Source organism: Hemiscyllium ocellatum, chromosome 2, assembly GCF_020745735.1.
Source record: "Hemiscyllium ocellatum isolate sHemOce1 chromosome 2, sHemOce1.pat.X.cur, whole genome shotgun sequence".
NCBI classification, from domain to species: Eukaryota; Metazoa; Chordata; class Chondrichthyes; order Orectolobiformes; family Hemiscylliidae; genus Hemiscyllium; species Hemiscyllium ocellatum.
The window spans coordinates 150,708,743-150,972,713 of NC_083402.1; the positions used below are offsets into that span (position 1 = coordinate 150,708,743).

At 41.7% G+C, this 263,971-nt stretch overlaps 1 protein-coding gene across 2 annotated transcripts; it reads left to right on the plus strand.

Moving 5' to 3' along the window:
• Positions 1–18,007: 18,007 nt before the first annotated feature.
• Positions 18,008–237,476, plus strand: slc12a2 (solute carrier family 12 member 2). Of its 2 annotated transcripts, none has more exons than XM_060841259.1 (27): positions 18,008–18,994; positions 89,769–89,888; positions 96,148–96,223; positions 103,571–103,666; positions 117,115–117,254; positions 117,447–117,557; positions 119,037–119,145; positions 127,034–127,161; positions 135,062–135,146; positions 137,472–137,626; positions 176,012–176,119; positions 178,079–178,202; positions 179,559–179,660; positions 180,343–180,498; positions 189,454–189,553; positions 196,606–196,717; positions 199,423–199,563; positions 201,369–201,475; positions 202,023–202,102; positions 204,951–205,094; positions 216,095–216,193; positions 217,777–217,899; positions 218,059–218,170; positions 218,826–218,912; positions 219,129–219,264; positions 227,853–227,920; positions 235,321–237,476. In XM_060841259.1, exons 1-27 carry the CDS (start codon positions 18,410–18,412, stop codon positions 235,454–235,456), a joined length of 3,540 nt encoding a protein of 1,179 aa, XP_060697242.1. In that variant the 5' UTR covers positions 18,008–18,409; the 3' UTR covers positions 235,457–237,476. The 2 variants fall into 2 exon arrangements, with proteins under 2 accessions (XP_060697242.1, XP_060697251.1); XM_060841268.1 differs by having other exon boundaries at positions 216,146–216,193.
• Positions 237,477–263,971: the final 26,495 nt, after the last annotated feature.

Consider the following 263,971-nt stretch of genomic DNA (forward strand, 5'->3'; position numbering starts at 1 on the left):
AAACTGGGAGAACATGCAAACTCCACACAGACAGTTGTACAAGGTTGGAATCAAATCTGGGTCCCTGGCACTGTGAAGGGGTAATACTAATCACTGAGCCACTGTTCCTTCTACCATCAGTGACAGTATGTACCATCTATAAAATGTACTGTAACAACACACTAAGACACATTCAACAGCACTTTTCAGCTCATAGCACTGTCACTGAGAAGGTCCAAGGCAGAAGATGCATGCGAACACCACCAGCAGTGAATTCCCTTCTAAGTCACACACCATCCTGACTTGGAACTATGTTGCTATTCCTTTTTTGTTGTCGAGTCATACTCCTTCCAAACAGCACCATGGGTTTACATAACAACATAGAACATACAAACAAGGAGCAGGAGTAGGCCATCTGGCCCACTGAGCCTGCTCCCCCATTCAATAAGATCATGGCTGATCTTTTCATGGCCTCAGCTCCACTTACCCACCCTCTGACCATTATGTGAATTCCTTTACTGTTCAAAAAATTATCCAACTTAGCTTTACTGAGGAAGCTGAACTGCTTCATTGGGCAGGGAATTCCAAAGATTCACAATCCTCTGGGTGAAAAGGCTCCTTCTCAGTTCAGTCCTAAATCTGCTCCCCCTAATCTTGAGTCTATGTTCTCTTGTCCTAGTTTCACCCATCAATGGAAACATCCTCTCTACTTCTATCTAATCTATTCCCTTCATAATTATATATATTTCTATAAGACACCCCTCATTCTTCTAAGTTCCAATAAATATAATGAATATGTATCTTAACCAGATAGAGCTGAAAATGTGTTGCTGGAAAAGCGCAGCAGGTCAGGCAGCATCCAAGGAACAGGAGATTCGACGTTTCGGGCATAAGCCCTTCTTCAGGCTTATGCCCGAAACATCGAATCTCCTGTTCCTTGGATGCTGCGCTTTTCCAGCAACACATTTTCAGCTCTGATCTCCAGCATCTGCAGACCTCACTTTCTCCTTAACCAGATAGACTACATTTCAAGAAGCAACTCACCACCACTTGTCAAGAGCAATTCCAGGTTGCAAATGAGTGCTGGGTTAGCCAGCAATTGCCACATCCAAGATAAAAAATAAATCTAAAAAATAGAAATTCAAGCATTCTTCCAAAAGATTATACATTTAACAGCTCAGAATTTTCAACAGTGTCTTGTTAATTAGATCTGCTCTTGTACCTTTCAGGTCAATAATTGTTTTTCCTACAAGGTTCCTGGAAGGGTAAATTGAGAGAGTGCGGAGAGAGCAGCAGGTCATTTGTGACCTTTGTGAAAAATAGGACTAACAGTGCAGTTTCTTAACCACTCAGGTTTCAAGACTGAGGAATATTTGGAGGGAGAATTGAGAAAGAGTTTGAATTAACGTGGGCGAATGTCAAATCATGTACAGAAAGAGAAATAGCTGAAATAAACAGCACAGAGAAAAGCAACACTGTGAACTAATTAAAGAAACAATACCATTTTTAAAATTTCCTACTTAAAAAAGGTCTACCATCACTACATGAAAGAATGAGATATCACAATTTTAATTGTTCAAGTTCCAGATAAGGGAGGGTCTGAATGGCCCACTCCAGTTCCTATCTTCCTCTGGCTGCCTAACTTGGGGTCTCCTTCTGAGTTGTTCCCGATGGTGCTGCCTGCTGCCTGTATCAGTGTCCTCCTCTTGCATGATCCTCTAGCTGCTGCTACTTTCTCTTGAGCCGGTGACTCCTGGTTTTTGAACTCTCTGCCAAAGGGAAACAGTTTCCTCCGGTCTACTCTATCTCTACCTGCCAAAGAAAGTGGTGGAGTCTGGTACAATAACAACATTTAAAAGGCATTTGGATGGATATATGAATAGGAAGGGTTTAGAGGGATATGGGCCAAGTGCTGGCAAGTGGGACTAGATTCGGTTAGGATATCTGGTCGTCATGGACAAGTTGGACCAAAGGGTCTGTTTCTATGCTGTACATCTCTATGACTCTATAAAAGGCTGCTAATTAATAAACTTAATTTATTGTGATGAACATCATAGCTAATTAATGTGGAAATGTAGGAATTTTATGGAAAGCACATTGGGCTTATGGGTGAGATTTTTTTTATGAAGCTAATAGTGGAGTAAACCAAAACAGCTGGCAACTTATAGTGCCTCAGAATTCATGAGCTGTTTCTTCATTCTCACAAACTGTTGCCAGATTTATATATTAATAATGAGATATGTTATTCACACATTTCTTTTCTTCACTAATTTAAGTCAATTTACATGATCAGCATCTTTTCCCTCAAATGTGATATTTTGAGATAGATGAATAACAAAGGATAGAACATCCAAATTGGTACTCAATTATCATTGCCCAAATGATAATTCAGCAATAACTCCAACATATCAATCTAAGATATATCTGAGTTGTCCAGCTGTCATTGTTATCTATAAAATATTAAATTTTTAAGGATACTAAACATGAGATAAAGCTGTCTGTTTGAAAATGCATTTATACCTTTAACAGTTTGGTATTTGGAGAATGCATTGTACCATCAGAACACCTGAGTTCTTTTACTAAGACAAAAATTGCTGGAGAAACTCAGCATCTCTGGAGAAAGAGAATCGATGTTTCAGGCATAAGCTCTTCAGCAGGAATTCCTGACCTGCTGTGCTTTTCTAGCGCCACACAATCTCGACTCCGACCTCCAGCATCTGCAGTCCTTACTTTCTCCTGGTTCTGAAGAAGGGCCATTGGATCCGAAACCTTCACTCTGCTTTCTCTCCACAGATGCTGCCAGACCTGCAGTACTTTCAGCAAATTCTTGTTTCTGTTTCAGATTTCCAGCACCTGCAGTTCTTTTGTTTTATTTACCTAAGTTATTTTTCTGGTTTTGATTCACAGCTTTCATGAAGTTCGTACAAATCAAAAGTAACCTCAACCAAAAATTTATAAATATCATTTAACAGGGTGAAATTTTAGGATTTGCATTACAACAATGACATTGGATGTTTAATGAAACACTCCATGAACATAATATTTTTTATACAATGAAATTAACATTCAAGAATTTATGTTTACTTAAAAAATATGGTCTTCATTAAAAGTAGTCAAACTTTTTTATTTGTTTGCAAGTATGTAATTTATTGACAATTAATGCTTTATGGCTGACTTTATGAACACTGAAAATTCTCCACTCCTTACAATTGTACAGGAGGAAAGCATTGCTCTGGTATAATGGAATGACCTCTCCCTATTTGAGAATGTTCTTCAACATTTTGTGTGCATTGGAATGTTTCACTGCATGGGGAGCCATTCTTTTTTACCATGAATATCAACATTCTACAAGTTGGATTCTAAATTTGTGATGTAATGCAGGTAGTGGGCATCAGTTGTTTCAGGGGAAACATGAGCTATGTGTAACACATGTGTAATGCCAATGTAACACGCCTTGACCACTTTAACCCTGCCAGTGATTTAACATGACTAAACAACTTGAGAATGCATGATGATGATCCTTCATGTTGCAACTTCAAGACATTGTTTAAAGGGACCCTCAAAGCAGGCAAAGTGAAGCAGTAGGCAGTAGAGCAGAAAATACATCCAACTTCAGCAATGCCTTCTGGGGTGTACAGCTAGAGGCTGTGAGAACTTGGAGGGATCTCCAGTTCTCCAACAATGGGAGGATAACGTTAGCTGAGAAACTGTGATTTGAGGTCACACAAGATGTTAGCAAAAGAAAAATAGAACCACTCTCCTGGAAGCAATGCAGGAAACATTTTAAGATGTTGAGCAGGGAAGGAAAGATGAAACAATACATTCCACGATGCTCGAATGTAAACACCAACCCTTCACAATGCTTTCTCAAGTCTATTCATTACCACACAATTACTAGTAGCACTTGCTTGAAAGGTGTGGCGCTGGAAAAGCACAGCAGGTCAGCAGCATCCGAGTAGCAGGAGAATCGACGTTGCAAGCATAAGCTCTTCATTAGCTCTGATTCCTGATGAAGGGTTTATGCTCAAAACATCGATTCTCCTACTCCTCAGAAGCTACCAGACCTGCTGTGTTTTTCTAGCACCACACTCTTCGACTCTGATCTTCAGCATCTGCAGTCCTCACTTTCTCCTAGTTGATTATAACTTTACTGCAAAGCCTCTTCCAAGAATGTCCATCTTAAAGGAGTTCTCTTCCTCCCTCTACAAAGATCTCAGTGCGTCTCTCTCTCTCACTCACACTGCACTCCCCCAGGTCATCTCCTCTGTCCTGATGAAGAGCTTATGCTTGAAATGTCGATTCTCCTACTCCTCAGATGCTGCTTGACCTGCTGTGCTTTTCCAGCACCACCCTTTTCGATTCTGATCTTCACTATCTGCAGTCCTCACTTTCTCCTGGCAGCACTTGCTGTCCATGCAACCCTTCTGCCCATTGCCACTGCCACTCACCTATATCCTTAATAAATAGTCTCTATTCACAGTCAACACAGATCTCTTCCTTAAAAAAATTACTAGTTGGAGTACACTGTGCAAAACTAGAGAGAGAGAGGCTGAACCTGATCCTCCAATCATCTCACACAGAACGAATGCAGAAGATCAGGCTGCTGATGGAGATAGACCCCAGTCTGCCCTACCATCTGAGATCCAGCCTGTCAGCTTCTTGATAACTGAATTAAATGGACAGCCACTTGGTAAAGAAAACTCACTCATGTTGCCTTAAATCAGAGATTGCCCAAAATATGATGGGATTCACAATGTTAAGGTAAAATGTTCTTATGTTGACAGAACTCATACATGCCTTTTTTCTCCCACAGAACCTTCATGTCTCTCTGGAAATGACTCAGGTCTCTGACCACGCCTCTGCGGAAGTGACTTCTCTGAGGATGCACCATCACCAGATTGAGACTGAATTTGCACCCACTCAGATACCCACCATTTGGTGATGTCAGTAAAGTGGGCAGTTGGTGACTCACATATCACAAGTGAGGCAGTGGAGACAGGGAGAGGCCACATTGAGGTCACAAGTCCCTTCAAACTTGGTATCCTGACAGAAATTCCTACTGCAGGGTGATTTATAGTGAGATTCAAGAGCCTCATCTCAAACACAAGTGCACGAGGTCACAACCCTGTTAGTACTGTCTCCAAGTAAAAAATGAGGTCTGCAGATGCTGGAGATCACAACTGCAAATGTGTTGCTGGTCAAAGCACAGCAGGTTAGGCAGCATCTCAGGAATAGAGAATTCGACGTTTCGAGCATACGCCCTTCGGAGGAAGAGAGCTTCTTCAAGGAAGGCATCCTTGTAAGAGGATTCGCAGTAGGTTAAAATCTTCGAGTAAAAAATGAGGTCTGCAGATGCTGGAGATCACAGCTGCAAATGTGTTGCTGGTCAAAGCACAGCAGGTTAGGCAGCATCTCAGGAATAGAGAATTCGACGTTTCGAGCATAAGCCCTTCAATAGAGAATTCGACGTTTCGATGCTCGAAACGTCGAATTCTCTATTCCTGAGATGCTGCCTAACCTGCTGTGCTTTGACCAGCAACACATTTGCAGCTGTGATCTCCAGCATCTGCAGACCTCATTTTTTACTCGAAGATTTTAACCTACTGCGAATCCTCTTACAAGGATGCCTTCCTTGAAGAAGCTCTCTTCCTCCGAAGGGCTTATGCTCAAAACGTCGAATTCTCTATTCCTGAGATGCTGCCTAACCTGCTGTGCTTTGACCAGCAACACATTTAGTACTGTCTCCAAGCATGGATCTCAGGCATAGTAATTGTACAAATGTACACAAGCCCTAATGAAAGTCTTGCAACCTATGAAAGACATTTTTCTATTCATTTATAGGATGAGGGCATCACTGGCTAAACCAACATTTACTGTCCATCCCTAATTGCCCAGGGGGCAGTTAAGAGTCAACCACATTGCTGTGGGTCTGGAGTTACTGTAAGTCAGACCAGGTAAGGATGTCAGTTTCCTTCCCTAATATACATTAATGAATCAGATAGGCTTTTCCTGACAATTGGCAATGGATTCATGGTCATCATTAGACTCTTAATTCCAGATTTTGTTTCTTTTTATTGAATTCAAATTCAACCATTTCTCTGAATTCGAACCTGGGTCACCGGAACATTCCTGGATCTCTGTATTAAGAGCCCAGCAAGAATATCACTGGACCAATTCTCTATGTAACATTTTTTGGATATACTATTTGAGTACGCCCATTCCATACAATATTACCCACATTTTTTTGACAAATGTAATTTGATCTCCATTGCTTCCATAAAAGTTAGTGTTTTGGCTGCTGGAGTACTTTTGACAAATTCCTGTACTTTCTTAACTGCCCAAGATAAAGGCCTTGTCCCATTCTCACCCATCAGAAATATTAGAAAGCACTAGAATATCCATCTTGAACAGCAGCTTGTGTAACGTCACTGAAAAACACTAGGTCATGTTTGTTGAGTCAATTCGTGTTGGGAACTTCAATATGCGTATCCCAATTTAACTACCTGATGTTTTAATTGACTTTAAAACATTCCCAATTCAAGTGTGTTTCATTGTTGCAGTTAGTATTGATACATAGTATTGAGTGGGCGGCACAGTGGCACTGTAGTTAGCACTGCTGCCTCACAGCGCCTGAGACCCGGGTTCAATTCCCGCCTCAGGCGACTGACTGTGTGGAGTTTGCACATTCTCCCCGTGTCTGCGTGGGTTTCCTCCGGGTGCTCCGGTTTCCTCCCACAGTCCAAAGATGTGCGGGTCAGGTGAATTGGCTATGCTAATTTGCCCGTAGTGTTAGGTAATGGGTAAATGTAGGGGAATGGGTGGGTCAGGTTGGACTGAAGGGCCTGTTTCCACTCTATAAGTAATCTAAACTAATCTAAAAAAAAATCAAAGCTAGCATGTGGTCTTTTCTGAACGCACAATCAGTACAACAGACCATTAAGCTTCTCAAGTACCATGCTTCTTTTGCTGACATAATATCAGCTTTCTATGCTGTCCTAGGATGTATAACCCAGATCTGAATAACTGTGTCTAAATAGGACAGTTGATTTAGGATGCTTCCAGACTGACATTGTCTGATACGTTAATCAAATTTTGAAAAGCTTCACAAATCTGACTGCCAATTTTAAATTCTACTTTAGTGTTATTAATATATTTAGAATTATCCATTCCCTACAGTGTGGGAGCAGGTCATTTGGCCCATTGAGTCCACACCGACCCTCCGAAGAGCATCCCACCCACATCAACTCCACATTTCCAATGGCTAACTCACCTCACCTCACTGGATAAGATGGGCAATTTGGCATGGCCAATCCACCTAACCTGCAGATTTTTGGACTGTGTGAGGAAACCCACACAGACAGTTACCTGAGAATGGAATTGAACCCAGATCCCTGGCACTGTGAGGCAGCAATGCTAACCACTGAGCCACCATGCCATCTTTTCTCAAATTTTTATCAATTTTTCTCAATCTTTCTCAAATTCCAGAATATCAGTCATAAGAAATCAACATACATCCTTTAGAGTCCTTATAAACTTTAAAGGATCTGTTTTTAGGTGAGCATACCAACTTTCATTAAAACTGATCTCACTGAAAATACCACACTCTGAAAATAACATTCATATCATAGATGCATTGTTAACTTCAATGTATCACTGTCTGCATTGCTGACCCTTGAGGCAGTCACACAAACACCGTTTTCTGTAAAATGGCTTTTATATCAATTGACCTGGACTTGCTTGAATACATAGGCAAAGAGTTAAAATGTGAAAGAGTTCACACAAATATCTATATCACCAAATTACTCTTCAAATTCCTAGCTACTCACCTTGCTTTAACTAAAGCTGGAATCAATCCTTAACTGGTCCAAAATTAATCTTAAAATTGTTAGTATTATTTATCTTGCCTTTTGTTTCTGCCTCTTTAATCAGGTTGCCCTCAGGTTTATTGGAGAAAAGCCAGCACGACTATATGATCATGAGGAACTTTGCTTCAAGTTCTTTTACAAAATTGTTCTGTGGCTTTTACGTTTTGTCTAGTCTATTCAAACGTTGGCCTCTACATGCCCTTGTCTGCCAGTTAGGAATACCATTTCAAGATCACCTTTTTGTGCGACCGGAGGTTCTTTCTCTAGGGCACGATTATTTTCTGGTACCGGTCACATCCAGACTCACAATCAATACTTACACTCAACTTTCATATTCTCCCCTCGTTCATCACACACTGTCCTTGTAATTCTGGGTAGTAGCAGCCTCAAGTATAAAAGGTGCAGTTACAGGATCTTTGATAAGTTGCTATAATGTTTGAAGTTGATGAATGAGGTCCTGATTAAGTCGAGTGCTTCATCCTGGATGGCAATGAGCTTCTTGAAAATTTTCAATTTACATTCATCTAGACAAGTGGAGAATATTCCATCACGCATGACATCTGCCTTGCAGATGGTAGAATGGCTTTGCAAGTCTAGAGGTGACTCCAGACCCGCTGCAATGTGGTTGACTCTTAATTACTCCCTGGGCAATTGGGGATGGGCAAGAAATGCTGGCCTGTCCAGCGATGTCCTAATCCCATTAATGATTTTTTTAAAAATGTGGTTTCAAGGTTCAGCAACTGGGAAATCAATAGACAGGGATATTCAAAGTTCCAGAAGAATAGACAAAAAGGAAAAGGAAGTCGGACTGAGTAATTAATAAAGGATGGTATCAGATCAGTCGTGAGTAATAATATTTGCACAATAGATCCTAATGTGGAATCAGGTTGGGTGAAGGTAAGGAATAGCAAGGGAAAGAAATCAAGGGTGGAGTTTGTCCACAGGCCACTGAAGAGCTGCTTCACTGTAGGACAAATGATAAATCAGGAAATAAAGGAGGAGTTTGGGAAGGACACTACAATTACCATGGGTAATTTTACTCTGCGTGTTAACTGAACAAATCAGGTAGGTAAGGGTAACATGGAAGATGAATCTGTGCAGTGCAACAGGGATTGTTTCTTTGGACAATACATTGTACAAGCTACCCAGGAGCAGGCTGTTTTAGATCTGGTACAGTGTAATAAAGAAGGATTAATAGGAGATCTTATAACTAAGAATCCCCTAAGGGTTAGCAATCACACAGTAAAATCTTAAATTTGGTTTGAGGGAAAGCAATTCAGATCTCAAACCAGTGTCTTCAAATTACTGTACATAATGACAGAAGCCTGGATAGGGTGGACATGGAGAAGATGCTTCCACTACTGGGAGAGACTAGAACCCAAGGACACAGCCTCAGAGTGACGGGCTGACCCTTTAGAACTAAGATGAGGAGGAATTTCTTCATCTAGAGAGTGTTAATCTGTGGAATTCATTGCTGCAGAAGGCTGTGGAAGCCAGGTCATTGAGTGTATTTAAGATAGATAGAGATAGTTCATTGATTAGTAAGGGGGTCAAGAATTACAGGGAGAAGGCAGGAGATTGCAGTTGAGAATCAGATCAGCAACCATGGGCCACATAGCCTAAATCTGCTCTGATATAATGGTCTAATGAGAAATGGATAAAGAAAGAGTTGCCTAAAGTGGGATGGGAAAATAAAGTAAGTAGAAGGTCAGTAGATGAGCAGTTGCAGATATTTAAGCAGGTATTTCATAATACTCAGTGAAAGTTTATTTCAGCTGATAAGAAAGATAAACCACCTATGGTTAACAAGGATGGTCAAGGAGAATATCCAATCCAGACTAAGACAAACAAAGTAGTTTTGTTTTGAATCCACTGCTGTTTGTCATTTTTGGAAACGATTTGGATGAAGGTGTAGAAGGATGGGTTAGTAAATTTGTGAATGACAGTTGTGGATAGTGCTGAGGGATGTTGTAGGTTACAGAGGGACATAGATAAGCTGCAGAGCTGGACTGAGAGGTGGCAAGTGGAGTTTAATGTAGAAAAGTGTGAGCTGATTCACTAATGAAGGAGTAACAGGAATCAAGAGTACTGGGCTAATGGCAAGATTCTTGGTCATGTAGATGGGCAGAGAGATCTTGATGTCTATGTACATAGATCCCTCAAAGTTCCACCCAGGTTGATAGGGCTGTTAAGAAGGCATACGGTGAGTTAGCTTTTATTAGAAGAGGGATTGAGTTTTGGAGCCATGAGGTCTTGCTGCAGCTGTATAAAACTCTGGAATGGCCGCACTTGGAGCATTGTGTGAAGTTCTGGTCTCCGCATTTTAGGAAGAATGTGGAAGCTTTGGAAAGGACTCAGAGGAGATTTACTAGGATGTTGCCTGGTATGGAGGGAAGGTCTTATGAGGAAAGGTTGAGGGACTTGAGGCTGTTTCTGTTGGAGAGAAGAAGGTTGAGAAGCGACTTAATTGAGACATATAAAATAATCAGAGGGTAAGATTGGGTGTACAGTGAGAGCCTTTTTCTGAGGATGGTGAAGGATAGCACAAGAGGGCATAGCTTTAAATTGAGGGGTGATAGATATAGGACAGATGTCAGAGAAAGTTTCTTTACTCAGAAAGTAGTAGAGGTGTGGAATGCACTGCCTGTTGTAGACTCACCAACTTTATGGGCATTTAAATGATCATTGGATAGGCATATAGATGAGAATGGAATAGGTTAGACGGACTTCAGATTGGTTCCACAGGTCGGCACAACATCGAGGGCCAAAGGGCCTGTACTACACTGCTATGCTCTCTTGAAAACTAATGGTGGCCAGAGGATTGGGAACCAGTAATGAACAACAAAAAGCTAATAAAAAGAGAGAAAATTATTATGAAAGTAATTTGGCAAGAAATATAAAAACAACAGCAAGAGCTTCAATGGATATATAAAAAGAGAGCAACTAAAGTCAGTATAGGACTCTTGGAGGAGGTGACTGGGAAATTGATAATGGAAAACGTAGAAATGGTCAATAACATGTAATATATGCAGCTTAGTCAATTCAGTGGTGAATCAAGATAACACTTTAACCAAACTGCCCCACATGCTTCAGACCATAAGACCATCCTATTTAAGTATAAGCATTGTTTAGTGGTGTACAGTTGAAAGGAATCTATGACAAACATATTGCTTGAAAGCCTGAAATTCCTACTGACTAGCATAATTTCTTTAGTTTCATAATTATCCTTATCCTCTGCCTTCAAATTCTCTTCATGCCACAATTTATAAAACATACCCTTTTTGTTTTGGTGGTGTGTTGCAATATGGTACTCTTAGTCACACTTGTGGCACCTATTCAATGATCTTTGAAGATTTATGGAATTCATTCACTTGTTGCTTTGCTGTCCTGATATTTTCCCTCTGCTGTCATTGCCAGATCTATAAAAGTATCTTTTATCTTCATTCTGCTGGTCCTTAAGCCATCTGTATCTGGTGTCTGCACTGGTTTGAAATCTGGCAATTATTAAGTCCTCTATACATTGTCTCATTTATTCCATGAGGCTGAGGGAAATGATCGCTTCCTCAGGAATCTTTTCTCAGGCGACAGACATCAGAGCTATCGGTCTCTTTTCTGAAAATCAAACAGCAGTGAAAACCAATTGCTTGTCCCTGTGAGACACCTAGCAGAGAGGTTCAAATTGAACTGTGTTAATATTATATACAACCCATCAAAGTCCACAACAATAATAAGTAAAAAACTGCGGTTGCTGGAAATCTGAAATGGAAATTACCAGAGAAACTTGGCAGGTCTGGAATCATCCGTAGAGAGAAAGCAGCCCTGAGATCCTCTTCAATCACTGGCCATTCTAGCAAAGCTGCTTTTTCTCTGCCTTCCTCTCTATCTCTGTATGATCAGCTGGTCTCTGTCTTTTGCCATGCCCGTCTCCTTGGAGGGTCTCCAGAAAGTCCAAAAGATTGGTCTGCAGGTGAACCCTGCTTTTATACATTATGGATGGTTTTCTGGAACTTTTTATAGATCTGGCCAATTAGGGAGACTCACTTAGTGGTTTGAAATATTGTCAATCATCCGGATGGCTTGCTCTTGTCTGTTTCTTTGGGTAGCAGAGTGCAGTGTCTTTCTGTCTGGACTCTCTACTGTTTAGTGCATGTTGGGGATATGTCTGTCCATGGTAACTATTGCTTTTTACATTATGCTGATGTAATTATGACCTAGCTGCTGTGTTTGCATGTGTTTGGTGAGTGGATTTTGTGACTTCAGGGTTTTACTTGGCCAATGTACCCAGCAATCCTTGCAGTTTGTCCAAGTTAGCAATCTATCTGTGCATTAGCAGCCAGGATGCTAATGATATTAACATAATGTTTTTGCTTTGACTTGGAGATGCCAGTGTTGGACAGGGTGGGCAATGTTAAAAATCACACAACACCAGGTCATAGTCCAACAGGGTTATTTGGAAGCACTACTTTCGGAGCGCTGCTCCTTCAGCAGGTGGTAGTTTTGCTTTGAAATGGATGAATCTCAAATGGGTCTTACCTTATCTCCATTTTAACTTTACTCATTATAGTAACGGGATATTCTTTATCTTTAACTTCCAGGATATCTCCAGCCACTACCATCACCTATAAAACCACATTACAAGACAGATTTTCACCTACTTCTGGAGGTCCTTCCTCATCTTCTTGTTCATTTTACATCGAGCTAACTGTCTGCTAAAACTTCCCACACAGTTGCAGCATGTTACACAAGACATACTATGTAATATTTACAGTGCAAAAAAATGTTGTTTGGTTCATTAGATCTAGCTGTTATGTTACATTATGTATAATCCTTTCCCCCTCAAGCAATTATCTAGCATCTGGTTTAATAGATGTGATAGCCAAGTTTAAGAGGCAGTTAGACAGCCACATGAACAGGCAGGGGATAGAAGGACATGGAGCATGTTGCAGGCAGATGGGATTAGTTTAGCACGGCATCATGGTCAGCACAGACACTATGCTCTATATTTAATCAGCTTGTCTACTCCTTATGGTGGCATGTTCCATACTCTAACCACAATGAGTCAAGAGGTTTTTTTCCAAAATCTTTATTGGATTTATTAACAATAATCCTATACTTACAGTTCCGATCTTTAAACAAACCACAAATTATTAACTTTTTACCCAATTGAACACCTTCATAACTTTACGGACCCCTACCCAGTCACGAACCAGCATTCTCTTCTGAGAAGAAATCCAGCTTTTTCCTTCCAAAACAAGAGGCAATCTCGACCCATTTCTCTTAATAACACTATTGCCTTGTGAACCGAATAATCTTTCTGTTTTGGATACCTATTTTAATGTATTTCTTCCAATTAGTGTGTGTTTCTTATTGTGAGGCTGGGGGAAGACCAAGGGGCCAGGAATGCAATGTTGCAAACTCTGATTCAGTGTGAACCATACAGTTCAGTTCTGACGAAAGGCCATTGATCTACAAAGTTATCTTTCTTTCTCCACATGTGCTGCCCGATCCTCTGACTGTTTCCATTTTCTGCTTTTACTTTTAGTGTGTTCATTCATGGGATGTAGGTGTCACTGGCTGAGCCAGCATTTATTGACCATTCCTAATTGCCCATGAGCATGTGGTGGTGAGCTATCTTCTTGAACTTCTGCAGTCCTTGGGATGTATGTACACCACCGGTACTGTTAGGAAATTCCAAGATTTTGACTGAGCAAATTTAAAATAATGTAAATATAATTCCAGGTTCGGCTGTTCTGTGGCTTGGAGGGGGACTTCAAGGTGATGTTCTTATGTAACCTTTGATTTTGGCCTTCTCGGTGGCAGAGGTCATGTGTTCAAAAAGTAAAACACAATGACTGTTGGTAGGTTGCTGCACATCACATAGATGGTGCATATTGCTGCCTCTGTGTCCCAATGCTGAAGGGATTCCAAATAAACGTGTTGGACTCTAACCTGGGGTTGTGTAATTTTTAACTTTGTACACTCCAGTCCAACACCAGTACCTCCAAATCAATGCTGAAGGCTTATGCTCGAAACGTTGAATTCCCTATTCCTGAGATGCTGCCTGGCCTGCTGTGCTTTGACCAGCAACACATTTTCAGCTGTGATCTCCAGCATCTGCAGACCTCATTTTTTACTCGAAGATTTTAACCTACTGCGAATCCTCTTGCAAGGATGCCTTCCTTGAAGAAGCTCTCTTCCTCCCTCTACAAGGATTTCAGTGAGTCTTTCTCTCACTGCACCCCACAGGTCATCTCCACCTATCCCACCTCCATCGCCCCTCCCCCAAGTCCCTCCTCCCTACCTTTTATCTTAGCCTGCTTGGCTACTCTCTCTCATTCCTGATGAAGGGCTTATGCTCGTAAGGTCGAATTTCCTATTCCTGAGATGCTGCCTGGCCTGCTGTGCTTTGACCAGCAACACATTTTCAGCTGTGATCTCCAGCATCTGCAGACCTCATTTTTTACTTAATGCTGAAGGTAGTGACTATTTAAGGTGGTGGATTTGATTAGCACCAAATGGACTGCTTTGTCCTGGGTGGTTTTGAGATTCTTGCATGCTGATGGAGCTGTATCCATTCAGGAAAGTGGACAGTCAGACTGCTGACATGTGCCCTATGGATGGTGGACAGGCTTTGAGCTACTAACCGCTGAATCACTAGTCTCCAATCTTCTCTTGCAGCCATTGTATTATTATGGCTTGGCCAATTGAGCTTCTGGTCAATCTTCTTTAGTTCTAAAATATACTTTATTCATAAAAATCTTTGCTTACACACATAGTCCTTAAGCAGTTCTGTCTGCACAGTATGGAGAAACAAACAACATTGGAGTTTAACTCGAACTAACAAAGGCATCTCTTACTTGTACAAGATTATAACTAACATCTTAGAAGCATTGGGAGGTCTGATTACTGAACTGACCGTCATTTAACTTTAACAGAAACAGCTTAGATCATAGTCTTTCCAGACTGCACCTTGATGGCAGCTCCCTCAAATTTGTCGATTGTAAACCCTAGGATTTTGATAGTGGGAGCTTCAGTGTTGATAATACCATTGAATATCAAGGTGATATGGTTAGATCCTCTCTTGTTGGAGATAGTTACTGTTTGACACTTGTGTGGCCTAAATATTACTGCCATCAAGCATCTCAGTCTTAAATATACCCAAGGACTCTGCTCCCACAGCTCTCTGTAAGGAGTTCCAAAGTTTCATAGTACCCTGATAGAATGAATATTATAACCACTAATCAGTCCAATTTGAACGTCAGCAGTATCTTGGGAGTGGTGAATGCTATTCAGAATTGTGCAATCATCGGTAATGAGGAGATAAGGTCATCGATGAAGCAGCTGAAGATGATTGGGCACGGGTCACTATTCCAAGGAACTCCTGTAGTGATATTCTGGAAGCAAGATGATTGACATCCAACAACCTCTGCATCTGCTTCTGTAGCAGATGTGACTTCCACCCATAGAGAGATTACCCCCCACCCCTAACCTTAATTCCGAATGAAGTTTTGCTCATGCTTGTTGATGTCACACTTGGTTAACTGTGGCTTTGATATCAAAAGCAGTCACTGTCAACTTCCCTCTTCTGTCCATGTTTGAAGCAAGGCTGCAATGAGATCTGGAGCTGCGTGGCCCGAGAAGAATCCAAGAGGGGCATCGATGAGCAGGCTACCATTTTGCAAGTGCCACTTGATAGCATTATTGATGACCCCTTTCTTTATCTTGCTGATAATCAACAGTTGGGAAGGGGGGAAAGGAGTGTGATGGGAGAGTCTAGGACCAGAGAGTATCGTCTCAGAATAAAGAGGCACTAATTTAAGACTGAAATAAGGAGAAATTTCTTATCTCAGGGCAGTGTGAAACTTTGGATCATGGCTACCGAGAGTTGTGGGGGCAGAATCCTTGTGTTCATTTAAGATTGAGACAGATAGATTCTTGATCAGTCGGGAAATCAAATGTTATGGGGGAAAACACAAGAAATTGGACATGAGGAATGTCTACTCAGCCATGATCCTACTGAATGGCAGAGCAGGCTCAGAGGGCTGAACAATTGATTCCTGTTCTAGTTGTGTATGTCTTATGGTTGCATAGTGGTAATGTCACTGGGTGAGTAATTCAGAGGGAGACAGTGAGGCCTGCCGATGCTGGAGATCAGAGTCAAGAATGTGGTGCTGTAATGTAGAGGCTCAGGCTGATGCTCTGGAATCCCACAAGAGTATTTGGTGACATCTGAATTCAATCAACATATCTGGAAATAAAAGCTAGTCCTAGTTATGGTGACAACAAAATGAGAATCAGTTATTGTAAAGGCAAATCTGGTTCATTAATGCTGTTGAGAGAGATTCTTTCTTGGTCTAACCTACATATGGCTCTCTATCCCTGGCCATATGATTGACTGTTGCCTGTCCTCTTGAAGTGGCCCAGGAAATCTCTAAGTTCAAGAACAACTGAAAATGGACAATAAATACTGGTCGAGCCAAAACTGCCCACATTCCATGAAAGGATAGAGGAAAGAAACAAAACCTTTTGTGGATAGGAGACATCGTGGCAATTTTCCACATTCCTGGGTAAGGCCAACGCTATAGCTGTGTCAGAACAGCATTTAAAAACAACTGTGACTCCCTGGTGGTTTGCCACATTAATTCCCATTCCCAATCCTGCCCCAAGTTTCCAATTTTAGATGCAGATACAATTACAACATTTAAAGGACATTTTGATAAAACCATGGTTGGAAAGGTTTAGAGGGATATAGTCCAAACACAGGCCAAGTGGGGCTAGTTTATTTTGGGAAACTTGGTCAGCATGGACCATTTGGGCCGAAGGGTCTGTTTCGATGCTGTATGACTCTACTCCATTCAAGATCAGTGTATAGGTGTAGCACGCTGCACTCTCTAATTTGAAAATTGATGCAAGGGACTTCAGAGCTTAGCTTTACTCAGTTTTATTCACAGAAATGAGGATGGGGTTGGGAGGATTTATCAATACCAGTGAGAAGGTGGCATGTTGAAATTTGAGATGGACAGCAGCGTGGCATCTCAGTGATTAGCACTGCTGCCCCATAGCACCAGGGAGCCAGGTTCAAATCCAGCCTCGGGCGACTGTCTGTGTGGAGTTTGCACATTCTCCCCGTGTCTGTGTGGGTTTCCTCCGGGTGCTCTGGTTTCCTCCCACAGTCCAAAAATGTGTAGGTTAGGTGAATTGGCCATGGGAAATGTGGATGGGATGGGTTCAAGTCCCAACTGCTCACTAAGTGTGTCATAACATCTTTGAATTAACTGATTAGAAAATATTTCTCGCATGACCTTTCTACCCTGCTCGTGGGAATGGCTATTTCTTCGAATTTCACTACAAGTTTCATTAAGTTTCCAATTTGCTGCACTGCTTCTCTTTCTCACTCGCTCCCTTATCTCCCGTTTTCTTATTCCCTCTGCTTGTATTTTTAAAAAAAACATTCTTTCCCCTATTTTAAATACTTCTGTCTCCTTGAGCTATCTGCATCACCCCACGTTTGAGATGTGACGGTGTCATCCAACTCTATGCCTGGCCTATCTGCAAAGCTTCAGAAACTCACAATCTGTTTTGTTTCCCCCTTGAACAGATGTCGATTGACGTGCCCTGCATTTCAGATCATCGGCCTGTTTGGCTTTATCAGACATTTTGTTTCAGGAGGCGCTTTCCCTTTAAGATCTCCCGGGCTAACAAGGAACACCTTTCTGCTACGTCCATCCTACTTACCTTGAAAGACAATCCACGCAAATATTTTTTTGGGGGGGAAAAAAAAAGTTCAGCAAATGATCCTTTGAGCAAGTGACTAATTTCCCTCACCCTACCCTCAAAAACAGGCACGCACATCAAACTCTCTTCCTGCACTGTGTCACATTGCCGGCATCCGCAGCGCTGCGCTCACACATCCTCCTTTACATTCGGTAGCAACTGAGCCAGAACGTGTTTAATATTGAAACCTGCAGCAGCCTTTCTCTGTGTGTGTGTGTGTGTGTGTCTCTCGCGATGTTTAAACTATGCTGTGCCCTGCCCAGTGCTGTGTGGAGCTAACTGTTGGGTTTGTGTGTGTGTGTGTATATCCAGCAGTAACACTCCCCCACCCTCCCTCCGCACTCTTGAGCCTCCAATGGGAGATCAGCGCCGACTTATAACAGCTGAGGCCGCCCAGGGATGTGAGAGATAAAGAGGGAAGGACAGAGAGTGAGAGAGAGCTGCAGTTACTGGGGAATATAGGGAGGGGGGTAAAAAAATAGAGACAGGGCTTCGGCTGGGAGCTGATTCCCATGAATGTGTGGGCTCTGGGAGTAGCCCCTCTAACATTGTAGTGAGCAGCAGTGTGTAGAGGGACCGAGCGGTTAAAAAATAGCAGCGAGAGGGGGATATCAGGTTTACACAGGGTCTGACTGAGACAGAGGAGGGATCAGTGTTTTGTTTCAGCTGAATTTGACTGGGGTTTCTTTTGTTTGAGGTCCCCTTCTGCTGCTGCTGTTGCTGTTGTTGTTATTTTAATAGGTTTGATAGTTGGCGGGGGCCGAGGGCAGGAGCAGGAGTAGACAGTGAGGATGGAGCCCGGTTCCCCTAGCTCCCCGGCCGGAGAGCAGCCCCCAGCCGCTCCGCCCGAGCCTGCGGTGCCGCTCCGTCCAGTGGCCAGTCAGAGCCGCTTCCAGGTCGACCTGGTGACCGAGGCGGCGGCGGCAGCAGCGGCAGAGGGGCCGAAGGGACGCAGCCCCAGCCCGGAGCAGGAGGACCAAGGCATCGCTCCCCCCGGGGAGGAGAGCACGGCAGCGGCGGCCGAGGAGGCGAAAGGCCGGTTCCGGGTGAATTTCGTGGACCCGGCTTGGGAGGAACCGGCCGGCTCGGGCTGCGGGATTTCCCCGCAACAGGCGCCACCGCAAGGCAGCGAGGCGGCGATGAATGGCTACCCCCAGAACGGGGACACCTTGCTGAGTGAGGGCAGCCTGCAGTCGGCCGGCACCACCACCCATCATTACTATGACACACACAGCAACACCTACTACCTGCGAACTTTCGGCCACAACACCATCGATGCAGTGCCCAGGATCGATCATTACAGGAATACAGTAGCTCAGCTTGGAGAGAAACTCATCAGACCCAGCCTGGCGGAGCTACACGATGAGCTGGACAAGGTACATGAGCGCATCTCTCTCCCCTCTCTGTCCCTCCCCAGGGTGCAGCATTGCTGTGTACACCTCCCTGGTGGTCAGCGGCTCCCAGGCTGCCCCTGTGTGTGTGTGTGTCTGCCCCTGTGTGTGTGTGTGTCTGTCTCCTGACACCCTTGTGGACGTGGTATGCTGAAAATTGATGGAATGCCGACATTTGTTACACGCTTTAGTTCATTCTCTCTGGCAGTGAAATTGTGTAGCCTGCAGTCAGCTGGTGCTGTGAAGTTAGTCAGGAATTAGAAGTGATTTGAGTACATTTTTAAACAAAAAAGCATCCACTTTTTTTTTGCCTGCACAATCTATTATCCTGCCCTCCTGCTACTGGTAATATTGATAAGGGATAGTGTTGATGTACTTGTAGCGTGACAAATTTTCACTAAAACAGACAGACAATACGTAACTGAGAATGAATGCGCAGAATTAACTTTTTCCTTCTAAAGGTTGTGTGCAGATGTGGGCACTAAAACAGTTGCTCCCGAGCTCTAGATTTCTAGGTGTACATATAACAAATGCTGCACTCATGACATGACATTCGCTGGACAATCTTTTACCCCTCTAATTGCAAGCAATGGATTCTAGTGACTTTGAATTCCAAGTCAGTACTAAGATGTAGTTCTTCACAAGGGTAGGTGGTGGTCGAGTATCATAGCTGCACTGTTAATCCAGAGACCCTGGTAATGTTCTGGGGACCCAGGTTCGAGTCCTGTCATGACAGACAGTGAAATTTGAATAAAATTCCAGATTTTTATTAAGAGTCTAATGAGGACCATGAATCCACTGTTTGTCAGGAAAAAAACCCATCTGGTTCAGTAATGTCCTTGGGGAAGGAAACTTCCATCCTTACCCAGCCTGGCCTACATGTAACTCAAGACCTGCAGCAATGTGATTCTGAAATGCTCTCTGGGCAATAAACACTAAATAGGCAGTGACTGCCTTATCCTGTGGATAAATAAAAACGTTTGAGATGTTGTTAGATGGAGGTTTGTATTCAGTGTTTGGATGAAGTTTTTTGTGGTAAGAGACGCTGTTCTTACAGGTGTGTCTATGGGATGTTCAGTTTCTTTCCATCTGTGTTCTCTTCCTCCAGTCTGTCTCCCCCACTCCCATGTAGTTATCCATCTACATTGCTGGTCTGTTCCACAGTAAACCATCATTTTTGATATCACCAAAGATGCTAACCATACCCTAAAACTTTTGGGAATTTTTATCGGCTGTTCTCTTCACTCAATAATTGCTGAAGACTGCAACTATAGCAGATTAACAGCAATGGAGTTTCAATGTTAAAAGCTAGGCAGGGGTTACTTTTGGGTGATTAAACCCTCATCTAAATGAAACTGTGTGGCAGACTTGCAAAATGCCCAGTGTGTTTAGATGCTGTGTTGTTGGTATTGAGTAATCGGTTCCTGTTGTTTGTGCATGTGGTTTTTTTTTTGACAGCAGCTGACTGTATTGGTCGTAACCTTTGACCTGCCATTCTGTAGTAGGAACTTTGTGAAAACCCAATCTTTATCCTGCTGAAAATTGGATTTGGGCTATTTGTGTGGCAGTTCAGCAAGTGGATATATTGTTTAGGCGTGGACCTTGCTGAACAACGGCCCTTCAGGTGTGAGGAAGAACTGTGCTGAACAGGCTGGGAGATTTGCTGCCACAGTTCACCTTTTTCTCCTGTTGGTCGACAAGCCCCGGAAGATCTTTATGTGATAAACTGTAAAATGGTTTCTTTCTAATACATAACACTGTCCTTGTCCACACAAGGGTACAGTCTACTGCACCATAGCAACTATGTACAAGTTACACTTTAAACGATTGCTCTTGCTTTTTCCAAGATTGAGGGAGACCTTGGTACTTCATCTTGCTCCTTTTGTTTTGAGGTCCAAATTTGTTCTCCTACATCCCATTTAGCTGGTCCACAAATACAATGGTGGATTGTGTACCACTAAACAAAACTATGTTTAATTCTTGCTGTGCCACTATACATTTGAAATGTAGAAATTGTTGATATTGATTTAGCATAATGCATTCATGACTCGTCTCTTTTTAAAAATTGGGTCAATAATCCAATTACTCAAATTATGCATGCTTTAAATAGTAAAAGGATATCACAAGTATACATTTGAAGTTTAACTGCTAGACCTTTACCTAAACTGTACCTAACTAAACTAAATAACACAATAGTTTGGATGTTACAGGTGTAATAACACAAAAGGCAGCACTTGCAAACAATGGTTTATATTTCTATTTGTCCATTGAAACATGGAAGTACAGCAGTTGCTGTCACCTCCCCCTTATTAGAATAATTCCCTACAGTGTGGAAGCAGGTCACTTGGCCCAACTAGTCCACACTGACCCTCCGATGAGTAACCCTCCCAGACCCATCCCTATAATACTACATTTACCTCTGGCTAATGCACCTAACCTACACATCCTGAACACTATGGGTAATTTAGCATAGCCAAATCACCTAACCTGCACATCTTTGGACTATGGGAGGAAACCGGAGCACCCGGAGGAAACCCACGCAGACACTGGGAGAATGTGCAAACTCCACACGCAGTCACTCAAGGCTGGAATTGAACCCGGGTCCCTGGCACTGAGGCAGCAGTGCTAACCACTGAGCCACCATGTCGCCCCCTTCTAGATGACTGTTAAGTCCCAATGTAATGGATATCTTGGATCACTTGGTTTGATTTGAACATTGAATATTTACATTAGCCTGGCTGTAGAAACTCTTCAAGGATTTATCTTTACTGAGATGTAGAACATTTACAGCGCAGTACAGGCCCTTCAGCCCTTGATGGTTTCATAAGTTGGTGCAACAATCTGAAGTCTGTCTAACTTACACTATTCCATTTTCATCCATATGTTTATCCAGTGACCATTTAAATGCCCTTAAAGTTGGTGAGTCTACTATTGTTGCAGGCAGGGCATTCCATACCCCTCCTACTGAGTAAAGAAACTACCTCTGACATCTGTCCTTTATCAATGTACCCTCATGCTAGCCATCACCATGCGAGATAAAAGGCTCTCACGGTCAACCCTATCTAATCCCTCAATCATCTTTTTGTCTCTAAACCACCTCTCAACCTTCTCTCTCTAATGAAAACAGCTTCAAGCCTCTCAGCCTTTCCTCATAAGACCTTTCCTACATACAAGGCAACATCCTGGTAAATCTTCTTTGAACCCTTTCCAAAGCTTCCACATCTTTCCTATAATGCAGTGACCAGAACTGTACACAATACTCCAAGTGCAGCTGCACCAGAGTTTTATACAGCTGCAACGTGACCTCATGGTTCCAAAACCCAATCCCTCTACCAATAAAAGCTAACACACTGATGCCTTCTTAACAACCCTATCAACCTGGGTGGCAACTTTCAGGGATCTATGTATATGGATACTGCTCATCTACAATATCAAGAATCTTACCATTAGCCCAGAACTCTGCATTCTTGTTAGTCCTTCCAAAGTGAATCACCTCCCACTTTTCCACATTAAACTATTTGGAGGCCTATAGAAAACTCCCAACAGGGGGATCTCTCCTTTCCGGTTTCTAACTTCAGCCCGTGCCACTCAGTAGATAAATCCTCATCAAACATCCTTTCTGCCACTGTAATACTGTCCTTGACTGACAATGCCACACCTTCCCCCTTTTTTTTTAAACCACCTCCCCTCATCTTACTGAAACATCTAAACCCTGGAACCTGCAACAACCATTCCTGTCTCTGTTCTAGCCATGTCTCTGAAATGGCAACAACCTCAAAGTCTCGGGTACCAACTCTTGCTGCAAGTTCACCCACCTCATTCTGGATGCCGCTGCCTGCTGGTACACTCCTTCAACCATGAAACCTTATTCATGACCTCACTTGTCAACCTCCTGGACACCTGGAGCAACAACTAAGGTTCCCATCCGCCTGCTGAGTTTAGTTTAAACCCTCCCGAAGACCATTAGCAACCCCCCCCCCTTAGATATTGGTACCCCTCTTCTTCTTGAGGTGAAGACCATCTCATTCGTAGAGGTCCAACCTACCCCAGAATGAGCCCCAATTATCCAGGCATCTGAACCACTCCCTCCTGTATCATCTCTACTCAGGTGTTCAAGTGCTATCTCTCTGTATTCCTCGCCTCACTCGCACCTGGCACAAACCAGAGATAATTCTGTTCTAGCTCTCAGCTTCCACCCTAACTCCGTGAATTTCTGCCTTCCATCCCCATGCTTGTGTGTAAGTGCATTTTTGTTACCTACAAAGCTGCTATTATTTCTAACAAGTGTTCTGGTCCTGAAAATTAATCTTGTGTTTATGCAATGTTTTAATTCTGTTTGCAGTGATCCACAGACTTCGAAGTTATAAGTTCATGTTGAATAGTTCAACTTGAAATTTAATTTCATGTGTGCTCCAATCTTTATTTTGCTTTTTTATGTTTCACTTCAAATATGTTAATCAATGCTTTTTACTTCAAACTTTGTCTGAAAACGTGATTGGCTGTTCTCCTTGATGACATCTCAACTTCCAGATGTCACAGATTTCCTCTGCTGCATGATGCCTTCTTTGTCGGCAGTTTCTCTTTTCTCCTGTTTGTAATGAGAGCTGTCACCTTGATGCTGTCTAACTTTAGGCCATAGTGTTCTGGAACAAAGGTGAGGGGATAAGCGCTGCTTAAGCTACTATACTTTTGGAGCTGGGACTGTCATCACCACCAAAAAGAGAATATTCATCTTTTTGTTTCTTCAAATTGCACAGGTATTTAATGGCATCCAGATTCCTTTTTTTAAGTATGCTTGATGTTTTGACTTTAAAGTTATTTTGAAATCCCATTAAACAGTCACTTGTTCAGTAGCAACTTTTTTTTTGTTACAACTTCATACCTCAATACCATGCTCGGTGAGGTGAGGGTCATGTTTGAACGAGTGTGGCATCAAGGAACCCTAGCAAAACTGGAGTCCATAGGAATCTGGGAGAAATGACTGCTGTGGAATCATATGCAGGAAAGTTATTGGAAATCTTTCATATCAGCTGGAAGCCATCTCTGCAGGAATATCAGAGTATTATCCTATGCCTAAACATGTTCAGGTTGCCTTGCCTCCATTATTATGTTCAGCACCATTCGTTGAAAAGTGGTAATTGGAACACAACACCATACAAGTGCATGGTAATGATCACTTCCATTGCCCTTAACATTCAATGGTGTTGCCATCACTACATCTCCCATTATCACCACCTTCAGGTTACCATTTTCCAAAAAACTGAACTAGATTCACCATATAATGAAGTGGCTACAAGAGTGTGTCAGAGGCTGGGAATCCTGCAGTGAGTAGTTCACTCCTCCTGACTTCTCAAAGCCTGTCAACTATGTACAAGGCAGGAGTGTGATGGAATACTCCACTGGTCTGGTTGAGTGAAATCCCAATGATACTCAAGAAGCTTGACATAATCCAGGGCAATGCAGCTCACATCCACTCCTTTCATCCACTGACACAGCAGTGTGTGCTATCTACAAGATACACTGTAGAAGTCACAAAGATCCTTAGACAGGCACTATCCAAAACTTTTAATCACTACCATTTTAGAAGAACAAGGGCAACAGATACACCGAAACATCAAGTTACCCTCCAGCTGCTTACTGCCCTGAATTGAAACTATATTACTGTTCCTTCAGTCACCACTACCATCTGCAAGGACACCCAGGGATGGGTATTAAATGCTGGCGCTCAACCTGTAATGCTCACACTTCATGAGCAAAATTTAAAAATAATCAAGAGCTCACCACCACTTGGGATGATGTGTGGAGTAAATGTTACTTGCCAGCAATTGCTAACTCCAACAACACAGACTCTGATGATATCCACTTGGCACTCAGTGATATTACCATCACTGAATACTTCACCATCAACACTTGTCATTACCATTTGACCAGGGACTGAATTGCAGAAGTTATACTGTGGCCCCAAGAACAGTTTTGGCTGAGGATTCTGATGAATTACTCCCCTGTGAATCTGCAGGAAAATGTTGGTGACTTTAAAATAGTTAATTGTCTTAAGGGTTTGAAGTCCAAGAGCTAACTATTTTTAACTCCGGCTGTGTCGGGCTGCATCACTTGTGTGTATGGCTGGCTGTGGTAGTGTGTGTGTGGCGCTGGAAAAGCGCAGCAGGTCAGGCAGCATCCAAGGAGCAGGAAAATCGATGTTTCAGGCAAAAAACCTTCATCAGGAGTGAGGCTTGTGAAGGACTAACACCTGAAACATTGATTCTCCTGCTCCTCTGCTGACAGACCTGCTGTGCTTTTCTAGTACTACATTCTCTACTCTGATCTGCAGTCCTCACTTTCTCCTGGCTGGATGTAATGGAGGGTACAGGCACCAGCTGGGGGGAGACTGGGATGCACTTTACCGCATGCCTGGATCTGTGCACCAGCAACAATACTGTAGTGTCCATTCTATGCAGACAAATCAGCCTGCTCTTAAACACTCCATCTTAAATGATCACTCTGTCCCACCACCATAGTGGCTACAATGTGAACTTTGTACAGTTAAAAGCTAAAGTTGCCATAATCCCAACAGACCACAGGGTTGCTGTCTCATGACAGAGATGACTGGTGATGGTTTAAGCTGAGGGCCACCATGCTTCTGGCGTGGGGAGAGGTTGAGAAGGAGAATCCTTCATGGTAACCTCTGCTGGTGTGGGAATTGAACCCATGCTGTTGACATTGCAAACCAGCTGTGCAGCTAACTGACTCCTAACCTCACCATCTACACACTGCAGCAACTCACCAAGGCTCCTTCGTGACAGCACCTTCCATACCTGTGAGCTCTGCCACCTGGAAGGAGAAGGACAGCGGACTTTCTGGGTTCTGGGTTCCACTGCCTGCTGAAGAGGATGCCACCTCCACCTCATTTGAGTTTTTCCCCTGAATGTGGGACTTCTGTTCACCTCGATTTAAAACTGTCACCCCCACCCCACCAATCCAACTACTTTTTTAGCTGGCCACCATAAGGTTTCTTAAAAAAAAAAAATTAGTTGTTGCTTACAGCAGTGTAAATTCAAGTTCATTTGTGTAAGTATTTTATTGTTTGAGTACTAATAACTACCTGACATAACTGTGGAACAATATATGCACAAATGTGACCACAAAGCAGGAAAAATTGGTGGTTATTTTGGCCAGACTTGTGATCCATCAGTGCTTGCTAGTATCTATCAGACTCTGCTCATAGGAATATGATTGATAACATTAAAATAAATGTGATTGGAACATTTTTATATTTGGCTACCCTTGCTTTCTGCATTAACTAAGGCCATTACCTTCAATACAAAGACTTTTTCTTTTTGCTGAGATATGACTCTTTTGATAGCAATTATCATGTGCCTTTACCCTTGCGACTCAACATTTTAATTTCCAAATCTAGACCAGCAAATGTCAAGCTGGAGGGAGTGTTTTTAGCTCTGCAGATGTTCAGTGGAAGCTTTCTGATCTCTCTCGGCTTAATTTTACACTGCACAGTGCATTTACCACTGAGTCATCACCAGCTTTGTGTTTTATCAACGAATTCAAAATAACTCTTTCTTTCTCTTCTGTCAAACTGTCTAACATTTTGTTTGAGGTCAGCTGTCACTCTGAAATGTGAGCAGTCATGTTTCTTGCATTTTTTAAAAAGTATTTTGGATGTGTACATACCATTGCATTGTTTCTAATTCATTTGTTTCTCTTTGGGAATTTGGGTGCACAATATTTGATGTTAATTCCCATACTTTTTGTAGTCTGCCGAGCTTCTGTATTAGATGTGAGATTGCACAGTTGATATCAGTTGACCTTGGGATACTGCTGTTCCCAGCTGTAATACAGGCTTGTTTTTACAAACAATAGCATTTCCATCCCTGAAGGCAGTTTAAGCCTACTGGAATACTGCCTGCAAAAAAAAACTAATTGAGGTTCCATTTTCCAGTATTTTGCTTTTGAAGATCATTAAACTTCCCTGAGCAAGCATCCAAAAATGGCCAGTAATCGTACCCAGCAGCATGATGGCTCAATGGTTAGCACCACTGCCTCACAGTGCCTGGGATCCAGACTCTATTCCAGCCCTGGGCAATGGTGTTTGTGCATTCTCCCCGTTTCTGCTGGGTGCTCTGGTTTCATCCCACAGCCTAAAGGTGTGCACATTAGATGGATTGACCATGCTATATTGCCCATGGTGTCCAGGCATGTGCAGGGTGGTAGGGGTGGGTTTGGGTGGGGTGTCTAACTTTTAGATGAGATTTCCCTACAGTTTGGAAACACAGGCCATTTGGCCCAACATGTCCACACTGACCCTCCAGAGTAGCCCACCCAGACCCATTCCTGTACCCTATATTTACTAATACTCCTAACGCTATGGGCAATTTAGCACAGCCAATCCACCTAACCTGCACATCTTTGGGCTGTGGGAGGTAACCAGAGCACCCGGAGGAAACCCACACAGACATGGGAAAATGTGCAAACTCCACACAGACAGTTGCCCGAGGTTGGAATCAAACCCAGGTCCCTGGAACTGTAAGGCAGTGATGCTAATCACTGAGCCACCCGTTCAATGGGCTCACACTATTGGGATTCAGTGTTTTTACTGACCGCCTGCTGGCCATACGCATAGACAGACAGCAGTGAATTGAGGGGTGAGTAGGTAAGGTTATTTTAGATTAGGATTAATCCTCTGCACAACATCATAGGCCGAAGAGTCTGTTTCGTGCTGTACTGTTCTGTTTTATAGTGTCTGTATAAACTTTTCTCTTAAACAGTGCTGCTACACATTTCTAATTCTCTATACGCCTTTTCTTAAAAAAACATGGAAAGTTATGCTGTTGCTAATTCTAGTACCTGAAGGCATAAACATGGTTGTTTTAGTTTTAACTAACTTGAGGCAACTTGAACATCTGACTTTTGCTAAACTCTATAATCAGGTTGATCTCCAATCTTTAAACTGAGATTTGGAGATCACTGCATTTTCTAATTGTCTGCCTAAAATTAAGTTGTTTTTTTTGTCAAAAATATAGACTAGCGAACAGATACTGTAAATCATGGTGCTTATGATGACCTCATGTTTCTGACCCCAAAAGCTATGGTTTTGTGTATATGTCATATGGGCACACACATAGTTGATCACTGCATAGATGCAGGTTTTATTTGGTACCTCTGTCTATAACTGGGCACAAAGTGTATCATTTTTTTTTGAAAACGTTTGTGACCACCAATATCATGCCAATGGTTCACTTTCAACAGTATATGTTGAACCCATCCTTTAATTTGATATTTGGATGTTTCTTACATTGGCTTGCTCTTGCTTATAAATGAATGCACCTGCTGCAGATGCACAGCAGTAGTTTCAGATGGTCGTCACCATCTTCTAAATAGCAAGTAAGGATTGGTACCAAATGTGCACATCACCCTGAAAAAACTGTTAAAAGACAAATCATGGTGAAGACTACTTTTAAACTTTAATCAGAACTACCATCTTTTATTACTGCAAATCAATTTCATTAGAAAGTGATGGTTTACCATCTTGAACTAGTACACTCTGACTGTATGAACATCAACTGAATGCAGGGAATTTTGAAGTTCTTGATTGATACCCCATACCGGGAGCTATCAATCAGTGACTCCAAACTGGATTGGCCAGCTGAGATTTTGGATTAGAAACACTCCTCCTGACTCCTCAAAATCTCTGCATCATTAACAATACACCATATAGTGTTACAATTAACTCTATATTAATACATGAGCAAATTTTGAATTTTAATTGTTGATTTGAGAGCTGTGAAGTTATCTTTTTGTTGTGTTTTTTTTTGGAACATTGAATGTTAGGGTTTAGAGTCAGATGTACTGCATGGAAACACACCCTTCGGTCCAACCCGTCCATGCCGAGCAGATATCCCAACCCAATCTAGTCCCACCTGCCAGCACCCGGCCCATATCCCTCCAAACCCTTTCTATTCATATACCCATCCAAATGCCTCTTAAATGTTGCAATTGTACCAGCCTCCACCACATCCTCTGGCAGCTCATTCCATACACGTACCACCCTCTGCATGAAAAAGTTGCCCCTTAGGTCTCTCTTTTTTTATATCTTCCCCTCTCGCCCTAAACCTCTAGTTCTGGACTCCCTGATCCCAGGAAAAAGACTTTGTCTATTTAGCCCATCCATGCCCCTCATAATTTTGTAAACGTCTATAAGGTCACCGCTCAGCCTCCGATGCTCCAGGTAAAACAGCCCCAGCCTGTTCAGCCTCTCCCTGTAGCTCCGATCATCCAACCCTGGCAACATCCTTGTCAATCTTTTCTGAATCCTTTCAAGTTTTACAACATCTTTCCGATAGGAAGGAGACCAGAATTGCACACAACATTCCAACAGTGACCGAACCAATGTCTTGTGCAGCCGCAACATGACCTCCCACCTCCTGTACTCAATACTTTGACCAATAAAGCAAAACAGACCAAACACCACCTTCACTATCCTATTTATAGCACTTTCAAGGAGCTATGAACCTGCACTCCAAGGTCTCTTTGTTCAGCAACACTCTCTCTAGGACCTTACCATTAAGTGTATAATTCCTGCTAAGATTTGCTTTCCCAAAATGCAGCACCTCGCATTTATCTGAATTAAACTCCATCTGCCACTTCTCAGCCCATTGGCCCATCTGGTTCAGATCCTATTGTAATCTGAAGTTACCCTCTTTGCTGTCTACTACACCTCCAATTTTGATGTCATTTGCAAACTTACTAACTGTGCCTCTTCTGCTCGCATCCAAATCAATTATTTAAATCACAAAAAATAGAGGGCCCAGCACTGATTCTTGAGGCACTCCACTGGTCACAGGCCTCCAGTCTGAAAAAACCACCCTCTACCACTCTGGCTTCTAACTTTTGAGCCAGTTCTGTATCCAAATGGCTAGTTCTCCCTGTATTCCATGAGATCTAACCTTGCTAATCAGTCTCCCATGGGGAACCTTGTCGAACGCCTTACTGAAGTACATCTACTGCTCTGCTCTCCTCAATCTTCTTTGTTACTACTTCAAAAAACTCGATCAAGTTTGGGAGACGTGATTTCCCACGCACAAAGCCATATTGACTATACCGAATCAGTCCTTGCCTTTCCAAATACATGTACATCCTGTCCCTCAGGATTCCCTCCACCAACTTGCCCACCACTGAGGTCAGGCTTACCAGTCTATAGTTCCCTGCCTTGTCTTTACCGCCCTTCTTAAATAGTGACACCATGTTAGCCAAACTCCAGTCTTCCAGCACCTCACCTGTGACTATCGATGATACAAATGTCTGAGCAAGAGGCCCAGCAATCACTTCTCTAGCTTACCACAGAGTTCTCGGGTACACCTGATCAGGTCCTGGGGATTTATCCACCTTTAACCGTTTCAAGACATCCAGCACTTCCTCCTCTGTAATCTGGACATTTTGCAAGATGTCACCATCTATTTCCCTGCAGTCTATATCTTCCATATTCTTTTCCACAGTAAATACTGATGCAAAATATTCATTTAGTATCTCCCCCATTTTCTGTGGCTCTACACAACGACCACCTTGCTGATCTTTGAGGGGCCCTTTTCTCTCCCTAGTTACCCTTTTGTCCTTTTAATATATTTGTAAAAACCCTTTGGATTCTCCTTTTAATTCTATTTGCCCAAGCTATCTCATGTCCCTTGTTTTGCCCTCCTGATTTCCCTCAAGTATATTCTTACTTTATACTTTTCTAAGGATTCACTCGATTTATCCTGTCTGTACCTGACATATGCTTCCTTGTTTTTCTTAACCAAATCCTCAATTTCTTTAGTCATCCAGCATTCCCTATACCTACCAGCTTTCCCTTTCACCCTGACAGGAATATACTTTCTCTGGATTCTGGTTATCTCATTTCTGAAGGCTTCCCATTTTCCAGCTGTCCCTTTACCTGCGAACATCTGCCTCCAATCAGCTTTTGAAATTTCTTGCCTAATACCATCCATATTGGCCTTCCTCCAATTTAGAACTTCAACTTTTAGATCTGATCTATCCTTTCCCATCACAATTTTAAAACGAATAGAGTTATGGTCACTGGCCCCAAAGTGCTCCCCCACTGACACCTCAATCACCTGCCCTGCCTTATTTCCCAAGAGTAGGTCAAGTTTTGCACCTTCTCTAGTAGGTACATCCACATACTGAATCAGAAAATTGTCTTGTACACACTTAAGAAATTCCTCTCCATCTAAACCTTTAACACTATGGCAGTCTCAGTTGATATTTGGAAAGTTAAAATCCCCTACCATAGCTACCCTATTATTCTTACAGATAGCTGAGATCTCCTTATAAGTTTGTTTCTCAATTTCCCTCTTGAGTATTGGGGGTGGGGTGTGGGTGGGGGGGTTAAAAACATTTGAATGTAGAAAAATAATTTCAACAATGTTGAAAAGATTGCATGTAAATTCCTGAATAGGAAATGGAAGTAAATTTGTTTCCTTTTCTTAAATTTTGGATTAAATGCCCTCTCAGTAGGCTCTGTATTTTTAGGGCTGGGCTATACAGGAGATTTGTACTTTACTCCAGTTTCATATTGAATTCCACTTGGACCATTTTGGTTAGATGTCAAATGTTTTACACTAAACTATAGCAAATCTTGTTTTTAACTTGGACAGAGACCTTTTTATTTATCATTTTTGAAGGACTTCCTGATTTTTGTTTTTGCATGATAACTTAATCATCTGCAATAATAGAAGAGTGTTCTTTTTGCTAACTTTGCATTTTGCTAATGGGTACTTAAACAGAGCCATGGAAATTTTAGTTTTTGAAAAATCTTTCTTCTTTGGGTTAGCTTTGTGGGGGGCGGTGGGGAATCTAGAGTCCAGCTGTTTATCATGATATACTACCTATTTCAATGGAACTTGGGTGATTTGCTGAAGTAACAGTTGAATGAGTCATTAAGTTTCCATCAAATAGAAGGTCACCTCTTTGAGGCATGTTGGAGATGGGCATTAAATGCTAGCCTTGCAAATGATGTTTAAGTTGCATGACCAATTCTATAAAAAGGTGATGTCAAGGCAGAAAAGGACTAATCATGTTAATATGGTATGGAATGCAGTGTCTAAAGAATGATTGGAAATTTGGATAGGAAGTTAGATAAATGCTTGAAGGGAAAGCATTTTGCAGCGCAGTGGGACTAACTGAATATCTTTTTCAACTAAAAATATAGGCCAAATAAAACACAACCAAAGAGGCTATGATGTCATAAAAATTAGTCCTTAAGTTATCATGTTTATGTACTGTGGGAAATCACCTCTTGTGAGCAGATCATTTTTGTCTATTAGAAATTCCAGCATATTTAAAAGTGAAGTGAGCATCTGACACTGACTATTTATGTCATGGGCATTGTTCAGTTTTTACCTGAACTTTGTCAGTTGGATGTTGGGTAAGCTCAATTTTGTAAATAGTGTTTCAGCTTCTGATCTGTGAAGTTGGCGGTGATAATGCAGTTCTTATCCAGGTAGTTTGAGGTTCTGGATGGCTGTTTAATTCCTCTATTCTGGACTCTGGTTATGAGTAAGTTGGCTGCTGTTGGCATTGTACATTAACCTCATTTTATGGGTGAAGTGTATCTGAAATGCTTTTGACAAGTGTGATGTGAAATTGCATAAATGCAGCTTTTAGGCACATGACACTTGAGCTGTGTAAATGGAATTTGATTGTTCAGATTATGTAGTTGGTTTGTGTAAGAACCCCTTTGGCCCAGCAAATACACACCAACCCTCCAATGACTAACCTTCCAGACCAATCTCGCCCTGACTAATGCACCTAAACCTTCACATCCTGGAGCACTACAGGCAATTTAGCATGGCCAATTCACCTAACCTGCAGGTCTTTGGATTGTGAGAGGAACCTACGCAGACACTGGGAGAATGTGCAAACTCCACACAGACATACTCCCAAGGCTGGAATTGAACCTGGGTCTCTGACACTGTGAGACAACAGTGCTAACCTCTGAGCCATCGTGCCGCCCTGATATAGTCATGATATAGGAAACAGCACTATAATCCTGGAGGCATTGCAGTCCTTTTGTGGATTTTTTTTTATATATAAAAATCACTGGACGTTTACTTCTGTTCATCTCCAGAAGTGGCTCCTTCTGTGTCAAGCCAGTAATTTTCAAATATTTTGACACCGCAGGTGGATTGCAGCAGCTCAAGAAGGCAGCTCACCCTTACCTTCTCAAGGGCTACTGGGGACTGGGAACAAATGCCCAGACAGCAACACTCACGTCCCACAAATGAATTTAAATAAATCACCACTCCTTGTTGAAACCACATACGAGTGTTTATAAGTATGTGTTCCTTGTAGAAAATTAATTGTTGATGCTTTATGCTATAATAACATCAAAATGATTTAGATTAGCTTACTCAGTGTGGAAACAGGCCCTTCAGCCCAACAAGTCCACACCGACCCACCGAAGTGCAACCCACCCAGACCCATTCCCCTATATTTACCCGTTTACCTAACACTACAGGCAATTTAGCATGGCCAATCCACCTAACCTGCACAGTTTTGGACTGTGGGAGGAAACCGGAGCACCCGGAGGAAACCCACGCAGACACGGAGAATGTGCAAACTCCACACAGTCAGTCGCCTGAGGCGGGAATTGAACCCAGGTCTCTGGTGCTGAGAGGCAGCAGTGCTAACCACTGTGCCACCGTGCTGCCCATGTTGTTATTTAGATGGCTCTCTGCAGATTTACTGCACTGTTCAGGTATTGTATTTAAAAAGCCATAAACAAAATCCAACCCATCAGATTTGCATCAGGGATATTCCGGTTCATTAGCAAGTCTGCTGGACTGAAGAGGAGTATTGAGAGTAGCCATGGCATGGCATCATGAACTCCTGGTAGCCCCTAGCCTGCAGGCAGTATTTTAGTTGCCTTTTAGTGCCTACTGCTGAAATTACCAAAGCCCTTTTGAGAAAGATAAATGGCATTGTCTGTTTGAGAAATGGCATACCTGGTGCTACCAGCTTCTGCTTTTATAATACTTGAGTGCTGGGAGGATATCATTTATTCTAATTGATTTTGGGTGTGATTTTCATTGTAACCAAAGAATATTTAGTGTTCTTTTTTTTTGCCTGTTCATACAGGGACCCAAAGTGAGAAATCTGCAGCATTCTGGTGGGACTGAATTGAACATGAAGTTTTCTGAATCCATTTGTGTATAGATCAATAATTTTACTCATGTAATCTGGTTTATTGCTATAAAGAGTTTTTTTGTAATTATCTTAATGCCCTTCAGTATATAATCTTACAGAAGTACAATAATCTTTGAATTTTGGTTTTTGATCTTTTTAGAATTCATACTTTATTTTGTGTGCATCTCACTTTTAATAAGTATCCTTTTCATGTTTTTTTGCTAAAGTAAGCATCTATATTGCTTAGGGTGTATAATATGGAGCAAGCAATTTCAGAAATACCTCACTAATTTGGTAGAATGTCTTGAATTCATTCATTCATTGATCCAAATATCCTTGTTTTAATTGGCAATGTAAATTTGTGTACCTGTCTAACTGTGGCCATAACTGAGGAGAAGGTGCTAGGGAAGCTGAAAGGTCTGAAGGTGGTTAAATAACCTGGACCAGATGGATGACACCCCTGCGTTCTGAAGGAGATTGAAAAATCATTTTGTGGTGATCTTTGAGAATCACTAGAGTTAGGGAGGATGCTAGAGAACTGGAAGAGGGCTAATGTAATATCCTATTAACATGGGAAGGAGAAGACAGGAAACTATAGGCCTCTTAGCCTGATCTCCATTTTTAAGGTTTTTGAATCCATTATTAAGGATGAGATTATGGGACACTTGGAAGTGCATGGTTAAGCAGGGTGGAGTAAACACTCCTTTGTCAAAGGGAGGTCATGCTTGACAGATCTGTTACTTCCTGAAAAGAATTGTTATGGGTAAGTTAGACAGAGCCAGTGGACATGATCTACTTTGATTTCCAGAAGATCTTTGACAAGATGCTGCAGAAGAGGCTGCTAAATACGATGTGTAAAGAACAATGTCATACAGGAAACCATTCAAGGACTTAAGGACTTAATTGTGATGGGATTAACTGTTTTCAAGAGGAACATATGCATATGTCCAAAAAACTCTTACCAGCTCAGTGTCTGGGTTTGGGACACCTGTTCTGGGTCAGAGGAATTTAGTGGGAGGGGTGGGGTCCAGTGGTTGTGGACCATGTAGATGGACCTAGGAAGGAGATTCTTGTATAGAATGAAGAGTGAAATGTGTAAATCAGATCCTCCCAGGATTCTTACTTTTGCAGTAAGGAAATTGACAGAGAGCAGATAAAATTAACATTTATTTTTTGGCTCAAATTCTGTTGATGGAGAAGTGAGTTCTGGGTTGTGACATACTGTGTCTCTGTGTGTGCCGTTCTCACACTCTGGAGAAAGAGCAGCTTCTTCCCCACTGTTATCAGACTTACAAACTTACCTCTTAATAGAGTTGACTTTTCTCTGCATCTTCTCTGTCGCTGTAACACTATATTCTACATTCTGTTTCATTACCTTGATGTACTTAGTAATGTATGATTTGTCAGGTTAGCATGTAAAACAGTACTTGGCACATGTATTAAGACAGTGAAACCAATAAATCAAATTAGGCTGTATTATTGAGTCTACACCTGAACTGTCCTGGGGCCAGTGTTCCAAACCACGTAACTAAATAGTGGAGCCAAGGAATCATTTGTGGCAAAATGAGGTCCATCAAAAACTAGAGATGAGGGAAATGGTAATACGGGGAAATGAGGGTCAAAGAATGGCAGAAAAGGACAGAAATAACCTAACAGCAATGCAATCTTTAAATATCTAGTCTTTAATGAAGTTAAATCACTCACTAATCATGCATTTGCATGTAGCATTCATAAAAGCTATTTACTTAATGAGCTCTATTGATTTGTTTGCTTTTATGATATTTATCTCATGGATTCAGCATAATGAGAATTGTATCTCGAATATTGTGAGGTATACAATACTTAAACAGGAAGCTAGGTAAAGGATGACATTTGTGCAGTAGTTTAGTGAGGACTTTAGTTCATGAGATCAGGAAACTAGATATAAACTGGAAAAATCAAATTAGTAATCATGACCTAGATGACGATGGGATACTATCAAGAGTTTCTTAGAGTAGCGTGCTCTGGAATTGACCAGAGCACAGATTTATATTAAACTTAGTTTTATTTAATGTGATACACACCAGAGTAAAGGTGTCCCTAAGTATGAAGTTAAATTTAAACTCCAGTTTGAAAAGGGGGAAAATTGGATCAAAAGACTATCCTTTTCAATCTAAATGGCAAGCGTATATCATGAACGCTGAGCTAGCTGAAGTGACACAATAGGCTAAGGGAAGAATTATTTGAAACAAAGTGGCAGCTATTTTAAGAGGTAATTTCGGAATACTAATGCACATTCCTACTAGACATTCTGAGGGGAGGATCTACTATCTGATTTCACATTTTGGTCATTCACTACCATGTTAATCAGGTGGAAGACCTATCAGCTTGAGAGGAAGCTAGCCAGGAATGTACCCTCCTGCTCGGATGCTGTGTGACTGGCTGTACTTTTCCAGCACCACCCCTTTCGACTGTTATCTGCAGTCCTCTTTTTCCTAGCAAGAATGGGCTGACCAGTCTCCAGGTCCAAATAACCTTCATTGTAAGATCTCGAGAGGTTGATTTTAAATGAGGTAGTAGATGTGCTGCTAGGTGCAGGAAAGATTCCCATTGGACTGGAAAGTAGTAAATGTGGAATATTTAGTTTTCTTTTATTTATTGACTCTTGGGCACATAAGATTCTCAAGAGATTTGACAGGTTAAATGCTGAGAGGACGTTTCTTCTCATGGGACATTCTAGAGCCAGAGGGCATTTTAAGAGCAGCACATGGACAGCTCTCATTGAGGGGTGTGCAGGTTAGGTTGATCTTGGATTAAGATAAATGCTTGACACAACATTATGACTGAAGGGTCTGTATTGTGTTGTGCTGTTCTTTATAAGGAGCACCAGTTTGACCAAGATGAGGATTTTCTTAGGGTTGAGTGACTTTGGAACTCCTTGCCACAGACAACTGTGGGGATAATGTCCTTTGTTGATTTAAGGCTGAGATAGATCCTTGACAGTAGGTGAATCGAGGATTACACAGAAAAGGGTAGGAAAATGGGTGTGAGGAATGTCAGATGAGCCATTATCTTAATGAATGGTATTGTAGGTTGAGGGGACTGAATAGCCTACTCCTGCTATTTCTTCTTATCATGTGGATTATAAATTGGGTGGAAGATTAGTTTTCTACCAGCCAAAGTATGCATACTGTAAATGGCTTTTTTCAGGGTGTAATGAATGGAATCCCACAAGTCTCAACTGGAACCATCAATAATTTTACAACTTGCATCAATTACTTAGATCAAGGGACTGAAGGCATGGTAGCTAAATTGATAGATAATACTTGGGTAAGTCAGGAGGTATGTTGTGAAGAAGGCATAAGGAAGTTGCTGGTGGTTATAAATAGGTTGAGTCAGTAGGCAAAATCTGGCAAATGGGTTCTTCACTTTTTGGCATGAAGAAACATTAATATTAAACCCAACTGAGCAGTCTCCGGTGCGGAGGGAGTTGGGTATTCTGCAAGAATCTCAAAGTTGGTATACAACTACAAGAAGGCTAGTGAGATGCTAACCTTTTTTATGAGGAATTGAAAGTAATGAAGATGGTTTGTTCTCAGATTTATGGGGCATTGGTTTGACCACTTGTCAAATACTGTATGCATTTTGACCTCTTTCAAAAGAGTCGGAGATTGATACCTGGAATGAGCAGTTGCGTTATGAGGAAAGATTGGCAATGGATTGTATGTGGAGCTCTTGAGTAAGGGACAACTTGATTAAAGTTGGTTAAAAGTATCGAAAGACCTTTTTTTTTAAAAAGGGTGGCTGTGGACGGATGTGCCCCATTCTTGGAGAATCCAGAACTGAAGGTTACTGCATTTTTATATATATTTTTAAAAAATCTTCCTGTTAACATGGGTTGCAAATTCTTTTGAAGGTCGTGAGTGTTTGGAACACATTTCCTGAAAGTTGGGTTACTTGGATATTTTTAAGGCAGGGGTCACCAGGGATGGGTAGGAGCTGAATGGCGTACACCTGATCCTTGTGGGTCTGCCTCCACATGGTCCAAGTCACAAATACAACTTCGAGATGATGCAGCGATTTTTCTCATCAATATATTTGCAGCACAGAGAGAAATTTTAGTCAATTATATTTGCACTAGTTAACAGACTACATTTCTCGTACTATACTTGTAGCAATACAAGTGAATATTTTAAAATACTGCTTAAATGTTAATGTTTCTGACTCAACCACCCTTCGGACAAGTTCCAGACTCCCTTCTCTTCCAACACCACCCCCCCAACCTTGCTGAATAAAAACATTTCTCCTCTGATTTCTTTTAGCTTTCCCCCTCTACCTTGTAGCTATATCCCTTGGTTATTGACCCCTGTACGAATGGATAAAACAAATGTCTCTCTATCCACCTTGTCTATGCTCCTCAATCTTGTATGACTTTATCAGGTACCCTCACAATCTTCACTGATCAGAGGATAACAGTCTCTGTCTATTCAGCCTTTCCTAATATCTCAGGCCCTGCAGCCTAGGCAGTATCCTGCTAAATCTCCTTTTCTGCTGTACAATCATCCTAGAATGTGATTAGAACTGCAAGAGCACTCTAATTGTGGCCTAACCAGTGTTTTATCCAGTTCCAGCATAACCTCTGTGTGTTTGTATTCTATGCCTTGGCTAATAAAGGCAAGTGCTTCAATGCCTTGCCTACCTGCCCTGCTACTCCCAGGGATCTGTGGATACACACACGAGGTCCCTCGGATCTCTAAACTTTCTCATTTTAAATTTTATTTATTTCTGATCGCCAGTGAGCGTTCATTGTATTTTCCTCTTTTTAATTTGTGCATTCGCTGTGTAGCTGACCAGACAATAATGAATCTTTCACCAGAAGAAGTTAGAATAGAGAGAAACACTTTTTCTCAGCAACTTTATTTTGATTACCCACTGCATGTATTTTAGCCTCCTGTACCACAGTCAGCACCAACCATTTCAGTCATGCAATACCTAAAGACACCTTTTGGCCATTTGAAGAATTGAGATAATGAGTGGCTGTTGAAGCACTTTCCTTTCCATATAACATGTGTATGATTCCAATTTCAAAGATAACCACAGACAGGCAGTAGCAGTGACACCATGAGGGGATAAAGAGTGCTATGCCCAATCTCATTTTTGCTATAGTAACATTGTGGTGTATAAACCTGAGACACTATCCCAACTTAATGTGGAGGTGTCAGTTTGGACTGCGGTGGATGAAATCAGATGTCACATGACACCAGGTTATAGTCAACAGGTTTATTTGAAATCTCAATTAGCTTTCCCATTATCTCTCCACCTGTATATTCTGTGCCTGTATGCTTCCTCCCTCTTCACCTGATGAAGAGGCAGAGCTCCAAATGCTTGTGATGCCAAATAAACCTGTTGGGGCTATAACCTGGTGTCACTTGCCCTAAGCTGGTCATCGCTGATTTTAAAGGCTGTCTCCAGACACTCAGGAAAGGTTTGTGCATGCATACTTCATAACCTTCTGCCAGAAGTTTTTTAAAAAAAATAAGTCCGCTCTCAAGCTCAGGAGTGAACAGATGGAATGACTTTGGTGATATCAGTGGGGGTACTGCATGTGTGCAGTTTGTACTGATAGCTTTTTGGGTGTGCCAAACATTCTCCATTTTGAAACCCTGTCGTCTAGTTCCGGGCTTGCTCACTGGAGGAAATGTCCTTTTCGTATCTCCCTTGCAAAGACCGTTCAGGATTGTACTTCAATCATCTCGTACCTTGCTCTTCTAAACTTTTTAGTGGAGATGATTATTGTTTCTATTCTCCTTGGATGGTGTCAGGGCAGGATAGAATGCAACATCTACGGTATATGATGCAACACCATTTAGGGCACCACACACTTTTAAAAAATCCATACCACAGGGATCAGTAAGCACACCTTTTCAGATTGAGGAGAAAAGTGAGTTTTTGATGACTTGATCCTGTTTTTAAAACAAAAACTTCACTCAGCCAAGATTGTATTTTTTAAAGTGCAGAATCTTATTGGCATTGTGTATAATGTACACAACATATGCAAATAGCAGAAGTGTTGGTCTTTAAAATTTTCAGAAACCTTACATTTAGATTAGATTCCTTGCAGTGTGGAAACAGCCCTTTGGCCCAACAAGTCCACACTGACCCTCTGAAGAGTAACCCACCCAGACCCACTTCCCTCTGACTAATGCACCTAACACTATGGGCAATTTTGCATGGCCAATTCACCTAACCTGCACATCTTTGGACTGTGGGAGGAAACTGGAGCAAACCCACGCAGACACGGTGAGAATGTGCAAACTTCACACAGACGGTCGCCTGAGGTTGGAATCGAACTTGGTCCTTGGTGCTGTGAGGCAACAGTGCTAATCACTGAGCCACTGTGCTGCCCCACTGTGCCGAAATTATGATTTGACAACATTCTTTATAAAATCAATTGAATGATAACGAGGCTTAGTGCTCAGTTCTGAGGATATAGTGCCTCAACACTTTTTCTCATTCCCGTGACCAGAAAGTAATGGGGTGATAAGGGACTGGAGACACTAATTACTCTGAAAATCCTAAATAAGGGGTGCAATCCCAAATTTACGGCTATTTAGAGAAATAACTTCTAGCTTTACCCAACTTTGCCTTAATGTAATTCCAGAATTTATTTCTAAGGAAATGTAGTTGCTGAACCAACTGACATCCTGATGAAGGGCTCTGGCCCGAAACGTTGAATTTCCTGTTCCTTGGATGCTGCCTAACCTGCTGTGCTTTAACCAGCAACACATTTTCAGCTCTGATCTCCAGCATCTGCAGACCTCACTTTTTACTCAACTGACATTCAAACCAGCATGGATGGGTTTTTTAACGTAGTTGATCAGTAATCCAATTGGATCAAATTGAGTGGCAGAATAAAGAGCTAAATGGCTTAAATGCTGTCTGTTTCCCAAGATTTGTTTCCTGATTTCCTAGTTTGCAATTAGCTGAATTAGCTACCATGCCATAACTTTCTTTCAATTCAAATGATCAGCACCTTGGACAAGTGCTTTCCTTGAGCCTTTCTGGGCATGTAGTAAAGTGAGAAAGCTGGGCATAGCCAGCATAGATTTATCAAATGGAGTGATATTTCAGAAACTTGGAGTTCTGATTTTGAGGGTATTACTTGTAGCTTTGAATCATTTGGATGTGGTGGAATTTGATTTTAAGGCTGTTTTGCCTTCCACATAGGAGGTTAATAAATATCATAAATGGAACAGGGAGATAACTAAGACCATGGATTGAGTGTTGGTTAACAGAAAGTGAGATTAGGAATAAGCAGGTTATTCCTAGGAATGGCAGGCTATTAGCCATGGGTACTGCAAAGGTCACTGCTAGCTGCATGGTTGTTATCAGTGATTTGCTTGTGGGCATCAATTCAAACATTGAGGTTAGAAACATACATGTGCTGCATTCTTTCCAAATGTAAAAGATAAAATGTGAATGTTATGAAACAACCTACAGTAGTTCACCTTGTAACATTGTCTGTTAAGGTTGGGCCTGTGTTTATTTGGGCAGGTGATGAACTGCATGGAATAATTTTACTTGGGACCTCTTTACAGTCAGCAGACAACCCTTTTTTTTTCTTTTATTCTTCACTTTGGAGTTAAGTGAAGAGATTAAAGGTGGAATGTCATTATTCCTTTCACCATCTGTCTTGTATAGTTCAAATGTTATTATCTGATCAAAGTATTCCAGATCCCCACTGAACCTCCCAGATTTTCTCTACATTTTTGCCATCCTGATTGAGCATTAATCTCTGTCATAATGTCAATGTAGCCAATCCTATGCTTCCTGAAAAACCTTTCTTCATTTTTGATTGATTTTTGCTCTCTTTCAGTACCTTAGACTCCAGACCATAAGACAAATTATTCTTTTCTAGTCCTCAATCTATTATTCCCTGTATAACTTGTTTTTGAACTTGTAAAAGTTCCTGCTGAAGCTGTCATTACTTTGTGCCTCCAAGTCGCCTGTGATTCCATAAAATATTTTCGTCTGTGTCTGTGTCTGTGTCTGTGTCTGTGTCTGTGTCTGTGTCTGTGTCTGTGTCTGTGTCTGTGTCTGTGTCTGTGTCTGTGTCTGTGTCTGTGTCTGTGTCTGTGTCTGTGTCTGTGTCTGTGTCTGTGTCTGTGTCTGTGTCTGACCTCCTATTTTTAGTCTATTAAAGTTTGCAAATACTTCTGACCAATTTTAAGCAGATGAATAAATGGATTTACAAGATCTACATTGGTTATTTTTTAATTTAATAAAACTACATTTGGAGTTTAAAGTTACATTGGTATGATAACCTTTGCAACTTGTCAGATAGTACTTGCTAATAGCAATGAGCATTGAAGTGAATCCTTCCACTACTTTTACGTTACTTGCAGCAAAGAACGTCACATTCGGCTCCCTAAGAACATAGTAAGCAGAGAGACACAGGCCCTTTGCCCATGTATGTGCTAGCAATGGTGCTACTCTAAACTACAGAGTTTTTCTACAACGTACTTATTGGTTATAATGCAATTGATAAATTGTGGGCATTATTTGCATAACTTTCTGCTCAGTTGGTATATTGGGTTTTCTGCAGCATGGTTTTCGATAGCACGAGGTTGCAGAGGAACACTACTGTCCTGTTTATAGCAGAATGACCATCTGCCTGCATGTGGTCCATATCTCCCTCTCTCCTGCCTGTTCAGGTCGAAATGCCACTTGAATCTTGCTATTGCATCTGCTTCTATCACCAGCACCTCCTACTGTATGTGTAAAAACAAAAACCTTGCCTCTCCCATCCCCCTTGTCAACTCCTCCAGCATGACTCCCACCTTAAACTTATGCCCTTCTAGTATTTGACATTTCCACCCTCCCAAAAAGGCTCTGACTACCCACCCTATCCATTCCCTTCTTCAGGTCACCCCTCAGCCTGCAACATTTCTAGTGAAAACAATCCAAGTTTGTCCAACATCTCCTTACAGCTAATGCTCTCCAATTCGGGCAACATCCTGGTAAACCACCTCTGCACCCTCTCCAAAGCCCACCCTTTTTCTGCTCCTCCTTCCATAGCATGGCAACCAGGACCGCCTACAAATGTGGCCTGACCTAAAGCTGCAGTTGCATGAAATTTGAGCTGCCAGCATTTTCACTTAATGTCTTGACTAATGAAGGCAAGCATGCCTTGTTCACTCTTTATCATCTCATGCACTTGTATTGCCACTTTTAGGGAACTGAGTTTGTACCCCAAGAACCCACTGTACATTCATGTTCCTTAGGGTCTGGTCATTTACAGTATACTTTTGTCTTGTATTTGACCTCCCAAAGTGCATCCCCCTATTGTCTGGATAAAACTCCATCTGAGATTTCTTTGCTTCTGCCCACCTTCCTGCTGATCTCTATCTTAATGCATCCTTTAACATCCATCCTGACCATCTGCAACTCCACAATGATTTAGCACTGATCCTTGTGGAACAGCACCGGTCACCAAGCTCTGGTCAGAAAACACCCATCCGTCTTCTATGACTAAACTGATTTTGTGTCCAACTTACTGACTCACTGGATTCCATGTGACTTCCTCTTTAGAGCACCTACCATGAGGGATGTTGAAGTCCATGTAGACAGCATTCACAGCCTTTCCCTCCATCTGTGTAACTTTCTCAACAACTCCAGTCAAATACCAGGTTTCCCCCTCCCCCTATCCTGCACAAAAGAGAACGTGGGGACTGCAGATGCTTGTTTCCTGATGACTGGCTTATGCCCGAAACACCGATTCTTCTGCCTCTTGGATGCTGCCTGATATTCTGTGCTTTTCCAGCAACACTCTTGCCCCTGTATAAAGCCATGCTGACTATCTCTAAGTCTGTTGTTCTCCAAATGCAAATTAATCCTGTCCCTAAGAATTTTTTTTCAAAAGTGTCCCTCCCACTGATAAAGCTCAACAGACTATGGTGTCCTGGAATATTCCTATTGAACAAAGGACTAATATTAGTAATCTCCAGTTATCCCCAGTCCTCTGGACCTTGTGGTTAAAGAGGATGCAAAGATCGCAGTCAATGCCCCAACAAGCTTCTCCCTTGTCTCTTTGGGATTGATTCCATCAGGCACTTGCCCTCTTTGATAGCAAGACCAGTTGTAGTTTTCCCATTCGTTTTTTGTCTCTGATTAGCTATTGCTCACAAGTGTTCTTTCTAAAGATTGGTCTAGTTGATAGCTTTCTTCCAGTGTTAGATTGTATCTGAGATCCTGATGATTGTGTGCGATGCTGAGACATTTTTGTCTGCAATACTTTTCTTCAGATCATTTGACTTGTGATTTTGCTGATGGATCTGGTGGTTTTTTTTTTGAATATTTCAACAGCTCCTAACCCTGAAACCAAGGAGGAGACTGGCCAGATGCCACAGTCCAATCACCTTCTGTCCCTCAGCATCAGAAACTAGTTTCCCATTTTGTGGCATTGCTCAATGTAGAATGGTTGCTAATGTCCTTTTAATAACAACTCCAAAACAATTGATTGTATGTAGGAAATCTTTGGAAATTGAAAGGCACCAAAGGAATAAAAATAACGCTAGTCTGTTCTCCAGTTACACAGCTGCTCAGTTATAACTATCTCAATATTGTATTATTTTGTCAGCTGTTCATGCCCAGTACTTGTCACCATAAATAGCTAGATAGATGCTCTGGTCTTGTTACCTGAAAATCAAGATCTTAATAGCTGCTTATGTTGTATTTAAGTTTCGGTATCCTGCAAATCTATAATACAACTTGCAGTGCAAGGGCTCTTGTATTTGGAATTGCTTGTTTCAGAACTTTTGATGTGACAATGAATGAGAACATTGCATTCTTATGCTGAACTATCTTGAGTTTTGCTCTTTTAATGTTAAATTTTAACTTACTGAAAATCAGATTCTTGGCAACTCTGAACAAAAACTACTTTGCGTTGATGCTGGCAGCTGGACAGTTGTTTTCCTGTCTCCACGTATCTCTGTCCCCACCACTCCATATCCAGGAATGCATCGTTAATGCTTTTCTCTCCATGTAGAATGTACATTGATTTTTCTTTTTTGCAGTTTAATGTCAAGCACAAAGCTTATCTGCATGGTAATGGCTGATTTTAGAGGAATATATGAATGGGTTTGCGTAGGAACTTTTCATATAACAAAAGGAATGATATATCACTCTATTTTAGTCTTCCATGACACTACTTGCATTTTATTCTTGCTGCCCTGAGGAGAGAAAAACAGAGTCTTAGGACAAGGGGTAGCAAATTTTAAAACAGTTGAGGAGATACTACTACTACTGCTGAAAGGGTTGTGATTCTGTGGAATTTGCTACCTCAAAATGCGGTGGGTGCTGGGACAGTATGTTTTTGAGGAGTTGGACAGAATTTTAATTGGCTATGAGAGAAGGCAAGAAAATGGGGGTGAGGAGCCGATCAGGAGAAAGTGAGGACTGCAGATGCTGGAGACCAGAGTTGAAAAGTGTGGTGCTGGAAAAGCGCAGCAAGCCAGGCAGCATCCGAGGAGCAGGAGAATCGATGTTTCGGGCATAAGCCCTTCAGGAATGAGGCGGGTGTGCCAAGTGAGCTGAGATAAAAAGTGGTGGTGGGGGGGGGTGCTGGGAATACGATAGGTGGAAGGAGGTGGGGATGATGGGACGGAGAGGTCGGGAAGAAGATTGCAGGTCAAGAGGGTGGTGCTGAATCCGGGGTTTGGGACTGAGATAAGGTGGGGGGGGGGGGGGGGGGGGGGAGGGGAAATGAGGAAGCTGGAGAAATCTACATTCATCCCTTGTGGTTGGAGGGTTCCTAGGCGGAAGATGAGGCGCTCTTCCTTCAGGCATCATGTGGCCAGGGTCTGGCGATGGAGGAGGCCAAGGACTTGCATGTCCTTGGTGGAATGGGAGGGGGAGTTGGTGTTCAGCCACAGGGCGGTTGGGTTGGTTGGTGCGGGTGTCCCAGAGGTGTTCTCTGAAACATTCTGCAAGTAGGCGACGTGTCTCCCCAATATAGAGGAGACCACATCGGGTGCAGTGGATACCGTAAATGATGTTTGTGGAGGTGCAGGTGAATTTGCAAATTCCTGGCTAATCTGTCTTTTAACTACCTCATTCATGCCACTCGCTCTGCATTAAATATATTTTTGACTCCACACCCACAGTACTCTGGGGTAGAGACTCCACAAATTAACAACTTTCTAAGAAACTCTTCCTCATTCCTGTCTTAAAAGGATGGCATCACTTTTATTCTGAAACTGTCATTTAGTTTGAGATTCCCCATTCAGAGGAACTTTCTCAGTATCTAACCTGATACATTTCCCTTGGATTCTTTCATGTTTCAGTGAGATCATGCCCTGATTCAAATCTGCTTGGCCTTTCCTCAAATGGCAACCCATGTCCACCCCAGGAGTTGCTCTGGTGAAACTTCTCTGAAAAGTTTCTGAAACTAAGACTAGTTCTGTAACTGAGGAGTCACAAATTGACAAAACCACAAGGATGAAAATTGTATGTAATATCTTGCACAGTTTTATCAAGAATTTCTATTGCTCTATGTCCCTTGCAAGAAGGGAGTATATTTCCTATTTGCTTGATGACCTTTATTTTTCTGCTTCATGGAAAAGGTTTCCAGATTCTTCCACATTCTTGTACTCTTGGTCTTTGTCCATTTAAGTGATATTTTGTTTTTCTATTCTTCCTACTGAAGTGGAAAACATCACATTTTCCCACATTTAAACTCTGAATACAAAATATTTGTTCAAAGTTTGCGCTATTTCCTTTGTTTTCCATTCATTCATTCCCTAGTCTCATCCTTGGAATCAACTTTACTGTAGCTGCTCTAATCATTTTGTTCCTGTTGTGGTGATTGCGTTCTCCCCCTCCCACTCCATATTCTTTATCCAGTGCTGAGCACATGTCACCACACCCTGCTTTCGGACTTTAGTCTTCTCTCCAGCTAACAGCAAATGTCAATCCCCCTTATTTATAGCAGTTGGCTATTGTTTTTATTTCTAATTTTTCCCACTTTCTGTCATTCTTCTGGTTTCTAGTTTAGCATTAGACCAGAACTTGGGAACAACTAATGTATCATAGTGGCATCAAACAGAAGAAACAAAGTTTTTTTTTTAATTAAGCTGCACATGGTTCAGGACAAACCGGATATTTTTTCCCCAAGTTTGGTTTGTCCAGTCTATATAAACTCTAATGCAAATCCTAGTTAGTGCACTACCTTTTTTTTTTCTTAAGTCTCCATGGGTTTTTCATATTTGCCCTTTCTTCCAAGTACAGTATTCCTTTTTCTACTCTCCTAATTTTGACTAGTCCCACTGCCACCCGTGCCCCCCCGCCCCCAACTATAATGCTTTGACCCTGCTTGTGTTCACAGGCTGAATAAATATATACCTTGCATCGAGAGCTGATGTTCCTTAAGTTCTGGGTGCCTATATGGTGTCTTGTTCCTTTCGTCAACCCTGGACCAAGTCTGAAGTATTTAACCTAAAATGGTGTAATTGCCACCTGGAGTAAAGTGTATGGCTGACTCTTCTCCCTCCCTTATGCACCACACAGTCTGAAGCTTACACTTCAACTTAAGTTACTTGTGATAAACTTGCTGCAGTTTGATTCAGTGTTAAGCTGTACAGCAACAACACATTGCCTGTCATATCATATCTCGTTTTTTTTTAAACAATATATCGTCAAATTTTGAAATATCTGTAATGACTCCATTTAATGATGTGCAGTACATAAGATTCTATTTGAGATCGTTACTGTAATTTAACTCCAACCTAACTTTATCCTGTTCCCCGTGATTTTGAGGGTGGGTCATCAGTTCTTTAAGTCCTGCCCTTGATGCACTCTGCTCCTTTTCTCTTCCTAGTCACATTTCTGAAATGTAACTCTTCCCTTCCAGCCTAATGCGTGTTTTCAATGTCTTCTGCTCTCCTTTTATTTTGGAGAACTCCATCTAAATATAATGCAGATCAAAATATATCATAAAATTCCATGCCATCTCTAGAACCTTGAGCATCCAGACTCTGCAAATGTGTCCATTGATGCAAGTAGTCTAAATTAATTGGTTTTTGAGATGAATGGTGAGGTTATCTTATATTTCAAAGCTGTTATTTTCCTGTTCAATGAATTGTGCCACTCCTCATGCATGCTCTTGATCCAGTATCCCTTTTTTTCCAAAAAAGACTTGAATTGTATTGGGGGGGGGGGGGGGGGAATAATTTTCTTAATTGATCAGCTAAGAATATAGAATTCTTCTCCAGCAGTTTAGCATACTTGGCTTCATTGGTCAGTGCATTGAGTATAGGAGTTGAGGAAATAGTGTTGCAGCTGTAGAGAACATTGGTTAGGCCACTTTTGGAATATTGTGTTCAATTCTGCTCTCTCTGCTGTAGGAAAGATGTTGTGAAAGAGTTCAGAGGAGATGTAGAAGGATGGGGTGACAGGGTTGGAGGGTTTGAGCCATAAGGAAAGGTTGAATAGGCTGGGGCTGTTTTTTTTCCTGAGCGTTGGAGGTCGAGAGAATTCAGAAATCTGAAGTGCAAAGAGACTTTGGAGTTCTAGTTCAGGATTCTCTCGCAAGGTAAACTATCAGGTTGAGTCCATAGTTAGGGACACAAATGCAATGATGACATTTATTTTGAGGAGACTCTAATATTAAAGCAGGGATGTACGTCTGAGGCTGTATACGCCTCTGGTTAGACCACATTTGGAGTATTGTGCACAGTTTTAGGCCCCATTTCTCAGGAAGGATGTACTGGCCCTGGAGCGTGCTCAGAGGAGGTTCATGAGAATGGTCCCAGGAAGGAAAAGTTTAACACGTGAACGTTTGAGGAGTCTGCATCTATACTCGATAGAGTTTAGAAGGATTGAGGGTGGGGGGAACTAACTGAAACATCCAGAATACTGAATGACCTGCACAGTGTAGATGTTGGGGAGATACTTGTGGGCGGCACGGTGGCACAGTGGTTAGCACTGCTGCTTCACAGTGCCAGAGACCCAGGTTCAATTCCCGACTCAGGCGACTGTGTGGAGTTTGCACGTTCTCCCCGTGTCTGCATGGGTTTCCTCTGGGTGCTCCATTTTCTTCCCACAGTCCAAAAATGTGCAGGTCAGGTGAATTGGCCATGCTAAATTGCCCGTAGTGTTAGGTAAGGGGCAAATGTATGGGTGGGTTTCGCTTCGGCGGGTCAGTGTGGACTTGTTGGGCCGAAGGGCCTGTTTCCACACTGTATGTAAGTAATGTAATCTACTTCCATTGGTAGGAGAGATTGGGACCTAAGGGAACTGCCTTTAAAGGGAAGACCTTTTTAGAGTAGAGAAAAGGAGAAACCATTTTCAGCCAGAGAATGATAAATCTATGGTATCCATTGGCACAGAAGGCTGTGGAGGTCAAGTTACTTCAGTTGTTGGTAAAGTGTTGGAAAAGGTTGTAAGAGAGGATTTATAATCATTTAGAAAAGAGTAATTTGATTAGGGATCGTCAGCACAGTTTTGTGAAGGGTAGGTCGTGCCTCTCAAACCTTATTGAGTTCTTTGAGAAGGTGACCAAACAGAGATGGATGAGAGTAAACCAGTTGATGAGGTGTATATGGTTTTCAGCAAGGTGTTCGATAAGGTTCCCCACAGTAGGCTATTGTACAAAGTGCGGAAGAATGGGATATTGGGAGATATAGGAGTTTGGGTCAGTAATTGGCTTGCTGAGAGAAGACGGGGTGGTCGTTGATGGGAAATGTTCATCCTGGAGTCCAGTTACTAGTGGTGTACCACAAGGGTCGGTGTTGGGTCCACTGCTGTTCGTCATTTTAATAAACTACCTGGATGAGGGAGTAGAAGGGTGGGTTAGTAAATTTGCAGGCGACGCTAAGGTCGGTGGATTTGTGGATAGTGACGAAGGATGTTGTAGGTCAGAGAGACACAGGTAAGCTGCAGAGCTAGGCTGAGAGGGGGCAAATGGAGTTTCGTGTGGACAAGTGTGAGGTGATTCACTTTGGCTGGAGTAACCAGAATACAAAGTACTGGGCTAATGGTAAGATTCTTGGTAGTGCAGATGAGCAGAGAGATCTCGGTGTTCAGGTACACAGATCCTTGAAAGTTGTCACCCAGGTTGACAAGGTTAAGAAGGCATACAGTGTTTTAGCTTTTATTAATAGAGGGATCGAGTTCTGGAACCATGCGGTTATGCTGCAGCTGTACAAAACTCTGGTGCGGCCGCATTTGGAGTATTGTGTACAGTTCTGGTCACCGCATTATAAGAAGGATGTGGAAGTTTTGGAAAGGGTGCAGAGGAGACTTACTTGGATGTTGCCTGGTATGGAGGGAAGGTCTTACAAGGAAAGGCTGAGGGACTCCATGCTCTCATTGGAGAGAAGAAGGTTGAAAGGTGACTTAATAGACATAAGATAATCAGAGGGTTAGATAGGGTGGACAGGGAGAGCCTTTTTCCAAGTATGGTGATGGCGAGCATGAGGGGCATAGCTTTAAATTGAGGCGTGATCGATATAAGGCAGATGTCAGAGATAGTTTCTTACTCAGAGTAGTAAGGGTATGGAATGCTTTGCCTGCAACGGTGGTAGATTTGCCAACTTTCAGTACGTTTAAGTTGTCATTGGACAAGCATATGGACGTACATGGAATAGTGTAGGTTAGATGGGCTTCAGATTGGTATGACGGGGCGGCACAACATCAAGGGCCTGTACTGTGCTGTAATGTTCTAATTGAATATATTTAAAACTGAGAGGTTCTTAAGTATCAAAGGGTATGGGAGAATGGGGTTGAGAAACTTATAAGCCATGATTGAATGGCGGAGCAGATATGTTGGGCTGCATGGTCTAATTTCTATTTAGAGATTTGTAAAATCATGAGGGGCACAGATAGGGTGAATAGCCAAGGTGTTTTCCCCAAGGGTACAGAAGTCCAAAATGAGAGGGCATAGGTTTAGGATGAGAAGGGAAAGATTTAAAAGGGACCTGAGGGGCAACTTTTTCTGAAGGGGTGTATGTATTGAATAAGCTACTAGAGGAAGTGGTGGAAGCTGGTACAACTGCAACACTTAAAAGGCCTCTGGATGGTTACATGAATAGGAAAGGTTTAGAGGGATATGAACCAAACACTGGCAAATGGGATTAGATCAGTTTAGAATATCTGTTTAGCATGGACGAGTTGGATCAATGGGTCTGGTTCTGTCTTGTACATCCATTTGACTTTTGTTTTGTACTTTTGATTTTGTATTCCTTCCACTTGAGATATCCTAATTCTCTGCTAGGCTTTGCAAAGTCACGTTGAGCTGACTTGATCTTGCTATTGAGGCATTACAATTTGTGACCAGCAGAAGTTAAGAGGATTTTAAGATATTCAGAAGTTCAGTTGTTTTTTTTTTGGTCCACACTTGGGAAGTGGGCATCACTGGCTAGGTCAGCACTTACAATCTCTCTTGTTGACTCTGTGTGGGCCTGGAGTCACGTGTAGACCTGCCAGATGAGGGGGACACTTTCCTTCCCGAAAAGCATATTAGTTTTTCTGACTATCGACAATGAATTAAGGGAGTCTACTGACAACCACAAAACCAAAGTATTTTATTGAATTTGAGTTTCGGTCCTCAAATGTTACCTGGGTCCCTGGATTAATGGTCATTAATAATACCATTGAGCTATCTCCTTCCCCATCTTGACTGTGTATATTTATAGCGCTGATGCAGCATCCTAATTGGAGACCAGTGAAGAGTTTTAATTATGCAGATTTGAAAGATCCGATATAGAGAAAAGGAACTGGGGAGTGCTTGACAAAGAGGAATGAGTCAGAAGTTTCTGAAATAGCAGTAAGTAGGATATATAAAAGATATGTAGGCAGCATGATGGTGCAGTGGTTAGCACTAATGCTTCATGGTGCTAGGGACTCTGGTTCTATTTCACCTTTGGGTGACTGTGTGGAGTTTGCACATTCTCCCTGAATGTGGGTTTCTTCCACAGTCCAAAGGTACGCAGGTTAAGATGGATTGGCCCCAGGAAATGTAGGGTTATAAGGATAATGTGGTGTGTCTGGGTGGGATACTATTCAGAGGACTGATGTAGAATTGTTGATGCTGAATGGCCTCTCTGTAGTGTAGGGATTCTGATATTAACTATTTTGTAGCTGTAGGGATTCTGTGTTTTCAGGTTCTGAATGATCTGGAATGCAGTTTTGGTGCAAGAACCCTGTTCACTCCTGATACTAATCATAGTGGACGAGAAGATTTAGGTAGACTAACCCCCAGATTCTTCAATGTGGCAAATGAAATTCAAATTTGCCTCTGCAATATTGCATACTGGAAATTTGAAAAATGGGCATTTGTAGATTATGGTTAGGGAGTCTAAAGATAACAGCTTGACATGCTAAACAAAATGGGCTGACCATAGAAAAAGTGAAGAGGCTACCACATTATCAGTTCAGAAGGTGTTCTGATTGAGCCCAAGAATCAGTTCCTGGTTTTGAAAAGTCCCCTAAACATTGGCTGTTTTACACGGTTTTCATTAATCAAGTACCTGTTTAGAACTTAACTAGGCACCTAATTCATGAAGTGTCTTTAATATTTTTGTCTCACTAACAAATAGGTAAGATCTCACTTTTTCGAGTTGGGGATGGATGTCAGCAGATATAGAATGTGATGTGTGTAGCTTAAAATGTGGCCATTGGATTCATGACAAATACGGAATGCATTGGATCTGCTCAAACAGCTGGAGTAAAGCTTACATCCTCCTCCTGATTACTAAAATTCATCCTAAATCTGGATCAGGTCAGCAGGAAACAGTATGTAGGTTCATTGCATGTGGTTTTTGTTGGTGGGTGTTCCATTATCAACCTGTGTTCTCCTTCCTACTCCACTGTGTAGATCATTTGTGATTTCCTCAACATTTATTTTGAGAATGTTTGTTTGCTTTAGTTTTGAAATGACCATTCCTGAAGAAGGGCTTATGCCCGAAACGTCAATTCTCCTTCTCCTTGGATGCTGCCTGACCTGTGCTTTTCCAGCAACACCTTTTTAAGCTCTGATCCCCAGCATCTGCAGTCATCCCTTTCTCCATGTGTGTAATTAAGCAGATAAAAATAAAATGTGTAGAATTCTTTTGGCAAGACTGCAGTGAAATATTGCTGGAAGTGTAACTGTGCCCAATAAATTGCTGAGAGAGGGAGGTTGGAGCAGTGCTTTCCAAACCTTTTCTCTTTCCCCATGTGAACATGTTTCCAAGGTTGAAACGAACATTCAACCAATAATTGAAAATAAACTAACACAACAAGTGCTGTCAAGGTATTGGGTGGCTAGTAGCAGAAGATTAAAAATGTTCTTAGACCTAGTCTTAGTTGAACCTGAAACCATTTTGGTTAATGGCCTCTTAGTATATATTGTCTACCCTCAGAAGGAAAGTTAGCAGGTTCCTTGCTGCCTTAGCAAATGCATGCTTCTTCAGTTTGTCTTGGCTTTCATCATATTGACTTGGGAACTGGGAGAGAGTATCTTCCAGTCCTCATTATCAGCCCATTTTCTTTTAGCTGTTCTGCAAAGCAGTTGCTAAAGTATGGTTCAACCATGGAAACAAGAGTCTGGCTTCATTGTCTTATCTTTGCAAGAAGGCTAATTGCAAGCAAGCCTTCCATGTCCAATATGTACAACTTCTCATAACTACATTTTAACAGGAGATGGGAGTTTTTTTGACTTGCTAATTTAGTTGAATTGTTTCAGTGCTTTTTAAAAATATATCTCCATTTTAGTCAAGATTTCTTTGTTTATTCCACATTGATTTCCTGAACTTGCCTCCTTGTGGTCATGTGGTAATTTTTAGGTCCACGCTTCGATTTAAAAACCTCTCTAACACAATAGATGTCCTGGTATTAAAATTAGATGATGGAAGCTGTTACATACCTTCTCCGTCAGAGGAGAGTGAGACGAGATAAAACCAGCAAAACAAAGGAGCTGGCCATTCACTTCAGGAAGTGCAGTGAAAGACATGCCTCTGTCTGTATCAGTGGGGCTGAGGTGAAAGTGGTAGAGAGCTTCAAGTTTGTGGGAGTAAATTTTGCCAGCAATCTGTCCTTGTACATAACATCAGCACAACAGTCCAGAAATTGCACCAACGCCTCTAGTTCCTCAGGTGGCTAAGGGAATTCAGCATATCCATAATGACCCTTACTAATCTTTATAGACCATGGAAAGCATCTTTTCCAGATGCATCACAGCTTGGCATGGAAACTGCTGTGTCCAAGATCTCTCACAATTAGTTGTAAACATGGCCCAATCCATCTCTCAAACCCAGCATTCCCTCCATTGACTCTGACTCTGTCTACACTTACCACTGTCTCGGGAAAGCAGCCAACATAATCAGAGACCCCTCCCACCCCAGTTACATTCTCTTGCATCCTCTCTCATTTGGGAGAAGATATAGAAGTTTGAAAACACGTATCAACAGATTCAAGAACAGCTTCTTCCCCATTGTTATCAGACTTATGAACAGACCTCTCCTATATTAGAGTTGCTCTTTCGCTGAACTGTCTCCGTAGCTGTAATACGATATTCTGCATTCTATTCTAGTATTCTGATGTACACATCTCATACCAATATACAGTGAAAATAAATCCAGTTGGGTTGTGATATGTCGTTATATAAAAATGAGCTGTGTGGAAAAGGAGGGGGAGGGGGTGGAGAGACGGGCATCAGAGTTGTAAGGTCAGAAGGGAGGGAGAGTTTAATCTTCAAGATGTTTTATGACCCACTGTTGATCACCACCATTTTGGAGCTTGATTCGGGTCTGTCACATTTTTGGTCTGAGGTTCTACCAACTATTTCTCTTAAAAAATATTTGAAGGAACCTCATAGCTATGAACATTTTTGGTCAAAGTATCACACCAGCTTTTACTGCCTCTGTTTAAAACTAATTACCTGGGCAATCCCTACTTTGGGTTATATTTTAAAACAAAACTTCCTGTATTTATTTTTCTGAAATATCAATACAAAGTTTAGTGTGTCTGTATATACATGTGTATAAAAATCTTTACTATTTATTGCTATTACTAAGAATGATGTATTGACTTTTGGTTTTTTTTCCAACTAATTCATTGCAATAAACTGATTTTATACACATTGACTTCCTTTATGAATACTTCATGGTTTTAAAAAAAATCAACGTGAAATCTTCAGAATGTATGAGTTATTTGATGATTTTTCTTTGATTGAATGGAACATTTCAATCCAGATACAAATGTCAGCTTTTGAAACTGTTACTGTTCCCACTTCATTATGTTGTAAACACCTTGCTCCTGGAGTTTGTAAATTGCCACAACACTGAACTGCAAAGCCTATAAGTACCTACTGTTTTTTTCAATATTTTTACATTCCCTGCAGGCAGCTATTAATAGATTATTGCTCAAAGCTGCAGTACGTTTAGCATATGCAAGTAGATAGCTAAACTGGTTGAACGGTAGGCTTTGGGGCCTGGTTTTACTGTTCTTCCTTGTCAAATTGCTGTTTCTTTGTATACAGCTGTTAATGTTAACTGTTTTGTAAACTCTATTGTTTTTTTAAAAAAAAATGCAAGTAGGTAGCTGCCTTTAAAATGAAATGTGTGTGACAAGATTTAGGATTCTAATTTAACCACTGCCCACTCACCTGCACCTTTTTTGTGTTGAACATTTTATTTAGGTTATCATCATTTTATGATTCACTAATGTGTTATCAGTAATGGTCAGTTTGTTTTGTGCAATGTTTAGATGCAATAGAGCACTCTAAGTATAGATGTTAAATGACACTTCGTTGAATTCTGATTTTTTTTTTTCAAAATTAATAACCCTTTTTTCTCACCAGAACTCAAAGTTCAAGGTTTGTTTATTTATGCTGTCAATGAGTAAATGAGTTTGATTTTGAGGAAGATGGGCAGAGTAGAGCTGAATATTGCGTGCAATTCTGGCCTCCCTCCTGTCAGAAGAATGTTGTGAAACTTGAGAGTTTAGATGAGGTTTACAACGATGTTGCCAGAGTTGGTTCTTGAGCTACAGGGAGAACCTAAATAGGTTGGAGCGGTTTTACCCGGAGTGTCAGAGGCTGAGGTTTATAATCTTTATAGAAGTTTATAAAATCTGAGGGACATGAATAGGGTAAATAAACAAGGTCTTTTCTCTGGGTGGGGGAGTCCAGAGCTCAAGGGCATGGATTTGGGGTGAGAGGGGAAAGATAGATAAGAGACCTAAGGGGCAATTGTTTACGTGCAGAGGGTGGTACGTGTATGGAATGAGCTGCCAGAGGAAGTGGTGGAGGCTGGTACAATTACAACACTTTTAAAGGCATCTGGATGGGTATATGAATAGGAAGGGTTTAGAGGGGTATGGGCCAAGTAGTGGCAAATGGGATTGGATTTATTTGAGATATCTGGTCAGCATGGACGAGTTGAACCGAATGGTCTGTTTTTGTGCTGTACATCTCCCTGACTCTATGGACAGATTAAAACAGAAAATTGAGAAAAATATGTGCACCAACTAAGGTAATGCTTTGTGCCTTAAATACACAGAATTTTAAAAATTGATCACTGTCAGGCAAAGTGCTGGAGAGACAGCAGCTGAAATGTTTGTTGAACTCTTTGCACTATGGCATCGGAACAATAAATTTTACAGGTTACTTTCAGAAAAGCCTTTGAACCTTGTGTCTAAATGGCCTTTTATTTTGAGGGTGGGTAGAAATGGTCAAGAAGGCCATTCTAATTTTGTATTAGATCACAATATGGACAGTATGGTTAATTTATGTCGAAGGGCTCCTGAAATACTGACCATTATTGTTGCGAGACTAGATTGTGTTGGTAACTTAAAATAAGTTCAGCCAGCATGCAGAAGTTGTAGAAACCTGACATCTAAAAGAGGGGGTTCGTTAATTGGTGGCATTGTTTTCATGGCAAGTGTAGGCCAATTGAATAGTTCAATTTTTCTAAAAAAAAAGCAAATTTTAATTTTGTGGTGTTATTGGTGTTCTGGCCAATATTTCTTATCCTGAAACAACCAGGGTCCTATTGCATGTGTAAGTTGTCTGCCAAATAGACATTCCATAATGGCAGTAATTTTGATGGAAGTGTTGTTAGTTTTTTTTCCTGTCTTCCAAGTGGGATGAATTTATATTAAAGTTGCAACTTTTTATTTGACCGTGATGGAACCTCCTCTTGTTGCAGTCTCCTCCATTCTTTCCTTTTTTTTAGAAAGGTGAGTTTGAATGGAACCAATTGACAATCTGATGTGTATTAATGAGGATTGGTAACTGTCATGTGGGTAAAGGACGGCCTGCAGGACCACAACATTCACCAATGACTCTTCTCTGATATTTAATTTAATTTTTGAAGTGCAAAATCATTTGGAATATTGACAATAGATTCTTGACTGAGTTGTGCATCTTAGTTTGATCCTGGAGTATGTTTAGCTTATAAGATTGGGGGAAAAATGCAATAAAATTGTACAGCCTGTATTTTCCCCAGTGAATGCCATAATGTTACAGCCAGATGTAGTTATTTGGGTAATCATTTGCGAGGAAGTCTGTTTTTCAGTAGTCTGCATATTTGAGAGAGTTAAAATTGTGGACTTGCACATGCTTTAAGTAGGTTTGCTTGTATGGAGAATACACAGTGAAGTTTTTAATTTTGGTCAGATCATGTTACAGGATACACTTTGTAAATGGGTGAGGCTCTAATTATTTTTTATATACCCATCCATGTGGGAAAGCAGGTGACTTGTTCCATGCTTCTATCAGCAATATTGTGTAACTCATTTTTTTTAAACTAAACCAGTCGGTCTGTAACACAGCCAGCCTGACCCACCTGATGGTCATTAATAGAACCATTTTAACAATAGAAGGTGTAAACACTCTACTGAATCCTAGTCAGAGTTGAAATATAACCGTTTCATTTTTTTTTTAATTTAAAGATTTGCAGTTGGAGAACTTCTATAACAACCTTCCTACTTCAAAACAAAAATTGTGGAAAAGCTCAGCAGGTCTGGCAGCATCTATGAAGCAAAATCAATGAATGTTTTGGGTGCAGTGACCCTTTCCCAGAACTGATTTCTGGATTTTGGGGAAGGGTCACTCAACCTGAAACTTTAACTCCTGATTTCTCTGCACAGATGCTGCCAGACCTGCTGAGATTTTCCAACAATTTTGGTTTCTATTTCTGATTTCCAGCATTTGCAATTCTTTGTTTCCTGCTTCAAAATTTTTGCTTATTGTAGCAGCAATGCTTACACAAGATTGATTTCTGACTCTGATTTATTTTATGTGCACTGAATGGCATGTTTTTGAATCTCTATCGAAGCTTCCCTTGCCTTGTCCTCTGAACATACAGGGTAGTAGAAAATTTAATGTGCAAACTAGCAAAGTGCACCTTGAAAATATTTTGCATTTTAAATTATTTTTAACTTCTAAAACTCAACTTAACCTAGAACTAGTCAGAACACTTTGAATTGGCCATAGTTTTATGCGAATGAATGGTTTTTTTAGCCATTTTCTCCCCTCAAATGTAATAAGTTAAAGTTTTAGGGAAATAACTTATCTGTTTGTGCCAGGTTTGAAATGACCATAGTTGCTTGTTAGCAAATGGTTCATTTTTTTTAAGCCGATTCCTTTTGCCGTCAGGCTGTTACAGTGAAAGCAGTGTAGCTGTTTTTCTGATTCTATACACTTACGCAAGTAAATGATCATTTGTGGTGAAATGAGGCAAAGTAATGTCTAAAATTAAATCTCTTATGTTCCTAAGATACAGCCCTCATTCTGCTAATTGTACAATCTGCCTAAAATTATTTAAAGCTAGTTTAACACTTTATCTCTGGGAAATTTTCTTGTTGCAGTTGTCTGATGCACTTAGCTAACTGTCCATTAGTTATTGGAAGTTAATGTTGTAGAATAATGGTCAATATAAAAGCTTAAGAGCTAAATTCCTGCCTCTAGTTTACTTTCCTCTCTGCCTCTACTGACCAGATGGTTATTCTGGCCAAAAAGAAAAACTAAATTTCCAAATGTTCACTTTAAGTAAGCTGCTAGTGAACCCCTGAAACGCCCATAGCATCATCGCAAATCAGTAAATGATCCTCTGTTATGGGTTTCCCAAACGTGGGCTTCGAATGGCTTTATGAAGGGATTCCACTGTGTCCCTTTTTTTTTGGACAGAATCTGAATTTCCCTTGTGAACTCTGTGTACTGTTTAGAATCTGACATCCCTACCCAAAGCTCCGTTTAACAATATAAACTTCCTTCACTGTTTTAATACTGTCAGGTTTGGTCGCATGAATAGAAATAAGTAAGCATGACCACAGCTTCTGTAAGTTGTGTAGTTTCTTGAATGTCTTGTCATTAATTATTTTGCATTGCTTGTCTCGTATTTTGTTTTCCCCCTCGGACCTGACTTCCGCCTCCTTCAAAGTAAAGGTGCCTAAATATCTCCACCAGGGCTCTGGCCCGAAACGTCGAATTTCCTGCTCCTTGGATGCTGCCTAACTTGCTGTGCTTTAACCAGCAACACATTTTCAGCTCTGATCTCCAGCATCTGCAGACCTCACTTTTTACCCTAAATATCTCCACACTAACTCTCTGGCAGTACTGTGCAATAAAATCAGGAACAGGTTTTGTAGTAATAGGAATTGGAAATCACAAACTTTTTTTTGTAATTTTTCTGATTTGACTGAGTTTCTATCAGTGTCACGTTGCCATATAGTTTTTTAAATTATAATATTTCATGACACTGCTTTAGTTTATGTCCATGTCAGTTCTGAGGTATTTATCTGGTTACTGTCTCCTGCCTGGTTCTTATAAGTAAATTTTGACATCTCTTCAAAGAGAGATTGTGGGGAAATAGGTGGTGATATCTTGAAAAATGCCCATATTACAGAGGAGGTGGTGCTGGATGTCTTGAAATGCATAAGTGAATAAATCCAGGACGTGATCAGGTGCACACAAGAACTTTGGGAAGCGAGTGAGGTGATTGCTGGGCCCCTTGCTGAGAAATTTGTATCATCAATAGTCTCAGTTGAGGTGCTGGAAGACTGGTGATTGGCTAATGTAGTGCCACTATTATAAGGTGTAAAGAAAAGCAGGGAACTGTAGACTGGTGAGCGTGACATTGGGCATGTTATTGGATGGAATCCTGAGGGATAGGATTTACATATATTTGGAAAGGCAAGGGTGGATTGTGGATAGTCAGCATGGCTGTGTGTGTGGACAATCATGTCTCATGAACTTGATTGAGGATTTTTAAGAAGTAACAGAGGATAGAGGGCAGAGCAGTAGATGTGATCTATATGGACTTCAGTAAGGTGTTCAACAAGGTTTCCCATGGGAGACTGGTTAGCAAGGTTAGATCTCATGGATTACAGGGAGAAAACAGACCTTGGAGTGTAGCTTCATAGCTCCTTGAGAGTGGAGTCACAGGTAGATAGGTTAGTGAAGGTGGCGTTTGGTATGCTTTCCTTTATTGGCCAGAGCATTGAGTACAGGAATTGGGAGGTCATGATGCAGCTGTATAGGACATTGGTTAGATCATGTTGGAATATTGCATGCAATTCTGGTCTCCTTCCTATTGGAAAGATGTTGTGAAACTTGAAAGGGTTCAGAAAAGATTTTTTCAAGGATGTTGCCGGGGTTGGAGGATTTGAGCTACTGGGAGAGGCTGAATAGGCTGGGGCTGTTTGCCCTGGAGTGTCGGAGACTGAGGGGTGGCCTTAGATGTTTACAAAATCATGAGGGGCATGGATAGGGTAAATAGGCAAAGTCTTTTCCCTGGGGCGAGGGAGTCCAGAACTAGAGGGCATAGGTTCAGGGTGAGTAGAGAATGATATAAAAAAAGGGACCTAAGGGGCACCCTCTACACAGAGGGTGTACGTGTATGGAATGAGCTGCCAGAGGAAGTGGTGGAGGCTGGTACAATTGCAACGTTTAAGTGGCACTTGGATGGGTATATGAATAGGAAAAGTTTGGAGGGATGTGGGACTGGATTAATTTAGGATACCTGGTCGGTATGGACAAGTTGGACCAAAGGGTCTGTTTCTGACTCGAATTAGGCAGTTTACTGTTGAAAGCCGTAAATGAAATGTGCCCCAGCTTCCCTTCCAAAGCCGAGCCACTTGCTTCCCACTGGCTGCACCTCCTGGCTTTATCCCTGTTCACCTTTATAAATCTTGTGTTGTGGTTTTCTAACCTTTGTCAGATGAGGATCGTTTTATTTACTCACTCTGTCCAGGCTTCTCTTTAAAAACTATCAGTAATTCCATAATTTACCCTTGTAACTGAAGTTACTCATTCCTGAAAATGTTGGAACTGTTTCCTGTGCCATCTCTTAAAAACCTTCACTCCTATAAAATTTGTGCTGCTCAGAATTGAGCACAGTGTTTTAGTTGAGGCCAAACCAATGTTTTTTTTTAATAGATTAGATTAGATTACTTAGTGTGGAAACAGGCCCTTCGGCCCAACAAGTCCACACCGACCCGCCAAAGCGCAACCCACCCATACATATACCCCTTACCTAACACTACGGGCAATTTAGCGGGGCCAATTCACCTGACCCGCACATCGTTGGACTGTGGGAGGAAACCGGAGCACCCGGAGGAAACCCACGCAAACACGGTGAGAACATGCAAACTCCACACAGTCAGTCGCCTGAGGCAGGAATTGAACCCAGGTCCCTGGCGCTGTGAGGCAGCAGTGCTAACCACTGTGCCACCGTGCCGCCCCTAAAAAATTCACAATAACTTCATTTTTTGTAGTCCATGCCTCTCTTGTGAATCCCAGGATTCAGTTTGGGATGGTATTGAATGCAGAAAAGATTCAGGAGATTGAGTTTAAGTTGTGTGGATCTATTGGGGAAAACTGCGACTTTGTATCTTTGCTTTTTATTTTGAAGGTGAGAGGAGATGTGATGGACCTACTCAAATCCATGAAGGCTTGGACAGAATAGCCAGAGAGAGGGGAGGGGAGGTGCCCATTTCATTACTGGAAGGATTGAGAAACACTACTTATTTTATTTAAAAAGAATTCATTAGGTTCTGGGCTGTTCCGCCTCCAAGGAGTGGCTTTCACAGGAAATTGACTTTTCTGAAACAGATGGAAGTGTAGACTCCGGAGGAGAGGATGGGGAAGTTGGCACTGGGAGATTTGCTCATTTGGAGAGCTGCTTCAGACATTACAGGACAAGACAACCCAATCAGCTTATAATGTAATTCATTGATATTTAAAAGTTCATGACCTGTCAGGGCAGAGGGAGCCATTGAGTCATCTTTGCTGTTCATTAGGATTGTGGCTGATTGGAGAATCCTCAACTCCACTTACTTGGCTTTTTCCCCATTTCCCCTCTTGCAAGGATGCCTTCCTTGAAGAAGCTCTCTTCCTCCCTCTACGAAGGGCTTATGCCCGAAACGTCGAATTTCCTGTTCCTTGGATGCTGCCTGACCTGCTGTGCTTTAACCAGCAACACATTTTCAACTTTTTCCCCATTACCCTGGATTCATTTTTTTGAAAAACTTATCAATAATCTGTCGATCTTGGTCTTGAATATGCTCAATGACCATGTTTTACAGCACTCTAGTGAAGAATTCCACAGATTCATTACCCTCAGGAAGTGCCTCCTCATTTCTTTCTTCAATATGCAGCACCTTGTTATGAGATGCTGCCCTGTGGTCCTAGACTCTCCTACAAGGAGAAACAGCCTTTCCACATGTACCCTGTCAAGTGCCTTAAGAATCTTGCATGTGTCAATAAGGTCACCTCTCATTTCTGTATCTTCCAATGAATACAAGGCTAACTTACTCCACCTTTCATCGTAAGAGAATCCCTCCATACCTGGGAAATGTAGTCAAGGCCGTTTTGGACTGCTTCAATGCCATAGGAGACTAAACCTGTTCACTGTATTCTCGATGTGATCTGGCTACTACCTTGTCTAGTTTTAACAAGACTTCCTACTTTTATACCACAATCACTTTTAAAATTAAAGGACAGTGGTTCACTTTGCCTTCACCAGTGTCCACTGAACTTGGATGCTAGCTTTTTGTGATTTATGCACGAGGGCTCCTAACACCATCTGTGGTGTAGCTTGCTGCAGTCTTTATTTTATATAAAAAAAAGTTCAACTGCACTATTCCTGCTAAAGTGCACAACCTCACTTTCCAACCTTCTATCTACCCAATTATTCTGAACTGACTTGCTGAACCTGTCTATACCCTTATGCAGACTGAGGTTCTGCTCACTTAATGTTTGTCATTTGAAAGCTTTACTTTCCTGTTCTAAGTCATTGCGGTATATTGTAAATAATTGTGAACCCAGCACTGAACTCCATTAAAACTGTGTAAAGGAAGGTGATGGCCTAGTGGTATTCTCACTAGGTGGTTAATCCCAAATCTCACCTGGAGATCCAGGTTCAACATCCCCCACGGGGTTGACAGAATTCAAATTTTTTTTTTTAAAAGTCTAGAATTATGAATGTACTGATGACCGAGCCAATTGTTGGAAAAACCGACCTGGTTCACTAATGTCCTTCAGGGAAAGAAATCTGCCATTCTCTACTGGTCTGGTCGACATGTGACTCCAGACCCATCGCAGTGTGGTTGCTGCTCATTGCTCTTCGAAATGGCCTAGCAAGCCATTCAGTTGTGCCAATCACGACAACGTCTTTTTCAAAATGACACCTGGCATTGACCTAGACACCTCCAGAAGGTGGTGGAAGTTGTTGGAGGTCAGTCATCTCCGCTCTAGGACATCTCTGCAGGAGTCCCTCAGGGTAGTGTGCTAGGTTCAACCATCCTCCCTTTCATCAATGGCTTTCCCTCCATTGGGTCAGAAGTGGGGATATTTGCCAATGTAGGGTAGACGGGGCCCAGTGTCCAGCACTATTGCCACGCCATGGTCCTGGGTTCAGTTTCCAGATTCTGACCACTCTGTATGGAGTTTGCATGTTATCCCCTCTCTGTGTAGGTTTCCTCCCAACATCCAAAGGTGTGCAAGTAAGGTGGATTACTTCTGCTAAACAGCCCCGTAATGTCCATACATGTACATGCTAAGTCAGTTAGCCATGGTAAATGTGGTTATAGGGAGAGGGTACGGAGTGGGTCTGAATGGGGTGTTTTTGGGAGATGGTGGTGGTGTGGACTTGATTGGTCAAATGACTTTGCTTCCATCCTGTAAGTATTCGATGGTATCTGTTGATGGTGCTGAACATTGCATAATTTGCGACGAGTTGCAAGGGTGGTGCTGGAAAAGCACAGCAGATTAGGCAGCATCCGAGGAGCAAGAGAATCAAAGTTTCAGAATCACGCTTATTCTTCGTCAATTCTCCTGTTCCTTGGATGTTGCCTGACCTGCTGTGCTTTTCCAGCACCACTGATTTAAACTCTGGATGGTAGTACCTCCCAACAACACTCTAAGGCAAAGCAGCCCACTTAATTGCCGTCGCATCCACTCCTACCACCACTGACACTCGGTGGCAGCAGTCTGTACTATCCAGAAGATACACTGTAGAAATTCGCCAAAGATTCTTAGACAACAACTTCCATCTAGAAGGCCAAGGGCGGCAGATACATGGGAACACCACCACCTGCAACTTCCCCTCCAAATCATTGACCATCCTGACTTGGAAATTTATCACTGTTCCTTCAGTGTTGCTGGGTCAAAATCCATTCCCTCCCTAAGGGCATTTGAGAGTCCACCTGCAGCACGTGGACTGCAGCAGTTCAAGAAGGCAGCTCATCTCCACCTTCTGAAGGGCAATTAGGGACAGGCAATAAACATGAGTGCAGCTAGCAAAACCCATGTCCTGTGTCATTGAGCATTTTGAGAAACAGCTCAATTCTAACCTTTTTTTTCTTGTGACTGTAAACAGCTCCATAATATTTAATATTTCAGCCTTCTGATCTTTCTTGGCTTATATCCTCCACATCCACCCCCGCCCAAGTCCAACTGTCTTCTATTAGTTAGCCAATACCCTATCCATACAATTCAATTCCCTCCAACAGTGTAAGCTCTCAAGTTGCCTAACATGTGCTTTTATCAAATACTTCCATTAAAATCCAAATGTATTACATCCACTTCCTCTTTATCTGTAGACCCGGGTTCAATTCCCGACTCAGGCGACTGACTGTGTGGAGTTTGCACGTTCTCCCCGTGTCTGCGTGGGTTTCCTCCGGGTGCTCCGGTTTCCTCCCACAGTCCAAAGATGTGCGGGTCAGGTGAATTGGCCATGCTAAATTGCCCGTAGTGTTAGGTAAGGGGTAAATGTAGGGGTATGGGTGGGTTGCGCTTCGGCGGGTCGGTGTGGACTTGTTGGGCCGAAGGGCCTGTTTCCACACTGTAAGTCTAATCTAATCTATCTTGGTTGTTATCTTAAAGAATTTTAAAATTTGGTCAGGCACGCATTCTCTCTTGTCAAGTCATGCTGACTGTGACTCTACATTGATGTGACTATGGTCAAACACAGCTATTCCCGAATTGCAAACGAGTTCTGTTTAGATTAGATTCCCGACTGTGTGGAAACAGGTCCTTCAGCCCAACCAGTCCACACCGACCCTCCGAAGAGTAACCCACTCAGACCCATTTCCCTCTGACTAATGCACCTAGCACTATGGGCAATTTAGCATGGCCAATTCACCTGGCCTGCACATCTTTGGACTGTGGGAGGAAACTGGCGCACCCAGAGGAAACCCACTGGGAGAATGTGCAAACTCCGCACCCAGTCGCCTGAGACTGGAGTCGAACCTGGGACCTTGGTGCTGTGAGACAGCAGTGTTAACCACTGAGCCACCATGCCACCCGTGTATGTTGGTCAGTTTGTTTGTACACAAGTTGGAACACCATGCAGGACAGTATAAAGTAGCTGTTTCCAGAAGAAGGAAATGTTTACATGTTGGATCATTATTCATGTATTCTTGTTTGAGATCTGCTTTCTAAGTCAGGTGCTGGTATGTCTGCGACACCCTGTACTCTGCTACTGTGTCCTAATAAACTTAATGTTTTTGCAATGGCAGACGTTAAGCCATTTAGCCTATAGTTAACTTTGATTTGTCTCCCTTTTGTCTTAAATGTTGTACATTTTTTTGAAATGTTCCAGTCCTTGGACTTTCCAGAATCTGACACCTTTTGGAAGATTGATGCCAATGTATCTAGTATTTCTTAGAATGTGTCCTAGATATAAAATTAATAACCAATCAGCCCCAGGGGACTTATCAATATTAAATCCCATTAGTTTCCCTAAACTTTTTTCCATCTTCTCCATAATAAATTATTATATCTATTTACTCTGCCTTTTTTTTTTGCTTGCCTTTTGATTATTTTGTGTTTGTGGAAAACAGTGTCTACAGCAGAGACTGATATGAAGTATTTACTCAATTCCTCTGCCATTTCCTTATTCCCCATTATTTCAACTGTTTCCCTTGTATTCCCACTGCTACATAAAATTATAACCTTTTAAGTTTAGTCAAGAATATGAAATAAATTCATGCCTCAAATTGTAGAGTGGAGCTAGCATATCCATTTCAACACTTGAATTTTCTATTCATTGTAACTTGCTATAAGTGAAATATTATCACTGTTTTGCTTTTAGGCTGCTGCGCTTATCACCTGAAACCAGCTTCACTGACTTGACCAATATTGCATGGATGTAGTATTTGAAGATAGATAACTTTATTTACTGTATACAAGTTTCAAGTGAATCAGATAAAATTCTTTTTTTTTTAATGACTTGGGTGTTTTTGAGGCCTTAGTCTGGTTCTTTTCCTGCCTTCTAAAAAGGCAAGACTTCAAACGTAGTGCTGAACTGTAGGTACTGGGAAAAAGGAATACCAACTTTTGTGTCTCTATATTTGGGTCTATTTTACAATGACTTCTGAACTATGGATAACTATGTCAACTCAGTGCAGTAATTGGAACATAGAAAAGTACAGCACAGAACGGGCCTTCAGCCTACGATGTTGTGCTGACGATTATTCCTAATGTAAAATAAAATAGGTTAACCTATGTACTCCTCAATTCACTGCTATCCATGTGCATGTCCAGCAGTCACTTAAATGTCCCTAATGACTCTGTTTCCACCACTGCTGGCAATGCATTCCATGCACTGACATCTCTCTGCGTAAAGAACCTTCCTCTGACATCTCCTCTATACCGTTCTCTTAACAACTTAAAACTATAACTCCTCATACCCGTCAATCCTGCCCTGGGGATTGACTCTATCCATGCCTCTCATTACCTTGTAAACCTTGATCAGGTCACCTCTCTTCCTCCCGCTCTCTCCAGAGAGAAGTCTTAACTCAGTCAACCTCTCTTTGTAAGACAAGCCCTCCAGTGCAGGCAGCATCCTGGTAAACCTTCTTTGCACCCTCTCCAAAGCCTCGTAACTTTCCTATAGTAGGGCGACCAGAACTGGACACAGTATTCCAAGTGTGTTCTCACCAGGGACTTGTAGAGCTACAGCAGAAGCTCACTGCTGTTAAGCTCCTTCCCCTGTTAATGAAAGCCAAAACACCATATGCTTTCTTAACAACCCTATCCACTTGGGTGGCAACTTTGAGGGATCTATGCGCTTAAACACCCAGATCCCTCTGTTCCTCCACACTGCCAAGAATCCTGTCTTTAATCCTATATTCAGCATTCAAGTTCGACCTTCCAAAATGCATGACTTCGCATTTATCCAGGTTGAACTCCACCTGCCATTTCTCAGCCCAGCTCTGCATCCTGTCTATGTCGTGCTGCAGCCTGCAGTAGCCCTCGATACTATCGATGGCATCTCCAACCTTTGTGTTGTCATCGGCAAATTTACTAACCCCACCCCCCCCTCCCCCCCTCAAACTCCTCATCCAAGTTATTTATAAAAACTACAAAGAGCAGAGGCCCAAGAACAGAGCCCTGCGGGACACCACTCACCAATTGTAAGATCATTTGTTGAACAGAGGTCTGAGTGCATTCTTGGTGATTGCTATTATGTTTCAAAACATGTTCTTTCCTCCATCAAAAATATATTAAAACATGCATTATTTGTCATGATTTGGTCATCAGCTGAAGATAAAGATCAAGGCTTCACTTTTTTTCTGCTTGTGTAATTTATAATACAGGAAAAGTGAAGATCAGATTAAAATTATCTGTGTTTGAAAGCTCAGTTATAATGCCTGGATAGGTTTTTCCATGCTGATTTCAGTTTGGATTATTAGTATGAGCTGGGTTAGTGAGGTAGTTTAATCACCTGAACTTACCCAGTTGATCCCAATTCTGTCTGTAGAACTGCTGAGTTGAATTTGGGAACACTGATCTCCATGAGAAGGTGGGTCTGTTTTATTAGCCTTGCTTCCTATCCGTGAACTGAATGTAAGACGCGAGTTGAACTGAACTCTAGCTCCTTTTTAAATCTGTTTTCGTAATCAGCTGATGGATTGGGAACTGTGTAAAGAGTATTCGTAAACAAAATCTTAACAAGTAACATTGAATACAAGGTGGATTCTCTTCCTTCCTTTCTTCTCTCTTCCACCCCCTGCTGCACCCATGAAAGATTAATTTGATCCTGTAAAGCTCTGTTAGACAAAGTTTCAAGCCCTTAGGCAAACAAAGGCAAGATAACCTTTGCATAAGTGTTCTGAAGCATTCTTTTGTCAATATATTATGTTGCTTGAGAATTGATACAGATTCTAACTTTTTTATATTCCAATATTTTATCTGGTTTCTGTTATAAGATCGGATTATGAGATCTATTCCGTAACACGCCATTTTCAAATCCTGATTTTTGGGAAACATGTAAATTATGACCGGGTCTTTACTGATAAAATCTTAAAGACCTGCAAATGCTGTAAATCAGAAACAGAAATTGCTAGAAATGCATCTGTGGACAGAAATCAGTCAATGTTTTGGGTCTGGTGACTCTTCCTCCGAATTGATGGTCAACTTTGATTTCTCTGCACAGATGCTGCCAGACCTGCTGATGTTTTCCAGCAAGACCTTTTGCTGCTGATGCTACCCAATATGTTCTTCACACATTGGTTTCAATTTTTTAAAAAGGCATAAAATACAGTAATAATCTGTTTTCGCATTGCTTTTATTTTTAATGTAGAGCAGGTAACACAACCACCTCTGAGATCCATGATGAAATTCATGTTATCTGTGCTCTAGGTTGGTCACCTTTTATAGTCCCCATCCCAATGGGATGTTGACAAAGCACTTTGGAGCTGATCCACTGAAGGTTTAGTTACCAGTTTGTTCTGATCTCTCATTGGAATCAAATTAACTGCTTGAGCAGATTTTGTTTTTCTACAGCATGAGTCTCACCAGGCCAGCCAGATTGGATGATGAAACAGTTTGCTTTTGTCCTGAATACTGTTCCTGATACCATTTTGGTGCCTGATCACATTGTGCCTAACGTTGAACATTAATGTGTTTTTAGGTGTACTTCAGTTAAATCACTTTCAAAGAATTGTTTTAGCCAAGTCTGAACAAGAAAATGGTCAGGTTTATGCCCCTGGAACACTTGGAGTGGTATGGTGGCTCAGTGGTTACCATTACTGGTCTTTTAGTACCAGGGATCTGTGTTTGAGTCCAGCCTCTAGTGAAAGTCTCTGGAGTGTGCACACTCTCCCCATGTCTGCCTGGGTTTCCTCCCACAGTTCAAAGATGTGCTAATTAGGTGAATTGGTCATGCTAACTTGCCTATAGTGTCCAAATGACTTTACCATGGGAAATGTAGTGTCACTGGGTTAGGGTAGGGGCTGGGTCTGGGTGGGATGCTCTTCGGAGACTGAGAGCTCTGGCTGAATAGTCTGTTTTTCTGCACTGTAGGGATTTTTTATATCTATAATTTTAGTAGGTACCATGGTGAATTTTAAACTCTGCACTGTGCAAAAGTGTCGTATGTTTGAACCTTTTTCCATATGATCACTTAATGTGTTAACACCAGTATTGTTCAGGCTCCCAGCCCTATCTGTTCAAAACACCTCCGCAATGCAGACAGCACAAAACTCATTCAGAATCCTGTCTGTGTTTCTATTTGTTATGTGTCCATGGGAAAATATATGGCTCCTATATTGTTAATCTAAAGAAGTTGTTAATACTTTCTCATCTGACTGACTTCAGTTTCTTTTCCCTAAATCAATCAGTTTCTGTAGGTTATGTGTCTTGAACTTAAATTTCCTGAAAATGAGACGTTCTTTTTTAACCTTTTAACCATATCACATGGGGTAGTACGGTGGCTCAGTAGTGAACACTGCTGCCTCACCGCGCCAGGGACCTGGGTTCCATTCCAGCCTCCAGCGGCTGTCTTGTCTGTATGGTGTTTGCACGTTCTCCCTGTCTGTGTGGGTTTCTTCTGGGTGCTCCAGTTTCCTCCCACAGTCCAAAGAAGTGCAGGTTAGAGTGAATTGGGCAATTTAACGTGGCCATAGTGTTAGGTATGTTAGTCCGAAGAAGGGAGAGTATGTGGTGCTGTAAAAGCACAGCAGGTCAGGCAGCAGCCGGGGTGCAGAAGAATCAATGTTTCGGGCATAAGCCCTTCATCAGGAATCCCCTCCTTGGAAGCTGCCTAACCGGCTGTGCGTTTCCAGCATCTGCAGTCCTCACTTTCTCCCTCTGTTTGTTCGTTGGAGGGGAATGGGTCTGGGTGGGTTACGCCCAGAGGGTCACTGTGGACTTCTTGGACCAAATAGCCTGTTTCCACACGATAGGGAATCTAATCTAAAACATGGAATGCTGCCTATACTTGTTCCAAATTTTAGTTTGTAATCCTTTTGTGATGAGCTGTGGTCTGGTATCTGAGTCACATGAGGAAAGTGGGAGCTAGAGATGGCCATATGGTCCCTTGAATCCAATGCCAGCATTCAGTTAGGTCATGGCAGAGCTGGTCTTGGCTACGATGCTAGTTTTCTATCTATTTCTGATTTTAGTGCAAATATCTGTCTATTTTAGCTTTCTCACTGTAGTTAGTGACTCTGCTGAAAATGTGTTGCTGGTTAAAGTGCAGCAGGTCAGGCAGCATCTAAGGAACAGGAAATTCGATGTTTCGGGCATAAGCCCTTCAGGAATTCCTGATGAAGGGCTTATGCCCGAAACGTCGAATTTCCTGTTCCTTGGATGCTGCCTGACCTGCTGCGCTTTAACCAGCAACACATTCTCAGCTCTGATCTCCAGCATCTGCAGACCTCACTTTTTTCCTCGTAGTTAGTGACTCTGCCTACACCACTCTTAGGTGGACAATTTCAAAGATTCCCAATCGCAGCTCGAATAACTGTTCCAGTGTTGATGGACTGAAGTTGAGTCTTCTCCTCTGTACTGTTGTCGTTTGTGGTGACAGAGTGAATGACGTCTCCCCCTCCGTCTCCCCCTCCGTCTCCCCCTCCGTCTCCCCCTCCGTCTCCCCCTCCGTCTCCCCCTCCGTCTCCCCCTCCGTCTCCCCCTCCGTCTCCCCCTCCGTCTCCCCCTCCGTCTCCCCCTCCGTCTTGGTCAGTTGGTTCTCTGAAGGTGAAATGGGCCCCAGTCCTTGAATTGGGGCAGTTTCCTGGCTATGGCAGTGATGAGGCTGCTTTGGCGTCGGTGATTATTTGTGGTCCAGTCCGGGGGCAGTTTGAGTATGTTGCACCCTCGGAGATAGCTTTGGTGGCTGCAGAGTGTGTTGGTGTCCTATAGTCACTTAGAAAATCAGGGCGCATTGGATGGAGGGAAATGATAATGTCCTAACCCTGTGTGTGAGATTTGATTTCTTTTAATGTAATTAAAATGGCAATGGCTTATGGTGACTTGTACACATATTACTGTATTTTCGTAACTACATGTAACAAAGTACTATTTTAGGATCTCTGAATAACTGCCTATTTTAAATTTGGCAGGTGTGAATCACTTTGTTTTCAAATCAGTTAGCGAGAGGACTGATTTTATATTTTTGTTGCTGGGGGTTCTTCCAAACCACCTCCAAGACCTCTTAGAATGGTCTTCAGTCTATGTGCTTATGTACATATTCTAGCTAAGGGACTCTCTTGGCATAGCGGTACTGTCCCTCCCTCTGAATCAGAAGCCCTGGTTTGTCCAATCTGCTTGAGAGGAAGGTGGGGTTGGGCAGGGGTTAAAAAATCAGACTTGAGCCTGACTCCCCTTTCCATCATTCCTATAAACCCTTGACTCCCACCTGGATCAAACATGTTTTTAACATGATGAATATCTTAAACCACCCAATCACCTCTTACTGGGGAAATCCATTCCAAAGACTAACAGCCTGTTCCAGTGCAGAAGGAGACCATTAACCCCTGGTACTTGCACTGGCTTTATCTAGTCCTGGCCTCCCAGCTTTTTCTACCTCTCAATCACACCCAAAAACAAATCGTCTAATGCCCCTCTTGAATGCCTCAGTTGAACCTGCCTCCTCCACAACGCTTGGTAGTGTATTCCAGCCCCTAACTACTTGCACTGCTCGAAGGTGTCTTCTCCCATCACCCTTGCTTCGTTTATGCATCACTTTAAATCTATCCCCTCTCATTCCTGGGAGACTAGCTATTTTTAACTGCACCATCCAGTTTGCGATTTCGCTTGAAGTGATTCCTCCTTTTAGCTCCTACCCTGTCAAACCCCCTCCATCTTCTTTCCATCCAATCACCTTTTTAATACTTCCAAACCTCAGTGTAGGTCCAGTCAGGACAACCTTTCCTCGTGAGGCCATTCTTTTTTTCCCCAGAATTGGCTTCAGTAAACTTTCTCTGAACTGATTCTGATGTAGGTATATCCCTTGAAGTTATAATTGTTTCCCCCTTTTTATTAAAGATAGCTTTTTCTTCGGTGTGCTAGGAACCATCTGTACATTCTAACATGGCTGCGAAGCCTGATGGTGGACCTACATAGCACCCCACCATTTCAGTAATGTTTAGTGTCTCATTTAACAGAGACCAAAATTCAAGTTTGTACCTAGCCCTCCAGATGCATTCTCAACAATGCAGTGCACGTTCGTAGTAAGACTTCTTCCTTTGTTTGTTTAATGTAACAACATGCCACGTACAGTGAAGGCTAAAATTTATTTTGCCTATCTTTACCTGGTGTTATGTGATTTTTAACTTTGTACACCCCCAGTGCAATACCGGCATCTCCAAATCATTTGTCATATCTATATGCTAATTTCCTAATTCACATACGGTAAATAGTCCATTATAGTTGGCCATCAGAAAATGGTCCTAGTTGCTAAGGAATTTTTCAACTATTCTTTCCAAAGGACAGTGAACAAATTGCACTGAAATATGTTTCTCATATGTTCAACCACATGTTGTGTGATTTTCTTTTGGAAAGCCTACGTCTCCAATCCTGCTTTGATTTTTATTTAATGCTCTGAGCTGACTGCCTTACAATTCTTCGGCGTTGATTCCATATTGTAATGTAGTTTTAAAAATAATAAATGCACAAATCAAAAGATGCCAAATCGTTGTTTATTTAGAATTTTTGATACAATAGCAAATGCACTTTGCCACTTCTCCTGGTTGTGAAATAGGTTTGTGACAAGGACCACAATTCTAGTTTTGCAATTGCAGATTATTTGAGGAAATGGGTTGTGTCCTAACATGAATACAATTGCAGAGACATTGTTGTCAAACTGGATTCTCGACAGTATAACAGATATTGCGAAGTTCCTGATCATGTGATTTAAGTCTCTAAGTATTTGCATCCTTTTAATATGAATTGGGGTGAACTATTGTCTCTAACTGCTTCTGATGGTTTGATTTTAAAAAAAAACAACTTTAGACCCATTTCTCTGGTTGGGGTTCGGTACTTGCAAACTAAGTTGCATGTTTGAGTGCAAAGTAATCTGGGCATTTGCCCACGGGCAAATATTTATTTATTAATTAATTTATTTATTAATTCCATTTAAAATGTCCATCTTCAGTTACGTTAGAGCCCGGGTGTCCTTGGAGAAGGAGCACGCGGTGTCCACCAACACCCTGGAGTTGTTCAGGGAGAGGTGGGCGCCGAAGGGAATGGAGTGCATCATTTCCCCCTCCAACTCTATTTTGATTTAGTCCCTGCCCTCCCCTTCACTGTATGATCACACAGCATTGCCCTTTGATGTGAAGGGCACTGCTTGTCACTGGCCAGCCGGGTGTTTTCCTATCTTCCTGGTAGTGGAAATTGAATAAAGATTCGTGCACTTTGTGTCTCTCACTGCGTCTCACATCTGCACGCGCACACGCGCGCACACACACACTCTATGGGTGCTGGGGAAAAAAATAAGCATTGCTGCAGTTAGGCGGGAGTGTGGGGGGTTTAAAAAAAAAACAGTGATTGGGGGGAAAAAATAAATTTAAAAATATTAAATGTCCATCTTTTTATAAATGGTCCTTTTTGTTATTTTGGATGAAATTCAAGCTAGGAGTTGTCTGGTTCAGGAGGAATTGGCTGGTGAAATGGGTATGTGATGGATAGCTTGGCTGTATGTGCAAATATATAGAATACAGAAAGGCATGTTAAACCTTTCTGAAAGACTGACTCCTTTGTTCTTAACTAGAGGTGGATGAACACTTGAGCGCCTCTTGAGATCCATGATCTTCCTGACTGGCAGAACAGATGTAAAGGCTGAATGGCCTGGCTTGTTCCTTTATCCATATGTTTATATGGAAAAAGTGAGAACTGCGGATGCTGGACTCCCCTGTTCTTCAGCTGCTGCCTGACCAGCTGTGCTTTTTGACTTGTATGTTTAAATGCTTAATTGACAGCACTGGCTGTCTAATCCCAACCTGTTTTAGTGGGTTTAAGTGACTGGGTGTGCCTTGCCATTTCAGATATTGAAACTTTAAAGTGCCTGAATAATTGACACTTCTAGTACCCTGAAGTAGAAAAGTTTGTTTTTGTTTTTTATTGGAAAGTTATTGACTTTTTTCCTAAACTTTTTTAAACACCTCCAACTTCCACTAAACTAGCTGCTTTGCCATTGCTTATCACACATTGTGTTGCTAAACTTTGCTCCGGGGTGTGGGGTAATGAGGAGATTTATTTTTGATTGCAGTGAGGGCTAAGTCCCATCGGGTTGGGTGTGGTGTGGAGGGGAGAACGGTATCTGCCTCTGGCAGTCCCTATTACTGGATCTACATTTTTTTTTCTTTCAGTTCCTGGGTGTGGGCTGAGAAGTCGATCGTTCATTCATTCCTTTGGAGCCAGTATTTCCAAAATGGCACGCAGCTGGAAATTGTCCAGCAATGTTTTGTTATCCACTTGTTCAAAGTTGTTATGACACTCCTGTGGAACAGGTGGGACTTGAACCTGTGCCTTTGGGCTCGGTAGAAACATTGCCATAGTGCCATGAGCATTTAATGAAAGCATTAAGAAGTCTAATTGGTGACTGGATGAATTGGATATCGACCTATAGCAATAGGATGCAAGAGTGGCATGTGGGTAACTGCCCAAAGCCATATTGCTGGGAAGGGAATCTTTTTCAGATAAAGTAATATGCCAAGACAGATGAGATTTTCTAATTTAATTTCTGTTGCTTGCTAACTCTGGCATGTAATTCCAAGGTTCACTATTTAATGTTAACCTGCAAAGACTTTAGTAATTAGACATAGATGACTTTTGTTATACTGACTACTATAGTTGCACAGTCCTGGTGAAAACCACACACATCCACAATGTGACTTCCCACTGCCTGCTAGGGGAACAACATACAATACTGCACTGCAACAGCTTGTGAGTAGGATGCTATAAGGCAATGCTGCCTTTCAGATTTTAAATATTGTATTTCTGAAAGCTGTGCTGAATCCTTACAAAGAACAAAAGATGTCGTCATGCTAAGCTGTTCATTCGACCAAGGGAAGAGAACAATTAGTTTTGTTTCATTCTAAAGGAAATGCAAGCAGACAATTGTTTATTGTGGTTCCCATTCAAATTATATTGAGAAATGTTTCAGCAGGTTTTAGAGTGCTGTGATTAATCTAATGTAGGTCTGCCCATAATGCTGTTAGGAAGGCTGCTCCAGGGTTTTGACCCCATGATAGTGCAGGGATGCTGATCCAAATCAGAATGGCAAATATACAGATATTGGTGATAATATACACTGTCTCTGTGCAACAGTATGATTGAAAATAATGGATGGGGTGCCAATTAAGCAGGTTGATGTGTAGTAATTATAATGGGGATTTGTGTATCCTGAAACCAAAATAAAAGTCTTGCCTCAGTGTATCACGTCATGGATATATTATTAGTGTTATCCTAGCCTCAGCAATCTGTAGCAACCTTGTGGTAAAAGTACAAGTTCAAGAATGTCGGATGAAACTTAATAATCTCAAGATTTCTTGTACTGCAAAAAATGCCATAAGAGAAACCACTATCAACTTATAAGGTAATTGAAGTTTACAAGTAATTGATATGGAATTAGTATTCATTCAGTTAGTGGTTTGGGAACCTTCAATTTTCTCAAAGTTTAGGGAAGAATTATTGCTTGATAGCAGGAAGACAACATCCAGTGAAACTGGAAATACCATCTATTTTGCAATATGCTGCACTCGTTACAGTAACATGAATTAGGGTGGAGGTTCTTCTGGCTAGATTCTTCTTGGTTCAGTATGCTCAGCTCGAATCCTCCAGTTTTCGAGGAGGAGCTGTTTGAGTGGAGAATTAAACTTGGTTGTACCACAATTCTCCCAAATATTCAGCCCTCTGGAATGTGAGACTGCTGAATAGATTTGACCTTATTCCTACAACCAAAGGCAGAAATTGCTGGAGAAACTTAGCAGTATCAGTGGAAAGACGGCAAAATGAACTTTTCTCTCCCCCCCCCCCATTGTTAAAGAAGAGTCACTGGATTTGACGTGTTAACTGCTCTCTCTTCCTGTGAATGCTGCCAGAACTACTGAGTTTCGCCAGCAGTTTCTGGTTTTGTTTCGGATTTCTAGCCTATTCTCTTCAAGCTCCCCCAATCTCCTTGAAATTGCAATGGGGTCCTTGCTGGGAGGAGAATATTCTGGACGCTTGTCCATCACCGGCTGGCACAATGTGGCTGCATGCACTGGCAGCTTTTAAACAGAACTGATTCTTGAGCTGAGGGAAACAGCACATGCTCTAATATTTCAAATAGTGAGCCACAGATGGCAGCTGCAGCCCTCCTTTTCCAACTGGGACACAAGCATGCGGTCACTAAAGGTCCCCTCCTGCCCTAGTCCCTTAACCTATCCTGTATGGGAGATCTGGAGGAAAAGGCCTTTAGCCCCTTGGTGGCTGATCAGCACTTCGCTGGAAATCACAAGCTTCCACAATGAAGTTGGTCAGTCAGCCCTGAAATGGCTGATTGGAGCTCGATTTTGATGAGCTTTCTTACTGTTGGAGCTGGGGATCAGCTACCCTAGTTTGATGCATGGAGTGCAAACATGCCAGCCTACAGTTCCATGGTTTATCTGATTTGGAAATCATTGTCCATTAGTATCTTTGAAGTGGATAGATTTTAAGAGTGCGCAAACACTTTCAATTTTTTAAAACAATGATTAGATTGACTGACACCACCCACCACACAACAGACAGAAGGAAGTGTGGGCTCTATCTTTCATGCAACATTCTCTCTGATCAATGATTTCTCCATCTCTGACCACTATGTTCTTTTTGGAGAACAAACCTTCATTATGTTGAAGGGCTGTAGTTTAAGTCTGTCTCTTTAATTTGGTACCACTGCAATTCTCTAATCAGATAACGTTTGGCAAAAACTAAGTGTGTTTGTCTTGCTGAACAGACAATGTTTTGTTGCTCCTGTAGGCCAGTTGTTTCTTATACAAAAGCCTGGTGGGAGTACAGAAATCCCCACAGTGGAACGTTTTCCATATTGTACCTTTTTTGTCTGTTTTGTGCATGTATTAAGTGGCACCCACATGCATCAGGAGTGAACAATGCCACCAGTTATGTTCTTACAACCTAGCACCAAATACTGCACAATGCAGAGATTTTTTTTTTGTTTACAATAATTTCATATGGACTTTGCAATGGTCTACTGCTCTAGTCAATATTTCGCAACTAAAGCTGAACACTCAAATTTCTATTGTTTCAGTGCATTCACTGGTTCTGCTAAAGTAATGTTGCAACTAATTGTGGTACAAATAGATTTGTCAACTACTTGGCCAGCTGCCAGGATTTTTTTCTCTCCCCTCTCCCCGAGCAGTGATATTTATTGTAATGTTTTTCACAACAATGGCACAGATGCTAGATATTTTATTGTATTTTGCGCTCTGAAAAGATGCCAATATATATTGGCATAATATTTCAATATGATTTGGAGATGCCGGTGTTGGACTGGGATGGACTAAGTTAAAAATCACCAATGCCAGGTTATAGTCCAACAGGTTTATTTGGAAGCACTAGCTTCAGGAGCACTGCTCCTTCATCAGGTGGTTGTGGAGTATAAGATTGTAAGAGACAATTTATATCAAAAGTTTAGTGTGATGTAACTGAAATGACATATTGAAAAAGACCATGATTGTTTAAGTCTCTCATCTTTTAGAATGAACATGTTGGTTTTAGTTCTTTCATATGCAAATTGCAGAACTCCTTTTTTAAAAGTTACATTCTCAAGTGAACTTTAACAATTTGGTGTCATGTCGGCCCAGATAACGTATTGAAGGTGTGAGGTCCCTGTGTGAGGCTGTCTGTCAGTGCCACAATGTCAGACTGATTCTAACCTAAAACAGGTTTACAGAATCTTACATGGATTCATGCAGTATTGAGCAAAATAAAATGTAATTCTGCAAATACACAAGTGTGTGTGTGTGTGTGTGTGTGTCTGACTGAGTATATGGGTCTGTAGGAATGTGATTGTAGTGCAATGGGCTCACCTGTAGTGTGACATGAACCCAACGTTCCGGTTGAGGCCATCCCCATGGGTACCGAACTTGGCTATCAGCCTCGGCTCGGCCACTTTGCATTGCTGCCCGTCCCGAAGTCCGCCTTGGAGGATGGTCACCGTAGGTCTGAGGTTGAATGTCCTGGACTGCTGAAGTGTTCTCCAACGGGCACAACAAACCACAGCCAAGAGTGTTCCCTCCCAGTTGGAGAACACTTCAGTGGTCCAGGACATTCAACCTTGGACCTTTTTTTGGGTGGTTGTCCTCCAAGGCGGAAGTTGGGACAGGCGACAACGCAAAGTGGCCGAGTGGAGGCTGATCGCCAAGTTCGGTATCTATGATGGTCTCAACTGGGACCTTGGGTTCACGTCGCACTACAGGTGAGCCCACTGCACTACACATGTGCACAGACACTCTTGCGCACAGGCAGACTTGTACCCCTTTTATACTTGCAGTCTCGCACGTACACACACTCTCTCAGACACTCATAACCACCCCGCCCACCCCAAAACACTGCATGCATACACAAGTTTTGAGGGGTGAATTTGTACTTGCAGAATTACATTTTACTTTGCCCAAAACTGCTTGAACCCATGTAAGATTCTGTAAACCCATGTTTTAGATTAGCATCGGTCTGACAATTGGGGCACAGACAGTCTCAACAGGGCAGCTTGCACCTTGAATACTTTACCTGGGCCGACATGACACCAGTTGTTAACGTTCACTTGGGAATGCAACTTTGCTTTAAAAAACAAGTTTTGCGATTTTATATGAAAGAACCAAAACCAATATGGTCATTCTAAAAGATGAGAGACTTCACAAACAATTCAGGTCTTTTGCAATATATAATTTCAGTTACATCACACTAAACTTCTGCAATAAATTGTGTTTTACAATTGTGTACTCCACAATCACCTGATGAAGGAGCAGCGCTCCGAAAGCTAGTGCTTCCAAATAAACCTGTTGCGCTATAACCTGGTGTTTGTGGTTTTTAACTTATTTCAATGTGGGAATGGTAATTGTCCTCTAGACTTTTAGGATTTATCCAAATGTCATTGCAATGACTGGATATTAAGAGTCCTTGCCTGTACCCATCTGACCAAATCTAGGGCCTTTAAATCTAAGAACACAAAGTTTGTGTTAACTTGTTCAGCCGTGCAAATTGAAACTGACACTTATTTGATCTGTAAAGCTGTGATCTGATGCTTCCATCAGTTGTAATCTGTGGTACCATATTCAACCTTTTTAAGAGGAATTTTTATTCACCTTAATCAACTGACCTAGAAATAACCATTTGTATAATTTTGAGACTGCTCTAGAAGCTATATTTACCAATTAGAATTAAAGAATGGCCAAATTGTTTTCAGATTAATGTGGCAGAAAGTATTGTCAACTTTACAGCACTTTACTTTTGTACAAGATTGACTTATTGTCATCTATTAAGTTGAGCAAAAAGATGGTGGGGTTGCAATACTGGTTCAGTTGTTTCAATCTCAGGAGTGAGGTCAGAAGGAGATCAAGTCAGGAGTTGAACTTCTGAAATAAAAGGCTAAAGTAACTATTGATGCTGGAATTCTGCAAGAAACACACTGCTGGAGAAACTCAGCAGGTCTGACAACATCTGAAGAGAAAGCAGTGCTATTGGGAGGTAATGACCTAGTGATATTATCGCTCAGCCGTTAATCCAGAGACCCAGGTAATGTTCTGGGATCCCTGGTTCGAATCTCAATGCAGCAGGTGGTGGAATTTGAACTCCTGTGACAGTTAAGAGATTTTGACAGTATTAATGAGGGGATAACATTTCGGTGCAATGTTTCAGAGGGTGCAGGACTCTTGAAAGCATTCAGAACAGTTTTTTAACCAGTATGTAGCAAGTCCACCCTGAGAATGGACCGTCCCAGATAGAATCTGGGAAGGGATTGGATGGGATGGGTCTTGGTGCTAGTAATCCTAACTGTATGGTTGTAGCATGGAGCAGGATAGATGTAAAGATATACCAACTTGAGATTTAAGTGGGGGAAACACTAATATGACTAAACTGAGATATGGTTTGGTCCAAGTGGGGTGAGAATGGCTAGTTTAAGTTAAATGGGTATTAGATCAGTAGCTGGCTTACAAGGAGTTAAAGATTGGTCAGAGCAAATTAAGAAGGATGGAAGTGTTGTACCTAACCTTGTATCTCGTGTTGTCTGTGGGACAGAATAAGTCAAGAAGAAAACATACCAGATGTCAAAAGCTGAATATGGTGGGAGGTGCATGAGCAAAATTTTAAAGGTGAGGTTTTGGAAAGTGAAGAGCCCATGAAAATATTTGATATTGGAAGTAAATCCATTTTCTGTAAGTACTTGGAGAAAGCTGATAATCAAGAAATAAAACCGAACCAAGTTACTAATCAAAAAGTTAACTAGTGGAGGACATGCTTATTAACGTTTTGCATCTATTTTCCTAATTGGAATGAAGCAAACCTTTATTATTGATCAGAGGCATAGTATGAAGCATTGGATAGGGTAAATTGGGCAATAGAAGCGTTTCACTTTTTTTTAAAGTGGGGAAATCACCAAGACTGGATGAACTAGTATACCTGGGTACTGAGGGGAAGTGATGAGATAAAAACTAAATACTACGAGATAAGTTTGGGACCTATGGCAGAATCTGTAGTGACAGAGTTAAACCATTCTGAAGAAATGTCAGGAGACTTGATATTTAGCTGTTTGCTGTTCCCCCACAGATCTGCTGAGTGTCTAGCACTTCCATGGCTCTTTATCTTCTCACTCACTGGGTGGGTACGAGCAGAGTGTTTAAAGTGGTTGCGTTCTTGATTACTGGTATAGGCCTCAACCAATGGACTATAAAGTCCTGGTGAACTGGGATATTTGTTTTGAGTCTGTTGTTTCTTGTGCTTGCCTCTTCATTCCTCATGAACTGGTTGGCAGGGACTACAGTGAGTTTATTTAGCAGTGGAGATGGCTTGCTACCTGACACCTAGCCAGCTCATACCCACTTGTTTTAACAATCGAATAATGCTGCCCTGTGTGGCTGGGACAAAGTGCCTGAAACCTTTATCATGTTCTATGAAGTGTGTCTGACTACCATTGTGATATTATTTATGTCATTTGGATGACTTTAAGCAATTGCAAAGCTACAGCCAGTTACTGAGAGGTTGTGAGGTGATTTAGTGAGTGGCAAGTGTTTATAATAGTGACATTTGCAATGGGAAGGTGGGAACAGCTTATATCTAATCTAACCTGGAGCAAGTGACAGGTCAGGAAGGTAATCAGTTCATATGAATAGCCTATATATTCTATGTTCAATTTTTAAATTTTCTGTGTGTGAAAGCTGATTGGAGGAACAGCTATTCTGAGCATTTGTAATGAAGATTAATCTGAAGTTCCCTTTATTAGAATGGGTGTTTAGTATTGGATTTTAAGTTCAGTATTATTGTAACCTGAAATGACAGAACAGTACTTTTCACACAATAAATCTTGTCAAGCTACAGAAGAAGCAATGTCTGTGCATGGAGTTGTTGGTATTAACAATAGGGACAAAGATTTATGAAACTGTTTTTGGCCACTGTCAGGCAAACATTATTTTGAATGCTTGTTAGTGAAGCAGGTTAAACCTATCTACAGAGATTGTGTTGCCATTGATAATTACTCTACATGAAATAACATTTGTGTTGTAGATATAAGCGACAATACAATGTATAGTATGAGTGCAAATATTTTCTGAAGTTGATAGCGAGGAAAGTTGTATGCATCAAGTTTAATTTCAAGCATATAATTGTTCCAGATGTTTACTAAGATTTAAGGCATTTGAAATTAAACATTTGCATGTTTTTTGTAAATGCAGGTTTTAATCTTTTCTGTACCTAATAAATCTGTTGCAACAAGCTAAGGGGCGAAATTGTCTTCACTTTTCAAGCTTTTTAATTTGGCCATAACAAAGGCTTACCTTTTTTTTTAAACCATGAGGTTTTCTCCAATTTTAACATGTAAATTTTTACTGTTATAGTAAGGAGACAATCAAAGTGGTTGTGAGATGACCAAGTTGTGTCCACGTTTTGGAAGTTTTTGAGTAACCTGAGACTTCGGTTCGTTAACTGGTTGCTGGGACTAACTGTGTTTAAGTTCTTGTTTTTTCGGCTTTTGTTTCCCAGTCTGGGTTTTTTTTTCTTCTTGGTGAGTGTCCTCCAGCCTGTTTCACCTTCTGCTTAGTTAAAATCCATCTCTTCTGTTGTCTTTCCTTCTTTAAGAAAAACTCCTTGAAATACAAGATGGTTCTGTGTTCATTTTGTTCAAGATTTTTTTTGCCTGCAATAATCTGGCCCAAAAGGCAAAGTTTTTTTTTATCATCCGATGTGTGAAAGATCCCATGGTATGCCTCAGTTATTATGCTGGTGCAGAGGGTGAGGGAAAGGGGGTGGGCTGGTGGTGAGGGGTACAGTATGATTATTGTTTTCACTGTCTTGAGAGGGTTACATGTTTTTGATTTTAACTGTTTCTTGTGTGGTCATCATTGGTTTCCTGAAACTTGGCCAACCTGTGTTAGGCAGAATGCCTGTGGCCACTTCAAATTTAGTGTTATGATTCCCTATTTAACACCTGTTTCATTGTGCGCAAGTCCTAGAGTTTAATTTGGATGATTATAATTTGCAACACAATTCACATTTTAATTACGATAAAAATCTAAAATACTTTGGTTCATAGACAAATATGTGTCAATTTACAATGTTGTCATCAAATGAAATGGTTCATACATTAAAATACATTGTTACTGTGAATATTACTGATTTAAAATATTTTGGATTTGAATTTTAATGTCTAAATTGTTGGAGTAATTTTCAAAATGGTTATAAAATCATGAGGGGCGTAGGTAGGGTGAATAGTCAAGGTCTTTTTCCAAGGGTATGGGAGTCCAGAACTGGAAGGCGTAGCTTTAAGGTGAGAAGGGAAAGATTTAATAGGGACCTGAGAGGTAACTTTCTTCACATGAGGAGTGGTGTGTGTATGGAATGAGCTGCCAAAGGAAATGGTGGAAGCTGGTACAATTACAGCATTTAAGAGCTATCTGGATGGGTAGAGGAATATGAGCCAAGTACTCTCAAATGGGACTTGATTAAATTAAGATATCTGGTTGGTTTAAAGAGGTGGACTAGTGGGTCTGTTTCTGTTCTGTACAACTGACTCTTGAGTATTTCTTGAAGCTTACACTTTTATCATTTTCACTGTGTCTGTCATTATGGTATTTTTCTAACACATTCCAAGCTTATCTTTTGTCAGTTTTACCAATTGCTCCTGCTCTGATAAATTTTTTTGGATTAAATATATTTGTACCAATCAATATTTCACTTCTGTATCATTCTCGTTCTAACACTACTTCCTTTTTTTAAACTACTGTAGGATTTCATGTTGTTAAAACCATTCCTGATAAGTCATTCTTTATCACCCTGATCAGCCCTGTACCTCTGCATTACCAGGCTTGAATATTTCTCCAGTGTGCAGTTTCCATAAATAAACAGTTAATTTTACAATGTACATGTAATATTTTAAAGTTCATTCTACTTTGCAATGTCTTGTTTTAGTTTTTCTAAAAACATTAAGTTCTTGATTGCCTCCTTTTAATTTCAACATCTTTCTTCCCCAGTAAAATAATCAGATATTGGCAAAGTTGAATGTTTGTTTTATCCTTCATGTAGATTCAGGGTTCCAGGAATGAATGTTCTACTCAGCACCTGATACTGTTTGTCTGAAGAATACCTGCTTTTAGCTTCTCCACAATTTCTGTTGCTATTTATACTTCAACTTCATCTCTACATAAATATACCGGAATCTTATTCTCCGTACCAGCCTTTTTGTGGCTGTTTTTTAATATATTAATGAAAACCTCTTAAGTTGAAATATTCTAAATTGTGCATTTTCTCTGTTCACTTGATGTCACTTGTTCAACAATTTAAAAGGGGATTTTTGGGCACAATTTCTTAAGTTTTTATGTATTTGTTTTGTTTTTTTTAAGGGGAGATGACAGCCTAGTGGTATTATCACTGAATCCAGAGGCTGTGAATGTTCTGGCGAGTTGGGTTTGAATCCTGCCGTGGCTGTCAGGGATGTTTAAATTCAATAAAGTCTAGAATGAAGAGTATAATGATCATGAACCTGTTTGTTAATTTGTGGAAAACTCCCATCTGGTTCAGGAAGGAAGTTGAAGCTCAGATTACAGCCAGCCAGGAGCCAACAGGGAAGGAAACTTGCATCTTTACCTGGTCTGGCCTACATGTGGTTCCAGACCCACGGCAATGTGGTTGATTTTTAACTGCCCTCTGGGATAGGCAAGAGATGGCCAATGATGCCCCCAGCCCATGAATTAATTTTTAAAACTACTTCCGTTTGTCCCTGATTTTAGATTAGATTACATTACTTAGTGTGGAAATAGGTCCTTCAGCCCAACAAGTCCACACTGATCCACACCCACTCCCCTATGTTTACCCCTGTACCTAACACTACGGGCAATTTAGCATGGCCAATTCACCTAACCTGGATTGTGGGAGGAAACCGGAGCAAACCCACGCAGACACGGGGAGAATGTGCAAACTCCACACAGTCAGTCGCCTGAGGCAGGAATTGAACCCGGGTCTCTGGCGCTGTGAGGCAGCAGTGCTAACCACTGTGCCACCATGTCGCCCATTAGATTAACTTTTATGTTTTGTTTATCATTTTGAGTGATGGGAGCCTCGCTGGTTGGACCAGCATTTGTTGTCCGTCACTAGTTGCCCTTGAGAAGGTGGGGCTGAGCTGCTGCAGTCCACCTGCTGTGGGTTGACCCACAATGCTATGTACTGTTGTGCAACTTGCTGTAAGTCCTAAGCCAATATTGTTATGTCTCCAGAAAATGTTAAAGATGTTATGGAATACACAGTACTCCAATTCACCTTGCTTTCTATCAACCTTGGTCTGAAAAATCTTGTTCAGATTTGCATATAAAATACGAATTCTAAGACTGTAACTGTAAGTAAGCAGATATAAGCCATTATCAACTAAAACTGTAATCCCATTTGGAACTCTAACCTGCTCAACCATCCTAGAACCAATGCCCTAGTTGTTGACAAGCAATAAGTCTATCATTGATGTGTGGGCTAGTGACAGTCATCTTGGCACCTCTTGGCTACAGATTGTCTATAATGTGAGCTTCAGTTACTGCTTGTTTAATGGTTATTTGGTATCTCTGTGCATGCCAGATATTTGCTTTCAAAACTACAGCCACCCATCTGAAACAGTGCTTTTCTGTACAGTTCTTGCTCATTTCAGTGCCCAGTTTTTAAAAACATCAAGACAGTTGTATATCGTACATCATGAGTTTTAAATATTTTGTGGATGGCCCTCTTCCTTTTTAATTTGGTGACTACATTGTCTCATTTCCAATGTTGTATCTTCCAACACTCATTGACTCCCATATGATGGCAATTTTCATTTCTGGTCTGTTTTCATTAAGTCTAGGGTGACTCCTGCCCATCCTTGTGGATTTTGTTAATTTTGAACTTTTTTTAAAAAACCCAAAAGCTCCAGCTCATTCACTTCAACTTTTTTCTTTGCAGCTCACCCAAGGGGTGTCACATATTCCACGGTTCAGTTTCTGGAAGGCTCAATTACCTGTTTTTAAGAGCTTTTACTTTCTTTAAACAATTCTCCATTGAATGCTCTGGATTGCTTTGTTTAAACTTCCCAATAAATCCACTCCTCCTCTTTTTCATCTGTCTACCTTTGCAGGTGGCAGTCCGCACTAAAGTTATTTCTCTTTATTACTTTAGAAATCATGGCTGGATTACAGGTCGTTGTGCTATAGGGTGTTCCGTCAGCGCAAGTTGCCTATAACGTGATTGACGGATTGTGGTCGTTGTTTGGATAATCTTTCTATGAACGGGTACAGCAACCTTCTGTAGCACGAAGCTGCAGAGGAACATAACTGTCAAGTTATAGCAGGACTATCTGTATTTCACAGAGTAACTTGCTTTCCTTCCTACAATTTAAAAATCTTTCAGCTGCATCTCGAGGACTGTATATTAATCGAATCAAATTTATTCTTCCTAAAGCTTCCAGAAACCACCTCTGGGGCAGTTGAGGAAGTGGAGCCAGTATTGTCCTTGTCAATGAAGTTTTAAAAAATTCTGTATCAATCTTGTGCTCAGTTCCATTATAATATAATTATCTAATATTACTACTGCACCATAACTTGATTAGTTAGTGTTCTTAATTGTTAGGTGCTTTTAGCATTCATAAGCACCTAATTAGATTGTAAACAAATAATTGTTTGTCATTGATCCTCCATTTTGTTATTAAAGGCACCCAAGGTTGTTTGAGTTAAAGCAATTAAACTCTGATTCTAAATTACTTATGAAGTCCATGCCCCTCTCAGTTACGAAACCTCTTTTCACAATTTTTTTATACACCGTTGATTTTAAGTGCAGAAGAAATTATAGCACTTTGACAATCAAAAAAACTAATAATAATAGATGACATAATGCATGCTTGCATCCGCGTTAGTTTGGTGTGGAAAATGTTCAGATTTTGATTCTTTTGAAACTTGATTTCCGATTATAGTGACAAGCTGAAGACCAGAGTCAAAGGCTGTTTATCCTTGTTGAAAATCTGGCTTATGGTAGAGGGACAAAAAAGGTCAAGATGTGTTTAAATCCTGCATTTTCTCTGGGTGTGCTATTTAAATTCTGATCTCCAGAGCATCAATTCTCTGAACAATTGTGGTTTCTCCTACGTTTGTTCTGTGTACACCCATGTGAACAGGAAGTGCCAAGTATCAACGGTTTTTTTTTCCAAGAAGCATTGTTTGGCAAAATTTTTTTGTGTGTCAAGGGGGACAGATCAGTACCGTACTGTGTATTTTAGTGGAAATCCTTTCTTTGCCTTAAGGGACTTATTTGTAAAGATTGCCTTTTGAAAGGAAAAGTTAGAAAATCCTTATCGCAGCACCTGATACCATTTAGATGTTATCTCACTTTTTATAAATACAAGCGAAATGTTTAAACCCATCAGCTATCTTTATTGGTTCAACTTAAGCATGCTTATGATGCTAGTGCAGGTAAATTATAGCTGAAAATGTGTTGCTGGTTAAAGCACAGCAGGTTAGGCAGCATCCAAGGAACAGGAAATTCGACGTTTCGGGCCAGAGCCCTTCATCAGGAATTCTGATTCCTGATGAATGGCTCTGGCCCGAAACGTCGAATTTCCTGTTCCTTGGATGCTGCCTAACCTGCTGTGCTTTAACCAGCAACACATTTTCAGCTCTGATCTCCAGCATCTGCAGACCTCACTTTGTACAGGTAAATTTATAGCACGTCTTCAAAAGCAGCATTCCCTATTTCAGTTTATTGCTGATGGAAATACGAGATATCACTAGGTTGATAAATGTAACGTGCTAACTCCTTTTGTTTGTTATGCAGTTAATTTTTCACAGGTGCTGCACCTGACATCTGGTTTTAACCTGAGTCTTGTTTGTACTCACTGTGTAACTTTTTTAAAATAAATCTGGCTGTTGGGTTAGGATTTGTGTGTAGGAGTGTGGTGACTTCTGAAATCAGTAATTTCTTTGTACATTGGAATGCTTGCTATCTCTTTCAAAGCTTTGAAGAGATTTTTTTTAGAATAGTAGCAGTCACTATCGTAAGTGACAACCTTCATCTATCTATATCTATCTTCGCCCCTTTGTCTTTTACTCTAAGTAACCTTAACATCTCTTCCATTTGCTCCTCTTGTCCTACATCAGCTCCTCCCCCACCCCGTAGAGAAAAGAAGAATTTGCCAGCCCCCTTTGTTTCTACTTAAATCAAACTGAACTTGAGGTGTTGACTTTTTTTTGCCCTCTACAGATGCTGCCAGATCTGTTGAGTTTCTCTCGTTTGTTTGTTTGTTTGTTTGTTTGTTTGTTTGATATTCCACTTAGTTTCAGTGTCATATTCAGAGTACCACCAAAAATATGCTATTGCCTACAATAGTCCCACCTGCTTGCTTGCATGCCCATATGTCTGTCCTTGACATGCTGCAGTGTTGCAGTGAAACAGCATAAACTGCAGGTACATCTCATCCTCAGACTGGGTACTTTACATCCTTCTGGACTTGACATTGAGTTCAACACCTTTTTAAAATTGTGAACCATTTCTTTCCTTGCTTTTAGCTTGTTGTCATGTCCTCCCCTCCCCATTCCTATTAAAGTTCATTTTCAAGTGTGGCTGGAGATGCACCGTGGTTCTGCCATTCTCACATTCTGATTCTCATTTTCTGTAAACTACTGACACTTTTAGAATTGTGACTTGCTTTTGTGAAATATGAACTTGATGATTTAATTCACTGATCTCATTATGGATTCTGAGTTTGTCCTTGGCAGTTAGTTGATTAACAGGTCTTTAGTTACCAAGTTACTTCTCTACACTTTGTTTAAAAAAAAGTTGTCTCATCTATATACTGATTTTTGTTTGTTGCGAATTGCTGGTTCCTTCCCATTCTGTTATGTTAACTCCAAAACAGCAGCATTACCTCCTATTTACCTGAACAAATGTTGGATAATAAAGCTGACTTCAGAGATGGTTTATTCTTGCTTGAATGTTTGTTTTCTTTCCTTTATCCATTTCATTAACTTCAATATGATAACAAGTGATATATTGCACAATGTGTGGTTTTTTGAATTTGGCATTCAGTAGTTAGCTATTACCTTTATAAGGGAAATCTGGAATAACTTCCTAAATATTATGATTTGAAGTGAGAGTTTATGAAACTAAAATCTTTTTGTTTTGCAGGAGCCTTTTGAGGATGGTTACGCAAATGGAGAGGAAGCCAGTCCAGCTGAGGAGGCTGTGTCAAAACATGTTGTTGACAATAAAGGGGTTGTAAAGTTTGGCTGGGTTAAAGGTGTTCTGGTGAGTAATTGCTGCCTTTCTGCTTTCAGTAGGTAAAACAAGAATATTTAGTCATCAGTTTTCAATTTCTTTTTGGGGTGGCTCAGTGGCTAGCATTGCTACCTCCCAGTGCCAGGGACCCGGGTTCGAATCCAGGCACTGGCAGCTGTCTGTGGAGTTTGCACACTCTCTCCTCGTGTCTGTGTGGGGTTTCCTCTGTGTGTAATTTAGAATGGCCAATCCACCCTAACCTGCACATCTTTGGACCATGAGATGAAATTGGAGCACAGTGTGTTCAGAGATGTGTAGGTTAGGTGGGTGAGCTTTGTGAGATGGGAAATGCAGAGTAGGGGCTTGTGTCTAGATGGGGATGATCTTTTGGAGGGTCAGTATGGGCCAAATGGCCTGTGTCCACACTGTAGGGATTCGATGATTCTGTGAACTTTGTGAAGCTGTTACTTCTAATTTTTGTGAAACCGTTTAGAAATCTTCTGATTTTTGTGTTGGTATAACTTATGACACCACTTGGTTTTTAGCACCAAAGTGGGCAGCTTACAGCAAATGTCTCCAATTTTTATGTCTTTGCAAAAGTAGATTTCTTTTTGCAGGACTGAATTTCTGGACTTTGAAGGTACAACAACCACCTCTGCATGTCTTTTAGCTCCACAATAAAAGTTAATGCTGATATTCAGGCAAAGTTGTTGCTTTATATTGATGACTTCTTCCTAATTCATAGTACCCAGTTCCAACTCTCTCATGCTGCGTCGTTATAAGAAAAAAGGAAAGCAGATTTTTTTCCCCCTGAAAGGGTGAAGCTTGTGCAGGGTGCTTATTTTAATGTGAAAGTTAGTGTTCGTCACTGCTTTTAATGTTACTGCAAATAGCATCTTTGTTGCACTCCTAATACACTCTCATTTTGGGGGAGAAATGCATGCAAATAAACTGACGGCTTTTAATATCAAATTGCATGAGATCTAATGGACATTGACTGTATAATTCTTTTTTCAACTTTATTTAAAAAGTCCCTGGCAAATTACTAGCAATTTACAGATTATAAATTCTACAAGAAAGCGGTAATAATTTAAGCAGCTTCAATTTGAGTTAGTTCACTGTTAAATATGATAACGAGCCTGCAATAATGTAAATCTCAGTAAATAATTGTGATTCTGAACGTATTATGATATTTCAAGAGGTTTTTGAAGCTGTTGATTAGAAGGACCCATTTCAAATGGGTTAATAACCAAAATTACAATACAGTGAAATACTTGTCAATTGAAGTTGCTGCATGCAAAAAAAGCAAGCTGTAACAATGCATTTGGGAAAATTGTTATTTGGTGTTGGTGTGGGTAGGTGTATGCACCTCGCTGCAGTCTGTTTAACCTGAGCAGGAGCCCAGAGGGAGAAGAGCACAGTTCCCATCCCACCCAATTACAGCTGATTTAGAGTTAGAGATGTACAGCACGGAATTAGACCCTTCGATCCAACTCGTCCATGCCAACCAGATATCTCAGCACCTGGCCCATATCCCTCCAAACCCTGTCCGTTCATAAACCCATCCCGATGCCTTTTAATTGTTGCAATTGCACCAGCCTCCTCCACTTCCTCTGGCAGTTCACTCCATACATGTACCACCCTGGAAAAAGTTGCCCCTTGGGTCTCATAGCTTTCCCCTCTCTCCCTAACCCTAGGCCCTCTAGCTCTGGACTCCCCCACCCCAGGGAAAAGACTTTGCCTATTTACCCTATCTATGCCCCTCATGGTTTTATAAACCTCTATAAAGTCACCCTCAGCAGCATCGTACACTCCATACTCTGACCAATAAAGGAAAGCATACCAAATGCTGCCTTCGCTATCTTGTCTACCTGTGACCCCACTTTCAAGGAGCTATGAACTTGGTCTCTTTGTTCAGCAACACTCCCTAGGACCTTACCATTAAGTGTATAAGTCCTGCTAAGATTTGCTTTTCCAAAATGCTGTACCTCGCATTTATCTGAATTAAACTCCATCTGCCACTTCTCAGCCCATTGGCCCATCTGGTCAAGATCCTGTTGTAATCTGAGGTAACCTTCTTCGCTGTCCACTACACCTCCAATTTTGGTGTTATCTGCAAACTTATTAACTGTACCTCTTGTGCTCAAATCCAAATCATTATTTGATTTAAAGTTCCCTGCAATACCCTATAAAACTGTTTAATTATGAGGCTTCCCCTGCAATCCAGACCAATGGATATCTCTGTTGTCCCCAGACTGAGTATCACTTTCCCAGTTGCTCTCTTAAAATAATAGAGGCATTAACTGCCAAAGCAAGTGCTTTGTCCTGAAACTTCTTTGTATGAATATGACACACTATTGGACCTCTCCTGGCACTTGATCAAACGATCCAGCATTAACCTCCTTGTTCTTTCCATTCCCTACAAATATTCTTTTTGAAAACTTGAAATACTGCCTGCATCAACCACTCCCACATTCAAGCATTGCATGTGGAGACAGACCGACAAGTAAACTTGCCATAGTCTAACCAGAGCTTAAAGCTACTCAGAGGGGACTGGTGGTTTAACCCAAAGGTCACCACGCCTCAGTGAAGGGGAGAGGTTGAGAGGGAGCGTCCTTACCTCCTGGTAACCTCTGTCAGCGTGGGAATTGATCTCCTAATTTTAATGTTTATTCTTCATTGCAATCCAGCCATCTGAGTTATCTGATGCATTTTTCCATGAGTATTGGTAGAAGGGACTACAACAGTGCTGGTAGAGTCTAGTTTTCACTGAGGTGCGCCACTGAAACCATTGTAGAATAACACGTTTTCAATTCTGCTTGATGTCCATGTGGTTCTGTTGGTCACGAACAGCCGAAACGTATTCAACCCCAATCTGTACCCACGTGGCCCGGCATATTCCCCACTTCTCTTTTTATACTGTCAAGCCCATTTCAGGAGCAGCATCAGACTTCCCTAAATACAAGGGCTTCGCCAGGTGAAGCTGCAGCATGGGGCTACCTGCAAGCTGAGCAGTGGGAAGCCAGTGGATCAGATCTAAACTCTGCAATCCTGCCACATCCAGTCACAAACGGTGGACAATGTAATTACTAAAGGGAGGAGGCTCAAATATTTCTGTTCGCAGCGAGGCCAGCATTTGCTGCCGTCTCCGTGGTGATTAGAGATATGGGTAGTGGTGAGCTGCCTCCTTGAACCACAACCTGCATGTGGATGGACCGATAGCACGCTGAAGCTGGGAAGGGGATTCCAGGTTTTGGATCTGATGACCGTGAAGGACCAGTGATTTCTAGTTCCACGTTAAGAGAGTTTGCAACTTGGAGGAGAACTTGCAGATGGTGCTGCTCTGAGATGATAAAGGTCAGAGGTACTTTTAAAGAGTGAATGTGTAAGTATTTTTAGATGGTGCACACTGCTTCCACTGTGCAGTGGTGATGAAGGGATTATATGGTGAAGGTGATGTGGTTCAGTCAAGTAGGCTGCTTTAGTCTGGATGATCTCCATCTGCGCTTAGAGCTGATACCCAACTGGGAACATGGTGAGCATTCTGTCATGGTCCAGATTTGTGGTTTTGTAGCTGGTGGCTGCACATTGGGTAGTCAGGAGATGAGTTACTGAAGAATTCTTAACTTCTGTCCTGCAACCATAGTATTGATGATGCAAGTTCAGTTCAGTTTCTGGTCGACTATAACCTTCTGTGATGTTAACCATGATGTGGAGGTGCTGGTGTTTGGACTGGGATGGACAACCTTTTTTAACAAAATGAAACCAGAGACCTGTAGAAGGCCAAATACAATAACTAGCCACCTTGAGAGGTCTTGGGTCATCTGACCAAAGGCTTGGCAAATAAGTTTCATGAAGGAACAAGAAGATAGCTTGGGAAAGGGTACATCCACTCCAGGACAAGGGCATTTCAGCATGGACCCAGAGGAAGTGAGATCCTTTTTAATGAATATTTATTCTTCTCCTTGGTGTATACCAGTACCATGGTAAGACTAGGTGAGCGTGTGGTGATATTTGAGGATATGCCAGTATTAGAAAAGAGGGTGTGTTGCATGTTTTTGAAAAGGATTAAATCCCCAGGACCCGATGGATATCTTAGGATACTGAGGGAGGCAAAAGGAGATTGCTGGGGTCTTGACAAAGATCTTTGTATCCTCTTCAGCCATATACAGTGTCCCAGCGGAGAGTAGCCAATGTCTTTCCTTTGTTCAAGTAAGACAACAAAGATAATCCAGGAAATGACTAGCCTTTGAGCCTTGCATCCATTTTAGGTAATGTATTGGAGAAAATGTTTAGGGACGGCATTTACTAGCATTTGGCGGGAGAAGAAATTGATTTATTAGGGATTGTCAGCATGGCTGTGTGCAAGGGCAGACTTGTCTCAAATTTTGATCAAAATTTTTGAAGAAATGACAGATTGAGGGTGGGTTATGGATGTTGTCTACATGAGCTTAACTAAAGCATTTGACAAGGTCCCTCCTGGTAGGCTGCTCCACAAGATTGAATTGTATGGGATCCACTTGAATTGATTTGTTGGGTACAAAATTGGCTGGGTCATAGATAGAGGTTGGTTGTGGGGGGAGTGTTTTTCTGATGGAGGTCTAGGACTAGTGGTGTTAGAACATTACAGTGCAATCCAGGCCGTTCAGCCCTCAATGTTGTGCTGACCTGAGGAACCAATCTGAAGCCCATTTATCCTACACCATTCCATTTTCATCTGCATGTTTAAGGACGTTTTAAAATGGTCATTGGATAAAGTTGGTGAGTCTACTGCTGTTGCAGGTGGTGCAATCCACACCCCTACTACTGAGTAAAGAAAATACCTGTGACATCTGTCCGATGTCCGTCTGTCTGTGTCCCCTTGTGCTAGCCATCTCCATCTAAGGAAAAAGGTGCTCACTGTCCACCCTATCTAATCCCCTGATCATGTTGTATATCTCAATTAAGTCGCTTCTCGACCTTCTCTCTAATGAAAACAGCCTCAAGTCCCTCAGCCTTTCCTCATAAGACCTTCCCTCCATACCAAGGAACACTAGTGTTCTGCAAAGATCAGTGCTGGGACCTCTTTGTAATGATTTGGAGGAGAGTATAGGGAGTGTGATTAGTAAATTTTGGAGATTACATGGGAATTGGTGGAGTTGTGGATAGTGTGGAAAGTCATCTAAGAATACAGCTGGCTATAGATCATTAAGAAGGTTGGGTAGAGAAATGGCAGATGGAGTTAATCTGGACAAGTGAGGTCATGTGTTTTGGGAGGTCAGATACAGGAGGAAAGTACACAATAAATGGATGGACCCTGGGGATATGGGACTAATTTTGGTTTGGAAAACTTGATCAACATAGACAATTGAGCTGAAGGGTCATTTCCATGCTCTCTCTCTCTCTCTTCAGGGTACTGATATACAGAGGGATCTTGGGGTGTATGTCTATAGCTCCCTGACTGTGACAACACGCTAGATATGGTGTATGGCATGGTTACCTTCATCGGTCAGGCCACTGATAATAAGTTGGCAACTCGTTGCAGTCAAATGAAACTTCAGTGAAGCTATGTTTGGAACATTGTATGTAGTTCTAGTTGTCACTCTATGGAAAGGATGTAAGCTTTGGAGAGGGTGCAAAAGTGGTTTATTAACTGTAATGAAAGTTTGCACAAACTTGGATTGTTTTCACTAGAATGTCGTAGGCTGATGGCCCTGATTAGGAGTATATCAGGGTGAAAATGTCAAAATCTAGGGGGTGTAGGTTTAGAATGAGGAGTGGGATGTTCTAAGAGGGTGGTGGGGGCCTGGAATGCACTTCCAGGGGTGGTGGTAGAAGCAGATATGACAGCCACATTGAAGAGACATTTGGACAGAAACATGAACAGACGGAATAGAGGAATATGGGCCAAATGCAGGCTGATGGGATTAGCTACAAATGGCATCATAGTCCGTGCAGACATGGTGGGCTGAAGGGCCTGTTCCTGTGTTGGACTGTTCTATGTTCTGCCTTAAAGATGGAGAGTGAGGTTGGTGTGTACATCCCAGATTCTGAGGCTCGCGTAGTTGAAGTCATGGTTATCAAAAGTGGTGCAGTTTAGATTAGGGATATATAACAAATAATATTATGATGAATAATACTGTTAAGCTGTAACACCTTTTTAAATGGTGATTCAGAATAAATTTAAACACTGATTTATTCTGCTTAATTTGCTGTCTGCTTGGCTGCCACTGTAAATTGGTAAGAATTTGGAATATGTGATCATCCATCGTTTATTTGTGCTTTCTTGGAATCTTTTCCTGTCCACTAGGTACGATGTATGCTAAATATTTGGGGTGTGATGCTCTTCATCCGTTTAACATGGATAGTTGGCCACGCTGGAATAGGTATGTGAAAAAACTTAGATACTTCCAATCATCGATTTTTATCAAGTGTCACATGTTAGTGTTTAAGTGTTATTTTCACTTTTTTGTGTTAAATGATTGTCATTTGCAGCAGTGTGTTAAATGCAACATATGTGGTGTCTTCTGTCCAGACCTCTTTACTTGCTAGGTGTTAAAATTGTGCACTTTTTTCCCCCCCACAATTGACAGTGTAATGTTTATAACTTGGTGTTATAGCAAGCTATAAATAAACTTCCATGAGAACCTTATTTAAATTTTTGGTAAACCTTTCCCAATTAGGCTGCAGTTCTTCAGGAAACTTGAGTTAATCAACTAACTTCCTGAAATACCCATCCATGAGCATAATGCTGTTCCCATACCTGTATCTGTGAGGAACTGGATTCGTTGCTTTCTGTTCTGCATTAAAGGTTTAAGTTTAGTCGCTACAAATTAATTACAAAAGCACCTAATATTCATTATATTGAAAGATGAGGTGGTTTACTTCCCAATGAAATATGAATATTTATCTGGACTAATTTTAAATTCCTTTGAAATGCAATGGAAAGCGATAACTTGAGGTTTTTCTTTCCTGGCATCTTCGTTTTGAATTTGTACATTGCTACTGCAAATTGCTTTCCTGCAACCAATTAAAGAAACAGTTTCCAAGGCAAAGCTGTATTAATCAGGAAAGATTATGGATCGGGCAGCTCATTAGGACAAGGGCTGCATCCGGATTAGTGGCTGCCAATTGTGCTTGCGTTGCAATAGAAAAATTTTGATCCACCCGAAAATGTTAATAGTTGTTACACATTGGCAATATATTTCTGCTTGGGCCAAAAAAAAGTTATTTTGCAAAAGTACATTTGGAAGTCAATGCCTGAATTGGAAGGTGGAGTAAGGGCTAGATCTCCCACCAATTTGAATGTCACATGACTATAAAGTTTACTGATTGTTGACGATTGATGATCTGTTTTAAATTTACCAACTTTTTACAGATGGTGGCCCTAAAGGCTGGAGATATGTTGGTGCAATAATGAACCCAGTAACTGCAAGCCAGTTATTTGGAACCTGGGACTAGGAAAGTTTTTCAATCATTAAGGGCACCACTCTCAATCTCTTTGACAAGTGTGGATTAGTTGAGGAAAGTCAGTATGGGTTTATTCAAGTTGATTTTGGTTAAGTTTCTATAGTGAGGTGACATATTTGACCAAGGTCGTGTGGTGTAGTCCTGAAATTCTAAAAGATATTTGGTCAAGTGTAATACAGCAGGCTTGTTAGCAAGGTTAGAGCCTATATAATAAACTGGATGGTTATCAAATTAATGAGTGACTGGAACACAAGCAATACACCATGCAACCACATTTCTGCAATGGCAACTTGTATCAGAACAATTTACCTCCATTTGTGCCTTTGGATCTTCTGTTGTGTTTTGATTTGTGTTCAGTTAGACTGCCCTTAATTTCGCAATTTGGGGGTGGGGACGGTTGGGAGGAATGAAAGATGTTGCTTGGTTTGTTGAAAATTAGCTCCTGATGTTTGTGAAGAGGGGCTCAAGCATTGAGAAATATTGGGAAAGATCAAAACGTAGGTTGTGTGGCTAGCCTCTGTGAGACTAAGTATTTTGCGGATAATTAGTCTGAAGGATTCTAAATAATACAGCTTTATGATTTTTTTAAAAACAGCTCCACTTTTTTTTAAAGTAAGGATATTTCTTAAAAGTAAGACTGCCAATAGCAGCAAAAGTTTCAATGACACAACAGTATGTAATTGGAACTTCATTCTATAATTTTTGAGTTCTGTCAGCCCTGTTCAAACCCCTTTTATAGATATTAGCTCATGTTTGTAAAATGAAATATCTGGATTCTAGAACACTGTAATTGACTGTGTGGAGTTTGCATGTTCTCCCCGTGTCTGCGTGGGTTTCCTCCGGGTGCTCCGGTTTCCTCCCACAGTCCAAAGATGTGCGGGTCAGGTGAATTGGCCATGCTAAATTGCCCGTAGTGTTAGGTAAGGGGTAAATGTAGGGGCATGGGTGGGTTGCGCTTCGGCGGGTCGGTGTGGACTTGTTGGGCCGAAGGGCCTGTTTCCACACTAAGTAATCTAATCTAATCTAAAATGAACTGGTTATTGTTAAAGAAAATGCCCCAATTACACTCTTTTGATTAACTCTAACTCTAGCTTGGGTCTATGTTTGTAAAGTTACATCCCATTGCATCCTGCTCCTAGATTAAATGAGACCATCCTGTTACAACCTTACTGTTGATGATCAGGTCCACATTGTTTCTCCCAGTTCTGTAGTTTTGTTGAATTGAAATTGTCAAATAATTTGAATTACAAATTGTATTGAGTTACCAATGTATCATTGATTTTCAGTTTTGTCATTACATGGACATTCCACCCACCTGTTGATCAGTGTTTCTTTTGTTCTAGAACATTTAACTTTTTTTTTGTAAATTTTAACATGGGATTCAAAAAGCTACCGGTTGCAATCTGTGAAATGTAAACCTTGGCTGTGCCCCGGAGTTGTAGATTCTCCCATAAGAGGAAATCGTTCCATGTCTACCTTGTCAAGATACCCTTTACGTTTCAAATAAAGTCACCTCCTTCCTCTAAACTTCCATATTGGACTGAGGGGTACACAGAAGGTGGTGGCATGTACATAATGAGCTGTCAGAAGAAGCGGTGGAGGCTAATACAAATACAACATTTAAAAGGCACCATCTTGGGTACATGAACAGGAGTGATTTTAAACGATATCGGCTCAATGTTGGCAAATGGGATTAGATTAGTTTAGTTTAGGGTATCCCATCAGCAGGGACAAGTTGGACTGAAGGTTCTGTTTATGTGCTGTACAACTCTAACTCTATTTCAAACCTAGGCCATCCAACCTTCTCCACATCAAACAACCCTCTTGTTCCAGGTATTCATTCAGTAAATAAGCTGAGAACTGCCTACAATGCATTGCCTGCTTTTCTTAAAGAAGGTGATTAGTGCTGTATACAGACTCACCTGTCCGATAGAATGAAAGATAAACTCTCTAGGTTGATCTCTTCTCCCTTTTGCAATCATTCTGTTAACCTTTCTGATTACTTGCTAACCTGTGCATGAAGACACCCAGATCCCTCTGCATTTCAGTTCTGTAATCTCATTTAGCTGAAATACTGCTTTTTTAAAAATTCTTTTTTCCACATTATATTCCACTTATCATATTGCCCACTGGTTAAACCCATCCTTTGTGAAGGGTACATAGGGAGTCTACTTTCCTGTATATCTTTGGCTCATCAGCAAACTTGGCCACTGTACATGCCACCTGACATCTCGTTCACTTCGGCATTGGAAACCGTTGAATTCTCAATCCCTGTGGCACACTTGTTGCATCTTACCAACTTGAACATGATGCATTTATATTCACCCTCAGCTTCCTGTTGGCCAGCTAAACGTCTACCCATATCAATATAGCATCCACTACACTTTGGGGTTTTATTTTCTATTTTAAACAAAAACACCTTCTGTAGATCTAGGGATATCCATTCACCAGGTCCCATTGATCTACAGCTAGAATTTTATTGCAAGAGTACAGTTATTCTGAAATATCCGCTGCAATATCTGTCACTTTATTTCTATTGATGTGTTCACTATACTAGCATGCCAGTTTCCTTCAGTCATCTTGGGAGTTTGTGCCTTTAGTATTTTACATCCTTAAAAAAACTAAATAAGGCTTTGAGCCAAGTTCCTGCCTTTTTCAAAGGCAAGATTGAATTCCACTCCACTCCAACGAATCTAGCTCTGCCCCTCGTTTTTTTTTCTGCCTGTTACCCCAGGTGAGGCTTCCTACCTGTACCTATGCAGTCACCTTGCCTGCTCTCCTGTTATGCTGCCTGCCTGTTTCTGGGTCCTTGTCTTACCTGCTCCTCTAACACCGATCAGGAGAAGAATATTGATCTTCCTGTGTTCATCTAATATAGTATGTCTGTCACTAACTTGAAAAGAGAGGAATGTACTGTTTCAAGAAACAGATTTCCCGTGTGTTATTCATTGACACAAGCGGTGCTGCATTTACAAAATTTATTCCTGCCATCAGATGCAGATAAAATTTTATTTTTTGTTGTTCCTCAATGGATTTGCAGTATCCTATACTCACATTGATTGATTGTTTAGTTCAGTCAGAAATGGAAATATTTGCCAACAGTACTAGTAGCTAGCATGCAATTTGATGGTGTGATTAATCTGCCCTGATGAAGAGTTTATGCCTGAAATGTCAACTCTCTCTTGCTCCTCAGATGCTGACTGACTTGTGCTTTTTCAGGGCCACATTCTTTGACTGATTCTCCAGCATATGCAGTCCTCACATTGTCTCTGATTTAAGCTGCCTACTTTGCTGTATAGGTGTCTTGTGGGTGTTCCATTTAATCTGCCCACTCATTTTCATATAGAATGTGAAATGTGTGTCTGCATGTTGATATTTGGGCTTTCCCAATGGGTGATTAATTTGAGTAGGTGCAAAATCTTCTGAGAAACCATGATCAGTGGAATAATCAAATCATACAATATAGAAGAGGCCCTTTGGCCCATCAAGTCTGTACTACCAAAAATGTTCTACTTACACAAGTTGTTCCCTTTGCAGAGGACCAATGATCTTAAATGTTTTGACGTTTCAAGTGCTTAGCCAGGTATATTTTGAGGTTTCCCACCTCCACTATTCTCCCAGGCAATGCATTCCAGACTCTCTCCACCCTCTGGATGAAAATGTTTTTCCTGAAATTCCCTGTAAATGTTCCAGCCATTCATCTTTTAAGTGTGTGCCCCCTTGGTCCCCTTTTTGATTTAAAGGGACAACTGCTTTCTATTTCCCCATTCTATGCCCTCATAATCTTCTATGCCTCCATCAGGTCCCCTCACAGTCTTGTGTTCCAAAGAAAATGTTAACCCAAGCTTATTCAGTTGCCTTTACTGAGATGCTCCATTTGGGCAACATCCTGGTGAATCTCCTGCACCCCGTCTAGTGCATTCGCATCCTTCCTATAGCCTGGTGACCAGAGCTGCACATAGTACGCCAGCTGTGGCCTATCCAGCCTACAGAACACTGTGCAGTCCTTCTAACTGGTCAGGACCACCTAACTTTCCATAAACTCCATTTGAAGTTTCAATGTAGCTTTCTATTCCCTCTTACTTTTATTCAGTTGTTATTCTCTTGTACAATTTTTAATCTTGCCATTTATCACTGAAAGAACAAAAAAAAACTAGGAATGATGGCTATATTGAGCTGTCATTTCTTTCTCGAGTTCATCATTACTGTTTCTAGATTTTGTTTAAATTCTATAATGTTGCAATATTTTATGTGGACCTCAAAGTTTGTGAGAAGATTTGTAGCTCGGGTGCTCATTGTTGTAGTTCTGTTCGCCGAGCTGGAAATGTGTTGCAGACGTTTCGTCCCCTGTCTAGGTGACATCCTCAGTGCTTGGGAGCCTCCTGTGAAGCACTTCTGTGATGTTTCCTCCGGCATTTATAGTGGTTTGTCCCTGCCACTTCCGGTTGTCAGTTCCAGCTCTCCGTTGCAGTGGTTGGTATATTGGGTCCAGGTTGATGTGCTTATTGATTGAATCTGTGGATGAGTGCCATGCCTTTAGGAATTCCCTGGCTGTTCTATTTGGCTTGTCCTATAATAGTGTTGTCCCAATCGAACTCATGTTCCTTGTCATCTGCGTGTGTGGCTACTAAGGAAGCTGGTCGTGTCGTTTCGTGGCTAGTTGGTGTTCATGGATGCGGATTGTTAGCTGTCTTCCTGTTTGTCCTATGTAGTATTTCGTGCAGTCCTTGCATGGGATTTTGTACACTACATCGGTTTTGCTCATGTGGACCTGCCAGAGATCAGCTGATGGATGTGTGCCTGGAGAGTAAATATGCAGTGTCTGTAATGTTGTACTTGCAGTGCACATGGACAGGTTTTAAAAACACTTGCTGCCTATTGATTAGGCAATATTCCAACAATTAAAGGTGGCTGCATACTAATGCTATATTTTAAATTCAGTCGCTGAACATGTGCAATATGACCCTCCATGAAGTATAAATAGGAATGAAGGGAAGTTTGGCAGGATACTTGTATGTTCTATGCCCGTGGAAGTTTGAAAAAACCCCATGGTGGATTTTCACACACTTTGTCACAATTCTGCACGTGTTCACTTGCATCACTGTGATGCTCCATGCAGTGCGATTGTTGTGCTTGCTACATATAAGAATCAATCTTTTGGAAGTTAAATATGGTTTGTCACCTTGAGCATTTGCAAGGATTAAATGCAATAACAGCCATTCAAGGAAGCATTTTAAACCAAGAATGAGGGTTCTTTTGGATAAGGCTTGTAAAATAATCCTGTGGCATGTTTCCAACTAGACATCTTTTATGCGTCATTGTTCAGTCGCATTATAATCTACCTCCACATCTGAAGCTTTTTTAGGTCTCTGGATACGCATTATACTTCCTTTCTTTTGTGTTTATTCAATTGTTATACTGACGTTCCTTTTTAGAAATTAAGTCTTTGGAGACACTTCTTTTTTGAAAACAGAAGCTGCTCGTTTCCGAGTTGGACTGCTGATTTGTTCTGTGAAGGGAGAGGTAGAAATGAGCTAATGAGCTAAATTAGAAAAGGGAAAATATCTTCAAAAGTGACTTGTTAACCTGATTCTATATTGTGGAAGATACAAGCAAGCCAAACCAGCCCTTGAATTTCTCAAACGTTGGAAGCTACTGTCATTAAGAATCTTGACATACTATAGAACCAGCTAACACTTCTTTTTGGCATATGTTTCAGATTGACCTTTTGTGAAGATTCAAGGCTATCAGTACAGTTGTCTGCTTTTTTTTTTGAAAATTTTATTTACCATACAGGTTAACACTTTGAATATTCAAATCACTTGCTTAACTCCTTTTTTTTGTGTGAAATAGAGTTGTGTGGGGACTGTGCTCCTTTTGCGCATAGTATTGGAGAATAACCTGACAGGGAAAACAACAGAATTTTATGATACAGCTGCAAGTAACAAGCAATGCTAGTTATTAGTTTTTAAACAAAACTGTCAGCTGCCCATGTTGTAATGAGGTAGTGATTAAATTTGAAAGCTGATTATTTTGTAAAATGCTTTGAAGTTGCATTACAATCCAATATCCCTCTGTGTTGCAATTTTGTCTGAACATATTTCTGACTGTCCAAAAAATGACATCAACCTTTAAATTGCTGTTTCTAGCTCCTACCTGTATGTTTAGAAATACTGGAAATTATGAAGTTCTTTGCTGAAACATGAGTTTGAATTTTATTTCAAACCCATTTGTCTGACTGACTGTTATTCTTCCGTAAACAGGTCTTGCTGTTTTAGTCATTGGCATGGCAACTGTTGTGACCACTATCACAGGACTATCAACATCTGCTATAACGACCAATGGATTTGTTCGTGGAGGTAAAGGTTTCAGGTTTCCCCCTTTTGCAGTGTATTGATGTCAGTGTGTCTGTGTGTTTGTGATAGATATGCTATGTCTCTGGAATAGTTAAAGAATCTCATCACATTTCCACTCCATGTGGTTGCTTGCTTCACACATAAAAGAAGGATAAAAATGAATCATGTTTTTGATCAGTTATATTTCTTTTTCTCTATCAACTCTTTGTTTATCACTGGGAGGTAAAAAGATGAAAGATGCCAGTAATCCATGAAACAACATTTTAAGACTACAATAACTCTCTTCTTTTATTCATGTGTTTAGTTAGTAATTTATTGGTCTGGTATAGTTTGCTGTACTGTTGAGAAACAGCCGCTGTCCCTGCTGGGTGTGGATTCATTTCAAGGTGAAGTTTTATTTTTAACTGTCTTGGATTTGCTCTGACTTCCTGCAGTGAAATACAATGACCGAATTCTGTGGTTGCCTAGCTGCTGTCAATCAGTGCCCTACGCAGAGATACTGGTCTGTTCACTGAAGTTCCCTGAAGTTTCAGATGAAAACATCTTAACAGTTTTGATCAAGATGCAGGATCATCTTGTTTTCATATTCAATTCTAATTGTTCTTCATTAAATCGCTCATTATGTAATTGCTCTGGAGAGACTGCAGAGAAGATTGACTGACGAATTGTAGCGACGAGGAGAGATTTTGGGATTGTTTTCCTTGGAACAGAGACAGCTGAGGGGTAATGTGATTGAGGTATGCAAACTGAGGGGTAAGAGTAGAGTAGGCAGATGGAATTTGTTTCCCATAGCAGGCACCTCCAAAAGAAAGGTCACAGCATCCAGCTGAGTGGCAGAAGGTTTAAAAGGGATGAGAGGAATTTTTTTTTAATGCAGAGGGTGGTGGATGTCTCGAATTTGTGCCTGAGTTTGTGGTGGAGGTAGAGACCCTAAAGTCTCTTGAAAGGTACCTGCATCTGCACCTTATTTAAATGCTGTAAGCTGCAGGGCTATGGGCTGTGTGCAGGAAGATGGAATGAGAAAGGGCTTCAGGGTGTCTCTAGGTGGCCAAGGGCAGGATAGGCTGAATGGCCCCATTCTGTTCAGTAACATGTGTGTGGTTCTGTGATGCAGTATCCACTTTTCAGGGTTGCAGTGGTCAGTCAAAATTGGTCCTCCATTTTCAAATGTGCTCTGAAAGTGTTCTTATTCCATTTTTCTTAAAGAAAAGCAGCTGTTACTATGAGGCTCATCTCTGAGGAAGCTACAACTGAAACTTGAGACTAAGATGAGGAAGAACTTAATCTCTGGGAGTTGAGTCATTGGAGATCCTTGCCACAGAGCTGTGGGGGCGCAGTCCTTTTTAAGACAGATTCTCAATCAGACAGGGAATCGAGGCTTATGGGGAAAAAGGGAAGTGCACGTGAGGAATGTCTCTGGAGGCTCCTTGCCTCCATTCCTGATGAAGGGCTTTTGCCTGAAACGTCAAATTTTTTATTTTTAAATTTTTTTTTGCCTGCTCCTCGAATGCTGCCTGACCTGTGCTTTTCCAGCACCACTCTGATCTAATCATGAGGAATGTCAGATCAGCTATGATCCTATTGAATGACTGAGCAGGCTCGAGGGACATCTCCTGTTCCTATTTCTGGACCGAAGCATGTCCAGCAGCTTGCTTACTAATTTAGGTTGGTTTTGTTGTTACCATGCATACAAGCAATTATGATAGCGGTGTTCCCTCTTCTAGCTGCCTTCTGTCCATATCTCTGTCCTGCACCCCAGCCTTCAGCACACTGATCTGGTACTGTGAATACCTATGCATGATAGTGTTTAAATCCTACTGTTGAATTAATGCAACGTAACAGTCCTGTTGGGTCACCCTCCATTTCTCTTGGTCACAGTCCTACCCATTGCACCCATCGGCATCCTCCTGCCTAGAGGGGTCAGAAAAATTGAAAATAAGCTTGGGCACTATAGACCTGAGAGTTGGACATTGGTGAGTATGTTGGTGATTCTGAAAGCTAGGACTTGTATGCATTTGGAGAGGCAAGGACTGATTGGGGACAGTTAGCATGTTTTGTGCAAGGGAAATCGTGCCTCATTAATTTGAGGGTTTTTTTTAAAAGATGTAACAAAAACGATTGAGGGGTCCAGTGGTCAAACATTGCCAACATGGACTTCAGCAGTAAAGTCTATGACAAGGTTCTACATAGTAGACTGATTAGTAAAGTTAGTTCACGTGGGATTCAGAGTGACCTTGCCAGTTGGATACAAAATTGCCTTAATGGGAGGGGAGACAGGGTGGTGGGAGAGGGTTTCTAGACTGGAAGCCTGTGACTAACTCTGTTCCACAAGGATTGGTGCTGGGTCCCCTTTTGTTTCTCATTTAAATAAATGATTTGGATGAGAATATAGGCATGGTTCATATTTTTGTGTCACCCGCAAACTTTGGTGGTTACAGTGGATAGTGAAGAAGGTTACCTAAGATTACAAAGAGATCTTTATCAATAGGGCCATTGGGCTGAGGAGTGGCAGATGGAGTTTAATTTGGATAAATGCAAGGTGCTGCATTTTTGTAAAACAAACAAGGACAGGACTTAATTAGTGGTAGGGCCTTGGGTGGTGTTGTAGAACAGAGACCTAAGGGTTCAGGCACAATTCTTTGAAATTTTCATCACCGCTTGATAGGGTGGCTAAGAAGGCGTTTAACACACTTGTCTACGTTGCTCAGGTTTGAGTATAGGAGTTGGGATGTCATGTTGCAGTTGTCCAGGATGTTGGTGATGCCTCTTCTGGAATTCTGTAGTTCTGGTCTCCCTGTTATAGGAAGGATATTACTAAACTGGAGAGGATTTATAAAAGATATGCCAGGGTAACGGAGTGTTTGAGTTTTGAAAATAGGCTGGGATTTTATCACTGGAGTGTAGGAGGTTGAGGGTGACCTTTTCAGAGGTTTATAAAATCATGTAGCATATATATGAGTGAATAGCAAAGATAGTTTTCATAAGGGGTGGGGGAGTTGAAAACTAGGACATATTAAGGTGAAAGATTTCATAAGGACATGAGAAAAGTGGTTTGTGTTGGGGAATGAATTGCCAGAGAGAGTGGTGAGTGCAGGTACAGTTACAATGTTTTAAAAGGCTTTTGGATAAGTTTATGAATAGGAACAATTTGGAGGAATGGGAGCCTAGTGTAGACAGTTCAGTTTGGGAACCTGGTTGCATGGGCTGGTTGGACCAAAGGGTTGGTTTCCCAATGTATGATGCTATAAATGTTGGACCAGATTGTGGTGAGTTCCTGCTCTGGCCACTTTCCCAGCTGGTTTGGTGAAGACGTAGGGAATTCTAACCACTTTCCCAATGGAAATTCTCTTTCACACGAGCAGCCGTGCACTCTATAACCCAGCTGTTTGTAGGAGGCGGGAATATGACAAAGGATGGTGTCTTAGTGAAACTGACAGAGTGAAAGGTTTAATCATTGCACTGTGTCGAGTTGCACTGTCACCACGTTTTTTTGAGATTAGATTGCAGTGTGGAAACTCCCTTCGGCCCAATAAGTCCACACCAACCTGCTAAAGCGTAACCCATCCAGACCCATTCCCCTACATTTACCCCTTCACCGAACACTATGGGCAATTTAACGTGGCCAATTCACCTGACCTGCATGCCTTCAGACTGTGGGAGGGAACCCACGCTGACGCTAGGAGAATGTGCAAACTCCACACAGTCAGTCGCCTGAGGCAGGAATCAAATCTGGGTCCCTGGCGCTGTGAGGCAGCAGTGCTAACCACTGTGCCACCGTACCACCCACGTTCTGACCGTGTAGGTTAGAGAGGTCACACAGTTACAGTTACTGCTCATTTCCTTGGCTCCCTTCCAGCCAGGTCTCCTTGCTTAATAAAGGTGCTCTTTGGCTTCACTTTTTTTTCATTATTGAAGTCTCTACTCCCTCAGCAAACCTCCCTGTAGGAGTGAGAGTCCCTGAGGAGCAACCTTCTTCCATCTCCTCACCGTTTGTGGGTGCAGCAGGCCACAGTGAACTTTGTAAAACTGCATTGATCTTTTCTGTTTTAAATCCACGACCTTTCCTGTCCAAATAACCACATTGTATTGCCCATCCTCCACAATTTGGTGGGTGGGGTGGTAGGAACAAGACTTGCATTTATATAGTGATTTCCATGGCCATTAACTAGCATCAATCAGTTTACAGCCATGGGAGGACCTTTTTTGAAGTATAGTCAGTGTTATAATTGTCACCACAGACTCTTCCTCAACAGCAATTCAATGATAACTAGACAATCATCATTTTGTGGTGTTGGCAAGATCACTATTAGCACGGACACTAACTTTCTATCTCTCTCTTTTCCCCCCACCCTCCCCAACCCAAACCTGTCTTTTAACAGCCTCCCTGGCTGGTTACAACTGAAGATTAGTACTTTAGTGTGCTTAATATATAACTAATATTTTACTGTAAAGAGCCAATCACTTGTTTTGAGTTGAAGTTTATTACCCAGTAACACACATTGCAGCTCAGTGGGGTATAGAATCATTACAAAATGTAAAGTCTTTAAAATAAATGTGCAAAATCTCTAAACTCCATGATTTTTTTTTGTCCAGCCCAGGCTGTTGAAAATATGGACCGGGTTTCTGTACTTAACAAGAAATCACTATCTTTCACAGCAACTACATTCTAGATGCAGCTAAACTCATTAAAATCCCCCCTTATATATTGCAAAACATTATGCAGTGTTTTTAAAAAAAAAAACACATTGGCCAAGGTGACTTTAGGGAAATAATTCTGTCCCATTGCTGATCTGAAGATTGAAGCCAAACCCTAAATGTAACTCTGTCAAAGTAGCTTGTCGAAATTATTAAACTTGCTGGGTGAGGTGGTCAACATGTCCCTTCAATACTTTAAAAGGAGACTGGAAAGTAATAAAATTACAGTTATCCAATTGACTGTGACTGACTTCAGTATCACTGTATGTACAGTTTTTCATACCGGTTTGTCAGGTTTCCTCCGTCCACTTGCCTCGGAGTGGAGACGCTGGCATGTTTACACACGGAAAATAAAAATTTGAAGATCTTGGTTGTGTTGGCTACCTTTGAATGCCGTACTGTCATGTCTGTGAACCTTTTTTGGAAATTGCTTTGCATAAATGATCTCCTCTTGGTACCTGTCCTTCAATATTATCCATCATTTCTCACTGCTATTTGAGTGTGACTGTCAATAATTGTTTTTCCTCACTTGCTTAGTTAGCACTGATGAGCATTTTAAGGTTGGACCTGACTGCCTATAGTTTTTACCACCAGAATTTTGTGAAAGTGAGTGGAATGCAAATACTGTGGTGTGCTTAATGCTAATTTGAAAAACAGACCTGTAGGAAGCAGACTTTGCCCCAAGATCTGGTAGAAATGATACGCATGGCCTGTTTTGGCCAGTTGTAACTGCATGGCCAAGCTATCCGTGCCAAAGCTAATGGAGCAAGTTTCTATTTTAAGTTATCCCGTTTTGAGTCAATTGCTTTAAAATCAGATGGCCATTGTTTGAGATGACAGTTAAGTTTTGTTTAGGCTTCATTTTGCAGAGCTTCGGACTTGAGGTTGAGACCTAATTAGTGCCATTTTTTTCAATGGTCTTTACTGTAACCTGACCCCCTTCTTTCACTGCTCATTGTGAAGATCCAAGAGAGCGTGGGGTGGGGAGCCAGAGGCCATGAGAAAAAGCCCAACATATTTCTTTACACGCAAGAAATTTCTTTACATCCATTTTGCCGAGAGGTGTGAGGGAGGAGCAAAACACTGTTGGGAAGGTGAGTAAAACAGTTGAGAGAGTTAGGTTGGAAGCTGAAGAGCAGGACATGTAGAGTATTGATCCCAGGTTTGCTACCGGTGCCACGAGATAGTGAGGTGAGGAACAGGCAGCGATTCAGCTTAACACGTGGCCGTGAGGCTGGTGCAGAAGGGAGGGCTTCATATACCTAGACCATTGGGATATCATCTGGGGAAGGTGGGACCTGTACATGAAGGATGGGTTGCACCTGAACTTGAGGGGCACAAATGTCCTGGGTGGAAGATTTGCTGTGTGATTCGGGAAGGTTTAAACTAGATTGGTAGGGGGGGTGAGCTACATATGAGAGGGGATCAGTTGCAGATGGGGAAGTGACAGGATGTAGTGAATCTATTGGGAAGGTTTCTCACACGATGAAATGAAGGGATCAGCTAAAGTGTTTCTGCTTCAACGCAAGGAGTGTCTGAAATAAGAGTGATGGACTTCGAGCATGGATCAGTACTTGGGACTATGATGTGGCCATAACGGAGACGAGGGTTTCACAGGGGCAGAGGTGGTTGCTCGAGTTCCAGAGTTTAAAACATTTAAAAAGAATAGGGAGGGTGGAAAAAAGAGGGGGTGTAGCATTGTTAATCAGAGAGTGCATTACAGTGACAGAAACGAAGGTTGTTGAGGAAGGTCTGTCTACTGAGTCAGTATGGGTGGAAGTTAGGAACAGCAAGGGAACAGCCACCTCATTGGGGGTTTTCTACAGACCCCCTCCCAAATATCAGTAGAGAGATTGAAGATCTCATAGGCGGGCAGATTTTGGAAAAATGCAGAAGTAGCAGGGTTGTTGTTATGGATGCTTTCAACTTTCCCAATATCGATTGGAACCTCCTAAGTACAGGTGGTTTGGATGGAGCCGTTCTGTCGGGTGTGTTCAGGAGGGTTTCCTTACTCAGTATGTAGACGGACCAATGAGTGGAGAGGTCATTTTGGATTTAGTGCTTGGCAATGAGCCAGGACAGGTGTCAGATCTCACGGTAGGAGAATACTTTGGTTCAGTGACCACAGTTACTGAGGGAAGACATTTAATTGGGGAAAAGGAAATTATGATGCTATCAGAAAAGAGGTGGGAAGTAGACTGGGAGCAATTGTTCTGCATAAAGGGCACAGCAGACATGTGGAAACTATTTAAGAAGCAGTTGTTGTGAGAGATGCACGAATTTGTTCCTCTGAGACAGGTAAGAAGGGGTAAGATTAAGGAACCTTGGATGACGAGAACAGAGGAGCTTCTTGTCAAAAGGAAGAAGGCAGCTTACGTAAGGTGGTGGAAGCAAGGATCTAGCACAGCTTTAGAGGATTGCAGGTTAGCTAGAAAGGAGCTCAGAAATGGACTGAGGAGAGCCAGGAGGGGGCGCGAGAAAGGCTTGGCAAGAAGGATTAGGGAGAACCCAAAGGCATTTTACTCATACGTGAGGAATAAGAGAATGGTCAGGGAGAAGGCAGGGCCGATCAGGGATAGTGTAGGGAACTTGTGCGTGGAGTCTGAGCAGATAGGATAAACCCTAAATGAATTTTTTGCTTCAGTTTTCACTAAGGAAAGGGACCTTGTTGTGAATGAAAACTTGGGGAGCTGGGAAACAGGCTTGAACAGGTCAAGATTGATGAAGTTGATGTGCTGGAAATTTTGGCAAACATTAAGATTGATAAAGTCCCCAGGGCCAGACCAGATTTATTCTAGGCTGCTCCGGGAAGCGAGAAAGGAGGTTGCTAAGCCGCTGGTGAGGATATTTGCTGCCTCACTTTCCATGGGAGTCGTACCGGAGGATTGGAAGGAGGCAAGTGTTGTTCCTCTTTTCAATAGGGAAATCCCTGGCAACTACAGACCAGTTAGTCTTATGTCTGTGGTTAGCAAAGGTTTGGAAAGAATTCTGAGGGATAGAATTTATGACTTTGTCAAAGCATAGTGTGATTAAAAGCAGTCAGCATGACTTTGTGAGGGGCAGGTCATGCCTCACGAAGCTTATTGAGTTCTTTGAGGAGGTGCAAGACCAGTCGATGATGATCGAGCGTGGATGTGGTGTATCTGGACTTCAAGGCATTTGATAAGGTTCCCCATGGTAGGCTCATAAAGTCAGGAAGTATGGGATGCAGGGAGATTTGGCTATCTGGATTCAGAATTGGCTGGCTGACAGAAGGCAGAGAGTGGTTGTAGATGGAAAGTATTCTGCCTGGAGGTCAGTGGTGAGTGGGGTCCCGCAGGGCTCTGTTCTTGGACCCTCTGTTCTTTGTAGTTTTATAAATGACTTGAATGAGGAGGTTGAGGGGTGGGTTAGTAAACTTGCAAATGATACAAAGGTTAGAGGTGTTGTCGATTAGTATTGAGGGCTACTGCAGGCTGCAGCATGCCATAGACTGGATGCAGAGCTGGGCTGAGAAATGGCAGGTGGAGTTCAACCTGGATGAATGCGAAGTGACTCATTTGGGAAGGTCAAACTCAAATGCTGAATATCGGATTAAAGACCGGATTCTTGGCTGTGTGGAGGAACAGAGGGATCTGGGTGTGCAAGTACATAGATCCCTCAAAGTTGCCACCCAAGTGATTAGGGTTGTTAAGAAAGCATGTGGTGTTTTGGCTTTCATTAACAGGGGGATTGAGTTTAAGAGCCACGAGGTTTTGTTGCAGCTCTACAAGTCCCTGGTGAACCACACTTTGAATATTGTGTCCAGTTCTGGTCGCCCTACTATAGGAAAGATAGAGGCTTTGGAGAGGCTGCAAAGAAGGTTTACCAGGATGCTGCCTGGACTGGAGGGCTTGCCTTATGAAGAAAGGTTGACTAAGCTCAGACTTTCTCTCTGGAGAGAAGGAGGAAGAGAGGTGACCTGATTGAGATGTACAAGATAATGAGAGGAATAGATAGAGAGACTTTTCCCCAGGGCAGGATTGACTGGTACGAGGAGTCAGTTTGAAGATATTAGGAGGAAAGTATAGAGGAGATGTCAGAGGAAGGTTCTTTATGCAGAGAGTTGTGAATGCATGGGAAGTGTTGCCAGCGGTGGTGGTGGGAGCAGAGTTATCGGGGACATTTAAGTGACCGATGGACATGCACATGGATAGCAGTGAATTGAGGGGATGGGAAAATTAAATTACTTTATTTTACATTCAGATTAAACCTCGGCACAGCATTGTGGGCCAAAGGGCTTGTTCTGTGGCTGTACTCTTCTATGTTCTATATAAGAACTTAAATCTAATGTACACGTATAGGCATTAGTGCTGTAAATATTTCAAAGGCAAGTACAGTTCTGCACTTTTTCTCTCAATGAGCGTCCCTCATTGCCTCAGCTTTCACCTCCTGTTATCATGAGGAAGTCTCTTAATCACTTAATGTTGTTTGATTTTAAATTTGTGTTTTTCATAAATAACCACAATTGGATGTGCTGTGCACATATTTTGAAAATGATGCATTTTGAAATTAAACTTTAACTTACCAAGAACTGGCCAGGGTGGAGCAATGTGACAAGTAAATAGCATATTAGAGTTCTAAACTAATTTTTACTGATTTTAAAATCGGTTAAAGAACTTCAATTTTGAATGTTATAAACTATTGGTATCTAACTTAGTTTGCGATAAATCATTTTATGTATGAGAATATTGCATCAGGTTGCTACTCTAAAGCAATTGTTTTGCTTGGAGGAAGATTTATTGCACTGCTATCTCGTCCTGGTTCAGAGGATTTTTGCATTTGTGATACCACATTACTTTGGAAACACTAAATCACTTTATCATAAATCATAGCATCCAGTGGAAACTTCAACCTACAAATTTGTTGAGATTGCCTCATTAGGTAGACCCTGAAAGAAGGGAATATTCCTTTTCAAAAATATTTGTTTGAAAAATACTATGGTATTTTAAAGAGCTTAATTGCATGGAAACTTCATCCCATTAGCTTTAATCCCCTCCAAAGCCTCAATTCCTTTACTCATCCACTAAACCACTGAAGTGAAATGTCAATGTTTGAAACTGAGGACCTTTTCTCGTGTTATTAAAAACCTTGCATGTGAGCACACAGGGTAATGCACTTCCATGCTGGGTGTACCATGCTTTTCTGCTGTAAACATTGAGACCTCTGCATTTAAAATGAAGCATGGTGTTTTTTATTTTGCTCCTGTTTTATTTTGTCTTCATGGTATAGAGTAGCCATGTAATTTTCTTTAACAGAGAAAGAGTCCCTTCGTCCCATTATTATCAAATTTTATCTGCTTTTGACATTTTCTAGACTGTTACCAGAACCACTGTGTTAAATATCTAAGGTTTACAGGATGGAGTCCATTTTGGAAAGTGCCAATCCATTTCTTCATGTGATCCTTTTTGCAGGTTATTTTTCTGTCAAAGCTTAGACAAGGAATTGATCAGACACCTGACTGTAAGCAATCTGTGCTATGGTGTAGGAAAGTCTATGAACTGTGCATATGGAATTTAAACATGCTTGCTTCCAGACTTTCAGTAACTAATCTTGGGCTTGAGGACATCCTTATGAAGTAAAGTATACAATTCTGTTTACTGTACAAACCATAATTCTTTTATGGTGCAGATTGCTGAGGACTTCATGGTGTGTAATGTTATACAGTCGTTCATTAATTTTTTTTCACTTTGATTTGTTTGGATTTAGAATTCCTATGCCCTCTGATATTCAAGCTTATCTGATCCAGTTTAATATTTGACAGAATCATATGGGCTCCTGTAACAAAGCATTTGTTATGAAAATGAAATGCTTCATGAACTCTTACAAAAATTTGTTCATCTTTCTTAAATCTGTCAGCGTGCTTCAAATTGAATTTTGTTTAGCTGACCCATTCAAGGTTTTAGTTGCAAATGCAAATAAACAGTCGATGAGAGCCTTGTCATTAAGGCTTTTCCACAACAATGAAATTCTGTGACGTGATGAGAATTGTGAATATTCTTGATTCAGTTAATGTTCACTTGCTTGTGATAATGCTGAAGAAAGAGTTGCATAACAGACACCCAGTGCTGTTTATCACACGTTAATGAGTAGACACTTCTAAAGATTAGAAAGGTGATGTCGCATTTAACAAGTAAATGATTTTTCATAATTGCACCATGTTACTAACAGTAATTAAATATGCCTGACTACTTTTGAGACACTCTATACGATTTTAATAGGTCAAATGATCAGTAAGGTGTGAATGAAATCAGGGATATTTTGGCTATTTTATTTATGGTTTCTCCACAATTTGTTTTTTTTTGTCGTGAATTGAATTGAATTTATTGTCAGGTGTACCGAGGCACAGTGAAAAGCTTTGTGTTGCGAGCATTACAGGCAGATCAGTGTCAGATAGCAGAGATAGTAAATAATAGGTGTTTGTGCTGTAGCCTTTATACTTTAAGTTCTGAAAGTTCAAATTTGAGTAAGCAATCCCTAAATATTTTGTGATGTGGAAGCATTGACAGTTCAGATGAAAAATTCTGAATTTTGATTTTGTTTATACCAGATTCCTTTGAAATTTTAAGTGAACAGGTGCATCATGTTTTCACTGGAAAACTCTTAATTCCTGAAATATCTGACACCTCAAAGGTGCATGTTTTAAAGAAATGTAAAATGGGTGATAGTATCTTGCAAATGACTTTAATAAAAAGGGCAACCATATTATATAATCTTACTTTAATATGGTGCTAGTTTTCATCTGTTAGGTTGACAATAGTACAACAATAACTAAAACGAAGTTCAAATTATCTACAACTGAGATGTAGGTTCACTCAGTCCTGACCTTTTTTTTTAAAATTTGATGGTTTGAAACATTATCTCACTGACACGATTTTTGATGCTTTGATCTGTATTGATTGTGGTACCTCGCTGTATTGTGTTCCAAGCATACAGTGGATGATTAAACTATGACTAAGTTTGACTGTGACCAGTTCCCAAGACAGTGCTGGGATCCAGGACTTGGTTGCATTTCCCCCTTGGACTGTGAGTCAAATTAAGACTTGGATTTTTTATCTTCAATTTTAAAACCAGTGTATTTTGAACTCCGATTTTCCTGTCTTGCTCCCAATGTCATATTTGTTGCCATGGCATTTCTTGTTGATGAAGGTCATCCAGGAAAACATGCCCTGGGAGCTGAATGGTAGCATTCATAAGCAATTCTTATCTCGTTACAGGTGGTGGTAGATGGTTAGGAGTCAACTCAAGCCAAGGCAAAGGAGGAAACTATGAATAACAAGTTTGTTCCTCCCAATAACCCTGTCCATGAGTCAGCTTGGCTCAGTGATGGCACCAAACCACGCCACATGATTGACTCAAATAGTTGAGCTTTATAGAACTGAGCACTTTGATTATGGGTGCACTTGTTCCGTGTAGATGGATGCCTGGCTTGTGACTGTCTTGTTTCTTTTTAACAAGATACTTAATGCCCACTTGCATGTGAGATACGGGGTTTAATGTAATCAAGGGTAATGAATGCAAAAGGTTACTGTTTATATCGCAGAACAATGTGTGCTCCCATTTGTTTGTGACATTCCATCACAGATGAATCATCATCTTAAAAAGAAAATGACTAGTTTTAGTACTCAATAACACGCTACTGTTTAGCACATCTTTTTAACCTGTGTGTGAATCTAGGGTGTAGAAGTTTAACAAGCTTCTATAAGCTATTGAAAAGCTTTATTGAATTTCATAAACAGAGCAGTTGAATACAGTGTAGAAGGACATTTGGTCTATCCTACTGATACTCCTGCAGCAAGGGAGCAACCTATTTTAGTCCCACACTCCTGCCTTTTTTACTCTCATATCTGCCTATTTCTTCTCTATTTAGACGATTTATCTAATTTGTGATTGTGGTTGATGCTGATGTAGTCTCAAGTAGAGCGTGTTTGATTCTGATAATTCAGTTTTATTTAAAGACATTGTTCTTTATTACTGTTGCTGCTTTTACTGGTCATACTCCCTCTGGGTCCTCCTGGTTCTCCATATTTCCTCAACTGGAAACCATGCTTCTCTTTGATTCTGCCAAGACCTTCATGATTTTAAACACCTATCTCGTATATCTCCTCAACCTTTCGTTTTCTCGTTGATGAAAATGGGGCTGATCTCCAATCTGACAATGTTTCAGATTTCTGCATTTTTGCTGCTTTCCTATCTTTCCCTTGAGCTTGGTACCTAGTGTTTTTTGTAGACAGTCTTTCTCTCATGACAGGTAAACCACTGTTACACCTGTTTAAAATTTTATATCCTTGATTTTGTATTCTGATGCCCTGAAGGTGAGGATTCCAGATGCTTTTATTACCCATTGTCTCCACCTACCCTGTGACTTGCAACGATTTCTAGACGTACATACGCTCCCCCCACCCTGCTCCCTCTGCTCTTGCACACCTGTGCAATTGTATTCAATATTTTGTACGGACTTCCCTCATTCTTCTCAGCAAAATTTTAAACTGCTTTTTATTTTCTACTAAACTTCATTCTACAAACCAATGTCCTCCTGAAGTTTATCGTTATCCTCTCCAAATTTTCACACTGCTTTCAAGCTTTTGAGTTCACACCCTGTGCACCTCCTGGCTCTCATTTGTTTTACATCTAATTTACCGTAATTTTTGCTTTCACTTGTACATGTCACTCTGTCCTCCTGCAAAGCAGATGCTGTCTCTCCAAACAAATGGCAATAAAATTGCATTTCTCTGTAGGTGGCGCGTACTATTTGATATCCAGAAGTTTGGGGCCGGAGTTCGGTGGTGCAATTGGCCTCATTTTTGCCTTTGCCAATGCGGTAGCTGTAGCCATGTACGTGGTTGGCTTTGCAGAGACTGTTCGAGATTTGCTTGTGGTAAGTCATTTGGCTGAATCAAATGGTATATGTTTCTCTAAAGTATTTGAAAGAGCACAAATTTTAAATATCAAAGTCCTCATTTACCTTAACCCTTTTTTTTAAAACATTAATGAAACGAGTAATGAATGCAATGGCCTAATCTGTTTTACTTCAGGTTGATTCATTTCATTTTTCTTTCCACTTTTTGAGGAACATAATGCACTCATGATTGATGAAGTGAACGATATCAGGATCATAGGAACCATTACTGTTGTGATCCTGTTTGGTATATCGGTCGCAGGAATGGAATGGGAAGCTAAGGTAGAAATCTGAAGCCTGAAAGAAATTTCAAAGAAATACTGGAAAATGAATGTAGTATTTGCTCTCTGTAAAGCTTTGTCTGAAGTGTTGATATTTTCAGTATCAATACCATAAAGTTTATACATTTACGTTCAATATTTGTGCTTTGGGACAAGTCTAAGAAGTTGTTTTAAAAGCTTTTTTTGTTTAAATTCAGCAGGAAGAACTTAGACCCACAGTGAACTTAAATGTTTGAAGGCAGTGGGATGGGAGGCAAGGTTGGATCTTGCCAGTATATTTGATTAGATTCCGCACACTGTGGAAACAGGCCCTTCGGCCCAACAAGTCCACACCGACCCTCCGAAGAGAAATCCATCCAGTCCCATTTCCCTCTGACTAAAACACCTAACAACACTATATGGGCAATGGCCAATTCACCTGACCTGCACATCTTTGGACTGTGGGAGGAAACCGGAGCACCCGGAGGAAACCCATACAGATACTGGGAGAATGTGCAAACTCTACATAGACAGTCACCCAAGGTTGGAATTGAACCTGGGTCCCTGGTACTGTGAGGCAGCAGTGCTAACCACTGAGTGACTGTGCCACCCATATTTTATGGAGAAAATGCAACTGACAGCTTGGAGTAAGGGGAAGCATTAAATCTTAACAAAGGAAGATGGGGTTAGGAGTTGGCCATTCAGCCCTTTTTAAGGCTGCTGCACTATTCAATATGATTTTGGCGATCATCCAATACAATAGCTCCAACTCCTTGAGATCAAAACTGTGCATCATTTCAACTGCTTTCCGTGGTAGTGAATTCCATAGGCTCATCGCTATCCTTTTCTGTCTTTTTCTTTCCTTTTTTCTCTTTTGTTTCTTGCATGCATTTTTGCACATCCTCTGTCAGTCTCTCTCCCCCACTCCCCTCCCCCTGCCATTATTTCTGATCTCCATTGAATACAATCTTATCCAACTCTATCTGTCCTCATGCATTATTCCTGCCATCCTAGGAATCATCTGATTATGCCCCCACCCCTGCGCACTCTTTTTTTGAGCAAGAACATCCTCAGATAACACTGCACACACTAGCCATGCTGTGACCTCAGCAATTCCCTGTATAACTGCAGCAAGTCAGCCCAGTTCTTGAATATATATTCAGAATTAGACATTTGTTAATTGTGTGGTTGTCTTGTTGTGGGCATATATTCTTGTTTCTAGCAATTTGTGTTGGTATATAGGTGTGGGAATAACTTGTATGCTGTTACTTGTAAGCTTTCTGGTAAACAGCAGAGAAAGGTAACTATATGAAGTCCAGTGCTATTGGCAGGTCTCTAGTGAACAAAATGGACAATTACCCACATCGTACCCTTGTGATGTCATCTATACCTACTAATTGAAGCCTGCTATTGACAGAGCATCTTGCACAATATACTGTGAACTTTCCAGAATAACGATTGTAATTTTAATGGTCCTTTTTAAAATTTTCTTTTGTTGCAGGCTCAAATTGTGCTGTTGGGAATTCTGCTGATAGCCATCGGTAACTTTGCTGTGGGAACTTTCATCCCAGCTCATGACAAACGAGCAAAAGGATTTTTTAATTATCAAAGTAAGTGGAGAAATAAAATTGAATTTTATATTCGTGACTCTTATCGTCTGAGAGTCTGACGATGAGCGTACAGAAATACACTGTTGCAGCAATGCTTCTAGGACATCTGGAAGAAAGGGTTTAAAAACTGTTGTTTCAGGTTTGGGTCGGTCAGGTTATTCTGACTGCTCTTTCTCAACGGAGAGAAAGTGAGGACTGCAGATGCTGGAGATCAGAGCTGAAAATATGTTGCTGGAAAAGCGCAGCAGGTCAGGCAGCATCCAAGGACAGGAGATTCAACGTTTCGGGCATAAGCCCTTCAGGAATGAAGAAGTTTCCCGAAACGTCGATTCTCCTGTTCCTTGGATGCTGCCTGACCTGCTGCGCTTTTCCAGCAACACATTTTCAGCTTTGCTCTTTCTCAACCCCACAATCTGATGAGGCCAGTGACATGATTACCAATAAAGTTATTCAAGTAGCCATGTATCTGTTCTGTGTCTGATTCCTGATCCAGAGTAGAGTGTAGTGCTGGAAAAACAGAGCAGGTCAAGCAGAATCCGAGGGAGCAGGAGAATCAACGTTTTGGGCATAAGCCTTTCATCAGATGTTGATTCTGCTGCTCCTTGGATGCTGCCTGACCTGCTCTGTTTTTCCAGCAGTACACTCGACTCTGATCTCCAGCATCTGCAATCCTCACTGTCTTCTCATCGATTCCTGATGCAGTGTGTAGCCAGCACTAGGTAGGACAATGACCATCAACTGGACATTGCCAAATACCACTTCTGGCAGGGATAGCTAATAGCAATAGGGTGCAGAACACCTCCTGTTCTCTTTTTTTGCAAGCTGCAGTTACTCCCACAAATGCCTAGTTAGTCAGTCCAGCTGAACAGCCAAAGCAAAATAGAGCACCGTTTGAAACTAAAACTTCTCTCTCTTGGAAATGTGCAGAGGGATATCGTTAGTTGAAGTGAGTGGGCAGAAGGCTGGCAGAGAAATACAATTTCGGGAAATGTAATCAATTTTGGTAGGAAAACAGGAATAAAAAGGACTATTACTTGAATGGTAAAAAGGTTGCAGCGTGCTGATTTGCAGAGGGACCTGGGTGTCCTTGTACATGAATCACAGAGGGTTGGTCTGCAGGTACAACAAGTAATTAAGAAGGCAAATATAATTTTGTCCTTCATTGCTAAAGGGGTTGAGTTTAAAAGCAGGGAAGTTATGTTGCAGCTGTACAAGGTGCTGGTGAGGCCACACCTAGTTTTGGTCTCCTTACTTGAGAGAGGATGTGCTGGCACTGGAAGGAGTACAGAGGAGGTTCACTGGGTCAATTCTGGAGATGAGAGGATTGTCTTATGAGGGGAGACTGAGTAGACTGGGATTATATTACTGGAATTCAGAAGAATGAGGAGTGATTGTTTTTAGAAACATATAAAATTATGAAGGGAATGGATAACATAGAAGTAGAGAGGATGTTTCCATTGGCGGATGAAACTTGTACAAGAGGGCATAACCTCAAAATTAGGGGGAGCAGATTTAGGACTGAATTAAGGAGGAACTTCACCACTCAGTTGTGAATCTATGAAATTTCCTGCCCAGTGAAGTGGTCGAGGTTACCTCGCTGAATGGATTTAAGGTAAAGGTTGACTTTGAACAGTAAAGGAATGAAGGGTTATGGTGAGAGGGTGGGTACTGGATCGGAATCCATGAAAAGATCAGCCATGATCTTATTAAATGGCAGAGCAGGCTCAAAGGGCGGACAGCCTCCTCCTCCTCCTCGTTCTCATGTTCTTCAGTTCTTACTCATCCAAAAGGTTTGGTTACTTTGGAATAAATCATCTGAGTCCTTGAAGAGCATTTTTTAAAACGTGAAATGTACTGATTTTGTTTCCAAACTTTATCTGTTCAACTTTATATTAGCTCTTCTAATAATTTGTCTCTAGATTTGGTAACTTCCTTTCTGGGAATTGAATAATCCAATGAATTTGGGGCTAGTGTATTTTGGGTTTGCTGAGTTCCGTATATCCTTCCCTCCTAAAACATTTGCTGTCTGTTCTGTGACTTAGCAAACCCAGGTTTGTTTGGTCATTGTTACTTGGATTTACTTTTACTTTGCAGACTTTGTATTTTCAATTTAGAAATTTTTTACTTTTCTTTAAATTTTCCCAACCCCCATTTGTGTAATTGCTACATTGTTCTTGCATCTCCACTTCCTCATTTTGATGGCGTCATATACTGCGTTTCTTTATTGAAGTTTAAACTGACAGGAAATAACTCTTGACATCCTGGATGTCACTTGCTTAATAAAAGGTGGTATGTTCTTCTAGAGCTGTTTCCTGTTGAATCCCTGCATGAGAGGGAAAGATCAGCTTGTACAGTGAGATTGAGTGTAGAGGGGCACAAGTGCTCACTGGAACTTGAGAGATTGTGGGCGCTTTATTTTGAAAATGAAGTGCAAAAAAAAACCTCCACTTTTGGGACAGTTTGAGCAGTAAACAAATCCAGAAAATTCTGTTTTGAATGAGGAAGTATTTACTTTTACCTTCTCTCATTCTCTTCGTAGTAGTAGACAGAAAAGACAAAAATCAACTCTGTGTGTTTACAGTATAGTGGGAGTGACATCTCACTTGCCCATACACCACAGCTTTGTGATCACATCCTTAACTTCGGATTTTAGTTTTCTCTCTCGTTTCAGCCTTCTCTACATCATTGTTTTTAAATCCAGTTTCTGATTCCTGTCATACAACCCTGGGATCCTGGGCCACTCCACTGTGCTCTCTTGTCACCTGATCTGTATACCTACAAAATTAGAATCCCTATAATGTGGGAACAGGCCCTTCGCCCCAACAAGTCCACACTGAGTCGCTGAGCAACCGATCCCGGACCCATTCCCCGTACCCTATATTTACCCCTACCTAATGCACCTAACCGACACATCCCTGAACACTATGGGCAGTTTAGTGTGGCCAATTCACCCTAACCTGCACGTCTTTGTATTGTGGGAGGAAACCGGAGCACCCGGAGGAAATCCATGCAGACACTGGGAGAACGTGCAAACTCCACACAGACAGTAGCCAGAGGCTGGAATTGAACCCTTGTCCCTGGTGATGTGAGGCAGCAGTGCTAACCGCTGAGCCACCGCTACAGTTTTACATTGATCGATGGGTTGCATTCAGAATTTGAAATTCTGACCATTGTTGTTAATTGTACTTCCCTCCCGTCCCAGCTGAGATCCGCTAATATCTCCACTTTGTTTTTAAAAAGGAGAATGAACAGGCTGTAGCTGAAGTTCTAGTGTCTCCTGGTGAGCTCTCTGAGCAAAACAGCGATGGACCTCCTTCACATCCTATTGTAGTTGAGACGACGCTATAGCATTTGCTTTTGAAACTCTGGGTTTACTTGCACAGTGCAGACAGCTGAGAAAGTATAAGCAGTGACTTTTTCAAATTAAGCTGCATGTATGGAACAGATTAAATTGAATAGTTCTGAAGAAGAATCACTGAACCTAGAATTTAACTCTGCTTTCTCTCATCAGATGCTGGCCAGATCTGAGGTTTATCCAGTAATTTTATTTCAGACTTCCAGCATTTTCAGTTCAGTTTTTTTACTTCATATTGAACAAGAACTGGATCAGCACTTTGTCTATATTACTCGAACTTTTTTCACGCCACCTGCCCTAGCATGCTCCAGGTTTCTCTCTCTCTGGTGGTAGCTGTACCAGTGTTATATGCCTAAGATTGAATGGCGTTACCATCAGTGAATCCCCCAGTATCAACATCCTGGTGACATTCTCCATAGACTGAAGTGAACACAGTTTTATGTGGCTAGTTCAAATAAGAGCAAGTGAGCAGCTAGCAACACCCTCCTGACTCCATCTACAAGGCACAAGTCAGGAATGTGATGGAATACTCTCCACTGGCCTGGATGGGTGCAGCTTCAACAACACTCGAGTCTTGACACCATCTAAGAATTTTAAGGGGTGACTGTTAGATTCTGCCGCCTTGGGGATGGCCACATGTGTGACATGAATGTTGCTTGCTACTTGTCATCCAAAGCCTGGATATTATTTTCCTCTGTACTAGGTATGGCTCCCACCAGCAGAGTTTGCCTGTGGATATGCCAGGCATCTTGCACTCCAAGATAATCTGCTGCTGATGGTCCAGAGCACATCATGGGGGACCCCAGGCTTGAGTTGGTCTTTCATCCCATTCCTGATGAAGAGCTTATGCTCAAAACATCGACTTGCCTGCTGCTAAGATGCTATCTGACCTGTTTTTGCTTTTCCAACACCAATAGAGTCATAGAGATGTACAGCATGGAAACAGACCCTTCGGTCCAACCCGTCCATGCCGACCAGATATCCCAACCCAATCTAGTCCCACTGCCAGCACTCAGCCCATATCCCTCCAAACCCTTCCTATTCATATACCCATCCAAATGCCTCTTAAATGTTGCAATTGTACCAGCCTCCACCACATCCTCTGGCAGCTCATTCCACACAGTGACCACCCTCTGTGAAAAAGTTGCCCCTTACGTCTCTTTTATATCTTTCCCCCCTCACCCTAAACCTATGGCCCTCTAGTTCTGGATTCCCCGACCCCAGGGAAAAGACTTTGCCTATTTATCCTATCCATGCCCCTTCACAATTTTGCAAACCTCTAAAAGGTCACCCCTCAGCCTCCGACACTCCAGGGAAAACAGCCCCAGCCTGTTCAGTCTCTCTCTGTAGCCCAGATCCTCCGACCCTGGCAACATCCTTGTAAATCTCTTCTGAAGCTTTTCAAGTTTCACAACATCTTTCCGATAGGAAGGAGACCAGAATTGCATGTAATATTCCAACAGTGGCCAAACCAATGTCCAGTACAGCCGCAACATGACTCCCAACTCCTGTACTCAATACTCTGACCAATAAAGGAAAGCATACCAAACGCCTTCTTCACTATCCTATCTACCTGCGAGTCCACTTTCAAGGAGCTATGAACTTGCACTGCGAGGTCTCTTTGTTCAGCAATACTCCCTAGGACCTTACCATTAAGTGTATATGTCCTGCTAAGATTTGCTTTCCCTAAATGCAGCCCCTCACATTTATCTGAATTGAACTCCATCTGCCACTTCTCAGCCCATTGGCCCATCTGGTCGAGATCCTCTTGTAATCGGAGGTAACCTCTTTGCTGTCCACTACACCTCCAATTTTGGTGTCATCTGCAAACTTACTAACTGTACCTCTTATGCTCACATCCAAATTATTTATGTCAATGACAAAAGGTAGTGGACCCAGCACCGATCCTTGTGGCACTCCATTGGTCACAGGCCTCCAGTCTGAAAAACAACCCTCCACCGCCACCCTCTGTCTTCTGCCTTTGAGTCAGTTCTGTATCCAAATGACTAGTTCTCCCTGTATTCCATGAGATCTAACCTTGCTAATCAGTCTCCATGGGGAACCTTGTCGAACGCCTTACTGAAGTCCCTATAGATCACATCTACTGCTCTGCCCTTGTCAATCTTTTTTGTTACTACTTCAAAAAACTCAATCAAGTTTGTGAGACATGATTTTCCCACGCAGAAAGCCATGTTGACTATCACGAATCAGTCCTTGCCTTTCCAAATACATGTACATCCTGTCCCTCAGGATTCCCTCCAATAACCTGCCCACCACCGAGGTCAGGCTCAGTGGTTTGACACTAACCTCCAGCATTTGCAGTCCTCCCTTTCTCCAAGATCTTTCCTTGATCCCACTTTAGCACTGTGATAGTGCTATACCACAGGAAGGAGGGTGTTCTCAATGTGAAGGCAGGAATCCATGAGGACTTTGGTCCATTCTACCGTTTCCAGTATTTGACTGGATTGGCAACATTATCATTCATGCTGAACATGCTGCATTGCAAGATGCAGCCAAGTCCACACAACACCAGCCATTTCATTATTGAAGAATAAAATTAGATCAGGCAGAAGCCAATTGAAAATGACATGTTTCCCCACTCAACTTTGAAACATACAGCTAAACATTACGGGGTGGCACAGTGGCTCAGTGGTTAGTGCTGCTGCTTCACAGGTCCAGTCATGTGTTCAATTCCATGTGTGTGTGTGTGTGTCATTCTCCGTGTCTGAATGGGTTTCCTCCAGGTGCTCTGGTTTCCTCTCACAGTCCAAAAATGTGCAGGTTAGGGTGAGTTGGCCATGAGAAATTGCCCTTAGAGTTCAGTGATGTGCAGGCTGGCTGGATTAGCAATGGGAAATGTGGATTATGGGGATAGGGTTGTGGTCTGGGTGGGATGCTGTTAAGAGGGTTGGTGCAGACTTGATGGGCTGAATGGCGTCTATCTGCACTTTTAGGGATTCTATGAAATTTGGAAAAAGGCAACTATTCTAAGGAACCAAATCTTAGCAGTTGAGAGCTCAAAACAGCTCCACTCACTTCAAGGAAAGATTCCAAAATAGTTGGGTTTTCACTTCCCTTTACCCCACCAAATAAATATTAGTTCTTCGAGCTAATCGGTGTGCTTCTTCCTGGATGTCCACCAATACTAAAGGACATCCTCAATGTTAGTGGCCTATATGGGACGGCACAATGGCTCATAGCACCAGGGTCCCAGGTTCGATCCCAGCCTTGGGCGACTGTCTGTGTGGCGTTTGCACATTCTGCCCATGTGTTTGCTTGGGTTTCCTCTGGGTGATCCGGTTTCCTCCCACAATCCAAAAATGTGCAGGTCAGGTGAATTGGCCATGCTAAATTGTCCAGAGTGTTAGGTGCACTAGTCAGAGGGAAATGGGTCTGGGTGGGTTACTCTTCGGAGGGTCGAAGGGCCTGTTTCCACACTGTAGGGAGTCTAATCTAGTCATATATTTATCTCTCTCTCTGTCTCAGGCTTCCTGCAGTGATCCAGTGAAGCTCAGCACAAGCTGGGAGAACAGCACCTCATTTTCCACTTGGGGACCCTGCAACTTTCTCCACTTGCGAGCTTGAACTCTGTCCCAATCCTTTACCCCACACACTAAGCCTTGTTATCTACCAGCCTGACAATACACACAACCTATTGTTAGTCACGATCCATTAACAGCTATTACCCCTCCCAGCCAGATTTTATCCACTCCTTTCTGTCCAACTGTTGTAATCTCTCTTAGGTGATTGTGGATAAAGCCCAATCATTTATTCCTTATTCTCTTTCCCCACCCCACCACCCTATCCTCTGCATAAAAACTAACATTTTCCCAGCTACTATCAGTTCTGAGGAAGAGTCACTAGACCTGAAACAGTAACTCCGATTTCTCTTCACAGATGATGCCAGACCTGCTGAGCTTTTCCAGCAATGTGTTAGTTTATCTCGATATTAGTGTTGAGATGCTCTGCATGGCCATTGTTTCACTGAAACAGTGATTCTGGCTCCTTGTTTGGGTCTTTATTAGAGTTTTGTTTTCCCATACAAATATGTCTACCTAGTAGCAGACAAAATGTATGTGGCCCATGAATCGAATCATTGACTCAGCAGGAAGTATATATGTAAAATGTGCAATTCATTAAAAACAGACAAGGAGGACCATACCTATGAGCTTAGTTATTGGAATGAAAAGTGTTAAAGGTTTTGGATAAAATCAATGTCCTTTTGATTTTCAAGGCCCAGTGCATATCTGCTCAATGGTCATTTGGGAAGAGTGGTTTGCAGCAATTATCTGCAGATCATTGTGATGATAGGGAATATGATGCAAGAATAAGCTCACTTTACCAAGGTTCAGTTTATTGTGTATAAGGCATTTTGCATATGCCTATCCTTTTAACAATGCAGGCTAAAAAAGGACTTCAAGGTCCTCAATGGATATTAGAAGTCCAAACTGTATTGCCACCGTAGCTTAACATGTTTTGATGGAACTATTTTATTGTAAAATAATTAATCTTTTTTTGCACTTTTATTTTCAGGTGAAATATTTTATGAAAATTTTGGACCAGATTTTCGAGAAGGAGAATCTTTCTTCTCTGTCTTTGCTATATTTTTTCCAGCTGCTACTGGTATCCTTGCTGGGGCAAACATCTCTGGTGATCTTGCAGTAAGTGTTTGCTTATGTACGGAAAAGCATTAATCTGGAAAATCTGCAGGGTCAGGAGCCAGAACTCTGTCAACTAATTAATTATTCTGTTAAGAGCTTGGACAGAGCCCTCTGTTTATCTGCAGAACTTAGTATTGTGTGAAAAGTGTGCTCGACCTTTTTAGGAAGTGAGATTGATATTAGGATTATTAGAAACTAAATTTTGCATTCTAACATCTGTAGGTAAGTCTGTATTTCTAATAAGCCATATCATTCTAAATTTCAGTAAAGCTAATGAGTCTGTAGCTGTCCTTGAACATGTGTTGGTAACTTTCTTGTATATTTCTGTCAACCACCACTACTGATACATCCTCAATTGTAATATTTATATAGATCGCTCTGAAAGTGATTTTTCACTTGGCCTTAACTTTCTAAAAGCTCCTTGTTAGTTGACATGAGTTGGCTCAGTGTCAATCTTTAACCTGACTTGGTTGTGAACGTTGTCTTGAATTTTTTTGTTAGTGGTTTTATTTATAATCAATACATTGAGCTAGTGAAGTCCAAGATGCTCTGAGGTAATACTCACTGTTTGAGATCAGATGACCATCTTTACCAGAATATGATTTTAAACACCTCAAATTAGGTTCTCCTGGTGCAGTAATGAAAACGGCCCTTATTGAGGTCACACATGACGTGCTTTCTGACTGTGACAATGGTAAACTATCATTCTGTACATTTCTACAGGATTTGAACTAGTTGATGACACCACATTCCTGCAGTGCCTCACTTCTGTTGAATTTGACTCTGTTCACAATCTTACTGAATATGTTTGTTTTGACTCTGTCCTCTTCTCCTCGCCCCCTCCCCCGCCCCCCCCCCACCCGCCGCCCCAAACAACCATGAAAACTATCCATTTTCGCCTCAAATTTCCAGTCTTTATGGTTACCTCAATCTATCCATGACTTTGCTTCCAGATGTGACTCTTCCATTGCTTTTCTAGAATTCAGGTTGTCCAAAATTTGTATTTGTTTCTGACTCTGTTTCACTCACTCATATCCCTGTGCTTGTTAATCTGCACTGGTTCCTGGTTTGTCAATATCTTGACTTTTTTTTTCCATTTCTGAATCCTGTGTTTAAATCCTTTCAATGTCTTCAATATATTTTAATTTACACATCTCTACAATCTTTTCCACCTTTACAACCTTCTTTGGGATCCCTGGTTCTCTGATTCTTGTCAGATGTATGTTCCTAATTTTCTTCACTCCAGCTTTACTCACCTATCTTCAGCTGTCTTGATTCTATCTTTTGGAGTTCTGCTGTTTTATCCTTTTTAAAAATAAAAACCTTTTTTGTTTACCTGTCCCAATGCATTTGGGTTGATGCCATTTTTCTGATAATGTGCCTGTGATGTGCCTTGTAAAACTTTGATTTTGATGAAAGCAAATAGTCTACTTTGGCACTTTTTCACACAGTTAATATTAGTATATTTCCAATCCTCTGCTACTTTGCCATTGTTCAATTACTATTTCATTAATATGATGCCTTGCAGTTGGGCCCTCTCTCTCAATACACTCTGATTTTGCCATTATTCACTCAATCGTCTGTTATCCTGAAAAGGTGATCCCTAACTTTTAAAATAGTGCCCCCAATTCTAGACTGACTCACTGGTGGAAATGTGCTTTCCATTCCACGTTATCATGACTGCAAGGACATCTATCTGTTCCCTTTCACTTGGCAACATTCCAGGGAAGGTTAACTCTGCTTTCCCTCCACAGTCTGACCAGCCTTTCCTCGGAAGCTATCTGGCTCATTCCAAGTGTTGATTTAATAAACCACCTCTGAACCATCTCCCCTGCATAAGCATCCTTCCACTGCAAGCTGAATTTGAAATATAGTCTCCATAATGAGCTGTACAACGGAAGCATGGCATCCTTCTTATGATTTGAAGATGCCGGTGTTGGACTGGGGTGTACAAAGTTTAAAAATCACACAAAACCAGGTTACAGTCCAACAGGTTTATTTGGAAGCACTAGATTTCGGAGTGTCGCTCCTTCATCAGGTAGTTGTCAGGGATTATTCCTTTATGTTCTATTCTGCCCATAATAAATGTCTTGACTACATGCTGTACCTGTGACTCATGGACAAATCCCCCAAATTCTTCCGCATCTTTTGAATTACGTGCCTGTTCTCAATTTAAGTAATATTCTTTTTATTTCTTTCTTCCAAATTGACCAAATTCACACTTTCTCACATTCTATTTGTTAGGTTGAGTGAACAGGCAAAAATCTCTCTATTCATCTACAACTATTTTGTCTTTTGCACAACATTATTTTCTTACCTGTTTTGTTGTCTATGGATTTAACTATAATGTTTTTGTTCCTGTTATGAGGTAATTGATGTAAACATTAATAGTTTGAGGCAAAAACAGGAATTCCTGGAGAAACCTAGTAGATTTGGCAGCATCTGCTGGGGGTGGGGGCTACCTCCAGAATGGTCACTGGATTTGAAATATTAATCTGCTTTTCCTCCACAGATGGCTGGGACTATCTTCCCTGAGGGGAAGGGGTGGCCTTTATGGAGTTTTATGAAATCATGAGGGATATAGGGTAAATGGCCAAGGTCTTTTCTCACAATGGGGGGAATCTAAAACGAGAGGGCATGGGTTTAAGGTGAGAGAGGAAAGTTTTTTAAAAGGGACCCGAGGATAGTAACTTTATGCAGAGGTGGTGTGTGTGTGGAATGAGCTGCCAGAGGAAGTGGTGGAGGCTGGTACAATTACAACATATAAAAGGCATCTGGATAGGTATGTGAATAGGAAGGGTTTAGAGGGATATGGGCCAAATGCTGGTAAATGGAACTAGATTAGATTAGGATATCTGGTTGGCATACTTGAATTGGATCAAAGGGCCTGTTTTTCTGTGCTGCCCAACACTCTGACTGAGATGCTGCATTGCCTGAAAATGTGTTGCTGGAAAAGCGCAGCATGTCAGGCAGCATCCAAAGACCAGGAGAATCGACATTTTAGGCATGAGCCCTTTTTCTACATTTCTGAAGAGTTTCTCCAGCAAATCTTGTGTTTTTGTTTGATTTCCAGCATCCAGTCCTGTTTAGTTCAGTTGATAATTGAGTTCAGCACAGATGCTGACAGGACTCTGCGCATTGCATCCTACACACACCATACACTTTTTTTTATATTTCACATTAGAGGCAGTTGATAAGGAATATTAATGTGAAGACAGAAGCAAAATATTTTTGTCTTTTGTTTTCAATAATTAAACACAACAAATTTATTAACAGAAATGAACTTAAACAGCAAAAAACACTCTATATTCCCTTAACACCAACTCAAAGATTTTTTTTAAAAAGCAGAAATAATTCAAGTGTTTTATGGAATGAACAGTAACAATAGCTTACAACGTTCTCTGTCCTCTGAATATCGAGCCGTGTACCTATAGCATGATCCAGTCTAGCTCATTTGAGAGAAACACTTTTTTCATTATTTTGACCTTTTAATTAAAATCTTAGCTCACCAACGGGAAAAGTAGGGAATGTATTGTTAATATTATTCACCTGACTTAGCTTCTTTCTGGTGCAATACATCCTTGCTCCAGCTTCAATTCCTTTCCTACTTTTTCTTTTATAAACTTCAAAAATGTATTTTCTGTTGATAGTGTATCCCAGCACTTCTGTTTAGGATTGATCTAATAATTTCCTATTCTATGACTTACAATGCTCCTAAAAAAGGAGCTTTATAGCACGTGTTACTCCCAGCTAAAGATTTCTTGACACTGACTGAAAATGGAAGTCAATGTTTTGAAAATTCTCTCCACCAACCTGTTTGGTTAGTTCCCTATGAGCTGTGGGTAACTTTATCTCACTTAGTATTATGGGTATTGTAGTTTATAAAAGTGAATTGTTCACTCTAATCCCAGACAAAGCCATATGTTTTACTTTGAATTCCAAAAACACACACGTGCAATAAACAATATTTACTCTATATATAGAGTTGTAGAGATGTACAGCATGGAAATGGACTCTTTGGTCCAACTCGTCCATGCTGACCAAAGATTCCTAACCCAATCTCATCCCACCTGCCAACACCCGGCCCATTTCCCTGCAAGTCCTTCCTATTCATATACCCATCCAGATGCCTCTTAAATGTTGCCAATTGTACCAGCCTCCACCACTTCCTCTGGCAGCTCATTCCATACACGTACCACCCTCTGTGAAAAAGTTGCTCCTTAGGTCTCTCTTATATCTTTCCCCTCTCACCCTAACCCTATGCCCTCTAGTTCTGGACTCCCTGACCCCAGGGAAAAGACTTTACCTATTTACCCTATCCACGCCCCTCATGATTTTATAAACTCTCAGCCTCTGATGCTCCAGAGAAAACAGCCCTAGTCTATTCAACTTCTCCCTGTAGCTCAAATCCTCCAACCCTGTCAACATCCTTGTAAATCTTTTCTGAACCCTTTCAAGTTTCTCAACATCTTTCCCATAGGAAGGAGACCAGGATTGCATGCAATCTCCCAACAGTGGCCTAACCAATGTCTTGTACAGCTGCACCATGACCTCCCAACTCCTGTACTCTGTACTCTGACCAATAAAGGAAAGCATACCAAACGCTGCCTTCACTATCCTATCTACCTGCGACTCCACTTTCAAGGAGCTATGAACCTGCACTCCAAGGTCTCTTTGTTCAGCAATACTCCCTAGGACCTTACTATGAAGTATACAAGTCCTGTTAAGATTTTCTTTCCCAAACTGCAGCACCTCGCATTCATCTAAATTAAACTCCATCTGCCATTTCTCAGCTCATTGGCCCATCTGATCAAGATCTCATGGTAACCCTCTTAACTGTCCACTACATCTCCAATTTTGGAGTCAAATGCAAACTTTCTAACTGTACCTTTTATGCTCACATCCAAATTATTTGTCTCAATGATGAAAAGTAGTGGACCCAGCACTGATCCTTGTGGCACTCCACTGGTCACAGGCCTCCAGTCTGAAAAACAACCCTCCGCCACCACCCTCTGTCTTCTAACTTTGAGTCCGTTCTATATCCAAATGGCTATTCCATGAAATCTAACCTTGCGATAACCAGTCTCCCATCACAGCATTCAAGATGCAGTTATTGTCTCTTGCAGCATGCCTGTGTAATACTTGATCAGGATTATTTACTATGACCTGCAATATCTATTCAGTTACTTTGCTATGAATGCTATGAGTAAAAAGTGAGGTCTGCAGATGCTGGAGATCAGAGCTGAAAATGTGTTGCTGGTTAAAGCACAGCAGGTCAGGCAGCATCCAAGGAACAGGAAATTCGACGTTTCGGGCCAGAGCCCTTCATCAGGAATGAGGAGAGGGTGCCAGACAGGCTAAGATAAAAGGTAGGGAGGAGGGACTTGGGGGAGGGGCGATGGAGATGTGATAGATGGAAGGAGGTCAAGGTGAGGGTGATAGGCCGGAGTGGGGTGGGGGCGGAGAGGTCAGGAAGAGGATTGCAGGTTAGGAGGGCGGTGCTGAGTTCGAGGGAATCGACTGAGACAAGGTGGGGGGAGGGGAAATGAGGAAACTGGAGAAATCTGAGTTCATCCCTTGTGGTTGGAGGTTTTCCAGGCGGAAGATGAGGCGCTCTTCCTCCAACCGTCGTGTTATGTTCTGGCGATGGAGGAGTCCAAGGACCTGCATGTCTTCGGTGGAGTGAGAGGGGAAGTTGAAGTGTTGAGCCATGGGGTGGTTGGGTTGGTTGGTCCGGGCATCCCAGAGGTGTTCCCTGAAGCGTTCTGCAAGTAGGCGGCCCGTCTCCCCAATATAGAGGAGGCCACATCGGGTGCAGCGGATGCAATAGATGATGTGTGTGGAGGTGCAGGTGAATTTGTGGCAGATATGGAAGGATCCCTTGGGGCCTTGGAGAGAAGTAAGGGAGGAGGTGTGGGCGCAAGTTTTGCATTTCCTGCGGTTGCAGGGGAAGGTGCCGGGAGTGGAGGTTGGGTTGGTGGGGGGTGTGGACCTGACGAGGGAGTCACGAAGAGAGTGGTCTTTGCGGAACGCTGATAGGGGAGGGGAGGGAAATATATCCCTGGTGGTGGGGTCCGTTTGGAGTTGGCGAAAATGACGGCGGATGATACGCTGTATACGGAGGTTGGTGGGGTGGTAGGTGAGAGAACCAGTGGGGTTCTGTCTTGGTGGCAGTTGGAGGGGCGGGGCTCTAGGGCGGAGGAGCGGGAAGTGGAGGAGATGCAGTGGAGGGCATCGTCGATCACGTCTGGGGGGAATCAGCGGTCCTTGAAGAAGGAGGCCATCTGGGCTGTACGGTATTGGAACTGGTCCACCTGGGAGCAGATGCGGCGGAGATGAAGGAATTGGGAATATGGGATGGAGTTTTTACAGGGGGCAGGGTGGGAGGAGGTGTAGTTCAGGTAGCTGTGGGAGTCAGTCGGGTTATAGTAGATGTCTGTTGAGTCGGTCGCCTGAGCTAGAAATGGAAAGGTCTAGGAAGGGGAGGGAGGAGTCTGAGACAGTCCAGGTGAATTTGAGGTCGGGATGGAAGGTGTTGGTAAAGTTGATGAACTGTTCAACCTCCTCGTGGGAGCACGAGGCAGCGCCGATACAGTCATCGATGTAGCGGAGGAAAAGGTGGGGGGTGGTGCCAGTGTAGTTGCGGAAGATGGACTGTTCCACATATCCTACAAAGAGACAGGCATAGCTGGGGCCCATGCGGGTGCCCACGGCAACTCCTTTAGTTTGGAGGAAGTGGGAGGATTGAAAAGAGAAGTTATTCAGGGTGAGGACCAGTTCAGTCAGTCGAAAGAGGGTGTCAGTGGAAGGGTACTGGTTGGTGCGGCGGGAAAGGAAGAAGCGGAGGGCTTTGAGTCCTTCGTGATGGGGGATGGAGGTGTACAGGGACTGGATGTCCATCATGAAGATAAGGCGTTGGGGACCGGGGAAGCGAAAATCATGGAGGAGGTGGAGGGCGTGGGTGGTGTCCCGAACGTAGGTGGGGAGTTCTTGGACTAAAGGGGACAGAACCGTGTTGAGGTCCCACAAACTGGAACCCATTTCTCCCATAGCAACCTTTTGAGCAAGATGTTCTGTTTTAACTTTTTGAAGGAAGGTATGAAATATTTCTGTTCTCTTCCATCAGTTTTGCAAATTTCAACGTCCCCAAACGTTCTTTGATCATCTGTTTCATAATTGAAAGACTTTTATTCTCGTGCTTTTTACCTTTTCACAATTATCAATTTTCTAGGATTCTTGGTTTTTGCATGATCATATTTATTCCAGTGCGATGTGGTTCTATGTCCTTATCTTGTGTAGACAAATTTTGACTTTTTGTTAATCCAGCTAGTTTCATTTTTTTTTGGAGCTTTCTGATCTTGGGCATGTTGTTCCTGCATACCTGGTATTCATAACTTCCTTTTATCTTCAATGGAAGTTTTTGTTAAAAATTATACTCCATTTATTTTGATGTTTCCTTCCTGTCTAAGTTTAACTATCTTTAAAGTTAGAGGTGATTCTTGTCCTTGCCGTGGCTTTAATTGGGTTGTAGATCATATGAAAGTTGATGTAACACTCGTCATTGTTTCCTCCCTCCCCCCCCCCCCCCCCCCCCCCCACCACCCCACCCCACCCCCGGTTCAGCACAAAATAATTACAATGTCTTATGATTTCCATTAGTTACTCAGCTATGAACCTGTTTTTTTGGTACATTCACCAAATTTGTTTCAAGTTTTGAATTTCTTCAAATTTTACTGGTGATGCTTGTTCTGATCATTCATTAACATAACCTTTCCTATTCTCGCTCACCAATCTCTTCATAGAATAAGTGCCATAAATTTGTGTACTGGAATTTTAGTATTAGAGAAGAAAAATGAAATAAACTGGAGGGTAGATGTTTATCATCATCTTCTTTTTAAAGGATCCACAATTAGCCATACCTAAAGGCACGCTGTTGGCCATTGTAATCACAACGATAGTGTATGCAGGAGCCGCTGTTGTTGCAGGTAAGGGCCTTTCTGTTTCTTTTATTGAACTTTTAAAAAGATTAATGATGATGCAAGAATTGGATCTATCTTCTGTTTTATAATTTTCATTTTTATTATATGTTTGTGGTTTATAATTGTAAATCTTATTCAAAGCAGGTTACAAAGCAATTATTAGAACACTACAATGAATAGTGAAATTACTAATTGGCCGCTTCTTTCAAAGCAGCTAGTTATGACGCCTGTCTGTAATTCGTTTATATTTGTAGTGGTCGGTTGATTCATTTTAGAGGGGGTGGAGATTAAAAATATATCTCTCTTTGAAGTTGCAGGAAAAGATTTTAACTTATTAACGAAACAAAAAGTTTTATTTGACCGAAATGGATACATTGCATTTTAATGTGAAGTATGTTTAATTCTGCTTATTTCCTGTGAACTATAAGTTGCTAAAGTTTTTAGTTAAGTACAGATTTTTAAAAGAATGGATGATTAGCCATTTATTCTGTAAGCGGATGAGCATTCTCAAGCACTTGCCTTTTTTTATAGACTGTGCAATCCATGCAAGGCAATAAACAATGTGTGTGTAGGAGTTTTGAATGAACCTTTTGAAGTGAAAGATGGCTAATGTTTATCAGTGTGACCTATTCCCAGGACCTTTTTTTTCTAGAATTTTTAGACTTTTTGGTCTCTCTGGAGAATTAATACATCCATCACTTGAAAAGCCTCAAACGTTTTGTTGAGTTGATAATTAACTTGTGTAACTCTTCACATAATTGGAGCCTGTTAATGAGTGTGAATATGAAACTTTAAATGGAAGCTTGCAATATTGGTCAGTAGATTATCTACAACACCATATGATGACAGTAAAACATTTATATAATAGCCAAAGTTTTGATGCTTTGGAACAAATGTTCCACATGGCAATTTTATGCATAAAACAGCATTATGTGAAATAACTAATGAAATGAATGGTTCTCACCGTTCTCCTGGGACAGTTGACTCAATGAGAATGCTGTTGTTTAATAGCTGTCTTCATGGGGGACGATTGACCACTGTTGTTGGGATCTGAAGCATTTTTGATACACAAGGATTTTTCTCCTATATCATTAAAAAGCTGTGGGATCTGGAGTGCCGAATGTTCTTGCAGGTCTATTTTGAGAGTGCTTAAACATTCATTTATAATGGAAGTTGCCTCAGCTGGAAAGGCTCAGTTCCGTGAATTGCAAATCTTCAAAAATAACATACTGAGGAATCTTAATGAGATTTGCTTTTGCTTTAATTGTATCAAATGATTCAATTTTAAATTTTTTTCTCCTGGACTTATGACAATGCTTAGTGAGACTTAATCAAGGATAAAGCACCAATTCTTGTTTTGTTTTAATTACAAGGTATCTTTGATAAATTGCATGGCTGTTAAAAGTTAGTGATCACATTTGAATTGTATCCAGGAAGAAGACAAAGGGTTTAATGAGTTGATTAGCTTAAATAGTGCTAGTGAGCTTTTAGACATTTACCATGAATTTAACCAGTTGAATGTCGCTCAGTTCACTTTTTTTCTCAGTAACACACTCTATCTTTTTTAAATTATTAACTGGATCACATCAAAGGAAGGATGTGAAGCTTGAAAGGGTTCAGAAAAGATTTACAAGGATGTTGCCAGGGTCGGAGGATTTGGGTTATAGGGAGTGGCTGAGTGGGTTTGGGGCTGTTTTCCCTGGAATGTCAGAGGTTAAGGGGTGACCTTATCGAGGCTTACAAAATCATGGGGAGCATGGATCAGGTAAATAGACAAGGGGTGGGGGATTCAAGAACTAGAGGACAAAAGTTTAGGGTGAGAGAAAAGATTTAAAAGGGATCTAAGGGGCAACTTTTTTCACACAGGATTTGTAAGAGCTGTTCGAGGAAGTGGTGGAGGCTGGTACAATTGCAGCATTTAAAAGGCATCTGGGTGGGTATGTGAATAGGAAGGGTTTAGAGGGATATGGGCCAAATGCTGGCAAATGGGACTAGATTAGTCTACATGGATGAGTGGGACCAAAGGGTCTGTTTCTGTGCTGTACGCTGATGACTATAAAATAACAAAGTCATTGTGATGTAAGCCTATCATCGGGCAGACTTCAAGTAATCTTAGATTACTGGCTACGTTTGTTTATCAATATTGCAAAGGTGAAATTCGTACACCAAGACAACTGAAGAAAGGTGTTGCCATGGCTGCTGTTAGTTCATTATTCACTATATTGTAATTTTATAGATCAAACGGGTATGTGCCGAAATGAGGCCTTGGAGGTAATTCCATGCCAAGTGCTCACCAGCATGTAATTCACTTTCTGATTTTTATTCCGTCAGGTTCCTGTGTAGTTCGTGATGCTACTGGGAATCTTACTGATGCTATCATCTCTGGAACATCAATTAACTGCACTAATGCAGCCTGTAAATTGGGCTTTAATTTCTCTTCCTGTGCCACAACCCCATGCTCATATGGACTAATGAATAACTTCCAGGTGAGAAACATTTGGGATTAATCTTGGATTCCTTTTTTTTAATATAGCATGTATTCTAGTTAATACGTCAGGGAATTGAGATTTTAACAAATATTTGTAGACTCTGTCATTTCATATTGCTTTGATGGTGAATTAGAATCCTTTGAGAGTTGATGTTCCTGATACCTCTGGGATCACTTGCTATGTCAGAATGGTATTGGAAGACTTGATTTTTGCCTTTTTGCGTGTGGGATAATTTAATATTGTTTTTAAAATTAAGTCATCACAGCTTTGTTTCCAGCTAAGCTGGTTGACATGAAACAAATGGATTTTCGTGAGGATTGGGTAGCTTCCATTGTGCAGTAAAGGTAAAGTTGCCACAATCCTACCAGACCTCAGGGCTACTGTCTCATTAGAGAGATGACTGGTAGTGGTTTAGCCTGAGGGTCACCATATCTCAAGCGAAGGGAGAGATTGAGGGAGAAACCTTCAACCTTGGCTGTCCAGGAATTGAACCCATGCTGTTGGTATCACTCTACATTACAAGCCAGCATCTAGCAGACTCCACCAACCCAATAACCAAACCAGAGTGTGGTTGAAGAGAGCCGTTCAGCCTGTACTGGTTATAAATTGGTTACCTGCTATTGTGGTTGTATTTGGTGTTGGTGTCTGTAGCCAAGCTGTTGGAACAGCCGTTGGTACTGGCCTGGAGGGGAGATCTGTGGAGATTTCAGTCAGTTTGTTAATGCAGGGTTGCAGTAATGGCAATTTGAAAATACATTTGTTCAAAATTAGCACTTGTTCAAGATTACCTAACTCCTATGGCATTGGATAGCTTTATCATATCACTGCAACAGGCTGAGTTGTCATTTAGCCATCAAATAAAATTGTTGAGTCTGTTTAATGTTTCTCTAGCATTTTGTAGCTTCTGGTAGTTTTGTTGTGCAGACTGAAGTTACAATTGGAGTTCTTACACTAACGGCAGGAAAAAGACTGGTCAGGGATAGTGTTGGTCCCTTTAATATCTGACTGGTAATGCTACTAATTTTTAACTTTTTCAAGTATAAGATATATCAGCTGTGCTGAATAATGACTTACCTTCAGTGTTTGCAGTAGAGGAGGAAGTGGTGGAGGCTGTTACATCTGTCTTCCTTGATTTGGTTGCATGTTTTGACAAGCTGACTGAAGCATCTGCAGGAGTATGGTTATTGACACTTGTTTGGACCTTGAGAAAGCATTTGATCAAGGCTCAGGAATCCATTAGTTCAAGGTGAAAAGCCTGGAATTGAAGGCAAATTATTAACCTGGTTGGATGGTCAGAGCCAATAGAGATGACACACAGATATTCTAGTGTCTAGTTATGAGTGAGTGAGTGCAGTAGCGTTGGTAGTGCACTGGCACCAGTGCTAGTTCAGGTGGGAACTGTCCCATTGCAATGATCTACACCTGAGCTGCAGTGGGGCCGGTGTTCTAACCGTTTACACCTCTATAGAAATAGAGGGAGTTAAACTAATGGTGGGGAAAGGGATCAAATTTTAGGTTGGTATGGCAAATCAACACTTGGATTTGAGGGAAGGGAATTATGGTAATGGGAATGGATGGAAAGTACAATGCTAAATCAACCAACATTTGAGGCAAGACTTTACAAAAAATAATAAAATTAAAGGCGCACCTGAATGCTGTAGCATTTGAGACAAAATAGACTAATTGATAGTCACGCAAATAGAGCTAAAGTACAATCTGCTACTCATTAGAGTTTAAATATTGTGATCAACCTTTTCAGAGATGGTACTAAACTCCTCTGCAGCAGGTCCAAAGATGTGTGGGTTGGGTGGATTGGCCATAATAAATGTGGGCTCAGAGATAAGGGAGAGGACTGGGTGGGGAGTTCTTTGGAAGCTTGGTGTTTTCTCTTGTTACCAAAACCTGAAGTGGGGTCACTGGTTAAATTCTGTGGTTGAACATTTTAAGACCAGGTGAAGACTTCGTTCCTGAGCCATTGAAGTTCTCTCCCGAAAAATAGGGGTGTGGGGGGGGGTGTGTGGAAGCAGTGATTCGTTGAATCTTAAAGCAGAGGTAGATAGATCCTTTTGATAAGAAAAGTGGTGGAGGTGGGGATTGTGAACGAGTGATGGTTGCTGGGATTTGGGAGTGTGGAGTAATCCGACTGTCCGTTAGCCCGTTGAATGTTGGTGCAGGGGAGTGAGGCCTATCCTAGTTCCAAATTTGTTTGCTTGAAATGTCACAATGTGAGTAATGCTCTCCCGTGCAGGTCTGGGTTGGGTTTAATTCCTGCATTGTGTTTAGTAAAAGTTTACATTGAAGGATAGAATGCCACTTGGTGCAAATTTGCTGGTGATGTCAGAGTAGCACCAGCAGAAACCTAAAACTTGCTGAGTGTTCAATGAATAGGGAAAATGAAGGCAAATAGATTTCAGGGTGAGCAAAGGAGTGTGCTGTGTAATTACTTAGCTTCAGTATTAACAGTTAAGGAACAGTCAATATTTCATCCTCCAAAGAAATCTGGGATAATGTCTCACCAAAGTAACTGTGTGTAATGAAGAAATTAATAGCACAAATGACCATCCATTTTGGACACTGATGGGACAGAGCTAGGTACTTTCTAAATGGTGGAATGTTAATTGTGGAGGCCAAAGGAAACCCGGATCTCCTGACAGACAGGTTATTAAAATATCACGAGCAGCTTCAGAAAATAATCAGCTGATCTTTCTATCTAGAAGACTGTGTAATAGGAGAGGGTGGGCACTAGACTTCAGCTTTACAGAGCCTGGTTAACCTGGAGTGATGTCACTGGTTTGGGGCCCAACCCATTAAGAATGATGTATTGGCCGTGAAGGAAGTGCAGCACAAATTAACCAGAATATTACCAGGATTCCAAGATTGCTTGACAAAGATTACCCTGACGTGTTGCATCTCAACAATTTTTAAATGTTTGAAGTGATTTGATTTTGAAGTCTCCAAGAATTTGGGAGAAACTATTTCTGCTTGTTGGCTCATGAGGGTCATCGTCTATAATTTAGAGTCAGATATTTTGTGTGAATTTATGAAACACTCCTTCATGAAACATTTGATATTTTTGAATTTTCATCTGCAAATATCAGTTGACACTAGATTAATTATTGGGAACTTGAGAGAGCTAGTTTTTTTTAAAAAAAAACAAAAGATGGAATCTGTCAGGGTGAAGGTCAGCAGTTGTCTAATTGAATGGTATAACAGTCTCAAGGGGCTGCATCACCATTTTAAAATTTGCCCTATTTTCCTTTAATGGGAATGTGCTTCCTGTGTGTGGCCAGACTTACAATTCATGATATAAGTGACTTTGATCAGGTTGTGAGGCTCCTTGAATTGCCACAAGTGTAGTTGTTCATGACAATCTATTTTTTACAATTCACTCTGTTCTAGGCTGGACCAGCATTGATTGTCTGTCTGTTCCTCATTGCCCTTGAAGGTGGGCTGAGCTGCTGCCTGTAATTGCTACAGTCTATGTGCTGTAGTTGACCCACGTTGCCTTTAGAGAGGGAATTCCAGGAGTTTGACCCAGCAGCAGTGAAGGAACGATACATTTTCAAGTCAGGATGGTGAAGGGTTTGGAGGGGAACTTGAAAGTGGTGGTGTTCCCATATATTTGCTGCCCTTGTCCTCTTAGATGGAAGTGGTTATGGGTTTGGAAAGTGCTGTCTGGGATCTTTAGTGAATTTCTGCAGAGCATCTTGTAGATAGTCGCAGCAGTGTGTACTGAATCAAGCGGGATGCTTTGTCCTGAGTGGTTTTGAGCTTCCTGACTGTTGTTGGAGCTGCACCCATTCAGGCAAGTGGGGAGTATTCCATCACACTCCTGCCTTGTGCTTTGTAGATGGTGGACAGGCTTTGTGGAGTCAGGAGGGGAGTTACTCACTGCCATACTCCTAGCCTCTGGTAGCCACGATGTTTGCTTGTGTCAGGTCCTATTGAGTCCTCATGTTGATAGTGGAGGATTCTGTGATAGTAGCACATTGAATACCAAGGGGAGGTAGTTAGTTAGATTGTCTTATTGGAGATGATCATTGCCTGGCACAACTGTTAGATGCTATTTGTCAGCTTACGTCTGGATGTTGTCCAGATCTTACCACATTCCAACATAGACTGCTTAAGCATCTGAGGAGTTGTAAACAATGTTGAATGTTATATAAACGTCAGTGATCAGCTCCACTTCTGAACTCGTGATGGAGGGAAGGTCACTGATGAAGCAGCTAAAGATGGTTGGGTCTAGGACACTACCCTGAGGAACTCCTGCACAGATGTCCTGGAGCTGAGATGACTGACCCCCAATAACTGCAACATCTTCCTGTGTGTCAGGTATGACTCCAACCAGCAGAGAATTTGCAGTTTGCTGCTTAAGCTAAATGACCTATTTTGGTAAGGGACGAGCCAGTCAGCAATAGTTTTTGGCTCATTGGAGCTGTAGAGTGTGTAATTTTTAGACATAGACTTTTTAGGTAGCTGAGAGATTTTTTGTCAGTGCCTCGGAGTGCATTGTCAACAGCCATTCTTTCTGTCATAGGCTTCCCCATTAGTTGCCTGAATCTCCTGTGGCAGAACTTTATGAACAATCTCTCACTGGTCTGGTGAGCAAGCTCTTGCAAACCTCTCTTCTGTTTTTACTTTTCTTTTCCCTCTCCATTGGCTCCAGCCCTCTGCTACCCAGTGATTCATCCCTTGCCAATTGCGTGTCTCTAGCATCCCATGAAAATTGCAGAAACACTGATGACATTCACCATAAGTGCATATAGTTCTTGGCCAGGCGGTCTCTGCAAAAAAAAAAGACCAGTTATATTTGTAGTGGGGTTTAGGGTTGATTGTCAACTTTGGAATGTCAAAGGTGCATGCCATCTCCACCTTGCATGTTGGAAGGTTTGTGTGATTGAGGAATTTAATAATTTACTACATTTCCCCTATGTGCTTTACTGTCATTATTGGCTATGACTACCCACTGATGAGTGAAGGAATATGGCCAGGTCTGTCCCCAAGCATTTCAATGCTGCTGGGGGTGCATCACCTTCCTGTGCAAGAGACCGAATGTGTCTCAGTTTGAGTTGCCAGTACAAACAATATACAGCTACGGCCAGAATTTATTTCCCATTTGAGAGAGGCACACTGGGTTTAAGTGATGTTAAAATAAAAATGCCACATGCAGATGTTGGAAATCTGAAACAAAAAAAGCTGAAACTCCTCTCATTTGGCGGCATCTGCGGAGAGAGCAGTGTAATTAATGCTTCAAGTCTGATAAGACAATTGTTCAGAATTATAATGAAGAAGAACCTTGCATGTCCTTTAAGGGTTGCTGTCCTTCTGCAGCCTCACGGTATGTTTATTACTGGGCTTCAATTGACCAAAACCCCTCTGAATAGGCAGCACCAACCTTGTAGGAACATGGACTATCATTAGTTTATCCCTAACCCCATTTCTTAGCTATCATTCAGAATTTTTCTCTCCCCTTCTCTGTCCTTGATCTACCGTTTAACTGATGAATTTTTATCTACAAGTCTGGGGAGGCTCTTGAATCAAGGCAATATGTTAGTTCCAAACGCAGTGCCTCTTGTAAGTTTGAACTTCCTGACTCGGGCCATTCCAGTATATGTAATATTTTCATTGTTCTAGAAACACTTCAGGCATTTTAGCAGTGATCTACTTAGTTGTTACAAAACCATAAAGTAAACTGTTGATAGAGTTTAATAAATTTGTATTATGAAGTACGTGATTGGAATCGCAGTATATAGTTTTGTTAGTGCAAATGTTGCTGTTGTTTAGATGTAGAAATGTTGAATGGACAATGGTCTATTTATGTAACTGTTCTGATAATTATTAATTTTGAAATGCTTTCATGTTTTTTATTCGGTTTAGTTTAACTGAACTGAATTACTTTGAGGTTCATTGAAACACAATTGGTCTTTATATGAAATAACTTCAAAGTACTGTACATTAAAGGTTACATTTAATCCTTTGTTTTAATGCAAATTCTATGAATTTAGTTTTTAGTTGTCTAGAAGCAAACACTCATTTCAAATATGCAGTTGGTTGCTGCAAAGTGTTTTGTATGTGTTTTTCGCTTACAAGTCTAATGAACCTGTAACTTCAGGGATTTTGTTCTGTACTATATCTGAAGCACCATAGAAAGTGAAGTTTTAGAGAGTTAGGTTTTTAAATTGCTCCACAGTTGTTCTGCTATTCCTGACTGGTTAGCGAGAGGAAGATCAATATGTCAGTGGTGAGTTTGTGAATCGGCCTGTTTTTAGGGACATTAATGATAATGCTGAAATAGTTTTAGAGCAAAAAGGTAATATTCATGAATGTTCTTGTGAAGCAGGCAAAACAAGTGATGACTGACCAGCTACATGGTGCAGAAACCTCCCTTTGAAAGAATAAGCATGTGGTAAATATAGTAATTCTACAATTTCTAGAATATAAGAAATAAAAGCTGAATAGTTTAAAATGGGCTGAAAAATTTCTCGGCTTCACAGGGTTGAGGTGTGTGTATGTGCATATTCACAAAGTAATCAAAACAATTCGGGTTTAATAGCAATGAAGGGATATGACATCTGTACAAGAGAGATGTAACAACAGGGGTTGGAGCAGAATCGCGAATACACTGTTGTTTGGTGTATTTCTCCAGAAATCATTCACTTAATACAACTATCACTGCACTTGAACTTGAACTGTGTGTAAAGGTGTCCTAAGAAATTCTGACAGAAGTGATGTTACGTATTAAGAGGAGCAATGATGCAATTCTTAATATCTCTAATTGAAACAAGAAGGAATATTAGAAGCCAGTATGGTTTCTAAGGGATGATTTTAAAAGAAAATGAAACATCATGGTGAGAAATGAAGAGTTGGCTGATGCAATTTATTTTTTGGATTGATTTATATCCGTCCACTTTCAAACTATATGATCAGTTAAACTGTCTCCACCATGCTATAAACTTTTATGGTCTTTAAGAAATTGTTTCAACTATTTATGGTATGTTTAACTTTATCTCCTTCCTCCCGTTTTAAACATCCCTTTGATCTTTTTTCGCCACTCTGGTCCTGAAATATAACATGGAATTCACAAGAGTCATATGCCCCAATGTTTAAAGTTTTCATCCATTCCCATTGTGGAATGTGTGTAATCCTTCCGAATCTCACTGAGCAAGGAAGGTTTTCACACCAGGAAAGAATTATATTTACAGAGTAAGTTTGTGATAGACAAGGTATGCCCAAACATTATACACACAAGGTACCACTGATGTTGGAAATGTCAAAAAAAAGACACTAAATACTGGAAGTACTCAACAGCTTTCACAGTCTACAAAGAGTTGTTACTTCAGATTATTGCCTTCCTGCATTCTCACCTTCCTGTCACCTTTCTACATAGATGCTGCTTGACGGTTTCCAACGCTTCCTATTTCTGTATTCAAATGTTTCCCCGCCTTCTCAAGTGAAGGTGATTTTTCTTTTTCCCCCCAGCCCAGGTGGCCTGAACCAGGGATCAATGCAGCCACATCCTCACCTGCTTGTTAAAGATACCTTCACACTGAACAGACTCGTTGCTGGTATTGGGCAACATATTTTGGATAAAGTTTCAAAATATATTTTTAAAATACAGAGCTCTGTTACAGGGATCTGGGAAATTTCTATAACACTGCAGGTGACCTCAAAAAAACAAAGTCAGTACTTTACCCTATCCAGGAGTAAATTTCTGCACATGCTAGAATCTGAACTGAGAGCAAAAAGTGCCGGGCAGGCAGCATCCATGGATGCGATCTCCAGCATTTCTTTTCCTATCATTACTTGGATAAAAGCTATAGTGTAGATTTCACGGCAGGAAAAAGAAACTGATTCCAGGTGAACCTCTGCTCTGTGAACCCAGGTACTTCATTCCCTATAAAGGAAGCCCATCTCTGCAGTGCATCTTTGCAAGGTTCTGTTTCAGTGTTCCTGGGATCATGCTGAATGCAAATGGCATAATTCAGAGCCTTCTATTGAGTGTGGGCTGGAACAGCCATACTGAAAGTGATCTTGTGTGGATCTTTTCACCTTGCCCAGTGCAGACGAATATTGTGTAGCTGATGTGGAAACTTGAAATGACAGTTTGCAGAAGGCTGGTATGAGAGTGTGTAGTGTATCTGGAGAATGGTGCCTATTGTGGTTTTATTGCAGGAAGACCAGCAACAAGCTTGAACTGGAATATGGGTGTGTAACTTAGGAAACCCTGGAAATGTGCTTACTGCCAGCTGACAGGAGGTATTCTGTTATCTGTGGGGTGTTTCAATTTGCTTTGTATTGCCAATTTGTTTAATCAATGCTGATCACTTTTCCCTCTAAGGAAAGGGAAGAGAATAAGCAGTGAGCTGAAGGTTTGTTTTGAATAGACACTTTCTGGAAATTGCGGGATATGGCAGAGTGATTGGAAAAGTGGAATTGATGGAGGTTAATGAGTGATTAATTTCATTGAATAGTAAACATCTTGAAGCGGGGTGGGGGGGGGGGGAGAAGCTGAATGGTCACTCTGTGTTCTTGTTTCTTAAGTTTACAAGTGACTTCTTAGATGCTTGTTGATTTATATCACACAGAAAACCTTCTGTGGCAGACTTTGGTTATAAATTAAACCAGTCCGGAGCATTGCGGTGCATTGGCCACACGTGCAGGGGAGATCTGTCAATGCAATTCTTCCATTTGGCATCACTTAGGACATTACTGAAGTGGACTAACTGACAACAGATTAGTTCTGGCTACCCAAACTCTGGGAGCTTGCCAGTGCACTTGTGCCCACTTCTAGTTTTAGCACAGGTCCATTTGGATGTTGAGGAGAACTATACAGATGGTTCCTAATTGGATGTGTACATTGATACAACTAATGCCTTTAGGACACATTGTCATTTGACATTTGGTTATGACTTAGCTGCCATGTTAAATTGATCTGCAATTGTTTTATGCGATCTGGGAAACTAATCAAGAAAGCTAGATGGGTTTGAGCTGCTGTAGACGTGGATATTTAAACTTCTTATTGACCTGTCTACATAAAAGCTCACTTACTGTTGCTCTCTGCTCCCCTGGCACACTTTTTAGATTACTTACAGTATGGAAACAGGCCCTTCGGCCCAACAAGTCCACACCGACCCACCGAAGTGCAAACCACCCAGACCCAGGGAAAGTCCCGGACGATTGGAAGACAGCTGTTCTAACCCCCTTGTTCAAGAAAGGATCAAGACAAAAGGCGGAAAATTATAGGCCAATTAGCCTAACCTTGGTTGTTGGTAAAATTCTTCTAAAATCCATAATTAAGGATGAGGTTTCTAAATTCTTGGAAGAGCAGAGTCGGATTAGAACAAGTCAACATGGATTTAGTAAGGGGAGGTCATGCCTGACAAACCTGTTGGAATTCTTTGAAGAGGTGACAAGTATGTTAGACCAGGGAAACCCAGTGGATGCAGTCTATCTAGACTTCCAAAAGGCCTTTGATAAGGTGCCACACGGGAGGCTGCTGAGCAAGAGGAGGGCCCATGGTGTTCGAGGTGAGCTACTGGTATGGATTGAGGATTGGCTGTCTGACACAAGGCAGAGAGTTGGGATAAAAGGCAGCCGGTGACAAGCGGTGTCCCACAGGGTTCAGTGTTGGGGCCGCAGCTGTTCACATTATATATTAATGATCTGAATGAAGGGACTGGGGGCATTCTAGCGAAGTTTGCCAATGATACGAAGTTAGGTGGAGAGGCAGGTAGTACTGAGGAATTGGGGAGGCTGCGGAAGGATTTAGACAGTTTGGGAGACTTGTCCAGGAAATGGCTGATGGAATTCAATGTGAGCAAATGCGAGGTCTTACACTTTGGAAAAAAGAATACAAACATGGACTACTTTCTAAACAGTGAGAAAATTCATAAAGCCAAAGTACAAAGGGTTCTGGGAGTGCTAGTCGAGGATTCTCTAAAGGTAAACATGTAGGTTGAGTCTGTGATTAAGAAAGCGAATGCAACGTTGTCATTTATCTCGAGGGTTGGAATGTAAAAGCACTGCTGTGCTACTGAGACTTTATAAAGCTCTGGTTAGGCCCCATTTGGAGTACTGTGTCCAGTTTTGGTTCCCACACCTAAGGAAGGACATACTGGCACTGGAGCGTGTCCAGCGGAGATTCACACGGATGATCCCTGGAATGGTAGGTCTAACATACGAGGAACAGCTGAGGATTCTGGGATTGTATTCATTGGCGTTTAGAAGATTAAGGGGAGATCTAATAGAAACTTACAAGATAATACGTGGCTTGGAATGGGTGGACACTAGGAAATTGTTTCCGTTAGGCGAGGAGACTAGGACCTGTGGACACAGCCTTAGAATTAGAGGGGGTCAATTCAGAACAGAAATGCGGAGACATTTCTTCAGCCAGAGAGTGGTGGGCCTGTGGAATTCATTGCCGCAGAGTGCAGTGGAGGCCGGGACGCTAAATGTCTTCAAGGCAGAGATTGATAAATTCTTGATGTCACAAGGAATTAAGGGCTACAGGGAGAATGCGGGTGAGTGGAGTTGAAATGCCCATCAGCCATGATTGAATGGCGGAGTGGACTTGATGGGCAGAATGACCTTACTTCCACTCCTATGTCTTATGGACCCATTACCCTACATTTACTCCTTCACCTAACACTACAGGCAATTTAGCATGGCCAGTTCACCTGACCTGCACATTTTTGGACTGTGGGAGGAAACCCACAGACACAGGGAGAATGTGCAAACTTCACACACAGTCACCTGAGGTGGGAATTGAACCCAGGTCTCTGGAGCTGTGAGGCAGCAGTGCTAGCCACTGTGCCGCCCCCTACATTGTGTAGGTGAATCTTAGTTACGAGCTTTCTGGAGACTTTATATTGAGGTAGAGATGGAAGATGCCTTGAAAGTACATCAGAAGGGAAATCATGGTGATCCAAAGCAGTAAAATTGTGCTGTGGGAGTGAGATGGGGTGTGTAGAGATTGTAGGAGGCAGGCCCTAACAATGTCATGGTGCGGAGTCATTGTTTGTAAACTCTTGATCTTCTGGAAGGGTAGTTCTTCTGCATGATGCTCATGCCAGATTTGACCCAACTATTCCTAATCTAACCATTAGCTTTGCAGCAGAGCCTTCCCTGTGAATTGAATTTGATATAAAGTAAGCTCATGCCTCGTCTGTTTAAATGCTATGACCATTTTCTTGGGAAAAAGAACCCTTGCCTTTTACAACTGCTGTTATCTTTGACTTGTCCAAATTATGTTCACACCTCCCCTTTCAGTCAGAAGGTCAAGGATTCAAACTCCACTCTGAAGACTCCAATATCAGAGATGGTACAGAATTTAATTGAAAGTGCCACAATAAGACAAAAGAATCCTCCTTTATAAAATCATTACTTCCTCGGTATTGCTGGTGAGGAGGATGTTTGTTGTCCTTCCTCAGTTCCCCAGAGAAAATGGTGAGTGATCACTTTACATTATTACACTGAGCAGTTGAAGATAATGCTCTTAGATAATTTTCCAAGATTTCAACTCCACAACAATGAAGGAATCATGCGTTGGACTGAAGATGGCAAGGAGATAAATGTTTGTGTTCCTGGAAAAAACTAACAAACTGCTACAGTGAATCCTGTATGCAGTGTCTATGCAGCTATGATATTGTATTGGTGATTGTTTAGCGGAGTGTATGAATTGCTAATAAAATAGATTGTTTTTTTTTCCTTGTTCTGGGTATTGTTGAGCTGTTTGTGTGGTTGCAACCGCATCCAGGACCAGGCAAGTGGAAAGTTTGTTTGAAATCCCAACCCTGACTTTGGCCAGTTGAGGTTCTGGGGAATCTGGTCATGATTCACTCACCACAAAATGTCCTGCTGGTCTAATCTATTATGGTGCTCACTGTAGTCGGTACAGTTGACCTCCTGGTCACTGGTGACCCTTCAGATGTTGAGAAGGATAATAACATCTCTGAATTTCAAGAGCAGGGTCATGGCTTAGTAGTTTTGTTGAGCCAAGACTAATTTAAGGATGGATGTCATAATCCTGCAGGTGGGCGTTAACATATTGATTATCTGTGGATTAGTGAATGGAGCCGAATACTGAAATAGTCAGCATACCCTTGCCCGACTGCCACTTCTGACCTTGGGGAAACAGCTGAAAGGTAGATGTCCTAGCACTGAAATGAGTCATCCAACACCCACAGACATCTTCCTTTGGTGCCAGGTATAACTGGAGTGTTTTCCCTGAATTCTTGGATTTTTCAGTTTTGCTAGATTTTACATTTCTTCCAACGTTGTCTCTGGTGAAGGCAATTGCTCTCACCTTCCTTCTGGAATTTCGCAATTCCATCCTTAACAAATTCTGTTGTCTTGCCCAATAAGTGCCAGTGAACAGAATGATTTAAAGGTTGTATTGTTACTGTAATCTACTTCCTCCTTCATCACTTGGGCAAGTTTAACACAACAGCAGCTTTTCTCACCAAGATCCTGCTTAACAATTAGTGTCTGCTTTTGCCTTTCTCTCTTTTTTATTTTTTCCCCCTTTTTTTTATCCCTTTTCCTCCCTCCTGAGAAAAAACAAACACATCCTTGATTCTCCAATTTGTAATGCCTTCGTCAGAGGGGTTGCCTTGTTTTGTTGTGCCTCTACAGGGCATTGCTTAGGCCACTTTTTGGAATACTGTGATTTTTCTGGTCTCCCTTCTATAGGACGGATGTCCTGAAACTTGAAAGGGTTTAGAAAAACTTTACAAGATGTTGCAAGGGTTTGAGCTACAGGAAGAAGCTGAATGGGTTGGGGCTGTTTCCCAGGAGTGTCAGAGGTTGAGGGGTGACCTTATAGCGGTTTATAAAATCATGAGGGGCGTCGATAGGATAAATAGACAACGTCTTTTTTTCCCTGGGGTGGGGGTCAGCCCAAAGCTAGAGGGCATAGGTTTAGGGTGAGGGGGGGGAAGGATATAAAAGGGACATAAGGGGCAACGTTTTCTCAGGGTGGTGAGTGTATGGGATGAGCTGCCACCAGGATGTGATGGAGGCTGCAATTACAACATTTTAAAATGCATCTGAATGCATACATGACAGGAAGGGTTTAGAGTAACATGGACCAAATGCTGGCAAAGGGGGCTAAATATATTTAGAATATCTGGTCGGCATGGGCACATTGGACTGGAAGGGTCTGTTTCCAAGCTATATAACTGATTATAGTGAATCAATTTTATATTTCCATCACCCTGCTTAAGTGCGATTTGAACGAGTGTTTCCTCAAGGCACTAATGTGGAACTCTATTATTAGTCTTTGTTATCCATGGCACCATCCCTCCTAAATTGCAGTAATGAATCAGCGATAACTTAAGGTGTGAGATAAATTGATTTTGTTTTAACAATACTAGTGTATGGATACAAAGAAAAGCCATTTAAAAAGAGCTAAGTAATGCATGAAGTTAGATTGTTATTGAAAATGTGTATCACAAAATAAAATGGAATGCTTAGCTTTATTCCAGTACAAAGGAGCATCTCAAATTCTTGAATGAATGCTCACATTATACTCAAATTAAATAAAAACAATGCTGAATACTGAGTGATAAATGTTGGAAGTTTTAAATAATGGGTGTTTTGTATTTTAGTCATAAGACTTGCAAGGGTTATCTAGATAAAAGCGAGCATTCATGTTGTGTCATTGTGCCAAACATTGGTTTAACATTGATAATGACATTGTTCGACTGATGTGCCAGTTGAATTTTTTCTAGATATTGAAAATCTTTATTTGCAGTTTGAGATTTGGTACTCAAACAGCTGAGGGGGATGATCCAATGTTAATTCAGTCACATGCTGTGGATTAAGCTGTTGCCATAATTTTGTGTGAATTCTGCCCTTTTGGAAAAAATGCATTACATGATCCTCTGGGTCAAAAGCAATCTTGTATTTTTTCAAATGTTTCAAAGTAAGAAATTGACTCATTTATATATTTGTAGTTGAGGTGGAGCCAGAATGTGTAGTGCAAATGAAGCACATTCTATTGTTTTACTCCTGAAATTAATATTGTACCTAGATCAATGCTCAACAAATTGAACCATCATTGTGCAGGAAAGCCCATACTTGAAAAATCCTAGTTCAGTCCAGTTGTTATGTATGCCTTGTGCTGTTTGTTTTTTTTAAATTAGAACAAGTAATTATTTGAGTTTTTATTTAAAACAATTCCTCGCCCTACCCATACATTTTTCCCAGAGTTTCACCCCTTTGCCTAGCTTTTGAGTGTTCTCCAGTTATGGAGGAGCACTTTTAACACCAGATGTGTCCTAGAACTTTGCACATTTTGTATTTCTCTCAGGTTGCCAGCAGTGGATTCTGGGAAATTTAAATGGAGATTCTAGGGATGTTCCTGAACTTTTTTCAGAAGTGTTGGCGACCCTAACTGCTTAAGCTGTAGTGTCTGTAAACCAATCGTTTCCACTGTCTCACAAATGCTGTCCTCTGTACACTTCAGAGCTGACATGAGTCATCTAGATGTGCATCATTAGCTTGCTCCCTGCCTGCCCTGCTGTGATCTCCAGCATTTTGTTTCCGGTTAAGATTTCAGCATCAGCAGTAATTTGCTCCTAATAGATTCTGTATGTTAAGTGAATTTCATATTTTAGTGCATCATATAGATGGGCTATAACACTTCTAGAAAGTAGCCCATGTTTCTATTTCAGGTTATAGCTGATAAAGCTGGTGATTACTTACTATTCCAACTTGTCATAGCACATCAAAAAAAACCCAATGGTTTGTTGTTCTAGACATTTTAACATGAGGCATGAATCCTGACCAACTTTAACCAACCATACTGGATTAGTCCTGAAACATAGAATTAACACCATTGCTACAATTGCATAGAAATGTGCAGATGTCATTTCTTTCAAGTTATGTGGCTATCTTTCCACTTTCAAACAGTTATGCAATTGGCCTAATTGTACTTAGTTAGAGCAACTTTACTATTACAGCAGCTTCTCTGTGCTAATTGCATGTATCCAAATTGTTGATCAACCCCCAAGGTACTTACTGGCATTTAATATTGCTCCAAGTCAAGCAGCTGTTTGTCTCCAGGGAATCTGATCAAAGAATCTGCAAATGAATGCTAGGCCAAGGAGGAGATTCTTGGTTCACTGTGAAAGCCGGTGCCTCCAATTATCACTCTCTTGCAAAATGAATCTGTTAAAGACATCTTTTTTTCCCTATTTGTTTGTCCCCTTCTTTGTTTCTACGATGTGTAGCAATGTTGTGGAAAGGTTTGAATTTCCACACCTCCAATGTAGTTGTAATGTAACATTGATTATTAAAAACAAATAGCATTCCAGATTGTAAAGCTACCGTGTGTAGCAAGTTTAGACAACACTATCAATTGGGACTTTAGAGTAAACAGTCTCTATTAGGACTGAGATTACATTGCTGTATTTTGGAAGGGGAATGTGGAGAGGCTGAATAGATTTTAAGTTTTCAATTCCAAAGTTGGTGTAGGAACAGGAAAATCTACATGCACTCAAAGTATTGAAAATTGCAGGGCTGGTTGAAAAGACATTTAATAAAATTTGGAGAATTCTGGCCTTAAAAACAGGGGCTTTGCAACACTGGATTACAAGAACAAGGAATTTATGGTCAATGTGTAAAACTCTGGATTGGCCTAGGCTAGGGTATTTTGTCCAGTTCCAGGCATCACCATGTTAGCAAAGTTGTGATAATTCAAAATGATGGTGAGAGTGCTTTGACAAATGAGGAATTTGGATTGTTCTTTGTCGAGGGAAAAGATTGAAGATTTGATAGCGGTACTTAAAATTCTGAGACTGGGCAGAATAGATGTAGAGAAATGGAAGGATTTAAAAAGTCAGGACATCTTATCAAGATAAGAATCAGAAGAATTTAAGGCGATGTGAGGAAAGGCCTCAGATGTGTTGTGAGTGGTGGTTGCAATTTGGTGTGTGCTGACTGCAGATTCAAACTTTCCAAAGAGAGTCATTTGATTTGAGGCCCTAGAAAAACCAGAACTACAGAGAAAAGATTGAATGATTATAGATTTGAGTGATCATGGCAGAGAGCTGGCATAAAGGTGGCTAGAAATGGCCTTTCTTTGCAGTGGTCAGTTTGATGTTTCTATGATCTATTGTCATTGGTAACATTGCACTGTTTGTCTTTGGGAACGTTCTTCTGAGATGACTCCAAGGTTATTATGGCATGATCTGTTCCTGCTTCTGGTTTTGAAGGTGAAGTATTATGTTCATGCGTTTAAAAAACTTCAAAAAGAAAAAGTACTATCTGGCCACGTTCATTTAAAGGCAGTATGGCATTTTTTTTCCCAGTCGTCAACTTTCATGCATGCATTTTATATTTTATACTTTTATTCTAATCCTGGAATTGGGAAAATAAAACTGCAGCTAAATCAGGAAGAACTGAACAATTTTTCAAGTTTTTCTTGCAACTGAAAATATTCTAAATGACCATGCTGTGCAAATTAATATCTGATTTTAAAGTTTAATTTTGTTTTTAAAAGGATATTGCTGCTGTTTTGCAGAGATCTTGATAATTAAGTGGCTGACGTGAAAATACCGTATATACTAGAGGAATAGTCAGCCTCTTATTACAGGTTATTACTGATAAAGCTGGTGATTACTTACTATTCCAAATTTTTGTAGCATAGGGAAATGACCCAATGATTTGTTAATCTAGACATATTAAGATGAGGCATGAATCCTGACCAATTTCTGGTCAAATAACCTGGAATTTTCCATGTATTTTGTGTACACGTTGACCCTAGTTCTTCACAGATAACAACAGATGAATGTTTATAAGTCAGTGTGCCAGCCGTTATGTTCAGCACCAGCTTTCTAGTCTGTTGGTCGTTTTGCTCTGCTCCCGGTCTTTCAGTCTGCTGGCTGTTGCATTTCACTCTGGGTTTTCAGAATTACCATAATTCATTTAATTCTTTATTGGTTTAGAGATCAGTTGAGCTTCTGCTAATGATACGGTATGAATTTTGACAGGTGTGAATTTCAGCCCCTTAAAAATAGTTTCCATGTAATAGTCCATCCTGTAAATTTAATTTTAAAGAGTAGTCAAAAAATTCAACTATTACTCGGAGTATATACGGTTAATATTTTCTGGCATGGAAACCAGTTCATTGCCTATTGATTTTATAGTCAAGGCTGTTTTAGGCTTTCCAGATGTCTAATTCAAGTTACTCTGTTTCTAACAGGTCTGTGTATTTATTTTCTTCTTATCCCAGAAGCAATATCTGATCCCTCTAAGTCAGTGTTGCTCCAATCAATAAGCCTGATCTTTTAGACGTAAAACATCAAAGATCTTGTGTCATTCAAGTTCCCTTCGCCAATCATTCAGACCTAGATATCCTTCAGCATGCACTAAAACTAGATACAACATTTCCAAGCACTGAAACTAGGCCCAATATATCAGTGTGAAGGCGGTTGAGTTTTATGAAGTTTACATTATGCTTTTTGTTGGACATTTGAGTGGCTGGACAGAAATTTAGCAATCAGTGCTTATTCATCTTGAATGGGATCAGCATTTATATTTGATTCTCTTGATTTCTCTATCCATGCTTTATAGTAGAAATAAGTTTGTAATTTCTGAACATGAAGTTAGTGAATACTGTTGAGAGCTAAAACTTAAAGTTTGACTAAAGGATTGTTGGCATAGTTGGTAGGATAGAAAGGAGAATGAAATTTCAGACCAAGGTAATATTAAATGACTGAGAATTTGAATGCTGGTGAACTGGAGGTCATCTCATTTAGTTTGGAAGATAGATCAATGTAGGTTTTTAGAAGTGGAAAGTAAGGAATAGTAGAGATTCAAAAAGGTTTTGGAGTCCATTCAAACAGAACTATAAGATATAGGGCTCATGATTAGGAGATGCCGGTGTTGGACTGGGGTGTATAAAGTTAAAAATCACACAACACCAGGTTATAGTCCAACAGGTTTAATTGGAAGCACACTAGCTTTCAAAGCAACGCTCTTTCATCAGATGGTAGTGGAGGGCTCCATCCTAACACACAGAATTTACAGCAAAAATTTACTGTGTGATGTAACTGAAATTTATACATTGAAAAATTGTGTGTATAATGCAATGGTGGTCACCTGTAATGTGACATGAGCCCAAGGTCCTGGGTGAGGCCCTCCCTATGAGTACTGAACTTAGCTATCAGCCTCTGCTCTGCCACTTTCCTCTGCTGCCTGTCCCGAAGTCCACCTTGGAGGATGGTCACCCAAAGGGCCAAGGCTGAATGTCCTGGACCACTGAAGTGTTCCCCAAACGGGAGGGAACCCTCCTGTCTGTTGATTGTTGTGCGGTGCCCATTCATCCATTTGTCGTAGCCTCTGTTTGGTTTCCCCAATATAGGATTCAGGTTGTTTAAAAGCAGTCAATGAAAAGCTAATGGAATATTGCTCTTCGTATCCATTCTATCGAGAAAGTTAAAACATGGAACGTAAGGAATTTTGATTCAAAGATCAATGCGTGCAAAAGGAGGACCTTCTACCCATTGGGTTTAGACTGACAAAAGCTTGTCAAAATCTATACTGGGTCTCACTTTCTACCACATAGCCCATAGCCCTGAACGTTATGGCATTAGAAATGCTCATCCAAGTCCTCCTCTTTAAAGGTTGAAGCAGATCCCCACCATCCCTTTTGTTGGGGGAGGCCGGGGAATTCCTCAGATCCCTTCGAGACCACCTTCCTTTTCCCTTTTAAAATTACATCCCCTTGTTATTGATCTTTTCAGCTTGGGGAGAAACTGCTGTGTTCATGCCCCTCAATCTTACACACCTCTATCATGTGGCTCCTCAGCCTTCCCTGCTCTCAAAAAAACCATTTGAGCTAATCTAGCCTCTTTTCATAATTGAACTGCTTCATCTCAGTTAACGTCCTGGTGAATCTCCTCTGCACCCTATTCTGTCACTAATCCCATCCTTCCTATAGTGTGGGGACCAGAACTGCGCGCACTACTCCCAGCTGAGGCCTCACCAAACATTTTTGTACAGCTCCAACATAACCACCTCTGCTCTTATGATCTGTGCCAGGGCTGATCAAGGCAAAACGAGTGTCCCACCTTAACCATCCTATTAATCTGTCCTGTTATCTTGGCAGTTTTGTGAACAAACACCCCAAGATCCCTCTGTTCCTCCTGAGCTTCAGAGTGTTGACATTTATTGACTACTCCCTTGTTCGTGCTGCTGATTCTTTCCCCCCCGCACCCCCCCCCCCCACACCCAACCTCTGCCATAAATATTCTCATCCATATTGTTCATTATGTATACAAACAATAAGGAACCCAGTACTGATCCCTGTGGTGCACCAATAGACACCAGCCTCCATCGCACCAAGAGCTGCCTCTATCACCACTGCCTCCTACTGAGTCAGTTTTGGATTCAACTTGCCAAGTTACACTTGAAAGCAAAAGCTCTTATGTTCTTTATTAATCTCCCAGAAAGGCTTTGCAGAAATCTTGGCATTCCCCTCATCTAGACACCTGGTCACGTTCTATCAAACTGGTTAGATAAAACCTCCCTCCAACAAACTCATGCTAACTATCCTAGATCAAGCCTTGCCTCTCCAAGTAGTGATTAATTCTCTCCTGTCGGGATTTTCTCCAGTAGTTTCGCTACCACTGATGTGAGATTCACTGGTCTATCTCCTCCACCCTTCTTGCAACGTGGAACCACATTAGCTGTCCTCCTGTCTTCTGGTACCTACCCAGTGGCCAGAAGAATCAAAAAATTTGAATCCAAGCCCTTGTAATTTCCTCATGTCTCCCACAACTGGAGACATGGAAAACAACTCATCTGGACCTGGGCTTTAGTCCTTTTTTTTTAAGCCTGCCAAAACCTTCAATATCTCCCTACTGCCGCTATCAAATTGTTCAAGAAACTCTGCCCCTCTTCCTGAATTCTGTACTAACATCCTTCTCCAAAGTGAAGGCACTTGTGAAATAATTGTTTAATTCCTGACCAATGTCTTCCAGTTTCACAGATTGTCCCCTTGGACCCTTTTGTCACCTTCCCCTTTGATCTACTTAGAGAAATATCTTGGGATTCTCACGAATTTTGCCCACCAGTTATTTTCATGCCCTGCCTGGTCTCCCAATTGTTTTCTTGAGCTTCACTTCTGCACTTTCTATATTTCACTAGGGTTTCTAATTTGTACCTGTTTAATGTGTCTCTTTCTTCTTATCGAGTCCTCAAAGTATGTTGTGTCCCTGTTGTACTAGCACTGTCCCCTGCCCTTGCCAAACTAGTTTAAATTCCTCCCACTGCACTAGTCAATCCACTCAAGGTTAATGGTCCCATTTCTGGTTCAAGTGCAGACCATTGTGCTTGTGCAGGTCCCACTTTCCCCAGAAACTGTTCCCATCATCCAGGAACCTAAGCCCTCCGTCCTGCACCAACTCTTGTGTCTCACTTTCATTTGCCCTTTTCTCCTATATCTGTACTTGTTAGCGCAGGATGCTGGGAGTGCAATCTCTGGATTACATACCTGGAATCCAGAGTAACCTACAGCTTCAGCTGTAAGTAATCTTGTTTAGCCTTAGCTGAGTTGCTGTACCTTGTGGTTTATTTGAACTTGGAAGCAGTTCAGTTTCAAATTTGTTGAGCTGCAAAGGTTGAATTGAGGTGAGATTGCATAATGCTGCTTTGTATTCTCTTGTGGATAGAGAATTTGAGAGGTATCTTAATTCAGGTTTTTAGGGTTTTCTAAGACTTCAATTGGATAGATACAAACTAATGTACTTTGAATAGTTCAGCACAAAGGGACAAATCACAGCCAGGCCATTCAGGGCAGCCCATCATACAAAGAATGGTAGAAATATAGAACTTTATCTCCTATCAAAAGTAGGCAATTATTCCTTTCAGATTGAAATATAATATTTTTTCCACCAAAGATGCTAAGAGCAGTGAATGCATGTAATTAGGATAAAGATCTAAGTGAATGACAGGCTGAAGATATGATGTTAGTCTTCTCCGAGTCAACTCTGTTTGCTTGCCCCACCAGCCATTTGTTCAGCTTATTGAAAACCAGGCTTCAACCTACTGAAATAATCTGGAATAGCAATAGTTAACTTTTTCTGAATGATTTAAAAAGTAAAACATGTTTGCTTTAATTTAATATTCTCTGCATCGTAATGGGAATTGATCAAACTGACATGAAGCCTTGTAAAAATTAATTTATAATCCGGCTCAAGGCAAACATACCCCGAGATCTTGAGCTTCCGTTTATTTGATTTCCAGTAGCTGCATGGTGGTATAGTCATTGTTAGTGATATCCATTTATTTTCTCATAGCAGGATACGTAACATTTATATTAACTTCACTTTGAAAGTTGTCAATGCAATATGGTTAGGTAGGAGTGCCACAAGAGGGCGATTACCACTTTATCAGAGTGGTATTGGAAATGTGCAGTCAGATCCTGTCTTCAGATATTGGACAATGGTCATGAATAAAACAGACTTGCTGATGTTTTGGGATTGTTAGCAGTTAGTGCATTATCTTTTTGTTTTAGCTGCTGAATGTTTACCAGAACGCTGCTTATTTTGACACTTAGTTCTCTAGCATCTGACATCCTTTTATCAAGATGTAGGATTGAGTAACATTAATGATTAGGTGAATTAAGGCTCTTGATTATTCTCAATACCATGACAGAGGTACCTGACACTAATTTTCCTTTCCCTAACATTTACAGGGTTTAATATTTCTTGGTAAAGCAGCAGAGCTATAAGGATCCGAATATTGTATGCGTATACTGAGGCAGGGTACAAAGACTCTGTTTTCTGCTTAGATCCTTGTGGCGAGGGGGTGGATGGGGTTGGGAAAATTAGAAAGAAATGTTGGACCAGATTGTGGTGAGTTCCTGCTCCGGCCACTTTCCCAGCTGGTTTGGTGAAGACGTTGGGAATTCTAACCACTTTTGTGTGAAAGAGGATTTCCACTGGGAGAGTAATCTCACACTCAGCTGTTTGTGGGAGATGGGAATATGTCAGAAAGGATGGTGTCTCCGTGAAACAGAGTGAAAGGTTTAATCATTGCACTGTTGAGTTGCACTGTCACCATGTTCTGACGGTGTAGGTTAAAGAGGTCACACAGTTAACTGCTCATTTCCTTGGCTCCCTTCCAGTCAGGTTTCCTTGCTTAATAAAGGTGCTCTCTGTGACTTCACCTTGTTTTATCATTGAAGTCTTTACTCCCTCAGCAAACTTCCCTGTAAGAGAGAGAGAGAGTCCCTGAGGAGCAGCCTTCCTCAGTCTCCTCACCGTTTGTGGGTGCAGCAGCCCACGGTTAACTTTGTAAAACTGCATTAATCTTTTTTGTTTTAAATCCACAACCTTTCCTGTCCAAATAATCACATTGGTAAAAACAAGGACTGTAGATGCTGGAAACCAGAATCTAGATTAGAGTGGTGCTGGAAAAGCACAGCAGGTCAGGCTGCATCCAAGGAGCAGGAAACTGCTCATCAGAAATGGACGAAGGGCTTTTGCCCAAAACGTTGATTTTCCTGCTCCTTGGATGCTGCCTGACCTGCTGTGCTTTTCCAGCACCACTCTAAAATAACCACATTGTCTTGCCTATCCTACCTAATTTGCATATTGTTTAATCTCTCCTGGGAAATGATACCTGTGATAGAGAAGTCCTCCCTCTTTTTATTGCACTGGAGTGTTTGCTCCACCCTGGAGTGGGACCTGGAAACTTGAACCTTGTGATTCCAAGGTTTGTGTGCTACCAACTGAACCTGAGCTGATCTGGAAGTTTAGCTTGCTCCAACAAGGTGCAGTCATGAGGAATTTAACTCCAGCACAAGGGCAACTTGGGGGCGATAAATAAATGTTGGCCAGTATTGATGGCCATGTCCCACAAGTGAGTAAATGAAAATAAATTGAGCATTTCTTTTGAGTGAAGGTGGGGTGGGGGGGGTGGTGGGGGGGGTGGAGGTTGGTGTAGTCTCAGCTGTGTCGGAATCTAAATCAGACAGCACAAAACCACAATATCAAAATTCTTTTGATGCAGTCTGAGTCCCTAAAGAACATGGAGACTAAAGTTGGTGCTCCCTTCTTTAAGTTTGAAGTTTATCTAAGTCACCTTGAGTCTAAAGGGGCGATTTCCCACGGTTGATCTACAATTCTGTTAGAAACTGGGCTAATTTAATCAGGAATGCAGTGAGTGGACAAAGTCTGAAAAATTAGAGACTTTATAATTAGTGTTCTAGAAATGAAGGAAAATGAATCAACTAGTCCTAAAACTCAAAAACCATGTTGGCTGTGTTTTGGGTTGTTTTTTTAAAAAAAATTCAGTTGATAGTTTTAATGTTGATGTACTCTTATCAAAACACTAGTGTCTGTTGTATTAACATTCTCTCTTAAAACATGTGTATGCTTTAAATCTTTGTTCTGAGTGCAAACAGCTTCTGTTATGCCCCTAATCATGTTGCAAACAATTCTGTGAACAAGCCAAATATGAAGCAGCTAGTTTGTCTGAAATGCTGCATATTATTGTAATAAATATGAAATATTTAAGAATTCTGGTCCATTTTAATTTGTTGAAGCTCATGGTGGTCTCTTTGTACAATGTTTCTTTATAATTGCTCAAGAAAACTTCCATAATGTGCAATAATTGTAACTTCAAAACATTTATGTTGAAAATTCTGAGCTATATGGCAGGGAATTCCAGTATAACATGGCTGAAAATGAATACGTTTTCTCAATTTTAATATACTACAAAAGATTAGTTATTGAATGCTTTGAGTATATGGCTTTTACTTAAGGAAGCTTGACTTGTTTGCCAACATCCTTGACAGCTAGTATATTTTTGAGCCTAAATTGGCTTGTTCACATTAGTTACTTTATATGTTGATGCAACCAATAATTTCATTTGAAACTAAAGGTTGCAAGTTTCTATGTTCAGTTTCCATGCTGCTCCTTTGTAGGATTTGCTGTGAGTACTGCTTCCAATATCAATGCTCCCCTGGAAACATTGGAAATAGGTGCGAGAGGCAGCTCAGTTGGACCATTAAACCTGTTTTGCCATTTAATAGAGCCTGACTGGCTCTGTATCTCAACACCAAACTTCACTACTCGTACCCTTTTGTTGCCTTTTAATGTCGAGAAAACTATCTCTTTCTCAAATATGATTAGATTCCCTACAGTGTGGAAACAGGCCCTTTGACCCAACAAGTCAACACTGACCCTCCGAGAGTAACCATCCAGACCCATTTCCCTCTGACTAATGCACCTAACACTGGGTAATTTAGCATGGCCACTTCACCTGACCTGCTCACCTTTGGACTATGGGAGGAAACCTGGAGGAAACCCACACAGACACTGGGAGAATGTACACACTCGACACAGACAGTTGCCTGAGGCTGGAATTGAACCTGGGATCCTGGTGCTGTGAGGCAGCAGTGCTAACCACTGAGCCACCCTGCCGTCCAATATATTCGGTGACCTTGAATGACAGAGAATTCTACAGGAACACCACCCTCTGAAGAAACTTCTCCTCATCACAATCCCAAACTGCCTACCCCTTTCTCTATATATACTCCTCAGCCATGGGGAACATCATTGCTGCATCCAGTCTGTCCAGCCCTGTCGAATATTTTTTAATCCGTGAGATCTCATCTCATTCTCTTTCTTTTAAAGTCAGAATATAGATTTGGTTGACCCCACCTCTACTCCTAGGACAAAAATTGTGGGAGCTGGCCTGGTGACCCTTTTTACTGTCCTCCCATTGTAGCAAGATTTTTTTTTGAGTAAGGAGATCCAAACTGCACGATACTTCAGTTGTGGTCCGCTGAAGCAACATAGTCCTTTACTCCAACCCTGTTCACGATGAAGGCTGGCGTTTCATTTATCTTCGTTAAGGGCTTGCTACACTTGCATGCTCTTTAGTGACTGGTCTACAATGATACCAAGGTCCCCTTCCATTTAACATTTACCAATCTTTAAATTCTGTACCATTTGGTTTTTCTGACTGAGAGACAATGTCATGCATACCCATATTCTAAGCTCCCTCCTAAGCTGTGCAGTTGCTCAGGGGTTCTGTGCGTGCTAATCCGCATGTCAACACTTTGACTTCCAGTTCCAGACACCACTCCTGTAGCCAGACCTTGAGGTCCACACACTGAAAGAAAATAACTGGAATGTGTTTTGCCCACATTATGCTGCATCTGCCATGTTGTTACCTGCTCTCTCTGTTGAGTCATCTTGAGGTGTTTTTACCCCCTTCTCCTGACTCTTCTTATTTTTGTGGCAGTACTAAACTCAGAAATATTGCATTTAATTCCCTCATCCAAATCATTAACATATATTAGTGTATATCTGGGACCCAAGTATTTGTCCCTGGGTAAGCCAATAATCACACTTTTGAAAAAAAAGTCAGAAGTTATTTTTGCATTCCCTTTTCTGTCACTAACTAATTTCAATCTATTCCAGTATATCACCCCGATTATCATGTGCTTTAAGCTTGCATGTCAATTTCTTGTGAATTTATCAAAGGATTTCTGAAAATCCAATGCATCCCCACCACATCTTCAAAAAGTAAACTCCAGTATGTCAAACATGGCTTCACTTTCATAAATCCATGTCTAATCCTATTGAAAATTTAAGTGCCCTGTTATCGCATCATTTTAATAGATTTCTAGCATTTCACTGTATCTACTGCTCATGGTAAATTAGGGACTCTCTCTAATACCCTTAAATGCTATGGAGCCAAGGGTCTAGTGAGGAGGAGAAATTGAAGGAAATCAATGTTAGCTTTAACAAAAACACAATGTTAGAGAAATGAATGTGGTTAAACTCTGACAAATCCCCAGAGCTTCATGAGCTGTATCTCAGAATACTAAGGGAAGTTGTCCTGAAAATATTGGATGGTCATCCAAAATTTTCTACACACGAGTTCCTACAGAATGTGGGTGGGGAATGTAAGCCTACTGCATTTTTTTATATTAAAAAAAAATTCAGGATTGATTAGCTGAACATTAGTAGTGGGGAAACTACTAGAGTTTATTATAAAAGATGTGATAATTAGGTACTTAGAGCACATGAAGTGGGGCTAGACAAAATTGGCAGGTGTTTGTGAAGGGAAATAATGATTCTGATATAACTAGCTGGAGAACCAGTGGATGGCATGTATTGGAAGTCCAGAAAGCTTCTGATAAGGTAACAATAAAATTCTAGTTGACAAAATTAAAGAACACAGGACAAGGAGTAATACATTGACGTGAATTCGGAATTGGTTGGCTGACCAGAAATCAAAGAAATGGGCTTTTTGTGAATGGCAGGCATCGATGAGAGATACTGGATCAGTGGTGCTGGAAGAGCACAGCAGTTCAGGCAGCATCCGAGGAGCAGTGAAATCGACGTTTCGGGCAAAAGCCCTTTATCAGGAATAAAGGCAGTGAGCCTGAAGTGTACCACAGGGGTCAGTGCTTGGGTCCCAGCTTTTGACGATATCTAAAAATGACTTGGATGAGGCAAGCAAATGCAGTATTTTCATGGAGAGAAAGCAGAGTTAACGCTTTGAGTCCAGTGACCCTTTTACAGAAGATTCTGAAGCAGTTTCTGTTTCTTTCTTCACTGCTGCGTTTCTCTGGCTAATTTTGTTTCTGATCTTCAGCATCTGTAGCTCTTTGTTTTGTATTGTTGCAATATTTCCATGTTTGCTGAAGATGCTCTTGCCTAGTTTTGAGTTGAGGAGGATGCAAGGAAATTGCAGGACAGTCTAGGCAAAATTGAATGTATGGGCAAACATGAGGCTGATCAATAGAATGTGGCCAAATGTGAAGTTATGTAGTTTGGTGCTGAAAACTGAGGCAGAATATTATTTACATGGTGATAGATTGGTAACTGCAGATGCACAAGTGATCCGGATATCCATAAATGCCTGTAATGGAAAATAATAGAACATAGAACACAGAACAGTACAGCGCAGAACAGGCCCTTTGGCCCTCTATGTTGTGCCAACCTGTGAACTATTTTCAGCTCGCCCCCCCCCCCTACACTATCCCATCATCATCCATGAGCTAATCCAAGGATTGTTTAAATCTCCCTAATGTGGCTGAGTTACCTAAATTGGCAGGTAGGGCATTCCATGCCCTTACCACTCTGAGTAAAGAATCTGCCTCCAACATCTGTCTTAACTACAAATTTAAGGGTGATAGATTTATGTCCCCTCATACACGTTGATGTCATCATCCTAGGAAAAAGACTTTCATTTATCTATCCTATCTAATCCTCTGATCATCTTGTATGTCTCTATCAAATCCCCTCTTGGCTGCCGCCTTTCCAATGAGAACAGACCCAAGTGTCTCAGCTGTTCCTCAAAGACCTTCCCTCCAAACCAGGCAACATCCTGGTAAATCTCCTCTGCACCTTTTCCAATGCTTCCACATCCTTCCTGAAATATGGGGACCACAACTGTGCACAATATTCCAAGTGTGGCCGCACCAGCGTTTTGTATAGTTGCAGCATGATATTGCGGCTCCAGAACTCAACCCCTCTATCAGTGAAATGAAACGCCCCATATGCTGCCTTAACAGCACTACCAACCTGGGTGTTGACTTTCAGGGATCTATGTACATGGACTCCAAGATCCCTCTGCACATCCATACTACCAAGAATCATTCCATTGACCCAGGATTCTGCCTTCCTGTTGTTCTTCCCAAAGTGCATCACCTCACATTTAGCTGCATTGAACTTCATTTGCCACCTTCTGGATTAGTGGTGCTGGAAGAGCACAGCAGTTCAGGCAGAATCCAAGGTGCAGCGATGCTGCCTGAACTGCTGTACTCTTCCAGCACCACTAATCCAGAATCTGGTTTCCAGCATCTGCAGTCATTGTTTTTACCTCCATTTGCCACCTCTCAGCCCAATTCTGCAGTTTATCCAAGTCCCCCTGCAACCTGTAACATTCTTCCAAACTGTCTAATACTCCACTGACGTTAGTGTCATCTGCAAATGTACTAGTCCGTCTACCTGTGCCTGCGTCTAAGTCATTTATATCAAAATGACAAACCGGCAAGTGCAAGAAAAAACTAGGAAGGCAAATGATGTGTTGGCCTTCATTGCAAGACAATTTGAGATCAGGAGTAGAGAAATCTAACATTTATGCAGGGCTATGGTGAGACCACACCTGGATTATTATGTGCAGTTTGGTCTCTCTCTAGGTTAGAGTAATACTTACTGTACAGGGTGTGGAGTGAAGGTTCACTAAGCTGAAACTAGGATTACAGGCTTGTCACAGGATTCCTACTTGAGAGTGTGGTCCTAAATCTCTCCATCTCCAGCAACTGACCAACCACGGACATTGGCATCAGCATGGGCCCCAGGTATGCCTGCCTCTTTGGGTCAGTGGAACAGTCCATCTCCTGCAGCTACATTGGCACATCCCCATCTTTTCCCCTGCTACATTGATCAGCACCACCTCGTCCTCCCATGAGGAGGTTGAACAGTTTGTCAAATTCACAAACACCTTTTCACCCTGATCTCAAATTCACCTGGACCATCTTGGACACCTCCATAGAATCCCTACTGTGTGGAAGCAGGCCATTCAGCACATTAAGTCCATACCAACCCTCCAAAGAGCATCTCACCCTAACCCACCCCTGTAACCCTGTGTGTTTTTCCCGTGGCTAATCCATCTAGCCTACTCATCCCTGAACACTATGGGTAATGTAGCCAGGCCAATCCGCCCTAACCTGCTCAACTTTCGACTGTGGGAGGAAACTGGAGCAAACCCCCTCAAGGCCCTGGGAGAATGTCTGTCTTTCTGTGGAGTTTGCACCGTCGCTAGAGGCTGGAATCGAATCTGGATCCCTGGTGTCCATGAGGCATCAGTGCCACTAGCACTTACCCACCTATGAGCAATGGAGAGAAACTGGGAATGACACCGAGGATTAGTTGCGATCATATCAAAGGACGGAATGACCTACGGCTTCTAGTTGCTCCAATCCAGCCGGTGCTCCAACATCCAGCTTTTAAGGAGCAGAAGCTGGAGGTGCTCCCTGTGTGGGCACAGCAAGCAGTGGAATAAATAGAGGTCAGCTTAATTGCATGTTCTTAAATTTAGATGCCCAGACATCTTTCCATGTCTAGTGGATGGTCATGGAGATGTACAGCACGGAAACAGACCCTTTGGTCCAACCCATCCATGCTGACCAGGTATCCCAACCCAATCTAGTCCCACCTGCCAGCACCTGGCCCATATCCCTCCAAACCCTTCCTATTCATATACCCATCCAAATGCCTTTTAAATGTTGCAATTGTACCAGTCTCCTCCACTTCCTCTGGCAGCTCATTCCATACATGTAACACCCTCTGTGTGAAAAAGTTGGCCCTTAGGTCTCTTTTATCTCTTTCCCCTCTCGTCCTAAACTTATGCCCTCTAGTTCTGGACTCCCCCACCCCAGGGGAAAAACTGGCTATTTATCTTATCCATGCCCCTCATAATTTTGTAAACCTCTATAAGGTCACCCCTCAGCCTCCGACGCTCCAGGGAAAACAGCCCCAGCCTATTCAGCCTTTCCCTATAACTCAAACCCTCCAACCCTGGCAACATCCTTGTAAGTCTTTTCTGAACCCTTTCAAGTTTCACAACACCTTTCCGATAGGAGACCAGAATTTCAACAGTAGTCTAACAAATGTTCTGTACAGGTGCAACATGACCTCCCAACTCCTGTACTTAATACTCTGACCAATAAAGGAAACAGACTAAACACCACCTTCACTATCCTATCTATCTGTGACTCCCCTTTCGAGGAGCTATGAACCTGCACTCCAAGGTCTCATTGTTCAGCAACACTCCCTAGGACCTTACCATTAAGTGTATAAGTCCTGCTAAGATTTACTTTCCCAAAATGCAAAACCTCACATTTATCTGAATTAAACTCCATCTGCCACTTCTCAGCCTATTGGCCCATCTGGTCCAGATCCTGCTGTAATCTGAGGTAGTCTCCTTCGCTGTCCACTGCACCTCCAATTTAGTATCATCTGCAAATTTACTAAGTATACCTCTTATGCTCACATCCAAATCACTTATGTAAAAGTAACAAAGAGCATTAATGAGAACAGAGCAGTAGATATGATCTGTATGGACTTCAGTAAGGCGTATGACAAGGTTCCCCATGGTAAACTGATCAGCAAGGCTAGATCTCATGGAATACAGGGACAACTCGCCATTTGGATACAGAACTGGTTCAAGGAGAAAGCTGCTGCTTGAGGCTATTTGTGAACACTGCTAGCTGCAGACCCTTCAAACTGCAGACTCTTTTCAATCAATATTTCTGCATTCTTGATGGCAGTCAGGTTATGGCCCGGGATCTTTTCTAGGCTACTTCAGGCAAAATGAGCAACTGGAATTGGTTTGCAGTACGTTACTGCAGCATGGTCCATTGTTATTTCATTTTCATGAGCACAGCGACACGTGCTGTTAGCTCTCTACATGTCTCTCTGGATTTCTGTGGAATCAGATTTCCTCTAGGAAAAAAATAAACATTCTACATGAAAACAGTGAAACTGAACAGCATGGGGTTTCATTCAGTCCCATTGGAAACTGAGTGTGATGCTGTTGCTACAATTACTGGTTCTTGAATAATAGTAAATTGGGAAGGTATCACTTTGACCTATCATCTCTGGATTATTCAGCTGGCAATGCATCTAGAAGTTTGTTTCATAACCATAGGAACCTTCATCTTCTTTTGAGGTTACTAAATGTAGTAAAATACAGGGTGCAGTAAAAATGTAAATTATGTAAACTATTGTGTTCAAGCTTTGTTTTTTTTTTCTTCATGACTATTAGTTTATTCCTTTAACAGTTTTGGTTTGGAGCTGTGAACTGGGACCTGTGCGCTGAAGATGACCTTTGGACTGTGGATACAAGCTTGTGTTAAAAGAAAGCAGATCAAACGAGGGTTTGTTTATTCATGAGGCCAGGCCCAGGAGTTAATTGCACATTGGTTCCCGATCAAACGATTCTGCAGACACTTCCACCACTACCACCACCACCACCACCACGGAAAAGTATTCTGTTTAAATAGATGGCAGAAGTTGTCTATTTAATGAGATCTGTACCTGGGAATTGGTTCCAGCAAGTCTGGAAAGATTATATGCTCCAGATTGTGAGTGGTGACAGGAACTTAGTGGAGGAGATAATCACCCTGTCAGGGGGTGGTCACCATTTGAACTGGGGTTTGGAAATTAAGGGATAAATTTAAGAAAAAAAAAACCTGCCTCACAGGGTCAGGGACCCTGGTGACTATATGGAGTTTGCATGTTTTCTCCATTTTTGTAAGTTTCCTCTGGGTGCTCCTATTTTTTCCCACTGTCTAAAGATGTGCAGCTTAGCTGGATTGTACGTGGGGAACACATGGTTTCAGGGATAGGTGGAGGGGACGACCGGGGAGGGGTGGGGTGGGTTGCTCTTTGGAGAGAGAATTGATGAACTGAATGGCCTCAATGATTCCATGACTGGTTTCTGTGTGGGGTGAGAGAAAGAATATAGTTTTTGATGCTACAGTATGAAGGTTTGAGGGCTCCCAGCCTAACATGTCATGAGCAGCTCATGGAAGCTCAGAACAGAAAGCCAAGTGAAAAGTATGACCACCTTTGTCTGAGTGAATTGTGAAGGTGACTCTGAGCTTCAGAAAATCCCCTCTGGAACCACCACCTGTGCCTGTGGAACATACATGGTCCAGCTTTTGTGTGAATGGGGCTGGAAAGAGAAGTTTCTTTGGATTTAAAGAATGAACCAATTAGATACTTTTGTTAAATTTTTGCTCTTTTTTTATTGCTAATAAGTTGCTATGTCATTTGTTTAAGAGACAAACAAAAACTGGATTGATTTCTTTTTGTAGAGGCTGGGATTGGTCATTAACAATGTCTGTTCAGGAGCCGTAATTTTAAGGAACTGGGTGTGAATATGGGGGTCGAAAGGCTGATTTGATTGCGATTTTGGATACTGTGGCCTTTAATTGCAATCGGAATGATGTGCTGCAACTTGGTCTTGAGTGAATCTGGCTCAGCAATAGGAAAATGTTCCAAATGAACCTGTACTGACTCCCCCTTCCACAATGTGGGCTGGCTTTCCTTATATTTTATGATTTGGAGATGCCAATGTTGGACTAGGGTGTACAAAGTTTAAAAATCACACAACACCAGGTTATAGTCCGACAAGTTTAATTGGAAGCACACTAGCTTTCGGAGCACAGCTCCTTCCTAATTACAACCACCTGATGAAGGAGCGTCGCTCCGAAAGCTAGTGCTTCCAATTAAACCTGTTGGACTATAACCTGGTGTTGTGTGATTTTAAACTTTATATTTTACAGGTTTGTTGAGGGGTAGAGGGGCTGTGGCAGAGTCAAGATGGAGAGAGGGAGACCTGCATCTTGAGTCACTGCTCTCTCCTACCTTTTTTTTAAAAAAATAAATAAAGTCATTGTGCTGCTGCTGTGATGCTGGATGCATTTGTCATGCCCCTTCTATTTTGATGGACCATTTGCTGTGGTCAATCAGATAGCTAGCTTCCCCTCTGCCCACTGAATGCTCATTTTTGGGGAAGATGACAGGTGACAGTGTTATACTGACTGTACACTGTCATCATCTGATCCCCGTACCTGCTTGTAATCAGCCAATGAGATCCTGAAATGTTTGATTTAAAAAGTACTGAGACACATTATGTAGCTATTAGCCCCGTATACCCCTCTCACTCCCATCCTAACAAATTTGCAATGTCTAAATTTCAGTGCAATGTCCCAAAACCATACTAAAGGATGGGAATCTTGTAGAGGGGAGCTGGGGGAGTCTTGGCCCTGGATACAGTGATAGTGCCAGTGACAGAGCCAGAGCTGCTCTGAATGACCCTGGATAATGGTATGATGATCCCGTCAGGCAGTTGGGTCACTTCACCATCTCCTGGTCTGAAGAACCCCGATGCAGGATGTGAGGTACCATCCTGTCGAGCACTGGCAATTCCCTGGCTCCAGTAGAAAGTAGCCACTGTGGGAAAGTACACAGCAGACTGGTAGGACAATATTCTTCAGGGTGAAGATTAGGGGATGGGTGGGGTTGGTGCCTCACCACCTCTGACATGGAATGCTTTGAACAAAGGACTGATTCCTCAAAACCCTACCCCCTTCCCAACCAAAAAAAACCAAAACCCCACAGGGTTACTTTGTGATCACTGCACATTGGGGCGTTGAGGTATGAACACTACCAGTATCCCACAAGGGCCCTCTTGTCCTTGGGTTGATATCAGCGGTGATGGGAAGAGGTCTGTAATTGGCTATTGCTTTTAAAAGCATTCATTAACAATGCAGTGGTTCCCGCCATAGGGCTAATGTGTGTGTGTGTGGGGGGGAAGCAGTGGTGGGGGGGGGAAGCAATGGGGTCCCCATGCTAGTATCCTTGGGATTTAAACATTTTCCCTACCTCTGAATTTGCCAAGGGAGAGTGTGAATTCTGACCTAGATTTCTAAGCAGTGTCTCTAAAGTGTTAGTGATCATGGAATGAATCGAGTCACTGTACCTTTGTTTACTTTTTATGTCTGGCTACATTGTAGCGTTAATGAAACTATTTCATAACAGCAAAATGCAAGTTTGGCACACATAACAAAATGTTCTTTGGCACTTATCTGCTGGATAGATGGAAGCAGGTCACCACAGTGAAAGTTATTCCACACCAATAGAGGAACTTAAGAAGGAGGTGGAATAGTTTTGAGAATGCACTTTTGAGTCAGGATAAAAAGTTGCCATTGCACTAGAAGTGAATTTTCCACTCTCGCTGGAAAAAGGCTTTCTGTGAGTAACTTCGAGTATTGTAATATTTAGATGGTTAAAGTGAAAACATTGTCACACTTTCTGTTAAAACCCCACAAACTGATTTTCTGACCTTCAATGTGTAGTTGAAAATACAGTAACAGACAAAGGTTAAACTATATTTATAACCATTGCATGCCCTTGAATTTAGCAGGGAATGGTGTAATTTGAGGTTGGCAGTAGCATTTATCATTTATTTTTTTTTGTGGTTGGTGAATAATTGCAAATCTATTGATTTTTAAGTAGCTCTGAAAATTGTATTCCTTGGCTATTTACTGTGTAAACATACAAAAATAGTTTTCATGCTCTGCTTCGCAAAAGAAATATGTGAAGTTGTCTTAAACCATAACACAAAACCAAAGAATCCTTCAAATTAGTTTCTCATTACCTGGTTATCATTTTTCTTTTTTAATCATCATGAATTTTTTTTCAGGGGTGTTAATTGTGCCAGTATGTCAGTTATTCATTTCCTCACCTTGTGGCCTACCTCATCATTAATATGTAGCACAACCCAGGAAATTACGGGAACAATGCAGTTAGTATAACATTGTGACCCTTGTGGGGGTGGGGGTTACCTGACAACATTGACTCATTCTGAAACATCCCAGTCAGTGAGACTAAGAACAATAGTACATTCTCCTTTCAAGTACTTAATGGAGGCAGAAAGGATGAGTCTGGAAGTGTTTTTTTTAAGAAAAAATCCCATCTTCTAATCCTTAGAATCCAAAGTCTTCAGTTGAGTGGCTGGTGGGTCTGCAGCAATCAGTGTATCCTTTGTGGAAATGCTGTCAAAAGGAGTCCAATGTCTAATTTGGCTGGCAGCTCTCAATGGCTGGAACACATTGCATAAGGAATCCTTTATTTCATGATTACAAATTTCCTGATTTAGATTAAAATGGACACAGAGGGGGAGAAATGCACTTTCCTTTCACAAGCATTAGAAGGAGGACTTACAGTTCAAAGAAGCTTCTCCACATACGTTCAATATTTTCCTGTATTCTCTTCCAGTAAGCGAGAGGGCAACTAGGGATGGGCGATAAATGTTGGTCTAGACATTGATGCCCACATCCTGTGAATGAATTAAAAACAAAGAGCTGTACATGTGGTGTACCATCAACATTAAGGAAGGTGATGGTGGTCAAGTGGTATTATCTCTAGACTATTGATTCTGAGATCTAGGTGATGTTTTATGAACATGGCTTAAATTCTCGCATCAGTTGATAAAATTTCAAATTCTATAAACGAAATCTGGGATTGAGTCTAATGACCATTGTCGATTTGTCTGAAAACCCATCTGGTTTACTAATATCTTTCAGGGAAAGAAATCAGTCATCCTTACCTGGTCTGGCCTTCATGTGACTCCAGAACCATAGTAATGTGGCTGCCTCTCAACTGCCCTCTGGGTAATTAGGAATTCCTAACCAGTATTGGCCCAGTCAGTCACCTCCACGTCCCATGAATGAATAAGGAATGCAGTCTTGATTTTAGAGAATTGTTCATGCAGAAGTTAAGGAGGCCTAGGATACAAGGAAATCTGGTTGTCTGGATACAGAATTGGCTGGCCCATAGAAGACAGAGGGTGGTAGTCAATGGAAAGTATTTAGCCTGGAGCTTGGTGACCAGTGGTATTCTACAGGAATCAGTTCTGGGACCTCTGCTCTTTGTGATTTTTATAAATGACGTGGATGAGGAAGTGGAAGGGTGAGTTAATAAGTCTGCTCATGACACCAACATTGGTGGAGTTGTGGATCGTGTTGAGGGCTATTGTAGGTTGCAACGGGACATTGGCCACTTCTCAGCCCAACTCCATCTTGTCAATGGAGTTCAACCTGGAAAAATGCGAAGTCATTCATTTTAGGAGGTGAATTTGAATATAGAATATAGGATTTAAGGCAGGAATCTTGGCAGTATGGAGGATTAGAGGGATCTTAGGGTCCATGTCCATAGATCCCTCAAAGTTGCCACCCAAGTTAATAGGGTTGTTAAGATAGTGTATGGTATGGTGGCTTTCATTAGCAGGGGGATTGAGTTTAAGAGCTGCGAGGTTATGCCATAGCTCTATAGAGCCCTGGTTAGACTTCGAATATTGTGTTCAGCTCTGGTTGCCTGATTGTAGGAAAGATGTGGAAGCTTTAGAAAGGGTGCAGAGGAGATGTACAAGGATGCTGCCTGGACTGGAGGGCATGCCTTATGAAGAAAGGTTAAATGAGCTAAGGCTTTTCTCATTGGAGTGAAGAAGGATGAGAGGTGACTTGATAGATGTACAAGATGTTGGGAGGCATAGAGTGGCTAGCAGAGACTTTTTTTTTCCCCCAGGGCCGAAATGTCTTTCATGAGGGGGCATAATTTTAAGATGATTAGAGGAAGGTTTAGGGGGGGATGTCAGAGGTCAGTTCTTTACTCGGTGGTGGGTGCATGGAATGCACAGCCAGCAGCGGTAGTAGAGTCAGATACATTAGGGACGTTTAAGTGACTTTTGGATAGCCGTATGGAAGATAGTACAATGAAATGTATACAGGTTAGTCTGACCTTAATAGGATAAAAGGTCGGCACAACATTGAGGGCCGAAGGGCCTGTACTGTTCTATGTTTTAAGTTCTGTGTTTGAGGTGAGGGATTGATCATATTCACTGCTTATTAGAACATAGAACATTACAGCGCAGAGCAGGCCCTTCGGCGCTCTATGCTGCGCCGCCCTGTCATAGTAATCTGAAGCCCATCCCACCTACACTATTCTATGTACGTCCATTTGCCTGTCCAATGACGACTTAAATGCACTTAAACTTGGCGAATCTACTACTGATGCAGGCAAAACATTCCATACCCTTACTACTCTGAGTAAAGAAACTACCTCTGATATCTGCCTTATACCTATCCCCTCTCTCTTTAAAGTTGTGTCCTCTTGTGTTTGCCATCCCCATTCTTGGAAAAAGGCTCTCCCTGTCCACCCTATCTAACCCTCTGATTATCGTATGTCTCTATTAAGTCACCTCTCAACCTTCTTCTCTCTAACAAGAACAGCCTCAAGTCCCTCAGCCTTTCCTTGTAAGACAATTCTTCCATACCAGGCAACATCCTAGTAAATCTCCTCTGCGCCCTTTCCAAAGCTTCCACGTCCTTCTTATAATGCGGTGACCAGAACTGTACACAATACTCCAAGTGCGGCCGTACTAGAGCTTTGTACAGCTGCAGCATAACCTCCTAGTTCCGGAACTCAATCCCTCTATTAATAAAGGCCAAAACACTGTATGTCATCTTAAAAACCCTGTCAATCTGGGTGGCAACTTTTAGGGATCTGTGTACATGGACACCGAGATCTCTCCGTTGATCTGCACTCCCAAGAATCCTAGCATTAGCCCAGTACTTTGCATTCCGATTACTCTGGCCAAAGTGTATCACCTCACACTTGTCCACATTAAACTCCATTTGCCACCTCTCAGCCCAGTTCTGCATCCTATCTATATCTCTCTGCAACCTTTCATCCTTCGTCACTATCCACAACTCCACTGACCTTAGTGTCGTCCGTAAATTTACTAACCCACCCTTCTAAGCCCTCATCCAGGTCATTTATAAAAATGATGAACAGCAGTGGACCCAACACCGACCCTTGCGGTACGCCGCTAGTAGCTGGAGATTACTTCATGAGAATTTTCTGGACACACAAAGGAACCTTGTTTCATTCTGTAAAATATTAATGAGCATTCCTTCTTTCGATTTATTAAATGTCAGCTTTGTTTACTTACCAGTTTGTGCCCATATTGGTGTGGAAATTTGTACATCATTATTTTCAAGTGTCTCTAATTAATAATTAGAAACTGAATAAAGTTTGAAATATCAAATTTACTTGATGTCAGGAGGACTACAAGGACTTATAATGGTATTCACCTGTCAGTGTATTTCAACAGCAACCCAGTCTGTTTTAAAAGGCTTTGTTTGATTCTGACTCAATCATTCTTGAGTTTTTTTTATGTGGACACCTGTTCCCAGGCCATTGAGGCCTGGAGTGAAAGAGTAGTGCTTTATTGGTCCTGACCCAAAGCATTAAACCTGGAATATTGTGGAATTTATACTTCCTGGCTAAGAAACTTGAGCGTGTTATTCTCCAGCTTCTTGTGGTTGTGGCTAACTCTAAATGAGCAATGCTTGGCTGTCCCTCTGTATGTGATGTAATGTAGTTCCTGATCTTTAGGAAGGGTTTACACTATCTTTTTGTGCTGAACTAATCATTTATATAGACCCAAAGAGAAGACCTGTTAGAATATCAGTATTAACTGTGTTTCTCAGCAGAACCAGCCAGACATGCTGAGGTTTCCCAGAACCGCTTTTGTAACTATAAAAATATTATACCATGTAGGTGTTTAAAGATTTTTGCTTAAAATCCCCTCAGCACCTTGTTTATTTCTTTTGGAAGAAAACGGGCTGTTGTAAATCAGTTGCCATATTGTGGCTTATGAGAATAGTTTTAGTTGGTTCAAATGGATCTGGAACGTTGGTCACGTGTTTCAGCAAACCCTAACCACCTCTCCTACTACCTTTCTAACTGAATTAACCTGGATTCTTTTCAGGTTATGAGCCTTATATCTGGATTTGCGCCTCTGATTACTGCAGGAATCTTTTCAGCAACACTTTCTTCTGCTCTGGCCTCATTAGTGAGTGCTCCCAAGATATTTCAGGTAAGTACGCCACTCCAGATGTTCATGCTCATTCCAGGTTTGTTTTTGCTTGTTACTTTTATTTGATTGCTCCCGCTTAAATGTAAATGTTTGTTTTGTGAAGTTAACCCAGGCTATTATCACTTAGTGAGACTGAGGGACATGAGGTGACACTTTTCCCTTTAGTAGGGGTCAATAACCAGGGGACAAAGATGGTGGTGGAAGTTCCGGTGTTTCATTCAAAAGCTTATAACATTTTAAGCAGTATTTCGATATTCACTTGTGCTGCCATAACCTCCAGGACAATGAGCCAAAATTTGGAATCGGTGTAGCCACGATGGGCCAAATGGCCTTGTTCAATGTTGAAAACATCAGAGTTTATATCAATGTTTTATGAATATTCTTCACATATATCATAAACATCCTAAATAATCTGTGTTTAGAGCAATGACATTTCAGTAAAAGCTTGGTTTTAGATTTCTCTCAGAACTGAAGAATTTTTGCATGAGAAGCCAAACAATTTTCAGATTTTAGATTTTTTTTGAGGAATAAACTTTAGTGTACAAAAACGTATTGTAACAGCAATAAGATGGTCAGACAAAGCTCATAACAGATGACACTATTCTCAAGAATGTGTAGAGAAAGGTAAGAACAAAAACTTCGGCTTCAGTTGCTCGGACTCTTTCTGATAGGAAAAACATAGAACTATAGAAAATAGGAGCAGGAGTAGTCCATTTAGCCCTGTGAGCCTGCACCAGCATGATCAATAAGATCATGGCTGAATATGCAGTCTCAGTATTTCATTCCCACTTTCTCTCCATGCCTCTTTTTCCCTTTGCCTCAAGGGCGACATCCAGCTCCCTCTTGATTAGTTGTGTGTTAGCTGGAAAAGCAACCTTTTAATGTAAGGGGGCAAGTCCAGTGCAAATTAACAAGGAAGCAAAGTGATTGGATAGCTCACTTCGGAAAGAGGACACGCTTGCCACCCTGAGATCATTTTGATTCCGTGATTGCTTAATAGCAAAACCTTTTTTATCCATGTCTTTCAATATGAGGCACATGAATGGCTGTTGGCATAAAATCTGAACCATAAGCAGCATAAAATTAAACATGGGGAAAAAAGGTAATTAAAAGCATTATATTTGAGGCTTGTATCATATTTATAAATTAAGACAACAATGTCTTGGTTGTTTGATATCTTGACTTTCCAATTAACTGAGCAATTGACCTTGGATAGCTATTATCTTTCAAGTGTAGGTGAGGCAATTTTATTCCTCCTTTTTCAGAACTTTTACTCTGAACTCCTTTTTTGATGAAACCTTGTCTTTGACACACCCACTTATTGCTGATCGTAATCCTTCATCTGTAATCCAATCCATTTTAGACTTCAGTATTGCTTGCTCTGGGCTATTTTCACAACTGATTAAACTTGACTGTTCCTTTTCAATTGCTTTTTTGCCAACTGATTTCAGGCCAATGTAATTATCTCCTCGCACTCTTGCTCTTGCTCTTTTTTTACAATGCGAACTTCATTGCCTTATGGTCACTGTTTCTCGAACATCATTTTTGCACTTTATTACTTTTCCTGATAACTGCCCATAGCCAGCGCTAACATGCCAATTTTTTTTTGTTTTTAGGTACACATTACAAAGAAGCAGAAGTACCTTTGGTTATAAATACTTCTTCTGTTTTAACCTCATCCACAGTTAAATCCAATCTGGATTAATAAAATGTGCAGAATCTCAAACTTTCAATGTTTGCAGCAATCTGGAAAATTGAGACTTTAGGGCGTTAAAGTTTACCTTATGAATGTGTTGGTAGAAGTCAAGTTGTCACATGTATCTCAGTTCCCCTCCAGAAATGTGTGTGCGCTTTTAAGGAAAAACAAATTGCAAAAAATTCTCAGTTTGTCTTTAGTTATTACATTTTTATATACTGTGTGGAGCACCTGGTCTACATAATAAATATCTTTTCCTCTAGGCTTTGTGTAAGGATAATATATACCCTGGTCTTCACGTATTTTCAGTTGGTTATGGGAAGAACAATGAGCCATTACGTGGATATGTTCTCACATTCTTCATTGGTCTGGGATTCATACTAATTGGTTAGTCAATATTTTGAAAAAAGCAAATTTGTAACACAAGCGTTAGATTATGAATCAGTGTAGACTTGGAATCAATTGTCTATAATTGCATTATCTAGATAAAACACAACATTTAAAACAGGATGAAATATCAGCAAATTCTTCTTTTCTTCCCTCCTTGCAACTAGCAGTTTTAAAACTACCTTGTGATTGATTGGTTTTGGAGGAAGTTCTGAGGACCTTTAGTGATATGGATAAATTAGCAAAGTTGGGGTAGAGTTTTATAAGAGAAACTGAGCATTGACAGAACTGGAGGACACCAGTTTAAGGTAATTGGCAAAAGAATTGGTGGCAATACAGCTTTTGTTTTAAAGCTGTGACTGGTTACAATCTAAAGTTTATTGATTGGTTGATTGAATGTATAGTAGAGCCAGATACATTGGGGGCTTTAATAAAGAGATTAGGTCAACACCTAAGGAAGGGAATGTTTGCAAATGAAGGGCAGGGGAGTAGGACTTGAGTTGCATCCTTGCCAGATCCCAGCAAAACTAATGGGTTGACTTGGTTTCCTGTGCTGAAGCCATTCAATGATTTGGTTGAGTGTGTTCCACAAAGGATCTTGAGCCATCACTATACTTCTGTTTCAGTTTTTTTACAAATCTATGGATCTAATCATTTTTCCCAAGGTTTACCCAGACCATGGTGAAGAGTGGAGTTCAGGGAACTGTAGAATCTCGGGGGGGATATTTCTCCTAAAGAAAGTGAGAAAGCAGTTGGGTTTAACAGTGGAGGCATGGTTGGACTGAAATGGCTAAAGTACAGAATAGCTTATACCTGAAAAGAGGTTGAAGTTTGCTATCCAATGGTCCTCATTAGCGTTAGGTGAAACCTACAATTTGGAAAGTTGAAAAAAAAACTTGATCACCTCTTTCACATCCTCGAAGTCTCCCATTGTTTCACAACTGATGAATTTTTTTTTGTAATCTACTCACCGTTACAATGTTAGCTAGTTACAGATCTAGAAAATTGCACATGTTGAAAGAGTGTGGACATGTTGATGTGTTAAGCTAATTTATTCAATTTATTGTCTACTGTCTGTGTACACGTGCACACAGCTAATGTAAGGAAATGAATATCTCACTGACACTAACACAAATAGAACTACTCACTCTCTTTAAAATCTGAATTTAAACTGATTTTGTGTTTATCATTTATGGGGTAGTATATTGGCTGTGTATCTTTGGCATAATGTTTGTTTTATCATCAAGTAAACTGGTAGTTGTGCTTTTAAATGGTCAGTTGGTCCGGAAGTAGGTAGGGTAATTTGGAATTGTCATTTTCTTTCCTGCTATTTATTTTTGTGTGTTTACTTTACAGCTGAGTTGAATGTCATTGCACCAATCATTTCCAATTTTTTCCTGGCTTCATATGCTTTGATTAATTTCTCAGTATTCCATGCTTCTCTTGCTAAATCTCCAGGTAAGAATCCAGTTAACAGGAGAAATATGCCTGACTGAATTCAAATTTGTATTTTGAACATGGCTGTTTGAGCTTGGAATATGTGTGGGGGTGGGGGGAAGGGGGGGATATAGTTATCTGCCCATTGGGAAAGGTGGTCATATACAAGGAGTTTTTTTTTAGTTTTAAACTGGCTAGTAGTATTTTCAGGTATTGGATGATCAGAAAATGTCTGCTGAGCTCTTGGCAATGGTTCTGTAGAGATGTAATCAAAATACAGGTAATAATTTCTTCTCTTTCTCCCTCTCCACTTAGTGACTAATTTTTCTATCATATGTGTTCTGTTCCAGAGAACATGTTTTGGTTTGGCCTTTTCACTTTGTCTCTGTACCCCTGCCAGTTGCTAAGTGAGCTCCAATTAGCTTTCATTCACCAATTACTAGGGTCGAACTAAGATGACACTAGAAAATTGTGAATGATCTTGTTTGATTAGTACTGTTATTTTTTTTTAAATTTGATTAATCTGAGAGACTGACTTTACCCAGACTATATGGTACACATTCATAGTGTAGTACCTGCAGCTAATACTCTTGAACAGATATTAGAGATCTATTTAATTTTTTAGAGTTTGGTTTTGATTTTGCATCTCAAAATCCTACAGCATAGCTGTACTTAATGATTTCTTGCTTCCTTTTGTACTTAGGTTGGCGACCTGCATTTAGATGGTATAACATGTGGATTTCATTACTTGGTGCTATCTTGTGCTGCGGGGTAATGTTTGTCATCAATTGGTGGGCAGCACTATTGACAAACGTCATTGTCCTTGGTTTATATATTTATGTCACCTACAAGAAACCAGGTAAGGGTAATTCAATGGTGTGAACTGGGTTTTCAATTTATTCTGCCAATTTGTGGTGTTACTGTGCATTTAGTGCCTGCCTTTCAGAAAGCATGGATAAGCACTATTGACCATGAAGTCTTGATCCCTCCTGATAGCTCCAATAGCAGGAGAAACAGTACATCACACAAAGGTGTGGGGTTAATTTCCATCTTGCAAGGATATGGTTTCATTGGAGGCAGTTCAGAAAAAGTTCATGAGGTTGGTCCCTGGTATGTAGACAGTGCCTTTATGAACAAAGACCTAAACAGGCTTGGAGTCTCCTCTGCTGGAGGTTAGAAGAATGAGGGGTGATCTCATTGAAACATAGAGGATTTTGCAGGGGCTTGGCAGAGTAAACAAATACCGAGAGGATGTTTTCTGCTCATGGAGAATCTAGAGCCAAAGAGCATAGTTTCAGAATTAAGGGGTGCCAATTTAAGTCCGAGATGAGGAGGAATTTCTTTTGTCAGAGGGTTGAGTGTCTTTGAAGCTCCTTGCCACTGAGCTGGGGGTGGGAGGGAAAGCCTTTGTGTATATTTAAGCCTAAGAGATTCTTCTTCATTAAAGGAAATCGAGGGTTAAGTGGACGTGAGGAATGCTGAATGAACCATGATCCTGTTGAAGCAGGTAGAGGGACAGAATGGCCTACTCCTCTTCCTATTTCTTATGGTCTCAGGGTAGCAAGTTAGTTTATCCAAACTGCTGAACCAGCAGAGGAGAGTTGGACAACTCTCCCTTCCCAATATAAATCTAAGATGCCTAGTCTTAATTATAATCCAGTAATTATTGCTTGAAATGCCTGGTTTGCTGCCAGTGAATGTGATGGTAGAGTAGCCTGGCTACAGTTGGTAGAGTAGCCTGTCTTACCATTTTTCAGTAAGGGTTATATATGAACTGTGATCGATGGACAGTTAACAAATATATTTGAGGTGTTAAGGGATATGACCCCAAGGTAGGTGTATGGAGTTAGCTGTGGAAAAAGTGCTTAAAATTCTTTGGTTTTTTTTGAGTAGTTGCAGTTGGGTAACCGCAGTGAAGTTCAAAATTTATTGGAGTTGTTCTTTGTTAGATTAAACTGAGCTATTAATTCATGCCTTTGCCAATGCTAATGCTAGATAAACACTTAGGCAAAATCATTGAGGCTGCTAACTTGGACATAATTGTGATGGCAAAATGCTGTTTAACTTAGCTTCCATTTTCATCTTTTGAATAAAATTATTCTTGATCAGTTATCACTGCATCAATTTGGATTTTGAGCATTTTATCATATGAACGATTTCCTACATTGCATTGAGCAATGTGGACATCTATACATCATTTGGAATGTGATACAAAAGTCTCTACATTTTCTTAACCTTCCTGTTATTGATGGATAGGGCCTGCTGACCAAAAAAATCACATCAGCACATCGGAAAGATTAGGGCAGATTTTATTTCTTGAGTTGGTGCCACGACTGCTGACATCATTTAAAGCCCATCCATTGATCTATTGATGTTAAATTAAGTTTCTGTTGTCATGAAGCCCTTTTACATGCCAAGGTTTCACACGCAATACCCTTTGATCAGCTTGTTACACCTCTGTTATCCCTCTTGTTAAGATGAGGTAAACGTGATCATTGTATATGTTTGCACCTGTACTGTAACCATTTTCCTCCAGCGTTTGTCTGTTTTCGATATAAATGAAATCCTTGGTACCATGTGATACTCCTCTCTCGGGTGGCACATGTAAATTATCTAATTGATTGGATGTGCCAAGTACTCTCCAAGCGTAAACAATTCCCTGTCTGAACTTCCTCCCTCTTAAAAATGTAATGGTGTGTGTGTGTGTGTGTGTGTGTGTGTGTGTGTGTGTGTGTGTGGCTGGCAAAGCATTTGTTCCCTCCTCCCACTCCGCCAAGGACTTGCAGGTCCTTGGCCTCCTCCATCGCCAGACCATGGCAACGCTACACCTGGAGGAAGAGCGCCTCATCTTCCGCCTAGGTACCCTCCAACCACAAGGGATGAATGCAGATTTCTCCAACATCCTCATTTTCCACCCCCCCACCTTTTATCTCAGTCCCAACCCTCGGACTCGGCATCGCCTTCTTGACCTGCAATCTTCTTCCCGACCTCTCCGCCCCACCCCCTCCGGCCTATCACCGTCACCTTAACCTCCTTCCACCTATCGTATTCCTAACATCCCTCCTCCCTACGTTTTATCTTGGCCCGCTTGGCACACCTTCCTCATTCCTGAAGAAGCGCTTATGCCCGAAACATCAATTCTCCTGCTCCTTGGATGCTGCCTGACCTGCTGCGCTCTTCCAGCAACACATGTTTCAGCTCTGATCTCCAGCATCTGCAGTCCCCACTTTCTCCATCTCTAATTATTGCAAGTGAAATTACCTACAAGGCCATCTCAGAGGGCAGGTTAAAAGTCAGCCATATTGTTAGTGTGAAGTCACATGGAGGCTGGACCAAATACGGACAGGAGATTTTCTTCCTTACAGAACGTTAGTGAATCAGATAACTTCTTTGCGGTCACGAGAATTATTTATTGATTTGAATTCAGATTCCACCAGCTGGCATGGTGAGTGGGATTATGAACCTGTTCACTGAGCATTAGCTGAGGCTCTGGATTATCCCTTTGGAAGCCAAGGCCTTCAATGACAGTGATACCTTTTTGTATGTGCGCTACTTTGATGCAGGCCTTACTGTGTGCTCTTCCAGCGAGGATTGTCTAGCGATACTTAATAGGATTTTCTTTTTTTTCTAAAACAAAGACCAGGAGGTTCTGGTAATCTGAAACAAAAAAAAACAAATTTCTGGAGAAACTCTATAGACCTGTTAGCATTTGTTGAGAGCCATGTTTTGTATTCAGTGTTGAAGGGTCATTTGGACTCATTTGAATTATCTTCCCAACTGGGACCAAAAACTCATTTGAAAATTGGTTACACAGCACTGTTCTATAAAAGTGCATTTTGAATGTCTTACCTTTGGAGAAAGAAAATGGTAAATAGGATTTTCGGAGGTAGACAAAGGGGAAAAATGTGCCAAATACATTGCTCAAGCTGCATTTTAGGAGTTATTCGAATTCAGACTTTGCAATAGTGGCTTGTGAAGAACTGGAGTGACTAAGACTGTGTTAGAGTGGGGAATACAGGTCAATGTGAAATTGCGAACAGTGTGTACTTGAAATGAAGAAAGCTAGGAGAACAATATAAACATCAAGATTATTTTCAACTGTTTTCAAATCGCTGTTTCCTGGGAGCATAGTGCAACAGTGATAACCTGGTTGAGGGATTTTCTGACTGGGGAGATTCTCTTCCTCTTCAAGTAAGTAACAATTGTGTACCTTCTAGTTGAGGGTATCTTAGTCTTTAATAACATTATTTTGTCTTGCACTTTCCCTTTTTACTTTTTTTTTCAATGTTGCTTTTACTCATTAATAGACAATAGGTGCAGGAGTAGGCCATTCTGCCCTTCGATCCTGCACACCATTCAATATGATCATGGCTGATCATCCTTAATCAGTATCCTGTTCCTGCCTTATCTCCATAACCCTTGATTCCACAATCCTTGAGCGCTCTATCCAACTGTTTCTTAATTGAATCCAGAGACTGGGCCTCCACTGCCCTCTGGGACAGAGCATTCCACACAGCCACCACTCTCTGGATGAAGAAGTTTCCCCTCATCTCTGTCCTAAATGGTCTACCTCGTATTTTTAAGCTGTGTCCTCTGGTTCGGCACTCGCCCATCAGCGAAAACATGTTTCCTGCCCCAGAGTGTCTAATCTTTAATAATCTTATACGTCTCAATCAGATCCCCCCTCAGTCTTCTAAACTCAAGGGTATACAAGCCCAGTCGCTCCAGTCTTTCAGTGTAAGGTAATCCCGCCATTCCAGGAATTGGCCTCTTGAACCTATGCTGTGCTCCCTCAATAGCCAGAATGTCTTTCCTCTTCTTATTTATTGTACATAACTGTTTAAATGTCTTGTTTAATTCCATAGTGCCAATTTTGTAGTTTCTCGCAAAACACAACAGTATGGACATAGGAGCTGAGTTACAATAAGTCAAGGGACAAGTCATTCTGGATTGGGGTAGAAGGGGAAAAGTGTACGGGCTGGGACCCTGGCATAAATACATATTTAGAAGCAGGAACTTTCAACTTCAGGAGAGCCAAGGGACTGAACTCACTAAGGTTGTGTCTCTCGACTTGGAACAAAGGAATGGGTCAGGTGGAAAGCAGAGGCTGAGTTGCTCAGGATCCTGGCTGGACAGAAGAAATAACTTGAAACTGCTAAAGAACTGCGCAAAGAAAATAAAGCGGGAGGATAGGGTATAAAGAGCGTACAGTTGAAGCTTTGTGGAATTGATTTTGTCATCATTGATTCTTCTTGTCATTTTAGCAATCCTGTGTTAGAATTACGAGTCTATGCTCGTGCAGACTACATGCTTACATTGGGCATGCCTGATCCTTTTTAAAAAAAATCTTTCACTAAACCTGGCAGGATAATGTTAAACTGACAACTATTGTTGAAATAGTTAGGCATCCGCAAACCACAATGTGGTTGTGATAATTTGGAAGACTTAATTGAAGTATTTTGCCTGCAGGTTTATATGTGAACTATGGCACTGAGCATTTTGAACATAATTTTAAATGTCAGATCAATATTATATCATACTTAAAATTGTTCTTTTTGTTTTGACCTTGTATACTTTATTGATACTTTATAAATTGAAGTTCACCTTTGTTCCATAAATTATAAGTGGAGTATACGTGCATTAATGTAGATGTTTTAAATGTAGTTAAATTAAGAAAGGAACTTCATCACAAAGAGTGGTTTTTAAATTTAAAATCAAGACTTTTTGCATCACTTTTTGACTTTTTGTACTTGTAAACAAACCTTTTTAAAATAGAAAAGATTTTGTTGCCAACTGTCATAGAATTTACTTTGCAAAGGAATTGGAATCATTAGTTTGTAACTTGACATGTTGATATTGCAAATAGTATGTGCAGTGTTATTCTTAAAAGAAAAACTATTCACCTTGGTTGCTTCATTTCTTTTATTGCCACTGTCAAACATAGACTATTCAGACATAAACCAGAATGCTTCATTGTTTACTGGGGGAGGAAATAAAATGTACAAATTCTCTCACTGTTTCTTATCTACTATTCACCCTTCCCAGTCCTTTAGCCGTTATTATAATAATTATACATCAGCAGGAAGGTTGGGGTTGGGAGGGGTGGGGTGAAAACAAAACTAGGTTATGTGACGCAGTTATTTCAAACTTCTCAGCAAATGAGGCTTACTGTTGTTTCATTTTTGCTCACTTAAGGGAAAGTAATCCATAATGTTTATCCAATATGAGATAGATGTACATTATAATAATTTGAAAAGTACAGTTCCTCTTTAGCAATTGCTTTGATTCAGACCCATTCATTTCAGAGATGGAAAACAAATCCCTTTATTTGTTAGTTCTTACCTAGCAGCTTGTTAAATGATGCCAAAAGCAGACAAAGTAATTGTTTCAATTTGCAAGAACTTGAATCTTTGCCAGTTCTCCTATAGCTGTGCAGTCAACCCACTGCGCTGACTCTCTCCACAACCTGGGTTTTGTGATTTTTATAGAGAATGTCAAAAATGACGGTCACCATTTCTGTTTGTCTCTAGCAGATCATAAAGGATCTTGAATCCATAGACAATGTCATTAATTGAGACCACATAACTCTAGGTATTTGATCTGCCAAAAAATTATATAGAGAAGTTCAGAACCTTTTTTTAATGTTATATCCAGAGGTTGTGTGTTTAGGCTCTGGTCATCACTTATTGTTTCTTGATTTGAATTTGTTTTAAAGGTTGGGATAAAAGAGGATTATAAGGAAGGGGTGGAATTATATTGTCTAAAATATCCTGGACTCCAGTAACTGCACCTCCCTGCTGTCTTTTATTTGTCTCTCAGTACTCCTCACTTGTTGCTGGTCCACCCTCACCACTCCCTACTCCCCCATCCCCTCCATGTTGTCATTCTTCTATAACCTGGAGAATGGTTCCAATCCCATAAGCTCTGTGTCAGAATGGATCAGGACAGAATTCTTTGCTCTCTCCCGTGTAATGGGGTATGGAGGTGGGCATGACACTTCATTGGGTGGGACAATGGTGTAAGTGGACCCACTGCCTCCTCCAGAATTAAGTTCTGGGTGAGAAGGTGGAGTCAACCATCCCACCCAGCTCCTAGTAGAACCCCTCTACTGGTCTCAATTGATATAAAGGTTCACAATGCTCTGGAAACCAACTGATCGCCTCTGTTTTAAATGGGTGACCTTTTATTTTTAAATGGTGATAGTTCGTGATCTTTGAGAAGAGTTGTTGCTCAAATTGATGTTCTGGATGTAAGTTTGCTCACTGAGCCTGTTTTCAGATGTTTCGTCACTATGCCATGTGACATCAGTGAGCCTCCGGTGAAGCGCTGGTATTTTTTGTCCTGCTTTCTATTTATGTCTTGGTTCCTTTCGATATCATTTCAGGTTCTTTTTCCTCAGAGGATGGTAAATGGGGTCCAAATCGGTGTGTGTATTGATAGATTTTCGGTTAGAATGCCATGCTTCTCGGAATTCCCGTGTGTGTCTCTGTTTAGCCTGGCCTAGGATAGATGTGTTGTCCCAGTCGAAGTGGTGTCCTTCCTCATCTGTGAGGGTACTTGTCCGAGGTAGTGTCTGTTACAGTCTTTGCATGATATTTTGTACATGACATTTTCGTTTTGCTAGTTGTTGGTATTGGGTCCTTTTGTAGGTTCATTAACTGCTGTTTAATGTGCTGGTAGGTTTATGGGTTACCATGATGTCAAGAGATCGGAGTGGTCTGGAAGTCATTTCAGAGATGCCTTTGATGTAAGGTAATGTGACTAGAGTTTCTGGGTGTGTAATGTCTGCTTGTTTGGGTTGGTTGAGAAATCAGCAGACTGTGTTTATTGGGTATCCGTTGTCCCTGAATATGCTGTCTAGGTATTTTTCTTCAGCTCTTTGTCATTCCTGGGTGCCATAGTGTGTTGTGGCTCATAAAAATAATGTCCTGGTGCAGCTCCATTTATGGGTGCTGGGCTGATTGCTTGTGTAGGTAGGTGCTTGTCCGTATGTGTTGCTTTTCTGTGAATGTTGGTTTGAAGTTCCCCATTGTTTGCTCTACTATGACTCTAGGAATGGAGTTTGTTGTCATTCTCCTCCTTTTTATGAATTTAATGCCAGTAAGGATATCGTTGATGGTGTTGCAGGTGTCCTCTTATTTGTCCCATTTTGTGATGACAAAGGTGGCATTCATGTAGCGAACCCAAATATTGGGTTGAATAGTTGGGAACGCTGTTCGTTCGAATCTGTATTACTGCTTCTGCTAGGGACCCTAATATCTGTGATCCCATGGGTGTTCTGCTAATTTGTTTGTAGGTCTTGTTATTGAATGTGCAGTGGGTGGTAAGGCGCAGGTCCATTAGCTTGACAATGTTATCTTTGCTGATGGAGGTTGGCACTCTCTGGTGTTCATATATTTGGTTCTTCTAGTAATGCAGTCAGTGTTTCTTTCGCCAGTTCAATGTTAATTGATGTAGGCAGGGCTGTTACGTCGAAGGAGACCATTATTTTGGCCTCTTCTATCTTGGTGTCTTTGGTGTTCAGGAGTTCTTGGGTGGAGTGAATGGAGTGGCATGGGTCTTCACTGAAAACTGAAACACCTAGTAGAAGTTGCTTGGCTAGTCTGTACGACTGTTTCAGGTGAGATTATGGGTCTGAGGGGGGCGCCTGGTTTGTTACTTTAGGTAATCCGCAGAAGCGTGGTGTGTTTGTTCCACTCGGTTTCATCTTTTTGGAAGCCTGTCTTGTTTATTTCTCCTGATTTCTGAAGTCTTTCCAATGAGGGTATGATTTGGTTTTCTAATAGTGGGGTCAGGTCTATCACCATCTGTTGGTAAGGGTCGATATCTGCAAGCGGTGAGTTCATTTTCATGGTCTGTTGTGTTAGCATATAAACTTTTTGGCACGCAATTTCTGGTGAATGAACCTAAAGGACCCCATACAGACAACAAGCAAAACAAATGTCATTTACAAAATATGCAAGGACTGTAACAAACACTACGTCAGACAGGCAGAAAACTAGCCACCAGGATACATGAACATCCACTTGCCACAAAAAGACATGAGCCGCTATCACAGATATTCTCACAGATGAAGAACGACACCACGTCAACTGGGACAACACATCCATCCTAGGCCAGGCTAAACAGAGACACATGGGAATTCTAAGAAGCATGGCATTCTAACCAGAATTCCATCAATACACACACCAATTTGGACCCATCTACCATCCTCTGAGGGAAAAATAACTGGAAATGATCTCACCCACCCAAAGAAACCAAGACATAAATAGAAAGCAGGACAAAACACCAGCGCTTCATCGGAGGCTCATTGATGTCACCTAGCATGGTGACGAAACATCTGAAAACAAACCCTCCAGCTCAGTGAGCAAACTTACACCCAGCCTAGCCATATTGTCAGGAGAGCCTGTTGTCATGTAGCATGCATGGCAACTCCTACCATTGGCTATCTCCTCTGGAATCATCCTTGGCATCAAAAAAATAGGAGGTACAGTTAAGGACTGTATAGACACGCATCGCCCTGCCCTGTTACCAACATGCCCAGCATCCCAAGGTATTTGTCAAGGAATCTTACATCATTAAAAAAAGCCAGCCTTCAATGCAGAAACACGTGGCTGAGATAAAAAGGTCTTTTTAAAGCATAAGACACTATTCTCAAAGACAGGTGTTAGATGTGGAGAAATCACCTGTACTGCTTTCAGCATTTTTCTGTTTAGGATTTAATTTGCCTGCATGATTGAAGCTAGAAGAGTAATTTTAATATTGTAATATATGCAAGTATTTTGAATATGATAACACAATATTTCTTCTGTAGATGTGAACTGGGGGTCCTCCACACAGGCTTTGACTTACTTGATTGCCTTACAACATGCCATTCGGCTGACTGGAGTAGAGGACCACGTGAAGAATTTCAGGTAATTGCTAAACTCAAATCAGCAAAGCTTGCATAGTTAGTGATGTCCATCCTCATAGAACATAGAACAGCACAGAACAGGCCCTTCGGCCCTTGATGTTGCACCAACCTGTGAACTATTCTCAGCTTGTCTCCCTACACTGTCCCATCATCATCCATGTGCTTATTTAAGGATTGTTTAAATCCCCCTAATGTGGTTGAGTTGACTACATTAGCAGGTAGGGTATTCCACGCCCTTACCACTCTCTGCGTAAATCTGTCTTAAATCTATCACCCCTCAATTTGTAGCTATGTCCCCTCACAAGCTGACGACATCATCCACGGAAAAAGACTTTCACTGTCTATCCTATCTAATCCTCTGATCATCTTATATGTCTCTATCAAATCCCCTCTTAGCTGCTGCCTTTCCAATGAGAACAGACCCAAGTGTCTCAGCTGTTCCTCAGAGACCTTCCCTCCAGACCAGGCAACATCCTGGTAAATCTCCTCTGCACCTCTTTCCAATGCTTCCACATCCTTACCGAAATATGGGGATCAGAATTGTACACAATATTCCAAGTGTGGTCGCACTAGCGTTCTGTATAGTTGTAGCATGATATTGCGGCTCCGGAACTCAATCCCTCTACTAATGAAACCGAACATACCATATGCCTTCTTAACAGCACTATCCACCTGGGTGGCAACTTTCAGGGATCTATGTACATGGACACCAAGATCCCTCTGTACATCCACACTACCAAGAATCTTTCCATTGACCCAGGATTCTGTCTTCCTGTTATTCTTCCCAACATGCATCACCTCACATTTAGCTGCATTGAACTCCATTTGCCACCTCTCAACCCAATTCTGCAGTTTATCCAAGTCCCCCTGAAACCTGTAACATTCTTCCAAACTGTCCACTACTCCATCGACTTTAGTGTCATTTGCAAATTTTCTAATCCATCCACCTCTGCCTGCTTCTAAGTCATTTATAAAAATGACAGACAGCAGTGATCCCAAAACAGATCCAAGTAACTGGACTCCAGGCTGAATCTTTTCCATCAACCACCACTCATTGCCTTCTTTCAGAAAGACAGTTTCTAATCCACACTGCTAAACCACCCTCCATTCCATGCCTCTGCATTTTCTCCAATAGCCTACCATGTGGAACCTTATCAAAGGCTTTACTGAAGTCCATGTATACCACGTCAACTGCCCTACCCTCATCTACATGCTTGGTCACCTTCTCAAAAAACTCAATGAGGTTTGTGAGACACGACCTGCCCTTGACAAAACCATGTTGACTGTCTGAAATCAAATTGTTGCTTGCTAGATGATTATAAATCTTATCTCTTATAATCCTTTCCAAAACTTTTCCTACATCAGAAGTAAGGCTCATTAGTCTCTAATTACCTGGGTCATCCTGACCGCCCTTCTTGAACAAGGGCACAACATTTGCAATCTTCCAGTCCTTGGGTACTAAACCTGTATGCAATGACGACTCAAATATCAAAGCTAAAGGCTCTGGTATCTCCTCCCTAGCCTCCCAGAGAATCCTCGCATAAATCCCATCCGGCCCAGGGGACTTGGCTACTTTCACTCCTTCTAGAATTGATAACACCTGTTCGTAACTAACCTCAATCCTTCCCAGTCTAATATCTCATACCTCATTCTTCTCTTCTACAATGTTCTCATTTTCTTGAGTGAAAACCAATGAGAAATGTTCGTTTAGCACCTCTCCGATCTCCACCGGGTCCGTACTCAACTTCCCACTTCTGCCTTCTAAGGAATTCTTTAGCAAAGACTAAAACCGACAATGGTATTCACATTTCAAAATGATCTGGTACACAAGTTTTGAATTTGAAACTGTTCATGAGGAGTACTGGGCACAGACCCACATCTAATATAGGGCAGTTGATTATTATAGTGAGTTACTTTGCTACTTCACATTGCATCAGAAATTATAATTGAGAAAGTTATACAAAAATATTAGCTTTAAGTCTACTGTTGTACATGACCAAGCTGCCTTTGTTTTGTTTTCTTAATTTGTACATGGAATTTGGGAATGGTCATCAGAAGTTAGTACTGAGTGTCACATTTAATTGTCTTGTGAACTAGTGATGGTGAGCCACTGGTACTGCATGTGGTAATATATAATACTGCTATATCGGCAATTCACTGACTTTGACCAAGGGATAATAGTTTCCGCTCAAGATGGTGCGTGACTTAGAGAGGAACTTAGTGGTGTTTTCATGTATCTGCTGCTCTTTCTCTTTTCTAGATGGTCGAGATCAGTGGTTTGGAGGGTGAGCTCAAAGGAACCTTGACATGTTGCTGCAATGGTCCATTTTGTGCACAGTACACACCACAACCACTGTGCGCTGATGGTTTAGGGAGGGAGTACATGCAAGGGACAAGAGTAAGCCATTTGGACTCATGGCCTGCTTAGTTATTCAATAAAATCATGACTGGTCTGATTGTGACTTCAAGTGTGCATTCCTACCAACCCCTGGCTTAACAAGAATTTATCCACCTCAACCTTGGAAGTATTCAAGGACCTTCCATACACTTTTCAGGAAAAATGTTTCAAAGGTTCACAACACAAAAGAAATTTAACACCTTGCAGTTTTAAATGGGTGGCACCTTATTTTTAAACAGTGACCCCTAGTTATTGATTCTCCCACAAGAAAATTACTTTGTACAACCTTGTCGAGATCCCTCAACTTCTTGCATGTTCCAATCACACTGTCACTTATCCATCCAAAATTTGGTGAATAAATCTGTCCAACATTTCTCATAAGAAAGCCACCCATCCCTTCTCTGAGCTCCTTCCTTGAAGAAGGTGACCAATCTTTTACACACTACTCTAGATGTGGTCTCACCATTGCCCTGTACAATAGAAGCACAATGTCTCTTCTTTTGTATTGAATTCTCCTCACAGTAAACAATGTGCTATTAACTTTCTTATTTACTTGCTGTCCTTGTATATTGGCATCATTTGATTGATGCACCAGGATGCCCAGTTCCCTTTGTACCTCTGAGCTCCGCAATCTCTCATCAGTTAGGTAACATTTCCACTCTTCCTGCCAAAATTATCAGTTTTATATTTTCCAATATTATGTTCCATTTCCTGGATCTTTGCCCACTCATTCAACCTATATCTGCTTTTCTAACTGCCTTATGTCATCTTCACAACTTAGTTTCCTCCATATCTTGGTATCATCGACAGATTTGGCATCTGTCCCATCTTCTTCAAGCCATTTATATAAACTGTAATGAGGTCCCAGCACTAATTTCCTGTACCACATTACTCATTACAACTTGCCAACTTGGAAAAAGGCCCGTTAATGTTCACTCTGCCTGTTAGCCTGCTAACCTATTCCTGTTGATATACTAACCATTACCATTTTGTTTCTACAATAACCTTTGTGCAGCACCTTATCAAATGCCATCCGGAAATCCGAATACAGTATATTCACTGGTTCCCTTCATAGCACGTTGTGTTACTACAAAATGGCTCCTATATATTGGTTAAATGTGGCATCCCTTTTATTTAAAGCCACGTTGGCTCTGCTTGATTTACCTTGAATATTTTGAATTGTAATCTCCTTCTAACACTTTCCCTTTGGTTGGATGTTAGGCTGATTGGCCTGTAGTTTCCTCTTTGTTCCCCCACTCTTTTTAAACATGGAGCTGCATTTGTTATATTCCAATCTAATGGATATTGCCCCAATCAAAGGATTTTATAAAATTCAAATCTATGGCATCGTCTATCTCATGAGCAACTGCTTTGAAAATAAGGTCCATCAAGACCCAGATACATATCAGTTTGTAGCTCCAGCAATTTACGGAGTATAATTTCTATGGTGATCCTAATTTTCTTGAGTTCCTTCCTCCCTTCCATTCTCTAATATAGAGCTGCTTCTGGGGTATAAGAACTATCATCATCTGTAATGAAAACTGATGTGAGTTGCACAGCATTTTATATGACTGGTCTAGTTCTCAGTTTTTAGTCAGTGGCAAATCTCAGGATATTGGTGTAGATTCAGCAAAAGTAATGTCAGTAAAGGATGATGATTGGATTCTGTCTTGTTGGAGCTGATCACCGTCAATCATTCCTGTAGCATGCATGTTACTTGCCACTTAAGAGTCTGAAACTGAATTTTGTTCTCATCCTCCAACCTGTATACGTGATTGCTTTAGTTGCTGAGGAGTTATTAATGATTCTGAAGATTACAATTAGCAGTGAGCACATTTTATATCTGACTAGATGAAAGATCATTTAAGGGAACAGCTGAAGATGAAGCGTTAGCATAAAGAACACCAGCAATTTTGTGTTGGAGGTGACTGACTTCCAATAATCATGACCATCTTGTTTTTGGTAAGCTTGGCTCTAGCTAGGGAAGAGTATGTTCGCAATTCTGTTTACTTCTGATTTTTGAAGGCCCCTTGATTTAATATGATCAGTCAAATGCTGCTATGACATAAAGGCTGGTACTCCTACCTTGCCTTGGTCTTTGGCTCTTTTGTTCATGTTTGGACTCAGGTTGCAATGAGATCTGGAGCTGAATGGTGCTTTTTAGAATCCAAGCTGAACATTAAAAAGTAGGTTATTGGTGAATTTTGTTGACTTTATTCTTGGGGTTATTCTGTATTTCTCGAAGATGGTGGTCATCGGCTTGGAAGGTACTGTCAAAGGAGTTTTTGAATTGCTGAAATGTACCTTGTAGATGGTATACACTGCTATTGAGTGTCAGTGATGGAGGGAGTGAAAATTGGAGGTCATGCTCTTTTGTCCCAGATGATGCCAAGTATCTTGAATGTAGGAGGTGCAATTGTATGTTCCATCATACTCCTGTCAATTTGGACAGGCCACGGGAGTTTGGAGGTGTATTCCATAGAATTCCCAGCTTCTGACCTGCTGTTGTAACAGCAGTGTTTATAGGTTAGTCAGTTCAGTTTCTCGTGATAGGTAAGCCACAAACTGAGAGAATGCTGTTGAATATTTGAGTGAGAAGGTGAAATTCTCTCATTGAGAATAGTCAATGCATATTATTAGTACTTGTTACTTGTTACTTTTCAGTCAAACCTGAATGTTGTTCAGATCTTGCTGCATGTGGGCAATATTCTGAGGAATCAAATGATATTGAACACTGATCATCATCAAATACATAAGTCAGTCTTCCATCCATTGACTCCGTCTAAACGTCTTGCTACCTCAGAACGGCAGCCAACATCAAAGACTCCTCCCACACCAGTTATGAGCTCCTTCCAACTTCTTCCTTAAGGTAGAAGATACAAAAGTTTAGACACGCGTACCAACAGATTCAAAAACAGCATCTTCCCTGCTGTTATTAGACTGCTGAATGGACTTCTCAAATATCAAATCTAATGATCTTGCTTTCTGTGCATCTTCCTTGCAGCTGTAACTTTGTATCTATCACTCAGCTCAATCACCCTGTGATCTTTTTGTATGGCATGATCTGCTAGCACTGCATGCAAAACAAGACTTTTCACTGTACCTGCGGACTTGTGACAATAATAAATCAAATCAAATGAAACACACTCCCGCATATGATGGATTGAGATACTAAAAGTAATGGCCTAGAACACTCTTTTGAGGATTTCCTGTAGAGATGTCCTGGAGCTGAAATGGTTAACATCCTACAATGACAACAGTCTTCCTTTGTGCTATGTCTGATTCTAACCAATATGGAGTTTTTACCCTTGATCCCAATGTCACACAGGATTTTCAAAATTTGACGGTATGCTTGGTCAAACGCTCTATTCCCCTCTGCTTCAGAATTTAGTTTTTTTTTAATGTTTCAACCAAACTGGTAATGGGGTCTGTGACTGAGTGCCAGCTGAGAACCTAAACCTCACATTGGCAAGCAGCTTACTGATGAGTAAGAGCTACTGAGAGTGCTGTTGGCAGCCGGTGCCATTATTTTTCAGTTTGAGAGTTCACTGAGGTTGTTGACTTGCTCACTGAGCTGGGAAGTTTGATCGCAGATATTTTGTCACCATTTGTGGTAACCTCATCAGTGTGTCTCAGGTGAAGCACTGGAGTTCTGTCTGACTTGCTGTATCGGTGCCTGGGTCTGCTGGGGTTGGTGGTGTAATTTCCGGTTTTGTTTCTTAGTGGTTGGTATGAGGTCCAACTCTACGTGTTTCTTAATGGAGTTCCTGGTTGAGTGCCAGGTTCCAGGAATTCACGTGGCGTGTCTGTGTTTGGCTCGCCCTAGGATGGGAACTTCACTGATGGGCCAATAATAATGTGAATTGGTTTTTCATGTTTTTTTGTGGGCACAATGTACCTGGGCAATTTTTAATTTCCAGAAAATGATGGACTCATTTAGCTAGATTAGATTATTAGATTAGATTACTTACAGTGTGGAAACAGGCCCTTCGGCCCAACAAGTCCACACCGACCCGCCGAAGCGAAACCCACCCATACCCCTATATTTGCCCCTTACCTAACACTACGGGCAATTTAGCATGGCCAATTCACCTGACCCGCACATTTTTGGACTGTGGGAGGAAACCCACGCAGACACGGGGAGAACATGCAAACTCCACACAGTCAGTCACCTGAGTCAGGAACTGAACCTGGGTCTCAGGCGCTGTGAGGCAGCAGTGCTAACCACTGTGCCACCGTGCTGCCCACTAGTTGGGCGTGTATGGAGAGCAAATGTTAATCTTCGAGGAGGATACTTCAACATGTTCCATGGATATAGTCATACAAACACTTAGACAGAGTCATAAGATATATTAGGGCAGGTCATGGAAGTATGCTTTTTCTTGGACGGGTGTATTGAAGGAGGAGGGATGGTATGGCTTTTTGGCCTTTGTAGCCAATGGACAATGCAGCCGAAAAGGCCAAAGTTGGTGAGAGTATGAAGATTCAGGAGCGTTCGCAAGGCTAGAGGCGGTCACCAATGTGGGAAAGGGTAGGTCCTCTATGCTTCGACCTATTGGATGAAATTTTACAAATCCAATCTATGTATTAATGTATCACAGGATTCACTGCACATGTCATCCCTCAATCACACACTCCATGTTTCTCTCCTGCAGGCCCCAATGCCTACTGATGACAGGTGCTCCACCGTCCCGTCCTGCCTTGCTTCATTTAGTTCATGCCTTCACCAAAAATGTTGGACTGGTGGTCTGCGGGCATGTTCACACGGTGAGTTCAGGAGGTCACCACCTGGTTTTGTTTACAATGAAAGCAGATTTTCAGATCTTAATGGTTTGTTGTCAGTGAGTGAATGCCAAGCCATACAGTGGTCATAAGCCTTTAATTTACATGTTGAAATTATTTTTGGCTCATCCTATGATTTGATCACAATGGTATTTGAGGTCACAGAGTGGTGTGGATAGAGAATTGGCTAATGGGCAGGAAACGGAAGGGAGATAAGGAGTTCTTTTGCAGGTTGGTGTGTGACCAGTGGAGTTCCACAGGGATCGGTGATAGGACCACAGCTGTGTACAATATATATTAGTGACTGGATATAAGTTTGCTTGCTGAGCTGAAAAATTTGTTTTCAGATGTTTTGTCACCATAACTAGATAACTAGTGAGCCTCCAGTGAAGCACTGGTGGTATGGCCCGGTTTTTATTTAGTGTTTAGGTTTCCTTGGGTTGGTGATGTCATTTCCTGTTCTTTTTCTCATATGTTAAATGGGATCCAAATCAATATGTTTGTTGATAAAGTTCCGGTTGGAATGCCATGCTTCTAGTAATTCTTGTGTGTTTTTCTGTTTGGCTTGTCCTGGGATGGATGCATTGTCCCAGTCAAAGTGATGTCCTCCTTCCTCATCCATATGTGAGGGTACTAATGAGAGAGGGTCATGTCTTTTTGTGGTTAGTTGATGTTCATGCATCCTTGAGGCTAGTTTTCTGCCTGTTTGTCCAATGTAGTGTTTGTTAGTTTTTGCAAAGTATTTTGTAAATGACATTAGTTTTGCTTGTTGTCTGTACAGGATCTTTCAAGTTCATTAGCTGATGTTTTAGTGTGATGGTTGATTTGTGGGCTACGATGATGCCAAGCGGTTTGAGTAGTCTGGTAGTCATTTCCATGATGTCTTTGATGTAGGGGAGAGTGGCTAGGGTTCCTGGGTGTGTTTTGTCTGCTTGTTGGGTTTGTTGCTGAGAAATTGGCGGATTGTGTTCATTGGGTGCCCATTCTTTTTGAATACACAGTATAGGTGATTTTCCTCTATGCAGCAGTCTGTGGTGGCTCATTGAAATAATGTTCTAATGCAACTTCGTTTGTGGACTTTGGAATGATTGCTTCAGCATTTGATCTGTATGTGTTGTTTTCCTATAGATGCTGATTTGAAGAATATTAGTGACTTGAAGGGAGAAAGTGACTGTACTGTTGTCAAATTTGCAGATGATGCAAAAATAGATGGAAAGGCAAAATGTGATATGGATACAAACATTTTATAGAAATATTGTAATAGGGTAAGTTGGCAAAAGGAGTTTAATGTGGGAAAGTGTGAAGTTTTGCATTTTGGAAGAGAGTATAAAGAACAAATTATTTAAATGGAGGAAACCTACAGAATACTGCAACACAAAGGGACTTGGGGTTACTTACAAAACAGAAAGCTAGCACATCTGCAGCAGATAATCAGGAAGCTGAATGATATCTTGGCCTTTTATTTCAAGGAGGTTGGAATAGAAGAGTAGGAAAGTCTTGCTGCAACTGTACAAGGTGCTAGGGAGACCACATCTGGAGTATTGTGGGCGGTTTGGTCCCCTTAATTAAGGTATTATTTTATTTCATTGGAGTTAGTTCATGAGGATGATCCCTGGTATGGAGGGATCGTCTTGAGCAAAGGCTAAAAAGGTTGGAACTCTACACATTGGAATTTAAGAATGAGGTGATCCCTTTGGAAACTTAGGATTCTTAAAACGCTTGAGAGGGTAAATCCTGAGAGGGTGCTTCCCCTCCATGGGAGAGTTCAGGAACAGAGGACATAGTCTCAGGATAAAGGAGCCTCTTTAAGACTGAGGGGAGGAGGAATTTCTTTTGAGGGCTGAGGGTCTTTGGAACTCCTTGCCACAGAGCTGTGGGGGCAGAGTGCTTCCTTATATCTAAGGCTGAGATGGATGGATTATTGATCAACAGGTGAATTGAGGGTTATGTGGGAAAGGCAGGAAAGTGAACATGAGGAATATAGGATCACCCATGATCTTATTGAATGACCAGAGCAGGCTTAAGGAGCAGAACAGCCTATTCCTGTTCCTTTATAGTGTTTAATTTCAGAATGCATCCAGTTTATGTTGGCATCATGGTGCTTTTTCCCCAGGTTTGTCAAGATTTCATTTTGTCTGCTTACAATTTGTATATAAATTGCCAGTTTCCTTCACAATATTCAAAGATTTCATCTACTGTCTGCCATTTAAATTTCTTCCTGTCCCATTCTGTGGCTTTGTCTAACTACTTATGCAAAAGTTTTAAACAAATTTGCATTTGTTTTCTAAACAGCTGCATTGTTTATAAAGCAAGAGACATTGGCATGTATAAGACTGGAGAATGCACCTTCCTGGCTGTAGAATTCAGAAACCCAATGCACGTTTCTGTTATCGCTAGAGTTAATGTTCTGGCCTAGTGTTTGTCCAGCCTCATCCTAGCATTGCTGATGGTCAACCCCATTGACTCCATGGGCTGTCCACTCCTTTTCCATTCTGCATGCATTTGGAACAATGGTTTCCTCATATCTGCGATCACTTCAAATTTGCTTGTTCATTTAAGGTTTTGATTAACTGACGCCAGCTCATTTTGTGACAAACTCATGGTTTCTAAGCTAATACTTAGAAATGTTCCCTTAATTTTTTAAAAAACTGTTTGCAGTTTAATGAAAGCAACATATTTGTTCCTGTTAGGGACCACGTCGACAAGCTTTAAAGGAAATTGCAACAGATCAGGCGAAATACCAACGGTGGTTAATAAAAAATAAAATGAAAGCCTTCTATGCGCCAGTATATGCAGAAGATTTGCGTGAGGGGACACAATTTTTGCTTCAGGTAAGAGATTTTTGTATATTAAGTGCTCTGTTTCTGGAAAGGTTTTTTTTGACCATGGGGTTTTATGTTCACTCACTCTTGGGTGAATACTTCTGGTGAATCAGGGAGGGAAATCCAAAACTGCTTGTTACTGGTTTCCCTCCAAACTGATGCTTTAATGTGGGTTATGAATTAGAGCATTTTAGGTAGTTGTTTTGTGAAAGACTCCATTCAGCTGCGATTTAAAGGTAAACTAAAAGCTAAACACCAAACAGAGAGCAACTGATTAAAGAAAAATTCAACTGAGCTTTTCACCTTCCAACATTTTTAAAATGTTGAACTTGCAGATATTGTGCAATTGTTGAATTTGTAAACGCACTTGCTTCACTTAACCTCGTGCAATATTTCTCCAAGGTCATTGGGCTCATGAGTTTTCTGGTCTCCATTTGTGGACCCATGGGTTTAAAAGGTGCAGTGTTAGTTTGGTATTTTCTTTTTTGAAGTGTGAATATTTCCAAAGTAAGATTGACCCTAGTTATTAGCTCCTTTTGCAACCTTCTGATGTCCCAAAAGCTTCCCAGCTAAGTGAGGTTTTTTTCCCCCTAGGGTAGTAACTGTTATAATTTCAGGGGCTGGTGGTAGTTACACTCCGCACTAATTTATTTTTAAACAAACTCTTTTGAAATTCCAGCAGCAGCTCCTCTTCCTCTCTACCACCCCACCCACAAAAAAGGAAAAAAATTGATTGACCTCTGAATGAAGAAAGGATGTGGTTTTAAAAGAAAGAAATTGAAAGTAGTTTTCCCAGGATGCTATAATTGGCACTTGCGAACTTATTCAAGAAGTGAATCAGCTGAGCCTGTGTAGCAGTCTTCATTGCCTAGAAGAAACCAAATAGCTGCCTTAAATATAGGATGTCAGACTTTTAAAACACCTAAAAGAACAACTTTACATTTTGAGTAATTTTCAAAGTAAACCCAGATGACTTATTTGGTGCAAAAAACTCCGTGTGGCTGGATGAATTGATAATACAATGAAATATTTAGGCAGACATTTTCACAAATTCAGTTCTCAAATTCAATAGGCATTTGAGAACTATATAGTTTCAAATAAACGAAACAATAAACATTTTCATGTTTTCCTCCTCTTCTCGATGCCTCTTTTTTCCTGCTCTTTCTTTCTCTCTTTTCTCTTTTTTTTCTCTCTTTTTTTCTTTCTTTCTCTCTCTCTCTCTCTCTCTCTCTCTCTCTCTCTCTCTCTCTCTTTTTTTTCTCTCTCTCTCGTTTTTTTTCTCTCTCTCTTTCTGCTCTCTCTCTCTCTTTGTCAAATGTCTCTTGAAATACTTTCCAATGTGGATGTAGGAGACCAGCTTCTGCTACTGATGCTGTTGAATCTGTTTGCAAGCCTGCTATCAGGCTCTGGGAAACTCGGGTAAAATTAGATCTGTAATGTCTGCTGAAGACTGAAACGAAGGCACTGGAACTAACAATAGACACTGGAAGATGCTGGAACATGTTCTTGGTTTGTAGAATCCCCACATTGAGGAAACAGGCCATTTGGCCCAGTAAGTCCACATTGACCCTCCGAAGGCACTCCATTCCAACCCTCCCACTCAGATTGAACCCCTTACCCTATCCAAGTAACTCTTCTATTCTGACTCCAGCAATGCAATAATATAGAATAACAATATTTAGATGATTTATTAGTTCTGCCTCAAGTGTGTGGTACACATGCCAACCTTACATATATACTACCACTCAATGCCCACATTCAGGGCAAACGCCTGAGGAACAAGTGACTTTTCTTTCTGTTTCTGGTCTTTCTAGGCTGTAGGACTTGGTCGAATGCGGCCCAACACACTGGTCTTTGGTTTTAAGAAAGACTGGCATCAAGCCCTTATGAAGGATGTGGATAATTACATCAACACTATTCAGTGAGTTAAGCTTACTAATTACCTTTCCATAGAGTAAACCACCACAGAAAACAAAAGCAGCCTTTTTCTTCCATTTGTTCCTTCTGGAACATTTGTCACGGTGCCTCTGATATTGTATTAAATTAAGAGCACTTTCAGTTCTCTTTGGTGCTAACATAACTGAAACTGTGATGAAACAATTTGTTTGCTTTCATTCCAAACAAAAGGTTAGAGAGACAGCCATTTTAGATTTTGCATTTTATGTTCATTGTGCAATAACTAAATGATAGGAGGAAGAGTTTTGACGGCCTTCACTCAAGTGTGAGAAAGTCCTGAATATTTTTCACCAGCTAAATGTTTTTTACCATTATCTTAAGTCAACACCAATTTGATATGTTAATTATGCATACTTATTGATTTAAGCTTTCCCTTTTATAATTATAATGTCTTTGCAGTATCAGTGTTAGTCTGCAGTAGTCCGTTCTTGTGAAATGTTAAACCTGATTTGGTATAAGAATTTAATTTCTAGTTCATGAACTGTTCATTGTCATACACATTTACTTTGCAGTGATGCATTTGACTGTCAATATGGAGTAGTCGTCATTAGACTAAAGGAAGGTTTTAATATTTCTCACCTTCAAGCACAAGGTGAGTAGTTGATCTGCAATTCTTTTTAGGCTTAAAAAGTCGCTACATTTAAGTTTATGCAGATGAACACCAGCATGCTATTGGAAATGCAGGTTCTTGTTTATTTTTCCCCTCGCTTTAGTCATAGTTTGTAATTATACTGATGCTGGTAATTGTTGATGCAGGGAATACTGTTCTATTGGAGACAGAATTTAAGGATGTGCTACATGTGGGGGCAAAAGCTGGAAGATGAGCATCTGTATTTGCATCATCCAGACCCCACTGCCTATCCAATGACAGAATCATTAATGCTACTGTTCAGGGTATGAGCGAGAAATGAAAAGTATTAAGTTACTCAGAGGGAAGCAAATATTTGCTCCATTTTTATGTCTGCCTCAGTATTGTCTAGCATGTAGTTTTGTATTGTGAATTCTTGCATTCTCTAGATCTTGTTAATGATATTAAAGTATTGTCAAAAAGGGAACTTATTTAAATTAGAGTAAACTAATTTTAACTTACTAGGGTAAAGGGCAATGTTTTAAAAACTGGCCATCCTATTTGCAGTTGATTTAGACACCAGAGTCAAATCACTTTTGATGTGTTAAATATTAATATCCAGGAAAAGTCAGCTTGTTTACATCTCAACCACATGACAGTCATTAGATCTGTTAAGAATATAAGACAGCAAAGAATAAGAGAGGGCCATTTGGTTAATTGTTGTGCACCATCATTCAGGAACATTTTATGGTTGATCATCCACCTCAACTCCATTTTTCCACACTCTCCATATATCCTTGATCGAGTTGAATACTAAGGGGACCAATGTGTGACCAGCGTTCCGTTGTGCAGAATCCTAATGGACCAAACCTCTTCCCAATATGCGTTCATTGTAGCATCATGTCCCCTAAGAGATGTGGAATTCTGAGGTGTATAAATATTATTTTGGGATTTTTTTCTCAAATTTAAAAATAAAATGAAAGGAGTCATATGTACTGTTCTGAAGTCTCTCTACCTGACAGCAAGCCTGGGTGATTTGATTGCTGGAGGTTAGAGGTCAGATTGTTGTACTGGGAAAGAAGTTCCATGATGCTTATACTTTAAAGAAGATGACAAATGCCTTTGTACTGAGAGCATCACAACTCTCTCTGGTCATTGAAGTAAATTGACAGTATAAAGTAGGTAAGTGTTTCCAACTGGTTACATGGCCCATCTAGTTTATGTTGCCATGGAGATGTGTATTGAGAGGTGAATGGTTCTACATATCACCATAAACACTCAGACTAGGTTACTTTGTCAGGATCTGGGAGAGGGAGTACAGCTGCCAGGAGGGGGGCTGTGGAGATGGTGAGAGGGAAAGATTTTAAAAAGGATCTGAGGGGCAACGTTTTCACACAGTAGGTGATGTATGGAATGAGTTGCCAGAGGAAGTAGAGGAGGTTGGTACCCAGGAGGAGAAAGTGAGGACTGCAGATGCTGGAGTACCAGAGTTGAAAAATGTGCTGGAAAAACACAGCAGGCCAGGCAGCATCCGAGGAGCAGGAGAATCAACATTTCAGGCATAAGCCCTTCCTCAGGAATAAGAGGAAGGGCTTATGCCCGAAACGTCGATTCTCCTGCTCCTTGGAGGTTGGTACCCATCCAAGTGCCTTTTAAATATTGTATTTGTATGTGAGTAGGAAGGGTTTAGAGGCATATGGGCCAAACCCTGGCAAATGGGACTAGATTAATTTAGGAAATCTGGTCGGCATGGACAGGTTGGACTGAATGGTCTGTTTCCATGCTGTACAGCTCTGATTGTATGCTGTAGTTTACTGAGCAGGAATGGGGATGAGAGCTTGTATATTAAGACTGAATTTATGTCCATTCAAGGTGGTAAGGTTCACCTTGTTTCTGCTAAAAGAAGGTTCTCAGCTGGGAGAGGTGGTGCAGGCTGTTTCTGTGAGAGACCGTTCAAAAGATTGAAAGTTCCCAGGAGCAGAAGTGGAGCTGCTTCAACAAAAGCACTACCTTGGATTAGCTGTGGGGTAAAATAAATAATGTACTAAAAGAGCAGCAGGAACATTTTATTTCTTCTTTGCACACAAATTGTACTTTCAACAAAATATTTAGACAATGGTGTTAGTCTTTTGTGACAGCAAAATTCTTAAACCTGAAAATTGTCTTGTTATATGTCTGGCTGTAAACTGGATGTTTTATTTTGTTTCTGGTTAGCTAAACCTAGTGAGTGAGTGACAATTAAAATGGATTTGTAAGGCTAGGTAAGAGATGGAGCGTCCCAAAATAAGAGTTTTTGTTTGTTCTGTGATTCCTAGTCATGAGCAAGTACAGCTAATTGCAGATGTGACCAGCCCATATGGAGTGTGGGAATTTAGCACTGTCTTTTGGTAGCTACCAGCATCTGATTTGTCAGTCAGATAACAGATTTTCTCAGGCATTTCTGGAAGAAATGTCCTGTTAATAAGTGAATGTAGACAAAGGTACAAATGAAATTCCAAATGACCAACCTGCATTTCTCCTTGGGCTCTTTAACCCTTTCTGCATTTGATACTGTTTTATTTGACCATCCTCTTCCACCGTCAATTAATTATGTACCTTTGGGACTGTCAGTGGTTTTGAGGTCTACGAGAGCCCTTAAAATGTCTGGCATTTGCTTCCCTTAGTCATTAAACATGTCTATCCACATGAGTGGGTCTATTCAAATAAAACATGATAGTCATCTTTTTTCTGACTTGCTTTTCACTCACTTAATTGAAGGTGTGACTTAGTGTGTGATATATGCATACTAATGGTTTCACAAATCCTTGTGGTGTTCAGTTAAGCATCCAGTCTTTTTTGAGATGGTTCATGTCTTTTCTGCTTTTGTGTACAGAAGAGCTATGCACTTCTCAGGAGAAATCTGCTCAACCCAAGGACATTGTAGTGAATCTGGAACATTCTGATGCGGATTCCTCGAAGCCATCTTCAAAATCAGTGAGTGAAACCAACAGCCCAGCTGCGTCACAAGACCAAAAAGGTAAGAATTCACAATTTTGATATGGGGTGAAAATAGTAAAATGTATTTTTAGAGTCTCAATAATTTACTCCTTTTAACAGCAAAACAACCTTTTTCTCCTTTTATATAGTTGGTCATCTACTGGTTTCAATGCCCTGATCGATGAGAATGCAAAGGAAAATTTGATCTCACATCTAGAGCAGTTTTGATATTTTTTTTGAGAGCGAGAGAGCAATTCTGCAACTTGTTTGTGCAGGACTGATGCCAAATAACATTTGAGTCTGTTTTACAGGATTGAGAAAAGTAAAAGGATGGTCTCATTGTTTAGGTTATTCCTTAAGAGAAGTTGCAAGTCTCAAATAATAACCAACCTGCTGTACGTTTCCAATGTTTGCAGCTGTCCCTACAAATGTAGCTGCTTAAAGATTCTGCTTTCTTAAGCAGTGAATGGCCCATTACTTGAACTCAATGTTAGTCCATGCATTCTGATGTGGGCTAAAAATAAAACAAGACAGCAGATGCTTGGAAATCTGAAACAAAAATAAAATGCTGGAGGAACTCAGCAGGTCTGGCAACATCTATGGAGAGAAACCAGACACCTTTTGAAGAAGAGTCACTAGACTCAATGTTAACTCTACTTTCTCACCACACAAACTGCCAGACCTGCCGAGTTTGCCCAACAATTTGTGTTTGCTTAAAATGTTAATTAGGTCAATTGGTTTGTCCACACTGCTGTTAAATGTACATTGGTTTGCTATTTTTTTTTTAAAAGGTTTTCCAAAGAAGATCCAAAAATGTGGGGGACTAAGAAGGTTCTGTTGCCTTTGTATGGTGCAGGCCAGGAATCAAGAATTTGTCCAAATTGGAGGAGTAGGTTTTAGGAGCTAACTGACTCCATAGCTACATAATGACTTGAATTGTACTCCAATTGCTCCCCCTGCCCCCCATTTGCTGGAAAAGCGCAGCAGGTCAGGCAGCATCCAAGGGGCAGGAGAATCGACGTTTTGGGCCAGAGCCCTTCATCAGGACTCAGTTGAGAGCTGTTGATTATGTACAACAAAATTCCACTTTTCAATCAATTTTACCATTTAAGAAAATAAATTGGACTTTCTTCGTATGGGGCAAATTATGGTAATGTGCATTGTTGAATTTATCAAAATCCCACTCTGACAAAACTTACACAGCCTACATTTTTGGTGTGACAGTGCTGTATAATCACTGTGTAGGGGTTTCTGTTCTTGCAACATACAGGTAGTTTTTACATTTGAAAACTAAGCATAACTGCTACATCCCTTGACGCTGCAACAGTTTTGTGAATTTTGTTCTACTAGTGAAACCAACAAAGCTGGATTTGTGGTTTTGTAAGAATGGCTTGATTTGTGGGTACAATGAAATATCCATTTCTGCATCACCAGGTAGAGCAAATACTTTGTATGAGCAGCAATTTAAATACTTGAATAACCTTTGACAATCTTGTCTAAACCACTGGCTAGTTTTAACTTTTTATTGACTGGCGAAATGCATTCCCACTTGGGGGGGGGGGGAGCATAAAGAAGCACCACGTGAATGTCTATTCATTGTTACCCATTTTCTACCTGTAATAGAAATTAAAATCGCTACCAGAGCTGTTAGATTCTACAAAACCTAGCTAATTAGAGAGACATTAACAAATTTCATGATAAGTGAACAGTGACTCCATGGGAACAGGAAGAAGGTCTGAAGTCCTCTGCTGTGAATGATATCATTGGAGGAAAAAGGTTTGTGATCTCTTCACCCATAACCTGAGATTTTACCAATAATCTTCATTCACGGTTCTTGGAGCTAAATGGATTAAAGGGTATTGGGGGGAGAGTAGGACTCTGGTATGGAATAGGGTAATCAGCCAGGATCTTACTGAATGGTGGAACAGGCATGAGGGGCTAAATGGCCAACTCCTCCTCTTTCTATGTTTTGAACATAATTTTATTACTTAATCAATTAAACAATGCTATGAAATATAATCGATTGCACAGAATTAAATGAAGTGGGAGCAAGCAGCTTCAACCCAAATATGACAAATGAATTTTATCCCGTTATGTGGTTTGATTTGATTTATTATTGTCACATGTACCAAGATACAGTAAAAAATAATGTATTGTGTACTAACCAGAGAGTTATACAGCACTGAAACTAACCCTTCAGGCCAACTTGTCCACAGACCTCAATGTGACCTAGTCCCATTTGCCAGCACTTGGCCCCTATCCCTCTAAAATCTATCTATTCATGTGCCCATCCAGATGCCTTTTTAAAATGTTATAATTGTATCAGCCTCCACTTCCTCTGGTGCCTCGTTACATACACACTTCACCCTCTACATTAAAAATTACCCCCGGGTCCTTTTTAAATCTTACCTCCTCACCTTAAACCTATGTTCTCTAGTTTTGGATTCCCCTATCCATGCCCCTCATGACTTATAAAAAGGTCACCCCTCAGTCTCCGACACTACAGGGAGAAAAGCCCCAGCCTATACAGCCGCCCCCTATAGCTCAAATGTTCCAGTCCTGACAACATCCTTGTAAATCTTTTCGGCCCCCTCAAGTTTAACAGCACCCTCCCTGTAGAAGGGCAGCCAGAATTGTATGTAATATTCCAAAAATCTCTCCAATATCCTGTATAACCGCAACATGACATCCCAACTCCTAACTGCGTTCTGACCAATGAAGGCAAGTGTGCTAAATGCAGCCTTCACCACCCTGTCTACCCCAACTCCTCCACTTTCAAGGAACTATACAGCTGTACTGCTAGATCCCTCTTTTTGGCAACACTCCCCATGGTCCTACCTTTTTAACTGTGTAAGGCCTGTCCTGATTTGTCTTCTAATGGTGCATGTCACAGCCACAAGGTGGTAGACACTAACACCTGTCTGATGTGATCGTTCAATAGAATTAGGTTGATAGCCACAGTGAGAAGTTTACAGTTGCTGCATAACTGCACCATCTTGGTGCAAAGATACCTAGATACCGATATTAAAGATCAAATGCTTAGGAAACAAAAAAAAATTATAAAACTAAAATGAATAGTCCACCATTATAGGTAACAGGAATGTATTAGAAAACGAGTGAAGTTAAAAAGCTCAGACTGAGTCTTTCTGACCCAGTCCATGCCAGTACCTAGGATCAAGGAAGACCTCCACCCCCCTCGCTGGTGCCTGTGTCAGACCCCTGACCCCCAGTGTAGGAGTCGCCCCACTCTCTGCACCATCCCTTCACCGCTGGGACCACTTTGCTGGCGCTGCTGAACCCATACTCGCCCCACAGCCAGGAGTCCCTGTCTCCACGGCCAAGGCCAGGCCACCGCTGGGCCACAAGGCCTGCTTTAGCTGCAGATGTCACCTTGCAGGTGTCGGCCGCCATTTTGAAGAGTCCGCTGCCAACTCCTCCACCCCCCGATCGCTGGAGGACCTTTGCTGCTGCTGGCACCGGCCCCAAATGCCAGGAGAATGGCCTCTCTGTCACCGGCCCCTGATCGCCGGGAGAGTGGTCTCTCTGTCACCGGTCCCTGATCGTCGGGAGAATGGTCTCTCTGTCACCGGTCCCTGATCGCCGGGTGAATGGTCTCTCTGTCACCGGTCCCTGATCGCCGGGTGAATGGTCTCTCTGTCACCGGTCTCTGATCGCCGGGAGAATGGTCTCTCTGTCACCGGTCCCTGATCGCCGGGAGAATGGTCTCTCTGTCACCGGTCCCTGATCGCCGGGAGAATGGTCTCTCTGTCACCGGTCCCTGATCGCCGGGAGAATGGTCTCTCTGTCACCGGTCCCTGATCGCCGGGTGAAGCTACATCCTTCACTCTGCATGCGGCCCAGTCTGACTGCCACACCCGGTGATGTCAACTAATTCAACACAGAAAAGAACAGAAAAGGCCAAAAGGAAATTAAGTGGAAGAAAAGAGCTGAAGTAAAAGTGATACAAAGACAGAAAGAAGATGTGTATTGGCCGGGGGAGGGGGGGGTGGGGAAGAGAGTGAGCGCAGGAAAGAGCCTGTTACTCTGCCACCATTTTACACCGGGATGATGGTGGTCTTCTGGCAGGTGGAGACCTCCCATGGGAGTAAGGAGAGGTTAAAGATGTCTGAGAATGCTCCCACCAGCTGGTGCTTGCAGGATCTGAGTGTTTGGCCAGGGACTCCATTCAGGACCAGTCCCTTTCTGTGGGTTCACCCTCGAAGGCCGATCTGCCCCCTGCGGCAGTGACTGTGGGTACAGGGACACGCGAGGCTGTTGGGGTAGGTGACATCATTTCACTGACCTCCTGTTCCATACAAACACAGAATGGATTGAGCTCATCAGGGAGGGATGCATTGTTGTCAGGGATTTCTACTCCACTTCACTTTGTGGCCAATTCTATTCTGTAGGCCTTGCCAGAATCGAGCTGTATTCGTGTGGTTAGACTGGGAGTCATTATTCTCAGCTACCCCCTTTTCCTCCCCCCCCACCCCCCACATCCCCAAGCCCACCCATTTATCTCTCAGCCCCCTTTGGCCGCCACCCGCTCCACATTCCTGATGAAGGGCTTATGTTCAAAACATTGACTCTCCTGCTCCTCAGATGCTGCCTGACCTGCTGTGCTTTTCCAGTGCCCCACACGTTTTGATTGAGGCTCTGGTTTAGTCTGGAATTGTCCAATGGTCTCCCTGATGACTTTGTGAAGGTCGTATCTTAAGTTTCTGTATAGGTCAGGGTCAACTAACCTCAACACTCCGATCTGGGAATCATTAGGGAGGGGATGTCCCGGTTCATCTATGGTTTCTCCATGGTGGGATTGATTTCTTTGGCGCCCAGTCCTTTCCAGACTTCATCAGTAAGTCTGTGACTGTAGTGGCATCGAGACTGGCAGCTTGAAAATGGACCAATCCACTGACTGCAAGCAGTCCCCATCGGAGCTAATCTGTCTGACCAACACTCTGACTCTCTGTCCAAGATCCTCATGCTTCAGCTTCTGCTGTAATTTGGAGAAGGAACACAGCTTTGTGGTTTGATTTTTCTAAAATGCAGGTAGGGAGTGGAGCGGTAGATATCTTTGGGTGTGGAGCAGTGGTCCAGGGCGTTGGTCCTCGGGTGGGGAGACAGGAAACCTATTGGTGGCAGACCATACTCGAGTTTGCCTGGTTGAAGTCACAGGTACGATGGATAAGATATCGAGGTATTTTGTCTTGAGGCTTTTTGTTGATGTTTATTGAAGCATGAAACACCTGCACCAGTTCAAACAAAAAGTTGTTGTATATAAATTGTCGTTGCAATGTGTTTTGGGAACATGAGGACAGAATTTAATTTTTTACTTTGAGTACTGGTTTGCTCAATAATGTGATTTGCAAGCCTCAGCTATCACCAGTTAGGGTTCAATTTAATGTTAAATTGCATCTGGTTCGTGTTTCATATTTTTGACACCTTTGGTCACTTTAATACTGACCAAGTGGTTTAACCCTACATGGATCAAACCACCTATATTCCTGAAGAATAAATTACATGCAGAACTTGGACAATTTGGGTTGATAAATTTTCATTGTGAAACTGAGAAGTGAATATTCTGTTGCTGAACATTTGTTATTTTGCCCACTGGAACCTTGTACAGAAACAAACAGATCATTACAGGCGCAATGTTAACACTTGCTGTGAAATACTGAACTGAAACTTTTCAGTTTGATGGATGCAAATATATTCTATTCCAGGTGTGGGGGAGCTGGTTATTCGTACTCCCTCCTATAAAGTTTCCCTGAAGTTTGTTTGTAATTACATTTACTTTGCGTTCTTGTCATTATTAGACATTATAATGTAAATGCATCACCTTAAAGCTTAATAGATTTATAGAAATGCCACAATTTCTTGAACAGCATTTTCCTCAGCTGAAGCTCCAATTCATAATGTTTGTTTCTTATTGGTTACTGTTAGCTATGAATGGCAGGACTGACTAATAACAAGAGCCTCAATCAGTTAGGAGTGTATTCACTGGAGTTTGGAAGAATGTAGAGGGATTTCCTAGGAACCTATAAAATATTAACTGAACTAAACCGGGTAAATGCAGAGGAGTTGCCTTCTAAGGGGCAGGTCTTTTTAAGGTTGTGCAATGAGGAGAAATATCTTCACCTGGAGTGGTAAGCCAGTGGAATTCTCTGGCACAATACTGTGGCTTCAACTGCATTGTATGTTTTCAGGAAGGAATATGATATCATTAGAGTCATAGAGATACAGAGCATAGAAACAGATCCTTCAGTCCAACTCGCCCATGCCGACCAGATATCCTAAATTAATCTAGTTCCATTTGCCAGCATTTGGCCAATATCACTCTCAAACCCTCCCTATACATATACCCATGTGGATGTCTTTTCCTTAGGGCGATAGGGAGAAATGTGGAACAAGGTACTGAGTTGGATGATCAGACATGATCATGTTGGAATTTGGAGAAGGTGCCGAAGGGATGAATAGTCTACTCCTGCCCTAAATTTTCTTTCTTGGGTCTATAGCTCAATACAGATTTTACATATTGCTCATTCTAAAATTTTCAGTAGATCTTAAGACCATAAGACACAGGAGTGGAAATAAGGCCATTTGGCCCATCGAGTCCACTCCGCCATTCAATCATGGCTGATGGGCATTTCATCTCCACTTACCAGCCTTCTCCCTGTAGCCCTTAATTCCTTGAGACATCAAGAATCTATCAATCTCTGCCTTGAAGACATTTAGCGTCCCGGCCTCCACTGCACTCTGCGGCAATGAATTCCACCGGCCCACCACTCTCTGGCTGAAGAAATGTCTCCACGCTTCTATTCTGAATTGACCCCCTCTAATTTTAAGGCTGTGTCCACGGGTCCTAGTCTCCTCGCCTAATGGAAAAAATTTACTCGTGTCCACTCTTTCCAAGCCATGTATTATCTTGTAAGTTTCTATTAGATCTCCCCTTAATCTTCTAAACTCCAATGAATACAATCCCAGGGTCCTCAACCGTTCCTCATATGTTAGACCTACCATTCCAGGGATCATCCCTGTGAATCTCCGCTGGCACTGGAGCATGTCCAGTATGTCCTTCCTGAGGTGTGGGGACCAAAACTGGACACAGTACTCCAAATGGGGTCTAACCAGAGCTTTATAAAATCTCAGTAGCACAACAATGCTTTTATATTCCAACCCCCTTGAGATAAGGGACAACATTGCATTCGCTTTCTTAATCACGGACTCAACCTGCATGTTTACCTTTAGAGAATCCTCGACTAGCACTCCCAGATCCCTTTGTACTTTGGCTTTACAAATTTTCTCACCGTTTAAAAAATAGTCTATGCTTTTATTCTTTTTTCCAAAGTGCAAGACCTCGCACTTGCTCACATTGAATTCCATCAGCCATTTCCTGGACCACTCTCCCAAACTGTCGAGACCCTTCTGCAGCCTCCCCACCTCCTCAGTACTACCTGCCTGTCCACCGAACTTCGTATCATCTGCAAACTTCGCTAGAATGCCCCCAGTCCCTTCATCCAGATCATTAATATATAACGTGAACAGCTGTGGCCCCAACACTGAACCCTGCGGGACACCGCTCATCACCGGCTGCCATTCCGAAAAAGAACCTTTCATCCCAAATCCCTGCCTTCTGTCAGACAGACAATCTTCAATCTTGTTACATAATCAGTTATGTTTAATTTGTATTGATGTTATATACTGTGCTGAAACCATTATTTATGTTCATTTTGTACTAAATAACACAGTACTCTGTTTTCTGAATATTACAAGTTCCAGGGTTGTTAACATTCATGTTCTAAAAGTTAATTCCATTCAATACTGCCTAGAAACAAAGACCAAGCTGGTTGTTCCATGATTGTCACTCAGAACAGTTCAAAGGTTACTGAACAGCCAACTCTAGGCAGTCAGACAGAAAGGTTACGACCTGCTGGTTTTTCAAGTACTTTGGAGCAGGGAGAAAAGAGTTCATTGCAAGAAAGTGCTGCTATAACAAACTGAGTCTTTACGACCCAGGAGAAGCCTGGGCAGTAGGCAGGTGTAGCTGGAAAAGCCCTAGGAACTGTTGGGTCTCAAGAGAAGTGTCATTAGTAAGTTAGTCTGACTGAGAGTGAGGGTGAAGGAATCCCACAGGCTATGCTTGTTTTGAGCTGTTGAATAAAAAAAGAACTCTGAAGTATAGAAAGGCAATACCAGTTGGTGAAGACAACTGTCTGCAGGCAAGCAGAAATTGTGCTGTGGGTAGGTGTCAGAGTGCATTCTCCAAAATCTCAGACACTCCTGATTTTATAGTGGCTTGGTTGGTAGCACTGCTGCCTCAGAGCGTCAGGAACGTGGGTTCCATTCTAGCCATGGGTGACTGTGTCAGCATGGAGTTTAATCATTTTCCCATGTATGTGTGGTTTTTTTCCAGGTGTTCCGGTTTCCCCTCAGTCCAACGCTGTGCAGGTTAGGTGATTGGCCATGCTAATTTGCCCCCAGTGTCTAGGGATGTACAAGCTGGGTGGGTTAGCGTGGGATATGTGGAGTTTGGGGATAAAGTGGAGATGCTGGGTATGGATGGGATGCTTTTTTTTTTGGAGGGTCGGAGCAGATCCACACTGTAGGCAATCTATGATTTGATGATAGGGAGAGGGCATTGCCAGGATGTGAGGTGGTTAAGTACTCTATGATGGAACACCTTTTGCAGGAATGCAGGATCTAGGCCTTTTTAAATGAAATGTGGTGACTCACTTGTCACTAATATTTGGAGAGTTGTTCAGAAGTTGTGCAATATCTCTCGATAGCATTTGGTGTTTGCCGTGTTCTGTGGAGTGTTTGCTTACAGTGTATCTGATACCCATATTTATCTCTGCTTTATTCTAGTTGGGTTTTAAAATATAACTTGTGTGCTTGTGTATGGAGTAAATTGTTTATATGTTCTAGCCTTGATCATAAAAATATTGGATATTCAAAACAATTAAGTCTAAAGTCTGGTTGAAGATTTGTAGCTCGGGTGTCCGTTGTTGTGGTTCTGTTCGCCGAGCTGGAAGTTTTTGCTGCAAACGTTTCGTTCCCTGGCTAGGAACAGCTGAAACTGACACCCGGAAGCAGCAAGAACAAACCACTATAAATACCGGAAGAAACATCAAAGCAGCACTTCACAGGAGGCTCCAATAGCACTGATGATGTTCCTTAGCCAGGGAACGAAACGTTTGCAGCAAAAACTTCCAGCTCGGCGAACAGAACCACAACAACAATTAAGTCTTGCAGCTTTATTCTAAGTGCCTGGGATCATCATCTTCAGTCTAGCTTTTAAGAAAAATAGGTTACTGATCCCTACCTAGATTGTAGTGGTCAGTCTGGGATCATAAGAACAAATTGATGTTTTAATATTTTGAATGTTTGTTCTTATTTAAATCTCAACCAACAGCTGAAAATCAATTTGTATTTCTTGCCTAATGTACCTTCAGGAATTTGCTGATCAAAACATTGGCTACAAATTGGTTAATTTTCCCTAAACTTACTTTTAGTAGATAAAATAGGCCTGTGATATTTGCATTTAATGAATCTGTCAGAACCCCATTTTTACAATTGAATAGCATGGTGCTAAAATGTGTTTTTAAATGCTTGATAATCATATTAAATGTTAATGACGAGAAGCCGTAAATTACTTTTTCAGAAAATAATTGGGATTTATTATATGATGAAGCAAGAGGGTAAAGCTTCCAAACCCTCGCGTGAACAGTGGCTGCTCAGGTTAGGGACACATCAGGAAATCACTGGGTGCTGTTCCAAAGCCCAACTTTTTTAAGGTCTACTAGTGACATGAGTAGTTTAATGCAATCTCCCCTGAGGATCTTAAAGCTGGTGGTTACTTAGAAAACTGTCAGCTCTCCAAACGTTTTGTAAATGTGACTATCTGTACTGCCTGATATTGCAGGAAATTTGCTTGTGGCACTAGGTTATTTGCAGTTTTTTTACAATGTGTTAGCTGCAATTATATTGGCGTTGCAAACTTCCAAAACCTACCCTTATAGATGGCAACAGGCTCCCCATTTTTCCAGAGTAGTTCAATAACTGAGGAGTTTTTTTTTGCATTCTGTCAGACACTATAATTACTTAGAATGACACAAATTACACCTTTTATAGAAATCTAATATTTCCATCTGAACATAGTTTAAAATTAATTTTATAAAAATAAAAAAATTTTAAAATTCATTTTAATGTTAAATTTGTGTTCAAGGCTCTGGGACATTTCCTCTAAGCGCAATGACTCTGTGTGCATTAAGAGTAAAGTGGCTGTTTTACCAGAGTGTTGGACCCTGTTTGTACTGACTTGAATGAAACAGGAGGAGAAACTAATCTGCTAGTGTTGAAATGCAAAGTAGAAACTGAAGCAAATACTGTTTTTTTTTTGCCTTGTTCTGATATACATGTTTTCAGGTCACCTGAACACACACATGAAGAAAGAGAGGAAAGAGAAATGGAAAGAATAGGTTACGAGTGTGGATAAAAGCTTTTTTTGTTTGGCTTTGCATATATAGCATGTCCAAGTTTTTTGGCATTTTTATTTTACCTGCACACCATTTCATTTCCCTCCATTGCCTCAACACCTGTCATCGTCTCCCTCCTCCCTCTCTCCTACAATCCCTTTTTTTTGTTTTTGCAAATTAATACCGATGTGGGTACATAACCTGATTACTGGCTATAAACACAAATTTGGAGGTGGTGAGGAAACCTTTTTAATTAAAAAGCTATTAAAGGATCGCTATCACTAAATGGCTTGTACTTCAATAATTTTTCCTAGCAAAGAAAGATGTAAACTCCCACATAAACTAATTAGACCTTTCCGCATAAAATACACTTTCAGGAGATGCGGATTGGTGTTTGGACTGAGATAACGAAGTAATTCTGCACAATTCAGTTTTAAATCCATTACCTTGGACTCGCTTTTTTCCCTTCATCCTTTTTAAGTACTAAATTAATGTTCGCAATGTAATTCACCATTAACTAATTCCAAAGTAACCAGTTAATGTTTACATTTTTGTTTACATCTAGTGATGCATATGAAGTTAACTTACTGTATTGGTTGTTTTGAACATAATGCAGATGAAGAAGATGATGGCAAGGCGTCCACACAGCCTCTCTTGAAAAAAGGCAGGCATTCTATTCTTTTGTTTTCATTTTTTTTCCTTTGTAATTATTACTAGTTGCTCTAGTAATCAGATCTTTCACTTTTTGTCTTTCCTTTGTTCCACTGTATAATTTGAGTTTTCTTTTGTTATGAATACCTTTTGTTGTACCTTTTTTTTTCCCCCTGCTTGTCCATTCCCCTCCTGTGCTGATTCTTTTTAATATTTGTGCAGTTCCCACTTGAACCCTGTTCTTTAGTTGCATATTTCTAAATGGCTCCAATGACTGCCAGCTCACAACAATCCAAACGCTCAATACAAGTTCTATGATAGCTGACTAAAGTTTTAAAACAAAAAGTCAAAAAGGAAGATTTGAGTACTGTGAAATAAAAACAGAAATTATTATAACTATAAAGCAGCTCAACTACCTAAAACATAAGCATATTGTTTTCAGATGCAGTCCTTTTATCTGAAATGACAAAGGACTGTACTCTAATGGAAACCTATCTTCCTCAAAGGCAGATAAACTTTAATGTACACTTGCATTTGTTGCTACCTTTTGGCTTTGCTTGCAATAACTTCAAATTGAACAAGAATCTAAAGATGCCTTGTGTGTTTCTCAATCCGTTCTGTTCACTGTTGTAATTTGCCATATAACACTGGAAATTATTCCAGGCTATATAGCAAAATGTTTCTTCCTCGTTCTTCCTCGTCCTTCTAGAGGTGGTGGGAGAGTTTATTGTTTGTCTACCAAACCCAAAACCACATACACAATCCTCCCCAAAATTCAAAACAATGTTCATCCTCCTTTTCATAGAATCAGTCAAATTTAGTTTTATTGTGGTTTCCTTCTTTATAAAAAGTTTGTGTATTCTATACCAGAGTGCAGAAAAATGAATTGTGGCTCCGTTGTTGTAAATCAGTGCTAGGTAATTGACTATCAGAAAATAAACTCCTATTCAATAAATAAAAGTCTGCCATGTAACAATATTTTGTTCTTTTTAAACAGTGCCATTAAAAAGGCATACAAACAAATGAGAATTCTCTATAAACAATCTCGCTCCAGAAAATTAAATAACTTATGCTGAGTGGAAGTAAGTTGTACAGATCAATGCATGCTCTGACCTTGCAGGAATGGAATTGTCTGGCACTTGCAAGACTTAACCAGTGTCACTAGGTGCCTTTTTATATATTCAATCCATTTTAGAAATCGAAACAGTGACCGCATACTTTAATATTTGAGTAATTTGCTAATTTTTTATGCTTGAGTTGGGGGAGGCAATCATTTGCTCTGGAGCAAATTCGAGATTGGGATTAGATATTAGGAAAGATTTGCTAAAGAGAAAATTTACTTGATCTTGTGAAGTAAAATAGATCACTTGCCACGTGAAGAAATTCACTGGATTACTTCATTTTTCCTGATTTTTAAAAAGCCACCAAAACAAATATTAGAAAATATGAAAGTTGGTCTTTTTCTGCCTCTCTGGAAGACTTTACTCGCTGTCAACTGTGTTCTCTTTCAAATGTCCTGCGAAGTTGATCTCTTACTGATTACAATGACTTTCCCTTCTTTTTGAAAAGTGCCTAATTTTCCATGAAACTTTTCAGAGGTTAGAGGTTCATCTGTGCCTTTGAACATGAATGACCAGAAGCTGCTTCAGGCAAGCTCTCGATTCCAAAAGCAGCAGGGTAAAGGGACGATTGACGTCTGGTGGCTTTTCGATGATGGAGGTATAGCTTTTCCATTTTCTTTGTTGTACAAATAAACCAGTCACAGCAGGATAATAATTGCCAGTTCCTTTTGTTTGCTAAGTTGCACTTTGTTAATGAGCTGGAACGATGAGTTATTTGGGATGATTAAATGTCTCTGCGCTTTTTCTGCTTTGATAGGCTTGACGCTACTTATCCCATATCTTCTCACTACGAAGAAGAAGTGGAAAGATTGCAAGATCAGAGTGTTCATTGGTGGAAAAATAAACAGGATAGACCACGATAGGAGGACGTGAGTAATTAATTTTAGCCAACCTGAAAATGATATACATGTGTGTTTGCAGATGTGTTAATAATAAACATCTGGTTCTATTTTCATAAAATTGTTTGTTAAATAGTGTGGCTAAGCATCAAAGTAGGTTTTGAAATCTTGTACAGCATCTAGATAAAATGAGTGGGGATTGCAGTTTGTGTACTGCATGAAGAGACTATTTGGAAACATTAGTAACCAGCACAAATTTTGTCTTTAACTTTGCTTCTAATTGTTGCTGCAGCCCCAAAAAGGTCAGAAGTCACATGACACCAGGTTATAGTCCAACAGGTTTATTTGAAACCTCAAACTTTCAGAGCGCTGTCCTTCTATCACATGAAGCCTACTTCACCTGAAAAAGGGACAGTGCTCCATAAGCTTGTGATTTCAAACCAAAACTGTTGGACTATAACCTGGTGTCGTGTGACTTCTGACTTTGTCCAACCCAGTTAAACACCAGCAACTCCATCACAACCCCAAAACGGCAAAGGGGCACTTGCTGGAACTTTGAGATAACAGCATTGCCTGTCAAAGTTTCTCTAGCAGTGTTAATGAGAAGCTCCGCTAGCATTTGCTTTGTAATTCTGAATATGGAAAATGTTATCAATAATTAACTAAGTTTATTATTGACTTTCAGAATGGCCACTTTACTCAGCAAATTCAGGATAGATTTTTCAGACATCACTGTTCTCGGGGATATGAATACAAAGCCAAGCAAAGACAAGTAAGTGATCTTGATGAGAGGTGGATTTTGTGATATAGCTTTGGAAAATAATCACTGAAGTTGCTAACTCCTGTTCCTTTCTGGTTATTCATTAATGGATTAGTATGTATTATTACTGAATATTTTACCTGTGGAAATTTCTGACCATTGCTATTGGCACAAATTTGGTATAAAACCAAAACAAGCTTTTTACCATCTTGATTTTGTATTAAATAGTATTGCAGCTTTTGAAGAGATGATTGAGCCATTCAGACTTCATGAGGATGATAGAGAACAAGACGCATCTGAGAAAATGAAGGCAGAGGAACCGTGGAGGATCACAGACAATGAGCTGGAGATCTACAGAATGAAGGTTTCTACATCTTTTTGGGAATTGTTTCAATGCTTTGTCACACTCAGTTCAGCTGGACCTTATGTACACAGTGGAAACATTTAAATTCAGAATGAAACATAACCAACATTTATAAAAGTAAAAGCAAAATACCGGCATGATTCCTTTTACCTGGTACAGTTTACGGGAAGGCAAATAGATAAAGGTTCAGGTTGATTATTCAATAACGTGGCAAGGTAAAGATGCTGTCAGGTTTTCAAGTATAGATGTGAAAGGGTAGAGTCAAGAGTTTGTGAAAAGTTGAAGGTGGGAGAGATCAAATGATAAAGGCTTGATGACACAAGGCCGAAAAGGAGGCGAGTTAGTCTGGATGAGGTGTAAATGACAATTGAAATCATTGGCAGCTGCCAATCAAAAAGATGGGATCAGAGGTTGTGATCTGAAAACTAAATTTTAGTTTTGAGACCAGAAAGCTGTAATGTGTCTAATCATTTTCCCATTGAGCTTGATTGGGAGAGCAGTCAGAGAGTGAGTGAGACAGATCGTTAAAACGACAGACAATTGGAAATTCCAGATCTCTCGTGCAAACTGAATGGAGTGGTCCTGCAACAGTCACAGTAGACCATCAGACATAGGAGTGGAAGTAAGGCCATTCAGCCCATTGAGTCCACTCCGCTATTCAATCATGGCTGATGGGCATTTCAACTCCAGTTACCCGCATTCTCCCCGTAGCCCTTAATTCCTCGAGACATCAAGAATTTATCAATCTCTGCCTTGAAGACATTTAGAGTCCCGGCCTCCACTGCACTCTGCGGCAATGAATTCCACAGGCCCACCAATCTCTGGCTGAAGAAATGACTCCGCATTTCTGTTCTGAATTTACCCCCTCTAATTCTAAGGCTGTGTCCACGGATCCTAGTCTCCTCGCCTAACAGAAACAATTTCCTAGTGTCCACCCATTCCAAGCCATGTATTATCTTGTAAGTTTCTATCACATCTCCCCTTAATCTTCTAAACTCCAATGAATACAATCCCAGAATCCTCAGCCGTTCCTCGTATGTTAGACCTACCATTCCAGGGATCATCCGTGTGAATCTCCGCTGGACACGCTCCAGTGCCAGTATGTCCTTCCTGAGGTGTGGGGACCAAAACTGGACACAGTACTCCAAATGGGGCCTAACCAGAGCTTTATAAAGTCTCAGTAGCACAACGGTGCTTTTATATTCCAACCCTCTTGAGATAAATGACAACATTGCATTCGCTTTCTTAATCATGGACTCAACCTGCATGTTTACCTTTTAGAGAATCCTCGACTAACACTCCCAGATCCCTTTGTACTTTGGCTTTATGAATTTTCTCACTGTTTAGAAAGTAGTCTGTGCTTGTATTCTTTTTTCCAAAGTGCAAGACCTCGCATTTGCTCACATTGAATTCCATCAGCCATTTCCTGGACCACTCTCCCAAACTGTCTAGATCCTTCTGCAGCCTCCCCACTTCGTCAGTATTACCTGCCTGTCCACCTAACTTCGTATCATCGGCAAACTTCACTAGAATACCCCCAGTCTCTTCATCCAGATCATTAATATATAACTTGAACAGCTGTGGCTCCAACACTGAACCCTGTGGGACACCGTTTGTCACCGGCTGCCATTCCGAAAAAGAACCTATTCTCCCAACTCTCTGCCTTCTGTCAGATAGCCAATCCTCAATCCATACCAGTAGCTCACTTCGAACACCATGGGCCTCACCTTACTCAGCAGCCTCCCGTGTGGCTCCTTATCAAAGGCCTTTTGGATGTCTAGATAGACCACATCCACTGGGTTTCCCTGGTCTAACCTACTTGTCACCTCTTCAAAGAATTCCAACAGGTTTGTCAGGCATGACCTCCCCTTACTAAATCCATGTTGACTTGTTCTAATCAGACTCTGCTCTTCTAAGAATTTAGAAACCTCATCCTTAATGATGGATTCTAGAATTTTACCAACAACTGAGGTTAGGCTAATTGGCCTATAATTTTCCATCTATTGTCTTGATCCTTTCTTGAACAAGGGGGTTACAACAGCGATCTTCCAATCATCTGGGACTTTCCCTGACTCCAGTGACTTTTGAAAGATCTCAAACAACGCCTCTGCTATTTCCTCAGCCACCTCCCTCAGAACTCTAGGATGTAGCCCATTGGGGCCAGGAGATTTATCAATTTTAAGACCTTTTAGTACTTAGTCTCTCCAGTGTAGAGGAGACTGCATCATGGGCAGCGAATATCATCCACTACATTTGATAAGTGCAAGTAAATTGCAGTTTAGTCTGGAAGGAGTATTTGGTGTGCTGAATAGCAGGAAGGAAGGGGATAAGGGGCAGGTTTTGGCTTTGTTCTTGAATAGAAATTTATCCTGGAAACTGGAAGGAAAGTTTTTGCAGGTGTGGACCATTGTGGTGAGAAAGGAATAGTCTCATCCTAACACTGAAAGCGGAGGGAAGAGGAAGATGCAAGTGTTGCATCAAGGTAGAGGTGTGGTCATTGCAGAGAAGTGATCTGTCAAACGTGGAGGCTGAGGATGGTAGGGAATCTGATGACTTTTCTGGTGGGGTAGGAAAAGGGCAAGAGCAAAATTGCAAGAAATGGATTACACATAATTGAGGAGCCTGTCAAACCAATGTGAGATTTTGTTGAAGAGAAAGGAAGACCTGTCAGAAATACTGGGATGGAAGGTAACATAAGAATAGATGTGATCATAAAGTCATAGAGTGCAGAAGAGGTCCTTCAGCCCATTGAGTCTCTACTGACATTTATGAAAGACCTGACCTTCAACCTAATCCCATTTACCAGCACTTGGCCCAGAGCTTTGAATGTTATGTCGTGCCAAGAGCTCATCCAGCTACTTGTTTTTAAAAGATGAGAGGCAATTCACCTTTTACAGGCTGCACATTCCACACTGCCACCACCCTCTGGGTAAATAAGATTGTCCTTCCTTCTAATACCCCCCCCCCCACCCCGCAATCCATCCCAACCCCAAACCACTCTATCCTTCACCTTGAACCTGTGCCACCTTGACTGTCCCTTCAACTGACTGGAACAGCTGCTGCTGATCCACTCTCTGTCCATCTTTAGCCTTGTACACCTCAGTCTGGTTGCCCCCTCAGTCTTTTCTGCTCCCAACAATAATGACCATGCCTATCCAGCCTTTGCTCAAACTTACATGTGCCATCCTGGTGAATCCCCTCTGTACCCCCTGTACTGCAATCACATCCCTCCTGTAATGAGGTGACCAGAACTGCACACTACTCCAGCTGTGGCCTCACCAAAGGTCTATCCAATTCCATCAGGACTTCCCTGCTTTTGTAATCTATGGCTGAATTGATAAAGGCAAATATTTCAAATGCCTGATTCATCACCCTACTAATACGGCCTTCTACTCTCAAAATAGTTGACAACATCCCTTTTTTACATCTAACTTTTTCCTAGTGTCATGTCCTTCATTTGAATAATTCCATGTCAAATTCCACCTTCCGAAGTGTATGACCTCTTACTTTTCAGGGTTAAATTACATCTGCATCAGACTAGATGTGATGGATATTAAAAATCTAGGGAATGAAGGTGTCCTTTTATAGGAAGTGAGATGGTATAGTTAAAGTCGCGAGAGAATCTGTAGGCTCAGTAGATATTGGTTGAAAGCCTAGTCTCTGACTGAGAGACAAAAGTCTGAACCACAAGGATAGAAATCCAATGGGAAAAGTTGATTTTCTTGAAGATAAAGTACAGCAATTATATCCATCAGTGTACTGGAGGAAGTAGTGAATGTCCAATGTATTCTGTCAAAAGACAGTCATCAAACTGAACCCATGTGGGTCCCTGTAGGACAATTTTTCTTTATTTGGAAAAGCATTTAGAGTTGAAGGAAAAGTTATTAATCAGAGAGATTCAACAGTGTGCAGAAGGAGTGGTAAAAAGGCAGTTTGGCTGAGCTCAGTTTCAAAGGAGAAGAGGGGCTAACTTCAGAATATGCTGGGGGTGGGGGGAGGGTATAGAAGGATCGAGGGTGCCCATGTTAGGGTCAAGTAACTTAAAGTGGCTAAGGACATCAGAAGAGTCACAGATTGACGATGCTGGTCAGAGGACATTTGTCATGGTTGGATCATGGGGTGTAACAAGTTGATGATGAGTCTTCAAGGGTAACACTGTTACTCATCTTGGGAGCAAAGTTGATGTTTATGTAGGGTTTGGATCTGATGTTGGAAGCCATTGTGGGAAGATCTCCATGGGAGGTGAACTTATTGACAGTAAGTCGGAACACTGCACATTATGAAAGATTGTTTAGAGTGGATGAGAGGCTTGTCTTTCTGGCAATTTTTCAATGACAAAATCTCTAGTGGATCTAAATGACCAGACAGAGGGGGTACAGTTGAATTAAAATTTTGAGGGTGAGAAGCAATTGCTTTGGGAAAGACTCCTAGCCAAGCAGAAGGAAAAATAAAAGGTAACATAAGAATTTGTTGCATGAAGCCCAGTTCATGGAAGTGGTGGCAGATGCAGCATGAAGCTGTGGCCTTTGCTGAGCACTGCATGGGGAGGTCAGAGGACTGATGGAAACATGGCTGGACATCAGACTGGGTGGGATTTGAAAGAGGAGGAGTAGGGTCGAGAGGATGTCTTCCTTTTTCAACTGCTGGGACCCTCTACAACTACGTTTAACTGATCTCTCAACAATGATTGTTCCATTTCCTGTGCATCTCTCCACAGCACAACAGAATCATGATAATTTGCTCCTTTTTTCATGAACATAAGCCTTTGTATTTAACAGATCATCCTGCTTCCTACTTGAGCATATGACAAGTAAACACACACTTCATTTCCTGTTCAACATTCCAAAGGGATTGTTCTGTCCTCCACATTGTGTTCAGTCGTCAATCTCCCCTCCTTTTTCCCATGGTGCTGACCCCAAATCAGAATCTCAACTGTTACGGCATAAAAGCCGGCTATTCAGCCCATTGTGTCTGCACCGGCTCTCCAAATCAGCATATTAATTCAGTCTTTTCCACCATCCCTTTGCACAATGAAAATTGTTTCAATTTGAATAATCCTCCAATCCCCTCTTGAAAGCCTGAGTAGAACCTGCCCTACCATGCTTCCAGATAGTGTTCTATATCCTTTGTGCGAAAGTTGTGTTTTTTCTGTAAATAACTTCAAATCTGTGCGCTCTCATTCTTGATCCTTTTATGAACAAGATTAATTTTTCTCTAAATTCCCGACAGAACTCCCCTTTAGCTGCCTTCTGCTCTGTACTGGCCCCTGTAACTGATCCTCCTAACTGAAATTTCTCAGGCTGATAGTCATTCTAGTAAATCTCTTATGCACTCTCTCCAATGCATTCACATCCTTCCTAAATGTGATGCCTAGAACTGTATACCCCTGAGATCTAACAAGTGTCTTACACAAGTTTAGCATCACCCACTTGGTCTTGTATTCTGTGCCGAGGTTACTGTAGGCTTCATTAAGGTGTCTTCCCCTGTCCCTTCCCCTTCAGCGATATGTGTACGTATACATCCAGGTCGCTCTGCTCCTGTAAGTCTTTTAGAATTGTACTCCTTATGTTGTATTGTCTCTCCTTATTCTGTGTAGCAAAATGCATCACCTCACACTACTTCACATTGAATGTTATCTGCCACCAATCCACCCATTCTGCCAAATTGTCTAAGTCCTTTTGAGATAAAAAGTATTGGAGAAACTCAGCTGGTGTGGCAGCACCTATGGAGAGAAAAGCAGTTAATATTTAAACTCCAATGGTGATTTTTGGAACAGTCCCAGAGAAGAATCTTTGGATCCGAAACATTGAGACTGCTTTTGTTTTTTGTCTTTTTTTCCAAGTTCCATGTGTAACCTCAGAGGATGCAACTTCTGCCCTTTAAGTTCTCCCTCCCACCAGATAGGGTCCCAAATGTGTTGTCCAAGTGAAACAGCAAATTATATTAATTCCTTTGCAATCTGAATGTAGATCTCTGAGCTTATGCTGCACTCTCCAATAATGTAGACACCAAATACAGTTTGGATGACCATTTTGAAGAATACTTTAATTCTTTCTTCACTTTTCCATGCTACACTCCTTTTTGTTTTGCATTTTTCAGTTTTGTCGTGTAATCTCTTGTCTTCCACCCTATCCCATAATTTCCATGCATCTTTACTTAGTTAAAACTTGTTGCATCCCTAACTTTTTCCTAGCTCTGTGACACTCTCAATGACTGAAATATTGACAGTTCCCCACCATACATTCTGCCTGGCCTGTGGAGTAATTCCAGCATCTTCTGTTTTATTTCTCTTTCTCTGTAGAGTTGTCTTTCACTGTCATCAGTCAAAGTTTCTCCCGGTCTGTGTTGGTTGTTTGAGAGTTGAATGATTGCTGCAGTTAAATTCTGTTGTTGTGAAGGGGTTTGCTCAGAAACAGAGGAATGCTGCACCAACCAGTTATGTTCCGAATTCGCAAACCCCCAGAGGGTGGATCTGCTCCAGTATGCTCTCACAACATTCATGCTGATTGGAGCCCCAAGCACCCCTCTTTCCCCAATAAACACAGTTGGATTTCCCAAACGATTAGCAATTTGGAACTGGATGTTGCACACCATATGATGCCTGCCTTAGCTGAGGTTTAAATTTAATCAAATCTAGTGTTTTGATCAATGCTACATTGCCCACATTATTGAAGATTAGTCATTTGTGTCAACTATATGCCAAGGTTAGCATTTTGTTCAGTGAAAGATTTTGAGGAATTTCTTTCAATCTTCTCGCCTCTGTACCTACCCATATATCCCTCACACAAAATAGTACAGTCATAACAGTCACTCTGCGCAGAAAGGGCTTACCTAGCCTATCATTCCACTACATCCCTTTGAAAGAGCTATCCAGTTAGTATCAGTCTACTGCCCTTTTCCTATAGCCTTGTAAATTACTCCATTTCTTATTGAAAGTTACCAGTGAACCTATTTCTGCCACCTATTGATCAGTAAATTGTAGATCTTCATAGCTTACTGTATTCTGGAAATAAAAGAAAAATCATCCCTCAAGTTAGTAAGAGTTTGAGTTCCTACCCAACTGTTTCATTTTGAGGAGCTAAAACTTACCGTGCTGTGTTTTTCTCAACCCTTGGAATATATCTTTTCCTGATTTGTTCCTACGTTCGCCTTTGTTTGCGTAATATAGTGTGTGCTCATTTTGGAGAAGAGGCTGATGTCTGTGACTATCTTTGTTTTTGTAATGACTGTGTTATTAGCCAATTCACAGTCGGTAAAAACTGAAACAAGCCACTGTTCTATTAACTCGTCTCTTAGACCTGATTTTCCTATTCCTCAGTGAGGATCACAGCATCTTGGAACAACTCCTCTCTCTTGATTTCTTCCAGACTGCATTTCCTAATCACTTCTCTATTGCAAGTTTGTTTCCCTTCTACCGTTTTAACCTACATGGTATCTTGCATTATTGGTCGCTTATTTCTTAATTTAAATTAAGATCTGGCAAACCAATCCATGTCAAATCATTAACTATTTCATTTTAAAAAGCATGACAATCTTATTGAATAATGAATCTAAGTATTGTACAAAAATGTGTAAACTGATAAAAGTTAGGTATCCAATGATTACCTGTCTCAGTGTATTGAGTATCTGTTGGCTGATGTGCAATTCTTGCAAAGATTTTTGACTAACGTTGAAAGTGTTAGTCGAACTATCCCAGCATTTGTACGTTTGTTTAAACAAATTATTTTGGCTGAGGACACTTTCAAAATTCTCTTTGTCCTAGTGAGCTTGAAGCACATTTGAATCAGGTCATGCAAGGGCAACACAGGAAAGTATTGGAGGTGGTTCAAATAATTAGAGCAGGATTTGGAGAAAATGTGCAGCTGGTTATTATTGTGCCATTCACAGGAGGATCAGACTGATGGTAAAAGGCGAGATCATAAAATCCCTACAGTGTGGGAGCAGGCCATTTGGCCCTTCGAGGTTTCACTCATCCTCTGAAAAGCATCCTACCCAGACCCACCCCATCTATGTAACTTTTCATTTCCCATTGGCTAATCTACCTAGCCTGCACATCCTGGGACACAATGGGCAATTTAGTATGGCTAACCCACCCAAACTGTTCATCTTTGGACTGTGGAAGGAAACCGGAGTACCTGCAGGAATGATGTTTTTCCCAAAACATCAATTCCGCTGCTCCTTGGATGCTGCCGGACCTGTCCTTTTACTGGCTCCACACTCTCGACGCTAATCTCCAGCATCTGTAGTCCTCACTTTCGCCACGGGGAGAATGTGGGGCAAATTCTGCCAGAAGTTGGAATCGAACCCAGGTCCCTGGCGCTGTGAGGCAGCAGTCCTAACCATTGGACCACCATGCCATCCTAATATACGACATCATGACATGGGCTTCCTGAATTTCTCACTGTCGTCACGTTGCTCCAGATTTGGCATATTTCCTTAGAGTTCTGACTGAGGCTTACTTTCTGAATTATGTTGGATGGATGAATGAATGCTACCAGCAATCCAAGCTCAGAAAAGATATCCGCTCAAATAGTTTACTTTGTTTTAAAATCGCACACATTTTAAACAAATTATTATTTCCATTTTAGACGTATCGACAGATCAGATTGAATGAATTGCTAAGGGAGAACTCGAGCACTGCTAACCTCATTGTCATGTAAGTAACTTTACAAAAAATGTAAAATAATATTGCTTAACAAATGAACGCATGCTGTAAAATTGTAGGATACTAAGTTTGCAGCATTGGGGATGTTTGAGTCCAAAGTAACTCTAGATCTGATATCAGAAACACCCTCTTTATGAACCTTTTTTAAAAAAATAAATCCCTACTGAAACAGTTTTTTTGATTTCCCACTCAATGTCTCCTGCGCATTTGCATAGGGTCATAGTCGCTAACACAGACTGATCAGACTGGCTCCAGATCACACTGAAATGTCACTGCCAACTGAGTACTGTGATCAAGTTCAGTACGTCAAATATATTTAAACTGGTGTCACTAACAATCATGAGCTCTATTACTTTGATTTAGCAGTGTTAATAATGCTGTGCTCAATTATGTAAAAGAAAAGAAAGCGTTTCAAAATAAACTCTACCATTCACTTTAACATGAGTTACAAGATTGAATAATTATGAAAAACAGCAAATGCTGGACCTCATCAAGCTGACGCAGCAACTGCTGAGAGAGAAAAGCAGAGGGTCATGTTTCAGATTGATGCCAGCATTTTCTGTTATTGCAAATTTCCAACATCCACAGAAATTTGCTTTTGTGGAAATCGTCTATATGGGAATTAGCTTTTGTTGTAATTTACTCTTTCAAAAAACAAACCAGTAACATCTCCCCATAAGAGCCTCAGATCGGCAAAAGTGCTTTTCAAACATTTGGGCAAAAGTTACTCAGAACTTCTAGCCCATTAACTGATGGGCAAAGCAAAACAAACCATGAACTTGTGCAATGATGCCCCCAACTCTTGTATCTGGTGTTTAAAATGAACAATTATCCAAGTCTCCTGAATGTATTGTGGCAGAGTTTATCCATTTTGATCTGTAAAACAAGCTGTTTATAGGATGGATTAAGGAATGGGCTGGGGCTGCTTTCTCTGGAATGTCAAAGCCTGAGGGGTGAGGTTTATAAAATCATGAGGCATGGATCGGGTGAATAGTCAAGGGTAGGGGAGTCCAAACCTAGAGGACTTACGTTTTAAGGTGAGCGGGGAGAGAGGGACCAAGGGGCAATTACAGCATTTAAAAGGCATCTGGATGGGTATATGAATAGGAAGAGTTTTGAGGGATGTGGGCCGGGTGCTGGCAAATGAGACTTCATTAATTTAGGATATCTGGATGGCGTGGACAAGTTGGACCGAAGGGTTTGTTTCAATGCTGTATGACTCTGACTCTGAATCTATGTCCACTTGGTATAATTTGTTAGCGTAACTAATGCACAGATGCCACTTTTGTTTCATAGTTTGAACTGACACTGTGTCGCGATTTTGTTAAGATGTCTTTTTTTCTTCAAAGTAGTACATACACTGGGAGTGGGATTTTGCTGCAGGTTGATGGTTTATGACTATAGTTGGGATAGCTAGAAGGATGGATTTTTTTCCCAATTGGGGGAGGGGGGGGGTGGGGGGGAGAGAGTTGTTCAGTGACTGGTATAAGCTGACTGTTGGACATATAATGTTCCTGACTGCTCTGCAGCTCAGGAATAGGGCAGGTCGATGAGATCAGAGAAGTGATTAAGAAATGCCAGAAGATAGCTGGAGTTTGTGGAAAGACAATGTTGGGGGATTATTGGGAGATTGTGGGGGCATACAGAGGCAACTGGGAAGTGTTTGTTTACAGATTAGCATGTTTGTATTTGGGGGACTCTCACCTGTTGCTAAAACTCATGGCCAGTGTTGTAAAGGTGGATTTTCCTCTTCATCACCTCGTTTTATCTGCAGATGTGGATTTTAACAACAAACGTGACTGTGTGAGAGGCTAGGGAGGCAATTGCAGGGCCCCTAGCAGAGGTATTTGTATCACCATCAGCCACTGGTGAAGTGCCCAAAGATTGAAGGATGGCTAATGTGCCATTATTTGAGAGGCTGCAGGGAAATGCCTGGGAACTACAGTCCAGTGAGCCTAACATCCATGGTAGATAGGTTGTTAGAGGAGACTCTGAGAACCAAGAGCTACAGGCATTTGGAGAGGCAAGGACTCAACGTGGGAAAGCGTGTCTCATGAATTTGATTGAGTTTTCTTATGAAGGAGTGATCAAGAAAGTAGATGAGCGCAGTATGGTAGATGTTGTCCATGTGGACTTTAGCAAGGCCTTTGACAAAGTATCACTTGATTGGTTGTTGAGTAAGGTTAAAGCTCTCCGGATCCAGGTAGAGCTAACCAATTGGACACAAAATTGGCTTGACGGTAGAAGGTTGTGGTAGATGGTTGTTTTTCAGACTGGAGGCCTGTGACCCGCAACATGCCACAGGAAACGTGCAGTGTTCAGTCTTATGGTCACTTATATTAATGATTTGGATGTGTGTCTTTCCCCATTTTTTTTGGATGACAATTTAGGAGGTGTGGTTCGTAGTTTTGAGGATGACCCCTACATTGCTGGCATAGTGGACAATGAAGCAGGTTATCTGGGAATACGGCGAGACCTTGATCAATTGTGCCAGCAGATTAAGGAATGGCAGATGGAGTTTAATTTAGATAAATATGCGGTATTGCATTTTGGTGAAGCAAACCTGGGCAGGACTTGCACAGTTTAGATCAGAGTGTTGCTGGAAAAGCACAGCAGGTCAGGCAGCATCTGAGGAGCAGGAAAATTGATGTTTCGAGCAAAAGCCCTTCATCAGGAATAGTATTCTTTTGCCCAAAACATCGATTTTCCTGCTCCACGGATGCTGCCTGACCTGCTGTGCTTTTCCAGCACCACTCTGATCTAAACTCTGGTTTCCAGCATCTGCAGTCCTCACTTTTGCCTAGAACTTGCACAGTCAATGACAGGGCCTGGGGAGAGTATTAAGGAACAGAGGTCTAGGGATACAGGTTCGTAAGCTCCTTGAAAATAGTCACAGGCAGACAGGGTGGTGAAGGCAGCTTTCAGCATGTTAGCTTTCATTGGTCAGAACATCTAAGAGCTGGGGTATCTTGTTGCAGCTGTCCAAGACGCTGATGAGGCCATACTGTACTATGCGCAGTTCTGGTCACCCTGCTATAGAGAAGATATTATTAAACTAGAAAGAGTGAAGAAACGATTTATTAGGATTCTACCTGAACTGGATGGTTTGTCTTTAAGGAGAGGTTGGATGGGCTGGGACTTGTTTTCCCTGGAGTGTGGGCAAGGGAGTGGTGACCTCCGAAGTATATAAAATGAGAGGCATAGATAAGGTAGATAGTCAACAGCTTTCCCCATAGTAAGGGAGTCTAAACTAGAGGACATAGGTTTGAGGGGAGAGATATGAAAAAGTCCAGAGGGGCAATTATTTCACACAGGGTGGTGAGTGTCTGGAATGAACTGGCAGAGGTAGTGGTGAAGATGAGTACAATTTTATCATTTTAAGAAACATTTAGATGGGCACATGGATGGGATAGGTATGGAGGGATATAGGCGAAACACAGACAAATGGGACTTGATTAATTGTGAAAACTGGGTGGAATGGACAGGTTGGGCTGAAGGGCCTGTTTCCACTTTGTAGGCTGCAAAAAGAAAGAAATAAAAATCCCATTACCATTCCTGCTTTTGTTCTGTGACATCCTTGATCATTAAGCTCACTCCACCCTCTCACCTTCCAATCTGCTTCCTGCTCCTCCCACCTTTTATCAGTAATGTAAAATCCATCCCTTTTCTAGCCTTCTGTTCAGCTTCATGCAGGATTCAAAAACATTAACTGTTTCTTTCCCCGCAGATGCTGCCATTTTTGTTCTGTGAACAATTTTATTAGTTTAGTACACGTTACTTAGTTACGTAAAAATGTATGGCTGCTTAATAATTAATAATAATCCTTTTTAATAAGTCATTCCCAGCCATTCTCAGAACATTATAAAATAAAACAACAAGCTAAATAAGAACACTTTTGGGTCACATGACCTGTCCATTATCTTTGTGTCTTCACTGTAGTGAGTCAGATAGAGAGGATATTCCATGTGAAGACATGGCCACCAAATGAGAGTGTAATGAAAAACAGGAGTGTTCAAGGGGTCAGAGCAAGAGGATATCTTGATGGGTTGTGGGGTTTGAGAAGTTTACTGTGATAGGGCAAGGTGAGGCTATGGTGAGATTTGAAAGCTGGGGTATTAAAATGAAGCACTGCTTGAGCAGATCAGAGAGTATGAGCAGAGCAGTCCAGGATGGGACGTGGTGCAAAGTATTGTACAGATCACAGCATTTTCTGATGACCTCCATTTTATAGAAGGTGAGACATGGGAGAATAGCCAAGAGTGAATTGGAATTCTCAAGTTTGGAGTAATGAAGACATGAATATAGGTTTCAGAAACAGGTGAGCTGAGAAAGGGAACTCTACCAGTGTATTAAGACCATAAGATATAGAAGCAGAATTAGTCCTTTTCAGCCCATTGCATCTGCTCTGCCATTCGATCATGGTTGATATGTTTCTCAACCTGTCTCGTGCCTTGTCCTCATAATCCTTGATCCCTTTATCAGTCAAGAACTTCTCTCAATGACTTGGCCTCCACAGTCCTCTGCAGCAATGAGTTACACAGACTCCCCTCCCTCTAACTGAAGAAATTCTCGTCATCCTTTCACTGAGGCTGGGCCCTTGGGTCCTAGTCTCTCCTACTAATGAAACCATTTTCTTCATGTCCGCTCTATCCAGGCCTCTTGGTATTCTGGTAGTTTCAATACGTCCCCCTCCAAATCCTTCTAAACCCCATTGAGTACAGACCCAGAGTCCTCAACTGCTCCTCATATGACAAGCCCTTCATTCCTGGGATCATCTAAACCTCTGCTGGACCCCCTCCAATACCAGCACATCCATCCTTAGATGACACACAAAAAAAATGCTGGAAATCTGAAACAAAACTCAATGTTGGAGAAAGTGTCATTCTGAAGAAGAGTCCTACTTGGCTTACAACAAAACTTTGGTTCTCTCTCCATCAATTCTGCCAGACATGCTATGTTTCTCCAGCAGCTCCTCTTAAGAAAGGATTGGTGGTGAGCTGCCACCTTGAACTGAAGCAGTGGGTGTGGTCTGGGATACCTCAGTGCTGTAGGGAAGCAATAAACAAGGTTTTGACCCACTTCTGAAGGAACAGTGATCTGGTTCTGAGTCAAGATAATGTGTGGTTTGGAGGGAAACCTTGCAGGTGGCGCTGTCAGCGGAGGCTCAGGTGCACTGCTGCTGTAAATCCTGTCGATTCTACACCCTGTACCAACTGCATCATTGGAAGATGGTGAATCTGGTACCAATCAAGAGGGCTGCTTTGTCCTGGATGGTAAAAATAATGACTGCAGATGCTTGAAAACAGAGTTTAGATTAGAGTGGTGCTGGATGGTGTCAAGATTCGTGTGGTATCTGAGTCATATCCGTCCAGGCAAGGGGGGAGTATTCCATCACACTCCTGACTTGTGCCTTGTAGATATTGGACAGGCTTTGGGAAATAAAATGGACCATCACTCTCGTCAGTTTTCAGAATTGCGTACTGTTTGAGAACACCTATAGCTGCCTGATCCTGGTGGTCACCCACTTCCCCCTCTACATTATCTATAGCTGCCGTTTACCAGCTCTTCATCAGACTGTCGCATGGATGCACCACAGTGACCTCAGCTGCCAATCACGCTCCCCTCGTTAACAGGGGAGAAAAACCCCTATCCTCGGGCCCTCTTGTAGAGCAGGCTGCTTATCAAACTGACTGACTGTGTCCTCTTTGTCTCTGTTTATTGGACTGTTAACTAACTTTACAATCTTGCAGAGTGCCCTGAAGAAAGTAATTAACATTTAGGCCTCCAATATGACATGACTGCACCTTAGCCTTTTGTCATTAAAGTCGGTGTGGAAATGTTGAGGTTTTCTCTTCTATAAAGAGTTCTGCTTCCTTACAAAAACTTGCAATGATATTTAGGCTGTGGTTCAATCTGATGTTGATCAGAGACTGCTGTTTTGAGTGAGTGAGGCTGCAGTCCACTTTCCTATCATTGCGGAAATCTTCAGAAATGGACATGTAAAGAGCTGTACTCCTCAGCAATAGGTGTAGGTAAGAGCGTGCACACTCTGAAAAATACAAAAATAACTCTGATCCTGTTTATGTAATGCCCACGCGAATCAAAAAGCTCTTAGTGCATTTTCAGCCAAGCAACTTAACATCAACTAAAAGAAGGCATTCACAGCTGTATGCGGTAGAATCCAACCATGGACTGACTCCTGTTTGTGTGATCGTTTATTGCAAAAGGAAAGGGAAAAATAAAATACCTTTTGATTGTAGGTCCTCTTCATGGTTTCCTCAGAAATCACATGGAATTCCATCCTAATATCTATAACATTTTCATGAAGAGTTTAGTTATCTGGCCTTTCCCTCTGATTCCTGTCATGCAAACAATATCACGTTTGAATGTTCTGGAAACAAAGCCAGTGTCAATATCTAGGATATCTGATTTGAAGAAGAGTCACTGGACTCAAAATATGACCTGTTTTCTCACCACAGATGGTGTTGGATCTGCTGGCTTTCTCAGGTTTGAATCAGGTTTCCAGTTTCTGCAGTTTTGTTTTATTTTCTTTCAGGACATTTACCCAAGACCACAAGAAATTAGTTGTGAACATAGACCTGTCGTTGATTCTGTTTATACTTCCCGCTGACTCGGGGAAGCAGCCAACACAATCTAAGATCCTCCAACCCCTATTATACTCTCGCCCATATTCTTTGGTTGGGTAGAAGATATATAAGTTTGAAAACATGTACCAGCAAGTTCAAGAATTGCTTCTTCTCAGCTGTTATCAGACTTATGAACAGGCCTCTCATGTAATAGAGTTGTTCTTTCTCTGCACCTTCTCTGTAGCTGTAACACTATCCTGCATTCTGCTCAATTACCCTGGTGTACTTAAATAAGATATGATTTATCTATCTAGCACATTAAAAATGTTTTTTTTTTACTACCTTGGTACATGTGACAATAATAAATCCATCAGAAGTTTGTTTTTATATAAAAGAAACCTCACCATTTCTGTTTTGAGGTAAATCTGAACGCCAACAGTGATTAAGATTTGGAGGTGCCTGTGTACAAAGTTTAAAAATCACAACACCAAGTTATACTCTAACAGATTTATTTGGAAGCACTAGCTTTCAGAACACTGCTGATGATCACCTTCTGAAGGAGCGATGCTCTGAAAGCTAGTGCCTCCCAATAAACCTGTTGGACTATAACCTGGTGTTGTGATTTTAACTTGGCAGTGATTAAAATAATTAACATTCATGGATTGTTTTATTAACTATCTCTGAAATCTTCATTACCATCTAATTAGTATTTGACTATTATCAACAAATCTGTCCAACATGCTGAAATAATTACCAGTCAGTTTGGTACGGACTGTGCTGATGATAAATTTTGTTGTTTTACAGGAGTTTGCCAGTGGCACGAAAAGGTGCTGTCTCAAGTGCACTGTACATGGCCTGGATTGAAACTCTCTCAAAGGATTTGCCGCCAATCTTACTTGTACGAGGCAACCACCAGAGTGTTCTTACTTTCTACTCTTAAATGATTAGTACACGACAGCGTTTTGATAACGCCAGTGCAGCGGCTGGAAGTAGGAAATAATGAGTCCTGGGATTTAGTGTGTTTCACATGTCCATTGATCAAAATCAAAATAAGCACACAAAGGATGAAACCTTTTGAGTTTCAAGGATCATGAGAACTACTTGATTTTTACCCTGATGGCCTGTCAATTTGCCTGAGTTTGATTTGAATGAAAGCATATTTTTCTGACTGTATACAGAAAGTTTTCTTTCTGCTACTGGAACAACAGCAATAATATTTTTTCTTTTGAAATAACTTAGTTAAATTGCATTAATATGAAAAGCCTTTACAGCCTTACTGAGGTGCCTTCCAAAAGAGAAATTGCTTACCAAATTCGATTGATTCCCTATTTTATGTATATTGGATGATCATTGTGAAATTGAGTAGCCTAATATAAACTGTAGTTAGTGCTTTACATTGAATGAGTTCTCAAAGAGGGTGTATTTTTCCACCTTCTGTCACAAAAACAAAAGCTGCTTTCACTATTTTGGTCTTCCACAGGGCTGCTATTAGTTGAAAATGTGTTCTAAGTTTCGCACTCAAAAGCTCTGATATTTAAGTAGCAGAGGTTCACAGGAAATGCTTCTTTGTTACCCTTCAGTTCCCCCATTTCTGTGAAATGCACAGCGGGAGTGATTTTGGAGCCATTGTTTTCAAAGATTGTTACTGTACATTGTAATGTGCCTGTAATCAGGGCGAGAGATTTAAGTTTTATGGTTGAATATATAGAGGGGCATCAGCCAGGGTTTGTGAAGACTCTCCTAGAAGGATTGTCATGCACACATCACCCCCTCCTTTAGCCCTCGTTTAAGCAGATCTGGGAATTTAACTTGCTTACATATGTCCCATGCAAATGTTTCTTACATGTTGCAACGTAGCATTGAGGCTTAAGCAAGATCCTAGTTATGCTGTCATATTTTTAACTGCAGAGCAATGCTTTGAAAAGGGAATATTAAAAAGTTGCCAGCTTTTCAGGTTTTAACTGGCCTTTTCTTTCTATACTTGTGGAAATGTAGAACTGAGCTCAAATTTTGAAAATGCACCTACTTGCCCCCACCTTTGGTTTCACAAGTTCAAGGTTCAATGTAGTCTCGAAACTATTAGTCCTATATTATATTATGGATTGTGCTGAAATGCATTGTTGCATCTTTAGCTTACAATATCTTTGTTAAAAATAAGCTACAGCTACCTTAGTTTCCTATCCTCAAACATTTTCTTTGAATGTCAGCATTTAAAATGTTTGCCAAATACTTTTACATTAAGTTTTTGTCACTTTAAATGGTGTAAAAGTATATGGGGTTCCATGACTTGGCTTCCTCATAGTTTTGCACATTAATATGCTAGCATCAAGTGGGTATGAAATAAACTATGTTCCTTTCCATTGCAGTTAAATGCATGACATTTGAAATGATTATTGTATGAAACAGTGTAAACCTGACCATAAAATTGAAGAGTAATTTCAGAGTATGTTTGTTTGCAATTATTAGGAATGTTCAAACTTGAAAAGGCTGTTGTGCTTCCTCCTTCATATGAATGATGTCTTAAGAAATCTATATAACTGATACTGAACAGTGTCATTAAATAAAGCTCAGTACATAGAGTTCTGTTAGAGAACACAAATTTAATCTTCTGTGAAACAGTGTACTGCTTAGTTCAGCCAGCTAAAAACTGATTTTTTAAAAAAAAACCAAATGAACTTTGTGTATGTGTGCATAAACAATGAAATGTAGAAAGAGTAGCTTGCAAATTGCAGGGTGCATTCTCGTGGTCTCTTATGTATCCTACACTGCCACTGTTCAACAATCCATGCTAACTCCTATAGGAAACAGAAATCACTTCTGTGTGAGAGGAGTGGGTGTTACTAGTGTTGTGTCCATTTCATGTGGTAGGCAACATTTACCCATGTTCAGAAATGGTCTCATTGCTTTTGTAAAGTGTTTTGTAGCCAAAGCTAAAACTTACTATAGTTCATTATTGGAAACTAACCAATTCTCAAAACACAGTAGTAATCTTCACAAATGTGAAATTGCACCATACACTGAATACTTATGTATTTAACCTTTTTATTGTGAAGGAAATTAGCGACAGGGTGATTAGGAGAAATGGCCGATTTTTGATTTATTTTTCTGTTAATTTATTCATCTAACTTTGTGTAAATCAATACAATTCCTTTATACATTCAATTTGGTTATTTTAAGGGGTTCTTTTGAAACTACACTGTATGCTGTAAACTTCAGTCTTTTTAAACAACGAAAAGTCTGCAGAATTGTTTTACAAAGCTATGTTTGGAAATGATTTCATGACCATGTTTTTTCCAGGGGGTAAACAACCCAAAGAAGCTGAATGAAACATTTTGATAATCTGTACTATAATTCACTGAAATGCTTTTCTAATTATTTTAACATTAAAAGTATTAAAGATGATACTTTATACATCGTTATTGCAATAAAGAAAATGTTACATTATTGTGTGGCATTGTCTCCAAAACAGCACGTCTTGGTTGATTTCTCGGTAATAATGGGCTTTAATGCAAACACTAGGTTAACTATGCGGTCAATCAACACTGACATACTGACGTCTGCTTCCGGATTAGTGGTGCTGGAAGAGCACAGCAGTTCAGGCAGCATCCAACGAGCAGCGAAATCGACGTTTCGGGCAAAAGTCCTTCATCAGGAATAAAGGCAGTGAGCCTGAAGCGTGGAGAGATAATCTAGAGGAGGGTGGGGGTGGGGAGAAAGTAGCAGAGAGTACAATAGGTGAGTGGGGGAGGGGATGAAGGTGATGGGTCAGGGAGGAGAGGGTGGAGTGGATAGGTGGAAAAGGAGATAGGTAGGACAAGTCCGGACAAGTCATGGGGACAGTGCTGAGCTGGAAGTTTGGAACTAAGGTGAGGTCGGGAAGGGGAAATGAGGAAACTGTTGAAGTCCACATTGATGCCCTGGGGTTGAAGTGTTCCGAGGCGGAAGATGAGTCGTTCTTCCTCCAGGCATCTGGTGAGGGAGCGGTGGCGAATGAGGCCCAAGACCTCTATGTCCTCGGCAGAGTGGGAGGGGGAGTTGAAATGTTGGGCCACGGCATGGTGTGGTTGATTGGTGCGGGTATCTCGAAGATGTTCCCTAAAGCGCCCAGTCTCCCCAATGTAGAGGAGACTGCATTGAGAGCAACGGATACAATAAATGATGTTAGTGGATGTGCAGGTAAAACTTTGGATGTGGAAGGCTCCTTTAGGGTCTTGGACAGAGGTGAGGGAGGAGGTGTGGGTGCAGGTTTTACAGTTCCTGCGGTGGCAGGGGAAGGTGCCAGGATGGGAGGGTGAGTTGTAGGGGGGCGTGGACCTGACCAGGTAGGCACGGAGTGGAACCGTCTTTGCAGAAGGCGGAAAGAGGTGGGGAGGGAAATATATCCCTGGTGGTGGGGTCTTTTTGGAGGTGGCAGAAATGTTGGCGGATGATTTAGTTTATGCAAAGGTTAGTAGGGTAGAGGGTGAGCACCAGGGGCGTTCTGTCCTTGTTACGGTTGGAGGGGTGGGGTCTGAGGGTGGAGGTGCGGGATGTGGACGCGATGCATTGGAGGGCATCTTTAACCACTTGGGAAGGGAAATTGCGGTCTCTAAAGAAGGAGGCCATCTGGTGTGTTCTGTGGTGGAACTGGTCCTCCTGGGAGCAGATACGGCGGAGGTGGAGGAATTGGGAATACGGGATGGCATTTTTTGCAGGAGGTAGGGTGGGAAGAGGTGTAATCCAGGTAGCTGTGGGAGTCGGGTTTGTAAAAAAAAAATGTCCGTGTCAAGTCAGTCGTCATTAATGGAGATGGAGAGGTCCAGGAAGGGGAGGGAGGTGTCAGAGATGCTCCAGGTAAATTTAAGGTTAGGATGGAATGTGTTGATGAAGTTGATGAATTGCTCAAACTCCTTGTGGGAGCACGAGGTGGCGCCAATGCAGTCATCAGTGTAGCGGAGGAAGAGGTGGGGAGTGGTGCCGGTGTAATTACGGAAGATGGACTGTTCTACGTAGCCAACAAAGAGACAGGCATAGCTGGGGCCCATACATGTGCCCATGGCTACCCCTTTGGTCTGGAGGAAGTGGGAGGATTCGAAGGAGAAATTGTTTAGGGTGATGACCAGTTTGGCAAACGAATGAGTGTGTCGGTGGAGGGGTACTGTTGGTGACTTCGGGAGAGGAAAAAATGGAGGACTTGGAGGCCCTGGTCATGATGGATGGAGGTGTAGAAGTTTTGGATATCCATGGTGAAGATGAGGCGTTGGGGCCTGGGGAAATGGAAGTCTTGGAGGAGGTGGAGGGCGTGGGTGGTGTCTCGACCATATGTGGGGAGTTCCTGGATGAGGGAGGGATAGGATAGTGTCGAGGTAGGTAGAGATGAGTTCAGTGGGGCAGGAGCATACTGAGACAATGGGTCGGCCAGGGTGGTCAGGCTTGTGGATCTTGGGAAGGAGGTAGAACCGGGCAGTGCGGGGTTCCCGAACTATGAGGTTGGAAGCTGTGGGTGGGAGATCTCCTGAGGTGATGAGGTTCTGTATGGTCTGGGAGATGATGGTTTAGTGATAGGGGGTGGGGTCATGGTCTAGGAGGCAGTAGGATGAGGTGTCCTCGAGTTGGCGTTTAGCTTCAGCGGTGTAGGGGTCAGTGCGCCAGACTACCACTGCACCCCCTTTATCCACTGGCTTGATGGTGAGGTTGGGATTGGAGCAGAGGGTTTGGAGGACTGCGTGTTGTGAGGGTGAGGGGTTGGAGTGGGGGAGGGGGGTAGACAGGTTGAGGCGGTCAATGTCCTGGCGGCAGTTGGAAATGAAGAGGTCGAGGGCGGGTAATAGGCCAGCGCGGGGTGTCCAGGTGGATGCAGTGTGTTGGAGGTGGGCGAAGGGGTCCTCGGAAGATGGGCGGGAATCCTGATTGTGAAAGTAAGCTCGGAGGCGACGGAAGAATTGTTTGACGTCACGGCGTGTATTAAATTCATTGATGCGTGGACGGAGGGGGATGAAGGTGAGTCCTTTGCTGAGAACTGATCGTTTGTCATCAGTGAGGCGAAGGTCTGGAGGGATGGTGAAAACTCGGCAGGGCTGGGAGCTGGGATTTGGTGTGGGTGTGGAGCTGATGTGAGGGCGGAACCTGTAACTGGACTGAATGTGATGGTGGGGGTGCAGTCTCCATCTCCATTAATGACGACCGACTTGACACTGACATTTTTTACAAACCCACCGACTCCCACAGCTACCTGGATTACACCTCTTCCCACCCTATCTCTTGCAAAAATGCCATTCCATATTCCCAATTCCTCCGCCTCCGCTGTATCTGCTCCCAGGAGGACCAGTTCCACCATAGAACACACCAGATGGCCTCATTCTTTAGAGACCGCTATTTCCCTTCCCAAGTGGTTAAAGATGCCCTCCAATGCATCTCGTCCACATCCCGCACCTCCACCCTCAGACCCCACCCCTCCAACCGTAACAAGGATAGAACGCCCCTGGTGCTCACCTTCCACCCTACCAACCTTCGCATAAACCAAATCATCCGCAGACATTTCCGCCACCTCCAAAAAGACCCCACCACCAGGGATATATTTCCCTCCTCACCCCGTTCCGCCTTCTGCAAAAACTGTTCCCTCCGTGACTACCTGGTCAGGTCCACACCCCCCTATGACCCACCCTCCCATCCTGGCACCTTCCCCTGCCACCGCAGGAACTGTAAAACCTGTGCCCACACCTCCTCCCTCACCTCTATCCAAGGCCCTAAAGGAGCCTTCCACATCCATCAAAGTTTTACCTGAACATCCACTAATATCATTTATTGTATCCGTTGCTCCTGATGCGGTCTCCTCTACACTGGGGAGACTGGGCGCCTTCCAGCAGAGCGCTTTAGGGAACATCTCTGGGACACCCACACCAATCAACCACACCGCCCCGTGGCCCAACATTTCAACTCCCCCTCCCACTCTGCTGAGGACATGGAGGTCCTGGGCCTCCTTCATCGTTGGTCCCTCACCGCCAGATGCCTGGAGGAAGAACGCCTCATCTTCCACCTCGGAACACTTCAACCCCAGGGCATCAATGTGGACTTCAACAGTTTCCTCATTTCCCCTTCCCCCACCTCACCCTAGTTCCAAACTTCCAGCTCAGCACTGTCCCCATGACTTGTCCGGACTTGTCCTACCTGCCTATCTCCTTTTCCACCTATCCACTCCACCCTCTCCTCCCTGACCTATCACCTTCATCCCCTCCCCCACTCACCCATTGTACTCTCTGCTACTTTCTCCCCACCCCCACCCTCCTCTAGCTTATCTCTCCACGCTTCAGGCTCACTGCCTTTATTCCTGATGAAGGACTTTTGCCCGAAACGTCGATTTCGCTGCTCGCTGAATGGCTGTGCTCTTCCAGCACCACTGATCCAGAATCTGGTTTCCAGCATCTGCAGTCACTGTTTATAACCATACTGAAGTCTGTACCTCTATATGAATGAGTACTGAAACAAAATTGTTTTACTGATGCAATATTGGGTGAAACCATCTCCAGTCTTCCAAAATTCATATCTGTTTTGATTTGGATCCCTATGATTCCACAAATTAATTTGTCATAGGACCAGAAATGTGCAAAATTCCTACCATAGCAAATTCAGCTTGGGCTTTTGAACCAGTTTAAGAATGTCTGTGGGAAGGAAGCATGGCTGACATGTCACTCCAGACTCTTAGCCATGTGATTTCTGCCTAACTGCTGCCTGAGCAATAAGGCATTGGCAAGAAATGCTGGCCTAGTCCGTGCAGCTCACATCAAAGAACAGAAACATCTATTAATGGGTTGAGAATAAAGAGGAGATTGAAATAGTTGCGACATACATTGTGTCTTACTTATATAAGCGTGCGTGATCTTCTCATGCACATCATCTAATTTCTGTGGTACATAAACAATGTCTGTTTGAATGGAAACTGGTGTCCCTGAGGTCAGCTATCGTTCCATGTGAATATTTCAAAAATGTGCTATGACTTTCACATTTGTGAGCCTTTAGACAAGTTGCATGCAGACACTTTGTTTTAAAAAAATGCTTGAAATCTGAAGGAAAATATAGATGTGCACTGATAGTTGGTGGCACACACCAGAGGCAAGATAGTCAACCTATACTGAATCTAAGCCGAAAATGTGTTGCTGGTTAAAGCACAGCAGGTTAGGCAGCATCCAAGGAATAGGAAATTCGACGTTTCGGGCATAAGCCCTTCATCATTCCTGAAGAAGGGCTTATGCCCGAAACGTCGAATTTCCTATTCCTTGGATGCTGCCTAACCTGCTGTGCTTTAACCAGCAACACATTTTCAGCTGTGATCTCCAGCATCTGCAGACCTCATTTTTTATCCTATACTGAATCTAAGCCTTGGGATTTATAACGAAAGGAAATTACTTATATTGCAGAAGGGATATAATTATGATAGTTTCTAGAATTTACAATCTTATAAGGTTGGTAATAGACAGATTGTGTGGCAAGCTATTTCACACGTGACAACACAGGAGTCATGGCAGTGCGAGACTTACATAAAGGAGTTTGACATGGGGTTAACAGGATAGGTAGATACAGATCAAGGGGCGATCAAACAACATTGGGGGAGGGGGGAAATGCATGCCAGGAAAGAATTGGTTAATTTTACAAAAGGATGTAATCAAGCCGAGATTCCTTTGTCTCAAAGAGCTGCAAAGTGCTGTGATTTGTTTGATTGCTATAAGTCTACAAAAGTCCCATTGTCTTAGACAGCTGACATGATGGAAAATGTGTAAATATGTAACTCAAACTAGGATCAAGGAGCAGACTTCCAGAGGCTTACCTTTGATAAATGGGTCAAAGCACTGTGTTGACTGCTTTCTCTCCACAGATGCTGCTAAACTTGCTGAGTTTCTCCAGCAGTTTCCATTTTTGCCTGGAGATCTGTTCTCCCTCGTTTGCGCTTGTAGAATAAACCTTTATTATGTGAGCCAGTGACAGCCTGTTTCCAGTATCATTTAAGAATAAAAGGAAGGTAAAGTCACCATAGTCTTACCAGGCTGTAGGGTGGCTCTGTCACTAGAGAGAGATGACTGATGGTTTCACCTGAGGGTCACCACCTCCGGTGAGGAGAGAGGTTGGAGTGTTGATACTTAAATATGGGACCTCTTTAATTTTGCAAGGTAGATTTTAGCAGCTGTTTTGAACTGGCCACTTAGGGATCACTGCACCTATGATCATTTTTTAATTGTCTGTGCTTTTTGTTGTGATATAAGGGTTCTTCAGCAGCCCCCTATTGGAAAGGTGTCCTTGCTGTAATCTACTGCTCCCAACAGCTTGCTCTGCTCTGCTGTGGCATTCCATAGGCTCTGTCTGAGGTTGCAGTGGATTTCAGGGGTGAAGGAAGATTTAGTGGTTTTGAGGAGTTGGATGCTTGGACCGTCTCCAGGAAGTATATTCTCTAGGGGACAAATACTGGCTTGTCTCTGAAGTCAGCTGTCTCTGCCTCAGCAGGAAGTTTGTTTGAGTTTTTTCATCAGTAACAGGCAACATTCAGTGCAGATATTGCGGCAAATCTCACCACAGCATTAACGTTTTATTTGACTGCATACTTTCCTGCTAGACCGCTTGTGATATTTACCTAAGGGATGCTCCGGTTGGCCAAAAGAACACAATGTTAAATATCTGCCCAATGATGCAGCACACAGATCATTAAAGGCTCATTTACAAGAGTAATGTTTCTTTTATCACCTTTTCCATGAAAAGAAGGTAATGGCATAAGAGTTGATAACACTTTGTGATTGGTCTTTTTCTTAAAGCACTCCCTACATTGAAGGCAGACGTGCGTCTGTCAGAGCAGCTAACAGCTTGGTGACTGGTATAGCTGGTATCTGAGCATAGCAACAAAGTCATGCAGGCTGCAGTGAGAATGTTAGTAAAAACCATGCTGTATTGAATTCGGGCAGCAGATGGCCTGATAGTACACATGAATGCTGATATGCCTGGGATGATGATGATGATGTAATGGTAACGTCCTTGGACTAGCAATCCTGAAACCCAGACAAATGCAATGGGGGAATGGTTCATATCCCAGCAAAACAACCAGTGACCTTTCCATAACAAACATTGCACCTGAGTCCTATAATCTCAATAATGCTGACTGTAGGAGCTGTCAATGTTTGCTGCCCTAATGTGATCCAATTTACATGTGACTCTAGATACTGTTCATTGACCTAAATAGCTTACCCTTTTAGCAGGCAAGTCGATTAGGCTTGAAAATGTGTTGCTGGAAAAGCGCAGCAGGTCAGGCAGCATCCAAGGAGCAGGAGAATCGACGTTTCAGGCATGAGCCCTTCATCAGGAATGAGGAAAGTGTGTTCAGCAGGCTAAGATAAAAGGTAGGGAGGAGGGACTTGGGGGAGGGGCGATGGAGATGTGATAGGTGAAAGGAGGTCAAGGTGAGGGTGATAGGCCGGAGTGGGTTGGGGGCGGAGAGGTCAGAAAGACGATTGCAAGTTAGGAGAGCGGTGCTGAGTTCGAGGGAATCGACTGAGACAAGGTGGGGGGAGGGGAAATGAGGAAACTGGAGAAATCTGAGTTCATCCCTTGTGGTTGGAGGGTTCCCAGGCGGAAGATGAGGCGCTCTTCCTCCAACCGTCGTGTTGTTATGGTCTGGCGATGGAGGAGTCCAAGGACCTGCATGTCCTTGGTGGAGTGGGAGGGAGAGTTAAAGTGTTGAGCCACGGGGTGGTTGGGTTGGTTGGTCCGGGTGTCCCAGAGGTGTTCTCTGAAACGTTCCGCAAGTAGGCGGCCTGTCTCCCCAATATAGAGGAGGCCACATCGGATGCAGCGGATGCAGTAAATGATGTGTGTGGAGGTGCAGGTGAATTTGTGGCGGATATGGAAGGATCCCTTGGGGCCTTGGAGGGAAGTGAGGGGGGAGGTGTGGGCGCAAGTTTTGCATTTCCTGCGGTTGCAGGGGAAGGTGCCGGGAGTGGAGGTTGGGTTGGTGGGGGATGTGGACCTGACGAGGGAGTCACGGAGGGAGTGGTCTTTGCAGAACGCTGATAGGGGAGGGGAGGGAAATATATCCCTGGTGGTGGGGTCCGTTTGGAGGTGGCGGAAATGACGACGGATGATACGCTGTATTAGGCCTCACCAACATTAAGAAAGAAGCTGAATAAGTCTTGGGTATAAACATGATGCACAGGCCCCAAAGCCCAGCAGAGAAGCACACCCTTCAGCATGAATTGTGATGGAATGACAATTGGTCAGATCGGTTGGTAGTTCACATTGAACTGCCCTGTGTGCTGCAGAATGTCCTACTTTGAGAATGTGCACCCATCCAGCAACAGGACTAGGAAATCTGAGCTGCAGTGCAGGCAAAGGGGCAAGAGGAGAATTTGAGGGGGAGGAGGAGGAATGTTACCGCACAGAACAGGCCCTTCAGCCCACAATGTTGTGCCGACCATTGATCCTCATGTAAGACAAACCTAATGTACAAACGCTCAAATTTCTGTGACCGTATGCATGTCCAACAGTCTCTTAAATATCCCCAATGACCTCACTTCCATAACTGCTGCTGGCAACGCATTCCATGCTCTCAAAACTCTCTGTAGTCAGAACTTCACCACAGCCTCCTCAAGGGCAGCGATAGGCAACAAGCAGCTGGCCCAGCCAGTGGAGAGAGCAAGCTAATGTCTGTCTGACCTGCTGTGACCTCCAGCTTTTTTGTGTTCAGTAGAGATTTCAGCATCTGCAGGAATTTCTCTTGGAATGCGAGTTGTCTTATGAAGAACAATCGTAGAGACTGAGCTGGTTTTCACTTGAGTTTAGAAGAGGGAGGCGTGACTTGATTGAAGTGCAGGAGATCCAGAATTGTCTTGACCAGGTGGATGTGGAAAGGATTGTTCCCTCTTGTGGCTGAACTCGGGAACACTGTTTTAAAATTAACTCAGCTGCAAATGTGTTGCTGGTCAAAGCACAGCAGGCCAGGCAGCACCTCAGGAATAGAGAATTCGACGTTTCGAGCATAAGCCCTTCATCAGAAATAAGAGAGAGAGAGCCAAGCAGGCTAAGATAAAAGGTAGGGAGGAGGGACTAGGGGGAGGGGTGATGGAGGTGGGATAGGTGGAAGGAGGTCAAGGTGAGGGTGATAGGCCGGAGTGGGGTGGGGGCGGAGAGGTCAGGAAGAGGATTGCAGGTTGGGAGGGCGGTGCTGAGTTGAGGGAACCGACTGAGATAAGGTGGGGGGAGGGGAAATGAGGAAGCTGGAGAAATCTGAATTCATACCTTGTGGTTGGAGGGTTCCCAGGAGGAAGATGAGGCGCTCCTCCTCCTGCCGTCGTGTAGTTGTGTTCTGCCGGTGGAGGAGTCCAAGGACCTGCATGTCCTCGGTGGAGTGGGAGGGGGAGTTAAAGTGTTGAGCCACGGGGTGATTGGGTTGGTTGGTTCGGGCGGCCCGGAGGTGTTCTCTGAAGCGTTCCGCAAGTAAGCGGCCTGTCTCACCAATATAGAGGAGGCCACATCAGGTGCAGCGGATGCAATAGATGATGTGTGTGGAGGTACAGGTGAACTTGTGGCGGATATGGAAGGATCCCTTGGGGCCTTGGAGGGAAGTGAGTGTGGAGGTGTGGGCGCAAGTTTTACATTTCCTGCGGTTGCAGGGGAAGGTGCCGGGGGTGGAGGTTGGGTTGGTGGGGGGTGTGGATCTGACAAGGGAGTCACGAAGGGAGTGGTCCTTGCGGAACGCTGATAGGGGAGGGGAGGGAAATATATCCTTGGTGGTGGGGTCCGTTTGGAGGTGGCGGAAATGGCGGCAGATGATACGTTGTATGCGCAGGTTGGTGGGGTGGTAGGTGAGAACCAGTGGGGTTCTGTCTTGGTGGCGGTTGGAGGAGCGGGGCTCAAGGGCGGAGGAGCGGGAAGTGGAGGAGATGCGGTGGAGGGCATCGTCGATCACGTCTGGGGGGAATCTGCGGTCCTTGAAGAAGGAGGCCATCTGGGCTGTGCGGTGTTGGAATTGGTCCTCCTGGGAGCAGATGCGGCGGAGACGAAGGAATTGGGAATATGGGATGGCGTTTTTACAGGGGGCAGGGTGGGAGGAGGTGTAGTCCAGGTAGCTGTGGGAGTCAGTCGGTTTATAATAGATGTCTGTGTTGAGTCGGTTGCCCGAGATAGAAATGGAAAGGTCTAGGAAGGGGAGGGAGGAGTCTGAGACAGTCCAGGTGAATTTCAGGTCGGGATGGAAGGTGTTAGTAAAGTTGATGAACTGTTCAACCTCCTCGTGGGAGCACGAGGCAGCGCCGATACAGTCATCGATGTAGCGGAGGAAAAGGTGGGGGGTGGTGCCAGTGTAGTTGCGGAAGATGGACTGTTCCACATATCCTACGAAGAGGCAGGCATAGCTGGGGCCCATGCGGGTGCCCATGGCAACTCCTTTAGTTTGGAGGAAGTGGGAGGATTGAAAAGAGAAGTTGTTCAGGGTGAGGACCAGTTCAGTCAGTCGAAGGAGGGTGTCAGTGGAAGGGTACTGGTTGGTGCGGCGGGAAAGGAAGAAGCAGAGGGCTTTGAGTCCTTCGTGATGGGGGATGGAGGTGACAGGGACTTTCCTGGAGGAGGTGGAGGGCGTGGGTGGTGTCCCGAACGTAGGTGGGGAGTTCTTGGACTAAAGGGGACAGGACCGTGTCGAGGTATTGGGAGATGAGTTCGGTGGGGCAGGAGCAGGCTGAGACATTCCTGAATTAACTCACCCTTTCAGAATGGAGATTAGGAGATTTGAATTTCCCCAAGAGTTGTGAGAGTTTGGAACTCTGCATTGTGGGCATTGCAGGTTAAGTCAAAATGTTTTTAAGGCAGATGAGGATAGAAGCGAAATTATTGTGATTGATAGGAATGCAGAATGCAAAACTCAAACAGATCGGCTGTGCTATTAATGAACGGTGAAGCAGATGTAAGAGGCTAATTGGTGTTTCTCTTGCCCTTTTTTTCCCTATGTTTGTATGTGTATGAGTGTTGATCCACCATTATAGACTACAGGGCTTTCTTTTCTGAGCAATGGCACACCGTTCCTTTTGAAAGAATGGACAGAGCTTTCTTTATTCATGCTCACAGAGAGGGGGTCACTGGCATGGCCAATGTTTATTGGTTATTCCTAATCATCCTTGACTGGGTGCTAGTGAGCTGCTGCAGACAGTCACGTGCAGGGGCATGCTGTGTGCTCGCTGTGGACGGGGCGGGGTTTCAGGATTTTCACCCAGTGAGATTCCCGTGCCCTTGATCTTCTCTGTACTGGGAGTGGTTGTAGGTTTGGAAAGCATTTGATTAGAAAGTAATTTGCCCCAAGAATCTCTTGCTCCAGGGCTGGAACTAGAAAGTGGTTCACCTTTCAGCAGGGTTGATCAACAGGCAGTCTCTAATGGAGGGAGTTTGTTAGGGACAAACAAATTAAACATCAATCAGTAAAGGAAAGGCATAAACAATCCTCAGCACATCAATGAATTGCAGCTGATTCATGCATTTCATGAACTTCTCTCACAGTAAACTATTGAACCAGATTTTACCTCAATTACATGATAATTTTGAATAGTGTGTGATGCTGAGCATCTAATGTTTTAAAAATAATGCTATTTTAAAAAGGATTGTCAGCAGTCCTTCATACAACGTGTATAATACAACAGCTGCAATGTATTTGTAAAGGTTAAATATAAATATCGAGAAACGCTCCATCTGTTCAGGCAAACTGAAGTATTCATCACAAAAGGTGACCGTGTTTGGTTAATTATGAGCAAATGAAGCTGTTTTTGTTTGAAGAGCTTTTCATCTGCTAATCCAATAATCTCCATTGCTGGATAGGAATTAAATCCACATTCCCTTAAACCCAGTTAAAACTTCATGGACTCTTTTGGCTTATGTTGCAAATTATAATGCTTCATGGTACGAGCAAAGTTAAATTTAACAGCGACCCATTGGGGTGGGAGCTACATCTGCTGGGCACAATTAAAGAGATCATTTTCAGACTGTAAGAAATAAGAACTTGCTCCCCTATTCAATAGGATCACGGCTTATCCGACATTCCTCATGTTCACTTTCCTGCCCTTTCCACAAAACTACTCCTCCTCCTCCTCCTCCTCCTCCTCCTCCTCCTCCTCCTCCTCCTCGCCTTAAATTGGTTCCGCAGACACCTGCATTCATAAAGCCTAGGGGCACACGGATAGATGATGACACGTTTGCTGCCGTTGCTCTAACTATTGAACCCTAACTGTGACTGTTCAGTCACAGCCTCAATGCACAGCTGAACAACACTATTCTCCCACCCCCAAGGAGTGGGCAGTTCACAGCTGCTTCTGTTTCAGGTACCTCCTCTTGTCCATTTATAGGGCTGTGTTCCTCAGCCGGTGCCACTCTGTTACTGGGCGTATTCTCCTTGAAAGGGATCAGAGTAGGCCCACTCTGGCACCTCCTACATGTGAACGAGGTGACAATCATCACTGCAAATAAAGAAGAGCTATAGGTATATGTAGGCAAAGTAAAACACCCTCAAAGGGAGCAAGTTAAAGCTCAGCATCAATGTGCCCACGTTGCTGCACTGCCCCATCGTGGACCAGAGCTGAGGCAGGACATTGTGACCACTGTTACAGCAGGAGTGCAGCACGTGATCAAATTTCACAGATGCACCATAGAAAATAATCCATTCTGGTTCATAACAACCTGCTATGGCAACTGCTCTGCCCAGGACTGTAAGAAACTACAGAAGGTGGTGTGCACAGCCCAGACTATCACAGAAGCCAACCTCCCATCCATGGACTCCATCTACACTTTCCATTGCTATGGAAAGGCTGCCAACACTATCAAAGACCCCTCCCACCCTGGGAATGACCTCCTACAATCTCTTGCGTCAGGTAGGGGATATGGAAACTTGAACACACATGCCAGGAGGTTCAAGAGCAGCTTCTCCCCTGCCCTCATTGGACTGTTGAATGGACCTCTCAAAACCTCAAAAAAATGTTGATCTTGCTTCGTGTCCCTCCTGTGCAGTGTAACCTTATATGCCTCATTCTGTCTAAGCACCCTATGATCTGCCTGTACTGCTCACAAAACAAACTTTTCACTGTACTTATGTACATGTGACTATAATAAATCAAATTAAATCAAGGTATCTGTGGCCATTTCCCTGGACAGTTGTAGACTCTCCCTTCCCTGGTTTTTGACCATTTCTTGGTCAGTAAGGCTGTCGGGGTCCACCATGATGATGGGATAATCCTAGCCTGTCCCCCTTGGCCAGAGATGCTGAGGTGACCTCTCTTGATGACTGGACATTCCCTCCTCAATGCTGCTGCTGTTCTGTGTTACCTCAATGGCCTGCAGTTCAGACCTAGGGGGGCATATTTCCAGCAGCAGCCTTCCCTCCTTGAGGCAGAATGTGTGCTAGCCTGGTTAAATAACCTCAGACCCCATGGATGGCAGATTTTTGAGTAGTCCCTGATTTGACATGGATTTCAGTCTTTCCCCTTCCACTCTCGTGTGAAATTGCAATCGCTTCCTTGGGTCTTTCTTTCTCAGTTTGCTTCTGAGAAATCCTCTGCCCTTCAGAATGCCACCCCCCCCCCCCCCCCCCCACACACACCCACACACACACATACACCCACACACCCACACTGAATTCTCATGCTGGAGTGACTTTATGAACACTGCGTTTCTCTGGCTTCAACAACAGCATCCCTTATTGTACGTACAGGCTCCTGGCTTACACCCTCTTCTTTGACTGATGAATATAGCCAGGGTTGGAACTAAGGGGGCAGAAATTTTGGATTCACATCCACCACCATTCTCTATTTGCAACTCTATTTGCCCAGCTTTAGGAGTGCAAAATCCTAGCCCGACAGTGGGATGTGGAACATTACCCTCAGCTAAATCACTTGGACTGTAAATAGAATAGACACCTGGGCCCTCAGCTTCAAAATGTCTGAGCTTGTCATGGAATCATAGAGTTATACAACACGGAAACAGACCCTTCAGTCCAACCCATCCAAGCTGACCAGATATCCTAAATTAATCTAGTTCCATTTGCCATCATTTGACCCATATCCCTCTCAACCCTTTCTATTCATATACCCATCCATTTGCCTTTTAAATGCCGTAATTGTACCAGCCTCCACCACTTCCTCTGGCAGCTCATTCCGTACACACACCACCCTCTGCGTGAAAAAGTTGCCACTTAGGTTCCTTTTAAATCTCTCCCCTCTTACCTTAAACCTATGCCCCTCTATTTCTGGATTCCCCTACCCTGGGAAAAAAAGACCTTGGCTATTCATGATTTGGAGTTGTCCGTGTTGGACTAGGGTGTACAAAGTTAAAAATCACACAACATCAGGCATGGTCGTTATCCAAGTTCGGTACCCATGGGGATGGTCTCAACCAGGACCTTGGGTTCTTGTCACATTACAGGTGACCCCATTACACTATACACACAGACACACTGATACACACACTCTCTACTCCAGACGTGCACATTCACACAGACTCTCATACACTCACACATACACTCCTGCGCACACCCTCTCACAGGCTTATACCTGTTTACACTCACACTCATGCACACACACTCTCTCACGGACGCTCATACCATCTCCCACCACCCCCCCCCCCCCCCCCCCCCCCCCCCCCACCCCCACACACCCACATACACATATAAGTTTGGGGAGTGAATTTGTACTTGCAGAATTACGTTTTACTTTCTCAAAAACTGCATGAACCCATGTAAGATTCTATAAATCCATGTTTTTGATTAGAATCAGTTCGACTATTGTAGCACAGACAGCCTGACACAGGGATGCTCACACCTTCAATACATTATCTGGGCTGACATGACACCTATTGTTAAAGTTCACTTGAGAATGTAACCTTTTAAAACGTTTTGTGATCTACATATGAAAGAACTGAAACCAACGTGTTCATTCCAACAGATGAGAGACTTAACAAAAAATCCAGGTCTTTTTCAATGTATAATTTCAGTTAACCACACTGTAAACTTTTGCTATAAATTCTGTGTCTTACAATCTTATTCTCCACAACTACCTGATGAACGTGCAGCACTACGAAAGCTAGTGCTTCCAAATAAACCTGTTGGACTATAACCTGGTGTTCAATGATTTTTAACTTTGGCTATTCACTCTATCCATGTCCCTCACTATTTTATAAGCTTCTAAAAGGTTACTTCTCAGCCTCTTCTACCTGCAGCTCAAACCCTCCAACCTTGGCGACATCCTTGTAAACTTTTTCTGAACACTTTCAAGTTTCACAACAACTTTTCTATAGTGGGGAGACCTGAAATGAACGCAGTATTCCAGAAGTGGCCTAACCAATGTCCTGCACAGCCGCAACATGACCTCCCAATTCCTTCACTCAATGCACTGACTAATAAAGGTAAGTGTACCAAATGCCTTCTTCACCACCCTGTCTACCTTTGACTCCACTTTCAAGGAACTATGGACCTGCACCTCAAAGTCTCTTTGTTTGGCAACACTCCCCAGGATCTTATCATTCAGTGTACAAATCCTGCCCTGATTTATTTAGTAACTTTATATGTGATTACTAATTAATAATGCAAATCAATATTGCTAAGATTTGTGCTGGAATATTGTTGAAAAAGATTGAATTTAGCAATGAACATTATACCATAACTGAACAAAATCAACTTTGGCAAATCCAACTTTGCACAACGAAATTAAGAACTCCTTAAATGACCAGCAATAAACAGGCGTAACAAAATAAAATGGAACAGTAACCTTTGACTAGCTGTCCATTCAATTAAAAATGTAAATACGTACTGTGACGCTGAAGGTATCCAATTTTCACAAGTGCAAAATTGTTCTAAAATTTACTGTTCTAAATCCTCAGTGCACTTTCTGTTTTTCTAGGCAATTTGATAATTTCAGAACTGTACCTTTTGAATTGACAGATTGTGACTTCCATGTTCGTGAAGATTCTGCTCAAAGAATTCTGCCTTTGTGAGGTGGCCTGAGAAAGATTTTGGAAGTGAGGTGTCTTAAGTCCATAAGACCATAAGACATAGGAGTGGAAGTAAGGCCATTCGGCCCATCGAGTCCACTCTGCCATTCAATCATGGTTGATGGGCATTTCAACTCCACTTACCCGCATTCTCCCCGTTGCCCTTAATTCCTCGAGACATCAAGAATTTATCATTCTCTGCCTTGAAGACATTTAGCGTCCTGGCCTCCACTGCACTCTGTGACAATGAATTCTACAGGCCCACCACTCTCTGGCTGAAGAAATGTCTCCGCATTTCTGTTATGAATTGACCCCCTCTAATTCTAAGGCTGTGTCCATGGGTCCTAGTCTCCTCGCCTAACGGAAACAATTTCCTCGCCTCCACCCTTTCCAAGCCATGTATTATTTTGTAAGTTTCTATTACATCTCCCCTTAATCTTCTAAACTCCAATGAATACAATCCCAGGATCCTCAGCCGTTCCTCATATGTTGGACCAACCATTCCAGGGATCATCCGTGTGAATCTCCGCTGGACACACTCCAGTACCAGTATGTCCTTCCTTAGTTTGAGTTGTTTTTTGGTCACTGTTGTTGAAAATTGGAAGATATCAATAGGTGACAATTGTGTTTATAAGAAACAAGAACTCGTAAGACATCTTTAGGCCAGTGACTCTCTGCTGAGAATGGTGACAGAACTTGTCTCTGAGGGGTTCCTTCAGGACGAACAATTGCCAGTGGAGTTTTCACAACCTAAATGTCATCGCTGACAAACCTCAGTACCAGTTAGATTACTTGTTAAGAGTGAAGAGGATTACAGTTCAATGGTAAGATATTGCCACCTTGTGAATAATATGCTGCAAGTGCACGTAGAAAGATTTTTCATACAATCACTTGTGGGAGATTTTTCTGCATTCTGATTTCGAAGGTTGTCCCTTCAGTTATTTCTAATTTAGCGAAATCTCATATTCTTTCTTAAAAGTTAAAGATTTCCTCATTTTTTTGTTGGTCACCCAAAGAGAAATGAAGCATTCGTGTTCTCCAACAATTTCATTGTGATTGCATGGATTGAGAAATCGTGCTTTTGTTCGCTAACTCCTACCCTCCGCAAGCTCTTCCTATCACAACGCGGCTTTCGAAGGAATCTGAAGCTGAAGTTGCTCAGGTGGCAGACAGGCTTGCAGTACGGTTGGGCCATCCACTTTGTCCTTCTTATGATCATGGGATGACATTCTACACCTAGGTCTCCTGGAATAAAAGCTACCTAAGAAGCCCTTAAAATCACTTGAAGGGTATCTCAAAAACATTTTGCAAGTTTATGGAGTCATAAAGGGAAGCAGTGCTGCTTCTGAATCTGCAAAGATTCCGAGGTCTAGCCCCTGTGCTTCACCTCTCTCACTTTCCCAGGACCCTCCTGTGAGAAGATCCAAGTCTCTAACGTGCACACAGGTCATTTGCATCAAGGTGTCAGGCTGATTCTGGCACCTCACTGGTTTTATGGAATGAATTCCCATGAATTCACAATGTGCCTCAGGGTGGAGGCGTAGTGGTTAGTCCTGCCAGGGACCTGGGTTCAGTTCTAGCCTTGAGTGACTGTCTGTGTGAGGTTCGAATGTTCTTCCTGCATCCTGGTGGATTTCCTCCAGAGATTAGGTGGCTTGGCCATGCTAAACCTAATTGCCTTGTAGTGTCCAGAGATGCGCAGTTTAAGGTGGGTTAGCCATGGTAAAAAAAACCCACACATGGCTACAGGAATGGAGTGGGTCTGGGTAAGATATTGATTGGAGGATCAACATAGACTTAATGGGCCAAATAGCCTCTTTCTCCACTGAAAGGATTCTATGAAAATGGCATTAGCATCGTCGCTTTTGGAAATGTTTATTATTGGCATCCTCCACCTGAAATTAAAATCCACCCATTTATTTCTCAACAGATTGTTCTTGTTTTTTAGTTGATGTGTGCTACTTGCGAATGTTTCCAGACTAGAAGTAACAAGGCAGACATGCAGGGGTGTACATGTGAACGAATGTGAGCCGCAAAATGATTCCTGATGTAGGTGGGGGAGAAAGTAGAAGCACCAAATGTGTTAAATAAGCAGATTCAACTGGACAGTGAGTGAGCTCACATAGTTCCAAAGATAACATTAGTGACTATCCAGGAAATTAAACCATAAGAATAATTGTAACAGCCACATAAATGGAATGCTTGCTGAAACAGTCAGAGGCTGAGTGTCCTGCACTATGTGGCTCATTTAAAATCCCGAAATAGCAACAGCAGTGCAAATGTCAGGACTGAGATGGAAAATCCTGCAATTGTGCAGGATTACATAATTAAGTTCATTAATTCAGGTTTATTATCAGGTCTAACAACAAGCATAAAGCAGTTTTTAATCCAGTTTAAAATATTATTCTTGGCTATAATACTAATTTCATATCAAAATTAGTTTTCTCACATATCACCAATTGCTTGCAATCACTCAAACAGAATCAGCTGGATTTTCACCGTGAAGTACACACACACACACACACACACACTCACACTCACACACACACACACACTCACACTCACACTCACACACGCACACACATGCACACACACACACTCGCACGCACGCACTCACACACGCACACACACATACACACATGCACACACACACACACACACACGCATGCACTCACACACACGTGCACACACGCACACACATGCGCACTCCCACACACACATGCATACACACACACACTCGCACGTACACACTCACACACATGCACATATGCACTCACACACATGCACGCATGCACGCACACACACACTCGCACACACACACATACACACACAATCGCACGCGCACACATGCACTCACACACACACACACTTATACACACATACACTCACACACACACACACTCATATACACATACACTCACACGCACACACACGCACGCGCACATACACACACACATGCACACACACGCGCACGCACTCATACACACACACACGCACTCACACACACGCACTCACACACACACATACACACGCACACTCACACACACACATGCACACGCACACTCACACACACACATGCACACACACACTCACGCACACACACGCATGCACACTCACACACACGTGCGCACACACGCACACGCATGCATGCATGCACACACACACACACACATGCACACACACACACACACACACTCTCTCTCTCACACACACACACACACACTCTCACACACACAAACACACACACGCTCACACACACTCACACACACCTGGAGATTGAAGATCTGGTTCTAAACATTGTACCTATCATCTGCTTGGGATTTGGGGGAGGTTGGGTCAAATTTTCTACAGACACATTTTGAGGAAGCAACTGCCCATAGTCATAGCCAAAGATACAAGGCTATGGGCCAAGTGTTGGAAAATGGGGTGAGAATAGCAGGGTGGTTGTCTTTGACCAGCATAGACACGATGGGCTGAAGAGTCTATTTGTGAGCTGTAGGCCTCCATCTCGTTGTGAGAACTCAACAACTGCCTGTGTGTGGATTTGGTGACCAGGCTGGAGAAGCTATGACATCTGTAGAATTGTTTAGATATTTAAATCCTTGGAGAGGAATGATCCCCCTCTGGATATGGTCTATAGGAACCTCAGACCATGAAGTCACTCAGACCTGCTCTGCCATTCCGTTAGATTGTGTCTGATCTGATTGCTTTCTATTTTCATCTTCTGTTGGTATCCTTCACCCACAGGATTGGGGAAAGGACAAAAGTTGTCACAGTAACTATACAGCGTCATGAGAAGCAGAAGAGAGGCATAAATAGGTATATTGCTATAAAAAGCCATGAGAGTTGGGTACATAGCACAAGTTGGCATGAGTTTTTATGGTGGGTGGGCAGAGGGTCATAGGCTGTTAAGAAAATATTAAGGGGCCATGGCATGATATAGGTTGACATGCATGGGACATAAGGAGTGTTGGGGAGGCAAACCGTGGGAGAGGTGAGGGCTGGAGGGTTATTACATGTCTTTTATTTTTGAAATTTCAATGGAGTTCGAGAGCTGGGCAGGAAACCTGCCTCTGCACCCAGAATTCTCTGCTCTTGTTCCAGGGTTGTCTCCTATAGAGCCTGCTACCTCAGACTGGAAATTCCAATGTTATTTTATTAACTCATGAGATGTGGGCATTGTTGGTGGAACATCACGTATTACCCTTCTCTGCCTCTTTCTCCCAGGACGGTTTTCAAAGTCTGGAAACGTTTTGACTCTGCACTTGACTATATTATTATCAGATTTAGAGATTCAAAAACCTTAGAGAGAGAGAGAAAGAGAGAGAGAAAGAAAGGGATAGAGATGGTCAAAGGGGGAGATTTGACATATATGTGGGAGAGACAATAGTGCATAGGTTATCAATTCTAGAAGAAGTGAAAGTAGACAAGTCCCCTGGGCCGGATGGGATTTATCCGAGAATTCTCTGGGAAGCTAGGGAGGAGATAGCAGAGCCTTTGGCTTTGATATTTGAGTCGTTATTGTCTACAGGTTTAGTACCAGAGGACTGGACGATTGCAAATGTTGTGCCTTTGTTCAAGAAAGGCAGCAGAGATGACCCAGGTAATTATAGACCAGTGAGCCTTACTTCTGTTGTAGGAAAGGTTTTGGAAAGGATTATAAGAGATAAGATTTATAATCATCCAGCAAGCAACAATTTGATTTCAGATAGTCAACATGGTTTTGTCAAGGGCAGGTTGTGTCTCACAAACCTCATTGTGTTTTTTTGAGAAGGTGACCAAGCATGTAGATGAGGGTGGGGTAGTTGACGTGGTATACATGGACTTCAGTAAAGCCTTTGATAAGGTTCCACATGGTAGGCTATTGGAGAAAATGCAGATGCATGGAATTGAGGGTGATTTAGCAGTTTGGATGAGAAACTGGCTTTCTGAAAGAAGGCAGCGATTGGTGGTTGATGGAAAATATTCAGCCTGGTGTCCGGTTACTAGTGGTGTGCCACAAGGATCTGTTTTGGGACCACTGCTGTTTGTCATTTTTAGAAATGACTTCGACACAGGCATAGGTAGACGGATTAGTAAATTTGCAGTTGACACTAACGTTGGTGGAGTAATAGACAGTTTGGAAGAATGTTACAGGTTACAGGGGGACTTGGATAAACTGCAGAATTGGGCTGAGAGGTGGCAAATGGAGTTCAATGCAGCTAAATGTGAGGTGATGCACTTTGGGAAGAATAACAGGAAGGCAGAGTACTGGGTCAATGGAAAGATTCTTGGTAGTGTGGATGTACAGAGGGATCTTGGAGTCCATGTACATAGATCCCTGAAAGTTGCCGCCCAGGTGGATAGTGCTGTTAAGAAGGTATACGGTGTGTTAGGTTTCATTGGTAGAGGGATTGAGTTCCGGAACCGCAATATCATCTGCAACTATACAAGACTCGTGTACAGTTCTGGTCGCCCCATTACAGGAAGGATGTGGAAGCATTGGAAAAGGTGCAGAGGAGATTTACCAGGGTGTTGCCTGGTCTGGAGGGAAGGTCTTATGTGGAAAGGCTGAGAGACTTGGGTCTGTTCTCATTGGAAAGAAGGCGGCTAAGAGGCGTTTTGATAGAGACATACAAGATGATCAGAGGATTAGATAGGGTAGACAGTGAAAGACTTTTTCCTAGGATGATAACGTCAGCTTGTACATGAGAGGGCATAACTACAAATTGAGGGGTGATAGATTGAAGACAGATGTCAGAGGCAGGTTCTTTACGCAGAGAGTGGTAAGGGTGTGGAACGCCCTACCTGCCAATGTAGTTAACTCAGCCACATTAGGGAGATTTAAACAATCTTTAAATAAGCATCTGGATGATGATGGGATAGTATTGGGGGATCAGTTCACAGGCCGGTGCAACATCGAGGGCCGAAGGGCCTGTTCTGCGCTGTATTGTTCTATGTTCTATGTTCTAACATGGGATGCTGTGAGAGGAGGAGGGGTATTATCAGCAGTCAGAAGTACTTTGTCTTTGATGGGGAGATTGCAGGGCATGATGGTGAGCCAAAACTGGGATTGGTTGCGATTGGGATTGGGATTGGGGAGAAGGATGAGTTTCAGTCTTAATTCCAGGTGGTTGGTACAACCATGAGGGAGATTGGTAACGATGGACTGTCAGAAAGAAATGTCAGACAAAAAGTGTTTATCTCCTGTCACAAAACAGTGATGGGTCAGTCCAGAGAGAGCATATAGCAAGATGGGACAGGAATCTAGTGCATGTGACACTATAAGGTGTGTTCGGTAATTAACAAGGCGAGGCCTTGTTGGATATTTATCAATGAGGAGGTGATGCTTGTCCACTTAGAAAACAAAACTCAGGATAATTACATGGTTTTGTGAAAAGAAATTTATTAGAATTCTTGAAGGAATAGCCTACAGTGTGGATAAAAAGAAGCTTGTGGAGGTACTATATTTGCATTTCTGAAGGTATTTGACAATCTATTATATAAGTGGTTATTTCGCATAGTAGGGAATCTTATGCAGGGCTAAGGTGGTTGGGAGTTTGGCCAGCTGTCAGAAAACAGGAACACTTCATTGACCTTTTTCTGATTATTAGAAGGAAGATACAGGAGCAAAATTTCAAGATGTCATAAAGGTAAGGATGTAAGAATGTTGTGAAGAGGATGTAAGGATGATGCAATCGTATTGAGTCGGTTGATGGAGTAGGATGTGGGAGCATGTGAAGTTATTCACTCGAATAGGAAGAATATAAAAACTATATTATTGACTTAGATAGAGAACGACTGCAGAATTCTAAGATGCAGAGGGATTTAGGTGTAAAGATAAGGTCACCACAATCACTACGGACCAAAGAGCTGTTGTCCTGGAGAAAGAGACAGCTGATGGATGTTTAACGTGATGGTAATCTCAGGCAAGGGGAGAGTTTGAGAAGGATTGTCCCTCATGGTAACTTCAGCTGGTGTGGGAATTGAACACATGCTGTTGGGAATTTGTCTGCATCACAAACTAGAGGTTAGCACTGTTGCCTCACAGCGCTAGAGACCCGGGTTCAATTCCTGTCTCAGGCAACTATCTGTGTGGAGTTTGCACGTTCTCCCCATGTCTGCGTGGGTTTCCTCCGGGTGCTCCGGTTTCCTCCCACAGTCCAAAAATGTGCAGGTTAGGTGAATTGGCCATGCTAAATTGCCCATAGTGTTAGGTGAAGGGGTAAATGTAGGGGAATGGTTCTGGGTGGGTTGCTCTTTAGAGGGTTGGTCTGGGCTTGTTGGGCTGAAAGGCCTGTTTCCACACTGTAGGGAATCTAATTTAATCTAATCAAAATTAAACAACCCCAATGTATTGGTATTTGAGTCACAAAAGGTTAGTGTGCAGCTGCAGCAAGTAATTAAGACAGCTAATGGAACATATGTTCTTATGTCTTATTACAAGAGAAATTGACCACGAATTGTATGCTTCTGTTATAGAGGTCATCTGTGGGACTACATTTCAAAAACTGCTTTGATCTCCTTACTAAAGAAAGGATATAAGTGCATTGGAGGTGTTTCAGAGGAACCCCCCCCCCCACTATCAACATCCTACAGGTAACCATTGATCAGAAATTGAACCACATAAATGCTATGGCTGCAAGAGCAGGTCAGAGACTAGGAACCCTGCAATAAGTAATTCACCTCCTGACTCCCCAAAACTTGTCCACCATCTACAAGGCAAAATCAGGAGTGTGCGGGAATAATTTCCCATTTGCCTGAACGGGTGCAGCTCCAACAGAGTGACACCATCTGGGACAAAGCACCATTTGGTTAGCACCAAATCCACAAATATCCACTTGCCCCAACATTGATACTCAGTAGCAGTAGTGTGTACTACCGACAGGAAGTACTGCAGTAATTCACCAAGATTCCTTTGACAGTATTTTCAAAACCCATGACAACTTCCATCTAGAAAAGCAAGGACAACAGATACATTGGAACACCACCACCTGCAAGTTCCCTTCCAAGCCACTCAACATCCTGTCTTAGAAATATATTGCTATTTCTTCAGTTTCCCTGGATCAAAATCCTGGAACTCCCTCTCTGACAGCATTGAGAGTGTGCCAACACTAAATGGGCTGCAGTGGTTCACAAAGGCAATTTATCATCTGATGGATCTCTCAAATTTCCAATCTAATGCCGACCTTCTTTTCAGCCATAACTTTGTATTCCTCGCTCTGTTCTATGATCTTTGTATGATATGATCTGCCTGTACTGCATGCAAAACAACATTTTTTACTGTAACTAGGTGCATATAACAATAATGAATCAAATCAAATTAAATCCTCAACGTTCCAAGGTTAATTAGGGATGGGCAATACACTTGATCTCTGCAAAACATTTAGATGTAAGAAGTATACATGAGCAGAAACAAGCCGTTTATCTAGCAGTGTCTTTTTATCTTTGTAGTAAGCTAAATATTTACTGCAGGAAAAGGCTAGAAGGAAACGATGTTCCCATAAATGTTTGCTATCTGAGGGAACCACTCAGGAGATCAGTGGAAATGATTTCATTAAAATAAACAGCATCCCTAAGAAAGCAATATGAAATTAGACACATATCGCTTATCTAATGTGAAACTGATTGTGTGCTCTTCAAACATTGGCAACTCAATTAGAACTTAAGGATGTTCCTGGCAAAGTATTGGGGTAGTGGCTAGCAAGGGTTATAAAGCAGTAATTCTTAACACCTGGGTGTGCAGCCAGAAGAAAATGAACCTCAGTTGTGGAGCAGAATGATAGTGAGAATTCAGAAGCTCATCTCTCACTGTGAACCAATGATTCACTGCATACCTTTTGTATTTGTTGTCATTAACGTAATGAGTTCAGAGAAACTTAATAATTAATCAGAACTGGAAGACCTTAAAATTGACTTTCACAACTCAGTGTATAATTGTAATTGAATTAGATCTTACAATTTAAGTAAAATTCAACACTCCGGACTGTACAGTTAGTGCGAAACCCAGGATGTGATTGGTGCAGAAACCAAGTGTGAAGGAGCAAAATAAATGAACATGAGGACACAGCACAGATAACAATGGTTCCGATAGAACAGCGGGGCTGTTGATTAAATGGTCCCAGTGGTATTTCTGGTGAGTACAGAGAATGTCACAAAGAGAAAAGAAGGAATGGTGTGAGAAGAAAATCTAAATAACATTTGGTATTGCCCGACCGGGGGAGTGGAGCAAAACCTAATATTGTCCGACGCTGTCTGGATGAGAGAAAGGTAAGAGCTAATAGTTAAAAGATACCTTGTCCAGAGTTCCTTACTGTTTTGAGAAGCAAATTCTGGATTTAAAAGGGAGACTGCGTAGGGAACAGGTATTAGTCTCTGTTCCACCTGTTTATGTGCTTGAAAATAGAGAAAGACAATTTGTTACACTTAAATGCACTAAACTATGAGTAAGGTTGATATTGTGCATTAAAAGAATGGTCCAATACCCACAATGAGGTTGAATTACTGTGTGCAAGATGGAAAATGTGTGGGTGAATGAGCAAGTTTCTGTTTGTAAATTTTAGTGATGGATAATGCTTTGGTCTGTGTGGCTTTCAGACAACTCTGAGAAAAGAACAGTGGTCCAGTGTCCAATGTGTAAACTTATAGTAGTTGGTTATTTAATGTCTGTTTGAAGACGATGTTTTAAATTGGTGTAACCAAGAGAATGGAAGTTGGATTATTTTGTTTTAATTTGTTGACAGGATGGGGGTGTTGCTGGCTAGGTCAGCATTTAATGCCCATCCCTGATTGACTAACTGCCCTTGGCGAATCACAACACTGTGGGTCTGGAGTCACATAAAGGTAGATTTCCTTCATGATGGACTTAAGTGAGCCAGATTGTTTTTCCTCACAATTGACAATGGCTTCATGGTGGTCAGTAGATTCTTATTTGCAGATGTTTTTAATTTCAATTTTAATTCAAATGCCAACATTTACCATGATTCAAATCTGGATTCCCAGAACATTCTCTGGATTTCTGGATTAATAGTCCAATGATAATATCGCTAGGCCATTACCTCTGCTAAAGCCAATTGTGGTCTTCTGGCAGAAGGAGAGAAAGAGAGCTGTTCTGGGGAAATATTGAACAATGACTCTCAGGAGTAGAGAAAATGAGAGGTTGGAGTCACATTGATTGTTCCTGTGGGGAAACAGTTGTGAAGATGCCCTTTGAGTCCCCTAGGATGTTATAGGCTGCTGTTTGAAGTTAACAGATTTAAACAACTTTGTTTGCAGTGTGAATGTTTCCTCAAAAAAATCCATTTGTTTTTTTCTTACTATTATTTGAAGGTACTTTGAAAAGAATAAAACTGAAACCATCAAAACTTATTGAATAAATAACAGCTCATGATCTCTGAGATACATATGCCTTGGCTGTTCTTGAATGTTTCTCCTTACTTGATTAGATTAGAGATTTTCAAAATTCCGATGAGGTGGGAGTGACAGCTGTTGATTTCAGGGGTGCATTTCA

Coding starts and splice junctions, on each gene's coding strand:
- slc12a2 (XM_060841259.1), top strand. CDS start 18,410: ATGGAGCCCGGTTCCCCTAGCTCCCCGGCCGGAGAGCAGCCCCCAGCC. Junction 201,476..202,022: donor AATTACATCAACACTATTCA/GTGAGTTAAGCT, acceptor TTTACTTTGCAG/TGATGCATTTGACTGTCAAT. Junction 216,194..217,776: donor ACAGCCTCTCTTGAAAAAAG/GCAGGCATTCTA, acceptor GAAACTTTTCAG/AGGTTAGAGGTTCATCTGTG.